This window comes from Lytechinus pictus, chromosome 18 (assembly GCF_037042905.1).
Source record: "Lytechinus pictus isolate F3 Inbred chromosome 18, Lp3.0, whole genome shotgun sequence".
Classification (NCBI taxonomy): domain Eukaryota; kingdom Metazoa; phylum Echinodermata; class Echinoidea; order Temnopleuroida; family Toxopneustidae; genus Lytechinus; species Lytechinus pictus.
The window spans coordinates 17,883,807-18,161,050 of record NC_087262.1 but is presented as its reverse complement, the minus strand read 5'-3'; the positions used below and the strand labels follow the sequence as shown (position 1 = coordinate 18,161,050).

The 277,244-nt window shown below is 35.8% G+C and overlaps 7 protein-coding genes and 1 long non-coding RNA gene across 11 annotated transcripts; 2 read left to right on the top strand and 6 right to left on the bottom strand.

The window, feature by feature from the left end:
* Positions 1-13,167: 13,167 nt before the first annotated feature.
* Positions 13,168-16,250, bottom strand: LOC135157442 (uncharacterized). Its single transcript, XR_010296418.1, has 3 exons — positions 16,073-16,250; positions 14,323-14,499; positions 13,168-13,853 (listed from the first exon to the last, which is right to left on the bottom strand). It is a non-coding gene; the product is annotated as an uncharacterized LOC135157442 (long non-coding RNA).
* A 26,850-nt stretch (positions 16,251-43,100) lies between these two features.
* LOC129282178 (uncharacterized) lies at positions 43,101-54,832 on the bottom strand. Its single transcript, XM_064113182.1, has 10 exons — positions 54,606-54,832; positions 52,255-52,545; positions 51,085-51,359; positions 50,337-50,400; positions 48,646-48,918; positions 48,054-48,175; positions 47,229-47,373; positions 46,441-46,722; positions 45,424-45,681; positions 43,101-45,133 (listed from the first exon to the last, which is right to left on the bottom strand). The coding sequence occupies exons 2-10, from the start codon at positions 52,463-52,465 to the stop codon at positions 44,721-44,723; spliced, it is 2,043 nt and encodes a 680-aa protein (XP_063969252.1). The 5' UTR covers positions 52,466-52,545; positions 54,606-54,832; the 3' UTR covers positions 43,101-44,720.
* A 1,566-nt stretch (positions 54,833-56,398) lies between these two features.
* On the bottom strand, positions 56,399-81,472 carry LOC129281159 (uncharacterized). Its single transcript, XM_054917101.2, has 5 exons — positions 80,744-81,472; positions 79,472-79,654; positions 70,645-70,817; positions 68,189-68,270; positions 56,399-61,292 (listed from the first exon to the last, which is right to left on the bottom strand). The coding sequence occupies exons 1-5, from the start codon at positions 80,847-80,849 to the stop codon at positions 60,433-60,435; spliced, it is 1,404 nt and encodes a 467-aa protein (XP_054773076.2). The 5' UTR covers positions 80,850-81,472; the 3' UTR covers positions 56,399-60,432.
* Positions 81,473-85,748: 4,276 nt separating this feature from the next.
* On the top strand, positions 85,749-101,295 carry LOC129281989 (caspase-6-like). 4 transcript variants are annotated; one of them, XM_064112886.1, is made up of 6 exons: positions 85,749-85,784; positions 93,240-93,525; positions 94,658-94,902; positions 95,989-96,164; positions 97,009-97,165; positions 97,834-101,178. In XM_064112886.1, exons 2-6 carry the CDS (start codon positions 93,359-93,361, stop codon positions 98,067-98,069), a joined length of 981 nt encoding a protein of 326 aa, XP_063968956.1. In that variant the 5' UTR covers positions 85,749-85,784; positions 93,240-93,358; the 3' UTR covers positions 98,070-101,178. The 4 variants fall into 4 exon arrangements, with proteins under 4 accessions (XP_063968956.1, XP_054773897.2, XP_063968955.1 ...); XM_054917922.2 differs by lacking the exon at positions 85,749-85,784 and adding an exon at positions 85,878-85,980 and having other exon boundaries at positions 93,175-93,525; positions 97,834-101,295; XM_064112885.1 differs by lacking the exon at positions 85,749-85,784 and adding an exon at positions 85,880-85,980 and having other exon boundaries at positions 97,834-101,295.
* A 26,610-nt stretch (positions 101,296-127,905) lies between these two features.
* LOC129282180 (uncharacterized) lies at positions 127,906-155,286 on the top strand. Its single transcript, XM_064113479.1, has 7 exons — positions 127,906-127,930; positions 143,749-143,988; positions 145,067-145,258; positions 145,959-146,090; positions 146,807-148,138; positions 149,555-150,298; positions 150,603-155,286. Exons 1-7 carry the CDS (start codon positions 127,906-127,908, stop codon positions 150,740-150,742), a joined length of 2,805 nt encoding a protein of 934 aa, XP_063969549.1. The 3' UTR covers positions 150,743-155,286.
* A 1,428-nt stretch (positions 155,287-156,714) lies between these two features.
* LOC129281877 (uncharacterized) lies at positions 156,715-172,257 on the bottom strand. Its single transcript, XM_054917804.2, has 9 exons — positions 171,935-172,257; positions 168,331-169,358; positions 167,588-167,765; positions 166,928-167,067; positions 166,407-166,442; positions 164,968-165,069; positions 162,321-162,465; positions 160,865-160,998; positions 156,715-160,072 (listed from the first exon to the last, which is right to left on the bottom strand). Exons 2-9 carry the CDS (start codon positions 169,330-169,332, stop codon positions 158,666-158,668), a joined length of 3,144 nt encoding a protein of 1,047 aa, XP_054773779.2. The 5' UTR covers positions 169,333-169,358; positions 171,935-172,257; the 3' UTR covers positions 156,715-158,665.
* A 6,277-nt stretch (positions 172,258-178,534) lies between these two features.
* LOC129282029 (inhibitor of nuclear factor kappa-B kinase subunit alpha-like) lies at positions 178,535-210,084 on the bottom strand. The gene is made up of 21 exons (XM_064112788.1): positions 209,977-210,084; positions 207,049-207,167; positions 204,829-205,038; positions 203,889-204,053; positions 201,438-201,524; positions 200,606-200,733; positions 199,536-199,594; positions 199,131-199,179; positions 198,195-198,324; positions 195,608-195,802; positions 192,435-192,540; positions 190,381-190,504; positions 189,287-189,388; positions 188,092-188,141; positions 186,658-186,719; positions 185,662-185,777; positions 184,705-184,754; positions 184,240-184,342; positions 183,198-183,351; positions 181,270-181,457; positions 178,535-178,982 (listed from the first exon to the last, which is right to left on the bottom strand). Exons 2-21 carry the CDS (start codon positions 207,133-207,135, stop codon positions 178,895-178,897), a joined length of 2,253 nt encoding a protein of 750 aa, XP_063968858.1. The 5' UTR covers positions 207,136-207,167; positions 209,977-210,084; the 3' UTR covers positions 178,535-178,894.
* A 17,174-nt stretch (positions 210,085-227,258) lies between these two features.
* LOC129281793 (disks large homolog 5-like) lies at positions 227,259-265,730 on the bottom strand. The gene is made up of 22 exons (XM_054917714.2): positions 262,756-265,730; positions 257,092-258,431; positions 256,395-256,600; positions 253,833-253,965; positions 249,547-249,674; positions 248,885-248,999; positions 248,056-248,226; positions 245,175-247,593; positions 244,603-244,714; positions 243,991-244,147; positions 243,148-243,250; positions 242,103-242,238; positions 239,540-239,729; positions 238,840-238,942; positions 238,203-238,425; positions 237,363-237,562; positions 236,306-236,347; positions 235,910-236,011; positions 234,926-235,053; positions 234,142-234,254; positions 233,523-233,632; positions 227,259-232,757 (listed from the first exon to the last, which is right to left on the bottom strand). The coding sequence occupies exons 1-22, from the start codon at positions 263,672-263,674 to the stop codon at positions 232,651-232,653; spliced, it is 7,257 nt and encodes a 2,418-aa protein (XP_054773689.2). The 5' UTR covers positions 263,675-265,730; the 3' UTR covers positions 227,259-232,650.
* Between the last annotated feature and the right edge of the window lie 11,514 nt (positions 265,731-277,244).

Below are 277,244 nucleotides of genomic sequence, written 5' to 3'. Positions count from 1 at the left end.
ATTCTTGCAGATTTCATGATAAAGCAGGTCTTTAATTAACTCAACAAAACAACATGTTATAATAATGACGCGAGATTTAAAACGTTAGTTTTGATATTTTCAGCGTTATGATAGATTGATTTATCTTATTCATTCAAAGCATCTTGAGGTGGACTTAGCCTGCAAGAATATAAGATTCAACTAACCTGGACTTTGTTTGGTGAAACTTTTCTTAAGTTTAAATCTGGGAACCTTATACCTTGAATCATTATTGTTTATAATCATGGCCATGGGAAGTGGGGTGCTGAAGAACCCCCTAGATTTAGCTGTGAGATCTTGTAGGTATGGTAAACAACAGAAATGCAAATAATCTAATATCGGAACTCGTTTATTTGGGTAAAATCACCTTCATTTTGTCGCGAAACCATTTTTCTCCTTGTCAAATTTCTCGTGACGAAAATGACCTTTATTTTGCAGTGAAACCTTTTTTTTTGCTCGTCAAATTCAAACCTGCACCCAGTGTTCAAAAGTCGTTCCCATGGCCTTGTTTATGATGCAGTTTAACCTAATTAGAGACGCAATAAATATTGTATCATTCTGTTAACAAATACTGATTACCATAAAATTCACACACTTGATTACCGCGACAATACAAAACTGCGGTCATAGCATTACTCCACTACTTCATATAATGATTGTATCCTTGTGGTGTATTTTGTTCTTCTTTTTTTGCTTTAAAAAGTATATCTGTTTATAGTGCAATGTTGATATGAATGATATATCTTAGGATATATACATTTTTTTAGATTTCACCTAAAAAATGAATTCAAACTTTGAAAATGGATGATATTTACAATTATCAAAACTTATCAAATTACTAAATTTTGGTTGGTAAATCATGTCTTTATTCTTTATTTATTTTATTTTTATTGTTTATTGAAATATATTTATTCAGGAAAAAACACAAGATCAGTATAAAAACACTGTTTTACATCAAGGTCCTGAAAGGGTTAAAAAAATTACATCAAAATTCTAAGCTGATATAAGAATACGACCAGCTGCATATGATAAGCTAAAAAAATAAGAATGACAGTGGCAGTTCGTATTACACAATTTATTGAGAATCAGTATTTACAAGTTAAAATGAAAAAGAGAAGAGGAACCAGGAACCATTTGCAAACCTCGTGACCCATTTGAAGAGTACACACCACGCATCCATCCATCCACCCCATCACCCAACACACATTCACCCACAATCAATCACAATCAGTCAACCCAACCCAGATTCATTCATAAACTATCAGTAAACAATCACAGTAGACAGATCACCCTGCAACAACACGTGAATAAAAACAATCCACACACGACTCATTCACTAATGTGCAAGGATAAAAAATTACTATTGTAAAAAGGAAACGAAGCTTGCAACGTCCAGGTCCCCACTCAATACAACATATTGCACGAAAGGTTTAAAAGAGACTAAAATAATGCAGCTGGACGTTTACATTGGTAAAAATACATATAAGTCAACACTTAGTTTAAAAATGCTTTCTTATACAAATGCTTAAAAGATAGTACAGATGTTGAATTTTTAGTAGCGTATGGCAAGGTGTTCCAAAGCTTACCTCCCGCATACATAAAACCATGTTTGAAACATTCTAGATTAGGTTTTGGCAAGATTACATTAAGAGAATCGGCAGATCTTGTATTCAAACCATGTCTATCAAAGTTCATTTCTATATTATTGCACATTCTAGTGGGAGCAAATCCATGAATACATTTATACATCAGTAATGCTAAGAAATAATCCCTTCTTTGTTCAAATGTTTGCCATTTCAATGACTTAATTAAATCAAGGCCATTTGTATTTTCATAATCAAAATTTCTTGATACGATCCTTGCAGCTCTTTTTTGTAACCGTGTAAGTATCTGTTTATTTTTTGCTGAGCAATTACCCCATACCGAGCAAGAATAGTCAAAATTGGGTTGAATGATTGTTTTATATATTAGATTCAAACCATTTAAATCCAGATAAAAGCTCATTTTTCGCAGAGCAAAAAGTTTTTTGGCAAGTAACTTGGCAAGATTTTGAACATGAAAATTCCAATTTAACTTACTATCGATCGTTACTCCAAGATATCGAATATTATTCACCTGTTCTATTTTCTTATTATCTATAAATATATTCATATGATAAGAAGATCTTGGACTTAACGACATTACTTTGGTCTTATCAATATTTATACATAATTTATTATTATGGTACCAAGAGGTAAGTGAGATTAAATCATTTTGTAGTGTATTTATGGCTTTGTCAACACTATTGTGCGAGAAGTATATGACAACATCATCAGCAAAAATATTACATGAACAATATTTCAAACAATCTGTAATATCATTAATAAATAATAAAAATAAAATGGGGCCAAGGACACTACCTTGGGGCACACCTGTAATTACATCTCCTGGTTTAGAGAACTGACCATGACAATAAACGATTTGTGTTCGTTGAGATAAGTAACTTTTAAACCATTCTATTTCTAGCCCTTTAATCCCATAACATTTCAGTTTTTTTAATAATAATTCATGATTGATAGAATCAAAGCATTTTGAAATATCAAGAAAGCAAGCTGTGACAACTTCTTTATTATTAAAAGATTCCAACCAGTCATCAACTACTTTATGTAGGCAAGTAGTTGTTGAGTGGTTGGGTAAAAAGGCAAACTGATCAATGTTTATCAAGTCATTTTTACGAAGATAGTATAATAATTGATTTTGTATTTCTTTTTCAAAGAGTTTTGAGATATGGCAGGCAACAGAAATCGGTCGATAATTTGACGGGTCACCTTTGTCTCCCTTGCCTTTGTATACAGGGGTTGTTTTAGTACGTTTCCAATCAAGCGGAACAGTGCCTTCTTCCAAACTTTCATTGAATAAATAACAAAGAGAATTTGCGATACACGGAGCCGCTATGCATAAGAGTTTCGAATCCATATTGAGTATATCGTTGTTACTCTCAGTGCCAAGATTTAAAAGGCATTTTAAAATTTTGTTTTCATCAATATTTTCAAATTTAAATTCATAAATACAATCAGGATGCTTCCATAAAAATTGACCAGTTTGATCATTAACCAAATTCTTACCAATATTAATGAAAAAATTGTTAAGAAAATCTGCGTCAATATTACAAGGAATAGTATCCTGTCGTTTACCTCTGCCTGTAATTCTGTTTAGTTCACGCCAGATCTTCTTAGAGTCGTGATTATGTTCACTGACAATTTGACTAAAGTAATCCTTCTTACGTTTACGGATTAGTTTCGTAATGTGATTTCGAATCTTACGGAAATCTTTCTTTAAATTGTGATCGGACTTACTCTTATCCTTTAGATAATCTCTTTTATACATGAGTTTAACAATATCACTAGTAATCCATGGGCAACACCTCTGTTTAACCCTTCTTTGTTTTATGGGGGCATATTTATTACAAATAGACAGAAATTTTAATTTCCAAAAGCGCCACGCCTTTTCAATGTCATTACATTTTTTTAAAGTATGTATAGAGGAAAATTCAGTCTGTAAGTCAGTTACAAAAGCAGACTGATCAAAGTTTTTAAAGTCACGGTAAGTAACTGTTTTATGTTTCGACTTTATTTCATCTTTAATACTAATACAGGTATATACAAGATAGTGGTCACTAATAGCTATTTTTGCAACCTTACATACCGAATGTTTATCAGGACAACTAGTCAATATATGATCTAGGCATTTTTCTGAGTTTTCTGTCACCCTAGTAAATTGTGTAACAATTTGTTTTAATGAGAATAAGTTTTCCAACATAAAAATAGGGTTACAGCTTAAGTCATTATTAGTATTATAATCATAATTCAAGTCACCTAATATAACAAGTTCTTTATTTTCAGTTGTAACTTTCTCAAGCGTTTCGGTAAGATAGTCTAAGTATTTTTTATCAGAATTTGGTGGTCTGTAAACACAACCTATAATAATTCTATCATTTCTATTAAGTGAAAGTTCAATCCATATTGCTTCAAGAAAATCTGTTAAAAGATCATTCCTCTGAGTAAAAGATAAATTGTGGCGGATATAAAAACAGACGCCACCTCCACGTCGAGAGCCGGGTCTGTCCTTCCTGACCAATACATAATCATCAATTAGAACATTAGAATCATCTATTAAATTATGGAGCCAGCTTTCAGAAATACAGAATATATCGAAAGGAACATTATTAAGCAAAAAAACGGATTTCATCAATTTTATCAATCAAACTACGAACATTGAGATGGCCTATTTTTAGACCATGTTGCTCTGATAGACAGATTGCACATTTTTTAAACTCATTAGAATAGGTAGGAGGTGGAACAGACGTGACGTTTATTCATTTAAAAAATGCATACATAATGGAGTCATGACCAGGTCCATGTTCTTTACCCGACATCATGACATTTCGCACAACATATAAATAAATACAAAACACAATATCAGCAATGTGATAATCTAATTGTCATGGAAAGTTAAGACTTAATCATAACAACGGTTTACAAAGCAGAATTAAGGAAGGGAATGATAAGAATCGAGAACCTTATAAAATGTAAGAGTGTATGTAACTCATGGAGCTACAAACTAACAGCCTCATTTGCAAAGTGATGTGCACTATATTATCTCATTGAGAGAAAATGCATCATTATCTGCATACATAATAATTGAACTCCCATCTGAATATCAGAGGGGCAATAAAGTCTCATTTAAAAATTCATGAAATGTATTGTAGACGCAGATAACTAGATTTCGCATTTTCACAATTATTTATATATATGTTTATGATGTATTGTGTTATATAATCAGTGTATGATACGAAGACCACGATGGATGTCAATCCAAACTTTACATATTAATTTGAAAGATTGAGCATTAACATTATTGAAAAACTACAATTCAATTCATATTGATTTGACAGAATAAAAGGATTGCTTATTTACATAAATTGTTTAGTAACGTCATAACGGTCTATTAAGCGCTCTGTGAAATTTTATTATTACCTCATACAGTCTGGTTGTAAAACTGTAATGATTTGTGCTTACATAGTAGCTTCACTCAGCATGCATTATTGATTTGATAGATTTTTTAATTATGTAAATATAAATGATTTTTACATCAATAAAATAGAGAATATTTTGTGCATCATCTACGACGGAAATTGTCTTATTTACTAAAATTTTCAAACAACTGCATTTGGAAATGAATGTATAGGGGAGTACCGCAATTACACTGTAAAAAAATTGTGTTGATATTAACACATTTCAATTTCCCCGAAAGCACTTCACTCTTGTGTGTTAAAATACATGGAATATGAAAATAACAGCGAAAAAGTTATAAAAGGAGTGTGTATGGATTTCAACACTGTTGTAAAATTATTGTAGTGGCAGAGGTGCGTGTGTGTGTGTGTGTTTCTATATATTTCGCTTAAGTTGGCGTATTTCAATGAAAGTGACCTCCTTTTCAGTTCGTCACAAAAAATGTGCCAGAGAAAATGGACCATTTGCCTATCCCCCCAAAAAATAAAAAATTGAAGCTTAGATCTACCCTCCTTATACTTGTATTCATCGGCATATGCGTTTGATTATTAAAGAAAAGGGAAGCTATGGACTTCAAAGTCCCAAAATGTTTGCTATTTAAGGCAGTCATCTGTCTTGTTTGTCATAAATTTATCATCATGTCATCATCATCATCATGGACCCCTCTGTGACTAAAGAGGGCCATCCAGCCCAAGAGTGGAGAATAAATAAATATATCATGACCATAATACAGTTAGACTCGTAAGATTCCAGTTTGAAGTAACAAGATGGGGTACTTTAATGGTACCACTATCAACTTCGGGTATTTCATGGAGAAAATATCCTATGCCTTGATTTCGTCTGTCATTCACTTAATATCAGAGTACACTTCCATAATATTGTCCTAAAAAAATAATTCAATGGAAAACATGCGTGTTCATCACATTAAAAAAAAATTAAAACCTTGTATTATATTTCTCTTCATCGACGAATCAACAAGAAACAACTTTTTTCTATTCATTCGATAAACGCGAGAAAATGTAATGGATTTTGGTATAGCAAACCAGGGCCCTGGGAATGATGTTTTTACTGGGGGTGCTGACGTTAATTTCAATAGCAAAAAAAATATTTAAAAAATACAATAAATACAAAATGGAGACCACATTGGTGCCGATAAATTTGAAGAGAAGAAAAAAAAAAGGGTTTCACTAGAAAATGAAGGTGATTTTGGTTGCATTTTTCAATTTGTACACATCTTCCAGAATGCCTATGGAGAATAATACACGCTGCTCCCCTAAGGAATCTGTCTTTAAAAGACAGATTCAATAACATATATAGCCGTCCATTAAAACGAAGAACAACACACGAAAATATAGCTCGTCTGGGTGCTAGTTTAGACGATGTTGATTGGTCTTGTGTCTTTGATAATAATGACGTTAACTTGTCCTTGGAAAATTTTATGAACATTTTTAATTTACACTTTGACACTCATATTCCAAAACTTAGAGATAAGACATCTAACTACAAAAAATCACCGAAGCTCCCATGGATTTCTAAATCGCTCTTGCGTTCGATAAATAGGAAGAATAATTTATATTATAAATACAAAATGAAACGCTCTGAGCAATCCAAACTTAAATATACTTGTTACAAAAATACATTGACAAAAATTATACGTTTAGAAAAGAAAAGATATTTTACTAATCAGTTACAACTTTACAAGCGTGATATGCAAAATACATGGAAAGTTTTAAAACAAGCAATGAATATATCAAACAACAAATCTAATATTACAAAAATTAGATCTGGCGATGTTATTTTTGAAGATTCTCACCAAATTTGTAGTATCCTGAATAATCACTTTTCTTCGATTGGGGAAAATCTTGCAAGTAATATTCCTCCCGCAACAAAACACTTTTCTGAATTTTTAGGCCCACCAAATTCTAGTTCAATTTTTCTCGCTCCAACTTATTATCAGGAGATAATTAATATTGTTTCTGATTTTAGTTCTAAAAAAAGTACAGGACATGATGACATCAATAATTTTCTTCTTAAGGGGGTAATATCGTCAATTGCGGATCCCCTAACTCATATATTCAATCTGTCACTTATTAACGGCATTGTCCCCGAGAGCATGAACATTGCAAAAGTCATTCCCTTGTTTAAAAAGGGTGATAAATTAGATGTTAATAATTACCGGCCAATTTCTTTGTTATCTACATTGTCGAAAATACTTGAAAAGATTATTTATAAAAGAACTGTAATTTTTTTCAAATCAAATAATATTCTTTCAAATTCCCAATTTGGATTTAGGGAAAAGCATAGCACCACACATGCTTTATTGAGTTTCATTGAAAAGGCGGCACATTCAATCGATAAATCTTCTCATTTAATTGGTTTGTTCCTGGACTTCTCCAAGGCCTTCGACACCATTAATCATGATATTTTACTTAACAAATTACATCATTATGGAGTGCGTGGGAAGGCCTTGGAGTGGTTCAGGAGCTACCTCTTGAATAGGAAGCAATATGTCTTTTTAAACGGTTGCAATTCTCAAATGAAAAAAAATAATTGTGGAGTTCCCCAGGGTAGTCTTTTAGGCCCGATTTTGTTCATAGTTTATATTAATGATTTTTGTAGATCATCAGATGTTCTTTCTTTCATTCTCTTTGCGGCCGACTTTAACTTATTTTTTTCACATAAAAATCCTCTTCACCTTGCTAATATAATCAACTCTGAACTAGAAAATGTCACCGAATGGATAAGAGCAAATAAATTGTCACTAAATCTTCAAAAAACAAAATATATGTTGTTTAACAACTCTATAAATACACTTCCTGTTGATATTATTTTAGATGGAACTCCCTTGGAAAATGTATCCCATATTAAGTTTCTTGGAATAACAGTCGATAATAAGCTCTCATGGAAATTTCACATAGATAACATATGTAAAACTATTTCACGCAACATTGGTATAATTAACAAGCTTAAATTTTGTTTACCATTATCGTCCCTGCTTACATTATATTCATCCCTTATATTGCCTTATTTAAATTATGGAATTTTAGCGTGGGGTAACACACAACAAACACTCTTAGACAAATTGCTCCTATTACAAAAGAAGTCTCTACGTATTATATGTCACACGGTATATTTGTCTCATACTGACCCATTATTTTTTAAACATAAAATATTGAAAATTAAAGACTTATATTTGTTTAATCTCGGTCAGTTTATGTATAACTATGACAACAACAACCTCCCAAATGTATTTAATTCAATGTTTCCAAAAAATCAATCCATTCACAACTATCCAACAAGGCGATTGGGTGAATTTCATTTACCACATTTAAGAACTTTGCGGGCTCAGAACACATTTATATATGATGGACCGAAGTTATGGAACTCACTTCATAATGATATAACAAATGCAAAATCTTTGAACTCTTTTAAGACTAAATTAAAATTATCTCTATTAAAACCTTATAATATACTCCCAAGTTAAGTTCAATTCATCATCTCTGTCAAGTCATCATTATTACTTTAAAGACTACAATTAAAACATAAAATAATTATTATCCTTTTTTTATAAAAAATAAATAAAAATCTGACACAAGTCCTTCTCAGATGTGCTCATTATTGAACCTCATACATTATTGTGTCTATCCTCTCTATTTTCTCCTCTCCTGTCCGCTTATCCGCCTTCCTACCGGTTATTTGTTCACGGCATCAATCACATTTTTCGTGCATTATATTCTTTCCAGGTTATTTTAAATTTTTCTCTTTTTATACACATCGTTGAATCCAGTTTGCTTGAGTCCACGACGGCATGTGTTCTATCTACGTACAGCAACACCCATCCATCTTCTCGGGGCATTCTCCCCTTTTTTCTTCTCTTTATTTGGGGGGGGGGGTGGGGTGTGGAAGGGTGGATATTTATAGGACAGGTTGTTTTGTCCTTTATCAAACTATATATTTCTGATAACTTTTTATTTATTTTGTATTTCCCTCTCATGTATTTATTTTTTTCTCATTTGATTATCTGTATTTATACTTTGTTATTTTGTTATTTGTTGTGTTATCTATTTTTTGAGGGGCCCACATTGTACAAGCATTGCTTTTTAGTGGGTCCCCCCATTTCCATCTTAATTTAATTTCTATTGAATAATTAGTATACATATTTAAAACCTACAATGTGTTGCCGAAATTGTCTAAGTGTTTTTTCACAACATATGTATCATTAATTTTGTTTGCAACGGATACAAATATTTATGTTTATATATGGTATACAATTTGTTTTTGATTGATGGAAGTGAAATAAATAAATTTGAATTTGAATTTAAGGAAATTTTGGGGGATGCTTCAGCACCCCCCTCTTCCCGGGCCATGTAGCAAACAAATCTGAGCTGACATAAATGAAAAGTAAATTAATTACTTGGCAATCATAAACAAGTCTTTATTTTGCATCAAATGAAAATTTGTACTGTTTAACATATCATTGCAGCACTATGTATTTGAAATATACACAATAACAATCTTACATCACGAATTAACGAGGTTGGTGACCCTTCAATTACGTATAACGTCTGAGCAGGTATTAGTGAGAAGTAGGGTATAAAAAGAAAATGTACAAAAAGCATATAAGTGAATAGAATACAGTAATAACGTAAAAATAAACAACTTACATTTATCCCCTACACACCACTGTTATATGATTCTGATTCTCTCTTAGCAGTTTTTTTCTTTTGAATTATTTGCCGACGACACAAACATATTTTATTCTGTGTAAAAATAAACAATAAACAACTTACATTTACCCTGTAGATCTTGTCCCATATACAAAATGTAATATGATTGTGATTTTTTGGCAAGGTCAGCCCCCCCCCCTTCCAAAAACTAATGCGCGGCCCCTACACAACCACTGTGATATGATTCTGATTCTATCTGCTGTGTTCCTTAAGGTTCAATTTTAGGCCCACTTTTATTTTTACTCTATATTAATGACATAAAAACCTCCTCAGTTTTGTCCTATGTCTTATTTGCCGACGACACAAACATATTTTATTCTAACAAAGACCTTAATTCATTAAATAATATAGTTAATCGTGAAATCAACAAAGTATCAAAGTGGTTCAAAGCCAATAAACTATCCCTTGATACAAGAAAAGATACACTTTATGTATATTAGACATCATTCCCATAATGATAACACACCGATTTACATTAATATTGACGGCACGCCATTAGAACAGAAAAATAACTCAAAATTTGTAGGTGTAATCATAGATGAATTTTTGACCTGGCATCAACACATAGATCATGTTACAATGTGCGTTTCAAAAGTTATTGGCATAATTTCCAAGTTACAATTTCTTCCTCCCCTTGAAACATTCTTATTGTACAATTCTTTAGTCCTTCCCTATACAACATACTGTAATGCCGTTTTGGCTAATTGTGGTTTTTGTCTCACCTGCGAAGTATGACTATAGGCGCCGCTTTTCCGACGGCGATGGCAGCGGCGGCGTCAACACCAAATCTTAACCGAAGGTTACTTTTTTTTAATGGCAGCATAACTTAGAAAGTATATAGACCTAGTTCATGAAACTTGGCCATAAAGTTAATCAAGTATTACTAAATATCCTGCCTGAGTTTCAGGTCACATGACCAACATCAAAGGTCATTTAGGGTCAATGAACTTAGACCATGTTGGGGGAATCAACATCAAAATCTTAACCTAAGGTTAAGTTTTTGAAATGTCATCATAACTTAAAAATTATATGGACCTAGTTCATGAAACTTGGACATAAAATTAATCAAGTATTGTTAAAAACATCCTGCATGAGTTTCAAGTCACATGACCAAGGTCAAAGGTCATTTAGGGTCAATGAACTTTGGCCAAGTTGGGGGTATCTGTTAAATTACCATCATAACTTTGAAATTTTATGGATCTGATTTATGAAACTTGAACATAAGAGTAATCAAGTAACACTAAACATCCTGTGCGAGTTTCAGGTCACATGATCAAGGTCAAAGGTCATTTAAGGTCAATGAACTTTGGTCATGTTGGGCGTATTTGTTGAATTACCATCATAACTTTATAAGTTTATTGGTCTAGTTCATAAAACCTGGATATAAGAGTAATCAAGTATCACTGAACATCCTGTGCAAATTTCAGGTCACATGACCAAGGTCAAAGGTCATTTAGGGTCAATGAATTTTGGTCATGTTGGGGGTATTTGTTGAATTACCATCATAACTCTGTAAATGTATTGGTCTAGTTCATAAAACTTGGACATAGGAGTAATCAAGTATCACTAAACATCCTGTGTGAGTTTCAGGTTACATGACCGAAGTAAAAGGTCATTAAGGTCATTGAACTTTGGCCATTTTGGAGGTAATTATTAGATTGCTGTCATAACTTTCAAAGTTTATTGATATAGTTTATAAAATGTTGATATAGGGGTAATCAAGTAACACTGACACGTCTCAGGTCGCATGATCAAGGTCAAATGTCATTTATTGTCAATGAACGTAGTTTGTATCATGATATGAATGGTGATTTTTGTGAATAATTATTTTATAGTAGTTTTCAAAGTCAGCACTGCTGCTATATTGAATCGCGTGATGCAGGTGAGACTGCCAGAGGCGCTCCACTTGTTTAAACTCAATTCTATATCTTCAAACTACAAAAGAGAGCCATCCGTATGTGTACAGGGTCACATTACTTAGCTCACACTGGCCCCCTGTTTCATAAACTTAAAAAATAAAAAAAATTGATATAAACACTTTTAAGTAGCAATCTTTATGTTCAAGTATATCAATAATCAACTCCCTCCATCCTTTGATAACATGTTTAGGTTGAACAGGGCTGACCACTTTTACCCAACCTGCATATCAGGAAACATCCATAGACCCAAAGTTATCAATAACCCATAGATCCATTCGACATTATGGTCCCGATATTTGGAACAATTTTCCAAGCAATACTAAATCATGCTCAACTATATACTCCTTGAAAGCTAATCCTAAAAGAAACACCATAAACATATATCAACTGTTCCCTACTACTGCACCTACACCTGTACCTGCATTGCACCCACTCTTGATCAATGGAGAAATACATGCACCTTTTTATGAGACCACCATCATTATCAAGTCTAATCGCTCACGATGGTAGAGGCTGTTCTCACTACGTTCCTAAAACTAGTTTACTGGAAACTAGTTTAGTGGAAACTAGTTTAACGCGTAGTGAGAACGGTCAAAGCGGTCTTAGAAGCGATCTTCCAAACCAGTTTGGAAAACCACCTCGCGATGTAGTTTTCAAGATCGCTTTGCCTCGTTAAACTGGTTTTAGCGTAAGTGAGGACACAACCGTTCTTCGGGAAGCGATCTTCGTACATTTTGAGCGCGCTACTCCACACGACAGGTGTAGAATGCCTATGCTGCGGTTTCGAATTTCGCGCGAAACGTGTCACCCCACTGAGAGCGTTTCCATAGCAACAAGAGCGCTTTACGTGAAGTGATTTTGAAAACCACTTTCGTGTGATCAAGTGAGAACGCTAGCAAAGCGATCTTCCAAACTGGCTTTCTGAACCGGTTCCCAGTAAACTAGTTTTAGGAACGTAGAGGCTGTTCTCACTACGTTCCTAAAACTAGTTTACTGGGAACCGGTTCAGAAAGCCAGTTTGGAAGATCGCTTTGCTAGCGTTCTCACTTGATCACACGAAAGTGGTTTTCAAAATCACTTCACGTATAGCGCTCTTGTTGCTATGGAAACGCTCTCAGTGGGGAGACACGTTTCGCGCGAAATTCGAAACCGCAGCATAGGCATTCTACACCTGTCGTGTGGAGTAGCGCGCTCAAAATGTGCGAAGATCGCTTCCCGAAGAACGGTTGTGTCCTCACTTACGCTAAAACCACTTTTCCGATGCGAAGCGATCTTGAAAACTACATCGCGAGGTGGTCTTCCAAACTGGTTTGGAAGAGCGCTTCCAAGAGCGCTTCGACCGTTCTCACTTAGCGTTAAACTAGTTTCCACTAAACTAGTTTCCACTAAACTAGTTTAAGGAACTGAGTGAGAACAGCCTCACTGTGAGAACAGCCTCGTAGTCTCCTCCATTCTTTAAAATTGTCTTTTTGTTTACTGAGTAATACATTTGTTTAATCATCATTGATCCAAAACTTATACTTCAACAATATTATTATATTTTGTTATATTATATACATTTGTACATATCACTTCTTGAACTTATATCTGATGCAATGAATGCAGAAATAAAAGCAATCAAATCAAATCAAATATGCAAAAGAAAGAGTTCATGTACTACGCACTATTCCATTTTCATCTCTTTTATTTTTTGTTGGGGATGACTTCCCTTTATTAGATAATCTTCACAAGACTTTGCAAAACATAAGCTGATGCAATGCTTTTTTTCATCCGTCGGCAAACACTGCTGTAAAGATGGTGGAATTGGGGGACTCTTGCCTCCCCCCCCCCCTCACACCCACAAAAAACGAAAATTCAAGACCAAGAGAATAGAAAAGGAAAGGGATAGGGGTGAAATATGATGTCAGTTTTTTAATATATGCCAAAATCTATCACAAACTTTAATTTTTCAATGAAAATGTCGAAACTTTTGCTCGCTCTCAACCTTTTATCAATTTTCACGATACGCCGTATCAAGTCCCTCATTTTTTTTTGGGGGGGGTGGGGTGGGGGGCTCATTACGCCACTGTCGGTTTATTGTATTCTGCTCGAATTCATTTCAGGGGTAGCACCACAATAAAAAGGACGGCAGCCCCTTCCTATGATTTTATGAAAGAAAACAGATAAAGAGAAAAGGGAGGAAACGGAAAATCATGATTGTTAACATTTATGTTCAATAACGATTATTCATGTAGTGCCCCTTTGTTCATAATTTTTTTCTTTTAAATAATAGTCATAATAATGTATCTCTCGTTAACTCAGTACATTGAAAAAAAATCGTTTTAGATCCCACAAAAAAATCCAAATTATGATTTATGTCATACTGTTTTTATGATAAAAGGGTTTAGTTTTTCTTTAAAAATTTATTCATATGTTATTTCTCAATTACTTTGATCAACAGGTTTACAATTGATTTTTGTTTGTTACACATGTTAACATTTTCTTATTTCGTTCCATATTGTAATATACGGGATCTACCGCTCCGGCAGGGAAGACGTGCAGAAGGTATGATATGGAATTGTCATCTTCTTGTCTCAAATATTTCGTCGTCGAGATCGGCTTACTTACCATCTTCTCTGTAATAGTCTCAAACTCTCATTATAATATATCTGAAGACGACTGATTTGGCCGACGGTCTTCAGATACTTCTTCGTATTCCGACTCCAGTGGCACGTAAGATGAACCTTCACTATCCTCTATGCTTGAATCTGTTCTAAGATGAGCCATTGATGCACTGTCTGGGTCCTGGAAAGGATTATGAAGAAAAATTAGAATGATTAGAATGGTGGAATGATTATGGCTATGAAACCGCTTGTTTTCCTTCCTTTTATCTCGTTTCCATTTTGCGTATGTTTCCAACACATGTATATACAGTGCGTCCCAGAAAAAACGAAACCGAGATTTAGCGATAATTTATCATAACTTAATCACAAATAAAATAGACAAATGACCTACCAATGTAAAGCTTAGAATCTCCTCTTTCATCTGATATTAGATTATTTCTCCTTCACGCATGAGTGAGCAAAAACAATTTGAAGAGGGGATACCAAAAAGTCATTTGGCGGGTTGTATCTGGCTTTCAAAAGGAAAATCACATTTTTCAAAAGTTCAATATCTGCTCTTTAATTTGATACCTCAATTACAGAAAATGGTCAAGAAATAACAAAGTTCTGGTTATTTTAAATAAGGCTTGAATTTCAATAATTTCATAAAATGAAGAAGTTTTACAGGCTAGCGTTCATACTTACTCGCCACTCCGTTTTGTTGACGATCAGCCATGCATTGAGTCTTTTGTTAACCATGCGATAGCTTCTGTGGGAAACCGGTGATAACAGTTTATTTAATGAAATTATGGAAATTCAAGCCTTATTTCAAATAACCAGAACTTTGTTATTTCTTGACCATTTTCGGTAATTGAGGTATCAAATTAAAGAGCAGATATTGAACTTTTAAGACTTGTGATTTTCTTTTGGAAATTCAGATACCCCCCGCCAAATGAGTTTTTGGTATCCTTTCTTCAAATTGTTTTTGCTCACTCATGCGTGAATAAGGAATAATCTAAGTAATATCAGATGAAAGAGGAGATTCTAAGCTTTACATTGGTAGGTCATTTGTCTATTTCATTTGTGATTAAGTTATGATAAATCATCGCTAAATCTCGGTTTCGTTTTTTCTGGGACGCACTGTATATTTAAACTTTACACCATTTGGAAGAAGAAACTAGTGCTTCAGTAAACAAGCAAAAGTTTTAACCATCCCCTTATTCCCCTCCATACCCAACGTGTTTCTAAAGATACCATTATACAGTGCATTACAGAAAAAAACGAAATTGAGAATAACCATATTTTATCGTAAATATCAAACTCAGAAATATATTAATAGACAAAGGGCGTATCATTGTTTTTCATTTCATTTCGTTTATTTCCATTTCCAACGATTTACAATACATGTATAATGTTTGGTTACGTACATTTTGATATAAGCAATAAAACATTAAAGAAATTAGTACAATACGTGGCCAGTAGATTATCATACAAACAGGTTGGGAATGGAGGAGGCTGCAAAAAAAAACACCTGGAGCTTGTAGAATGCATCCTTCTATTAGAATAGCCGTCAATTACTATAGATTTTATTCCTTTTTAAACTTGGATTTTGCAGAAATGGCACCAAAAATATAATTCGATGTAATGACCCCACAATTTTGAGGGGGCCAAACATGGCCCAAGTGGGGCCTCGTCCTGTTGACGCGCGTGCGATGGAAAATCAAGATCGTATTCTATAAAAAATAATATTGATTGATGTCATCTCAACTACTTACAATCTGTGAACGGCGGTGACCGGTAATGTTCGCTCCAAAGTACGTAGATTTATCGGGACGCCTTCCCCATGGCGTCCATGGCGGGGCTGTATTTGCCCTTCTCATGCCTGTAGCTCCTTGACCACTTTGTTCGTCCTCACCCAGAGCTTCCTTGACTTTACTTAAAAATTCATACATGGCGTGCCTGTAATCAATATTGACGATCATTTTATCGATAATGAGGACAATATACATTTTATCAATGAAATGTGAATCTCTCATTTCTATTGAGGTTGGGGTCGTCATCTTCGCTAGTGCAAGTTTTCACCAATGTAGGCCTAGTCTATCGAATCGTTGGTACCAAATATGACAAAAAGGTCAATTTAGAAGCGATTAAAAGGACAAATTCACACCCATGTTATAATACAAAACTTTCAGCTTTACCAATTGTGTTCGCACGTGTTTTATATTGCGAGACATTTAGGTAGCATCCCCTTGGAAATCAGGTTGGTAGGTATGATAAAATATAATAATTTTTTTTGCACCTACTCATCGAAAATCATTCCGAGGTCCCTGATGCGAGAAATAAAAATAATTAGTTACAAACGCTTGTATCGTATTGCATTTTCGCAAGCCATAGGGACGCCGGGATTCTACAACACATAAACATCTATTGCCAAAAATTATTCATGATAAAGCAGTCTTTATCGAAAATCGGTGAATCAAAACAGCAGTTTCGTCCTGGACTCTGGACAAACGACATGTTTGCAATTTTTCGTCACATCCGAATCTTCAGACGATCAGCTGTCCCGGTTCACCAATTTTCGACCTTTCAGTTGTTTATTGTGATTCGACGGACATTTTCAATAGATTTTCTATGTTGTAGAATCTGTCCCCGACGCGATTGCGAAAACTAATCTACCAGTCAGGGACAGGGCGCCATCCTAGCTGGAAAGATAACAAGTTTTCAAGTTCATGAAGTGTGAAGAACACATATACATAGTCGAAGTATGAGGTATTGTGTGAGATGGGTGTTGTGATTCGGCCGGCAGTAGCCCCTAAAGCTATGAATTAAAGTGAAAAAAACCCAGTAAGATCAGCTTGAAAAGCAACCCTTATATCTGGGGTGCGGAACGGGGGCTGAGGAGCTTCAGTTCTCCCCTGTGGAGCCGTGTTATGTGCAAACGCCGGGATATGTGCAAACAACGGTATACATGTTTATGTGCAAAATTTCGCCGGGATTTGTGCAAATAACGCCGGGAAATTTATCAACGGTGTTAACACCGATAATGTCGCAGCAACGCATAATGTCACACCAACGCATAATGTCACAGATTGCGACATTATGCCAAGAGCACTGGCGTAAATCCCGGGGGGGATGGGGGGATATATCCCCCCACTTTTCGAGGAGGGGGGGATGGCCTGTACAAACATCCCCCCCACTTTTTACGAAAGAAATGAAAAAAAATCACAAGAGATAATTGTTTTATTGGTAAAAATTCTTCCAAAAATACCGCTTAACAAATAAAATAATATTATTGAATCATAAAATGCAAATAAATAGCCAGTTCACCATTTCCAAACGAAATACTTTTTTTTTTTTTTTTTTTTTTTAAACCCTTCCACAGGGGTCCTTTATTGAAATCACTATAATACATATTTTTTGACAATACATGATTAAATAATTAACACAGTATATGACACACAAGTTGAATATGTACAATACAATATTCCATGAAATTGTCGTAACATTTGTATACAAAAAGCAAAATCAAAGTGCAAAGGAAAGAAAAAATCCATACAAAATATATATATATATATATATATATATATATGTGTGTGTATTTTAGAATGATATCTGATATACTTAATGTAATAAAGTAAAAGATGACCACCTTTTTATGAATTTCTTCTCTTTCAGATTTGTTTTATATATATACTTTTCCATACCATAATAAGATTTTATTTCAGACAAAATATGGTCGAAAACTGGAAGACAGTGTTTGCATTTTGCTGCAAAAATTTCTTTTCTAACGATTATAAAAATATAATTAAGAGCACCATTGTTGTTTCCGTAAAAACCGAATAGTTTATTCTGGTTTGAAATTTTGATATTCAAATTGTTACGAGAAAACCAAATTTCGAGTTGAGACCATATTTCGTTTGTGTGGGCACAAGAACAAAAAATATGCATAATAGTTTCTTCATAATTATAACAAAAGGTACATAAGTTATCTGTAACAAATTTAAATCGTAACAAAGCATCTTTCATATAAATAATTCTATTCACTATTTTGAACTGAAACCATCTCATGTTGACATCTGCAGTTGAATAAAAAGGTATTTGATAGTAAAACCTCCATATCGTGTTGTCAAAGTCAAACGTCTGTTTCCATTTGATGAGACTTTTACAATCTTTCAACTTATACTTCAAAAAAATATTGTAAATGTGAGCACAACCTTTTTTTACTTTAATTATCAAAAATAATGCTTCTGGAATAATAGGTTCGAAATACTTGTGTCCTTATTATAACATTGAAGAGAAACCCCCGTTTCTTCCAATTCATCAATGTTGGGGTCTTTGGGAAGGGATTAAGATGGAATGTCAAAAATTTGTTGAATGTTATCTCTAATAAAACCATTAAACCATCATGGGGTAAAAAAAGATAATAATATTGGAGGGGTATTTGCCATATGGACATACAGTGGCGTAACTACGGGGGACATGGGGGGCACATCCCCCCCCCCCCCCCATCGGCTGACCAAAAAAAAAAAAAAAACGGGGAAAGGGAGAAAAGAGGGAGAAAGGAAGAGAAGCGTATAGTGGGAAAGAAGAAAATATTATTCATTATAATGTTATATTATAATAAGTGGCGTAGACAGGTTCGTACACCTGGGGGGGATGACTGGGCTGCCAACGCTAGTGAGGGCGCGAAGCGCCCGAGCGAGGGAGCGAAGCGACCGAGCGGGGGGAGGGTGTGGGAGGGGGGTGTCCCCCCTCCCACGGTAGGGAGCTTTTGCAATTTTGAACTTGAAATCGTGCAATCTGATGCATACTTAATGAGGTAAAATAACACACACAAGCGCGCACGCACACACACACATACTCACACACACTTTTTTTTTTTTTTCTTTTTTTTTTCAATATGTTTTTATTAAGGATTTCATTCAAATGAATTACATAAACTGCAGATAAATACAAAACAAAATACAAATCTTCATTTCATATCAACAAGGATATGCAAAAAAGTACATATATATTTACCAAGAACTGAAGCAAATAAGGACGGAATGAAACTCCTTAAAATTATACTTTTATATCTGAAAAAAATAACTCAACTGAGTTCCCAACCCTCTATGTATTTCAATAATAATTAATGTTAAATGGCTATATAAATGATTTGCAGGAAAACAGAAATCAACCTAAATGTATTATCATTGCATCCCATTTTAAATCAAGCTTCAACATAACTTTACATAATTATACACACATACACACACCCACCCAAACACCCATACACACATGCACATACCACGCATACGTAAACAAACATAATATATACAAATCTGCATAATGAACGTTTAACATTTTGGCGCAATAGGATACAGAAAGAAAAAATAACCCTGCAAATCATATTGATACAAGAGAAGGGGAAATTGAAAAGAACTAGTAAAAAGAAAAAAAAAACATCAACATACACACCAGGATTCACACTCGCACCACACTAGACACATCCCACCTGTTCACATTCAAATCCCTTTTCACCTTCAGTTCATCCCATTTCTGCAAATGTAAACTTAACTTGCCTGACTTCGTTGCCAGGCGTCTTTCTTCTTCTATACAACCCGTTATATATTTGTGTATTTTAATAAATGACGGTACCCGGCCTTCAGCTCTGGATTTAAAAATTGCATAGTTAATAAAAAGAATAACAGAATTGACACATTTAATTCTACAAGAATTTCCAGGTAACCCTAAGAATATTTCCCTCCAATTCAAAATTCTTAATTCAGCTAAACAAAAATGATCAATACAAAATTGCCAAAGAGGTTTAACTTTTATGCAATCCATGAGTATATGAAAGTACGATTCAGTTTTTGTACAACCAAACGAACAATAATTATCTCCCACGAAACCAAATCTCATCAAATGCTCTTTTGTATATATTACTCCATGTAAAAGCATAAACTGAAATTCCCTTTGTTTTCTTATAAGAGTTGTACTCCTGATATATTCAAATAATTTACAAATTTCTACATCAGTAAAATCAAAATCACTGTGACCATCCTTAAGTGTTAACTTGTATAGCTCTTGTAGCTTAGTTATAAACAAGTTATAAATTGTTTTTGATTTAATTTAACACACACACACACACACACACCCTCACACATAGTACGGGTGCGCGCATAACACACATACTACGCCTTGAATGGACAGACATACATCGACAAGATCTACACACCGTGGCATACGAATACAGAATGGACTGACACATAGTATTGCATATTGAACCACACTACGTATTTATTTATCTCTGTGAATTTTGCTGTTACACCTCTTCAGAAAAAAAAACCAATGTCAACTGTGTACACGCAGGTATAGTCTTTGTTGTCATGATATGGGTATGTGGTTATGAATGAAAACAGCCTCTGTGGCCATTTGTGAATCTTAGAGGTATCTTGTGGTTATCTTGTGGTTTGCCCCATTTGAACACGCAAAACTCGTGGTTATCTTTTCGTTTCCACACCACGAGATTGCGCGCACTGCAAAATATGCGCGATTAATCTTGTGGTTATCTTGTGGTTTCCAAACCACAAGATAACCACAAAATACTTGTAAGATTTTCTTTTTTTTACCGTCTGAATTGGCTTTCACCGTGTGAATGCGGCTAATAACAATAAACACAATTACAATAATGATGAGGATTATTATTATCATCATCATAATTATTATTATTATTAATATTATAATTGTTATCATTATTATTATTACTATTATTATCATCATTATGACTTATCAAGTAACCAAATATCATTCCCCAAAACCTGGGGGGATGATTGTACATGCCATCCCCCCCACCTTGTGAGGTGGGGGGGATGCATCCCCCTCATCCCCCCCGTTGTCTACGCCCCTGATTATTATAATTATGTTATGTTACATTACATAAGAAACATTTTTATCATAACTTCATGAAACATAATTTGCCCAGGGCCTACGTATTCATTGTTCCTGGTGCTTGCATTGTCTGTTAACGAGATATATAATCCTGTTGTACTAAAACATCCCGTTTTCAAGTCAATATAAACCAAATATATTTCCTAGCACTTGAGTTATCATTGTTTTATGTAGTGACATATGGTTCTTTTTCATGACTCAAAAAGTGATTGCCCCATGTTAAGGTCTTCGTATATATGAACAATTTCCTGTCCGTGATTACGTTCGCATTAGTGGATTGGTGAGATATGTATGCTCTTCATGAATTCCTAAAATCAGTCCTTAAAATGTCCCTTCTTCTGATCTGAATATCAAAAATTTTCAGCTCGCGCTTCGCGCTCGCATCATTTGGTTAATGAAATACGTATGGTCCTAGTTAATTCCTACAAAGAAACCTTAGAATGCCCCACTTCAGGTCTGAATTATCTAAGTTTTCAGCTCGCGCTTCGCGCTCGCATTGTTAAGCGAGACAGGTACCTATCATGATTACACAAATTTGATTATAATGTCCCTTTTTAGGTGTGAATATAAACAAATTTCAGCTCGCGCTTCGCGCTCGCATTATTTGATCAGTGAGATACATATCCGTTTAATGACATTGTCCTTAAAATGTCTCTATTAGGTCACTCACTCAGTCATTCAAAAATTTTGCTGGTGCCCCCCCCCCATGCCGTGACCCACGTTCGCCACTGTGGACATATCAATGACAATTCCTTGCATATCTAAAAACATGATTGCAAAAAAATGCCAAAATATTTCAGTCATCCCCCCCACCCATCAACACGGATTTACGCCAGTGGCCAAGAGCGTCCAACGCATAATGTTGCAGTCAACGCATAATGTCGTAACTTCTCTAACGCAAAACGTCACTTGTCGCAACGCGCCGTCGCAGCAAATTTCTAACGCATAACGTCACACGTCGCAACGCATAATGTCGCAGCGGTATTTTCTTCAGGACTCGAGTTAAAGATAAGATATAACATATGCTTTCACTAAGTATTTTGAGACACGACAAAGAGAATTAAGTGATTTGGAAATCAGGATTACTCTTTGTATGGATATTTATCGGTTTATTGCCATTTCGTCTACTGCCATTTTGCCCACTATCACAATGGCCTAATATCATTTTGTCTACCATTAGTTAGTCAACTATCAACATAGTCCAATAACCATTTCGTCTAATTACCATCTCGTTTAATAGCCAGTTGGTCTAATAGCCAATTTGTTTATCATTTGGTCTAACTGTATTTTTGTCAATTGGTCCAATATTCACTTTGTCCAATATCATTACGTCCTATTACCTTTTGGTCTAATAGCCAATTGGTCTAATAACCACTTGGTCTACTTTCGTTTCGTCCATGTTCCATTTGGTCTAACTGCAGTTGGTCCACTACACTTTGTCTAAACCCATTTCGGCTAATAATCATTTGGTATCATTGCCATTTGTCCAATCACCAATAGGTCCAATCACCATCTCGTCCAATCATCATTTCGTCCAATAAGCATATTCATTTCATCTTATAACCATAATGGTCTACTGGCACTAGACCTCTACGGTGACTCTATGTATCATTACCGATATGTTGTAGTACTACTCCTGATTTGTGGTTCAGATCAGCTCGCGTGCAAAAAACCCTCTACCATCCGCCGACAGGGCATAGGCGGTTCCAGGGAAAGGCCCGCCCCCTCCCCTCCCCTTACTGGCGGATAAAAAAAGGGGGAAGAAAGAAAAAGGAAAAGAATGGGAAAGAGAGGAGGAAAACAGAAGAGGAAGAATAAGAGGAGACAGACGAGTGAATAAAATAAGACTTGGAAAATAATTTTTGTAAATCTTTCATGTCACAAGGAGGTGCGATAGCTCAGTCGGTAGAGCGGGGATTTCTGATTCCGGTGACCCGGGTTCGATTTCTAATTGGTCCATTAGCGCCCTTTGGTAAGGCATTTTAATAGTCATTACACCTACCAGGTCCTTAAAGGAGAATGAAACCTTTGGAACAAGATAGCTTGTGTGAAAACAGAAAAATCAAAGAAACAGATCAATGAGAGTTTGAGAAAAATCGGACAAATAATGAGAAATTTATGAGCATTTGAATATTGCGATCACTAATGCTATGGAGATCCTCACATCATTTGGCAATGCGACAAAGATGTGTGATGTCACTTGTGAACAACTCTCCCATCACTTTATTATAAATTTCACTTAAACTGCCTCTTTTATCTATCTATCAGTCTATCAGGAGATCATGTATTCTTTCTATAGGAGGGCATGTAATACAGATTTCTAAAGAATACATCATGGATAAAAAGTTTGTGTCACCGTAAGAAAAAGCAAAAAAAGACATTTTGGGGTATTTTATAGTCCATCAAAGGGAAAGTTGTTCACATGTGACATCACAAGATATCTGAATTGTGACATTGCTAAGGAGCCACCCACTTGCCAAACAAAACGATTGTTGAACTTAGTAGAAGAATACAATTTAAAACAATTTGTTGATAAGCCAACGAGGATAACGCAAACATCTGCAACACTTATTGATGTTATATATTCCTCAAATCATAACAAAATAACTTGTTGTGATGTCATTCCACTAGGCATGATCGATCACTATATGGTGATCTGCTCATTAGGAAAGCACAAATCTCCATCTGTGTGTCATAAATATGTGTATTCAAGGAATCTAAAGAAAATGAATATCAGCGATTTTAAGAACGATTTAAGCAATGTATGTTGGCAAGATGTTCTCTCTGAAACAGACGCTAATATTGCCTATGAAATTTGGTCCAGTAAATCTTGTTCAGTTTTGAATAAACACGTACCTCTTAGGAAAAAAAGAGTGCGACAAAAAGAAACTCCATGGATAAATAGTGACATATTGACCAAGATAAAGGAAAGGAATGAAATAAAAAACCGTGCTAAATCTTCGAAATCTGACAGTGACTGGACATTATACAGAAGACTCAGAAATACTGTTACAGATATGATACGTAAGGCAAAAAAACAATATATTTCAGAGATAATCTTGAACAACAAAGGGAATTGTTCTGCTATGTGGAAATCTTTACGATGTATGCTTCCTAATAAAAAACACAAGAAGTTAATTCAAAAACTGTCTTTTAATGGTAAAGATATTTTGGGATTTAAGGAAATTGCCACACGCTTAAATGATCACTTCGTTGACCTGGCAGCTAAACGCAAAGAAAGGTTTACCTTTGAAGACAATATGGATCAATACTTAAACAAAGTATCAACCACTTTCAGTTTTAAGCCGATCTCAAGTCGAGATGTTAAAAAACACATCAATGAAATTGCAAGTAATAAGGCCACTGGCCTGGATCAAATTCCAGCACATGTAATTAAAGAAGTTATTGACTACATCATTACGCCATTGACACATATTGTCAATACTTCACTGTCCACAGGGAGGATTCCTGATGCATGGAAAAGGGCTCGTGTAACGCCAATCTTCAAAAGTGGTGACAATACTAATCCGTCAAACTATAGACCAATCTCAGTACTCCCGGTTTTGTCTAAAGTCTTAGAAAAGATTGTGTTTAATCAAGTGTATAACTACCTGTCAAACAATAGTTTGATTGATCCATGCCAGCATGATTTTCGTCCAGGCCACTCAACAACCACTGCCTTGTTAAATATTACTGATGATTTTGCTAACAAAATTGATCAAGGTTACGTTATTGGTATGGTCACTATAGACCTGGAGAAGGCATTTGATTTAATATCGTCTGAATTATTGTTAAAGAAATTATCTTACTTTGGATTTGATCAGGATGCAGTAAAATGGTTTCGCAATTATTTCTATGGTAGGCAGCAATCAACGGTTGTCAATGGTAATATGTCAGGTTTTCGTACTGTTGAAAGTGGAGTGCCTCAGGGGAGTATACTAGGCCCCCTCCTCTTTATAATCACTTTAAATGATTTGGTCAGATCTGTAGAAAAATGCTCCCTCTCTTTATATGCAGACGATACATGCATTTACTTTGCATCTAAAGAGCCCAAAAATTTAGAAATGACTATTAACAGAGATTTAAAGTTAATTTGTAGATGGTTTTCTAATAATGAACTATTAATCAACATCGATAAGTGCCAATTTATGTTATTAGGATCTAAAGCAAAGCTCCGTCTATTTGATAATATAAAAATACAAATGCAAAATTATGAATTGCAAAGGGTAAGCCAATGTAAATATCTTGGTGTAATAATAGACAGCTCCCTAACCTGGACCCCCCAAATTGATAGTGTTCGGAAAAAAGTTTTACAGACATTTTATTCTTTAAAACGCATTCGATGTTATATACCAAAAAACACAGCTCTTATGTTGTATAAGGCTTTAATCCAACCGATATTTGACTATTGTTGTACAATCTGGAGAAATGGCAATAAAAGCCAACTAAATCGTCTCCAAGTTCTACAAAACAGGGCACTGAAATCTGTCTTAGAAGTAAACAGCAGATTTAGTACAGCGAATATATATGCCATTTTAAAGGTTGATTAACTCAACAAGAGATGGAACAATCAGTCAATTTTTACCATTTTTAAATTGGTCAATAATCTAGCTCCATCTGTCCTTTGTACTCGAATCACACTTAAATCACGAGAATATCTTCTAAGAAACATAGACCGACAAATTCAATTGCCGAAGCCTCATTCTAATTATCTAAAAAACAGTCCCCTTTATTCAGCATCTAAATTAGTCAATAACCTACCCGCAACAACCCGATTAGAAAAAAACCCGACTACATTTGCACGTCTCATATCACTTTCTTAATTTAATTCTCCACCCAGATCACCCTTGATACCGCATTTTATACCTCCATTTTTTAAATGTTTAATGTTGACTTAACTTTGTATATTATTTTCTTCTATTTATTTTTGTTTACTCCAATTTTACTTTTGCCAATTGTATTTTACCCATGCTTTGATATATTTTGTTTTCCGTTCTTATTTTTGTATGCTTATTTTGTGTTGATATTATTTGTTATTATCATTTGTCCACGGCCTTGCTGAAAAGCAGCTTCTAGCTGAAAGCAGGCTTTTTAACCGTGATTAAATAAATAAAATACAAATACAAAAATACACATCCTTGTTGCATTGCCAATGGGAGGATCTCCATGGCATTAGTGATTGCAATATTCAAATGCTCATAACTTTCTCATTATTTGTCCAATTTTTCTCGAACTTTCTTTGTTATTACTCTTTGATTTTTCTGTTTTGACAAAAGCCTACTTATTCCAAAGGTTTCATTCCCCTTTAAGGACCTTAAGCCGTCGTTCCTCTGGTTGCTTGCTTACAAGCATTCATGCTTTCTTAGCAATCGGGTAAAATATCACCATGTACCATGCACTATATTGGCTAAAATTTTCGCTCGTGCTTCGCGCTCACATCCACATCTACTTCACAATTTTCATACATAGTGCTTGAAAAAGTGTTTCAATTTACCACTTTTCTGACTGGAATATCAAGTATATTTAGCTCGCGCTTCCCTCTCGCTTTATATGATTCATGCTTTTTCAGTAATGATTGTTTTGCAAGGTGTATACATCGATAATTATTACTATTATTATTATTACTATTACGAAGTTATATTTATGCAAGTGTTTGAAATAAGGTAATGAAACTAGGTTTAGGAGCTGGCCTCTCATTTTAATTCAAGCTTTGCTTTTTTTCGGCAAGCTCCCTCCGTTTTACTATAAAATAAAAAAAATCACTTAAGGCAGCTTAATGTTATTAACTGTTTATCAAATATATAGGCCTAATTATGTTTTATATAATATCATGTTTTGTTATATTCTTTATTTTTACGCTATGTTTATTATATTATATACAACATTGTGAAATGGAAAACGGTTAATAAAATGAAATGATCAAAACATGTATTTAAAATGCCTAAAATCTAGGTCTAAATCTAAAAAAAAACGCGCACGCAAGTTTATTGAGATACACAGCTTTTTCTATATTTATAACGTGCTTAGATTATCAAGTTTCAGATCACAAATATCGAAAAAACTTCTGCTCGCATTATTAACATTAATGTAGGAAGATACCCAGTAAAGCCCCTTTCACAATTGACGTACGACCATTTGCGACCTTTTGGTCGTGCGACAGGCTGCAACAGGCATCAATCGCCAGTCATCTCATAATATCGCACAGAGGCTTTCACAGTTGCAACAGCTGTCGTACAACAAAAACAACCAGTGAAACCCGTTGCACGAGTAAGTCGCTTATGATCCTATTGTGCTCGTGCGATCACATGCGAGTGTTGCACGAGGGATTGCGAGGGGAACGGTCGCACACAACGGTAGTGCAATGTTGTAAGCCGTTGCGATCGGTCTTGCAATAGTCTTATGGCCCATCATATTATTGCACCCAGTCGCAAGACAGGTCTCTGTACATGTAGGTCGCTAGCACATGTACAAGTGTTGTACGACCTCCAGTCGAGTAAATGCGACTACTTAGTTGTGCCACCTCTCGCACCAAGTCGTGCAACGTTGAACAACACTCCCATGATGATCGCCCGACCGATGGTACGACCCCGGATACGAGCTGATGCGAGTGAATCGGTCGTATTTGATCGCATTCGGATTTTGAACATGTTCAAAGTTCAGATGTGACCAGTCACGACCACCTCGAGTTCGTGCGACCGTCTACAACGACTGCGAGTGCTCGCAAGTCACCAAGAGATCGATCGTGCAACAGCAGGAAAAAACTGTTGCAGGTGGTCGTAAACTGGTCGGATGTCAATTGTGAAAGGGGCTGTACGGTCGCATACATGCGAATGCGACGGTAGTGGAATGTTGTAAGCCGTAATTTTGATCGGTCTTGCAACAGTCTTATATTATCGCAACCAGTCGCAAGACTGGTCTCTGTAGGTATCTAGCGCATGTGCAAGTGTTGTACGACCTCCAGTCGACTAAATGCGACTATACGTAGTTGTGTCACCTCTCGCGCCAAGTCGTACAACGTTGAACAACACTCACACGATGATCGCCCGACCGATGGTACGACCTGATGCGAGTAAATCAATCGTATTTGATCGCGTTTGGATTTTGAACATGTTCAAATTCAGATGCGACCAGTCACGACCACCTCCGACCACCTCAAATTCGTGCGTTCGTCTACAACCACTGCGAGTGCTCGCAAGACACCAAGAGATCGATCGTGCAACAACAAGAAAAAACTGTTGCAGGCGGTCGTAAACAGGTCGTACGTCAATTGTGAAAGGGGCTTTACCCATCCTTTTCATGATTTACAAAACATTAATTGAGTGTCCTGTTCATAATGCCACCGCACACCTTACGACTGTTCGCGATCCGATTTTGGAACAAATCGCATTTTGCAAATTTTCTGAAAATGTGAATGGAACATATCGTTTTATTTGAGGTTTAAATTAATTGAAATAATACTAATATAACAATTTTGAAAGACTGCAAGCCTTTATTTTGGAGTAAAGGCCAAATTAGTTTCAAATCGTAGCCAATCGTACGACTGCTATGACGTCATTATGACTAGGTATTAAATTTGCTTTTATTCTAAGAAGATGATAGCATAGTCACAGATTTGAACATAGGTATTCGTACGATGATTTGGAACATTACACAGTAAGATATTCCAAGTCTCTATATTAGCATCAGATTCTACTACGTTTTATTAAAAAATTGAGTCGCAGACCAATCGTAAGGTGTGCGGTCGCCTTTAGAAATTTATTTTTTCGCCGTCAATTGTTTAGTTATATACCTATTCCGGTGGTTCATGTTTTCTGTACAAAAGTGCTTAGAATGTCTATTTTTTCAGGTCTAAATGTCATTTACCAAGGTTAATAAGTGTTACTCCCCTCTGGTAGAAGTATCCTGTGGGGTACCCCAGGGTACCAAGTTAGGTCCCGTTTTATTTCTTATTCTTGTAAATGATGCTGTATACGAGTGGGATTCCTGATGGAAGTACGTTGACGATTTGACATTGGGAGAAATAGTTAAACGTAACGGAAATCCCTCTTTACAATCGTCACTTGATTGTCTCTCAAAATGGTGTACTGATAATGATGTCCTCCCCAAACCATCTAAATGTAACCTTATGCCAATATCCTTCCTCAGAAATTTTGTACCCCGTATTGATTTCCACCTTAACTTAACCCCACACAATGTTGTCGAAAGTATCAAACTTCTAGGAGTTACACTTCAAAACGATCTCAAATGGAACCTACACATTGAAGAAATCGTTTCCAAAGCATCACGTAGGTTGTACACCCTCTGTATTCTAAGGAGATCGAAGGCAAGTTTGGCTGATATGGTGACTGTATACACTACATATATTAGGCCAATTCTCGAATATGCTTCCCCTGTCTGGCACACTTCTATCACAATCAAAGAATCTGATAAACTGGAATTTGTTCAAAAGCGGGCACTCAAAATAATTGTAGGATTTGACATTCATTACTCTGATGCTCTGGTAATTAGCAAACTCACTTCACTATCTTCCAGAAAGGATTCACTTTTATTAAACTTTGGACAGAAATTGATGAACTCTGATCATCATAAACACCTACTTTCAACACCAAGGTCCGTTTCTTGTACTAGACAATTACGCAACATGACTGGTTTCCCGAAAATCAAATGCAATACTGAAAGATACCGTAAATCCACCATTCCTCACCTTGCAAAGAAGTAGTTTTCCGCAATTCCTGTTTGTTTATTATAAAGCCATTCCTTGTCACCATGTCAACCCACAATCCTTCTGTCTCCTTTTTTGTTAGTGTTGTTACAATGCAAACTTACTCTCTTACCTTATTTTTTTATCCCTCTTTCCACTTTCTTTCCCTTTCCTATAGTACTATTCTCTTTACCTATTTGAGTCCTATCCCTTACACTTTTCTCTTTTTATTTTCTTGTCTGTCCCTCTTTCTTTCTTTACATCCTTTCTTTAGCTTTCTATCGGTTTTTGTAGGTTAGGCCTACGTACATGGAAAATTTGAAATGATTACAGTTATTGTCTTGCTAAAATGTATTATACTACTTGTTCTTATGTTGAATCTATTTATATATATATAAATCATTTTGTATCTCATATAGGATATTCATATCTTTATGTAGTGTCAATCATAATTGACAGTATTTTGGCTTCTATGTTCTCCATGTCACTCTCCACTTCTTCACCACTTTCTGTTTTTCTCTCTACCTCACTCAATTTTCTCTTTCTATTTGGAGGACATACCCCCTCTCTCCCTCTCTTTCTTTCCATTACTGTCATTTCTCTCTCTCTCTCTCTCTCTCTCTCTCTCCCTCTCTCTTTCTCTCTTTGCCTTTCTCTTTCTCCATTTCTCCCTTCTTCGGATTTTCGCAGTTTGTGCAGCAATGTTTGTTTATTTTTACTCTGTTGTTTTGTGTGTCTTATTTTTTGTTGTTGTTGTTGTTTTTTTGTTTTGTTGTGTCTTCGTGTCTTTTTTTGTTGTCTCTGCTCACCTTTTAATATTAATTTCCTTTATTATAATTTTTTTTAAATATCTTTATTTCATTATCTATTTTGTATTGCTGCTTGCTTTTGGCCCATATAGATTTAAGTGTTATACTTTTTTTTCTTCTTGAGTGGTCCACACTTTACAAGCTTTGCTTTTTAGTGGGCCACTTTATTTTTCCAACATATCTTGCATATTGTTATTATCAAATTGGAAATATCATCTTCTGTATCAGGTGTATATTCTTTATATTTTTTTTTTAATATTTATGTCATTTATATTTTCTGATGTTATGTTTTATTTATTGTAATTATTGCATTATAAATTTTGTTGGAAAATGAATGAATAAATAAATGAATTAATTTATTAATTAACAGTGATATAATGAAACATTTCATGAGAAATAGCCTTAATATCGATAAAAACAGGGATTTGACACATGTCCCGGCGTGGCGTTTGCACAAATACCGTACTTTGCACAAATCCCGGCGAAATTTTTCACATATACCTACCGTTGTTTGCACATATCCCGGCGTTTGCACATAACACGGCTCCACATCGTAGTATAAGAATAGGAAATGCAAAACGGCTTAATTTAAACTGGGGGGGGGGGTCAATTTCTCAGTTAGGTCTGAGTGTCCATTTAAGGCCTATTGTAGGCCCCTAATGCAATATTAACCCTTATCAAACTGGGGGTCAATTTGAGCCCCCTGGACAAATTTCATCACTACGCCGTCGCGCAAATTTTTTTGCCCGCCCGCTGACTTTTTACTTTCAAATCTTGCACATCTTTTAAAACCAAATTTGCGACGCCCGGGTAGGCGGTTATGAAACTACGCAACATTTTGTAAGTGCATGTCACACCCAAAATTGCTCAAAAACGTGATTCCGCGTACAAAGTCAATGCAAATTGTTCTTTTCAACCAAAAATAATAAATGTATGATTATTTTTACTTGGTTGGTTTAAATGGATTTATTTCATGCTATTTATGATCGCAAATGGGTCCCCGACAAAGTTCATTGGAAAAAACAATAAAAAACAAAGGTTTGAAAAAACATAGAAATACATAAGAATTAAAAAAAATATATAATACATAAGAAATTAATAATGTTTTTTGCATTTTTGTAGATATTTGTTGGAAATGTAATAATTGATACTCCCACCAAAAATTAGCATTCTATTAGCTATATGAATTGAGTTAAAGGCAAAAACATACACAAATAAATAAATTTAGGGCAAATTTCATACGCTTATTTGCATGATTAATTAAAAAATATAAACAATTGATGTTTTGAAAATTTTATCATACATTCTTGTAGTTTACATCCGGCTCTATGCGCGTGCAAATTTTCGCGGCGATCGCGCGATCAGCGGCCGAGATCTGAAGGGGGGTCAAATTGACCCCCCCCCCCCCCGTATATACTGATCTAAAATAGCCTAGTTAGGGTTAAGTGGTGGAAAGAACAACCCGTCACTGACAACTGCATGGTATGCTAAGCCTAGGCTAAGCCTGTAACAAATCTCCCCTTGAAAACTGGTACACATGTACTTACTGACTTTTAATGAGTCCAACATACTGAAGCCCCTCTGGATCCTTTGTTTGTAAGCAAAGGTGATTTACATCATTAGCTCCATCACTGGTAGAAAATCCACGAGGATCTAAGTCCACAGTTACTTTGTGCAAAGTCCATTGGTTGCTGGGTTTTTGACGGCTGGAAGCTCCCTGTGGTCTCGAGGTGTATATCAATAGATAAATTATTTTATCTAAAGTTGCGAGGTAGGCGTGTCGTGGTTTCCATTCATAGGGCTGAATAAATTGCAAAGACAAAAGTTGAAAAAAATTAAGCACATGTAAAGGTGACTTTTAGTCATTTACACGCATGAAAGGTTGATGATTTTTACAGGATTTTAAACAAAACGTTAAATTTATCATTTTGTATCAAATCATTTCAGGGGATTTCAAATATTCTACAGCAATTTGACATTTTACACCACATCCTGTTATATTCCTCTGATAACTACCCTCTCTATACCATACCTCTTCGACCAGATTCTCAGAGGATCCCCCTTCACCGACAATCTCAACTACATGCCTCTGCCAGATCTGTGTTACTTCGATTCACACTTGCAGTATGAACTATATATGAAATACACCATGGCGGATCCAGATGGGGGGGGGCACACCGGGCACGTGCCCCCCCCCTTTGAGATGCAAAATTAAAATTTGTAATGTAAAAATGCCATTAAAACAGAGGTGTGCCCCCTCTTTTGAAATTGAGGACCATTTTTTTTGCTTGTCAAATTTTTCGGGTACTAAATATCCTTAATTTGTGGTTGATCCCCCCCCCCCCTTTGGAAAATCCTGGATCCGCCCCTGGAAATACATGATTCGACGGCTGACCAGCAACTACATTAATCCTTAAAAGAGATAGAACAGGGTGACGCTGACTTGTATCGACAAGGAAGTTCTTTTAATTCCTTGGGAACAACCACTGTGTCATGAGCAAGTACGGGTGTGCCCTATGTCCTGTTTCATGTACTATCAGCTATCTTCTGAAGATGTAATGGCAGTAGAAGCATGTATAATTTTCTCTGACGACACTGACATTTCTGTTCTACCAGTGTTATCATTTTGGGTTTACAAGTCTTTTGCATACTGATGATAAAGTAATTGACATTAAAGGTATGGCATTGAAGTTTGGAGAAAAGTGCTAGCTTTGCACAGATAATTCCCCAGGTTGTGATACCATGTTGTGTCAATTTGGCAAGGGGAAGTTTTCCACTCTAAACTTGCTGCTCGAATAAGATCTTAATTTATAGAGTCCGATGCTGAAGAAGTGGACTGGGTCAATTAAAGGTGTACTATTTATACTTTTCATCTTTCTCAACTAATATAAAAAAATGTAATGGTCTCTCTAAAATTACTTAGTACTACTTCACATTATTTAGCAAGAAGACAGATGCATCAAAGTTCATGAGCCTATACCACCAACTGACACGTCAGCAAAAGAGCATGATTATCAAAGTTGCTCTTCCTCAGGAGCTTGATCTGGAGATCAACTGATCAGAATGAATAACCTGCAACTTGCCTCCCATATATGGATGGGAATTATAAGTTAGGAGGGCACTCCTGTAGCTGTTCATAGCACAAGTCCCAAGGAATAATTATCAGAACTTGTCCTATGTGGATTGAAAAAGGAGCCACCATGCTCTAGGGTAAGCATTTACCACTTATCGCGTATCGTATGTTAATAAAATTGTGCCATTCTAAATACAAGGAAAACTGAACATGCAGTTGAGACTAAAGGGGGAAATTAGTCTGGAAGATGAATGAGAGAACAAAATGTAGTGGAGCTAGGATGACGTGAAATGTCAAATTTGTCTAATTGGATACTTGTCTAATAATGTGCATTTGTGTTGTAGAAATCATTTGCTTAGGTGGCTCCAACATGATTGATCTTAAACTGAAATTTGTGTGTAATACTGTGTATGACTCTGTCCTTGATTATAATTAATATGTTTTTAAAGAAAACTTTAAAAAGCACTGTGCAATTTTATTTCATGTAGGAAAATGGGTGATATGATACTAAGCTTATGTTACATGTTTTTATTAAAGTCTTGTTACATTGCCTGACATCATTTTGACCTACCATTAACATTACTGCACTTTATTATCTCGTCATGTATTCTCTTGTAATTTTTATAAGTGCATTTTACTTGCCACAAGGTTAAATTAGTTACCAAACATGATAGGTTTATTCTATAGGCCAAAAGTTTCACATTCTGTCATAATTATTTATAGGTCATATATATGTGAAAAAGTGGGCGTGGTTCGGAAAGTCAGAAAATAGAAATTGCCAAAGGGTGAGGAGGTAGAACGGGTCACATCCTTAATATACACACCCTCAACCAAAAATGAGATATTCTACATTATATATTGCATTAATTACATTTGTGGCCCAGTTTGACCTTTTGTAACCTTAAAATGACCTTTTATTGTCCTGGAAAAGTTTTAAATGCCTCGTGATTCATATATGTGTATTTTATTTTTAATTTGATTTAATTCGATATCAACATGAAATGTTTATTCCACTAAATATGTAAGAGGAATGTAAGAAAGCTGGTGTGGTTTATGACGTCACAAAAATATAATTTCTCAAGATGCCAAAGTAGCCAAAGAAGGTCGGATTCTTGATCTGCACACCCTCAGCTAAACCTTTGCCAATAAATTCACATAATGTCCAACTTGTGTGTATTTAAAACATGATGTGTTCCCCATATTATGTATTGCTTACATATGCAAGGCAATTTGACCTTTTATGACCTTAAATGACTTTTCACTGACCTATGTGTGATTTAAATGTCCAGTGATCCACAAATTTACATTTGATTTTTCATTAGCTTTAATTTGATACCAAACATGACATGTTTAGTTTCTTAAAATATGAAATTCATATTCAAGAGGTATGTGAAAAAGTGGGTGTGGCATATGAGGTCAATAACAAAAATGCCCAAGGGCAGGGTGCCCAGGTGGCACCCGTCGGATTCTTGGAGAAGACACCCCATACTACAACTTCCAGCAAAAAAAAATCGCAGTCATACCCAACTTGACGGTCATGCAATAATTTTGGTCATATCTACCCGACTATAACCATTTTTTTTCTTGAACTGGTGGGTGTTTCATAAAGCTGTTCGTAAAGTTACGCAAGACGTTATGCACGACTCGTGACCTTTCCTGTGCCACACTATCCCTATGTAGCTCATTTAGCACCTAAGATCATGTTCCAGTCGTACGTAAAGTTGTGCGTAACTTTACGAACAGCTTTATAAAACACCCACCAGGAGTCTTATTTAGGTGTAATTGAACAAATAATAATGATAATGTGAGAGTAAATAAAAAGTATCATTTTGGGGAACGTTTATAGTTTCTCTGAACAAATAATGCAATCGAGAAGCCTCAACAGAAATATTTATACTTTATACAGGGACAAAATTACGCTCTTTTTGTTGTCTTGAAAATGATGCGTATAAAAGAGATACTCCAGCTAAGAAAATAATATGATTTTAAAAGAGCAAGTGCCTAGTTTTATCCATAGGCGGTGGAAACGGGGTACGGGAGAACACGCCCCCTCCCCTCCCTAAATTTCCGGTGAAGAGACAGGTCCCCCCCCCCTAAAACAGAGGGAAAGCAAGAAAAAGAAAGAAAGAAAAATATCTGGTATACTCAAACTAGAAATATCAAAACCTATATAGAATAGCCAAAAAAGCAGTTTGTACTAAGGAAAATACACACAAATTTAAAGGGGAATCCAGCCTTGGTCATAAAATGTGTTGGAAAGGAAAAAAAAACAGAATTGTGAAAATTTGAAAGAAATTGGACAGGTAATAAGAAAGATATGGCTGCTTTAAAATTGAGATCCCTATAGACTAAGTAGGTTTCAAATTGGTAAGGGTAAGTAAATTATGACAAGGGGCAAGTGTAGTGTCTTGCGATGTCTATATTTAATGGACACATAATTTAGTCAGGTTCACTATGTTCATATTTTAGCTTTCGCCGGATTTTTTTGGGAGAAATAGAAAACTATACATTTTTGGAAAGGTAATTGTATAGGATTCAGATGTAGGTAAAGTTAAAACCGACGACCGAAGTTCGTGACATATATCGCTGTACTTTTTCAATTCAGAGAATACTTGCCAAGGGTATCGTTTTGCTTCCAATACTTGTTAAGGGTAGGGTTTCACACGCCAATACTTGTTAAGGGGTGCATTTTCAGAATATGGAAAATACATGTTTATGGTGCTTTTCGGTCGCGCATGGTATCCACTCGACAAATGAAGTGCCCCCCCCCCCCCGGAGTGTCGTTCGGATGTCTATATTTACTGGACACGTATTGACAGAATCAGTCTGTGTTACACGATTTATTCGTCATCATCGGTATCTCTTGTTGCTAAGCACATATCTCTCGCCACTAAAGGGCTGCAGAAAATTTTCAAGATTGACTACATTCAAGATACTACAGTAATGTGGGCCGAAACTCTAGCAAGATGTTCGGTGATACACCATTGTCCTAACCTTAATTTTGATGTTGATCCCCCCATCCACTGACCCTAAATGATCTTTGACTTTAGTCATGTGACCTGAAACTGAGGCAGGATGTTGAGTAATAGTTGAATACCCTTATGTTCAAGTTTCATAAACTAAGTCGATATGCTTTCTAATTCATGATGACATTTAAAAAAAAAATACCTTTGTTAAAGGAGAATGAAACTCTTGGAGCAAGTTAGCTTTTGTGAAAGCAGAAAAATCAAAGAATAAGATCAACAAAACTTTGAGTAAAATAGGACTAGCAAATAAAAGAGTTATGAGCATTTGAATGTCGAGATCACTAATGCTATGGAGATCCTCCCATTGGCAATGCGACCAAGATCTGTGATGTCACACACGTACAACTCTCCCATTTGGACACTGAAAATATACCCCAAAACATCTCTTTTTGCTCATTCTAATCATATGACAAACGATTCATCAATGATATAATGTTGTGAAACCTCTGTACTTGTCATCTCATAAAGAGAACACCTCACCTTGTGATAGACTCTATAAAAGTGAGAATATAAGTGAAATAAGTACTAAAGTAATGAGGGGGTTGTACGTGTGTGATATCACAGATCTTGGTCGCATTGCCGTTGGGAGGATCTACATGGCACTAGTGATCTCAATATTCGAATGCTCATAACTTTCTTATTATTCATTCAATCTTCCTCAAACTTTCAACAATATGTTTCTTTGATTTTTCTCTTTGATATGGATTCAGCTGGTTTCAAGGGTTTCATTCTCCTTTAAGATTTCATGATAACGAAGCAGCCGCCGGCGGAAAAGCGGCGCCTACAGTCTCGCTCTGCTATGCAGGCGAGACAACAACCGCTTAGAGGAGGAGATATGTATAAGACAAAACATGATTTAGATAAGAAAGCATAAAGGAGAGAAAAAATTAAGGTAGGGGAAAATTGTAACTTTTCCCCTCTCCTTTCATTTAAATTTATTTTGCCTTTCCTCTTTTTTTTCTCATATTCTTTTCCTTTTCTTATCTCATGTTTCCCCCGTCCGTCTTTCCCCACCCCACTTCCACCATTTAGCGCCCCCCCCCCCCCTGACAGGAACTTGCCTTTTTCTCATCTTGAACACACAGCAGACCTTCCCAGAAGCATTTCCCTGCGCTGTGTATCTTCTCAGGCTTTGGGCGAGTGGTCGAAGCCATGTCAATCCTTTAAGACAAAGATGTTGGAAAATACACATTTAAATGACGTCACACAAGAGCCAATTTAACCTTAACCTGTTATCTTTATCTTGGATCAAAATGTGCAGGACACTTCAGCTGCAGTTTCGGCATTTCTTTAGACAATAGTAATAGCAACACGCAGCAATCATTATTCCGTATTGAGCCGTCTCACGTTGGAATGATTTGAAACCATCATTTCAAATATGCTTACATCGTTCTATCAAAACTTTACAAAAACATCTGTTAGAGGTATTGAATAGTTGGCATATCATTTTCACGATGCACATGTATTATTTTAAATCAGTGATAAAATGGGCGAGGAGTAACGCCGGTGATAGAAAAACGAAAGTATATAGGAGCTTCAGTTGGGGCATTTGATTTTCAGCTAAAAAATCTAATTAAGAAAATAAAAACGCCCGACCATAATTATTTGGGTTACATTCGTGATTCCGAAGGTTCGTTATTCCGAAGATTCGAATATTCCTAATGTTCGATATTCCGAAGGTTCGTAATTTCGAGGGTTCGTAATTCAGAAGGTTCGTTAATCCGAAAACGAAATAAGGTTCGTTAGTCCGAAAACGAAATAAGGTTAGTTAGTCCGAAAACGAAATAAGGTTCGTTAATCCGAAGGTTCGTTAGTCCGAAAACGAAATAAGGTTAGTCAATCCGAAGGTTCGTTAGTCCGAAAACGAAATAAGGTTTGTTAATTCGATGGTTCGTTAGTCCGAAAACGAAATAAGGTTCGTTAATTCGAAGGTTCGTTAGTCCGAAAACGAAATAAGGTTCGTTAATCCGAAGGTTCGTCAGTCAGAAAATCAAATAAGGTTCGTTTTTCCGAAAATGAAAATTAATTCATTTCAGTAACAAAAAACGGTGTTGTAATTCAAAAATAAAGGGATATTATGCAATGATAGTTTCAACGCAAGATGATACATGTGTATGTTGTGGCCAAAACATGTACATGTATTGCATCAAGAATTGGCTCTTGGATCAAGCATCTTAATTTTTATTTTCTTTGAGCAATTGCTGCCTGAGGGAATAGATTAAGAATGATGGGGACTGTGTGTTGGTCACATGTGAATAATCTCCAGAAAATGATTTTTAGGGGAGGGGTGTCACTTTTAACATCTTCTGCTCGTTATGATAAAAAATATCCCCGCACAAAAATGTCTTTTTTTTCAAAAGGAAAAGGGCCCTTTTTTTTCAACAAAAAGATTTCGACATTAAATACTCTTTTTGAAGAATAACATAATACAATTTAGGTAAGAAAATCACAATTTTCTGGCTCGCGCTTCGCGCTCGCCTCAGTTGATATGTAGTAAGGTACTCATCTTGTTTCTGGTTATAAAAATGCTTAAAATGTCCAATTTTCAAGTTGATATATCATACATTTACAGCACGCGCTGTGTGCTAGCATTATTCGATTGGTTAAATATGTTTCCTATTCATGAGTCATGAAGAAATTTTGTTTCTGGTCAGTATATTTAAAATTTCATCTTTTTCATGTTTACAAAAACTGCTTGGAATGTTTAATTTTCATTTCTTACTCAAATGTCGAAATGTTTGAGCTTGCGATTAGCACTCGCAACATTTCGCGAGGATGCATGCCCTTTTAAAAGTATGGCCTAATTAGCCCCATAATTGACCAAAAAGCAAGTTTTAGAACTTCAGATTTGAACATTTTTTCAAACCTAAGCCTAAATATACAGTAGGGCCCTATATCTTATAATAAAAATAATAGTAATAATAATAATAATAATGAAAATAATAATAATCAGAAATCACTTCAAAAACGCTTTGCATTACTTAATTACTACAAAACACACAACGACAACACAGAGATGATAATCTCGTGGTGAAAATATCACCAAAAGACCAATTTTAACATATAAGTGCCTCTTTTTGGCTTTGCCCCCCAACGAAATTACGTTTGGCCCCTTCCCATCCTCATAACAATTGAAAATGAAATGGTGTTTCTAACCCCCCCCCCCCTCCACAAACGCTTGCCCTTCCTGTTTTTCCGGTTTCGCAACAGATCATTTCATTTTCGGATTAACGAACCTTATTTCATTTTCGGATTGACGAGCCTTCGGAATAACGCCACAAATGTTCGGACTAACGAACCTCTTATCGTTTTCGGATTAACGTACATCGAGGTATAGGCACTTAACGTGTTTTGGAATTACGAACCTTCAGAATAGTAAAACTTCGGAATAACGAAGTGTCACCAATTATTTCCCCCTCTTTCACGGCATGGACCTATTGGTTGTACGTCCATGGTCACAGCAAAGCAACGCTTTTGAGGCCTCATCTCTGTATAAGCCGACTGACTTACTTTCATATAACCGAGTGGTCCTATCTGTACATCAATCAGAGCATCAAAATGAAATCCTCCTCACACAGTAGGTTTTTAATTATTTTTCCGACACCAAATTATGTCAAAATAAATAGTCCCATCCAAGCTAAAATTGAAGATAATACATCCAATCAAGTTGAGAATCAAATTCAAACCAGAAACTTTAAGCGTCCTTTCTAGCTTTTCACAGTAATTGTTATTGTCTTCTATTTCTTCACGCCTACGTGTTGCCGGAATTTCCCATTTTAATTCCTTTACTATGTTGTAATGACAATAATATGATATTCAGAAAATGAAAGCAAACATATTAGTCTTACTGCAAAGCAAGTGCATTTTCATAAAACAAAAATCTTTGAGCAATAATGTGGAGTGGTACCATTCAATGTGCATTAATCGGATTTGAAGACTAGCTAAACCTTTCGCATTAAGCAGCGAATTGATGGGTGTCTGTCACAGATGATATTAATCTAGATAGTTAAGATATGAATGGATCTTCAAAGCGACTGATCATGATGATGTTGCTTTGTTTCAAACTCGAAGAAAAGCTCTCACGGATATCGTCAATCTGCTTGGCCAAACTATGTTGTTGATGGCGTAGCTACATGAACGCACACCCACGCCCCGCACACTCACACAATGTAAAATAGAGAGGTACCCTCACCTCTCTGCATAATTATTCACAACTTTCAGACTCAGCGATTAACTACTTGATTCAAGAGTTCAGAAAATATTCACTGTTTCAGGACACTTCATACACAAATGTTTCAAAGCTAATGTATATATACTTTTCACCTGAGCAATATTGTATAGGCCAAATGCTGGATTTCTGTAAGCTTCAATGGATTTTCCAAAAATCTGCAAATGGTATTTGATTATTGGAGACCCTTTTTTCATGGCTCCCGAGTTGGCATCGGTTAGTACTATGACATTCGAACTAGAAGCAGTAAAATTCTTCCTCACTATTTACAATAAGCCTATTCAAGAAAAGATAATTACAATAATAACAATACTACTGCACTACTGATATTTCAACTACTAAAAGTGATACGAATAATCACAGTGATAAATTAACTGTAGAGGCGGTAACGAAAGCAACGATATTTATATTGAGAATTATGGTCCGTCAAACACAACACTACAGGTACGAAACGGATTCCTATTTTTATCTTTTAGCCCTTTTTAGTTGAACTGTCAAGCATGACAGTCACAATGTAATGGAATGTATTGATCATTTTGATATCATGCTTTTGTCATGTAATCTGAGCTCTAGAAGTTTACTACTTCATTGCTTTTTCTTTATCTCTGGATTTGGAATTATTATAGTAATATTTATTTTTCTTTACCCAGGACAGCCATAACGCTACTCTCCTCTCCAGCCACAATGTTCGGTATTAAGAATAATAGATGAACAATCAGTTTTGGGGGGAATTTTGTCACTTAGAGAGGTTCCAGACGAGCGCAGAATGCGTCATTAATGCTGAATGACGTTAAAATTATCTTTCGTTCACACGACTAAGGAAAGTTCGCGAATTTCGGCGGTTTTTCGTTTGCAACGATAAGAAAGACATAAAACGGGTCCTTCTCAGGTGAAAGGAGCACAGAACGTGTTCATGAGGGGCACCTTTCTTGGGTATAAAGGGGCACTGTGCCGCACTGATTCGAGAAAGGGCCCTTACAAGAAGGCAAGGGGGCACCTGCTCACATATAAAACCGGTCCTTCTCAGGTGAAAGGGGCACAGAAAGCATTCACCAGGGGGCATTTTTCAGTAAAAATTGGCAAAGATTCTAGAAATGGCACTTTCTAACACATAAAATTGGGGCCTTCTCAGGTGAAAGGGCCACAGAACACGATTGAGAAGGGGGTATTTTTGCTCTTTAAAAAGCGAGAAAGGGCACTTGGTAACACCTAAAACGGGTCCTCCTCATGTGAAAGGGGCACAGTACACGTACGTTCGTGAGGGGTATAGGATTAGGGTCTTGCGTAAAAAAGGGCACTTTTCAGTGCTTCAAAAAGTGGGGGCACTGTGCCCCCCGCCCCTCCCCCCACCGGTTCGCCGCCCCTGTTAGCAAGATTTATTCAAGTCCTCCCGTGGCATAATTCATATCCCTGCAAAATCTCGCGAATTTTGAGACTTTCTTTCTCAAAGAATTTAATCACTTTCGCCTCAAGTAAAATTGATTATTTTTGTACGATAGGAAATAATAAATGTTTTTTTTTTATATTGGTAATTTCTATTGAATCAAATTGATAAAATAAGTGAATTTCAGGCCTGAAAAGATGCCTCAAACTGAATTTTCTTGCTCTATTTTTCTCTCGCAAATTGTGCTAAACATTTTGTTTCGGGCACAAATCAGAGAGCTCAAACTCTATACTTTCTTACAATGTCAATCTTGATTTGTGGCACCTTGTAGATGCGTCAGCAGCCAGCTTTTCTCATCAAGATACAAGACGAGATTTTGGTTGTGCGTGCGTGTCTATATGTGTGTGTGTGGATGTGAGGGTGCGTGTATGTGCGGGTTCCTGATTGTGAGGGTGTGTGGGTGTGCTTGTGTGTGTGTCACGCTTTATGATATCAAGATCGCTTCCCCTTCATTTTTTCTTCTTCGAAACATAATCTTTCATAGCAAGTGTATTGATATTTATGTTGACATGGAAATTACGAAACGAAGTCCTACCAAACTTTTTACAAAACTAAAAATAGCGACACAATATAAAAGGTCAATGATTTCGTGTTTTCAGTGTGTTAGTGTACATTTATTGCCACAGCAATGGCCCAACATAAAATATGACGTAATGCAATTTATTGCACAAACAAACATAAATACTGACATGTTCATTGCATATTTTAAAAGCACGGAGAAAATATAATCAATAGCAAATATATTTACAAAATATGTTTTCACAGCATGAAATAAAATATAGGCCTTATGTAATGAGGCTCCAGATTGGACGGAATCATTCTAAAGTTCTGTAAACATAATAGCTACCCACGTGCCTCTTAGAGAGCATTGTAAATATGATTTAATCACAAATACGTAAATGAATGGAAATGATGAAATAAATATGATCAACGTAACTGATAAACTACGTAAATGGTGGTTTGTTTGAAAGAAATAGAATGTACGGTGTAAATAAAACCTTAGGTGTTAAAACGAACACAAGTCGATGTTGCGAGCGGATCTTATCGAGCAGGTGTTAAACATACACCATGGAGTTTGAATATAACACCAACCCATGTTGATATAACCAATACAATGTGCTAAAATAACACCAATAGGTATTTAACTAATTCAAAGAATTAAACACCGGTGTAGAATACTTGGTGCACTATCCTCTCTCAACATCTTAACATCTTAATTCTCACCAATTTGAAATCGATGAAATTAGAAGAGAGCAAAGGTATGCGGCAAAAACATGGCAGAAAGTTTAACCAAGTAAACAATATTATTAACCAAACTGACGAACGCATACACATGGATTAATTTAACTCAAAACAATCATAACGTAAAACAACATTTTCCATATATATATATGATTAGGCGATTTCTTGCGGATTTTTTTATTCAATTTTCAACCATACTTATGAATATTTACCTGTTATCCGTTTATTACAACTTCCGATACATTCAAAGCATTTAGCGACTGATTGCGTTGCGATACTTTGACGACATTTCTATATGTCTATCGGTGTGATATATTTTCTTTCATTTTACTGATAATAATACTTTCATTGTATCAGCTGCGACAACCAGTTAATCACAAAAACTCAGCATGGCAACATTCTTTGGAAGACAAAATTCACACACAGTTTACATTATGGATGCGTATTCAGACATACACACTTCAAAAGCAGCAGCAAACATTTTGCAAACATTCTGGAAAAATATATTTTTCATTCTTCAACAGCAAGAAATGCACTGTGCATAAATTTGATAGCATTGTTTTAAGAGTTTCAAGTAAATAATAAAAAAACATTGGCCCCTTTTTGCTCATTTCTACAGACATCATCGTATATTTCCAAAGAATTCCACCATTTTTAGTGAAAATGACGACATAATTCTTTTTTGTTTCTCACTCATGACCTATTTCTCTTTCGTAATTATGGTAATACGTTATGAATCATCATAGTGCGTCAATATATATAGTACTACACAATCGGCGCCTCATAGATGCTTTATGTTATTATTATAATAATTATCATCATTATTATCATTATTATTACTACATCTATTAATATTATAACTATCATCATCGTCGTCGTCATTTATAACGAGACTTTCCTTTTCGTAAAGGATAGGGCTAATGTCTTTTACTTTTTGTTATCCATGTATGGTTGCTTAGCGACTTGATTCTCATTCTGCTTCTTCCTCAACCTCATGTCCCTCTTCCTCTTCTTCTGGATATTCGGACCCCACCCCTTCTATACCCCCGTAGGGCCCTTCGTCCAATCTTAGGGTCGTACAGTAATACTGCGACCTCGACACATCGAGAAGAGTCAGCGCGGCGCTTTCGAACCCGCATGCGATGAGGCGATTGCAGAGCGCGCCCTTCGATGAAATTACCCGTCGATCGCGGCAAAGGACAAGGGCTCGGGAGAGCTGCTCCTGCGGGTCGCGATATTCGCGTTTGATCTGGGCGACGGTCCGGTCATCGAGACCGTCGATTAGCTGGGATGGGATGTTCTGGACGATCGAAGGCCACTCGTGAGCTCGACTGACGTGAACCCACGAGCCGACATACCGTAGACAGAATTCACTCATTGCTCCTGGAAGTTAAATGGAGGAGAACAAGAGAGATACGGGTGAAAAGGGAACCTTGATGATTTATAATCACCAAACTTTTATCCAAGATCGTGACCGTTGTCCACATCATTGTCATTGAAAATTACCTAGATCATCATCATATTCACCATCACCTCTATAGGGGTGATGCCATTACCAATTCGTCGTAGTCACGGCATTCATCACATCGGTCATCATTTCCGTAATCGTCATTATCACAGTCAATATCGTCACATCATCATCAATACCACCATCATCATCACAATCAATTTACCTTTTGAAATATCTACAGATCCCAAGCGATCGATGACGTCGACAGCGGATCCAAGCTCCGCCTTGTCGAGTGCGCTGATGAGCTCTGTGTGTGACGCGTACTTCCCGCGGGTTTCTTTCCAGCGCGAGAGCAGACGATAACCCAGAAGTGCAGATTCCTTTCCCGCGGGAATCTTCATTGGGGCCGTATCGACATGCAGTTCGTCAGCCAACGCTTGCATGCTATCGGTAGGGATGAGTGTTGCTATGTGCCGTAGACCTAAAGACGGAATTAATAGGGAAAATTATTAGCACGTTTCAAATGATACTTCTCTAAAAACACAACGACGTTCCAATGTTTTGTATCTAATCTTAACCGTTCTCTCCTGACAAATTAAATTCGATGATTTAGTGTAGTTTAGTTTTAATTTTAGAAAAACAAAAACATATCCAATATCGACGAATACCTATCTTTTATTTGCGTCGATCATCGTACGATCGACTGACGACTTTACGATTAGGCTGCGGGCTATATACGATTGGTATGTTTCATCATTTCCGACAATTGAAAGATTCCATGTGTTGACATACAGGGCTAAATGAAAAAAAAAGGTATATGGCTACAGCAGAAGCCGTACAGGAATAGTGCAGATATCGTACGAAGCCCTTGCGCGCTGATCGTACAATACCCGTACATCGATCGTAAAATGACCCTGTGCTGATCGTATCACAATGTTTGTACATTGAACGATGTCCCACATCTTGGGATGCCCCACTTGCTGATCGAACGATACCCGTACAATGTACAATGCCTCTTTGCTGGTCGTAAGATACCCGTACCTTGTATGATGTCCCAGCGCTGAACTTACAATGCCCATAACCCATGCGATGCCCGTGCGCCGATCTTACGATAGTACGATACCCGTTTATTATTCTATGTTCCAAAAATTTGATAGATGGTGATAAAAATGAAGAAGCTGCAGAAATTTCAAATTGCAGATTTAATAAAATAGAAGTATTTTACTATACCTATACTTACGTTTATCATCAATTAAGACCTCATCAAGGATGGCTGGGTTCTGTTCAAAACCTAGATCTTCCATGTGGGCCATCAGATTCTCATAGGAGGCCCTCGAGTCCTCATCGCCACCCTTCTCCTTCCACTTGACAAGGGCATTGAGCAGGTAGAGACGCTTGTTGAAATCGAGGCCGTACTCCCGCGTGATCTCCCGTTTTTCGTCGTCAGTGAGACCGAAACGGTCGACGAGAGCGCAGATTTTCTCTCTGCTCATGTCTTTGGTGACTGTTCGTAGCATGACGACTAGGGGGTGATAGAAACATGAAGTGCTTATTGACGGTCCTTGGTACCGTTTCATAAAGAATTGTTGTAATAGAAAATACACATTTTTTTATCAAAAAGTGTAGTATCAGCTAATCAAATTGAAAGATTTCACCCCTCACGTTTGTCATTGATCAATATTGTGCATTCCTTCATTTCTTTTTCACTATAAAATATATATCCCTCTCTATTTAATCAAATCATCCTTTGTATATTTTACCTGTAAATTTTGACCCGATTATCTTATATATCCTTCACATTCTTTTGTTTTTTATTCAAACCTCCAGGTCGTTCATTTTACTTGTAATTTGCGCCATGTAATAGAGCTAAATTAAAAATTTCAAAATTAACAAAATCTCAGGGTTTATTTCGTCTCATTCAATCTGTCAATATTTTTGCTTATTCCTAAAATGTCTATATACACGCCCCTATCCAATTTTATAGCCCACCCCACACCTTTTTATATTTTTTGTCAAATGATTACTTACTATCTCTCACGTCGACTGACGTCATATCAGTGACCTCCTCGGCAACCTGTGGAAGGCTGATGTACCGCAGTGCCCTCAACAGTAAGGAATGGTTAGCTCGACCTCGAAGCTTCTTATGTGTGTCTTCTCGCCATCGCCATATGATCTAGAACAAATTGATTTTTCAATTCAATTTATTTTTCATTCTTCAACATAATACTAATAAGTACAAGATAAATTGATTCAATTTAAACAAAAGCATGAACAAAATTCAACATTGAATAAATGATATACATATTCAATAAGTGATTCAAATATAAATTAACATGCATGTCAAGTTTAAATCAATATAATCAATATAATTAAATATAATTAAATCAACATAATTATATATCATGAGAAGAATGGAGGGGTCCACTGAAAAGCAAAGCTTGTAGAATGTGGACCCCTCAAAAAGTTAGATACAAAGAACATTGAAATATACGTAAAGGAATACATGAAGATAACGAAAAGGGCAAAAAAATCTTATATACAGGTTTGTGAAATTGAGAGACAAATGTCAAAATTCGTGGTAGATAATTGAGAGATAGATCTAAGAGGCCTATTCCATTCCTCGTCATTATGAAATTGATGAAATTATGTGAAAAGACCAAACAAACCTATAAGTAAATTATGATCATTATGGCTAGGTTTGACACTAATTGCCTTTAAATTCATTTTCCCCATATCATTTTGATTGTTCAACTATTCTTAGTTTTTTGTAAGGAATGTTGTCGTTCATTTTTCCTCTTCAATCATTAATAAGCATCCGCATAAACATAAGAATAAACTTGATTAAAATCATACCTGGAATTTAAACTCGGCCATTTCGGTATAGAATTTTTCCTTGACCTCATCTAAGTTGACTTTCATAGCATCAGCAAGGGGTTGGCAGTCTCCAGGCAGATGTTTGGCTACTCTTCGAAGACCTAATCAGGAATAAGATAAACAAATATTACGACTTTTAATTTAAGAAAAACAACCTGTCAGGCAGACAGAGAAAAAATATCAGCACAAAATTTCCAGGCGTATCATGTATCACTAACCATGTCCTATCTTTATCATATCCAATATTATCTTACTTTAATCGAAATCTTAAATTTTTTATCCTATGTTATCTTACCCCATCTTCCCTTCTTTTATCATCATGAAATCATATATTATTTTTCTCATTAGATATCTTTTACTGTCATCTCATCTCATCTTATCTAATAGTATCTTATCTTGCCTTAGAGTGACTTTTTATATTTTATCTTAGCTTTTTTCTTAGCTCAGCTTATCTTATGTTATCGCATGTAATGATATATTATCTAATCTCAAGTCTCATGTTACGCCTTGTCGATGCCATAAAGGGGATACACCGAACGCTACGCCACCTTGAGCTACCATTTTAACTTACGTCCTTCCGTTAGTAGGTTTCTATTGAGAGTAGCTGCTGCTGATTTCATCTTGACGGCCTGGAAGGCTTCAATAAGCTTCCGAAACGTAGCATTGTCCCCCTGCTCCCCCTTCCACTTATCGAGGACACCGTACCGTTGTTCGTCGAAGTCGCGATGATGAGGGAGCATGCCGAGGTTGAGGACCTCGACTTCGCTTAGACCGAAGAGATGCATGCAGAGGGGCGTGACGAAATCCTTAGGGATGTTCTTAGAGATGGTGCGCAGAACGACATCTGAAAAAAGGAGAGTGAAAGTCGTATAGATAGTGGAATAGTGGCGAACTCTTCAAGCTAAATATTTTTATGTTTTGGCCCCTGCCACAACTGTGGCTTTAAAGGTCAAGTCCACCTCATAAAAATGTTGATTTTAATCAATAGAGAAAAACCATGCAGACAAGCATATGCTCAAAACTTCATGAAAATCGGATGTAAAATAAGAAAGTTATGACATTTTAAAGTTTCGATTATTTTTCACAAAATAGTTTTATGCACAATTTAGTCACATGCAACCGAGATAATCGATGATGTCCCTTACTCACTATTTCTTTTGTTTTTTTATTGTTCAAATTATACATTATTTCAATTTTTGCAGATTTAACAATAAGGACCAACTTGACTCAACCATAAAATGTTAAGCAATGGTAATTCAACATATTCAGGGAGAAATAAAACTGTTTCACATGACAATGAGGAGAAAATTAGAATATTTTATATTTCATATAATAAAATACAAAAGAAAGAGTGAGTGAGTGATGTCATCAGTTCCCTCATTTGCATACCGACCGGGATGTGCATATAACTGTTTTCTGAAATTAACCGAAACTTAAAATGTCATAACTTTATTATACATCCGATTTCGAAGAAATTTTAATTGTTATGCTTGTTGGATTTTTTCTCTTTTTATTCAAATCAAATTTTTGTTGGAGTGGACTTGTCCTTTAAAGGGTAAACTAAACATGTTGTGTGATGCTTAATGCATTATATTATGTTATATTTTATTGTATTTTATTCTATGGTTTAACAAATTGACATCGACCACGATATCCATAATAAAAAGGTGATGGTGGTTGTTGCTTTTTTGGAGAAAGAGGAGTATAGGAGGTGAAACTGATGAAAAAGAGGAGGAAAGGAAGGGGGAGGTTGACGATGACTATACACAAGATGAGAAAGAGAAGTATGCAGAGGAAAAGGACAGGAGGAAGAGGGGAAGATAAATATGATAACCTTCAAAATAAAAGTATTAAAAAATTCAATGGGGGTTTAAAAGGCAATAAGATATTCCTATTATGTGATTATGGGAAAGAATGTTTTCGAATTTTGATATTTTAACAGGAGACATAAAATGTCGCGAACTGAGGCAATAAGGAGTTCCAACTATATACGCAAGATGAAAAGTGATGGTGGTAGTGGTAGCGATAATGACGAGATTATTGTGGTGTTGTGATTGTGATGGTGACGACGATGATGATGGTAATGACGACATCGGTAATGATGTTGATGGCGATAGTGAAGATGAAAAGATAATGATGTTGATAGTAACAATGATTTTGATCGATCAATTAAGACATTACAGTATCAAGCTTCTGGATGACTCTAGAGAGATTCTTTTTTGGGGGGATGTACAAGTACAGAGGAGATCATGAGGTTTTTACCTTTCGTCAGACTATCGTCATCATAAGTTTCTTGGACGTCAGGGGGCGCTGGTACATCTCTGTCCTGGAAAGCAATAAGGTACAGTGTCCCAAATGGATTAATAAGCATCGACAACCAAATAGATATATTGATTGAAGAAAATAATTATTTTATTTCATCAACTGTTTCATGGATCTTGAATGCATAGATAAGCAGGCCGCCATGTTTTATTTGACGATTTGAAAATTTATAATTACTTGTCTTATCAAAATATGCTTTGGTTAAATTCAGAAACAATGGTATCCGAACATTGCCCTTCCATCATTATGCTTATCGACACACCTTCCCATTATGTTCATTTATTTTAGATTGAGATCTTGTTCTACCCCCCCCCCCCGTCTGTCTCTCTCTCTCCCTCCCTCCCTCCCTCCCTCCCTCACTCACCCGCTCTAAATATATTTCTCTCCATCTCTCCCCTCTCTCTTTATTCCTCAAACTCTCGTCTCCCTTAATTATCTATCCTATACTTTCGTCGTTCCACTTCACTCTTCTCTCTTCTACCACTACCCCCGCCCATCTCCTCCCACACTTTTTTCTTCACCCCGTCTTTCTGCCCTCCACCCAGTTTACCCAAATATTATGCCCCCAGTTTCTTGTTAAACAAATCATCCCTTTATTTGTCATTTCATCAGATTTTACTTTCTCGTATTGTCTCTGAAGAGGTACTGATTTCAATTTCGTTTTCCCACTTTCTGACGATGAACTTACCTTAAAAAGAACCAATTTGCTTGACGATGCTATGTTACCAAGGACGCTCTCGAGGTTATTCATGATGAACTGGCGACCGCTTCCCTTATTGGTCGTTCCTGCGTTAAGCGTAACGCGGTGAAGCAGGACCTTACCGGCATACTCCGGTTGATATCTACCGCGGTAAACTCCGGTAATGAAGAAATCCTTGCGGTTGGGACGGTTGCGTATATACCGCACGAGGAAACGATCTTTCCGGTAGCTGTTGTCAGTGAAAGTGTTGACCTTGATGTCACCTTGAAAAGTAGATTGAACGGAAACAAATTTGAGCATTAAAGTAGTCTCGTGGTGAAGTTTTAGTACGCACAAGACTTTAATAAAGGAGGACATACTAATCATTCGCTGAAGAAGACTTATAGAGCAGACATTCAATATCAAGTAATGAACAATGCTCACCTTTTAGAACATTTCAATATAGGCCTTATGAGAAAAAAAAGGATAAAAATCATATCATAAATTTGATATAAATTTGTAGATCAAATAACTAATCAATATTTATCGAGTCATTTAGAGGTAAACGTAGATGTCTAGTTGCGCTACAATGTAAAAAAAAACATGACCCCTATATATATATACAAAAACAGCATTGACTAATCGAGTGTTCCGTTACACAAGTGGTAAATAAATGAATAAAAATAAAAATAAACTTGAAAGTCATTGGGTAATATATATATTTTGATTTTAATGTCTTGTTGATATCTAGATATTTTACCTGTATAAGTTGTGCCTTGGTCTATATTGAGGTGTACATCTTTGATTTATTTTATTTTTGTTTGTTTCTTTTATAATCTGAGATTTGGTTTCTTATTCATTGATTGGTTTCACTGATTATACTTTTGTTCTTACAATCCCTTCAATTAATTATTAATCAGAAAATTGAGCACTTAGAAACATCTGTATTAAGCGCCTTGTAAATTGTATTGTTATTATTATTATTGTTGTTGTTGTTGTTATTATTATTATTATTATCATTATTTTCATTTGATAATGTTCTGTTGATTCAATAGAACAGTTTTGAAAGTTATCAGTTATAATTATATGCAATATTTCCGTATATTCTCCTATTCGTATTGTTTGCTTTTTTTGTTTGTTTGTTTGTTTAATTCAATTTCATGATGATGAAACTCTTACCAACAAGTCGTATGTAGAAGGCTTCCCCCGTCATCGCACGTACGGGAGCGCTCCTATTCGACTCGCACATCGAGTACCCATTCTCTTTCATCTGTTCGCACACCTTATCGCAGTCCTCGCCGTCCTTAACGAGATGGGCGACGATCTCGGTGGGGTCGTTGTCGCGCTGGTGCACGACGAACCGAATCATATCACGCTTGGGCTTCGGCATGGTTGATGTGATTACATACGGAGACGATGTCGATCAAAATGATTTCTGTTGTGAGACTGTTGTTGAAACAGACACATCACCTGGTATGAAAGAATGATATATTAGTTAGGGATAAGGGGAACCTGTTCATTATAGTTATGGTACCACCAGTCCATAACATTTTGTTCGTGGGTGCCTAACACTTAAGAATATATACAGTATAAAAACGCTTATTGAGTAACCAACAATTTTACAGTTTCAGCCGAGGATAAATACTTTTGACAAAAGAAAAGATAGAATTGAATGCCCTGGCAAGTTCTGTCTTGAAAAATATATTTTAAATGTACTAGTACAATCCTTTTCACAACTGAATCAATAAATACATGGAATGAAATGAAGTATTATTGCTATGCATTTATACGTTATTGTATTATATTTTGAATAATTTCATACGGTACATGCATAAATGAAGCTATTAGTATTAAATTGAAAAATGTGAAGAAACATGAACAAAGCACATAATAGGCCTACTGATCATATGTGAATTTGTAGAACATTTTTTGTTGTGACAAGTACTAAAAGAAATGAAGTCAAACGAAATAAATTAATGTGAATATGACTCTGAAAAGAGAGGGGACATCTCGCATAATCATGTTAGGTTTGATAGGTGAGGACGGCCGCCGCGAATATATTATTTTCTTCAGTATATAATACATCCCTCCAAAATCCCCCCCCCCCCAAAAAAAAAAAAAAAAAATGAGGATAGCAGTGGCATAGGGTTTCTGTGTTTGATAAACCATTGAATTTTCTTAACGTTCAATGCACTGCAATGCTTCAAATTAAATTCTACAGTAGTTTGTAAAGCTGATGTATCAATAAGGTCACAATAGAAGCTCTTCCAACAATGGTCTCCAAATAAATACGTGGGTCTCTGATATAAATACGTTTGCCCCAGTGGCTTTGCAAACTTTAGTAAACATCGATGCATTGCCTTGTTATGGTTTAGTTATACATGTATGTCTTTTAGTTTTCACTGAATAATTTCTAGTACCACTACTTCAGGTCTTTTTGGTCTCTGCACGTTCCAAGTCAGTGTATTTATTGTTCATTAACGGTTTATACATGCAAGAATCTTCAGCAGAAAACAGATTGTTTCTGAGAAGACGAATGGTATACAACGGATGCCCGGATGTTCAAAACCACCGTCATAACTTCAGTTATATCCCAGATATATACTCAAGAGGATTACTTTGACCAATCCTTTTTAAGAGTGTAATACAAAATGATGGAACATGGAAGATTAGTGCATGGATGCGATCCACAACTCCGGATATTTGCTTTACTCACAGGCTTCATAACCATTTCATTGTCACTTTAAAAATGATTTTAAAAATTTTCACCACGTTGTTTATAAACCCGTCACGCTAACAACAAGTTGTTTAAACTAAAAAATATGTGTTTACAACTTTAAACACCTTGTTTAAAACTTTAAGCAATTATAGTAATGGGCTTAAACTACGTGTTTTTATGTTGTTTAAGCTTTACACGGCGTTTTTACATGAATTTTCTTTCAGAGTACGCATACCAATTAAAATATTGTTATTTTGGTCTTTGATGAAAAAGTACTATTCATGAATAATGTTTATCGATATCTAAGCAGTGAGCGAGGTTTTAAACAGACCTACAAAAAAAATCAGTTTAAAATATTTACTACTCAACCACCGTCCAAAATTTGCATCTTCTAATGTTTGCAATGGATATAATTGAAATACAAAATAGACTTGTTATCAAATCATATTTCTGGACGTTCTTTTTACGCAAACCCTTGATCAAGATATACCACGAACATATATGTTTAGTGATGGATGAAATGTACGTGGAAGTGGTGGAACCCAGTTTGAAAGAATAACCTGTTGTTAGCTGCAAACCTGTTGTAAATAATACATTTGTGAATAATACCCATTCTTTAAAGGTGTGAAATTTGGTGGAGTACATTCGGATATGTCAGTAAAGAGGTCTGTTGTCAGATGTAAGCAAGCTTCGATCAAAACACTTTTACTTTCAATCGTTCTCTCTGACTGACCTTTCATCCTGCCGAATCATGTAAATCGTATTTTCAAGATCACTTCACTAAATACTTTTCCTTTCCTCAAACACTTACCCGTCAGAAGATGTCTTCCTCGATTTCACCCTTCTTCACGGAAAAGAAGAAGTATTCCAATCCAAATGGGGGATAAAATCCTCAATGTTTACCTCTTCCGTGCCACTACCGGCGACCCGTTGGTTGACAAGCTACTATAAAAATCGAAACGTGAATGTGTCTGGTGTGTGCAGGAGGTCCCGGTGCGAAAGCGTGACCTGCTGCCTAGTTACCAACACGACCTTTTCATTCTGCATGGAAGAATGCCCCCTCACAATGCCCCCCCCCCCCCCTCCTCCTTCGGTCGGTTCCATCTCCGTCTCGTCAGTTTGTCTCTTGTCTCCTCCCCTCTCTCTTTCATTTATTCTTTCTCACTCTCTCTTTTCTTCTCTTCTGTTCTCTTCTCTTTCTCTTCTTTCCCTCTCACTCTATCTTTCTCACTCGATCCCCTCCCAACCTCTCTCCATCCCTCTGAAAGAATCACAATCATTTCTTCCCTAACCCCTCTTTTTTGTGTTTGTTATTATGTTCGATATGTTCTATTTCGCAAATATTTGCATCTCCTTAAGATCTCTAAATTCTCTTTTTATAGCTTTTCATCGTCATCCCTTTCCTTCTCTCCATCTCCTGACCATACATGCCCATTCAACCCCCTCTCTCCGTCTCTCTCTCTCTCTTCTTCTTCTTCTTCTTCTCCCTTCTCTCCTTCTCACTCACTATCATTGGTAGATTCGGTATTCAATTCATTCACAAATTGCCATCGATCGGTGCGACAGATCTTTATAACCGAAGGGTGAACAATCTTCTTAACATGGTGATAATAAAGACGAAATCGATTGTTGAAAATCAACCAAGCATTGGTAGATATGAATGGAAAAGAATAACACCTTCTGGACAAAGTACTTCTGAAAAAGAAAACTGTCATCTTCCCCATCCCCGTCTCTCTCTCTCCCTCTCTCTTTGCTTCTTCCATCATCATATTACTCCTTTACAAATTGCCAATTTGTCTACTGCCAACTCGTCTACTCACCAAATAGTCAATTTTCATTTAGTCTAATGCCATTCCGCCCATTAACATTTCGTCTAACAACCATTTGGTCCAATCATCACTTCGTCTTATAACCATTTCGTTTATGACCATTTTGTCTCAATAACCAGTTGGTCTAATATTCATTTCATTTTCATTCATTTTGCAAAATTACCACTTAGTCCAATTGGACCAAATGGTGTATGGACTAAATGGCTATTGGACCAACTGGTTATTAGACGAAATGGTGATTGGACGAAATGGCAGTTAGACAATGTGGATAGTGGACGAACTGATGGGAGACCAAATGATAGTAGACGAGTTGGCAATTGGACGAAGTGAAATAAGACGAATTGGAAATAAACCCTTTGAAATACATTACCCATTTCCCCTGCTTGCCAACATACACCCAATTTTCTTTCAAAAATAAAATATCCTCCCTTGCTCTGCTCCATTTGTAGAATTATTTCATCCCTTTTCCTTCCTCCTTCCCAATGTCCTCCTCCTTTTCTTCTTCATCTCCTTCTTCTTCCTCCCCACTTTTCTGCTTCTTCTTCATATTCCTCTTCCTCTTTTTTCCTTCTTCTTCTTCCTACTCCTCTGCTTTTTCCTACTCCTCTTCTTCTTCCCCCTCATCATCATTTCCTTTCATCCTCTTACTTTTCTTTTAAATCTTACTTTGTATTTATTCTCTCCCTTCTCCCCTCTATGTAACTCATCATCCACTTCACTTTTACACCAACCGAAGAATCACAAAAAACACTGAACGAAAATTCATAAAACCACATTCATGTATATAAAAAGCGTCACCGCCTGATTGTAATTCTTCTCTACTGCCTCTGCTCAAACCACATTAGTGTCAATAATTATAACAATGATACTATATCTTTTACAAATATTCTCCCACCTATTTCATCTAAATCCATTGCCTTTATATAAAAGATTACTGTAAGATGTCATACAGTTTCCCCAAATTACAATGACTATATTATTATATAATTTTATACATATCTACAGGTGAATAATTACAAATCAATGTTACATTGATAAGTGTGATATAGAATTCCCAAGCATCCTCATCTGATACATATCTAAAATGCATTAGTAATCAATTAACTTATTTTACCAGTTATGGATAAGTTACTGTTTGAAGCTGCTATTCTAAAAGCACTTAATGGGTCGAGTTCATCTCCTCAATGCAAGAATATATTTAACTCTTTGGATTCCCACATCATCAAATGCAATGAGCGATTATGATTGATGCTTAAGGCAATGACCCAACGATATACACTGATACACATTTGCAATACTTACAGGGATGATATATGTGCTATATATAATTAAAAAAACACTGAAGACAATATTCTCAACCATTTTTCCTTCACTAAAGTATGACGTTGAATCATTTTATGCTTTCTGTGGTTGTCTTTTTCAGGATTTAACCACAAGGATCTACAATTCGCAGGAAGAGTAGCTTAATTTTGTTTGAAGACGCTTTGCATACTAAACACAGAAGAAAATGCATATCACTATGGGAGAAAGTGTAATATATCCCACTATTGCTACATGTACATATTAGCATTAAAATGTATGAAATATTAATCATTCATACAGTGTTATGAGAAAAATCCTTGATCCCATATATATTTGGTCACATCAAATATAACAAGGGTAAGAAACCAACAACTTTAGCACCAGAATGATGTATAGTAGGTGCTCCTACATACATATGTACATGAACATGTATTCAAAGAGGTATAGTTTTAAAATGGTTTGAATTTGACTTGCATAACTTCTAAATCAAAGATCTTTTGTTTAAGAGTTGTATCCGTTTTCCTTCCATAATTACACTGTACGCTATTGGAAATGTTTTTTAATGTGAGCCATTGTTAAAGTCAGATGTAATTATTAAGAAACTGCAAGACACCATTTCAAAATAAATAACAAAAGTTAATCATAAGATGATCCAAAGTAACCATGGGCCAAAAGTAATTAGTGAATTTGTGCATCCCACAATGCATTTGCCCACCAACATTCATTACGTTGAAAGGCCCACTAGGTTGACAACTTTTTTTAAACCATGAGTGAGAATCAAAAAATTAAGCGCATGTCAAACTGAACGATGTATTCCAAGCACCGAGAAAGAATAGTGAGGAATACTGTGGTATGAAACAGATAATATCCAACTTGTTACATGTAGATGCTCAAGGCTCTCCTATTTCTATTAGGTTTGTGACTAACAATTTTACGACACAATTTAAAGAGAAATGCCAGTAGTTGCAGTAAACACTGATTTCATGAGAAAGTCTGTAAATCAGGCTTAATTGTCAGTATATCATCGAGGATCTAGATCTGGTACAGTTACATAAACTGAACTTTGTGAAATCTTGAAATCTACGCTGAAAAATGTTCACACTGAAGATCACCAACACAGATAAGCGCATGTGGGACAGTATATTGTATTATTATTGCCTTGAATGTCGGCTCGACGCTTGACCCGAATCCTGTGCTTATTTGCTGATTTCTCAGCAATTACACAATTTCTTCCAGAATTCTTTGGCACATATGTTTTATTTATACAAACAGACACTTTGGTGGTCATTTCATTGGATTATGTACGAACTCATTTTGATATCGTTACCACAACTGGCATTTACCTTTAAACACAGGAATTTGATTACAGTCAATGTTCTTTTAATAATTTCTGAACATCAACTCATTGTTCAAAAATAAATTAATAAGAAAATCATAAGTATCTCAAAAAAGCTGCTATGCTTCCTCTTCAAATGAAGTATTTTTAAATCAATGTTAAGGACAAAAGGATGCACACATCATGTACAGTGGTGTTCAAAAATTAATTAACCCAAGCAGAAAATGAACATATTTACAGAGTTCAAGTTCCACCATGTATTAGATATTAATTGTGAAGTCAGGTGATAAAATATTACATTCAATGTTTCTCTGGGCTAGCAGGACATTATAGTGTTGTTATCTACATGCACCCAGCATGATATAGTACATTTTGTGGTGGGGCTCACTAACTTTTGAGCACGACTGTGTTTGCATGAAAAGCTGCGACAGCTTGTAAAAGACTGTAGTGGGAACAACTTTATCAATCACTATATATCTTTCACCATGAGTTAAAAAGACACAAGGCATTTCGATGCACTTTCCCTTTGTGCTGTAGTTAAGTTTGACATTTGCATTCAAAAATGCATATTCATATGAGATCTACATAATTAATTTACACACATACACACACATGTAAAGTACATGCAAACAAATGTTTCAAGGATTAAATCCCAGTATATACCCTGTTCATGTATGCCAAGCTTTAAAAAAAAAAAATCTAGAACCAATCACTTGTACTTATCCCATTGTATCAGGGATACAAATTTGTACCAGTTTATCAAACACTTTCTTTATCCCTTCACACGTTTTATTTGTATGATTGATATCAATAAACACAAAATTCTACAATTTCATGCTGATATTACTAATACGCATTGCTAATAAAGCAAGACCCCCCTCCTTTCATATATGGCTCAATACTCAGTACTGTGCAGGTGTACATGTACAGGGGTCATTAAGTGATCTCCATGTAAACAGCCTATGCTTGTTATCTAACAATAGCAGGTCTACTGTATGTTAGAAAGTTTCTGATTTCATTAAAATTGCACACATAATTAGTGAGAGAGCATATACAGTATCAACTAAAAATCTGGAACATTTTACAGATTTTTGCCGAGAAAAATGCAGTCAATAACTTTGCTTTGTGAAATTTCATGGTAATACAGTTATCAAAGTATTCTGTCTCAGGCCTATCCAAAAAATAAGCATCAAACAAGAGGAAGCAAATACTATTAAATTTATTGACCTCCTTGAGTGAAAGAAACAAATCTGCAACATTTGGTGGGGGGGGGGGGGGTAGGAAAGCTGGCACATGAGCGGGGCAATAGTATAAACTATATATGTAGTTTAGTTATAACCAACATTCTCCCTGCAGGAGCACATGAAGATAGTAAAAATAACCATCATATAAATACACAAAGCATAAATCACAGTGTGAGAATAAGACAACTTAATATTAAAAGTCCACTCTGATAACAAGGGGATTGGATAGGCATGATCTTTGCGTGACAATTTACCAAGGCTGTTTTTAGCAGAGTGATGTTTACGTCATAAAATAAGTAAATTTTGCTATCATTAATTTGATCCCAAATTGAAATAATTTAGATATTATCTATATACTGTATATCATAGTAATTTAACGTTTGAGTACCAAATTTTCATCAACCCCTGATGTTACCATATTGCTGCATTTCACAACTACAACCTTTCTTCGCTTCTCACCAGAGATGGCGCTATATTTCTAGTGGTCCAGCAGAGAAATTAGGTGTTGTAAACAAATAGAATAAATGTGGCCATGCACATACATACCTGTAATGCAACAATATCATAACCTTACATACATGCTGAAAATTTCAAGCAAGAAATTGAGAAATCCCATCAGTAATTACATCTCTGTATATCCATTTGTTTGATTAAAGGTTTGAAATTTAATATCATGTGAGAGAATTAATAAGGAATAAGGAAATTTAGTTCTTAAACAGGTAGTGGTAACTTTACAATCTTTGGTAACACATTTCTTATGTATGTCGCCAGTCTATTAGAAAAAAAAATTCATGACTTTATATAGGCCTATTAAAAAGAAAATGTTTCAACTGCATATAAACCTAATATATTCCTTTCGTCCCTTGGCACTTCAGGATGGACATATGAGCGTAAACACTGACACCTAAACAACATAGATCATCAACATCACCATATGTGACAGTTATGAAGTGTTTCAATGTATTGCTTCAGCATCTTCAAACCAAAGATATAATTCTCATCTCGAGTCGTTGTTTCAATTGCATGAGCAAAGTCTATCATGCGAATCTCGACGTGATGCGGCGAGTGGTCGTTGGCCCCATCATGAGGCAAGTCAGAGTCCTTGCGAGAGGTTTCCCTCACGTTGCTCTGGTCTATCCTGTGGTTTGCATGTGCTGGCATGTCAAGTTGGTGCGTGGAATGGTTTGGAGTTGGAACGTGGCAGTTGTGATGATTGTTACGCGTAAGCTCGGGTCCAAAGACTGTTCCTCCTAAAGAAGCAGAAGGTCTTAGGTTTTCTCTGACATGGTTCACACCTGCCTTAATCTCATGTCTATCAATGACTGTATTATGCGTCACCTCTACTCCTACCCTATCATTAGCTTTAGAGCTACTCAATGGAACACTCGTCCTTGATTCACAACCATCGTCAACGGTTCTAACCCCATTCTCCCGCTGGTTCTTGCTCCCTCTGTTGAGTCCAGAACAATCATCTCCATCAACAATGCTATCATTACAATCCGATGATTTCTTTCTCTTCAAGGGATAAGTGTCCGGTTTCACTGAGAAGATATCGTCCGCATGACCGTTGACTGCTCCATCGGAATGTTGGGAAAGGTTGATAGGTTTCTTGACAGCATCGTCACCTGGAGAGATAGTGCCCTCGTAGATAAAGAGCAAAGAGCTAGAGTAAAAGTGGTACCTGGCCTGGACCTGGAACCAGTCTAGGATCTGCTGCAGACGGACCAGGAAGGAGTACATCACGTCCGTTCGGATCGTCTCGTCCACGTTGAAGAATTTGGCGAGACCTGGAGAATTGTGAAGATGAGATGTAAAGAGAATCAGCTGTTGTATCAGTTTACAGACATTGCTTGGGTGAGAATTCCAATATAATGATCAAGGAGGGCGGTTGGAGAAAGCATTCTGTTTTTCAGTGCAACTAAAAATATCATATACAAATCTAAAATGCACACTTCCTATTGGTTGCAAATCCAGTTGTGTATTTTTGCAATGGCACAAAAAGATGCTTTTTCAAGCAACTTGACAATCAGAGTGTGCACAACATGTCTTCTTTTTTTTTTATATATTCATGCCATCATTCTATAATAATCACTTGCAGGGTGTACATGTATTTTAATTTTATGTATGAAACACATATGCCCCAGGGGAAAAATTACCGGTTCACAGGTGCTTGGGGCGAATTCATCCCTGAAATTCCCACAGGGCTCACTATAAACTGCAATACAATGTAGCAAAATTGGGCTGGTGAGATGAAAAGTAGCCCAAACAAGAATTTTTTTCCTGATAAGCCCACTCTGGCCTATTCAAATGAATTCATGGGCTTGCTTTACTTCACGAGCTCTGTGCCTGCCAAGAGAAGTGAGTGAATGTGCTCAGACAAACGCCATGCCTCACTTTATTATTGAAATCAAGTGAAGGATTGCAATCAATTTAAGCATGCGATCAATTGCAATCAATTTAATTTTTTCAAACAATTGTGTTTTTGAAATTAATTCTTTGCAATTTAAACAATTGTGTTATTGCAACTAATGTTATTAATATAATTTTCTTCTTGCAATTTTCATCAGAACCATAAGGTTTTCCACTCTGAAAAATTCTTGTTTGTCTTTCAAACAAGTTTTACAAGTTATTTCCTGTAAATTACAGCTACATGTATATGGAGGGATGTCAAACATTTACTTGTCCTTTTTTCTATTATATTCCACCATGTATTGCTGATTTTCTGTTTAGTTATCTACCAGCAACTCTCTCAAATTGAAGACTGGGGGTCAGCTTCTGACCTAGCAGCATAAACATATTATATCAGTCTGTACACAAATAACACATATGATATCTACCGTATATGATGGTCAGAAGTGGGGAATTATCTCTTTGAATATCTTAAAATATTTGGTCGGGTAGAATGAAATTGTCGACAGAATTTGAACTTTTTGATGAATTATGTAATTTCAAGGACTGTATGAAATTTGAACATTACATTTGAAGATATTTAGTGCCCTCTCTCACAGTAATGCTTAGCTTGTAGTGGACCCCATTATTTCCATATATGCTCTATTTTATAATGTTTTTCCTTCAAATCCTTATATTTGTATCTGATTTATATTACTTTTTATTATGTTTGAATGGAAATGAAACAAATAATTTAAGTTATTTGAAATGTTGATTTTGTTTGCTTTGTTTTACATACTTTGAATGGTGACATAAAAGGTTGGTTCCAAACACACATTTTAAAAGGCCCTTTAAACACAAATGTGACAAATCTAGTGATTGCAAATAAGAAAGTTTCAAACAAAGATTATAATATATCCTGAAATTTTCAGCCCATTCCATACTTGAGCATGATCGGTTCATCACAGACGGACATTTGATAGATTTTGAAAATTTTGAAGGCTTGTAACAAATTAGGAATAAGATGAACAAGGTTCCTTTGTGTTTTATAGTGAAGGGTAGGACAAAGTATGCTGAATGATGAAAAAAGTTTGTTGCCATGGTTACCTACAAACATAGGTATCCACTAAATGTGCCATATCACAGACGGACATGATAGAAATGGGGTTTTCAGAATTTTGTACATTTTTATTGTTTCTATCTAAACAGCTTTAATAACATTGACCAATTATTGTTAAGGCAAATAACACTCAGGTATGTTAGCTTCTATGTTCGGCATATTGAATTCTTAACCAATATCAAACTTCTGAGAGAATTGCAAATTATATTTTCCATCACGGACGGACACAATTAAAATGCATTGGAAGTACATTGTAAGAAGTTCTTATTACTTTTTAGGGGGAACAAATGCTATTGCATTTATGAATTGTAAAATTTTTAATATAATTAAACAGTATTAGTTGCACAGTCAAGTTGCTGCAACTTCAATCAAGTTGCTACAACTTGATTTAAGTGGTCGCAACTTGATTTCTATGCTAGACGCACAGTATAATCTAGAAATATGATTGCTTTTATAAACACAGTTCTTGTCAAAATCAAATGTAAAGAATGTCCTAATGCACATTGTCTTCTTTTCAAATTATAGAATACTAGTAGAGTGTACTAAATCAACATCTAGTTGATCAATGATCATGTTGATACAACTATTTTCATTATCATGATGATACATGTACATGTTAATACAGTTTTAGGCATTAATTTGCTATGTCCATTGACCCAAAGAGCAAAGAAGTTTTTTTTAGGTCCATTAACTAAATCCAAAAGATTCACAGGTTGCTGATCCTAATGCTTGTTTGGTGGATCAAGTAATGTATGACCACAACTCTTGTCAGAGGCTCTCTTCAAATTCATTTTTTGCCCATATTAAAATGGAGACAACCCAAAACATCGAACAGCCCTCATGTATTTAGGCCCTGACCGTATCCAAAATTGAAATTGATAAATCATATACCAATCAAATGCTTATTAAACTTCTAAACACTGCAGTGCAAGCTTTATAAATAGTATGCATTTTTAGTCTACAAGAAAAGCAATTTGCTTAAAATTAGCTCCAAAAAAGGTATTCTTGTACTTTTCACAAGCCTCAAGACCGTGATGTCATGTTCTGTTAGAAGCATTGTGAATCCATAGGTTTGTATAAGGAAAAATTGATGATTTTTCTGCTTATCAGATTATGCATTCTACTTTCTTCTTTTCCATCACATAAAGATATTTCTGCAAGCTTGAATTGATGAAATCTACAACTTTGGACTTGTTCTTGCCATATTTTATTTCCTGCTTTTTTGGCATAAATGTAGCTTTCCAACTCTATCTGCATTCCAATTATGTTTAACAATTTTTCCTGACAATTTAGCCCCAATAACAGCCAAGCAAAGATATCACAAAAAATTGTGAAGAGTTGTAGGTTTCTATCCATTTGAGATCTGAATAATTCTCAGTGCCACTTTTCACTGCAAATTGAAACTAAAATTAAATTCATAATCTGCTCAGCAAAGTTTCTCATTTGCATATATGGATCATTCCACAGTATTAGCAGAATAGCAGTATTTTCTTAATATATTGCTCACTTGTCTGTCCGTGATCATTTTGATTGATTGATATGCATAAAATGTATGGATTTTAGCTATGTTCAAATGATGTACAGCATCTAGTAAGATACTTTTCATTCTACACACTTTTATTTTTTAATTGAATTGAAATAAAGAATAAAAAGCTGAATCCATACATATTATACATTATAAAAAAAGATCACGGAGGGACATTAATTTCATCATGGACGGAAATTTCAAAACAAATGTTAACATCTAACAGAAAAATTTACTTTCCATATTTTTTTTCTGCTAATTTATGTTTGATGATAGATTAATGTTCAGAGTGCAAGAACATCCAAACTAAATTGGAGTAACTTTGAAAACAATAAAACTAGAGTGAATTGAATTTGAGTGAATTTACTTTGTCCGTCCGTGATGAAATTAATGTCCGTCCGTGATCATGTTGGATTGAGTTTATGATATGGATTTCAGTTATGTTCAAATAAAATGATGTACAGTGTTTAGTGAGATACCTCTACACCTTTTTATTTTTTATTTCTATTCTGATAAAGAATAAAAAAAATTTTCATCTTTTTTTTTTTTTTCTTCTTTTTCTTCTGATAAAGAATAAAAAAACTTTTCATCTTTTTTTCATCATGGACGGAAATTTCAAAATGGAAATGTTAACACCTACCAAAAAAATTTACTTCCCAATATTTTTTTTTCTACTAATTTATGTTTGATAATAGATTAATATTCAGAGTGCAAGAACATCCAAACCAAATTAGAGTAACTTTAAAAACAATAAACTAGAGTGAATTTAATTTAAGTAAAAATGTCCGTCCGTGATGAGAGGTAACATCACCCCCATGAATAAAATGGACTATTCCAGTACTTTCGGAATCATCAATCTTCATGAAACTATTCTTTGAAACCTGAGATATCAAAGATTATTTTAAAAGCAACTTTGATAGAAAAAGCTAAGAAAAAAAATTCACCTCAATGGTAACCCTTAAAGGTCCTATGACACAAAAACCATTTTATTTTGGATATATATCTATTCTTGGGTAGTTTTACTTGAAAAATATGAATTTGCCATCGGTTTCTGTGTACGACGAACCGGCGTTGAGTTATTCCATGGAAATGAACTTCAACGGGAACGCCCACTAGAATTTTCGAAAAAGTCGGCCGATCGACCTGTCAATCATCATGACGTCATCGAAAGAAAGCCTTCTCAGCTGTGCAGCCGGACCCCTAGTTATTGCACATGTTTCTCGTGTAGTTGCTGTTTCGACCGAGCTCATCCTTAACAGATTTTTAAAGATTTTTATGAGGTTTTGATCATGGCTACAGCATCGTCATCAGCTGCGTCTGATTCTTCAGACTTTGAAGATTCAGGTTCTGAATATTATTCCAGCAATTCAATTTATTTACTTTGAATTCACACGTGCAACCACAATAGGCACTTCACGCTCCAAACGTCAGCAACACTCAGCAGATTCTTGCCCTGACGTCATAATTGTCACGTGATATACGAAACCAAATCGGGCTGAATTTTTTGTGGGCGTGGCGAATTGGGCTCAATTTCCAATATAAAACTGCCTTTGAACCTGATGTGGGATGTTTTTCGGGTAAAATTTTGATGGAATCGTTATTAGTAACCACTAAGCTAACGAATAAATCAGCATCTTTGCTGTATTTCATAGGACCTTTAACCGATCAGCTTCACTTGACAAATGAGAATATACCAAGAAGAAAGTACAAGGAGTTATTATTTTGGTTGAAAGAAGGGATATGATATCATCAGCCAACCTATGTTTTCTCAAATAATTGCTAAACTTTATATAATATATAGTGCGTCCCAGAAAAAACGAAACCGAGATTAAGCGATGATTTATCATAACTTAATCACAAATACAATAGACAAATGACCTACCAATGTAAAGCTTAGAATCTCCTCTTTCATCTGATATTACTTACATGTAGATCATTCCCCATTCATGCATGAGTGAGCAAAAACAATTTGAAGAAAGGATACCAAAAACTCATTTGGCGGGGGGTATCTGAATTTCAAAACGAAAATCACATGCCTAAAAAGTTCAATATCTGCTCTTTTATTTGATACCTTAACCACAAAAAATGGTCAAGAAGTAAAAAAGTTATGTTCCCTCAAAACAATGCTTGTATTTCCATAATTTCATTAAATATACGTGTTTTCACCGGTTTCCCATAGAAGCTATCGCATGGTTAACAAAACACTTAATCCATGGCTGATCGTCAACAAAACGGAGTGTCATGTGAGTTTGAACGCGAGCCTGTAGAACCTCTCAATTTTATGAAATTATTGAAATTCAAGCCTTATTTCAAATAACCATAACTTTGTTATTTCTTGACCATTTTCTGTAATTGAGGTATCGAATTAAAGAACAGATATTGAACTTTCTAAGAATGTGGTTTTCTTTTTGAAACCAAGATACAGCCCGCCAAATGACTTTTTGGTATCCCCTTTTCAAATTGTATTTGCTCACTCATGCGTGAATGAGAAATAATCTAAGTAATTGCAGATGAAAGAGGAGATCCTAAGCTTTACAATGGTAGGTCATTTGTCTATTGTATTTGTGATTAAGTTATGATAAATCATCGATAAATTTCGGTTTCGTTTTTTGTGGGACGCACGGTATATGTACTTCACACATTAGTTAATCAGATTTTGATTAATTTGCATAATTATGTTCATTTAATTTTACTATATAATTAATCCAGGTACTATTACTTTCAGCCTGGAGTACCCCTTTGAACATGGGATAACACACAGCTTCAATGGTGACCAAAACATTATTGACATGAAACTACATGTACATTCAATGATCTAGATTAATTGTAGACAGGATATGAACAACGATTACAGGATATGCATCAAGGTAAAAGGGTTATTATTTTATGAGTGTCATTAATACTCTCATTGGCACACTATTTTGTGATCAAATGAAATGGAAAGACACTTCAGATCATTAATAAATATGAAAGGAGTTTCTCATATTCTTTTATTTAAGCTACACGTAAAAGTGATTAGCTAGATTTACAAAAATCTGGGAAAAAGATGTAAATTTTTCTTTTATTTATTATTTTTTATACTCTTTGCTTTCAGGAATCCAACTGTCTCTCACTCTCTCTCTCCCTCTCTATTCCATACTTTCCCCATCCTCTCTTTACTACTCTCTCTTCTCCTCTCTCTCTTCCTTATATCTCTCTATCAGGGCCCTGTCTTACAAAGAGTTATCATTGATCCGATCAACCTCAACTATATGGAAATCCATCAATGTCATAGTTTTTTCTAAAGGAAACTTGCACAATGTCCTTTGTAAACAAAGAGAATCACACTGAATTTTCAAGAAAATGATGAATGCATGAATATGTACATCATTTCTAGAAAATATTTTGAACAAACATGTATTTCAGATGTTGGTGTTACTGACTTTCCATAGTTGTGGTTGACTGGATCAATTGTAACTCTTTGTAAGACAAGGCCCTGATTTCACTTAATCAAAATTACCGGTAATTCTCTATTTTTTTTCCTACATTAAGTCTCCCCTTATCAATCTCTCTCTTCCTCTCTTTCTATTCTCCTTTTTTCAAAATCAATGCTCTTCTTTTCACCACAATCTTTGCACTTTCCCTTCTGCATTACTTCCCTCCGTAGTTACCTTCAATCATATTGTCAATGTTGAGTGTTTTTCCATATGTCTTGTCATAGGTTGTGTACTTCTGGCTTCGAGGATGATACACCTGTTAAAAAAAAGAAAATAAATAGTTTTATTTCAGATTTCTTTCTTCCAAGGATGTATACCTAAAATTTGGTTTGATCATGAGATCATTTGGTAGAGATCCTCTGTCAACTGAGTCAGATAATACTTAACATATCACACACCGCAAATTTAGTGAAAAAATATGTCATGAACACTTAAGCTATTAACCCCCTCCCATATAATCTGATACCATTTTTAGGTAGCATATGATTACGCTTGGATAATCATGAGGTATTCTTTGCTGTGATGTAAAATTTTGTTGTGATGTAAAATTTTATCAAGGCTGCAACAAAAGACTTTGGATGCCCATGAAGTCATAATCCTACACAAGTTAAAAACGTCATTGCAAACCTATTTTTAATCAAATTTACTTAAGAGTTGATACTAAAGAGTTTTTAATATAAAACAGATCTCAAAACAATAATTGAAAGGTATTTTGCGATGGATTTTTCTGTAACTTTTTATTAAAGGATAATGACCTCATTGACATCTGGATACTGCAGCAAAGAATACCAACTGATCATTCAAGCATATGCCTATACTACATGGGATACAATTGTTTTGGGGGAAATATTCTATCAGGATACTTTCCTACGTGTTTATGATATATTTTGTCATTTCATCAGTGATTTGTGAGGTGTAAAGTGAGCCATGCGGTACATACCGACAAATCTCTAAAAATTGATATTTCATATAATACACTGTGAGTTTGTGACATTATGAGCTCCCCTATTTGCTTACTGACCACCATGTGAACTAAAAAAAATTGGAAAATACAGTGTAAGCAAAACTCTAAAAATGAGATAAATTTTTTTAATCTCTAATTTCAATGACTTTTTCTCCATTATGATTGTTTCATAATATACATGTAGATCTGTTCAATATAAAGCAGGGAATAATTTTGCTTTACAAATTTTAATAGCATTTTTGGTCATAGGAGAAAAGCTCTCAACAATTGTAATGTACAGTCCTATGTAAAAAAAAAATGCTATACAAGAGACAATATGCAGAGCAGTCTTTCGAAAATGTGGAGCAAATTGCGATGCAATACCAGGAAAATTATTCCCTGTAAAGTGTAAATGTATATATTGGGGTTGACTTGGCCTTTATTCGATTGAAGATACAAGGGAAAGCGGCATAAATGGAAGAAGACATGTTGACCTTAAAATATTGAAGTGAAATATTAGAATCTACATAAAAAATTAATACCATATATGATTTAGGATGTACATGTACACCCCAAGTAAATATGCATGTTTGTATTAAAGGTAAGCCATACAGTTCAAGGCTGCCCTGAAAAGGCAAACAATACAGTAAAAATAACCAACAACAGGTACAGCTATTTCTATTATGAATCATTCTTGCATCCCATTTCGTTCCATCATATTTCCTCAAGGTCAATCCCTCAAAACAGTTCTAAATATAAACTTTACTTTGGACATTCTTATTGTTCCCAAGTACAAAAGTCCTGGTACAGTGTTCATAAAGCTGGTTGTAAGTTACAAGCGAATCAACAAATGACTGGTGATCCTTTTTAGATGCTAAGGGCCTAAATCGACATCAATGAAAATTTTGTGTAGGCCTACAGGTATATCTTTCACCACAAGAAAGGATCATCAGTCATTCATAAAGTTGTTCGTAACTTACAAACATCTTTAATGAAACACCATTTCATAAAGCTGTTCATAGCGTTTACGAACGACTGGAACATAAAGTCAATTACTTAGGGATTTATCATGTAGCGCAAGAAAGTGTCACGAGACGTGCATAAAATCATTGTAACTTACAGACAGTTTTATTATCCATCCATCAGAATAGTGAACAAATATCATTTCATAGACATGATCAGGAAACACTGGGCCAATGGGTAGGCCTACTTAGAACTACTCTTGTGTTTGAGCATTCACTTTCTGACTTTAGGCCAATTATGAATTTTTTAATTTTACATCTATAGGTAAATGGAGGTTCTCTAGAACTAGTGTTTTGAATTTTAAAGGGGAAGTTCACCCTGAAGAAAACTTTGTTGTAAAAATAGCAGAAAAAATAGTAAAAAATATTGGTGAAGGTTTGATGAAAATCCGTTAAAGAGTAAGAAAGTGATTAGAGTTCAAAGTTTTGGATTTGTGACGTCATAAACGAGCAGCTGCCCCATGTGTTATGTAATATAAAATGCATGAATTTCAAATTTTTCTCAAACCTTCGGCAATATTTTTTATTATTTTTTCTGCTATTTTTACAATATAAACTTTTTGTCAGGGTGAACTTCCCCTTTAAATGCCTTGAATGTACTGTACGATTCCCCTAAGTTGGGAAGTATGAAAGGTCGCTAGTGACAAACCTGTTGACTAACTTACCCTCATTCCAAGGACTTGAAAGCCCAGCTTCTCCATATCAGGGTACTTTCTCCTAGACATCTGTATTTTGGTGCTATCCCCTCCCTCTGCGTAGCCAATGCGTCCGATCTTGATATCCATGATGCATGGATGCTTGTAGCCTATCGTCATGTCCCGAAGCTTGATAAATTCAACTACAAAAAGAAATGTATACATGTAAGCATAAAGAGGATTATAGCTAGGGCTAAGACTTGTTTGGATAGTTTGCTTTCCCAATCCTGAGGCAAATTTTAGGGGGTATTTGATTAAAAAAATTATGTGTGATTTGCCCTTTGACTTTGTGTATTCAGTGGGATCTAACACCCCCTAACATTCTACCCCGTTAATGGCCGTTAGCCCAACGCCTGCAATGCTTTGCCCGTTACAAACCATTGCGTACCGTTGGCAATGTTAGACCCAAACGCCCTCCAACGTCCCAAAGATACACCATTTAGATCTAATGCCCAGATCTAACGGCCCGACAGAAAAGCGTTTGACCTAAACTCTTTTCATCTTGCCAGTTCCTTATTATTTTCTGGAAGGTCAAGTTTGGGAATCTCCGACATCGGCCATCACATTTGATATGCAAGCGTCAAGTGTCCATCGATCGACTTACAATTGCATTGGACATTGTATCATCACATTTCTGTGGTTTAATATTCAGAATTTATTATCACTCATCATCATAACTAAAATAAAATGGGAGACAAAAAAAATATCTAGACTTCCAAGTACATGTATAGGGTGTATAATAATCGAATGAAAGAAGACACGTTCGCTCAAGTATTGATCAAGACAGATCAATTTTGAAAAGAAGCTTAACACAGTGTCAATGGCCTTGCATGTACACGCAAAGTGTACCTTTAAAATTTCCTAGTCATAAGAAATTGTTGTTAGGATCAATCTAGCAACATAAAAAAGAGGACAATAGCCTATTCAAATCAAAATACACAAACAGCTGACAGCTGGCCATTCAAAAAAATCAATGATGTAAATGTAATAGTTTTACAAAAATAAATTCTACATGTAATTGCTACAATAGTACAGTATTTTCTTATATTCAAGGTCACTCTCACATCAATGGCCACTGGTACTGAATTTTTTTCAGGCCAAGTTGCCCCATAAACTTGCAATGACCATGGACCTACTACTCAGAGTAGTAGGTCCATGCGATGACTGATGCATGTTTCCTCAAATCTACATATTACGTTGGGCATTTCCATACTTTTCAATAATTTACGACCGAGGGGTCATACACATTTGACTGAATGATATCGCTATGAAGCAAGAATTCCATAATTTTCCATGTTTTTTTCCAGGACCTGTACAGACCCTGAACCCATAATAATCCTTGCCAAGTTTGAATTGCACCAACAAATTCAACTCTTGTAGAAGTAGCTATTACAGTATGTACCGGTACATATAAATCAAAATTGAAATCTGAAATAGAATTTGTGCTACCTAACTGTACTGTCTGTACATGTAAAATATTTAAGTGAGCCCATTCTACCAGAAAATAACAGTTATCAAAGGACTTGCTTCCACTTCAAAACATAAGGCCATCCAAACAGCAGCTGTACATGTACATGAAGGTCAAGTACTTTTTACAATTTGACTGTTCTTTGGTCAGTTGGTAAATGACTGATTGTCAGATTATAGTTTTCTTGAACTACATCATCTACGTGTATTTATTCTCTACTCATTTTTTTTTCTTAAAAAAAAAAAGAATAAATCGAAAAGAGAATCTTAACATTTCATTTATCAACAATAAACATGTAAGATACTGTAGGTGACCCCTGTGACCTTTAAACTCATAACCCCAGGATCTACTTAAATCATTGTTTCTTCATACTGTACATATACATGTAAAAAAAACACACATGTTTGAAGTTGATTCCTCAAATGGTTCTTCAGTTACTCTCAAGAACAAGTTATTCTGCTCACTATTTTGACCTATGGTTTGCCCATGATATACATTTACTTTGTCCTCTTTTTGTACCAATCTTCAACTAACAGCACTTCACGTAGAGGAAATCTATGCCTAGCTGTCATTGCCAGACAAAAATAATGATGACCTCTGTGATCTTTAACTTTTGACTTTCATACATGTACCTCCACGAAACTAATTAATTGTTTGCCACTCCTGCTACATGATTGATACCTCGGTCACATTTGCTCTACGGCGGCCGTACGGCAAGTTGAAAACAGCCATTTTATTCATTTTTATACAAACCACCTGTACATGTAAATGTAGCTACATGTAGTACAAAAAAATGTTAAAACGGCTGTTTTTGACTTGCAGTACGGCCGCTGTAGAGCAAATGTGACCGAGATATAAAGTTGATCTATCAACCAATTAAAGTTACCATAAGAAAGAAAAATAGGACAGGGGAATAGAAGAGCAGATCGTTGGGTAACCACCTACATGTACATGTATAGTGGCGGGTGGAGGCACAAATATTGAGACATATTGAAACACAGAAAGCATACTATTCATGTGAGCCTAACATACATTGCGTGCATAGTTGACATCAATCATATCAACATTTCTACTCGGATAGCATTTCCTGTCATTAATACTGGCTGCATTTGCAAAGCGGAATATTGCGCAACACAATATTTTTGTCTGGCAAAGTTGTCCTCACAGTCATAGCAGGAAATGAACGATATGATATCAAGCCAAGAGTTAAAAGATTGAATAGCAAATGCATTGCCCCCTTGTAATGCATTGTATCAGCTTTGTATCATGTCAGAACCTTAAGTTTATTTACAGTACATTCAAATACAGCGTATGTTTTATTTCTAAAACAAGGTGGTTTCACAAACCATGAGTCTCCCCTGATTTCCGCAATCAAATGCAATATGATCTTTTGAACCCTACATGTGTAGATGACCTTTGACCTTATCATTCAAATGTGATCGTAACTGTTGCATAAATAAAGAAATGAAAGATAGCAAGAACAAAAAACATAAAAAAGGATGGACATGACTTCATATCATTTGACCTTTTGAATCCTAGATGACCTTTGACCCCATCATCGTCATGGACACATAAAGTAAATGTATGTCGTATTACATGTAGTAACCCAAGGATCATACATGTATGTACCAACTGTGAACATACTTGGTACAGAAATTAGAAATGACAGCAAGTTGAACAAAAACTTAACATGTTTGTTACAGAAAACAGACTAACAGGAAAAGTGATCACTGTAGGTCTACTACAGCTCTGCTGAACTTTGTTCAGATGAGACAACTTTGTTCAGGTGAGACAAGAAAACTATAATAAGGCGCTCAAGGCTGACTCCAGGAGAGCGCTTCATCAACATTTTTGCCCTGGAACAAGTTGTTGGATCTGACCACTTTCCTTGATTTCAATTGGCTGAGGATAAAAGATACTTCATCTGATTGAAACATCAACAAAATCATGTCCAAAAAGTTGGTGAAGCCATAAAGGTACAGGTATGTGCATTTACTGGACTATTTATTAATTTCACTCTTCTATAATTACATACCAGGTACACTGAAGCCCTTTTGGCCTTTCAATATTGAGGATATTTTCTCTTTGAAGTGACAGTGCCATGTCATTCCAATTCAACAAAATTGTGATAGTTTTCTATTGATTGATTCTTTATGAAAATTGGATTTTACAATTCATCTCAAACATGTACACCTGTACATATCAACGCTCTCTCTCTCTTTCTCTCTCTCTCTCTGTAATGATTTTTCTCAATATCTAAAATTAACAATCTTTTGAATATTCATCTAAAATATATCAGAAAAGTACTGTATTGTTGCTTCTGTCGATTCCATACTTGCGATGCGGCTTGATCAAAAGAAGTAAAACAATAGGCGGTGCTGCACCATCCCGAGTTTGCTCAATCTCGAGATTTTAGCCCGATCAGCCCTCTTCGCGATTAATCTCGAGATTCAAGAAACCCCGTCTGCACCATCCCACGAAGAGCGATTCCTGCTCGAGCAAGGCAACAAGCCCGATATTACGAGCATGCGCACTTTCGGATCTTGGAGTTTCAACGGCCCGCGCTTTTGAATAACTTCCCGCGATATGCAAGCAATGTACTCCTTTCACTAGCACTTTCGCCGAATTCAACAATCCTCTCAGCTCAACGAGTGAAGAAGTGATGTATTCTTCGTTAAATATGATGGCGGAGTAGGAGGCAACGACAGAGGGGGAGAGAGAGGGAGAGAAGGAGGAAAGAAATGCTATTTGCTCACATTTTGCGAAGGAATAAGACAACACTGCTGTCAGTGTTATTGAATATGACCATCGTCGATGAGCGCCTCCCCCTTCGGTCTGGTCTCTCCCAAAATCCATTCACTGGTGGGACACCATCGTTGCTTATGAACGCTATTCGCATGTATAAAGTTGACTTTCGCACGTGTTTATGTTATGTTTTGACCAAGGCGGAAGTGGAACGCGAATTGCATTATGGACTGACGTCATGAATAAATTACCCCGAGTCCAATCTCGAGTGCGTCTGCACCGACGAATTAGCGGGATAATTCGTAAAATAGCGCGCTATTTTGCAAATAAACCCGAGTTGACTTGGGATTGCAATCTCGAGATTAATCCTACGAACCAGCGCGATAATTGCGTCTGCACCGCCAACTATCTCGAGATTTTTCAGATCGGGATAATTTGCCGGATCAGAAATAGCGCGCTAATTTGAAAACTCGGGATGGTGCAGACGGCCCTATTAAGTAGAAAGCCCAGCTTGAAATCTTGTGACCCTTGCCAGCATTGTAGCATGACTGTTTACTTTGCGATCTATTGAAATGTCAAACATTTTCTCTCTTTTTCATTTATCCTCTGAAAAGACAATCTAATAATCCAAGACCATGACAGGATAGTAGTTTGGATACCCTGAATCAAGAAATAATCAAATTAATGGATATTACTGTTATAAGACTCTGACAAATTGTCAATTTTCAACCGATGGTTTTAAAAACCACCTTTGTGAGTTCGGGCCAATATGTTTTTAAATCTCAAATGATATTTGACCTTGACTTGGAAACATTTGTGATATCCAGTATTCATCTCACAAAAGTTTCATTCAAAATTGCTTTTATTACAATTAACCAATATTTAACAAAATAAAGACTTGTACTTTTTAAAGGTAAAGAAGTCCATCCCAACAAAAAATTGATTTGAATAAAAAGAGAAGAATCAAACAAGCATAACTCTGAAAATTTCATCAAAATTTTTTTTCACTGTTTTGTGAAAAATAAGCGAAACTTTAAAATGTCATAACTGTCTTATTTTACATGGATCCGATATTGATGAAATTTTCAGCATTATGCTAGTTTGATTTTTCTCTACAATTTATTAAAATCAACATTTTTCTGGGGTTGACTTGACCTTTAAAAATTGTTTTGAAAATTCAAAATCGTTAAATTTTAATGTCTAATGTTGATACCAGTTTATTGATCCCAAATTACCTCCAGTGTGACCTTGGTTTAATTACAGTACCTGAAAAGTAGATTCATCTTTGTCCCAATACTTGATATTCATGTAAGTTTTACAGAATAGGGACTTATATACTCACAAATTATTGACTTGAAAATTAAAAATATTAATCTGGGTTAAGTTTTTAATCTTGAAAGTGAAACCACAACATGGTCAAAGCCCACTGATCATAATTAAATGACTCTTGACTTTGATCATGTGACCTGATTTGAACTTATTTCAGATGATCAGTAATACTTGATTATCAAATATGTCCAAGTTTTAATAGGTCAATATACTTCCAAAGTTATGGTGACATTTCAAAATCATATAAAGTATGGCTAAGAATTCAAAGTTGATGACATTGCCATCAAATTTTTGCAGGGTCTTTTTTTTTTGGGGGGGGGGTTACATTTTGACATTTTGTCTTTTATTTGTAAAATGCATCATGGGAAACAAGAAACAGAAAACAGGGGTCAAATGAAATGTTGCATTATGATAAACATTCATGAAACTAGGGTAACCTGAAAAACATTTATTACCATATCTGATCTGGAGTCCTGGGGCGGTATTCTGAAAACGTTCTTATCTTAATTTTGTTCTTATCTACGTCACGATCTCAAATTGGTATTCTGAAAACGTTCTTATCTTTTGTTCTTATCTTTTTCTTATCTTGCTAAACATCCTATGCTGAGCGCGTAAATGTATTACTCGCGCATATAATACAAAAGCGCGCTAAAAAGATAAGAACAAAATGAAGATAAGTGGTATTCTGAAAACGTTCTTATCTTTTCTCTTTCTTATCTTTCACGATATTTATGATAATATTTAAGATAGCTAGAGGGTTATCACATCTCACGATGTCCGCGTTCTTTCTTGCTTAAAATCGATGGCCACTATTAGTAACAAGTTCCCACAAGTATTCCTCCCACCCTTTCTTTCATTCACCCTTTATTTTCCCGTCTCTTTTTTCTATCCCTTTTTCTTTCTTTCTTTCTTTATTTATTTTCTCTTTTTCTTCCTTTCTATCTGTCTGTCTTTCTTCCTTTCTATGTGTTTGTCTTTCTTTCTTTCTTTCTTTAAGTTTATTCTTCATTTATATCTTTGTTTTATTCTTTTGAATCTTTTAATTTCTTTACTTTTCTTTTGCTTTGTTTCATTTATTCGTCATCTTTCTTCCTTTTTTATTTTCCCTTTTCATTTTATCCCTTTCTTTCTTTTCTTGAATAAGTCTTTATTTCTGCTTTTATTCTTTCCCCTTTTTCTCTTCCTTTCCTTTTCTTTTCTTTTCATTTTTCTTTCTTCCGTCACATTTTTGTAATCTTTTTATTTCTTCCTTATTTTTTCTTTCATTCTTTCGTCTTTATATGTGCTTTTCCTTTTTTCCCCTTTTTCTTTCTTTCTTTCTTCCCTTAATATTAATTTTTTCCCCTTATTTTTTTTTTCTTTTTCCTGTTTTTTCTTTTTCTTTTTGGTTTTTTTTTTCTTTTTTCGTTCATTCGTTTGTTCTTTCTTTCATTTTTTTTATTTCTGCTTCCTGACACTCTTGTGTCTTATTTACTTTCTTTCTTGTGTTTTATTCTTTATATCGCTCATTCTTTTTTCGTTCATTCTTTATTTACTCTCTTTCCATAATTTCCTCTCTGTGTCTTTCTTCTATCAATTAAAAAAATATATTTTTCTTTATTCTTTCCATTAATGTTTTTCTGTTTTCTTTTTTTTTATTCATTCTTCACTTTTCCTGACTTTTTTTTTTCCCTTTTCGTTCCTTTTCTTTCTTTGAATTTTCCTTTCTTTCTTTTTATCTTTCTGTAATCTTTATTTTTGCTTTAATTTTCCTTTCATTTTTTCTCTCTCATCTTTATTTCTTTGTTTCATTTTCCTTTTCCTCTCTTTTTATTATTTTTTATTTTGTCCTTTTACTTTTTTCCTTTAAGTTTCTTTCTTTTCTTTCTTCATTTTTTCTTCCTCACTGTAACATTGATAATCGTTCTATTTTTTTTCCTTATTTTATTATTTTTAAGTTCTTTGTGCTTGCTTACTTTCGTTTACTCTTTATTTCTTTCATTATTTTTTGCTTTGTTCCTTTCATCTTTTTTTATTCCTGCTTCATTCTGACACCTTTCTGTCTACTTACTTTCTTTCTTCATATTTTATTCTTTATTCGTACCTGCTTTATTTACTTTTTATCTTTACTTTCTTTCTTTCTTTATTTTGTGCACGTGTCTCGAAATAATAATCAGTCATTGCGTATAAAATTCCTATTTCGCGCAATGCGCCAGAAACAGTGTACGCACAGCGCCCATGATATTCTCTTGACATAAGGAACGCTTCTATTGGTTAAACTGCCAATATAAAGCGCATTTTGATTGGTAATATCCTAAAAATGGGCGTGTTGAAGATAAGGAGGCAGTCCTTACAAAGATAAGAACGCGTTAAGAAGATTTTCAGAATACCGATTTGCAATGATTTTAGCGTCTTCTTATCTCAATGAGATAAGATAAAAGATAAGAACAAAGATAAGAACGTTTTCAGAATACCACCCCAGTACAGGATGAGGAAATACCCATACAGTCAATCTGTTATTGGATGTTTTGGCAAGCTTTTTATCACAAAGCAAAAAAGCAAAAACAAAGCAAAGGAAGCAAAAACTGCTTATAAACTGGGCCCTACATAAAATATATATATATGTATATAAATTATTAGAATATAGTCTATACACATAGTGAAATTGTATTAATAGATACATTCAGTAAGAGGTACTGTGCACATTACAGGCTTCAATCATATCCAAAGTTACAAATGTGTGTACCATACTACTTTAAGTTATCATAGCAACACACCTGATCCATGAATGTTCTTATTTTCTCAGTGAGGAAAACCCAATTATGACTTGACAGGAGGTACATAATGTTGTGAGACTGAATAGCTGTACTGTTCAGGTGATACATGTATGTTGTGGTTTAAAGTGGATAAGTCTCTGGACTTTGTACCACAAGGTCCGGGGTTCAAATCCCACTGCAGCACTCACGTCCTTTGACCAGGCATTTATCTACACTTTCCTCTCTCCACCCAGGTGACCCCGTTGAAATTCCTTGAATGCTCAAGCGTCAGATTCGGTAGCCATGCTTAAGCTGGGGTAATTGTATGCAGCGCTTAGAAACATTTATATTAAACGCTATAAGCTGCATATTATTATTATTATTATATGTGGAAATTTAAGACTTGAAAACATTTTCAATACACTAATTTAATTTCCTCCTAATTATCAGATTAATTACTCCCTGAGTCCCTACCCAATCAAATTAAAAAGATAACAGAAAAAGATGTTTATTATTTTACCTGAAGGATCGTGTGCAGAGGCGACTGTTCCTCGAAACGGGCATACAAGACTCCGGGCATCTCGCAGGATTGGATCAGCTTGCTCTTCATCAAATATTGTTTTGTAAAACCTCTTTTCTCTTTCTCCTCGATTGTTGGTCTGTAGAAGCTTCAGGATCGATCCACTGTTGTCTTGCAGCAGACCTAAGAATAATAATAATGTAATGAGAATGATTAATATTTATTATAATAGCAGCAACAATTCAGATTAAATGATAATAATTGTAATACTATAGCAAGATTAAAATCAACAATAATTAAAAAAAATCACATCAACAATAAAACAGAAAGGCCTATGTAAAAGTAAATCATAATGATAATAATAAATGATAATAATAATGAGAATGATAATAACGATGATTATTATGCCAGTGAAATAATTATAGGCAGTTCTTTATTTAAGCCTTTACTGAGAAGACTAATGAGTAAAAATAGCTACAGCTACAGGCCCACAATGAAAAGACAATGAAAGACAAGAACATGATAGTACATGTATGATGGTGGGCCCCAAGTCTGCGCACCGGCACCTAACAATTTGAGTTAAGATTTAACATGAATTTCTTCTTATTTCACAAAATCTTTCAATTAATAATGTTCCTTACATTATTAAGAGTAAGTGTACCAAATTTCTCATTAAAAAATGAAAGAAAATATAGGATTTTCTTGAAAAAACCTCGGGCAGTCATTTTCAGATTGAAAAAAAATGATACCCCATGTCTGCGCATGCATTCACTTTGCACACGATTCGGGGATTTTGATGAGAAAGGCTGCATTTTGAGGCTGTCACATGAAATGCCCTAAATTCATTATTTTTCCACCAATTTGAGTAGGATTTTTTTATGAATACCTGTCTATGTATTGCATAAAGTTCGTGCTCGTTGCGCATCTTCTTTTATTAGAATCGCGCAAAAACGCATGTGCACAGACAAGGGGGACTGCGCAGACTTGGGGGAACTTGCCATATACTAATGATGAAACCAATGAAAGTAAAATATCTCATCTGAGTTACATATAGGAACAAAATAATTAATTTAAACTTGATTTAGAATCAGAAGTTTGTTGCATATCCCTAGCTAAGCTATAAAAGACTACGTTAAAAAAATGTAAAACACCAATGAATAATAAATTAAATGACATCAGTCTCACTAGTAGTAAATTTAACATTTGAACCTGTTCCCCAACAAAAAATTTAATTATTGGGAGATATCGGATGCAAGATTCAATTCAACTTACCTGCCCGAGTTTTACTTTTGCCGTAGATATGTCCTGCCACTTGGTGACTCAGAAGCTGGCATCCTTTTGGAATTGGAGGTGGAGTTTCATTTTCTTCACACGACATATTCAATACTAGGTTCAACTTAAACCCCGCCAATGGCAATGCAAATTTGCAATGCTGCCTGGCTGATTTGAGTACGACTACGAGATTTAATTTTATTAAATTTGAGATGAAAAAAATTATCAGTCAATGTAATTATATCCCTAGTGTTTATCCAAACATGTTCAGATTAAAATACAGTTTAACACACACATAAAAGACTATGTAAAAAAAAGTTAAAGATCAATCACTTCTTTAGACGGAATTCCCACGGCTACGCGCATAGCCCAGCCAAATGGGCGTTTGACAAGGCTCGGTCCGCTGGGCTCGTCCAGGAGGCGGTGCCGGAGGCCGGGGAGTAGCGGGAGCGGAGCTCGACCGTAGGCGGAGCAGAGGGCAGTTTCCACTTCACTGCCACTGGCATGACTGGTGCTGGCACAATTAATATAATTTTGACTGGACCACATACAGTTATGGCATGCCTTGGTTGTTATTCAGTGCACCCATTCCAATCAAACTAAGTTAGGGATTCAAAATATTCGTTGTCGTTGTCATCACGGTCGGTGGTTAGATTCACTGACTGGTTGGCTGGCTGAGTCTGAGAACTCGCTCGACGCAGAAGGATACAAGTTCAGTTAGATTTGTGTACACATAGCGCGATAAATACAAAAGTAGGTACCCTTAGTACAAATTCATTCGCGCTATGCTCGAGCTATTGCGCTATGATTTCTCAACGAGCTTATCGTAATTATCTGCGTGCGTCGAGTGAAATGAACATAGCTAAAATTAATTAACTTGTGGTATATTATGGTGTTTTCAAGATTATTTTATTTCCAATACAATAATGATGGGGGATGGTTAGTGATTAATTTTCCAATGCTGATATGTTTGGAGAAGACCCATTTGGCTTCAGGAGTGGTTATTCGTCTATGGATCACATATTTTCACTGCATGCTATTCTTGGTATTTACAGGGGGAAGAATTTATACTGCTTTTGTAAATAAAGGTCTTGTTTATGGCTTCCCGTTAATGCCCACAAATAATCATAAAATCATTATGGCAAGTCGAATAAGGAAGATCAAAAGAAGACACATGTCCTGCAATGTCCTCAGTCAGAGATCTAGTATCATCTGGCCTTTATCTGTTCACTTTCTTCTTCATTTTGTTTTTATTGTCTTTTTTATTAATGTTTCTTCAATTTTTATAAGTATTTTTTGTCTGTCGCCACTAATTGCCAACTCTTTACAGTTTACATAGTGTGTCGACATCACAGAATCCTCTGGGAGTCCGTACTATACAGTGCGTATAAAAAAAATGGGACAGTTTAGAAAAGTGTATCAAAATTGTTTCAAATTATGATGTCTATATTTTGATGTTAATATATACTTTGATGTCTTATCTTTCTAATGCTTTAAAAAAATTAGTTTCGTTCATGCTTGAGCGAACACAAGACGTTTTTGTGAGGGGTTCAAAAAAAAGGCTTGCGCCAAATGCCAGAAAATTAGAAAATATTGATCATTAGACTTCTTGCTGGTTTTTATTCAATTTGCTCTCATTTCTTTATTTCTACATCAATTTAGCTCCTACTTGGTAAATATTATAATTGGATAATTTTACATATCTGCCCATGAGGATAATGAGGTCGAAGGTCGTCTAGGGTTAAAGGTCAAATGATATGTGGTCATGTCCATCCCTTTTTTAAGTTTTTGTTCAACTTGCACTGATTTCTTTATTTCTGCATCAATCATGTTCATATACTTGGCACATAATTATGATTCTTGGGTAATACTACATGTGTATTCATGAGGATGATGGGGTCAAAGGTCGTCTAGGGGTCAAAAGATTATATTGCATATTTTAATTATCGCGAAATTAGGCGAGACTTATGGTTCGCAAACCACCTTTATTTAAATATGTTATCTTTTAACATTGAATATTCTATCATATTAGGTAAGAAAAAAATTGTCAACCTAAGCAAGGAGATATCCATTATTAATGGAAGAGCTTGTAATTTATTCATATCATTTTATTGTGTGCAACAAAGTTTAGGGTACATTTGAAAGACATTAATCCTATTGTCAAGGGGACATTGATTCGTTGAACAAGTCAAATTGTGTGCTTGACAGGACAATATTAATTCTAAAAGAAGGATTCATGTCTTTCAAAGGCACCAAAACCTTTGCAGCCCACAATAAAAGGGTTTGATAAATTTACAAGCTATCCCATTAATAATACGAATCCCCTTACTTTGGTTGACAAGTTTTTGCTTTTACTCATTAAACATTCAATGCTAAACGATACAATATTTTAAAAACACCAACAAAACAATTTAAGTAAATGAATAGATTTGTAAATAGATTATTACATCATAATTCGAAAATTATGGCAGAGATAATGAAAAGATTAAAAGGAAGTTTGCTAATTAGCAAGAAGTCTGATGATCAGTATTTTCTCATTTTCTATTGTTTGGCGCAGGCCTTTTTTGAACCCCTCACAAAAGGGCTCCGTGTTCGCTCAAGCATGAACGAAACTGATATTTTTCAGTGGCATTTGAAAGATAAGACTTCAGATCATCTATAAACAACAAAATGTAGACATCATAATTTGAAACAAAATTTTGATAGACTTTTCAAAACTGTCCCTTTTTTTTATACGCACTGTAGATAATTACGGTTAATTGAGTAATCATGGAATTTGTAGTAAATTGGCAAATATATGACAGTTAAAATCAGGTGTTTCATATTAAGATAAAGCAAGGAGAAAACATTTCTCCATTCTTATTCGCATTGGTTCTTTTTGCTTTCTCTTATGGTGATACAAACTCTTTATCCATAATGTATTCTTTAAAAATGTGTATTATACATGCCCTCCTATAGAAAGACTACAAGATGTGATAAAAGAGGCAGTTTAAGTGGATTATATACTAATTTATTGGGGAGAGTTGTTCACAAGTGACATCACACATCTTTGTCGCATTGCCAATATGAGGATCTCCGTAGTGATCGCAATAATTCAAATGCTCATAACTTTTTCATTATTTGTCCTTTAAGTTATTTTTTAAAATAATGTTTCACAGGCGGTGGAAGCGGGGGGGGGGGCACGTACGCCCCCCTAAATTTCAGTTGGAGGGAACAGTCCCCCATAAAAAACGAAACACATCTAGGTCAGAATATCAAATTTAACAAGCCAAAAAAGGCTCCTCACTTTCAAAAGGGGGGAAACAGTTGTGTTTTTTTACATTACAAATTTAATTCTGACTTTCGAGGAGGGGGGGGGGGGGCACGAGCCGGCTGACAAAAAGTCTTCTTTTCTTACTTATGAAGGAAAATTCAAAGGTAAAAGAAGTTTAAATGAAAAACAAAATAATTAAGGTAAATAAATAGATTTGTAAACGAAATTTGACAGCATAATTAGGAAATTATGGCAAAGACAATGAAAATATTAAGAGGAAGTCTGCTGATTAACCAAAAGTCTAATCATCAAATGTCTCATTTCTGCCATTTTGGCGCAAGCCTCTTTTTGAACCCCCGACAAAAACGTCCCATGTTCGCTCAAGCATGAACAAATTTTTTTTTTTAATTGCATTTCAAATATAACACCTCAGAGCATCTATTAACATCAAAATATAGATATAATAATTTGAAGAAAAAATATTACAGACTTTTCAAAACTGTCCCGTTATTTTTTATACGCAGTGTATAGTCTATTTCATTTTTTTTCATTGTACTCTGCAAAACCTGAGAGCGATCTTGAGTTTCAATAACTTCTATTAGTATTCAACTTTCTAGGCTACTTCAAGACAGCAACATTCATGTCAGTACATGGAGAAGCAGAAAAACAGGGATGGGGTAGGAAGGGTGCACGGTAAACCCTATATCCAAACAGGAAAAAAAATACTTCTAATGCTATTCTTGCAAATGAGATGATCAGTCATTATGAAACAATACACAAAGGAAGTTACGCCCCCCCCCCCCGACCCTCTTCTGTGTTTGTGCCATAATAATTTGAATAACTTCTCTTGTGGCAATCAGGAAGGTACAGGGGCGGCGATCCTGGGGGCCGGGAGGTAGAGTGCCCCCCCCATTTTGAAGCACTGAAAAAGTGCCCTTTTTTACGCAAGAAAAATGCCCCTCACGAAAGTGTTCTCTGCCCCTTTAATATACCTGAGAATGATCCGTTTTATGCCTTTTAATAGGCGCCCTTTCTCGTATCAGTGCCCCGTCACGAACGTGTTCTAGAAGTCCCCCTTTCAACTGAGAAGGGCCCGTTCTATGTGTGAGCAAGTGCGCCCTTGCCTTCTTGTAAGTTCTTTTCTCGAATCGGTGCCCTTTTTACCCAAGAAAAGTACCCCTCACAAACGTGTTCTGTACCCCTTTCACCTGAAAAGGACCCGTTTTATGTGTTAACAAGTTTCCCTTTCGAACAAGAAAAACAATATTCTAAATTTTAAAAGTTACTACTTATGAAGGAAAAACTTGTAATAATCATACGTGCCTTAAGTTTCATGAGTCATGTGAGTGGGGTAGATAAGCAGTGTGTACAGATGGAGGGGGGCTTGGGGGATCTTGCCCCCCCCCCCTAATTTTTCACGACCAAGAAAAAAAAGAGAAAGGAAAGATAAAGAAAGAGAGATGGGTGAAATATGATATTATTTTTTTTATGATGTCAAAATTAATCTATCACAAAATTGGATTTTCGTTTTAAAAAATGTCAAAATTTTCAAAATCTTATAAATTTAACGTAAGACAAATTTAACCTAAGACTACATATCTAGCCGCCTCAAAATATTTGGCTACATGCCACTGTAAATAAATCATTTGTTTTCTTTGTTTTAAGATAGTGCCTCTTCGAAAAAAAAAAAATGCACTTTTTCCCTGTACCCCCCCCCCCCCCTTTACACTTTCAAATTCGCTCCGCCGCCCCTGGGAAGGTGTAGCTCGGTGGACCTTCGCCGGAAAAGTATTACATACTTAAATTTAAAAAAAAAGTATAATAAAACTGTATGTATTTTTTTTTCAATTTCATTTTAAACTTCAGAAGTACCATCAATACCTAGAAATTTAGATAAACTCATCTTCTTCCTTCAACTTTCAGTTTGCGATGACAAATTTCGGAAAAATGTGACTAATCACTGCGGGGTATTGCGAGAATTTAGGTAATTAATTATTATCAGTTGATGATTTATAAAGTCACAATAATAACTCCCAAATTTATCAATGGAATGATTAAATATTGAATTCAATTTCGGTCTTCACGGACAGACAGTTTACAGTTGGAGAATAGCTAGATATAGTACCGGTACTTAGAATTTCTTGATCAGTCCCACTCATTGATCTCTGTGTTTGCATCTAGCTTAATTGAGTGACTTTATCTGAGAGTGAGACAAGTAAGTCTTGAGACGAGTGACTGACGGCCTCACTCACTGAGCAATAATTCAATGAACAAGGTTTTGATATAACCTTGTTCTCTGTTTCTATTCCCTGTGTGGTGAACTAAGGATGGCAATGTTTGGCTTATTTTCTCTTGTTCTAATCTAGTTTGTATAGTCACGTATTGTATTACCGGACACTATTATGATTCCGGACGCGCATATTACTGCGTTCGAAAACAATTTCGTACCGTAAGACTTCGCAATTCAATTTCACAGAGCAATACACAGAACAGGATTGCAAAAACAAGGCGAAAAAAATCAAATTTTTACCTTATTTATCTCTAAAATGACAGAAATGCTTAAAATATCAAATAACATAGTTTTGCATTAACAATTGATATATTTTCTAACGGAAATACGGGTCTGATCTGCCGAATTTCAATCTCGTCCGCTCCTTCGATCGAATGATGAGGTGTGGTGTATTGTGGGTGATCGTCGACGGCTAGTTCTCAAGGTACCCGTGCGCGAGGTTTACCGTGAGTATAGAGCCGTCGACGATCGGCAGCGCATCGATAGAACTTGATGAGCGTCACGATACGAACGAGCATAATATTGGAAAGTTCCATGAAACATGCAGCTAACAAGAAAAAATAAATAAGTTATCAAACACGAATTTATTACCAATATCTGCTCAGAATCGATATAAAAACAGGAAACAAAAACTTAGAATTTACTCTTGATATGAATGATATAAGAAGAAAAAATCACACAAATTTGTTCTTACATCATTATAATCAAGAATATCTTTACCCGTCCGGCGCGCGTCCGGAATCATGATGTAATTTGTCACGCACGAAAATAACTGTTTTTCGTGGAGGGGTATGCGGCAAGTGCGATGCAAAGAAAATGGTTGGTAAATATAAAATAATTTTACCATATTCATAATTTTCATAATATTTAGAATAGCAAGTGCGAATTTTTCTTGATTGTATTTCCTCTAGTTGTCATTTTTAAAGCACTGAAATAAAGGTGTCCGGCAATAGGATACACTGCCATACTTGTAATTGTACTTTGTAGGCACTTCACTCGCGCGAGCGATCGTGCGGACAGAGCGCAGGACGTAGATTTTTGCTTTGCAGTGAATGGCGAGCGCATTTCTAACACACACAGTTCGCTCCACTCGGCACTTTGGCCGAGTGCTGGAGTTGCATTCGGAATTGCTTGATAAAACAGAGTCAGTTTCTTTATTCCGCTGATTTTGATTGGTCAAAAATTCCTGTGGTTGCTTCGTACACCTTCGGCAAATATCGGAAATAAACAACACGGAGTTTCACTTACCATAGTGGGATGGAAGGACCTAATATTAATAGGCACTTCAGTCGGGCGGGCGATCGCGCGGACACAGCGCTAGACGTATATTTTTGCATTGCAGTGAATGGCGAGCGCCTATCTAACACACACATTTCGCTCCGCTCGGCACTTTGGCCGAGCGCTGGAGTTGCATTCGGCATTGCTCGAAAAGACAGAGTCAGTTTCTTCCTTTATTCCGCTGATTTTGATTGGTCAAAAATTCCCGCGGTTGCTTCGTACATCTTCGGTAAACATCGGAAATATACAAGACGGAGTCTTACTTACCTTCATGCGAGGGAAGGACCTAATATTCAGGTATTTATTTTTCTTTGCTTGAAATCACCTTCTTGTAATAAATCATCGGATCCCTTGTAAACTCGGTCAGTAATAAAATTGTATATTTGAGAACATTTTGTGAAATTCTAATCAAATTTGGTCCGTAGAGAGTTTGCGAATATGAGCTTCAGTTTTGAGTGTCATGAGGTGTTTGTGAATCTGACTCGGCCGATCGAGCAGGGTTGTTTTGAGCGTATACGAACAGCTGTGAGTGATGTCATCCCCACTGCGTTGGGCCTGAGATTAGTCTTGGTATTCAGACACAGTATGTTTCAGCCGTTGTATGTTTTTTTTAATTACGATTTGAGCTCTGTTAATTATGAAAATCAAATTGTTATTTTGAAAATAATTTTGTAGAATTCGTGTGAAATAAGTATTAAGAGCAAAACTGCAAGTAAACTTCAAGAATTTTGTTTGATATGTGATTTTTTGTTGGAATGCGTCTGAATGTCTAGAATATGGTATTCTTAATGAAAGTCGTATTTTTGAATGGCACAGAAAGCTCCTTGCATGAATTTAATTTAGAAATAGGTTTACATACATGAGATGTGTTTCATGAATTCGATATCTGATTTATGGACCTTTGTTCTGGTGTTAATTATTAATTTAAAGATATTATGAAAAAGTAAGAGAAGACAATAATGAGGCAATTAACAGTGATGATGAGACATTAATAATATGAGACAATAAACATTGAGACAATTATGATAATTATTATGATTATAATGATAACAATTATAATTATAATGATAATAATTATAATTGTAATAATTATTGAGACATCAATTCTAGTATTTATTGACAATAATAATTATTACAGTAATCATTATTATAATAAAATAATTGTAATGATAACAATTATAATGATGTACTTTTAATTGTAATAATTACTGAGACAATAATATTAATGAGATATCAATAATAATCATTATAATAATAATACTTATAATTAAAATAAATATAATTGTAGAAACAATTAAAATTATAGTAATTATAATTATAGGCCTTATAATTAATGAGACAATAATAACTATTATTACAATAATACTAATTATTATAAAATAATTATAATGATAACAATTATAATGAAAGTAATTATAATTGTAATAATTACTGAGACAGTAATATTGAAAGGTCAGCAATAATTATTATTATAAAAATTATTATGATTATAAAAATAATCATGATTATAATTAAAGGCCTTATAATTATTGAGACAATAACTATTATTACAATAATAATAATTATAAAATAATTATAATGATAACAATTGTAATGAAAGTAATTGTACTTGTAATAATTACTGAGACAGTAATATTGATAAGTCATCAATAATTATTATTATTATAAAAATTATTATAATTATAACTATAATCATAAAAATAATCATAATTATAATTATAGGCCTTATAATAATAATTATTATTTCAATAATAATTATTATTATGAAATAATTATAACAATAATTACTATGATAGTAATTATAATTGTAATAATTATTTAGAAAATAATATTAATGAAACAAAAATAATTATCATAATAATAATTATTATAATTATAATACTAATTGGGACAATAATGAAACGATGATGAGACAATAATAATATCAACAATTTTATTGAGACCATAATAACAAGACAATAATGAGATAATAGACAATTGAAATCAATCTGTTTTTATTTTTTTCTAGAAATCCTAAGATTATTATTTTAATTCTCTTTCTTTGATTACAAATTATATTCATTGAAAACTTAATTTCTAATGTTCAAGCAAAGAAAATCAATATCAAGTCATGTTTACCCTGTGCACAAACCTACCACAGGGCAATTACCCCCGAAATAGGGTTAGGTTAGGTGTAGATTTTTGGATAGGGGTACAGTGTAGTTGTCCGGGGGGGGGGGGGTAATTGTCCAGGGTGGGTGGGGGTGGGGGGAGGGGAATTGTCCGAGGGTGGGGGGTGGGGGGTTATCGTCCAGGGGTAGTTGCCCTTGAACCAAAGAAATCATATGCCAATATGTCAAATCAATCTGAGTACTTTAAGATTTAAATAAAAAGCTTGTACAATTCCCCATAAGCTATGTATTATAAATGTGCCATGCCCAAAACAAAGAGAATAATAAGATTTCGCAATCTTCTTTTGTCCACAAAAAGGCCTGTTTTTTCATCACAAAGATGACAATAACTCGACTTCTAGATATCGGAATTTGAAAATTCAAACAGTTTTGTGAATCGTAGATATTGAGCCTCATTGTGAGCCCATCAAATATGCTGGAACAGCCTTTCCTAATTTTCACCTGAAGTGCCTAATATTAAGGTATTAATTTTTCTTTGCTTGAAATCGCCTTCTCGTAATCTTCGGATCTTATCTAAAGACTAAACTCGGTAAGTAATAAAATTTTATTTGAGCATGTTGAGAACATTTTGTGCTAGTTGAATTGAATTTGGTTCGTAAAGAGCCAGCGGAAAGGAACTTCAATTTTGAGTGTTGTGAGGTGTTTGTGAATCTGACTCGGCCGATCGAGCAGGGTTGGTTTGAGCGTATACGAACAACTGTGAGTGACGTCATCCCCGCTGCAATGGGCTCGAGATTAGTCTCGGTATTCAGACACAGTATGTTTCTGCCGTTGTATATTTTTTTAAATTACGATTTGAGCTCTGTTACTTATGAAATTTGAATTGTTATTTTGAAAATAATTTTGTAGAATTCATGTGAAATAAGTGTTAAGAGCAAAACTGGCAGTAAACTTCAAGAATTTTGTTTGATTTGTGATTTTTTGTTAGAATGTGTCTGAATGTCTGGAATACGGTATTGTTAATGGAAGTCATATTTTTTAATGGCACCACTAGCGTACCTACGGGGGGGGGGGGGCAGAGGGGGCAGTCTGCCCCCCCTGACGAGCTTGAAAGACCTTTTTTGCCCCCCTGACGAGCTTGAAGACCTTTATTGCCCCCCCTGACGAGCTTGAAGCTCTTTTTTTATTTTTGCTTGTCAAATTTTTTTCTGGTACGAAATCCTTCATTTGTGATTGAAGACCTTTTTTTTTTTTTTTTTGCTTGTCAAATTTTTTGGCGGACGGTTTTGCCCCCCCTGTGAAAAATCCTAGGTACGCCACTGAATGGCACAAAGAGCTCCTTTCATGAATTTAATTTAGAAATAGGTTTACATGTATGAGATATGTTTCATGAATTTGATATCTGATTATGGACCTTTGTTATGGTGTTAATCATTATTTTGAAGATATTATGAAAAAATAAGATAAGACAATAATGAGGCAATAGTGATGATGAGACATTAGTAATAATGAGACAATAAATATTGAGACAATATTAAAAATAATTATTATTGCAATAATAATTATTATTACAAAGTAATTATAATGATAACAATTATAATTATAATGATATTAATTATAATTGTAATAATTATTGAGACAATAATGTTAAGAAATCAATAATTATTATGAAAATAATTATAATTATAAAAATAATTATAATTCTAGTAACTATAATTATAAACCTTATGATTATTGAGACAATAATGATTATTATTACATTAATAATTATTATTATAAAATAATTATAATGATAACAATTATAATTATAATGAGAGTAATTATAATTGTAATAATTACTGAGACAATAATATTAATGAGACATCAATAATAATTATTATTATAGAAATTCTTATAATTATAATTATAGAAATAATTATAATTATAGTAATTATAATTATAGGCCTTATAATTATTGAGACAATAATTATCATTACAATAATAATTATTATAAAATAATTATAATGAAAGTAATTATAATTGTAATAATTTCTGAGACAGTAATACTAATAAGACATAAATAATAATTATTATTACAAAAATTATTATAATTATAATTATAAAATTAATCACAATTATAGTTATTATAATTAAAGGCCTTATAATTATTGAGACAATAATAATTATTATTTCGATAATAATTATTATTATGAAATGATTATAATGATAGTAATTATAATTGTAATAATTATTTAGACAATAATATTAATGAAACAAAAATAATTATTGTTATGATAATAATAATAATTGGGACAACAATAATGAAACGGATGATGAGACAGTAATAATTTTAATAATATTATTGAGACCACAATAACAATAATGAGACGATAATGAGATAATAGACAATTGAAATCAATCTGTCTTTATTTTTTTTCTAAAAATCCTAAGATTATTATTTTAATTCTCTTTCTTTAATTTCAAATTATATTCATTGAAAATTAATTTCTAATATTCAAGCAACAAAAAATCCATATCAAGTCATGTTTACCCTGTGCACAGACCTACCACAGGACAATTACCCCCGAAATAGGGTTAGGCGTAGATTTTTGGATAGGGGTACAGTGTAGTTGTCCGGGGAGGGGGGGGGTAATTGTCCGGGAGGCAGGGGGGGTAATTGTCCAGGGGTAGTTGCCCTTGAACCAAAGAAATCATATGCCAAATCAATCTGAGTACTTTAAGATTTATATAAAAAGCTTGTACAATTCCCCATAAGCTATGTATTATAAGTGTGCCATTCCCAAAACAAAGAGAATAATAAGATTTTGCAATCGTCTTTTGTCCACAAAAAGCCCTGTTTTTGTATCACAAAGATGACAATAACTCGACTTCTAGATATCGGAATTTGAAAATTCAAACAGTTTTGTGAATCGTAGATATTGAGCCTCATTGTGGGCATATCAAACATGCTGGAAACAGCCTTTTCTAATTTTCACCTGAAGTGCCTATAGTTAGACTTGGGGACAAATGCGCCTTGTCCCTTGATTTGTTATTGTCAGTTTCCATTAACGTGAATAATCAGCATTACACACTACAGCTATTCATCATCTTGGCTCTGAAGTAAATTGAATTCTTTTAATTATTACTTATTTATGGATGCTTCTGAAGTCTGAATGTAGTCTAAGACTCTGTATTCAGCTCCAAATTCTGTCTCTTAGGCTTTAGCCTAGGTTAGCCGGATCATGTCCTGGTGCCGGGTAAGCGTCAAACTTGTACTTCACTGGTTCACATCTCCAATACTTATCCAGTCCATTCTCGAAGCTGTGGACACTGGGTGCATTTACTTAAATTCTACATTAAAAATAGAGATTGAAAAATTACAATTTTCTTTTGTTGTGACATTATGTAAATTCTACACCGTACAAAGTGAATGGAGTTGGAAAAAAATGGATGTAGCAAAATAAGCAAGCCATCATCCACTAGTTCTTCAATATTCAACAATATTCTTCTGTTTTCTCAGTCAATTTATTCATACAGGTATACTGAGAAACATAAAGGATTGGATAATACCCATTTCTGATATAGGTTCATTAGATTTCATCAGAATCGGAACTACTGTAGAACTCGGTCATTGAACTAGAACTCCTGAACAAGAAATCGTTCATTGAACTGAAGTACATTCATTGAGCTAGAACTCATCATCAATGGATAAACCAGAGGTCGATCAAGCCATTGCGTCACCTCCTGAGGAGACGGATGGTATAGAAGCGGATGCCAGAGGGTCACATAGATCACCCTTCGCGCTCCTCCATGACAACGCCAGCAGGACCAGAGAAAGATCTTCAAAGGAAGAAACCTTTAGATTCCCAGGGTATAGTTCAAGATCCTTTATTTATAGGGGCATTTTTTAATGATTCATGCTCTATCTTAAAAAACAATTTACAAAGGTATCTTAAAATATCTCCAGCAAAAAAAGTTTAATACACATATATTGTAGTGCTTAGAATTATTAAAAGATCCATCTTTAGCAGAGTGAAAAGAATATATGGGGGGTGGCAAGGGCGAAGGGCAATTCTCCCCCACATTGTTGAAAATAACAATTGGTTGGAGTCTCTGCCATGTTCCCTTATATATTTTTGGGGTTGATGATTTCAGCATACTCAGTTTTCTCACAGTTTTATTATTCCACAGCATTTGGTTATAATGTAACATAATTTAATGACATTATAGCAGTTCACTTTGATCTCAAAGAAATTCTTTCCAAATCATTGTTCAATGCATAAAATGCTAGGTTATGTCATAATTATGCCATCCGTGAAATTGAAAGCATAAAACGCATATGGCCCAATAATTTTACTTAGCCTGGAATCCAGCTTTATGTAAGTTACAACCTCTGGGTCTCCTCTTTTGGATAAAAATAAGTAAGCTTGATCCTTGGTCGTAAATAAATTTTAAAAATCAAATGTGACCTACCACCCCAAAACCACCAATAAGTCGCCAGGTAAGGTTCTCTGCAAAGAGCCAAAATAGTGATTTAGTCTAAAAAAAAAAAAAAAATTAAAAATAGCTTATCTGAAAAAGCAATTCTTCTTCTTCATACTGTGAAAATTTGAAGTGGTGGAGTTGAATACGAGAAAAGATACAAGAGTTTCTAGGACACTACTTGTTCGGAGTGCTTGGAAGTTTCACTCAGATTACATGTATGCACATCTCATGCTTGAGTGAACCCAAACTTCAAGCCTTGTTTTCTCCTTATTTTTTAAGCTCTTGCTGAATTTCCTCTGCATTCAATCAAGTACTTGTAATGGTTATTGTTGGTCAATTTTAACGTATTATATATCACTTTAAAGCTTAGGAAGTAAATTTCAAGCTCAATAAAAATCTCAATATTCATTTTGATTGACTTATTGTTGGTTTTGGGGTGGCAGGTCACAAATGTACACACACACATACCCAAGTGTCTATCGCTACATGTATTTGTATTTTTGTTTTTACATAAACAGTTTTCTGGACTCATTGACAAATGAAGACACTACCCGTCTACTCTACTACAATATGAACCACAAGAAACGTGGCATGGCCGTTATCTTTAATCATGAAAATTTTGACTGGCGTACTGGAATGAACCAGAGAGTAGGAACTAACCATGATGTTGACAATCTCAAGCTTCATCTAGGACGACTAGGATTTCAGGTCTTGGTCTTCCAAGATGCATCGGCTAAAGAGCTTCGAAGGAATCTTGAACTCGGTAAGATAATCTTCATTTTTTAAAGGAAATATAAGGGGTCAAAGATTTTTATTTGAAACTTTACTTCCTGTGAAACTTGTATCTATTATTGGTATAAGGAATCTGCCAAGACTGTTGACAATATGTTTTTACTCTTATCCACTATTTCAAAGCAATAAGAAATGATTAAATCCATTCTAGATCTTAACTCAGGGAAACTCTAAAAATTAACGGGTTTCCAGCAGAGTGTTTTGAAGACTCAAATCAATTACTCAACAGTAGTGGCATTAGTAGTAGTTGTTGGATGAACCACACTTTAATTGGTCTGTCAGAGCCGGGGGGGGGGGGGGGGGGTCACTCAAATTATTTTTTGATGGGGGTGTGCCTCACAAAACTCTGACATGGCGGAATAAGGAACTGACTAAAAGGGTAAAGTACGGGGTCTTGGGAACTAAATATATAACGCGCGGTGTGAAAAACAGGGTCTACGGACGAACGGGATCGTGGCACTGTATAGTGCTGTGCATGCGCTAGCCATGCATGGAGCGGCTACTAGTTATGTGTAGGGAGTTGCGAAGCGGCGCATGCATCCTCTCGCATACGGTGCTCGCGCTTGACAATTTTGGCAGGGCTGGGGAACTGGGATGTCTCGTAACGGGGGTCTTGCGAGCGGGGCTGTACCGCTTCTGAAGTCAACTTTTGTCATTCAGAGTATCTAGAGAACTGAAAATTGTGGTATTGATACAGTATTTTGCTCAGGCATTATTAAAGCATGTACATGTAAATGCTGTCGTTATAAATGAATATAGAGAGCTTGTACAGTATCAGATAAAAAATAAATAAATAAATAAGCAGAGAAGTTTTTTAATAAATAAAAGACGTAAGGGAGTGAATGTATTAAGTTTACATCATCAGCTTCCTCATATGTATACTGCTTGTAAATACTTGGTTTAACTTTCATAACCTCTGATATATTTTTGAGGAAGTTTTCAGCACACCATTATTTGATTTTAATGTATTCATGTAATGAATAAATATGAAAAGGTTATGAATACTCTAGTCACCAAGTTTGTTATAAACAGAATATTACTTTTCTGATTTCAACAGCCGCTAAAGAGGATCACACTGATTACGACTGTTTTATGTGCGTGTTCTTAACCCATGGAGATGACGGTATCATATACGCAAGGGACTCAACATTGGAATTACAAGAGCTCTTTGAGTTCTTCAGAGGGGAGAAATGCCCAACTCTTATAGGAAAGCCAAAGTTATTCTTAATACAGGTATGTTTATTTACAGCCCCTTTCACAATTGGTGGTGCGATTGTGGGCAAAAATTGTGATTGTGTGCAACATTGTGAAATCCCCTGAATGATTCATGGTTTAATCTAGTAAGTTGGCCATTGATTTTGAATGGATTGTTAGGTGAACAATCAAATATAATTATTGTGCTTGTGGAAAAGGCTACAAAGAAAATGGGTGAGGAAAAAAAGTAGATTGAAAAAGAAATAGTTTGTGTGAAAAGGGTTCAAGGTCTGGAAGTAGGGTGGAAGAGAAGATGGATCAGGCAGGAGCTTGTAAAGAATAAAGCGTGGTCACGACAGAAATAATGGAGAGATGGATGAACATCCCAGTGCAGAAAGCAGTGACTCGTTCTTGGTGACTTTAATATTTGATGATGTTAATTATGATGATGATGGTGGTGGTGATGATGATGATGATGGTGGTGGTGGTGGTGGTGGTGGTGATGATGATGATGATGATGATGATGATGATGATGGTGGTGGTGGTGGTGGTGGTGGTGGTGGTGGTGGTGGTGGTGGTGGTGGTGATGACAACGACGACGACGACGGTGGTGGTGGTGGTGGTGATAATATTGGAAGTGATATTGGTGATGATGATGTTGGTGGTAGTGGTGATGGTGTTGGTCAAGATGATGATGATTGGTCATGATATTGGTGATGATGATGGCTATGAAGGCGATGGTGATGGCGGTTTCAATGATGTAGAAGGTGATGATTTTTTTTATGTAGAATATACAACTTCTGGCTTTTTTATGTAGAATATTCACCTTCTTGCTCCATTGTTTTGATTGAAAAATACCATTAATATTCATTTTTTTCTGTAGGCATGTAGAGGAGAGAGACACGAGATTGGTGTAGAGCCCCCCGATGTTACAGATTCCGCTGCACCAGAGGAAGAATGGGTAACTGTAACGGATAGCGGCACCAGACCAACTATCCCCGCAGCAGCAGATATGCTCTTATCATACTCAGTCGTACAAGGTAATTAATTGATTTTAAGTTCCATAAAGAGCAACCTGATTTCCTATTGATTTGTATCATCAGGCATTTGAATAACTGTTCCCTATATCTCTTTCTCTCTCTCTCTCTCTCTCTCTTTCGCCTTTCCCTCTTAGATTTCTTAAAAGCACATTGAGAATTTTTTTCTGAAGTTGAAGCGGCACTATGAAACTATTGTTTGTTATTAATTATGTCTCCTTGCCAGTGGCCGCTAGGGATGATATTCTATTTCATGGATGGATTTAGTTGATTTCCTTCATGTCATATATCATAATTTAGATTAATAATTAGGATCTTTAGAGGTCAATATTAGCATTGTAGTAAACATAGTTTTAAAGATTCCTTCATGGGTAGATATTTTTGATATAAGGCAAGGTCTACTCATCATTTCAGCTTATACTGCAGCAAAAACCTTGTATCAAACAGTCTGTATTCTGAAATAAAATAATAATCTGCAAGGTCTAATCTTGTGTTTATTTGAGATTTCTAAAGGGGAAACTGGAGCCATTGAGGGGAAGATAAAGTTTGATAAAATGAGAGGATAGGGAGATGCCATCTTGAACAAGATAAAATAACAAGCAATTACAAAATTATTATCAAATTAAAGTTAAACCTTATAAATCATTTTACAATTTTTCATGATTCTTTAGGTTACTACTCGCATCGAGACACAGCGTACGGCTCGTGGTACATCCAAGCTCTCGCCAAGGTGCTGGCTCTTCACGGTACAACCATGGAATTCACCGAGATCCTCACTCTAGTCAATCAACTCATCTCGCAACGTGCCGTGGAACGCTGCTTAGACCAACGCATGATAGGCAAGAAACAGATGCCTTGTTACATGTCGATGCTGACAAGGAAGCTGATATTCCATCCCAAGAAATGATGTTTGCAATCCCTTATATGGTAGTGTAGCACCAGCGATATCCGCAAGCACTAGAAACTGTGCAATTCTTTTATAAACATGTTCCCCATATTGTCAAAGAATGGTTGTTGAGTTGTGACCGTTTTATTGTTTATTACAAAATTAGATTTCTAAGTTCTAGGAAGAAGCTAATGTTATTATCAACTTACTGTAGGCCCATATAAGACCCCTTACATGTATATTCTTAGTTATTACCTAAATGTGCACCATTGCCAATGAGATCACTTGATGACTATTATATTATTTATTTTTGTGGATATTCATCATTAGCATTTGTAGTCTGGTGGTTATGACTCATGCCTTTTAAAGAGAGGGTCATGGGTTCAAAACCTAGCCATAATGTCATTCAGAAGGAAATTTATTCACATTGTGCTGCACTCAACCCAGGTGAGGTAAAAGGGTAGCTGTTAGGAATATTCATTCCTGATATGTTTGTATCTGCGAAGGGTGTTGCAGTGGGGCTTCAGCCAGGCTAATGATGATGATGATAAATCATAATAGTAATGATAATTAATAGTAATAATAGAAATAATAATGATAATTAATAATAATGATAATAATATCAACGATAATTTGTGCTCTGCAGAGTGGCTACAAGGCAACTTTTTAAAGTTGCATTCATATCATTATTATGATTATCGTTATTATTACAAATTTATTACCACAATATTAAGAAAAACAAGGACATGTAGGTTACAGTACACCTTGGGGTTCTCTCTCAGGTGCATAAACATGATTAATACCCTGATCAAGCAAACACTCAAGCTGCTCTGACAGAGCTTGAAAAAACCCAAGCAAGTGCTTAAACGCACAAGCGAAATGCTCGCTTTATGCATACGCTTTTTATCAATAGCTTAACCGTCAAGGAAATGCTAGCAGTCTGTTAGCGATTGCTTGAACTTACTAGCAAAAGCATTTGCTTGCTCATTTTTATGCATACGGAATCAAGCAAAAGCCTAGCAAAAGCAATTGCTACTTTTTATGCAACTGACCCATTGTAGCCATGCTAAAGCCGGGATATCAGTATGCAGCGCTTAGAAACATTGTAGTAAGTGGTATATGTTGCATATTAATATTATTGTTGTTATTCAATATTGATTTTACATATGCTTTTCCCTTAATCGATTTTTTTTTTATTAAGTGAATTTGAATTCTAAAGACATCTACTGAATCTTAGAAATAGGCGATACAGCTTCAGGTAGAATTGGTTCAATAGACATGTAGCACTACACTGTTGCTGAAATCAGTAAAAAAAAAATATTTCAAAATGTTACTGCTTGTGAAAATTTTGAAATGCCTGTAGAGTTACTTCCATATATAGATTGTTGAAATGAAAAGCGATTACAAGTAAGGCATCAAATCTGTGCAATTTATATCTTTAAAAATGTAGTATCAAATCATTCATTCTTACCATTTCATTTTTTATGAATTTAATGAAATTCTATTCATTTCCTGCCTAATTTTTTTTTTGTTAAGGTATGTGAACATTTAGACAATTGTCAATACAATGAGTATTCACTCTCTTATGTTCTATATGTTTGTTTCATTATGAAGAGGTACATGTAATGTCAATGATTGCATTAAAATCACAAGTTTTTTGTCAAAAATAACTATTTAATCTCTTGCAAGAAAATGCTGTGAAACTCAAGTCTTGTTTGTGATGACTTCGCCAGCCAGGGTACGAGTATGAGTAGCCATTATCATTAGAAGTAATGAAGTATTAGTAGTATTTTGATTTGCAATACAAGCCACTGCCTTTTAGTTCTGTTATTTTCCTTAGTAATATAAAAGGAACGTTTATATAGAAGGGTAGAGACGTAATCGATTGTCCAACTAAGTAGCGTCCTGGATGATCGTGGTGTCTCAGCTGCAATTTGCGCTTATCAGTCCTTATCAATCACAGTTTGAATTTATTTTAATCTATTGCAGCTCTTTTTCAGACGGGTCTCGGAAGTTCTTCATCTTTTTCCTTAAAAAAAACATATTTTTAATAGCTTTCCCAAAGCTTTGAATTTGTAACCCAGTTTTCTCAAGCTCAGTTTAACTTTGATCATGGTCTCTCTCTGTGGTGAAATTATGGGAAACCAAAAAACGCACAAATGTCATCATTTTGTTTATTTACATTGTATGATCTCATGATTTCATCTTCGAGATAGGCTGTAGAGCCCTTTGAAGATTATAGCAGATGATGTTTACTGTGGTCTTTCCTCATTCTTTAATTATGGGAAGCAAAAAACATCATTCTCAGACAGTTAGGAATGATTTGGGTGTCAAGTGAGCTGATAAATTGAAACTCTGCTGTTAGAGGATTGTGTCAGAATTGGCTGTCCATAGTTAATCCACAACTTTAGACCAGAGTTTAAATTAAACCCGAGTTCTGAATACGGACCATCTTTTATCAGTACAATAGATAGTTATGGTTATAGGCTATGGCAAGCCACTCTGTCCAGTGCTGACAAAACCTGCAGAGAGCCTACAGTCCCATACACAACTGGACATGCAGGCGGGATCAAGAAATGTGTTTTGTGTTTGTGTTCCTAGATATCAGCACTTGCTAGCTTGAGAAACAAAACAAAAATGCTCCTGTGATTAATATGCATTTGGTTATAAATGTGTCCATAGAAAATAAAAAAATCAACATAATATACAGTTGTGCTCAAAAGTTTGTAAACCCCACCAGATGTACTCCTTCATGCCGAGTGTTGAATGTAAACAACAACACTACAGCGTTCGGCGGGCCCAGAGAGACAAACTTTAATTAATGTAATAGTTTATCACCTGACTTCACAATTAAATATCTAAAACATAGCAGAAGCTCGGAACACATTAAATATGTTCATTTTCTGGTGGGGTTCACGAATATTTGAGCAACACTACATCATGTACAGGTTTTTGTATTGATATAGTGCTATTTTTTTGCTGTTGCTTTCATTTTAATTCGAAATATAATTTCTTCATTGCCATGTCATCTTTTGCCTTCTCCATGTTGCGTTAAGAATGTGTGTTTGAGATTTATTTCTCTATTTAGCTTGCTCTTGTATTCAAAGTTAATATATTATTATTTCACTGTGCACGAGAATATTTTTTGCTTCCAGAAGTTTTCATAGCATCCAGTGCTTTGTATTGTAAAGGTTTCTTGTGTTTAATTCAATGAATTGTCAAAATTACATCAGTGGAAATTAATGATTTGTAATGAAAAAAATCATATTTATTTCTTTCAAGTGAAAGAATGTATGATATGAAACACAATTAATTTTTAAGTAATGTAAGATTGCCCTCTTCTTAAAGTTCTGTTTTTAAACCTTGATTTATTCCACCAAATGCAGTTAAAAACATATATTAATAGTCTTTCCTAAGTTAATAGGCACCAATGTCTATCTATTCAATGATCTTATTACTTTTGTAACATAGTGGTTTTTCAGATTCATACAATTAATTGCCAAAGGGAATGTACTCTGTAAATGCTATGATGTTTTATAAGAACAACACCGGTCAGTGTTCTAAGGGGACCACATTCTAAAAGACACCATGAACAAAACACCTAATAGTGTTAAAAGACAACAGATGGAATGTGCTATGATATACCAATGTGTGTATCTAACACCCATGAATTAACTATGGTGTGAAGTGATTGGTGTAGTTCTCTGTAGACACTGATGATGTAGATTTTAACACCACTGTTACATTACAGTGGGAGAACTTAAGGTGCTAACAAACCATCATGAAATATTGTCTTTAGATCTAATTGAGTTTACATATTACTTTTGTTTAATGTTCATCAAGGTGTAAGCTGCATCTTCCACTGTGACCAAGCCTGACTAAAGTTAAAATATGGCAAGCTGTTCCTGCCAAAATTTACTTTAAAGGGGAATCCAACCTTGGCCATAAAATGATGTGTTAGGATGGAGAAAAATAAATTAAACAGAATGGTGACAGTTTGTAAGAAATCGGACAAGCAATAAGAAAGTTATAGCTGCTTTAAAATTGAGATCACTAATACTATGTAGATTTCAAATTGGCAACTGGGTAAGTAAATTATGACAAGGGGCAAGGACAACTTTCCCATAGGCCATGTACATGTACTTTATTATCAGGGATTTGTGGTTTCTCTTAAGTACCCATTCCCCTGGGGCCGTAATCTAAATATAACCCAGGTAGTATATTGTTTTATGTCCTCATGGAAGAAAAATATAATTTGAAATAAAACTTTTGGGAAAAATGACATTTTAGCCATAATATGTATTGGAGTACATGGAAGAGTAGTCCTTGCCTTACATCACTATGACATCACATATGCGGCCAATTTGAAGTCTCCATGGGTATAGTGATTACCAATATTTACAACTTTTAAAAATTCATAACTTTCTTGTTGTTTGTCCAATATTGTTCAAACTTTCACCTATCAACTTGTCTGATTTTTCTTTTCCTTACAAAAACAAGTTTTTATTTGGGTTGGATTCCCCTTTAACACTGTTATCTAAGGTGTGTGCAAATATTCTAAAAATTACGGTTTTGAAATTTTTTATAGACAGTTGTTGGAATTTCTTATAACAGGTTTTTTTTCGGATGGTATAGAAAGCCTGGCATACTTAAGTTAATTTTTAATCACCCTTAACAGTTGTTATTTTTGCCCCCCTCCATTTTTTAGTGGCTACATGTATTTGTTTGGTCTGCCAGTTGATTATTATTGTTTCAACTCATAATTGAATATTGGTCTCTCAGTTCTCTCAGCTTTATTCATCTCGATTTATTACGCATCTATAGAGATTGATAGTGAAATGTTTTACAGAAAATGCAGAAAAGTGTAAACAAGTTGTATTTAGTTGTGATATTTGTTTCATATAATTCATTAAATGGGTCACATATTGATTAAATATCATCCAATTACATTAATCATGATTGCATTTTTTATGGAAAATGTAGGGTGTGTTCAGTGTTGATTTTCAAATTTAAACAGCAACATGAATCATGATTGAAAACTCAATTACAAAACACAGAACACAAACACGATCAGCAGTGCACTGTTAAGTATCAAAAATATAAAGCTGATATAAAGTCTTTAATTTTTCCGTTTTCGTTAGCGCAGCTTTAGTGCCTAGTGTGACTCATCACAAGAAAGATCAGTTCTGGCACCTGCTTGTGTAGGCTTCCACTGCAAGAGCAAATTTAAAGACGTTTCAAAACTCAATCATGTTCAATATCGTTTTCTCGATGGTGAAGGTCGTAAGATATGAGATGATCACGTTTACAAACGCATTTTTTTTTAAGTTTAAATTTTCCTCTGAATCATGATTTGAAAGATGTTTACGTTTAGGACCAGGAATGGAGGACATACAACACACCCTTTGTTTCTCATATCAGCGTTTTGTAATCACGTTTTCAATCATGATTCATGTTTCCATTCAAATTTGGAAACCAACATTGAACACACCCTTAAATAGTAAAAAATTGATACAATCACATTTGTGACTTTTAAAGTTTGCAACACATCAATTTATAAGTGGTGGTTTGTGCATTTACTATCTGAAAATATTTTATTTTACCTATGTTTCTCTTCCATGACAGGTATGGTACTCTGTCCTAAAATTTTATTTGTAAATATTAGTGGTTGAGATAGTAGGTTAGTTTGCCAATATATATCATGTTTGCTACTGCTCGCTTTATTTTTAGACTGCTTAATTTTAATTATCTCAGGTATGAATACAGTAGTATAATAATGGGTCACTTTGTCATTCCTTACTGACAACAACCTTTCTACCCTTCTATTTTTCAATAGCATTGTCAAAGAATTCAATCAGCAAATTTATTATATTTGTTGAATTTTGTAAAATTAGTACAATTTACTAGCAAACTTAGCTTCTTTCTTTTTTATTCTGATATTAAAATTCATAGTTAGATCACGTTCATTGTGAAGCAATGACTACTGAATTACTTAGGATGTACTGTACAAGTAATATATTATGGAATGATAAGAGTATATGTTTTTTTATGTTTTCAGTACTTGTTATATTATACAAATGACGCAATTAGTATTTGTGTATATGACATGGCATGATTAATATTGAGGTCACAAATGAGACGGAAAGGTAATATATTAAATAATTGAACAATTTAGCGGGAAAGGTAACATAATAGTGTCCTCCTTTTCTTCTCTGTTTATTTTGTTCTCTCTTTCCCCATTCCTCCATTTCTTAAGCCCCACTTCTGTCTTTTGCCACTCTCTCTCCCCCTCTCTCTCTCTCTTCTCCTTCCCTCTCCTTTATTTGCCTTGTATATTTCCATTACATAATTCGAACTACTTAACAGGTATATAGATTAGGTAAACCAAGTCAAGTTTGCATTTATTCCTCAGAGCATGCTTCATAAATAAGCGTTACTTATTTATTGATAAATGTATACTAGTATTTTCTTCTGGATCTAGTTGTGTAATTGAATTCTATACATTAGATATGTGTGTGTTTTTAAGATATTTATTTGAAGTGATTTTGTGTATTACCATAAGATTTACTTTTGAAAAATTAATAGAAAAGTTACATTTATTGTGGCCAAAAGCTTAGCCTCATGCAGGTCTTTTTTTAGGGGGGTTGAAGTAGGATTGAAACAGACACAGGACAAGTTAATAGTTTTTAATATTCCCATCATTCAAGTAAATTGTAGAATCATGGAGATATCTGATCTCCATGGTAACATCCCTGAAGTTGGAAATGTATACGCATCCTCACACTACATGTTCTTTGATATCTCCATGATATTCATCATTGGTTCGGATTACAATCATATCTTATGGCTATAGAAATAAGTTCAGCAAACTACAGTATTAGCTTTGGGGAAAACAGATACATATAGTTCTTCTGGGTTGTATTTTCTTATTCATTTATTTTTTCCGTTCCTGGTTTAATTACCCAGAGTGATCTCTTTAGTCCGTAACTGCTTTTCAACAGACCTTGTAAAAATTTAGAATAGATTATGGCATAGGTAAATGATGAAAATCACAATAAATAGTAAATAAAGAGATAGAGTGTAAGCTAATTGTTTTTTTCTAAAAATGGTCGTCAGTTTATTTAATCAGAATCGATAATGGTTATGTTTTTATGTTCTGTTGTTTGGCCAAAATTTGTAGAATATTCTGTAAGATGGAATTATTAGAATTTTTATCTCAGTGAATGGTCTGTAAGTAAGTTCATAATAAATGATTACTGTTTTACAAATAATGGAGTGTTTGTTTGTTTATTTGTTTGTTTTTTTGTTTGAAAACATCTCAGCCTTGGAGAAGTAGTGGAAATGATGAGAATGATGGGAAGATGGACAGTGAGAAGGAAAAAGAGGAGGAGAAAAGGAAGGAGGAGGAGAAGAGGAAGAAGAAGGAGGAGGAAGATGAAGAAGAGGAGGAAGAAGAAGGAGGAGAAAGATGAAGAGGAGGAGGATGAAGAAGAGGAGAAAGAAGGAGGAAGAAGAAGAAGAGGAGAAGATGAAGAAGAGAAAGAAGAAGAATACAGTAAATTTGTCAAGGGGGATGGGCAAGATGCAAACAAATTTTATAAGAAACTAAAAAGTGAGTGAGCAAAGCGATCAAGCATGTCGTGAGGGTGCTTTTGCATTTTCCAAAGTGAAATTGGAGGATGTTGTAAAATAGAAATTAGGAAACAAACTAGGGGAGCTGCCCTCTGTCCCTCCCCCCCCCCCCCCGCCAACCATTTAAGGGGAATCCAGCCTTGGCCAAAAAATGTTGTGTTGGGAAGGAGAAAAATAAATTAAACAGAATGGTGAAAGTTTGAAAGAAATCGGACAACCAACAAAAAAGTTATAGCTGCTTTAAAATTGAGATCACTAATACTATGTAGATTTCAAATTGGCAACTGGGTAAGTAAATTATGACAAGGGACAAGGACAACTTTCCCATAGGCTGTGTATTTTATTATCAGGGATTTGTGGTTTTCTCCTAAGTATCCATTCCCCTGGGGCAGTAATCTAAATATAACCCAGGTAGTATATTGTTTTATGTCCTCATGAAAGAAAAGTATAATTTGAAATAAAACTTTTGGGAAAAATGACATTTTAGCCAGAATATGTATTGGAGTACATGGAAGAGTAGTCCTTGCCTTACATCACTATGACATCCCATATGGGGCCAATTTGAAGTCTCCATGGGTAAAGTGATTACCAATATTTACAACTTTTACAAATTCATAACTTTCTTGTTGTTTGTCCAATATTGTTCAAACTTTCACCTATCATCTTGTATGATTTTTCTTTCCCTTATAAAACAAGTTTTTATTTGGGTTGGATTCCCCTTTAATGAGGAGCAAAGAACAGACAAGAGGAAGAAAAATATATAAAAGTTACGGAAAGAATGGCATTGAAAGAGAAAAAATTACATCCCATTTAAAATTAATGGTATTTTTATTTTCAATACAAATTTTTCCCAATCAACTTAGCATTTTATTAACTTTCTTTTTATTTTCATACTTATATCATAACTTAATGCATACAAAATAAAATAATGGCAAGCCAATGTTATAAACGTAGGTTTAGATGTCACCATATAATAATATTTCGTAAAGAATCCAGTCATGTGCATTACAGTAACACACCGAGTTCTGAGGGAAAATTACATGCATTCAAGATTGAGCTTACGTGAGGCCCTGTTATTACATTTTGAAAAGCACAATATTCTATAAAAATGGGCTCCTATTTTTTGTTCCTTTTCTCAGCTGTTTTCTATTCCATGCAGTTTCTTTTTGAAATAATCAAAATCACAAATGCATCAAAATGGGGGGGGGGGGGGCTGGATGGAAAAAAGGGGGATGAACAAGAATTCCAATTTTTGTCTCACCTGCATAGCAGAGTGAGACTATAGGCGCCGCTTTTCCGACGGCGGCGGCGGCGTCAACACCAAATCTTAACCGAAGGTTAAGTTTTTGAAATTACAGCATAACTTAGAAAATATATGAACCTAGTTCATGAAACTTGGACATAATAGTAATCAAGTATCACTGAACATCCTGTGCAAGTTTCAGGTCACATGATTAAGGTCAAATGTCATTTAGGGTCAATGAACTTTGGCCAAATTGGGGGTATTTGTTGAATTACCATCATAACTTTGAAAGTTTATTGGTCTAGTTCATAAAACATGGACATAAGAGTAATCAAGTATCACTGAACATCCTGTGCGAATTTCAGGTCACATGATCAACGTCAAAGGTCAATGAACTTTGGCCATAATGGGGTATCTGTTGAATTACCATCATAACTTTGAAAGTTACCATCATATCTCTGTTAGTGTATTGGTCTAGTTCATAAAACGTGGACATAAGAGTAATCAAGTACCACTGAACATCTTGTGTGAGTTTCAGGTCACATGACCAAGGTCAAAGGTCATGGATTTTGGCCATGTTGGGGGTAGTTGTTGAGTTACCATCATTACTCTGTTGTTTATTGGTCTAGTTCATAAAACGTGGACATAATAGTCATCAAGTATCACTGAACATCTCATGCGAGTTTCAGGTCAAATGACCAAAGTCAAAGGTCATTTAAAGTCATTGAACTTTGGCCATTTTAGAGGTAATTATTAGATTGCTGTCACAACTTTCAAAGTTTATAGATATAGTGTATAAAGTGTGGATATAGGGGTAATCAAGTATCACTGACAAGTTTTAGGTCACATGATCAAGGTCAAATGTCAATGAATGTAGTATTGTATCATTATATGAATGGTGTTTTTTGTGAATTATTATTTTATAGTAGTTTTCAAAGTTAGCACTGCTGCTATATTGAATCGCGTGATGTAGGTGAGACAGCCAGAGGCATTCCACTTGTTCTTTATGTATTAGGTTCCTTGAAATCAACTAACAGTATCAAAAAGAACAAGTTCAACCAAGTCTAATTATTTTTACTGCGATCTCATCTCCATCTTCATGGGCGCAAATCGAGATCTAGCAGAACGCACACAGCCTTGCAGTCTAGTTTGTGTGCACCTGTTACCCAGCGCTTTTCATCACTGCGCAGGCACCTTTCGTGGGGAGACTTGTGAGTGGTCGCTCTGCAGCATAAACTCAGCTCTCATTGGTCAGAACTTTCATCACGCTCTTTCGCATTACTGAATGTCTCCCTCTTTTGGCAGAAATGAGGAAGAATAAAACAAAAACTTCAGGGTTCAAAAAGTCACTGGCCAAATTGACTGTTCAGGTCTATGGTTCAATGAACTGAAAATGAACTGGTCAAGTCACAGTTTTACCAATCCAAACATGTGATTTTAATTCGTAATATCTCTTTCATCTTCATCCAGTAGGGAGTAGGGGCTGAGCCATTCATAATATTAAGGGGGTCACTGTCACAAGAAAATTGGTCTTCAAGAAAAATAATTTCAGTGGCGTAATGAGCCAAAACCTTTTGAGGGGGGGGGTAAACATGGTGTATGGGGCAAATGTTTTACATTTAAAAAACAACAAACACCTCTTCAATATGAAAATCTAATCAGATATAGTTTGACATATCTTCATAAAATAATATCACATTTCTCCCCCTTTCCCTTTCCCCTTTCTTTTTCTTGTTCGTGGAATCTGTTGGGGTCCACGCCCCCGCCTCCATACTGTCCGCCAGTGATGCATGTATAATTTTCAGAATAATTGAAATGGGTAAAATCGACTCAGGGGTGGGTGGGGTGGTTGAGGAAAACCAGAATCAGACAACATAACTAAAAAGATACAATTTCTTTCGTGGAAATATATGCACAGCTTAACCCCCCTCCCCCTCCCCTTGCCCCTCTTCCCCCGACGAAATATATATATCTTTTTTTTAATTAACGTGTCAATATACGCTAGTGATGAATCTGGAGATGTGGTAACTGGAGAAGGAATGACAGGAAGAATTTAAAGAAGGAAGAACTTATGATCAAAAGAAAGAAAGGACAGAAAGATAGAAGAAAGAAAGGAAGAAAGAAAGAAAGAAAGAAAGGAAGGAAGGAAGGAAGGAAGGAAGGAAGGAAGGAAGGAAGGAAGAAAGAAAGAAAGAAAGAAAGAAAGAAAGAAAGAAAGAAAGAAAGAAAGAAAGAAAGAAAGAAAGAAAGAAAGAAAGAAAGAAAGAAAGAAAGAAAGAAAGAAAGAAAGAAAGAAAGAAAGAAAGAAAGAAAGAAAGAAAGAAAGAAAGAAAGAAAGAAAGAAAGACGAAGAGGGGGATTAAGGGAAACAAAAAATGAATAAATAAAATGAGAGAGTAGGGGGAGGACAGTGTGTGAATAGAAAGAAGGTATTGATGAGATGGGAGAGAAAGATACAGAAGGGAAGACAGAATGGATGAAACACGGAGGATGAAAATGAGAGGAGAGAGACGAAGAGAGACGTACACGACAGAAATAGACTGAGGCGGCAAGGTGGGGCTATATTTGAACATGTTATTATGTCAACTCAGATCACTATTTTCCACAACATTCCAGGAAACAATGTTTCCGCATTTTAGTGTGTTTTTTGTCAAGGAGAAAAAAACCGTGAAAAGAGGGATTATCGTTTTTGCGGAAGCCAGACTCTATCCATGAACTTCAAGCACTGACCAGAAAAACAATTTGCAAATAACGAATTGATCATAACCTGACCATAGTCTTTATAATTTGCGCTATTATTTATGTTTATGATATAAAAGTACACATATTCTGTTTTACAAGAACTGAAGAAAAAAGATCACAATCAAAGCAGTAAAGAATATACCCACAAATTATTGAATGGGTGATAAGTCAACTTTAAAAGATAAAACAAGGTTGTTGTTGCTGTTTTATATGAGGAAAAATGTTGTTGGGGAAAAAAAACAAAGGAAGGCGAAAAGAGAGATTACATTTAATAAATATCTTTAATTATATGATCTATATTGTTAAATGAGACGACGGAGAATACTATGCCTATGGGAACAATAATCAAAATTGCATAATTTTGAATGGAAAATCAATTATTCAGGCCTATTCATGTCATTCGATTATTTGGTCGATTCAGAAACACAAAATAAAGTATGATTAATGTCATTTATGAATGCCTGGAGGCCTATTTGTCAATTTTCTAGATTGTAATACATGTAATATATACATAGGGATAAAATTGGGAATCTCCATGTATAATTATGTTTGTTTGTTTAACATTGACTATGAATCAATTAAATCAAATCAATAAGTTTATCTGACATAAAAAGAAAAGAATTATAGGAATAAAATACCAAAGACTCTAAAGAGGATATTGTTCTTGTTCTTGTAATGTCTGTATATAGCCGCCCCTGAGTACTTGGGATCGTGAGAAATTAATGAATAATATGGCATGACTCAAGCGAACCACCAAGTTGTTTACCCCGACCCAACAAAAGCCTCTCTTTTTTCGGGAGTTGTTTTCGTCAAAAAAAAAATCGGAGCGCGAGAGGCTTGCTATTGTGGTGCGATTATGGCGTACGGTTCAATGAGTTATGGTTAGTGCAAATAGTAAGATGGCCGACACACGGAGCACCCTTCTGGAGTGCTCCGTAAAAATCCGGCAAGGGAGAAAGGTAAGAGTTTTAAATCATCTTCTTGGATTGTTCTAAGTGATCATTACGATTGGATCTAACATTTCTCCATTTTTCTTTCCTTTCAGTGGAAAACAAGATGGTGTGTGATGTCGAGACAAAGTCCAGTTTCGGGTAAGTCCGCTTCTTTTTTCCTCTCTCCTCCGGTACTCGACTTGTTTTTCTGGTACCGGCCTTTTCAAATCTGGTCTATTATATTCATGTTTAGTACCATTCCACGATCCAATGTATATGTATGTCATCATTTCCATTACATAAGAAGACTGAACGATGTAACGTACTTTTAGTGAGACTTCATCAGAGTTATCATAATTTGAACCAGGAATTTGATTTTTTTTTGGGTCTACAAAACCCTGTTGATATCGGTCTAGCTGCCCGGTGAAACATCGGGGCATGTTGGTGGAAGCGGAGGCGCTGTTCACCTAAAAAGTTAAGTGGTAGACATACCATTTTGGCGTTTTGCCATCAAATTTTCATTGACGTCGGTGTTCATGATATGTGTAGTAAAAACAGACATGAAGAGTCAAATTTCTTTCTTTTGAAAATCAAAATGATTAGTTTGTGTTCAGTAGACCATCTACTCTGTAAATATTTTGATTTAACATATTGATTAATTGATTTTTAAATTATGAGTGTAAAGGTTCATTTACGTCACATGACTAGACAATTGATTTTTCTGGAAACAATTAGAGTAGAAGAATTATATGGTATTATCTTGACTCTTACTGCAAGTAGTATTATTAAATAATTAACCAATTTAAATAAAAAAATGTCAGTTTGGGACATACATTCAAGTGTTTCATAAGCATTGCTTTTTGTTTGTTATAGCCTATAGTTTAAGAACAATTCTATCAAAATATAGTTTTTTAAATCGGTATATTCTACATCATAGTTTGATTCAGTTGAATAAATAGTGAGTGGTCTATAATTTCATTGAAATTTTCATTTATTATTTATAAGATTGGGGTCTAAAATATAGGCCCATTCACATTAATAAATGTTCAAAGTGGAATCTCTTAGACTTGGGTATTTTCTTCATCATATATTATTGTTATACTTAGGATCTAACAAATCCACATTTAGATAGAGGGGAAAGTTGTCCAAGATTACAACACATTTTTGCAAATACACATTCCTCCTTTTGAATTGTACTTGTATTATATGTCTATATTTCTTTATATTGAATTTCTGGTAAAGGGAGACTTCTCATGCATGATTTCAACCAATTATATAAATTATCCCTCAATATGCCACAATCCTTTAATTTTCTAGAGTCTAGAAAATTATCTAGACCCTATTTTTAAATGTACATTGTAATAAGAATAATATTGAAAACAAATAAAGGTAAAGCTAAACTTTATTTCCAAATCAATTCAAAGTATTTGATAAAAAACATGTAATCACAAATCAATAGAAATGTACAATAATAGGTTAAAAAACACAGCAGAAAACATAACAAAAGTACAATTTAACACCAAAAAAATTGCAGTGTATTTGATTGATCGGAAAATGGTGTATGAGAAAGCCAAGGTATGGCTTGTATAAAATACACCAAAAGATATTAATAACCAAAGAATTGAAAACAAATAGTAATAACATTAAATGACAAATAATAGACGCAAATACGGCACGAGTGGTAAAGAGGAGTATTAAAAAGGTGAGTCTTATATTGTTTTTTAAAAGAATTATTATGTTGGAGGTTGAATGAGGTTAGGTTTAAATAATTCCATAAAAAAGGGTCAGTGTAACATTTATATAGCACTTAAATTAATACAATTTTTCTAAGTGCTGCATACTATTACCCCTGCTTGAGCACATCGTCCTTTCTTTGTATTAGATACATGCTGTATAATACTATAATGTCTTCCTTTTCATAAAATGAACCACAGAAAATAAGATATGAGAAAAGGAGGAATACAAAAGGAAATCCTTTTGAGGGATGAGTGTTAATTATCATTAAGATAGAATTGCAATATTTTTTCAACAATCAGAGGTTATTTTACTGTCGATTTCATCAGGAATGCAAAAACACTGTGTTGATTTAGCACTAAACTTGTAGCAGACCTGCAAAGAAAACCCCCAAGAAGTGTCAAAACTAACACCAGTTTCAATCAATCTGGTATTGTTTTAATACTGACTGGTGTTGTCCCATAGGCATATATATATATATATATATATATATATATATATATATATATATATATATATATATATATATATATATATATATACATATATACACAGATATCCGGCAGGTGTTAATTAACACTGGCATTTTTGTTGTGTAATAGTCCAAGAATCATTTGTAGTATTTGACCTTAAATGCCTGCCCCATGAGGCATATGATTTATTCAACAAACCAAACAAACCATTTACAAAGGTAAAGTATATGTTTGATCCACATATTTGTGGCAATATAAAACTCAATATTATGGACATTTTTAATAAACCAAGAATGACTGTGACAACAAATGCTCTACTACTAACCAGGTTTAACCTCGAGTTGGCGTCAGCATGTTCAGATTTGACTTTTGTACACACTTTTGATACCGTGAGACGTTTGTTTGCTTTCTAACTCATATGGGTATGTTTACTTGTATCATGGATCTACTTGATGAATGTTAGATTTTTGAAGGTCAAAGGTACTAGTATATCTTGCAGTACAAATTTGTAGGAGTAATGCTTAGATAATAACAGAATGTTCTATGTATGAATTTACTTTGAATATAACAACAAGAAGACAAAAATAGAAGTAGACAATGTATATGTTTGAAATTGAAATACAGTATTTATGACCCTGTTTTCAAACCATAATTTTTATGTGTTGTGAGTGACAGAAAAGTAAATGTTTTGAATAAGTGTGACCAGTTTTTTAATTTAGTCTACATGTATTTGAGTCAATAATTTTGAGAAAAATGTGTCATAACGTGCGTCCAAGTCTAATTTCATCTTCGACATGAAATTAGAAGATTACAACAGATGATGATGATGACAAAAAAAGTTTGTAAATAAAAGTTCATCTGAACTTCTTCCTGATTGAATGTTAACAAAATTAATTTGAATGTTTTTTTTTATTATTATTATTTTTACTGAAAACGGTCCCTTGGATGCCATGCATGGCTAATTTATACATGTATGTCTAGGACAGGGAGTTACATTTTAGGTCAAGAACATAATCATAATTCTTGTGATATATTTCAAGTTCGGTATTTGCATTTGTGGTTTGCCTCATGGAAACAGGTAGCATAGATTGAATTGTTGTGTTAAAAACTTACCTATCAATTACAAATTTGTAATTGAAATTCAGAATTGGTAGTGTTTTGGAGCACTATGAATTGGAAATCAATCAATAATATTCCAGTTCAAGACCTAAAATATATCCAGAATTTGATTGCAAATAAGTTTGACTTCTAAATCTATTAGTTTGAGATTTTCAAACTAATTTTTATTTTTGGATTGGTCCCTCATAATCTAATCAGACAGGAACCCTAAAAGGGATATGGATTTAATTTCTGTAAGTTAATACGAACCTGCTACAAGAGCACTCTGCTGATGGGTTAAGATGATATAAAAAAAATAATTAACCCATATTTCCTTTATTATAATGCTCTTCTTCGAGTGTGGAGAGTTCATATTCAAGCCTGATGTGCTTGTAATTCTCATTTATTGTGAACATACATGTATATAGTGAATGTTCATTTGCTCCTGCAGCCCCTGTTTTATGGAACAAACTCCCAATTCCCTGAAAATCAATTCGGTTAACAAATTCAAAACAACCTTTAAAACCTTCTCGTTTAAATTGTACCTAACCTCAACAAAGTGAACTCACCAACACATCTCATCCTCTCCTTTATTTTCTGAAGCGCATAGAGACATATGTGTTATGTGCTACACAAAAACTGACTATTATTATTATTATTATTTAGCAAGACATCCATCTTCATTTGCCTCTCTCCACCCAGGTTTTGAAGTGTGTCTAGAGAGCATTGGTTGTTGGGATAGGAGTAAAGCCAATTATGTAAAGGAATCAGTGAAAGATTTAGAGTTGGGTGTTGTCTTTTTTGTGTGGGGGGGGGGGGGAGTGGGGGCTGGTAACTTCCTCCGGCATTGTATTAAAATTCTGGGCTGGAGTCATATTGCTTTGAATACAAATGCTGTTGGAAGAATGAGTGTACATACTACATAGTGTGGCATGCAGGGTTGTAATAAAAAACGTTTTTTATTAAAAAAAACAAATAAAACGTTTTTTATTGTTTTAAAACGTTTTAAATCGTTTTTAAACGGTTTTTTTTCCAACGAATGATGCAATTTTCCGTAAATCAATTAAACTATACAGTCTGATTTAAGCTCTTGATGTTTTAAATACATTTTTGGAGTAAGTAAAGAGAAGACTACAATTTTTGTCACTGAATTTCCAACAGAAAAGTTAATATTTCCCCCCAAAATTACTAAATCATGAAAATTGAATGCCCCAAAAACCCCCACTAAGATTGCTATTTTATAAGTTTATTCCTCATACATGTACATATACATGTAGTCCCGGGGCATTTTGAGCCTTGTCAATCAAGGGGAGGGGGGGGGGCGAGAAGAAATTGCACAGTGGACGGAAATGACATACTGCAATCTATTGGGTTTCAAAGCTTAATTTCATTAAATCAAGAAATTCTTTATGTCATTTGAATCAATTATGCCAATTTTAGTTAAATCTAGCCCTTGAACTGCTTATTTTTTCATTGAGGAATTGAGATCAAATGCATATAAGAAAAAAAATTAGTATAAAAAGTTTTTTTTACTTTTTTTTTTTAAACAGAAATTATTGGCAATAATTTTAATTTTAAAAAAGTACAAATAATGATATAATAAATCACGTTTTTGAGCAATTTGCGGTCTGAGGTGCACTTGTTGTGTAATATCATAAATGCATACTCATGCATGCATCCCAAAATAGTCTTTTGTTGAATGATATGACGTGACTGTCATGTTTATAGATTTATCATATAAATTTTTGAGGGGGCCATTAAGGTCCCCTGGGATTGTTATGGTTAAGGTTTGCTAGCTGATTATCTTATACTGTTTAAAGTACTTTTCTTCATCTTTGCCAAGCGCAAAGTTTCACCTGCTTTCATGTGTACCTTAAGAGTACGATGTCAGTTTTACAGTCTATTAATTTTCGCCTTCCCGCACAAAGGCCGTTAGCGCGCTTTGCGCTTGCGCGTCGCCTTCCCGCACAAAGGTCGTTAGTGCACACTGCATGTCGTCTTCCTGCAGAAAGGCTGTTAGCGTGCAGTTAACAGTGCGCGCTAACGGCCTTCGTGTGGGAAGGCGATGCGCAGTCGCACTAATGGCCCTTATGCAGGAAGGCGGTGGTTTCTAAAATATTATTATGCTTGTGCAACACTTCCATTTCATTCAAGTTTGTATTTGAGCTTATTTTAAGTAGTGTTTCTTTCCCTGTCCAAAAAGTGAGCACAACACTCAGATGTTTTTGTTGAAATGAGAATATTCTTAATATGGATTGATGTACATAATTGAACAGGTAGGAAAGGAACATGACAAAGCAATGGAGAAGGGGAGAATAAAGGGGGGAAGAGAAAGAGGAGAAAGAGTGGTGTTGAGAAAAAGAGTGGTGTTGAGAAAGAGTTTTATTTAGTTAGAATAAAATAGTACACCACTTCAGAAAAAAAAGTATGAAAAAAAACATTCATCTAAAATCACATCCATGCAAATTTATAACACACAAGTCTATGCGGTGTTTTAAAACACGTTTTTTTTGTAAAAAAAACGGGTGTTTTAAAACGCGTTTTAAAACATGTTTTAAAACACACTGTTTAAAACGTGCCAACCCTGGTGGCATGCAACATTAAATGTACCTCTATTTGTCTTTAAAGTTGGCAGATATTGATCTTGTAAAGAATAAATAAGATTAGTAGTTTTTTTTACCAATAATGAAGGAATACATGATTAGGGACAGTGATTTTGTGTTAACTAGTAAATCAAAACAGAAAATTCATTTTGGTTCAATACTTTGCATGGGAAAATTCATTTCATTTCCCTTGGCAAAATGGAAGTCCTATGTATGCTGTGTACATTATATATGACCTATGTATGCTGTGTACATTATATATGACAGATTGGTATTTCCATTTGAGATCAAGTTTGGAACCGAATGACTGGTTTTCAGAAATGAAAGAGACCATTTTTTCAACAACAAGAAAAACACTGTCTCTCCATGATATCAGAAGAAGATATTTTACTTTTAAAAGGAAGATATATACTTAAGGAAGATATGAAATTATTAGGTAAACTGCTCCAAATGTTTGACCACTTTGAAATCATCACTATGCTGGTATTTCAGTGTCTGGATTTCTAGTTATTGAGGTGATAACTATGGCTGGTTTGCCTTGCTTCTTTCTATATAACCCCTCCATTATGACCCATCTCCAGCGTGCGACATTGTGCCATTCATGTTTCCCCAGTTATTACTCATTCCTTTTGAAGGTTGTATTAATGTCTGGATTACTTATGCTTCCATGCCTACAAATATTAACGTGTGATCTACTAGCACCATACAAGAACATGAACTCAAATATTATTCCAGCCGAATGCGCAATTGGCAAACGAAACAGGTCGTTCTTATTTTCTTGTATGCCACTGTAAAGGAGTGATAAGTTTGTAGGGCGGTATTTTTTCATTCATTCCATAGAGGTGCCAATGTGTTTGAACATACAAAACACACAAGACCTGTGGTTTTGTTGCAGCGTTCACCGTTGTGTGGGGTACCTATGGTTTTCAATCGGGGAGAGGTGAGCCGAGACGAAATTAAAAAGGAAGAGAGGGAACAAATAAAAAAAAGCTGGAGCAAATGAGAGAAAGGAGACTGGAAAAGGGAGAAAAATCCAAGTTTAAGAAGCATTTGGGGGCAATAATCCTTTTTGGGATAAAGTGGTGGAGATGGAATGTAGTATGAAAAGGGAAGAGAGTTCATAAAGAGAAGTTATGTAAAAATAAATGAAGGGATGCATATTAAATATAGTCAGATTAAAGGACATAAATGCTCAATTGTGGCATATTGTTTAAATACAGACTCGGTTGAGTACACAAGACACCCATATCATGCCATAGCTGCAAAACTCATCTCTTAAATCAAATTCCCTTCGCAATAACTGTAATTTTTTGTTAAGATTGAACAAGAAGCTGAACGACAGAAAAGATATTAAATATATTATCATATTATGATATTGCAAATTATTATAAAAATCTAAAATAAGGATCACCAATATAGTGATTATTGTTAAAACGTATGAAAATTGAGAGGAGTGTGGAGAGAGGAAAATAACTGATTTTTTTTTTGTGGGGGGTCATGCAGAGAGAGCAAAAACCTCCCTGTTTGCTAAAGAGCAATCCATTGCTTTCAACAAAAAGCCTCTCTTTTGTAATGAAGTGTATATGCCCTGGGCATAGCATTTCAAGTTATTGTTGGGGGAACAGGGAGACTTGGCAACAAAAAAGATCCTGTCTTTTTTAGACTCTCCACGCTCCTCACCCCTATTCTCTTTACAAATAAAAACCAATGTGGTATTTAGCACAAAGTAAGTTTTATACAGACGTGTATGCCAGGAGACATGCCTTCACTTTTAGCATCTAAGTCCCTTTTTACCTCCATGCTATTGGGTTGATGTGGAGTGATTCTTAAAGCCTGTCTAAAGTTTTGATTAAGGGTCAGTAATGTGAATTCTACTGGAGTATCATTGAGCCTACAATGTGACAAAAGCGTAGTAGTCATTGAATGCATTTTTTACCTGTTTGAATTCAAATATGGCATTTTTCTGGCCATTAGGGATTTAAATTCAAATCTAACGCCCTTGATGGTTAATGTTTTATTTATACATGTATTTAAAATAGCCAATTGAGCTCTTGCTTTACATACCTGTATTTAGTAATTGGATATTAGAAAGCTACTGAAAAGGGTAATATCCTGAAATTTTCTGCCCATTCTATGCTTGAGAATATAAATAAGGCAAAACTAAGTAGATATTTTATTTTCCTTAGGCATCCGATCAAATGAAATTCTGATTTAAATCATAAATTTATCCAATTTAAATCATAAATTTATCCAATAAAACAATTGTTTTGTTTATATCCATCTCTTTTGTAATGAAGTGTATATGCCCTGGGCATAGCATTTCAAGTTATTGTTGGGGGAACAGGGAGACTTGGCAACAAAAAAGATCCTGTCTTTTTTAGACTCTCCACGCTCCTCACCCCTATTCTCTTTACAAATAAAAACCAATGTGGTATTTAGCACAAAGTAAGTTTTATACAGACGTGTATGCCAGGAGACATGCCTTCACTTTTAGCATCTAAGTCCCTTTTTACCTCCATGCTATTGGGTTGATGTGGAGTGATTCTTAAAGCCTGTCTAAAGTTTTGATTAAGGGTCAGTAATGTGAATTCTACTGGAGTATCATTGAGCCTACAATGTGACAAAAGCGTAGTAGTCATTGAATGCATTTTTTACCTGTTTGAATTCAAATATGGCATTTTTCTGGCCATTAGGGATTTAAATTCAAATCTAACGCCCTTGATGGTTAATGTTTTATTTATACATGTATTTAAAATAGCCAATTGAGCTCTTGCTTTACATACCTGTATTTAGTAATTGGATATTAGAAAGCTACTGAAAAGGGTAATATCCTGAAATTTTCTGCCCATTCTATGCTTGAGAATATAAATAAGGCAAAACTAAGTAGATATTTTATTTTCCTTAGGCATCCGATCAAATGAAATTCTGATTTAAATCATAAATTTATCCAATTTAAATCATAAATTTATCCAATAAAACAATTGTTTTGTTTATATCCATCTCTTTTGTAATGAAGTGTATATGCCCTGGGCATAGCATTTCAAGTTATTGTTGGGGGAACAGGGAGACTTGGCAACAAAAAAGATCCTGTCTTTTTTAGACTCTCCACGCTCCTCACCCCTATTCTCTTTACAAATAAAAACCAATGTGGTATTTAGCACAAAGTAAGTTTTATACAGACGTGTATGCCAGGAGACATGCCTTCACTTTTAGCATCTAAGTCCCTTTTTACCTCCATGCTATTGGGTTGATGTGGAGTGATTCTTAAAGCCTGTCTAAAGTTTTGATTAAGGGTCAGTAATGTGAATTCTACTGGAGTATCATTGAGCCTACAATGTGACAAAAGCGTAGTAGTCATTGAATGCATTTTTTACCTGTTTGAATTCAAATATGGCATTTTTCTGGCCATTAGGGATTTAAATTCAAATCTAACGCCCTTGATGGTTAATGTTTTATTTATACATGTATTTAAAATAGCCAATTGAGCTCTTGCTTTACATACCTGTATTTAGTAATTGGATATTAGAAAGCTACTGAAAAGGGTAATATCCTGAAATTTTCTGCCCATTCTATGCTTGAGAATATAAATAAGGCAAAACTAAGTAGATATTTTATTTTCCTTAGGCATCCGATCAAATGAAATTCTGATTTAAATCATAAATTTATCCAATTTAAATCATAAATTTATCCAATAAAACAATTGTTTTGTTTATATCCATCACATCACAGCATAATGAAATGGAATATTGACAATTTGATATCAAGTTTTGGGGGGATTTAGCAAAAGTAAACATAGGCCTTAATTGTGTGAGCACTCTACGATATCTTGTAAAGTGCATCATGCAAGATTGTCTAATTCTCTTTGAAGCCCATTAAAAGCTTTGGTAAATAGTCAAACCCAATGTTCCTGTAATTACATAATCATAAATTACATATTTGTATCATGAATATCACATCAGATTTTTAAAGACATTCATACATTATTTATTCTGACTGTATGGGGGCTCAGTCTCATCTCATTTCAATTCACGAAACTCTTAAAATCATGGAGATTCATCGGGTGAGGATAAATTTGTCAAAGAAATTCCAGTAATTGTTAAACTGTAAAGTGATAAGAACAAATCCATCTCAGAGTATAGCAACACGTCAAGAATATTACATTCCACACCAGTGTTAAATTCAAGGTGTTATTCCAAAGCCCTTTAGTGTTATTAAGACACATTCAGTTTATTATTTTAACACCATTGGGTGTTACAACACCACAGTGTATTGTAACACCTGAAGGTGTGGTGTTCTCAGAACACCAGCTGTTTTTTCTTAACACCATAGTTCTTTTTACAAAGTATTGGACAAAAGGCTTAAATTGGACCAAGTCTTGGCTCCAAAGACAATACTGGCAGTTATTCACTCTTCTTGTATAAGGTCAAGGGTCGTAGGGTCATAGTTCCACATCTAATGTAGATCTGGAGCCCGTGACACAAAGCTTAGCAATTATCATAGAACATTTTTCTATTATTGATTGCATTGACCACAATATGCAATCAATTGTGGAAATCAAGCGTATGATTAATCATTAATCTTTGTGTTACGGGACCCTGTTTAGGTTCATCATCTGAAAATAACTTGAACCAAACTGGAGTGGGCGCAATAAGCATGAATTAGGGGAAAACACTCTGTAAAATTCAGGCGAATCAATTGTTATTAGATTCAGATCTAGGTAATTTCTTACCTTCATGTAGTTCAAACAATTCATGCATTGGGAACAATAAAATATATATCTGAAGTAGCTAGCACTTTTCTCATGTTTTAGTAGTGATAAACCTAAATTTTATCATTTCAAAATAGTTTGTAATGTTTTGAATTCCAAATTGATCATAGATATGGTTTTGGGAGATGAGTGCCACTTTTGACTACCCATAGTTAGACCTCAACTAGAGGGTAAAGTACTGATTCTTCTTTTGCCAACTCGTCCCCTCATCACATGGTCTACCTTTATTTAGTCTAATGCCATTCCATCCATCATCATTTCATATAGCAACCATTTGGTCCAATAACCATTTGGTCCAATAATCATTTTGTCTAATCACTAGTTCGTCTATGACCATTTCGTCTAATAACCAGTTGGTCAAATACCCATTTTCTTTACATTCATTTCGCCCAGTTACACTTATCCAATTAGACCAAATGATTTATGTACTTTAATGGCTATTGGACCAACTGGTTATTAGACAAAATGGTGAGTGGACAAAATGGCAAGTAGACCATGTGGTGAGTGGACGAATTGATGATCTATAGGCCAAATGATAGAAGACGAGTTGGTAATTAGACGAATTTGCATTAGACCAATTGGAAATAAACCAACCAGAGTTAAGAATATGTGCCACAGGTTTTAGATACCTTTTCTCTACCTGTTGGCCCATATGTCTCTGATACACAAATTAATTTGAATTGTACACTTAATATGAATTCTTTTTGAGTGCTTTAATAGTAGCCACTCATGGGGGTGAAAATGCATGCATGAAATATTAAATAAATTTAACCTGTTTTATTGAAATTTAAGCGTCTTTTGTGACCGAAGGGGGTGTATCTACACATACAAAGTATGAGGGGAAAAAATTGTAAAGGAGAATCCCTCAACTATTCAACAGGTATAAAGCAGTGTCAGTTTTTTCAGCCCATTAACTTTGATTAGGGTTCCCAGAGAGACTGATATGCACTGTCTCCTCTCCATTCAGAATGCCACACTCTGCAGAATTGATTTAAAGAGATTTTAAAATATTGGTTTGAATTAATGAACGGTTGAATTTTAATTGTCCTGTGGTACCACAACAAAAGCTTTTAGTTCACCGTCCTCTTTTCCTGTATTAATCTCCCCCTTTATTTTACAGTATCTTACAGTATTAACCCTCGAATCTTGTGTACGTGATTCCTGCATGCTCTTGATTGAAATATAAAAAAATTGAGAACTTATTTAGGCTTCATAAGGCTCACAAGGATTCTCCTTGTTCAAGTCAATTTAACACACGAACAATGTTGCAAAGTTCATGAAGTCTTACTAGTCTGTAAAAAATAAAACAATGCAAACAGGGGCCGCGGAACGGTTTTCAAAGTGGGGGGGGGGCTGACCATGCTAAAAATCACAATCATATGGTCATTTTTACATTTTTGTACATGGTTTTGGAAAAAAGTGGGGGGGGGGGGGCTGAAGCCCACCCAGCCCCCCTGGTTCCGCGGCCCCTGGCAAATATTCAAAATTTAATTATTTTCTGACAATGTTGGCATGTGAAATTGAGCTTGTGTCAAAGTCCTTTTACTATTAACAGCAACTTCCCATAGGACAGTTTTTTTCATCCATGGTAATAGTTTGTTCATTTCATGTATGATTTAACATCAATTTTGCTTTGGTATGTTGAATATAGTTGTTTGGCACAATGTAAGTCCAGACAAACTGCTTTATAATGAACCTGTGGTTTCATAATGTCACTCACTGTTATGTATTAGGCCTATTTTTTCAATTGAAAAGTGATTTACATCTGTACTATTGAAATCTTCTCATCCAGTTGGCAGAAAACCCTTGAAATCATTGCAAATTTGCCACATATTCTATAAACAATAAATTAGATCATTCAATCTTGATTTTGTGACCACCTGTCCTTGAATACTATATTATTATTTCTTTCCCCTGAATATTACAATGGAGCTGGTGCTCATGACATTTCAGAAGAATCAGGCCCATGAAGAAAATGACATATTTTGGCTAAAAACACTCGGTCTAAGCTTGGACTTAAAATTCTTTGTCTAACACACTAGGTCTAAACACATTTGGTCTAAAACTCTAGTATGCTTTTCACACTGTACTTTTTTTCCTTAACCCCAGGATATTGGTGGGGCTAAGGGGGGGGCCTTAGCCCCACCAATTTCCCGGGGTTAAGCTTAGCCCACTTTGTTTTCACACTACGTTTTAGCAAAGTGGGCTAACACGGTAAATAGTACGGTACTATCTGGCCCTGCAAAAAAGCAGGGTTAGCCGGCTTATATGCTTTTCACACTGTACTTTTTTTCCTTAACCCCGGGAAATTGGTGGGGCTAAGACCCCCCCCCCCCTTAGCCCCACCAATTTCCCGGGGTTAAGCTTAGCCCACTTCGTTTTCACACTACGTTTTAGCAAAGTGGGCTAGCACGGTAAATAGTATGGTACTATCTAGCCCTGCAAAAAAGCAGGGTTAGCCGGCTTATTGTGGTGCTAGCACCACAATTGCGGTGCTAAGAGATGCAGTGTGAAACGAAACTGGGCTAAGGAAAACTGGGGCTAAGCAATAGCCAATCACAGAAGTCGAAATTGCACGTTAATCACGCTCTGTATGGTAAAATCATCAATATTCATGAGCTGTGGGATAGTCCGGGGTTAAGGCGTTAACCCCGGCTAAGCAGATATTATGGGGTTAAGAAAGACAGTGTGAATCCAAAAAAAGATAGTATGGGGTTAAGGATAGTCCGGGGTTAAGGATAGTCCGGGGTTAAGGATAGTATGGGGTTAAGGAAATTCAATGTGAAAAGCATATCAGTATAAACACATTTGGTCTAAAACTCTATTGTCTAATGCATTAGGTCTAAAACTATTGGTCTGAAACACTTGGACTAAATCTTGAGTAAATACTTGATCCAAAAGCAAGTGGTCTAATAATGCATGAATTCCTGTGCAAAAGAGTGTTATCATAACGAAACCACCAGATTTCATAATGGACCGTTCCAAGCATTTTACAACGTGGTGTGTTGTGTTCAATTAACACCAGAGGTAATTTCTTTCAGAACACCAACTGATGTTGCTCATTATATTTTTAACAGTATGCATATACAGCCATTTTGGTGTTTGACTAACAATTGATTTTATATCTAGACGGACCAAGAGCTCGCCTCAATACAGACCCTTTTTTTGTTCTCTTGACAGGCTTGGGCAGTCTTTATGGTCAGATTCCTTTTTCATGTATTTCTGATATTTTACAATTTATTTTATTTTATTGGTTACCTGAAGGCTCAGACTGATTTGTGTTTGCAAACTTTGCATCAATCTTGTAAGTGTTACAAACCTTTTGAATATGGAAGACAGGGATGAAAATAGTATGTTGGATTAGCCGTTGACTCATCTGTAAAGAATTGGAAGGTCATCACGGTGTTTTTGTTTGTCCAAGATGACCCTAATACTCCTCTTAATACTAAATTGGCATGTGAATTTGAAATTAAATCTTGCTTGTTATGTCACGTCATCGCTTTGTTTCTAAATTGAATGTGAACTTTATTGGTCATGATTATTGCCTTTAAAGGTAAATGCTAGTTTTGGTGTACGATATCAAAATGAGTTCGTACAGAATCCAATGAAATGACCACCAAAGTGTCTGTTTGTATAAATAAATCGCATGTGGCAAAGGATTCTGGAAGAAATTGTGTAATTGCTGAGAAATCAGCAAATAAGCATAGGATTCGGGTAGAGCGTCGGGCCCGACGCTCAAAGCAATAATTATACACTGTCCCACGTGCGCTTATCTGTGTTGGGGAAGTTCAGTCTGAACATTATTCAGCGTAGATTTCAAGATTTCACAAAGTTCAGTTTATGTAACTGTACCAGATCTAGATCCTCGATGATATACTGACAATTAAGCCTGGTTTTACAGACTTTCTCATGAAATCAGTGTTTACTGCAACTACTGGAATTTCTCTTTAAGCCACATCTGATCGAACTGTGGACAAGATTATTCTATTTTTTGTAACTGTCTCTTCATTCATTTGTAATTAATTCTAGATTATTCATATAGATATTATATATTTATATACCTGGTAAATCTATTATTGTTAATGATTGACTTATAGATTGATTAATTAATCATTAATTTTATTATGAATCTTTATATATATATATATATATGATAATTTCAAGTATGCATAAAATATGCAGATTCTGAAGTCTTCCTAACTGCTAATTTGAAAAAGAATGAAAAATTCATTAAATTATGAAATTTATCAATTCACATTTGTATTGTCAATAATTCAACTTGGAACAGTTTAATCATATCTCCATGCAATTAATCATGATCATAAAATTTAGAAAGTGTTTAAGTTGAGCCCATACAACTCAGAAATCAACACACATAACTCTGGCAATACCAGCGATGTTATAATGCTTTATATTGTTCTATTTTATTTTTGTAATATGCTTGTTTGACTAAGTTTTGAATGAAAAAATGAATGTAAAAACAAAGATAGATTCAAATGATGACTGGCAGGGAAATTGAAAACTTGTTATATAAAGGATATGTATAAATGATTTGAATAGCTGCCATCCTATTTTTTCTAGAAATGACTGTTTTCTTGAAGGCATTCACCAAAATAAAAGCCTTTCTTCTCACTGATGAGATGCTTATTCATACCAAACTTATATGATCTCACTGTGTAAACCTTTGAAGGGTTGAACTCCGCTTCATGGCTACAAAGTTTTTCTTTCGTTTTCCATTCACTCGTTTCACATGAGTTCTTTCTGCTGCTAAGATCCAAACAAAATAAAGGCATGATAGTCTCAAAATTCAGTCCTTGTGATGACATATCCCCTTTTCATGTTTTTTTTTAAATCATGAATACTTCGCATGAATATAAGGAAATAAATATGGAGAAAATACGAATATTTGTAGTTTCCTAAAAGAGACTAGTATGAATTGTGTTTTTGTGTTGAACTACATGTATTGCTTGCAAAATACTAGGTATGTGTTCTTCCCTTGTATTTTGGGAATATTAATTATTTATTGATTTTTTGTCTGAAAAATCTTATGACACAATATTAAAAATGGAGTCCATGGTGCTTAAAAACAGTTGTGAATTTGGATGATGTACAGTATTTATTATTGCCTGTTGGTTGTCATGAATTTTCCTCTTTTTTTTAAGGAATGAAAGCAAAATATTCAGCATAAAATATATATAGGAAGACAAGAATGTGAAAAGATCAATGAATTTGATCAAATTTTTGTTTTTTATTAAAGTTCTATCTGAATATGATTTTATCTGTTCTGCCATGGATATGATTCAAAAGTTTATCACTTTTATGACATTTAGAAAGTGATTAAAATGCCGTTACTGTTGATGTAATAAAAAGAACCTTCATGTTTGATTTGCGTGGCCTGAAAGAAAAATATCAAAAATTTAATGAAAAAATATCGATAATAATAATAATACTCATTTCTATATATTGCAAGTTACAATTAGTGCTCCAAAATGGTAGAATGAGAAAGAAAGAAAAGAGAAGATAATCATGTAATTGGAACCTATTGATGGAATATAATAAAAATTGAATATAAACCCTTACCATTAGATGAAAAATATATTAAAAAGTAATTTGAGAGGCAATATTGGTATTTCTTTATAAAAACCTGAACCATGTTTTAGTGTATAATCTAATCACCATCGCTTCCATTACAATTGTGGGTGTTTTTTTAAACAAATTGACTTGCAAGCATAACTCAACTCAATCTACATCAAATTTCTACTCTGGACATAAGTAATTTCATTGCTATACATTGCAAGTAGTATTACAGTGACTAAAATTTACCAAATACCATGTTTTCTCCATACCAAAGTTTAGATGTAAAATGAGTGTAAACAAAACACTAACATTTTGACTAAAATCACTGATGTGTCATATCATTGGACATGTGGATTACCCCAAGTCCATATGACAAAGAAATACCTCGATTTCAGGGCATTGTTCAAAACGAAAGTGGATTTCAAGTTGATGGTTGTGAACGATAATGTTCTACCATACACCAGTGGTGCTTATTATAGTAAAATTACAAAATGCATATTCTAAACTATGATTCATAATGACATATACATATGAGTATACATGTGTTCACTTGAAGTTTAAACTTGATTTTCAGAATATTTTATTTTATCTGTGAAATCCTAATTTTTCAACAGCTTAATTGTGATAATTTGTAATGAATATTGAAAGAATTTGAACAATTGGTTGTCAGGTTTTGATATGGTTTGGTTTATTTTCTTTAAAAAAGTATTTCTAAAGAAAAAATAATAGTTTATACATTATCATTTCGCAGTTGTAAATTTAATTTGTATCTGGTATGTTACGTCTGGAAGTAGAGTATTACTATTAACTGTGTTCAAATCAGGATTTATATTCTGATAATTAACTTCTCTGTCAAGGTTTTCTTTTTTATTAATTTAACTTGATCCCTTTTTAATGTTGATTTGATATGAACTTTAAATATTGATGATATCAATTTATTATTTTGGTAATTCTCATGTGCAAGGCACTGGTGCAGATTAACACGATTTAATCTTGAATTTTAATTTAATTAATTATGACCATGATCTTGGCTTTACCAAGACATTCACCGAAGTATGGAGAAGAGAAAGAAGATTGATAGTGAGAAAGACAGGAAAAAGGGGGGGAAGAAAGATGTGTATTCTGTAACATTAAACCATTCAAAGAAGTGGTAGATTTATATTATTGAAGAGAAAGACTTCCACACCATGTACACATCATCCAGAGCAAGGGAGAATGAATGAGAGAGAGAGAGGGTAGAATAAAAGCGGTTTGTAACGCCAAAACTAGCGAAGCGGCCAGAGTGGTGCCTTAAGAGTGACCCAACTTCCCTGTTTACTAGCAGTCTTTTGTTGTCCTCCTCTCCTGCTATTGTTATAAGAGACTAGTGCATTCCAAGCATATATGTAGTCAGTGGAGTTGTTTGTCAGCATTGCCTGGCCGTGGTACCACTATTGTGTCCCCTGCCTCAACCGTCTTGGCTATTTTAAGAGCCTTCCCGTGATTACAGGTGTATTATGGTGGTGGTGGTGGTCGGTGGAGCGGGCGAGTGAAGATGCACTGATTTGGGTCTGCCAGTCAGTCATGTGGGCAAAAGAAGACGGCCACTTGATGATCATGTGCTGTGGGATAAAGACTATTCTTGAATGTTTTTAAGCTGTAAAATTTAATTTCTTTCTTCATTTCTAAGAAAAACATGGTTAACCTTACAAAAGTTTTATTCAAACAATCCTCAACTTTGATGTGTTTCGTATTTACATATTAAATTGTTCATCTGGATAAGAATAACCCAGGAAGAAGAAAAAATAATTGTACAGACACTTTCAAGATCTGTGTCTGAAAAGTCAATAAGATTAATGCAACACATGTTAATAGATATGGAATAAAATTGGGATGGTGTTTCCGGTCAATTTATTTTTCACTTTTTTCAAGCACTAAATAATGATTTTGGGTTGTGATTTATTTTTTTCAGACTTCATTTTACAACATATCACAGACACAGGTGATAAATGCGACCTTGCTGCTTAGATTTTTTAAAGTCAAATCATAAAAAATATCAACCAATAACTCTAAGCTTCAACCGTTTAAGAATAAAATTCAAATCAATATTTGAGATCACAAAAAATGTAAAAATATTTTCAAAGATTTCATGGTATCGCATTTGTGGAGTGTGTAGTGAGACAGGTAAAGGTGACCAGAGGATCAAAGATCAGTATTTAATCCCTCTTTTTTTTTCTTTACTGATGTGACTAAGCATGTTTTGGGAAGATTACTTTGCAACCAAGGAGTATTAACTCCAATCTAAACAAGTGCACAGAAAGAGAAATTAGTATATCCTCAGATATACGGTATACTACTAATATTTTCCTGGTATATCAATGCATGGAGCTTTAAAAAGAGATGATAAATGTAATACAATGTTTTGTATTACATTTGAATTTTGGGTCTTCTTTTCTCATGAACACAAGCTAATTTTTACTCCTTTTCCTTCATGTTATTTGGTTTTGATTGCCATCGAGATTAAAAACATGCATTTGTATTGCAGTAGGGAAGGAATAATGTATGAAATTGCTGTATGTACAGCATTTTTTATATCAAAGAAACTGAATTGAGTCAGCAGTTTTTCACTTTTATTTTCAGAAACCTTATCTTGTCAGGTATAGGGGTGTATTCATCAGAGCCATTATTTGAGAGAGTTCGGCTAACCCGGTTTCAATGGGTTCCCAAAATGGCGTAATTTCTTTTGAATTGCATGGGCTTGCCTAACATAGCATTATGTGCCATGTTGGTAACCCATTTGAACCAGGTTGGCCCAACTCGATCAATGGCTCTGGTATTCATCTTTTTTTTAATTTGAGTGAAAGTTTTTACTGTAAAACATAACATATTTTCTCCATTATATTCTCTGTAGAAGTGTATTAATAAGTAAAACAAATAACTCATAAGTCTCTTCTTCTTTGAAAACCTTATTAATGTATTAGACTATTTATGGTACATTTATCAATTTTCAATTTTTATGAAATGTGCAAAAGCTTTGTATGTGAAAGCAAACACATTTTCCCAATCATATCCTTCTTGTATATGAGTAAACAATTTGGCCTATTTCATACAAACTTTTTTTCCTGAAACCCAGTGGCGTAACAGGCGGGGGGCAGGGGGGGCAAGTTGCCCCCCCCCGGCGGATTTCACCGGGAAAATAAAAGAAAAATGGGAAAAAGAAAAAAAGGAGGGAGAAAGAAAGGGAAAGGGGAAGGAAAGGGGAAAAGGAAAGGAGGAAAGGGAAAGAGAAAAGTGAAAAGATAACAAAGAAAAACTTTTTTTAATGGGAAAGGAAGGAAAGCGGGAAAATGTACGAAAGAAGAACATTTGAGAAAGAACAAATCATTGAGAAATAGGCCTATGTAATGCAATAGCATGGTGGAAAATAAATTTAAAGATGGCAAAATGGCAAACAATAGCGGGAAACGAAGGTAGAATGTAATTATTCAAAAGCTAAATTGGAAAACAAAGAAAAGGGACAAGAAAAAAAAACAATAACACGACCGGGCTGCCGATGATTGAAATTAAAGAGCGGGAAGAAAGATGGACTGCATACAACATTGTGCTATAAGCTTGCTAAATTTTATGCAAATAAGCTATCGGGGCTTTGCCCCAGACCCCACGCAGTAGGGGGCTCTTCATCTATAACCTTCAAATGGCTCTATAACGCCCCCGTTCAATCACGTTCAATCACTGGCATACAGGAGGAGGGGGGTCGTTGTTCCACACCCAAGAGGAAATAAAAAAAATTATAGGAGACAACGTATAATGAAATGAATGGAAACAATGAAATGTGTTATTTGCTGAATATAATGGAAAAATCTATCACATAATTAGAATTTGATTTCAGTAGGCAATTTTTTCCAGCTCGCTTTGCACGCTAGCGACTTTTTACAAAATTTTCCCACATTGCTATGTTTTGCCCCCTCAAAATATTTGGTTCATTATGCAACTGGGTTTAATAAATGTGTTGTGTAAAAGCTATATTCTGTATATGCCCGCGATTTGATTAAAATTACGGAAATCTTCGAGGTTTAAATGGCTTTGATATCAAGAAGTTCCGGGGGCTCCGCCCCGGACCCCAAACGCGTATGGAAGGGTTGGGCCATGGCCCCAAAAAGTTCTACAGACAAGAACAACAAAAAAAGGAGGAAAGAAAAGCAAAGGAAAATTGAAGGATATGATTTTAATTACTGAAAATAATGTCAAACAATAGCTCAAAGTTAGATTCTCATGAAAAGTTGATTTTTTTTCTCGCTCGATCGGGACTTATATATAAAGCAGCTTTTTAGCACATATGCTATACTGCGCCCCTCATTGTTTTTTTGTTTTGTTTTGTTTTTTACTCTTCACGCTACTGCCGCAAAGAATCCTGTTCACAGTGGCGTACAGACCACCGTGACAAAAAGGAATCTAAAGAGAGAAGAATGAAATATATTATTCTCTGGATATCATGTCAAAATCTATCACAAAATTTGATTTTTGTATTAAAAATGTGAAAAATTTTGCTCGCTCGCTTCGCTCGCTCGCAACAAAAGATATATTCTGGCCTTCTCAAAATAGTCGCCTCATTACACCATTACGCCTGTTCATACCATGATATGACCAGGAAATTTTTGGCTCTTGCCCCCCCTGGCCACCGACCCCTGTTACGCCGCTGCTGAAACCTTATTATTTTGATATATAATATGTCTAGACATTAAATTATTTTTCATATGTGCGTGAATATTTGAATGCTAAAATAAACATATTTTCCCCATCATATCCTCCTTATAAGTGGGCAAATATTGATGTTATTTGACAAAGAATGTGGTGAATAATTTGACACATTTTGATCAACAAAGAAATAACTGAGATGCAGTGAAGTAAAGCCTTATTCTTAATTGTAAGTTTAATTGACAAGATATTTTCAAAATGTGTAATATAGTGGGTGATAAACAAACAGTGCATATCTCCTTGTTTCTTGTATAGTATTTTAAAACTTGTATAGAATTATCTTGTACAATCACTTCTTAAACTAGTACAATGAGATCATTTTAGATTTTGATAAACCCAGAGCACAAAATTGATGCGTTTTAAGTCCCTGAATACAAGTAAGTAGATGTAAATTTTGTATAAAAAATAAAATAAAATACCCAAATTACAACAACGTAAAGTTTGCATAGATTTTAATAAAGGCAAACAAATGTGTGGATTAGGATGTATCAAGCCATCTTTGTGATAGAAAATAATAATTTTCTACTCTTGTCATATTATATTTGGCTCCCTTTTTAATGTTTGGAATACCTACTTTCCCTATTTAATTTAATTGATGGAATTTACATGAAAAAGTGGGCTTATGATGCTGCTTTCTCAAATGGATATTACTCTTTTGCTATAAAATAAATTGCAAAACTCAATATTTTCCATTTTAATTGAATTTTAACTATTTTGCTTGTGTAATTTTAGTTTATAATCTTAAAATGATAAGCAATCTTTTGGAGATCAGGGGAACTGTCTTTCACCCAAAATACACACAATTAAATCTAAGAAAACTAGAAAAATTGTTACTTTTTTAAAAGGTTTGGCAACAAAGAGGCCATGAGATTACAGTTCAACTACAACACAAGGACTATTGACTCTAAATCTTGTGAAACATACCATTTCTAGGTCTGATATACGTGTTTAATCTTGTAGGCAGTTCAGATTAGTTATTTGGGAAACAGTTATGGTTCAGTTCACACAACAAACTATCATGCCAGTTGTGGTAACGATCTCAAAATGACTTTTTACAGAATCCAATATAATGACCACCCAAGTGTCTGTTTATATGAATAAAAAATATATGCCAAAGGATTCTGGAAGAAATTGTGTAATTACTGAGAAATAAGCAAAATAAGCGCGGATTCGGGCACTTCCGTCGGGTCTTTATTCCAGCAATAATACACTGTCCCACGTGTGCCTATCTGTGTTGGCGATCTTCTGTGTGATCCTTTCTCAGCTTAGATTTTATGATTTCACAAAGTTCAGTTTATGTAACTGTACAATATCTAGATCCACGATGATATAGTAATACTTAACCTTGGTTTTACAGACTTTCTCAAGAAATCAATGTTTTACTGCAAATCAATGTTTTACTGCAAATAAAATAAAATAAGGTGATTAGGTTTAGATGTAGGATTGTGGTTGGATTTTATGTTTCACTTAACTCTTTGTTCACCTACAATTTCCATGAAAGTAACTTCTACTATTAAAAACAATTACTAGATAAAAATAACGCTTCCTCGGCTTCTCATTCAAGACTTTTTTATTGTTGTTCCTTTAATTTCAATGAATATATAATGACATTTAATTTTCAAATGACACATAACAATAAACACATATATCAATGCCTGGGGATTACCAAAAAAATGTGCAAAACTATTAAATAACAAGTCATTCAGCCATGTGAACATAGCTTCTAACATGAAGGGATGTTATGTGTGAAGCTCTCAGAAATCTTTGCTCATACATGTACATACTTCATTGAGCTTATACTACTGCACTCATAAACTTGAAACATTTTCTTTTTTTTATTGTGAGTACTGGCTATTATAGTGCAGCCCCACTGGGATATGCAGTATATGGTCAGTGTATCAAAAAGTTATGTAGGATGTTCAAGAATTGTTACTTTGAAAGCTTTTGAAATGCAAAATCTTCATTGTAACTAAATGTATAGTTTAGTTTAAGTTGCTTCTGACTGGGTATTATAAATTAAAACCTGGGTGGAGAGTGGCAGAATATAAAGTTCTGCCAAATGATTCTGGGTGCTGCAAAATTGACACTGAACTCAAACCATGAGATCCACTGTCCAGCGACATGTTAACTAGACTCCACGACAGCTGTCGCTAACTTTTCTCGACCACCGACCTTTACAAATCTGGTTGGATACATACACGGGTCTAGTTCCACCTGAGCAATTTATTCTAGGAATCTACCCATGGTGAAAATATATTTATAGCGCTCTCTTGTACATGCATATTTATAAACAGGTCTGTAGATCTGTTTGCATCAAGTCGGTGTCTTTAAATTACCCCCAATAAAACGGTTATACCGGGCTGGTATCACTAACAACAACACAAAAACATCGCCCCCTAATGGTCTTCAAGTATTTATGTCGGCTACCTGTGAACCTTGTATTTGCTTTGTGACACTCGAGGATAAGTACCACCAAATTGGCAATAGTATCGGAAAGTTTGAATTAAGTTCAAAAAGATTTGTAGTAGTCCCTTCTGAGAAAAGTTTTGTGATTCCTTTTAGAAGAATTTTCCATAGTGAAGAGGAGCTTATAAAATGTGGTTAATGGTTATGCTACAAAATAGTTCATTTCCATTCCCTTTTAATTTTTCATATTTTCCTCCATCATGTTCCTTAAGCTCATGTATGCTATATATATTTTTAATATTTCACTTATTTCATTAGGTCTTTGTCACACTCTTTTAGCAACAGAGATGAACTTTGAAATTACAGATTTTAGAGTTGAAAACAAGGATCCTCTGCATATATTTGGCAAATATACCAAACTATACTTAGTACTGTGTAAACACAGAATGAATTCTCATAATATTGACTATTCCGAACAACAAGCTCTGTTCATACAGGATTATACAAATATTAAGTGATTAAATGATGAGTGTTGCTCTAACATTATATGACCAAAGAGTAAGGTTGATTTATTTGATTTTAGGTAAAGAAATGGTGGAGAATGAGATACATGATTGACTCATAAAGATGTAAATATTTTTAAGTGTCAGTGTGTATCACTATCATATGATGAATATATATGTCCTATTGTTAGTATATAACCCAAAATAAAGAAGTTGTTTAAAAACGTTTGCCTGTTATGATGTTTATAACACTTATAACGTTACTGCTTTAAGGTTGTTATTTAAGAATTTTGCTTTGTAATATGCAGTCATATGAAGCTCTATTGGAAAAGGGCAAATAGCTAGAGAATGTGACAATGGTTCAAAATAGGCTATATTTTAAATATAGAACATTCCACATTTGGTTCATTCATTTATTTTTCACCATAATATCCATTGAAGTAAATAATATAATGTTTTGGTCATATGAAAATTTACATAACACACACAAAAAATTATATTGAAATCATTTAGTGTTTGTTCAGAAAATTGCCTCCTGCCAATTTTCACTTATCTTTATTCTTGAAAAAAACAAATCGATTTTAAAAGATCTTGCTTTAACTTGCAGCAGAAGCTTGCAACTTGATGTTAATGAATAGTTTTATGACACAGGACTGTAGTAGGTGGAAAGTGATTTAAATCAAAACATGTTCATATCATACTAAGATTGTTATTTTAACTGTTGGGGTTTCTATTCTTCAGATGAATATCTTCTATGTTTTTATTATTTGTTTTTTGCATTGTCATTCTTTTTAGAAATGACAGTTACTTTTCTTCTTTTTTTGTTTTTCATTTTGATCTTTCTCCTCCCCCCTGGCTCTCTCTCTCTTTCCCAAATTTAAATGTGAGAACTTTAAAGAAAATGGAAAACCCAAAGGCTGTGAAATGTATGCCTGTTTGAATTTTTAAAGATGAAACATTTTCAAATGTATGTTGTTAATTACCTGTAAATTTACTTATCTCACATCAGTAGCATTTTCTCTGTCTAGGTCCTATTTTAATAGTGACCCCCATCTCTTTCTCTCTCCAGTCCAGTTTGACACATGTATAGTTTACATCATTATTGTATACCAAGTACCAAGAAACGCTCATAAATACAAAACTGAACGCACCAATCGTTCACAAAGCGCGTGCAGCAGTGCCAGGTCCTAGCAAGCTGCCTAGACCCCGTTATCGTCTTCCCCTCCCGATGTGTCAATACACTTTCTGACTGAACATGATCAACGAAGCAGACTTTGTACATGTTTTTTTCCTTGCTCTTCTCCACTCTACAAACACCATAAACAATCTTGAGAATAATCCTTTTATTTGCTTGTTTTTCTAGTCCCAGTCAAAAACAAGTTATTGTGCCCTCTAAATAGCTCGCTCTCTCGCGCTGGGTGAAAAACAAGGCTCCAGCGGTCGTTCGTTTGGTCTGCTGTTTTTTTCTTTCTTTCTCTTTTGCGGATAGAAGTATATCATTTATCACCAGGATCTGTTTGCACTAGGCAGACTAGTACCAGTTTTAATTGATATGGGTCCATTCCTAAACCAGACTCCTTGTTTTCCTGACATTGTTTGTGTCCTAAATAAAAGAAAATAAAATCCAATGACCTTTCCTCTACTAGGAGATTACTTCAACTAAATTAGTTTCAAAATCATGATATTTTTTGTTAACCCTTGCATTCTCTTGTGCTACTTAGTTACACTGCTGTACACATGGAAAATAGTCTCAATGACCATGAGGATACCATTAGCTGGCCAGTCTAAGAACTCTTCATGCTTTCTTTATATAATTATATTTTCTGTATTTTATTTTGTAATTTTTTAATGGTTCATTTTTGTTCGATGATCTACCAGATATATATTAATGTTTAATTGCCTACAGAAATATCTGATTTGTTATGGTTGGTTGAGGACAGTAGTAATTTTTTGTGTTTTATTTTTATTTTTTTTCCATAATGAATCATTTTTAGATGTCCCTTTCAGGAAAATCAAAAACAGAGCAGAGGTTGTGCCATCAAAGTGAATGTGATGTCAGTGTTGAAATTGTTCAAATCAACTGTCATTTTGTTCAAATACAGTATTCGTGAACGCAACCCTGAGATGCATGGTTATGAAGTGCTTTTATCGATCACGAGCCATCAGTATCAATTATGTTTTTGAAGCTGTATCAAAGGAAACAAGATACATCACATCAGGGATTAATAGGAGAATAGAGGGGTGAACAGAAGAGGTGGTCCCCCTCATACAACGCACCATACCCAGGCGGGGTCACGTTCACGTTTGATCAAACCCCAAATGGTTGTTTTTCATCTGGGCTATTGAAACCCGCTGATCCGTTGCGGACTTAGTGAGGAAGAGAGAAAAGGAGGGTTAGCTAGTGGTAGGCTGGTCGTGATAAACAAGGCTTTGATGTTTACTGTAATCCACCATTAGAAAAGCACTTTTTTTTCATTCTTTCTATAGGGTCCTTTGGTTAGAAAGGACAATTTAGGGGAAAATGACTGAATTGATTTGGAGGAAATTGTGACCACCTACAAAATAAGGGTATATCAATAAGATGGCTGGTTAAATACACTCCCAACAAGATAATTGTTGTTTGAATCTTCCAATGGAAATTAATGGTGGTAATACAGAAATCGGGCATTTAAAATCCACCCATATTTTATTGTTTGAAATAGAAATCTGAGAATAGAAATATTCTGAAAATTAAGTTTGCCCAATTGATCATGGGCCTGGCAGCCACTGCAGCGCCAGATCGACGAGGCTCTATCCCTTGAATCGTTGAACGCCAAACAGGGTAGCAGCAACTCCCGTCTTTTGGTCTGACGCGGCCGGGGTTTGAACTACCGACCTAGTTGTGAGACGGACGCTCTACCAACTGAGCCAACACACAAATTGACAAATTTATCAACATCCTGAAATCTTTGGAAAGAAATACATGTAGTTTGTTGTATTTACAGAAAGAAGGTTTAATTTTTATTATAGGCTGATATATCATACAAATTAGTTCAAAATGACAATATTCACTCATTCCACTTTTGAACTATATATTGAATGATGAATTTACTTATTAAAGTAGTTTTGCCACTTAGAGAACCACATGGAAGTGGGTCTTACATGTAGATGTATATTTTCTTGTTTCATTCAACTTTTGTCATTACACATCAATTGGAAAAAAAAGATATCACCGATTAAATAACATATCATTAAAACTGGAATACTCCATGTAAATTTGTGAGTTAGATGTGTTTTTCTCAAATGAATTGATAAATCCTGAGCAAATTACCTACATGTAGGATAAAAATATTTCTCTCCAGGCTAGTAGTATTATGTGCATGCTGTGTTTCTGTAGATTTATGTGATTTTCTTTTTCATTTTAGGAAATAAACATTTGTAGAATGAGGCCCTTAAAGGAGAATGAAACTCTTGGAGCAAGTTAGCTTTTGTGAAAGCAGAAAAATCAAAGAATAAGATCAACAAAAGTTTGAGTAAAATAGGACTAGCAATAGAAGAGTTATGAGCATTTGAATGTCGAGATCACTAATGCTATGGAGATCCTCCTATTGGCAATAGGCGGTGCTGCACCATCCCGAGTTTGCTCAATCTCGAGATTTTAACCCGATTGGCCCTCTTCGCGATTAATCTCGAGATTCAAGAAACCCCGTCTCCACCATCGCAAGAAGAGCGATTCCTGCTTGAGCGAGGCATCGATGCATTATGGTCTGACGCCGTGAATAAATAATCCCGAGTGCGTCTGCACCTACGAATTAGCGCGATAATTCGTAAAATAGCGTGCTATTTTGCAAATAATCCCAAGTTGACTTGGGATTGCAATCTCGAGATTAATCCTACGAACTAGCGCGATAATTGCGTCTCCATTGCAAATAATCTCGAGATTGTTCAGATCGGGATAATTTGCCGGATCAGAAATAGCGCACTAATTTGAAAACTGAGGATGGTGCAGACGGCCTATTGCGACCAAGATCTATGATGTCACAGATGAACAACTCTTCCCTTTTGGACACTGAAGATATACCCCAAAACATCTCTTTTTGCTCATTCTAATCATATGACAAAGGATTCATCAATGATATAATGTTGTGAAACCTCTGTACTTGTCCTCTCATAAAGAGAACACCTCACCTTGTGATAGACTCTATAAAAGTGAGAATATAAGTGAAATAAGTACTAAAGTAATGAGGGAGTTTGTACGTGTGTGACATCACAGATCTTGGCCGCATTGCTAATGGGAGGATCTACATGGCATTAGTGATCTCAATATTCAAATGCTCATAACTTTCTTATTATTCATTCAATCTTCCTCAAACTTTCAACAATATGTTTCTTTGATTTTTCTCTTTGATGTGGATTCAGCTGGTTTCAAGTGTTTCATTCTCCTTTAATACAGTAATATTCGTAGGAAGAAAAAAACTATTTTGCATTTGTTAAATTGAATTTAGTTTTATGGTATGTTCATCCTAAAATTATGCTGGTATCAACTGTGTTGAAAGAGTTTCTCAAATCAATTAAGAAAGTACAATTTTATTTTCAAAGTGTTGTCCATATTATATTAATGCACAGTCAGATTTTCATACAATTTATGTACCTAAAGCAATTTAAAAGCTAACAAATGTGCTGGGTGTCACTCATTAACATTCAGATTTTGTCATAAGAATTATGTGATTGTGGAACTGGTAATGTGGAGTTTGAATGTTAGTTTGAAAGTATTTATAGAAATGGCAATTGAAACACACAAACATTTGGAGTGTAAGCCTCAAAGTTCACATTCAGATTTTTTTTAGTACAGTTGACTAAAAGCCTGAAAAAAGCTTTGGTAATAGGTCAATAATTCACTCAATAATATGAATTATACTCCTGTATTATCTTATCTTACACAAGTCTAGTGTTAAGTGTTCTTTTCAATCATCAAACCTGTGTGAAAATTTGAATTTTATATTTTTAGATGTTAAGTACCAGGCTCTCTTGGTAATAATTTTACTCTTCTATATAAAAGGGACTCATGAGTACTTATCAACTTGTTCAGGTTCATAAAATGGGAAATAGGGAAGCTACAAAGATATCATCCTGAAATTTTCAGCCCAATCTGTGCTTGAGAAGTGTTTTTTTTTAATATCAAAAAGACAAAATACATATATGCTGATATTTTCATGTACAATCACAAAATACATCCAGTGAAGCACATTTTTATTTCATATCATCCACATAATTTCTATTGGAGGGCATACAATGCATTTTGTATAGCAAATAATTAGACTAGTCAAATGGAAACTTTACAGAGGATTATAATTTTCTTCATTATTCATTTCAAATGTTCTGGAAATGAATTTGCATAAGGATCGAGACACTTGAACCAAGCAAACATAATTTTATTTTGAAGTGTTATCCATACCTACAGACCCCTCTATTAACTTGATCACTCCAATATGATCAAAGTACAACACGTTTACTGAAACCCTGTTTACATTCACTGCCAAAAGGGTAAGAAATCTGGATTAGATCCGGATCAGGAGATCCACAAATCAAATAGATCACAACATTTTCATATACAAATTTCAAATCAGCAAGACTGCATTGATTTTGTTGCATGTGTTTTTAATACCTAGATCTTTAGCTGCTCCTGTCTTTCAAAATTTCTATGCTGTATATTCTTGTGAAAAATCCTAGATATTTATATATGAATAACTGATTGCTTAGCCTGTGAAGATCTGATCATTCCTTCCAATCAAAAGGACAACAATTAGCAGCTGAATTAGTGCATTTGATTTTGAATCTGGGGTAAAGTTACCAACAACCTTAATAGTACAGATTTTATCCTTCAAGGATGGGATTAGATTTATAGAAAGCGAACTTCTGTGTATGATATTATGCTTTAGGAGCATTTTTATTTTGTGCTTATCTAAAAATGTTTATTAATGACCTTTGTAGAATGATAGATAATACATGTATGTCCGCATGATGATGATCTCCTTTGAATTATGCACATGTACACTGTAAATTACAGTGCACCAAATTTAATTTTTTTTGTTAATAGAATGGAACAAGGATGGAATTAATCATCAACCCCCCCCCCCCTTCCTCTGTCTCTATCTCTCTACACCCCATTGTTTGTATTTTTCTCTGTATTCATATCTTTTCAATGTATGGTGTTTCATTTCTGTAAAATTGAAGGGGGAAAAGCAGTATGCAAAGCTGCATCAATCCAGGATTGTGTGTATTGCATGTACCTAGTAAACAATGAATTCGCACAACTGGAAAGATAAACTGTCTTCTTCTTTTTTTCCAAACCAGTCTGCAAAGGTATTTGCTTTTTCATTCATAGAGTATATATTCTGAAGCATAATAGTTTACTGTGCCGAGCTGTGGAGTCCCAGTCTCCGCCTTACATCTTTCTCTTTCTCTTTCTTCTTAAGAGATATCAGGTTTTGTAAACAATGTAACTTAAGAAACGAAATAGGAAGGCGGCTTGTTTGCTTGGTGGAGTTATCGGGTGTTTGGTTTACAAGTTTGATCCTGGGATATTTATCTAAGCTGCACCAGAAACCAAAATCAATCTGACAAGATGGTCAATGATTTAGCACTTGATCTCTTTTTATTGTTAGAAGAGAAAAAGGACGATACAGTTTCCTGTGCAAGAAATAAATTCTCATACCCTGTACATGTATGTATAAATTTGGAATTTGAAGATTAAGAATTAAAATCAGATTCCAATTGTATGAATTTTTTTTTCTAATTTCAATGCATTTTAAAAGAACATGTAGTAAGTTGATAAAAATTATGTTATACAGATTTTTAAAATATGGAACAAGGTTCATGTTGTATTTATTAAAAAAAATTGTAGGCATTTTATAATTTTAGTTTGATTTTATTCTTATCAAGCATTGCACGCTGATATTGCAATTTTGCACATTCATACAATTAAATTCAACAATCATAATAATCAGATTTCTCCCTTACCTTCAAATTTAGAGAAGCTAATAAAAGGGAATAGTTCTTGGATAACATCTATACAATAATTATAAGTATCAGTTGTGCAATTTGGAAATCTTGAATTTAAAAAAATAACATGGAAACAATTGTCATTATTAACCCCCAAGAAATTAATTCAGCGTGCAAAGATTTAATGCTATCATGATGGGTTTTATTTTTTGCCTGCAGCCCTGGAACAATGTCATTAAAAATATTATCAACACTTCTGTTTATAGTTTCTAGTTATTTAGCTTCAGAATACTTGTTTATCCAGTAATGGATAGTGTTTTTATATTTCCTCCTAATAGCGTTAAAGAATTTTAAAAATATCAGTGCATGACTAAATAAAAAAGGCTTTGTAAATTGTTGGTAGGGGGAACTGTGGATTATTTACAATATTTAAAACAATAGATTGGTATTTGATTTGATCCGACTTTTATCATGAAATGCCAGATTTTGATTGGAAGCAGAATAACACATTTTTTCCCATTCATCCAAAATATGATGTCATTTTTGCCCTCATATTTACCTTCCAGGTAATCCGGATATCATTGTTTAAAAGATACCTTAATAAACTTGTGAATTGGCCTCCTTTTCTTGCTTGACTGCATCCGTTTAAAGCTTTTGAGCCAGAACTATTACAATTTGAATAAAAGCGTGGAAAGAAAAAAATTGTTTACTCTTAACAAACATAAAAATAGCTGAAATGTGTGAAGTGCTTCAATGTCAAAACTTTCCCATCATTGGCTGTAACATGATCCTGGTCTGACATTGTTTGTTTGTTTAGCAAAGATGCATGTATAAAATAGACAATTGAACTAATTTGATGATACCCTCCAAGGGTAGGGCATTCTGCTAAATTCAGGGCAAGAAGGCGGCTGCAGAGGCATTGAATCAAATGTAACGTTTGTGCTTTAAACTATGGATAGCATTTTTAGAATTCTTTGTAAACAATCACCAAGAATGTGTTTACATCTTGGTGACAATAATTAGAGTCTTTTAAACGGTGATTAAGAAGATTTTATTTTCCTGAAGGCAGTGCATGTTCTGAAGAGGAAGTAAGCGAGCAATGCGCTTTCAGATTCGCCAAATTCTTTGTTCAAGCTTAAAAATCTCAGAGTTGAATATACACTGCAAATATCCCTATGATATGGTAGAAATCTTTGCAAAAGTTATTAATTTTGGAAAGTTAACTATCTTGAGATTATTTTCCTACAAACTCGGGGCAGGTGCAGGGAAATAATTCTTTGCTTTCACACTGGAAATTGATAATTGCCATTTTTGTAAATTAGGTGGTGCATGTAGTTTTATGACATGATGGTTTATTGTGATGTGAAATTCAATGATGAATGGTTATCATTTCCAGATTTCATGTTGACATGCAGTTGGAGAGATAATTATTGATTCTTTTGTGTAGAGCCTGTGAAGTAAATGTATCTCATTCTCTCAATACAGATAAACAAGTGCTTTCATATTATCAAATAACATACCAATAGCATTAGCTAATACATGCATTACATAAATAAACAAATCACCTTGTCAATGGAAGGAATTTCTCATTTTCAGAGTCCTATTTCTACTCCATCTTTAAATAATTTATGTCATTAGCATATGTCCTGTAGGGTGCTACATAACTTTTTAGAAGCACTTGCCTGGTCGGGCAAGCAATTTTTTAAATATTTAGAGTGTACCTGCCCAAAATTCTATTTCACTTGCCCGAAAATATCCTTTTAAAAAAATGTTTACCTCTTCAAAAGAAAGTTTTGCGGTTTTATAAACTACTTAACTTTTTCTCTCTTTTGACATGAACTGATCTACCTTGTTATTGCATTTCTTTTTCCAAAGTGATTTTATCTTGCCTGCCATGACCAAAATTAGGGTCAATATCATATCATATCCACCCTAATTTTGGTCATTCTACTGTGAGAATTTTGCTTGCCCAATTTGGGCAAGAAGTTTTGGTCTTTACTTCAAAACACTTGCCAAACTCTAACTCTTACTTGCCCTGGGCAATCGGGCAAGTGCTTATGTAGCATATTGATATTTTATATATTAGTGAAAACTGGATGTGATTCTGCTTTTGGCAGGTATTCCCAGTATTTTCATAAACCATCCAAGCAATCAATCAACAATAATAAAAAAATCTTGATATCTCATATTACCTGTATTTGTGTTAATAGCTGAACCTATTCTTGAATAAGAATTATTCATTGAAATCTATTTCCTGTGTATTTTAATCAACAGCTGAAGTCATTCTGAAGTTCTACAAGGATCAGAATGCATTATTAAACAACAAGGAGCTGGGTCGTGAGCAGGTTTGCGTCTCAGCTACCAACTATTGTGGTCTGGAGTATTGTTACAGATACCCAAAGAACATTCATGTTTTAACTATTGTCCTGTCTCAAGCCGTCATCTTGCTGTCGTTTGAAACCCACGAGAGGTTGTTGGATTGGTACCACAAGATTAAAAATACATTACCTTCTGGTAAGTACTAACATATTGTACATTGTCAATGTTGTCATCATCATCGTCTTCATTATCATCATCTTCAACATCATCAATTTCACCATCATTGTCATTTATTATCATCTTTATCATTGTTTCTTAAATATCACCACCTCCATCATAATCATTTCCTCTCCCTCTTCATCTTCTTCTTCCTTCTCATCATCAATCCCTCAAACACCACAATCATCACCACCTTTGTTAACTTTACTTAGTCAGTGTTTTCATTCTTGTGAGGATTTTTTTTTTTATCTTCGTTCGATTTAAATATTTCATTTATTCTTTATCTTATAAATATAGCAACATTCCTTTGGAGTCTTCTCATGATAGAACTTTCACAGTTCTATTGTCTTTCTTCCTCATTAGCCAATTAATCTTTAACCCCTATTCCATTCTGCTTTTAGATGATTCATGGCTGTGCAGAACTTGCTTGAGATAGCTGTATTCCTCCATGCGTGTCTCTCCATTGCACTTATTTTCATCACATTTCTCATCACTTTCCCTCATTTCTACCCTTGGTACACCTCTTCGAAGCATAATCTCTGACCCATCTGTAATACTCCTTTATCCCCAGCCATCCCCTTCTCTCTCTCACTCTCATTCTCTCTGTCTTGATCTCTTTTTGTTTTCTCTCTCTCCCCCTTTTGCTCTCCACCCCTTTCTCTTGTAATATGGTGCCTGCCACCGCCACCATCATCATCATCATCAACATCATTTATAATCAACATTAACATCAACATCATTATCATCATCATCATCTCCATCATCATTCTCATCATGATCATCATGAACATCATCATCATCATCATCACCACCACAATCACCACCACCATCATCATATTAATCATTTACAGGGAACTTTACTACATCTTATCAGAAAATACAATTTTATGAGATCAGATATCAACAATTATTTATCAACCGTTACCCTTGAGCTATCCTCAAATTACATTTATTTACCATAATGTATTTCCTGCTCAATATTTGCTATCATGACAGTCTTTAAGATAATCTGTTCAATTATCAATCTATCTTTCATCCAATGTTTTCTCTTTAGCTGTTGAATTTAGAATCAGGGTATCCATTCCCACCAAGGGCAAGTTGCCCTCTGGCCGAGCAACTTTCTACTTCTACAATAACCACTTTGCCATCACACCAGAAACCCCTACCAGACTCATCTGTGCCTGGAATCTCAGACATGTCATTCGCTATGGTAGCTTTGAAGGGGGATTTGCTTTCTCAGTTAAAGGTGAGTGATTTCTTACATTTTGTTGTTACATTAGGTTTTTTTCATAGAACAGAATGATCTACAAGTTCATTTTTATTTCACTAAAGATTTATGTGATTTTTGTGGAATACTGCAGTCTTGATACTAGCATAGATCCCAGCAATTCTATTGATTTTGAGGTCAGAAGGTTAAAGGTGAAGTCGCCACCTCCCACTTTTCTTGCTTGACCAATAACTCCAATTTCCGCGTTACAGGCAGGCGTATTATATGCTCACCTTAGCGACACTCTTGTTCAGTTTTAAGATAGCATATTGATTATCCTCTTGTATAAAGTATAAATTCCATTGGTACATGGTCTTTTTACCAACTGATTTGTAATTAAAATGGAGGGGAGAATATAGTAGCTATTAGTCAAATATGTCAAAAATTGTGCATCACTTTGTAAATACATATATACTCTTCTAGCGTAATGTTAATCATTCACATGGATACTCATGAATTCATTTTTATATCTGTTATAAAGTGTGTAATTGATTTTTATTAAATTGCATTTGAAAGACAGGAATTCATGACATAGTTTTAAACTTATACAAGGCTAACATCTAGTTTGCTAATTGTAACTATCTGATTATTATCTGTAGATCATAAAACAATGCATACATGTATTGTTAAAAGAGACTATGCATTCAACTACTAATTTTCTTTGTTTTTTCTTTGTTAGTCCTGCATTCTGCAAAGAGCAGCAACTATCTTCTTCTCCTTGACAACCCTGAGAGCATCAAGAATCATTTTGATGCTGCCACGCTTAAACACTTGCCAAGCCGATGGTCAACTCATTCTGAGACTAATCCAGGTACAGCAAAATTCCCTCTTTAAAATTCAAACTCAACACCATCATCTTTTCTGTTTTTAATGCATTAGAAAACTCATTACTAATTTACTTTCCACATTTCTTCTTCATGGTATGTATTCCAGTAAGCAAACTTAGCTTGAAATGAGACACTGGTGTGCTGTTTTTTGAAAAGTTTGATAGATGCTTCTTTCTTGAAATATTGATGTATTATCTTGATTTTTTCCTATCAGTAAACCATCTGGTTATTTGTCCTCTAGATCAGGGCACCACTTCATATTTTTAGAAAGATATACATCTATATATAAAAAAAGATATGTCTTTCAACAGATTTATAACCATTGAAGAACTTTATGCTCTCAGTATTCTTTCAGAATGTTTTGAAAGCTTGTGATTCCTGTTCAAATGAAAGGGGTTAGATTGTTGTTTATAAACAATTTTCCAATTTGTAGTTTATCAGCTATTTTAGAGGTGCACTTGTATAGCCTCAAGGCATTTTAACTAATTTTGCTGTAGGAATCTCATGGCACTATTAACCTATTTTCGCAATACAAGAAATGCCTGTGAGTGCACCCCTGAAAAGAGGTGCAAGCTTGTCATTTCCTTTCATCCTATTTTTCATCTATTCATGTGTTGTATTTCATTGTGACATTTTATGAAAATTATATTAAAATGGTATGAACAATTTTTTCTGTTTCTCTCCTTTTCTCGATCTTCAGCAATTCGTGATGAAGAGCAAGGCACATTGGCAGCTGAAAGGCAAAGGTTACTCAATGAAAACACCAAAGACCTTGGACAGGATCAAAGTGGAGGTCATGAAAGAACACTTGAAAGAATTTTGGAAAGAACGGTGGAAAGTAATGAAAATGAAGAACCACAAGAAGGAGATGCACTTATGGCCGGTGCAGACCTGAATAGGAATACGCAATTACATTCAGATTCGGGGGTATTCAGTGCCCATGTAGCCTTAGGTAACGATGTGATTGAATTGACAGATTTGGGAATAAGAGAGAGCCAGTCATGGACCAGTGTGGCTAGAACAGAAGGAAGCTCTCGTAGTAGAACAGAGGACAACTCTAGAAGTAATCTGATGACAGAGGAATCTGGTTTTGAGCAGGAAATGTTGCTTTGTCCGCAGAAGAACACTCCCATCAGGGAACAGGAATATGAGGTTATGGCTTCCTTTGATCATTATCGATCATCGATTCATGAAGATGTGGACAGTGGGAGTCCCTGTCTACATCCAAGACACCTTGAAAGCAGCCAAGAGACTCGTGCCACATGTCATAGTAGTAGTCACCGTGGTGCAGGAGGAGGAGGAGGGGGTATGACTGCTGGAAGCCAAAGTCGAATCCAGCATTTGATAAACATGGACAGATTTAAGCTGAACCTTGCAGCAGCCCCTGATGTAAGAGAGTATGTCAACTTGCCAAGTCCCAACACAACAAAGCTCTCTAACACACTTCCCTCTAACAGACCAAAAAGGAGCAAGCCAGTGCTCCCGACCTTGCCAAATTCCGATATCCTGGATAGCTTTAATTTCTCGCCGCCTTCTTCTCCTCCACCAGCTCCTCCAATCCAAAAACGAAATAACTCCAGTTTCTCCTCGCTAAAGGAGACTAGTATCCATGTAGGATTGTATCCAAGTTTAGACTCTGCCAGGGAATCCTTTAAATCGCCTGAAGAAGATGAGGACATTCCGGTTCCTATTCCCTTTGACCATGCCACTCTTGTGAAACCTCTAGGTCCAATAGCGAGATTAAAAAGGAACTCCCAGGATAGCGAGACTTCATCTTATATTGCCAGCGGATCAGAATATGACAGTTCTCATTATTCTAGTGCAGCAAGCTCAAGACACAATAGCTTTGATCGCGATCCCTTCCTGTCGAAGCCGCCTCCCGTACCACCCAAGTCTGCGAACTTGCGTCTGCCTTCCATTGAGGTTCTTCTGTCTTCTGGAAACTTTAACAATGAGAACCTAAGTATTCCTGGACTATCAAGTTTGCCATCATCTCAACAGGATATTGTGCCTCCTATTCCACCCAAACCAGGTATGCAAGTGTGGGTGTGTGTTTGTGTATGTACAGGTCAAGCAAAGATGGTCATAATAAGTAGGAAATAAGTTCAAGGAGAATATAAGATGCATGTACAAGAATTCATGTCATATTCTCCTAAACCTTCTCTTTGTCCTTGATTTCCTTTTCTTCATCCTCATTCTCCTTTGTTTCATGCTTTTATTTCTCTTCATTTTTTTCTTATTTCTCTTTTTTTAATTTCTCTTTTTTCCTCCTCTTTAACTTCTCTTACTTCTCCACAGTCTCATTTTCTTTCCTTCTACCCCTCCTCCAACTCCTTCTCTTCCTCCCCTACAATTCCTACACCTCTTCTCTCCTCTCTTCTTTGCTCACCTTATCTACTGTCCATCATTGTCTCTTCCTAATCATTATGTCTTTATTATTCTTCTTTCCCTTCCTCTTCTCTCAGTCTCCATATGAACACAGGATATGTTTCTGCACATCAATCCATTTTCCTCTTGCCATGCTTTTATTGTGCTATTTTATCCTTATGTGAAATATTATATGGTTGAATAACTTTACAACACAGGAGACAAAGAAGAGTGTGTCCTTTGATCGTTGCGACCCATTAAGAGCTAGATATCTCACTGTCATGAAATGTTGCACCAAACAGATTTCATAGTTATACCTCATTAATTGTCTAAAATGGAGAGGAAATATGCATTCCCGCTAAACAATTTCAACACTCATGCTATATAAACTTAATAGAAGCAGTGGATAATTTGCCCTTTTGTGTACACTTGCACTGTCAGGGTTTCCAGCCCATCAGGGAAAATTATTTCACTTTTTTCCAGTCAGGAAAAAATCGGAATTTTGATTAGCCCAAAAGTCGAAAGCACGGTAGTCAGTCAGACTCTGTTATATTTTGTTGCATACCAAAAACAACATCCATTGAATGACTGGTTATGGTAGTACTAATTATTTTTACATTATTGTTTTTATACTGAAAACACATGTAATTCACTGCAACAACTTAGAAAACATTCGGAACTGGAAATGGGTTTAAATAATTATCAGGGAATTTTGTTCTCTTGAAAAGCTGGGAACCCTGATAGTTCATAAGAAATTCATGAGATTATACAGGATATGATGTGATTCGTGTGTTTTGATATCGTGTGGTGTTGTCCAACAGTAATGCAGTATTTTACAACTTCCAGATAATTCAATATTTTAGAACCCACAGAATGCAGTTGATCCAAACAAATACTAGAGGAATAAAGCTTTTGCCTATCTGGTTGTCTCCTAATATTTGTGCAAAGTTTAATTAATAATCGTCTTTTATTCCAATCCAACAACCTCTGATTTATTTGCAAATGTAGAATCTATTCTAAAAATATATGTGTAATTTGCAACCCATTTGTGACATTCCTCTCTTACTGTTATTTTTGTCAGATCATTTGCGCGGTAAACCACTCCTTAAAGGTCCACAATCACCGACAAGCCCCACTGGCCGACCTCCTTTCCTTCCTCCAAGAAAGAGGTGCAATACTGTTCCTTCTTTTGCAACAGAGGAAGGGGACACGGAATGGGTGGAATTACCAGATGAGCAAGATGATGGATACCTAATCATGAAACCTGTTTATGATAACAAACTCAAATCTATGCACACAAGGAGTAAGAGTGTTCCCGATGAGGAAACGGCTCACTCCCAAACCTTGCCACTCATGCCAAGATCCTGGCAGACACCTTCCTCACCAAGGCTACAGTCTCCCGGAACACCAACCTTCTCCGAACCCTGCAGTCCCGTCATGGAGTTCATCCCCCAGAGTCCTATCCACAATCCTGAAGACATGAGAATCCAGACGTTGAGGAGATCAGCCACTATTGGCGGGTTTGGCCGTCGGGCTTCAAGGTCTCCAAGTTTCGCAGGACGGCGGCCGAGCCTACTGAGGAATTCCAGACAGAGGAGATCTTTGAGATCTGATCCAGGCAACAGCCACAGAACATCAGACATCTCATTGAACAGTGCACCGCCCAGGAGAAGGAGGAAGGATAAGTACGGGTCTCTGGATCATCGGTCTATGAGTCTGGGCAACACCAAGCTTGAAGACTTCAAAGATGAAAGCCAAGAAATTCCATCGTCCCCTACGAACGGTGCGATGAGCTTCCATCCTGATGACTTTCAGGAACTCAAAGGTAATACCACAAACCCTTTCCTTTTTCTACATATTTATGTACCTGGTGTGCATTGACGAGAACTCAGTCCACAAAAATATAATAAGTTTAGTAGACATACAACCAAGTAATGATGTGTCATATCTCCAGTCAGCATGTCGATGACAAACTCTCAAGTACCCTTAATCAAAGTTTGTATACTATAACATTTTGCTAAGCAAGACTTCTAAATGAAGTTTACACTTTGCATCCTGCATCATTGTATATGAAATATCTTAGATTTTGGTGCTCCCAAATGACACAGATCCCATTATTTTTCTTACAGATGAGCTGGACAAGTTTGCTGGTCCTCTGTCTCTGTCGCCTCCTAGTTCTGTGAACAGTCCCCCAGGGACACCTCCTCTAACACCTGCATCCAGTGAGGAAAGTATTCATGAATCAGACCAAATACACAGTCTTCCTTGAGGATATCCTCTGAAAACGTCTTTGAGGGAGTCGTCTGATACGCTCGGAAAATCTCTGAAAGATTATTCGTGTGTCGTTGGGAAACATCTGGATTAATCTGGTGTTATCAGGAAAAATTACCGAAGGATTAATCTGGTATCAGTAGGAAACATTCCTATTTAGGAATGATCTGGTATCTTCTGGAAACATCTCTGAAGAAAGGATCTGGTATCTTCTGAAAACATCTGTGAAGTAATGGTCCAGTATCTTCTGAAAACATCTCTGAAGGAATGATCTGGTATCATAAAAAAATCTTCTAAGGATTGATCTGGTGTCATTAGGAATCACCTTTGAAGGAATGATCTGGTGTCTTCTGGAAACATCTCCAAAGGAATCAGTTGGTACGTCAAAACATTTCATCAGGCCATCTTCTTAAACCATCTATGAAAGATCTACCTAGTATAAAAAACCATCTCTGAAGAATTATTCTGTGTTTTTTATGGTTCAATTTCACCATAAGTAAGACTGTGAGCCCTGCTATGCCATGATTTTGAGAAATTATTCCAAGTTGTGCCTCTAGATCTGTGATCTTTATCTCCGCTGCAGTCTCTGCTCCATCAGTTACAGCATGACATTGGTACAAAGATTGTTATATTTATACTCGAACCATTCACAGGATTTTAATCAACATGTTGTCCACTGACAGCTGTAAAGGAAAGATTTTTTTGTAAGTCATTCATATATAGATATCTTAAATCAACTTTTATTTCTCTCAGTTCACCAAGTTTTATTTCAACAAAGTTCCTTTTCACTCCCAGAATCACCCATGCATATTTCATAAAAATGTGATTGTAAGTTACTACCAGAAGTGCATTTAAAGACCTGTCTTAAAGCATCTTAAGCTGTTGACACTGAGGCATGCAGCTATCTTGAAGTTATACATAGTCATTTGTGCCAAGAGGGTATCAAACAACTTATGATGTTGGTACCGACTTCAGCTGCATATCGCAGATATTTCATCAGTGAGTTTGTGCAGTTTTAACTTTAAGGTTTTCAACATTAAAAGGGATTTTAACTCCCGTTTTCTATCTTCTTTAATGGTTTCTTCCTCTCATTTTTAAAAACTTCCTTTCCTCTTTTCCTTTCCCTCTGCTTTCATCATTCCTTCCTCCATTCTTTTTATTATTTCTGTCGTTCTGCTTTCTTTTTCAGACTCCCGTTGCACCAAAGAAGTCAATATTTCATGAATGGGGGATCCATGACAGATTTGTGTTTTAAATATATCACTTGCTCTTTCTTCCTTTCCCTTTCTGTTTTCCTGTCCTTTGTCCTACCTCTATGAATTACTCATCAAGTTTTTGATGGTCACAAGATGACTTTAGTATTTATGATCACTGTAGAAATATTCTGTTCTGAAAGAGCACATATGCCTTCCTGTCTCACTGCCATTGTTTTGTTGTTGTTAGTACTGGAGACCGTGTCTTCTCACAAAAGTCAGATCTGAAATCCTAAGAACTGTCATACTTGGTATTTCAAATATGTATGTAGACATTGGTCTCCAAATATATTCTTCATTTTTTTAGTGAAGTTAGATATGAATAATTATGAACACTATCTCTGATTCAATATGTTATTTGATGATATTATACAGCCATTATTTATTAGAGGTATCTGAGAACCAGTTTGAGATGATTGTAGGATCTTTATGTTGCAACCATCATACATGTAGGGCAACACCAGTATCAAGACTTTCACAAAGCAAATAAATTTTCTGATTGCTTACATATTTCTATGGATTGAGAATTACAAAATCTAATTTTGAAAAATTTCTGTTTTGGAGCAAATATCTAAGTGTTAATGCTTCTTACGTAAATCTACTAAACAATTTTTGAGGGGCCTCTAAACTTAAGATTTTTAAATCTGAATAGTATGCTATACAAACAAGGAGTAAGGTGATATGTTTTTTACATTCTTTTCAGTACCGCACTGTCCATTGATGTCCAAGCTCTAGAAAAGTAGAGTATTTATGTTTGCTAACTTAGCTGCCCACAACACATGAATTGTCGCCCCCTACCTGCCATGTGAAGAATTGTGTATACATGCTTTCAGTATTCCTGACATTGTGTTCAGTTTTGAAAGATCAGTTTATCTAAAATCATCATATCAGACCCTGTTTATCCATGAGAATTTGTATATAAGTGGCTACCAGCTTGCCAGATCTTTGTATTCAGTCGTTTTTAATTACGTTAATAGCATCCGAGTTCAACATAGGACAGGTGTTTTATGTAAACCTATTTTCATGATTTATTATCTTTTTGATTGGACATATTAAAGCATTCTGTACATTATTTGAAATGTAAAGAGGTAATAAAGTTTCAAAAGGTCAAAGTTCATCTCTTTTGCTCCTCAAATTGGCAAATCTTTTTAATTTTTCATTCAGTTTCATACATTGCAAAACAATATGTACGATTATGGCAAATTTTCAACAAGAAGTTGCCAATTTGCCTGTTTAATGGTTATTTTGTTTTCAATCCCATTGCCAATTTAGAATGTGTACTAATTGGGAATCAAATACTTTTATAGTTTTTAAGACTTGAAAAGTGAAACTTTTAAACGACTATAGCAGTTCTTAAAAAAAAGAAAAACACAGTAAAATTTGAATATTTATGCAGTCAAATTTGTGAACAAGTTGATATATTTTAGGACTTTAGGTGGATTTTTTTAACCATGTAAATTGTGTGATACTACTGAAGCTGATTTCACATATAAGAAGAGAGTGATAACATCACTTGTAAACCATTAAGGTATTATTTCTTCTTCTAAACCTGTATTGAGAACTTTGTCTTGATTAGTTGGTGTACAGAACAAGAAAACTTTTATTTTTTATGGCAAGTTAAATATATCTGAGATATATAAAAATTGAACTACATGTATTTATTTGTCAAATTAACATGATTGCGAACCAAACAGTGCATGCATACAGACAATATTTTTATACATGATTATAGTGTGATTTTGTAAGTTGTCATAATTGCCGAGTGTCATTAGAAAATTCTATTTTTCTATCAAAGAAACCTTAAAATCTGAAGTAAAGTAGATAAATGTGTGATGAAGATTAAATTACAATCATGCAAAATGTAAACAGATTATGATTATATCAAGATTTGAAATTAATATTAAACTGTTTCTCCATTTAAATGCCTCTTTCATAAATAAAACTAGATATGCCAATCTTGAATTTCATTTTAACTCTGTGGAACATTTTGATGACTTTTTATTTGAAAAATAAGGAGGGATGCTGAAAGGCATCATTTTTTTTCAAATACAGTTTGATAAAAGAAACACAATATCTCAATACTTGTTCACACCCTCAATGTCTGTTTTACATAGGTCATTTGTAATATTCCATACAATTTCTGGATGAAAATGTAGTTTTAAATTTATTCATTAATTCATTTTCTCACTCTTGTTCTCTCTATCATTCTTTCTTTCTCTCCTTATCTCCTCCTTCTTTCACTCAATTTTCTTTTTTTTCAATCCCTCACAATCAAACTGCTTCTTGGATTATATTCTTTTGCAATCTCCTCTTTTCCTTCACTCTTCTTCTTTTTTATTACACTTATAGAGGAACTGTCTTTGTTTTAATTTCTACATATTTTTCTGCCAAAGGAGATATTTTCAGATTATATTTCATCTTTTAATCAGAGTATATGAATATTTTTCATCCCAGTGATTGCTTAACACTATTGCAAATATCAAGTGTTTGATTATGACACTATTTATCTGGTTTTATTGTTAGTGCACAAGTTTGAAAATAAGAAGTCAAATTTTGATGTACTTCGAGGTCTTATTGCATATGCAAATTTTTACCAGTAAATGAACATTCATTTAGAAATTTTGCACAGGACTTCAATTTTTTTGTCTACTCTCTCTTCCAGATACATGTAGTAGTTTTATTGGCGTGCTTTTGAAATAAATTGCATTTATGTCTTTCAAACTGTCTTAAAGCAAAATCTAGCAACAGAAGGCAATGTAACATACCAGTTAATACCCCTCTTCGCTGGTGTTGGTATAAAAATGAGAAAATAATAACTTGGTCAGAACTTCTAATCCAAGTAAGCATTGATCTGCAAAATTGCTGCCAAAGAGATCACAATTATTCTTCCTTGTAATTTCTCTTTCAAAAGCAACATTTTTCTTGATTACTGCAATAATCTATTGTATCCTCATTATTTATCACTTGATATTCAAGGAGAATATTCATTTTCATATGTATTCTGCACAAGGTGATGTGTGTTTTTTACCTGTCTGTAAATCTAGCTGCCTCTTTTATATGAAAACTTATGCAATTTTTAATGGAAAATATTGTGATTTCCTGATTTGGTTCAGGCTGTACAAATATTACTTGTGTATAATTTCGATCACACTCAGTGTAGTGGTCATGGTCACATATATGTTTGTGTATATTTTTGCAACACTTTTTTGTATTCTGTACATTTTGTACTTCAAAGAAAGCTGAAAGAGATTTGCAAATAAAACTCTAAAAAGGAAACTTACATCTAATAGATTTTTTTTGTACACAAATTTCACTGTATGATCCGATTGTATTGCAGTGTGGTGTGTGTGTGAAAGAGAGAGTTTAATTAATTTAATGTTTAATTCGTCTTTCAGGGCAATCATTCCACATATTTGGCTTCTTATTTGAAAGAAACTAGCACATCAATGATGTGGAGCTCATCCGGCATCTTGCAACAAAATTTAACACAATTTCTAATTTTAGCCCAGTTGACAGTAGCGAATTATATTGGTGACATAAATTGAGGAAACAGAATTGAAATTGATGAAGAAATGACAGAGAAGACGCATTTTTTGTGATTTATGAATACATTTTGTATAAAATATATATTTCTGGTCAAAATTTCAAAATTATGTGCAGAACCTTGATGAACCTCATGTAGCTGTCAGATGGAACCAAAAAACACAAAAAAAATCAATTAATATATAAGCATTTTTTGTGAGTATTGAAAAATATGCATAAATTGGCATATTAAATGAGTTTCAAAATTCTGTGAAGAAATTTTGTATCCCCACCTAGAGCTATCATATAAAGCAAACAAAATTGAAATTGATCAACAAATGAAGAAAAAGCATTTTTGTGATTTATGAATAACTTTTACATGACTTAGCATAAATAATTTTCTAGTCAAAATTTAATAATTCTGTGTACAAGTTTGGTGAGCCTCATGCAGCTCTACCAGATGGAAAAAAAAAATCAAAATCGGTCAACAAATTAAGAGGCATTTTCTGTGATTTATGAATAAATTTCGCATCAATTAGCATAAATGACTTTCTACTCAAAATTTCTGTGTAGAAGTTCGGTGAACCTCATGAAGCTCTACCAGATGAAAGAAAAAAAAAATCGGTCAACAAATGAAGCATTTTATGTTAATTTTAAAAATACGCATAAATTAGCATTAAAAAAATTCTAGTAAAAATTTCAAAAGTCTGGTGAACCTCATGAAGCTCTACCAGATGGAAGCAAAAAAACCAAACCATCAGTCAACAAATAAAGGAGAAGCATTTTTTGTTAATTTCGAAAAAAATGCGCATAAATTAGCATATTTAATGAGTTTCAAAATTTTGTGTAGAAGTTTTGAATCCCCCACCTAGTGCTATCATATAAAGCAAACAGAATTGAAATCGGACTTGAAATGACAAAGAAGAAGAATTTTGAAATTGACGGACAACAGACGACGGACACCACGCCAAGGCGCTAAAAATGGAATTTGATCCATAACTACTACTAATTCCAATTAAATTTTGATTTATACTTTATTAAAGTTTTTTTTTTCCTTATCTTTCCTCTGCCACCTGTCTATCTCTCCATCTTAACTTTCTCTTATTTTTATCCTCCCCATCCCTCTCTCTTCTAGAACCTTCTCCCTCATATTCATCACAGCATAAATAAATAAAAATGATAAAAACATGGCAAATATGATTTACATCTTGTTTTGAATTGAAATATCAATACCAAATGCATCTAGCATAAAAAAAAAAAAACATAGTTGTAAATCAACATTATTATAAATTGCAAATTACAATTCTATCGATTTCTGAAATAATGAACTTAAAATATTAAAATTCAGATAGGGAAGAACATTATTTCATGCTTCATATGATAAAATATACAGCACTCCTGACAGAATATTTAACATTTGACGTCACTGTGATATATTCTGTCGGAAGAGTTAGAATTTTTTTTTTTTAATGTTTTCGTAATTTTGAACCATTCAATGGTTATTCCTCCAAACAAAAAGGACATAAATTGACCTCGTCAAATAAAAGTTGTTAAAAATTGTAGATTGAGGATGTGGTGTTTATTTAGTACTACCAATTTTTTTTTTCCTAGGCAAATTTACCTGACATACTAAATCCTCACACTGGTCATATAAAACAAATAAATAAATACCTCCAATTGGCAATTTCAAGAAGTGTGTGTATGTCTGACGTCCTTTTTTACCTGGAACTTTGAGAAATGATTTGTTGGTATGTTCTTGTTCATATGAAAGTCTATAACACTCTCATTTCATGAAGTATGAATGGGGAGAAGGGGGGGGGGGGTCGGTCATACAAAAATACTATTTCATGGGATTGCCCCAATATAAATTAGCAGGGTTAAAATATGTACTCCATCCTAGCCTTGAGGGACAAACCAACACAAATAGATAGAAGATACTAAATAAAACTAAGCATGCCAGAATAAAAATAATCCAAAATGATTTTTACAAAGAAGAATGATATTCATATACATGTACTCCAATTTTTAAAGGGGTAATAAAAAACATTCATCTTTGAATTCTTACATCACTTGGAGTACTATAATGAGGTTGCAGCTATTTCTATACAGCTTTTTTGCTCTTATAGCTGTTACCTCTATATTTATTGAATGTCACTTATTCTTATTGTATTATTTAAAAAAAAAATAATATAAATATTTATATATTTTGCAGGGTACAGAAACACAATTTTACCAGTTTTGCTAAACATATTTTAGCACCACCTGCATTTTATTGTTTCATAATATGTGATGGAAATAGGACTTTCAGACTTATAAATGGCTTCTGGCCAAGTACATACAGTTACTGTGTATATGATAAGCCTATATTACTGCTGAGAGTCAAGACAGGATTGAAATTATATATTGCCTGAAGATCTGCAACACATTTCTTTTCATAATCAACTCAATAAACCACAGCCATTTTGAGCAAAGCCAGATCAAGTCCTTTAAAAAGTGGCATGTATACAGTGCCTAAATCCTTACCCAGGATGCAACATTTTGATCATGTGCACCCTGTAGTATTGTCAACATATTGAAAGATGAATAATTTTCAATTTTTTGTACAAAATTCAAAGCACAATTCTTGCCAAATGAACAAAATCTTTACAATATACTTCCAAGCATACCTGATCTTTCAATAAAATTTGAATTTTTTAAAACAAAAATTCACAATTTCTTCCTGATTGATTTATGACAAGGTACTGTATTTGCATCAAGATTCTCCAAAGTCCGCTTTCATAAAACACCGATAGGTAGACAACATGAAATGGAGAATTGATTACGAAATAGTTCTACTCACAAGGCCTTGTATTGTACTGACATGATCAAATGAATAATTCATTTGTTACTGAAAATCAGTGGGCGAAATATCACATTGAGGAAAAAATTAGGCATAATCGAAACAGATAAGGAGAATAAATGTATATTAAAACGCATTGTGGATTGGCTGCAAAATGATGTGGAAAATAAATAGGTGATAAGATTAAAAGGCACTTGAGGCAGCTGCAGATGATCTCAATCAAAGTAAAATGTATCATTCAGGAGGTAGGTCAATAAACTAACGTTTACACTCATCTTGAATTGATTTGTCCTACATTGATTTCTAATTATCCCGTTTGACCACCTTGCTTGTTCTTTCGATTTCGTTTTCTCCTTCTGTTTTTCTTCTTCTTCCCACAAGAAACCTCGATTGTCAAGCTTTGATTCCCTGACTGCAGACCCTCTGTAAAGTCTTGATCATGGTCAAAGGCAGCATTGTTGTTATACGTCTGTCCATGGAAGCCAGGACCGTTGCCATAAGATGGATTCGATGTGACAGGTCGATTGGAAAACAATAGATCTGTAAAGTCTTGGCCACTGTCAAAGGCAGCATAGTTGGTTTGATTATGGTTAAAGGCGGCAGTTTGACTATGACTGACAGAACTGTTGCTATAAAATGGATCGATTGTGACAGGGCCAGTGGTAAACAACCGATTGGTGAAGTCATATGGAGTATTGTTTCTAGGAAAGTCTTGTTCCCAAAGATCTCCTTGAGGCTTTGTCCATAGATTGTCCTGGTGTGTGCCTTCGACCAATCTTGCATCAATGTTGAAACCCCGCTGCGGTACGCTATATCCTACAGCATCTTTACGTAGTACAGGACGTTTCCGTTTTTTAGGTATACCTAGGGCTCTTCTGGCCCTGCCATCCACTTCTTGTTTCCACTTTTTCGCATCACGAAACAGCTTCTTAGATTCTTTACACACTCGGTTCATTTCCCTAACCTTTACATCACTTTTGATTCTCTCATTCAAGACTAATTGAACCTCTTGTTTTTCTTTCTTTTTCAGTTTCTTCTTCATTGCCTTCTTTTCAAATTTTGACATAGAATCAGTGACTTCACCAAGAAAAGCAACCTGACCCTTCGTTGCCTTAAGCTTAGCTTTGATTTCTCTCTTCAATACATTCATTGCCTTGACTGCCGAGTGTTTTAGTTGCTTTGCTTCAGTGAAATCCCGCGCTGCATCCTCAGGGTTATTCGCCCCCTTTCTCATCGCTTTCAACGCTTTCTGCTGCTCCTTCTTCTGTGCCCTTGTCAGTTTTATCTTTCCACCTTTGGGTGCCGACACTGCATCCATCTTTTCCTTACTTGTGATCATATCCATTTCCTGTTCTGCCCAATCATGTCCTTTCCTACCTCCAAACAAACCTTCGGGTGCCGTCACTGCATCCATCTTTTCCTTACTTGTGATCATATCTACATGTATTTCCTGTTCTGCCAAATCACATCCTTTCCTACCTCCAAACAAACCGTCGGGTGCCGTCACTGCATCCATCTTTTCCTTACTTGGGATCATTTCTACTTCCTGTTCTGCCCAACCACGTCCTCTCCTACCTCCAAACAACCGTGTCCTCACAAATGTCTTGACAGGGTTAAGCATCTCCTTCTTGCTCGTCTGTGCTTTCTCGATGCTCACGACTTCTATATCATCACTTTGAGTAGTTTCTTCCTCCTGTTCATCTTCCTGGGTGAACTTTAATTGGACAGAAAGAGAGATAATTTGATGGTTAATTGTAACATAATGAACATTAATAAAAAAATCAAAAGTTATGGCAAGTTCAGCGCATTACAGTGATATATTTAAAGAAATATAGATATTGCCCATCAAATTACCAATGATGTAAGAGTAGAAAGGTTAATTTGGATTTTCTTTATATGGTAATTTATTTACAGAAACATAGTTGAGGCTTTCTGTCCCGAAAAGGAATAGCTTATTCTTGGTGAATATCAGGGTTTTTCATATGCATTTATGCAAGTTTAATTTCTTTTCTGAGAAAAAGCACATTTACGGGTTGACATAGAGTGGAGCTGCTGGCTTATGACATCACAAAATACAAACATTTTCATATCTATATCACTGTTATTCTTTGATAGATTTTCCTCAAACCTTCACTCATTGGTATCTTGCATTTTTCTGCTTTTATCAAAACCCACTTTAAGGCCTGGTCCCACTGGCCGACGGACACAAAACGTACTCGTAACGGATACAGCAGACAAGCAAAATTTCGGGGTGGCTCCATCCGTTTTCATCCGCTCCAGACAATGGACAAAATGGGCAAACAATGAAATCACAATGGACGGATGCTCGATGGATATAGAGCATATGAAACATGTACGCAAAGAGTACACAACGGATACATAACGTTTTCCAATGGATGGCAAGATTCTTTTCCGTTTTAACATCCTCTCTGCATCCGTAAGTGCAGTGGGACCAAGCCTTTACAGGGTGAACTTCTACTGTTAGCTGTGAAGAGGACACACTAACCTTTCCTTTCTTGGTGTTAAGCAAGTTAGCTTCCTGAGTGCTACTTATCGTGGCTTCCTTGGTGACACTGGATGAAACTACCTCAGTGATGCTTCTCTTTCCCTTTGTCTTTGTTATACTTAATGAGGCATCACCTGGTCAAGTTTGAAACAAAAAAGGTTCTAAATTCCATATAAAAATATTCATATGAATATTAAAATACTCATAGTATCGACATTGCATTCATGTTTAGCATGATATTGAATGATCATTTCAAAATTCAAAATCAATATTGATATCAATAGTAGTAAGTATACCCGAGTCATCCTGGTTATTTTTTTGACCAGTGACTACCTTGACCAGTGGATCGGCAAAATAAAGAAATACATGATAAATTCAGTGTTATCAAAGACTGAATATTAACTTATTTTGCAGGCTTGATTTCCTTATCTAGATCTATACATCAAAACTCTCATATGATTCTATATTTCCAAACCTGAAATCAACCAAGAAGACCTATGAAAATAATAGCACCAAGCAGGATTTCTCAATTTTCTTGCTTGAATTTATCGGCCCGAAACGTTGTAAACCCAGTTGCATGTGCACATCCATTTTGTTCTGTTTGCATTGTTTGCACTTCTAGTTTACTCCACTGCAGTACTGCCGCAATATAAACCAATCACAATCGCAAATAGAACAAGACCTTAGTTGTGATTTCAATGATGACAACACCACTACCATTGGAAAAGCAACGCCTTTTGCTCTTGCTCTGCTATTTCTATAATGTTTTTATACCATTTTCTTCACCATTCTGTTACCATCATCAAAAGATCAGACGGAGACCTTCATGGACCCCAAGTCATTTAATTACCGGTAATTTGGTAACATTGCCATTGTGGAACTACTATCAGACCTGCCAACCTCTGGGAATGAAAAACTGTATTCTGTGATAAAAAAAACTGTATTTTTCCCCAAAAAAGTGTATTTCATAATAAAATGCTTGGCGCACTCGCTCATCGCGGCGCTCAAGCTGCATGCAAGCTAAAATGCGCACTGCTCTTGCAGATGAAAAAAAAAACATTAAAACATGTGTATATCTTCACCCTGGTTTGAACAAAATGATTGAAAAAAAAAACAAGTTACCTGAAATTACATTGATCTAATAACCATATTTGTGCACGTTTTATGAAATAGAGACATAAAGAGATTATTTTTCTCAATAAATTACGATTTAGTTTTTTTTTTTTAATACATATATATATATTTTTTTTTTTAATACAAAAAACGTATTTTTCAAAGAAAAAACGTACTGCCGTATTTTGGTTGCAAAAACGTACTAAATACGGCTAAAACGTACTGGTTGGCAGGTCTGTACTATGCTAATGGCTCAGCAGCCAATCAAAATTAAGATTTACATGATAGGTACCCCACTTGTAAGTATCTGTTAAGTTGACCTCTTTTCTGAACTAAGGATTACCTTTTCGACCTTTTAAGAGTTGTAGATACTCAGCGTTCTTGTGCTCCTCCGGGTAAATCATCTTCCCGATGTGTTTCCTGTCATAGACACACACCTTGTCGTATGTGAATGTGACAAACTCATCAAATCTCTCTGAATGGCAGTCCTGCAAACAAATATGAGAACAAAAATATGAAATAATTGTTAAAAGCTTGGGTTTCATTATTTTTGCAAATGTCAAATTACTCATAGCAAAAATCAAAATTGTTTAAAACCTTAACCCCGTCTTAATACCCCATAAATAATTTTTTTTACCCTAATCATCCCGAGATCTTTGAGCCGTCAGTCCAGGAAGGGACATAAGCCCCCCCCCCTCCCCCCCCCCCCTGATCTCGGCTGCGCACTCACAGAAAAAACAATGGTAGAAAATGAAATAATCTACATGTTTCTTTGACTACATTTCGCTAATCCATATATTTCATTTTATATGATTCAAGATTTATTAAAAACATGTGATCACAGCTTAATAAGCTAAATTGACAGATCTTTTACAATTAAAAAAACAATTAACAAATAAGCAATATAACAAAAGAATCAAGAAATAAACAAAATATAAGTTTGAAATATTAAGGTATCCTTAAGGTAATAGTGGTAATCAGTCAGTCTGCAAGCCCCTATGTTAATGAGCAAATGAGCAATATTTATCCAAGTCCTCTCGTGGCTGAATTCATGTCCCTGCAAATCTCATGAATTGTGAGACTTTCTTTCTCAAAGAATTTAACCACTTTCTGCTTGTGTAAAAATTGATTATTTTTGTAGCATATGAAAGAGTAAAAACGTTACTCTGTTATAGTGATCATTTCTTTTGAATAAAATATTTTGATAAATAAGTGAATTTCAGGCATGAAAAGATGCCTCAAACGGAATTTTCTTCCTCTGATTTCTCTTGCAAATTGTGCAAAATTTTGTGTTTTGGGCACAAATACTATTTATATCATCAGAAAGCTCAAACTCTATACTTTCTTACAATGTCACTCTTGATATGTGGCACCTTTTAGATGGGTCAGCAGCCAGCTTTTTCCACCAAAATGCAAGACAAGATTTCTGAAATTTCTGAGTAGCATAAAATCCAGAGTTCTGATTGGTTGAACAGTGTTTTCAAAACAACAGGCGCGGGTAATTTGAAGAGATTACCACATGGTGAGTGTGACCTTGCAGAGGCCCAGTGTGGGGAACATTGGAATTTGCTTGGGTCTGTGGTCTCTATGACCAATCAGAGTGCAGTATTCATGTTTTAAAACTGCTAAATGTACTTGGCCTATGAAAAACTGGCTGCTGACCCATCTAAGATACATCTTCTTATAAAAAATTATATAATATTAAAGGTTAGATCTTCAGCTCTATCATAATCTAAAAATTATTTGGGCCTAACCAGAAATTAAGTGTAAAAACAACAACTTTTGTTGCATGAAAATAATTATTTTGTTCATGTTTTAGATCAAAAGTTTCACATATATTACAAAATCTTTTCAAAAATCAAGACAGATGACCTGAAAGAATGATTTTTCTTTATAAAGATACAAAAAACATGATATTTTGTCAATATTTAGAGCAGCAATGACCGAATAAAAAGAGGTGTTTTCGTCCGCACCAAGCTCATTAACAATGCGAAAACCCTCTAGTCATGAAGATCACTTGGATAAAAGAAGCTACTTTTTGAGGGCTTGCCGACTGACTGTAATGTAAGATAATATTTGAAAAACTATGAGAAGATGCTTTTAATTAAAGATTTGAAAGACCGTCTGAGAAGGTTGAGCAGAACTTCAATTAGAAATTATAATGATGCCATATGTATATAAAAACCAATTAATAAAAATATATTGTTTGAACCTGTCTATTAGAAAATTTAGTGTTGTAAAACTTTGAAAAGGTAACATCAGTTAACTGGCTAGTTTGAGAGCTTACATGACTTAGGAAAGTGAATCACAAGAAATCAAATGTGAATATACTCAATAATCAAGAAAAATTAATGGTACTATAACTATGAATGAAAACATTTTAAAATACATGAAAGCAATGACTAAAAATAAACATCAAGGTATATATCAAAATTATTTAAGAATATAGATGCGAAATTAAGCTTATAGTTTAGTGTTCAACAAGCGGTCAATGTATGGTAAGACACTTTCGCCGTAGCATTCCGTCCAGCATTTAACTTTTGATTTTGTGACTATTCGAAGCTGTCGCTGGGATAACATTGTCGGTGGAAGCTAATCTCGAAAGTTTTTGTACAGTTGTAAGGCAAACAACTTTATATGAACTAATTATGCATATACATGAAAATAGAATTTGGCTGCAAAACCCTGTCTTTACCCCAGAAAGGTGTTTTCTTACCCCTAATCAATATGGGGTATTTTGAATCTTGTCAGTACAAGGGGGGGGTATGGGAACCCCCCCCCCCCCTTAATACCTTGGTATGTGGAGGTGCTGTGGCAGAGTGGTCTAAGGCACCTGACAAGACATACTAAAGTTTGGGGTTTGACCCTTGAGCAAGGCATTAATCAACTGTGCTCTTTAATCCTACATTCAAATAAATGGAAATGTTGTACGCATTCTTGGTAACTAGGTAAGCACTTGTTTAAAAAAAAACCTGAGATGCAATACTTACATAATATCTATGACCTTTCTGGCTGCAGTTGCTACAGTAGACAGCCTTCTGTTTGAGTGGGTGGTGTATTCGAGTTGGTTTGATGATAGGACCGTGTTCTGTCTAGGGTGCCACCAGGAATGTAATAGGAAAATCGCATTAACTTCTTAAATAAATGGCAAAATGAGCATGCAAATAAATGCCTGTTACAAGGCATTTGCACCTGCGACATTTGCTTCTCCAGAAAATCCACATATAAAGCCAGACATAAACCTGGGCCCAGTCTTACAAAGAGTTGCGATTGACCCGATCAACCACAACTATGGAAAGCCAGCCACGCCAACATCTAAAATGCATGTTTGTTAAAAATACTCACACATTCATCTTTGTCTTGACGAATTGGTGTGCTTCTCTTTTCATACAAACAGACTTTGTGCAAAATTTTGGTAGGAAAATCATGACAATAATGGATTTCCGTATAGTTGAGGTTGATCGATTCAATCGCAACTCTATGCCAGACGGGACACTGAACTTCAAACCAATTAAATCCCTCACATTATTCTAAACCAAAAACCCCATCACATCCCTTAACCTCACCTTGGCCCCGTTGCATTAAAGTTACTATAATGGTAACTTTGTCATCCAATGGTGAATTGCATAGATTCCTTGATTTTGATTGGCTGTTGATCAGCGTTACCATGGTAGAATACCATTGGTTGGCAAATGGGGCCCTGATATCTTCAAAATAATTAGCGGTGAAGCAATTTTCACAGGAACAAATTTCACGTTTGCAGAATTGCTTCCATGTGACGTCACCAAATGACAACTCAAAAAATTCACAACTCGTTATTCCTTGATTAGTTTATGACAAACCTCCATCTAAGCAAAGGCAATTACTTGAGCACATTGCAAATTGGATATATGGACTCTACACATAACATTATCAAAAGTAAGACTATTAGTATGTATTATCATCATAATGCCTCTCTCAATATTCTATTTTCACCAAAATTAATTTAACATCAAAATGGACATTCTCTTTAAAGTCATTGGGTAGCATTTTGACAATCAAACCTAGGTTCAACCCTAGTCTTAAGTAGTATTGTAAACCACACTTCTGTGGAACGTTGGCTTCATAATACTTCTTCTATATTCATGAAAATTACTAAGTACCAGTTAATTTATTAAAATTCATTATATTTTGTATTTTCATATTCTTCCCATTTCATGACTCAATTTTTCATCAACTTTTTACAGCAGGATAAGAATTTAATTGGTGAATGCGTTGACAACTTGCAATCAATAAAAATGTGGTCTAAATTAAACACCCAATTAAATAAAACGAGGGCTATCAGGGTACCACGTACTACTTATTACATCATGAAATAATACATCATATATTTTTTTAAAAATTCATAGAACAGATAGGACAGCACTTATGAAGGAAAAAACAAACTTACTGTTAAAAGATACTGTCTCCATTGGTCAGGGCACGTCTGCCATGGGAAAAAAAGAAATAAACAAAACTCAAAATACACTGAAAAAAAAATCAATACCATTGTACTCACAGTTGGCCTTCTCCACAAAAGAGCAAATATTCACAAAATATTCCTACGAGACATCCATTGAGGTAGATATAATGTTCACTAAAGCTATGATCGAGTTTATAAACAATGGTTATGGATTTCCACATGATTTTCAATCACATTGGCAAAAGCTGAATAATGTGCATATGTTTATTAACATTCTTAACCAAAACAAACATAATAAAACACAATAATTTATTTTCAAGTGTCAGTGAAAACTGTATAATTATTGGAAAAAGCAAATAAGCTGTCACCCATTCCAACACGTCTGGAATAATTACACGCATCTAATCTGACGTTAAACATTTGATTCATTTGAAAGTTCATCTGTAAAGTCATTTGCAAAACCATGTGTAACTTTCAAACAGTTTTGTAAAAGAGCTCCTTCGTCATACCTTCCTTAGATGTCCTTGCATCTGACATCTAGTACACCAGGCATAGCGGATATGTCGTTTGACCGGGCAAGCCTTGGATTGGTGACCAGGTAAGGAACAATTGAAGCAGAGAGCATGAGGGCAGCTCCGGTCAGTATGACCTATCAAAAGAAAATAAAAACAATCAAAAGAAAATTATTTACAGTGTTAAGAAGGGAAGGGGTAGGGGCTAAGTACTCAGAGTCATACATGTAGTATATGTATGTGACACATTGTATTTTGTAAGAAATCACAACCCTACAGAATAATACTACAAAAAGTATGTAGTTGAGTTTGCATAAGTTAACCTTCTCTTTTAAAGTAAAATAATCGGCTAAATTGGAAGCAAAAAAATTGACCACATTGTCCAAAACATGCTTCATTCAGTATTTTGAGGACATCTTATAATGGCAATGTTATCACTTTGTTAATTAGGTGCTGTAATGTGCTGAAGTACCAACTGCCTTGTACTCATACAAAGCAACACAACTTATTCGGAAAGTTTCTAGGAAAATTATATCTTTCAAGCATATGTGGTCCAGATGGGGAAAAGTGTCCTAACTAGATTGGTTTTCTACTATATTCCTGCAAATAGTTGGCATGTACACCCAATCTAAGACTGCCACAGGGACATCTACTTACCCCTTGTCCCGCACAGTATGCAGGCGGGAATATGAGGGGGCTGCGGACATTCCGATTTATTATGTCCCATCTCATTGCAGTTATAACACCGGATATGCTTCACCATCGACTGAACAAAGTAACGCCCAGGTACTACACGTTCCTTCTTTCTGGCTTTCCTCTTACTTATCAAAGAACCCTGGAAGAATAAAGATAGTCCATTTTAAATCAGTAAGACAGGAAAGAAGGAAACCCTAAAATATGATTCCAATAATCAAACTTGAGATGACATGTATTTAATGAATAAATAGCTCATAATCATACCTTGGAAATCACACCTTGAAAGTGTAGGGATGTTAAACAAAACTTATTTGCCACTCAGTATCCACTGTTTCACTCTTAAATAATTAAATAAGGTAGTATGTAGTGAAAGCTAAAACCACAACAGCCAATTAACTGGGTTTGATAATGAATACAAATATATTTGAATTTGGATTCCACAAAAACAATAATTATTTCTGCGGTCAAAGAAATCTCTGCTAATTATTGGAAACTATAACTAGGACCTTTCTTACAGTTTAATGTTAAAGAAAACTAGTACTGTATAAATTTGTTTATTTCAATATTGGAATGTTTTGAGTTCCACAAGAATGGATGTGTCAAATTTAGCAACAAATAGTAAACCACAATTTTAGACCTCGGTTGCAGTTAGAGCGGAGTTAAAAACAAAACAGACCTATGAAACTAAATTGAATGGCACATACCTCTGCATCAGGAGGAATCTGATCTCCCATCTCATCAAAATGGACATGCAAACCTTCCTCCTCGCTACAAGACCCGATGACCATACAATCCTCTTCCTCACTGCTGAGATTGATGACGTCAATGCCTTCCTTCAACATTGCTTTCGTCTTTAACCGCTCTGCCTTCCATCCCTCCTCAGCACTGTCCTTTTCCCTGCTGACATCCTCTAAGGCCATACCTTTGCTGTCCAGGAAATACTCCCCACCACCCTTTTTAGGAAGCTGTTTAGTTTGTGTCACATCCCCTTCGCTTTTCTCAGAGTCCAGCAGTATTACAGAGCTTGATGAGGAGTCATCAGCGACCACTACCACCTCTGAAGCTCTGGCATCTGAGGATGAGGAATCTGCTACAGGAACCGCCGAAGACCAACTGCTTCGATCTAGCCTGGCGGTCTTTGTCTTCTCATCATCTGAATTCGTCTTCCATGATCTTTTCTTTGGCCTCTTCTTTTCTTGATCCACTTTTCCCTCGCTTTTGAAACCTTTGGGTTTGCTTTTCACATCCAAGAGTACGATATCGGACTCGGAGTCATCCCTTATGACGACAGCAGTTTTCGTCTTTCGGCTACTCTGTACATCTTCAAGTTTTAACTTGTTTCCTTGACACACTCTGTACTTACTATCACTTTCTTCTCTCTTCCTGTCACATCCATCATCATCATCAGAAGCAATTAAAATGCCATTGCTAATCACAGTTACTTCATAACTATCACTGTTCCCCAGAGTTCTCAAAGAAGATGCCGTTTTTGTAGTTGGTGGACATTCATCAGATCTAGCCGACTGTGCATCACCATCTTTGGTGCTTTGAATATTGCGATCATTGATGATGTTATAATGAACTTGCCTATAGAGGGCCTCCTCTGTGTCCGACTCGCCTGATCCGGAGTTCTGTCCTTCCGTCAATCCATAGCGTTCCAGCTCCAGGTCCTCTGCCGATTCGTCACATTCAACTCCACCATACATCTTGTAGTAATTTAACTTCAGTGTTTCTGAAAGGAGAGAGATTTTGGCAATTTAAAATTGAGATGTATGCTTTATAGATCTGTTTCTAGATTAATTCCGAAAGAAGAATTTACTAATCATTTGAAATTTCACAAATCGCATTCACATCCTGGCTGACAGTACCTACATGTGATGCAGGTACATGTATGCCATGTCACAATATTTATTCATTATCCAATGTACAAGGTAGAGATGCCACACCGGGCAACGGTAAGAGGCAGCGTAGCTCAGTCGGTAAGAGCGCATGTTTCGGATATGATCGTAGATCTCAACGTGAGGGTTTCGAGTCCCGCTCATGCCGAAACGCGTCCAACAAAAATTGGATGCTATAGCGTTGTGTGTTAGCGTGCCTCACCACTGTATTCAGTGCAGGTGTAAATGCAGTTGGAAAACACTCCGTCCATCGGAAAGGACGCAAATGTTGGTCCCGCGTATAGGAGAGTCACAACCTATGCACGTTAAAACCAATACACTATTCGTCGAAGAGTATAGGGTGTTCACCCAGTGTATTGCAGCTGCCCGTCCCCGCAAAATTCAGGTCAAGTCAATCTTGACATTCATATACCATAATAATCAATATAATGATTGCAGGCATTAACAGAAAGACAAGACCATAGTCTTGTAGAAACCTTCTAGAGACAACCCAGAAACCCGTGTGTGAGAGATACTTGACTGTACCCATGGATATACAATGTATTGAGCTGCCAGACAGCTAGACAGCCAAAACCAGACATCTGTCGCCCTCTATACAAGTCTTGAAGCTTAGCTACAAACAAAGAGAACAAGATGGTCACGTAAACATCGGCAAGTTTTTTCCCCGTCTTCACATTTTCTTGTTTTTTATTGAATATAATTGTATAAATGTCGGAAATTTACTTATAGCCCATTTACATGATTTATGGCTAGATCTATTCACATGTATGGTGAGACTACCACATATCGACCACCTCTTTTGAAACCGACCACCTTGCGCGCGTTAAAATTATTGCGTATTACAAACGATACGCGCGGGAGAGTAGGCGCAGTGTCCATAGAAACGGTAAGAATCGATTTTACGAGAAAAAAAGAAGCAACAAAAAGTACAAATTTAGTAGAATTAATCAAAACCGTATTGACCAGACCCAATTCCTGCTGAAAAACCAAGAAATCCGATAGGAAACGGCTCTAGAACAAATATCCGTCGTCAATCGTCGAATCATGTGCCGGAGCTCGCAGTGGAAGTAGTGAGACGATCATTTAGCATGTTGACTTCATAGAACTGATTTGGAAGAGTAAAAATATTTCGCCACCGCGACAAGAATCGGCCGTAAACTTAGTGTATCGCGGGTGGTCGGTTTCAAAAGACGGGTGCAAATGAGCAAATGTAAAATTGTCGTATTAGTTGTGCGTCGATATATACGCGGATTGAATCGGAGTCGCCGAGCGAAACATGGGAGTCTGATCTGCTCAATTTTCTGCACAAATGAGACTAAAACTGGGTAAAATTGATGAATATTCTCGCAGATACGATGCTGAGAAGATTAGGTGGTCGATAAGGGGTAGTTCCAACCATACATGTTTCAAACATGTCGCACATTCGTTATATACAGTATCCTAAATTTTCGTAAAGTCAATCAAGTTTCTGAGGTCTGATTTCTCTGTGTTTGTGTATAAACCGCAGCCCCCATTTTAGAAGATTCCGACGGAAAAAGGTGCGATTTATATTCCCGAAAATACGGTATATTTTATCTCGATCACCTTCATTTAAGTAATGGTTATTTTGCATAATTAATTAGAATTAGAAGAAATTACTATCCGTACACATAAGAAAAAAATTACAAAGTGACACAATTACACATCAATTAAGCTTTCTTTCACCTTTCCATTGAATTGATATCAAAATTACTTCAAAGGGCTCAAAAACAAAGAAGTTAGAGCCTGTCGAATACTTGGGTTCAAAATGGTCACAAAAATCGGTTATGTATTCCATTGACTTTACATTAATATTAGGTCACAAATTTGGGCCTTATCGTGAAATTTGTCACCTCTCTCCTTGTGTGTGTGCGCTCGTTGTGTACAAAGTCAATGGGAGTGGAAAGAAGTCACCGCTGTTGACGAAATAAACGGCAGTGAATGGACTGGTGACATAAACCACGTCCACGATAATGCCCAAATTTGTAATTGTATGTTATGTTATGAATATGTACGACTTATTAAACTGAAATAACTTTATAAATAATTTCTTGATGAAAACTAGAGTTCTTGATATCATTTGAAAGGTCCTTTTAGTTTTAAATTTAAGAGCTGTCAAATAAAAAACGACACCAAATTTATTGAATTTATTTTGACGATATTTGATTTTTTTTGTCACATAAAAATGGCCCTGCTGATGTCTTGATGATCCGATGCTTGGCCTTGGACCAACACCCGCATTTTATTTGGCTTTTGTTTGGAGAGCACTTACGCAACAAATCATGACAAAGCCCAAACACACAGCTGCTGGGCAACTGAAACGCACATGTGCAATTTGCCCATCGATTGCCACGATTGCGCAACTGCTTGCCACGACAAAAGCCAAACTTACCTTACACAGAAAGGCAGATATGGGACTGAAGCTGATTACTCTAGAAAACAATCGACGACTGACAGCATGTCACTCAGCAAGCAAATAACACTTCTTGTCCATTTAAGGTTGGTTGATCTGCAAACTTGACATTTTTTTAGACATCGGTAAGTCCGGAGGAGACCGAGGAATATTTTGGCAAAAGACTTATGAAAATGAAATAATTATAATGAGGTGAAATAGAAGAGAGAATGGACTTAGTGTGCAGCAATAAATAGAGCGCCGGGGGGGGGGGGGGGAGGGGGGACTGGTCGTGGTCAGAACGTGTAATTTTTTTTTTGGGGGGGGGGGAATTGGGGTGCTTTGCATTTTGTGAAGTGTAAATAAAGGATTTCATGTATAATTTTGGTGAATTGCGGGATAAGATCAGGAAAAAAATGAAAACTTAAAAAAAAATTGCCCTGCTGTGTCCATGCAAAAAAAATAATGTAAACATCTTACTGTGATTTTTGCATATGGTAAGTCGGAAACCCCGTTTCCATCCCACTTGCAATAAAAACCGTTTCACAACCCCTAGCTGTATCCTACTTCTCAATTCTGATGGAAAGAAAGGAATAATAAGGCCTACTGTAGTTTGGATTTAAAAGGAATCCTGAAATGGCATATCATGATAAAACAAAGCTTATGCTCTGATAACATTTGAATTTATATCTCGTTATATATTGCAGAATAATTGTTTAATTTCTTTTTAAAGAGCTAGGTGGCTTTTCATATTGTTAGCTATATCAGTAAAGTGGATGAAATTGCTCAAAAACTTAATTTACAAATCCAATGCAAATTTTGCTTCTAGCCAAAATTCATAATGTATATCCTTTTACTCTATGATTAGAATAGCATTTTCACAGATTCCCACTGAAATATCAATGAAAAAAAAAAAATGTTGAAACAGTAAAATACAAAAGAAAACATTTTCATTTTTTACGTACATTTGATAAGAATCCTACAGAGGCCCTAAAAAGTATAGGGGCTTTATTTATAGATTTACAGCCAAAATTTCTCCTCCCTCTCCCCTCCCCCTCTCTCTTCCTCCTCCTCTCCTTCTTCCCCTCCTCTCTTCCTTTGTCTGCTCCTGCTCCTCTTTCAGCTCCTTTTTCTTCTCCTTCTTCCTCTTCTTCTCTTTCTTCTTCTTCTAAATAATAAAAAATATACACTACACAAACAGTAAAATAAATTGAAACAGACATGTGAATGTCTTCATTTTTAATGTTATCATCTTTTTTTTCTCCTCCTCATCCTCCACCCACTCTCTCTCTTCTTCTCTTAACTCCCCTCCCAAACCCCCATAAACATGTCACCTTTATCTAACAATAGACAAAACCAACTTTTAAAATCAATATCATTGTTCAATTTATTACTATTACAATGATTATAATGAATAAGTGTATATTTACATTATTTTTGTGATACAGTTATTTCAATAATATTGGCAAAATGGTCAAATGCTCGACAGCTCCAAAAATCATAATTCATGCACTATACATGCCCATATTCTGAACTCTGGTTTACTTAGACCATGGTCTAACTCTGTGCTAAAATTATGGGAAGCCAAACATGTCAAAAACTGTTTACATGGTATGTTCTATTATGTTTACTGCACTGCTCTTTCCAATTCTTTAATGGTGAAGACAATTATATTATTTATCCTTCCCAGATAGTTAAGAATGATTTGAGAGTCAAATGAGCTAACAATATGAACCTCTATTGTGAGAGATTTATGTAACAATCGGCTATCCATAGATAAACCACAACTTAGACCACAGTTAAAATTGAACCTGACTTCGGAATACAGGCCATATGAAAAAAAAAAGATTTCAGAGCATAGTTTGTTGTATCATTTATGGAGGTGAAGCAAAGAAGACACAGGAGAAAGAGAAATATTGTACAAAACCAGCAGGAAAAAAAAAGAAGATAATAAAACCATCCTCATATATTGAAATATTCATACAATGTGTGTGTCAATAGAAGAGAAATATAAAGCCACTTATCGCAAGAAGAGGGTCACTTTATACGCTGTGTCATTAAAAAAAAACCTCACTAAAATGTATGTCCCATTTCTAAATAGAATTGAATCCCAGCTCTCCTTTCCAGCAAGAGATATTACAATGGGATGTATCATTACTGATAGAAATAGTTTAAATATCTTGGTTTAGTATTAAGACTGTGCAACAGCATATTTCCTCTTGAATCTCTTCTCATGGGGACATTTTGAGACAAGAGAATATCATCAAATAGAAAAAAAATTTAATAGAGAAATGCGTAGTATGACATTCACAGATACGTTTGAACATTAAATATTTTTAAGTACAAGTAATTGTACACACATTTAGTTCAGATCACATTTCTGGTACCTATCAACTCCAATATATTTCAAATATTCATCTTTTTCCTTAATTGGTACCCATTTTCCCTTCTCTTATTTACCAAAATATAGTCCACACACAAGAACATTCTTTTCATAGTACTTCCTCTGTGCATCTAAATTCAAAATAATAATAATACACAATTCCTGTATAGCGCATGTCACATTATGATATAATGTCCCTATTCGCTTCCAAAGACTTCGATATTATTACCTAACTCTTTACAGCTGCATTTGACAAATAGGGCTTTCAACAAAAATTTCACCAATCAAACAGAAGCTATTTTCTACGTGTCGCTCCAGGGCTGAAACAAAATAAAATAGTTTATAAAAATCATCTTTAAAAAAGACAGCTGCAAGTACATTTTACCATTTACAATTTCAATGAAATTTAGGGTTCGTTTCATGATAGCATCGTAGGTCCACCTTGACACCATCTCTATGGAAAGCCAAGCTGGACAATATGTAAATGCATGGAATTTGCATGTGGAAAATATACACTGTTCACAGAAATTAATGTCCAGCTTGGCTCTCCATAGAGATGGCTTCAAGCTGGAGTTATGACGCTTTCTTGGAATGGGGTCCCGAAACAAAGCTTTAGCAACTTCAGTGCATGAATCATCAAGTGAAATCAAATCACAAAACTATGATTAATCACAATGCTTTGCCTTGGGGGCGCTCTACAACTTTACATCCCCCAAACATCAATATGCACCAACCAAAAATCGAAATCATTTAAAAACCAATGCAGCAGCTCAGCTGTAACCATTCTTTATCCAATCTGGCCCAGTGATATAAACCTTGGCAACTGATCGAGAGCTGATTTTTACGATTGATCATACACAATATTCAATGCAATCAATCTTAGAAATCAGCTCCATAATCAATCACTAAGCTCTATTGTAAAGGGACCTGATGATCAAAGACTTAACTTCACAATGTCACATATATTCAGAATGATCATTATGAATTACATTTTTATATAAAATAATATAAATTTATCTACACAGTTTATACACGATCTCTTAAAAAAAAATTTAATCATAAGAATAAACTGATCATATTAAGTACATAAATGACGAGCAATGTAGTTTAGAGTAGTCATACTCGATACGGCCTTTGGTTCGACAGGCAGGTGCTTTACCGACTGAACCAAATTCGCTCTCAATTGAATATACTTCATTTATGAAAGTGCGCACAAATAATGTGTCTATACATTGAATGCAGAGCCATTTATGGAATTATACAGTATGAGATTTGGGGGTGCTGATCGAATGCAACTTCATGAATTAAATTTTTTTTTTTAATCGTAACTCTGTTATTCCTTGGAGCATTTTCACCAATCTTTCATGAATATATTTCTCTAATTTTCAGGTTTAGTTAAATTACAACAAACTTAGTCTACAGCTGGACTTTTCCTCTTCAAGTATGCACCAAAATGAGCACTGAATCTTAATTTATATTTTATGTACAAATATATATATATATATATAAGTGATGTACAGATTATAGATTCTCATAATCTAAAAGATGTACACGATCTAACAAACATTGTGTGCAAAGATCATTGCATCAAGTACAACTCCCCTTTGGAAGGTTAGGGAAACAAAAAAATATTGTTTACTGACAAAAATACACATGTAGCTTAGTAGACGTTACAGTAATGCACAAGAAACATGGATATCACAGGTGTCTCAAATATGGGTTTCCATTGGGTTGGGGCGACAAGTTACAAGATGTCCATGTAAAAGAGTTATCCATTGTTTCATTTCACTATGAAGATCAATTCAGGGCCCCATTGCATAAAAGTTACCATTATGGTAACTTTGCCATCCAATGGTAACTTGCGTGTAATCCTTGATTTTGATTGGCTGTTGATCAATGTTACCATGGTAGTTACCATTGGATGGTAAAGTGACCATAACTTTTATGCAACGGTGCCCAGATTTGGTTATAAATGTGAGGAAGATCGACTGCCATAGGAATCCATTTTTTAATATAAAATCTTTTATGGATTTTTCGCAGTTTAAAATTAATATTTTTCCCAGCATTACATGGAAACCACAAGGCAATAGACTCTCAAGTCTGAAACTGCAACTTACCATGATGTTTGGTAAGGATACCTTATCAAGCTTTCTACATGTGTTTGTTTTTTATTTTTTTCGATGATTATTGGCAGACAGTATTTGCCTACACAAGACACAGTTTTTCAGTTGAGGTATGAACAAAAAGTATCCCAACCAAATGGAATGATCCACATGTGTACAGTCTAGTGACAAAACAGTAAAGGGGGACATGCCTGTGTGTTTAAACATTTAAATTATTCTTCTAAGAATTAAATTGACTTTCTAATTCAAGTTGATATTCCGCACAACCTTTTCTTGGTGACAAAATTCCTACATTCAGGTAAACAACTAAAAAGTGACTGAGAAAATAAAAAAATTAATAAATAACAGTTGGAACCAGAATGCATTATGAAATTATATATTTTTTGTTCAAATGTAGTGCCAAATTACAAAATGGTCATCATTGAAAGGCAGAAATATACAAAGAGATATTCTCCAGGGAGTGGATAATTTGCACACTGTACAGGTGAAAGAATACAACATAATATAATCAAACACCTGTAGATTATTTCAGATAGGGAATTTTGTATAAAGTCTAGTTTCATTATTATATTGAAAATACCTAAGGATCACACAAAAATATAATTTACTTTGACATTAATGAACACAAAACAGTATACTTCAAAAGCACTTTTAGAATCAGGGGTACAAATCACTAACAACTGAAATCAATTTCAAATGAGATTAAATAAAATTTCTGAGAATTTGATCGGTCTGCATGTTTCAAAATTGATTTCAGCTGGAAGCAAAACACTTTGTACTTGAGGATCACACAGATACATACAAGAATGGAAAGAAAAATGAAGATGAAAGACATTATATTTCATGGTCTCATCCCATGAACATAGCTTGACACAAAATTTTTTTACTTGGGAGCACTTCATGATGAGAGGAATTTGGTTTGTTTACTCTGACAGATGCCATAGTAACAGTCAGACACCTGTGCATCTCAGCCAATCAGGATCAATCAGAGGTCAAGAGGTTATTCAGGTCATACCATCATTATTACAAACCAACTTCCAAATAAAGAGTAAAATTGTAAGCTGTAAAATTAACCACCGAGTGGCTAGTCCCTCCTGGTGCAAGCGGATGCGATGTCATGGCTAAAAAAGTGGATTTTCCTACACTCACATTCATGCCACTCTCAACACAGGTGTGTATAGGTATCAGCCTTCTCTCCTCATCTACTGTATCAGTGACAATAATGTAACCTCAATTGTGCATTGTATTACATGGAGAATCTGTCTCAGTCCAATCTCTTTGAACGATAGAGATCTGTTCAACTTAGGACAAACTAGACTCAGAAGAGATAAAGGCATCACATGCTTTACTGCTTCGCACAATCTGATCTGAAAGACTGCTTCAACTTGGTTGATAATTTGACTTCGTGGAGGTCAACGTAAACCTTCATGCTTAGTACTTCCCTTCACCCTAGCATCTGTTACTGTAAGGCTTTCATATACATCGCAAAATCAGTTCTGAATTCTAGGATTGTTGAAAACTTGTCTGATGGTAGCAACCTCTAAATCTGTTCCTTTAGGTCTCCTATACAATCCTATCTTTATAGAATGGTTCCTGGAATTGATATCGTCTGGCATGAGTCACGATCCAACGATCCCAATTTTCGTATAGTGGCTTCATTCTTCATAATTCTATTAAAAACATAGTCTGTTTATGACTTTCATATCCCATCATAAAATCATCTGTGAATTCAAGGATTGTTTTTAAGTTTCCACGGTGGTAGCGACCACTGACTCTATCCCTTCACATCTCCAACAATACACTGTCATTTTAGAATGATTCCTAGAAGTGATATCTCCTCATAACAAACTCACAAATCAAACATCCAACAATGCACTTCCGTAGACCTTCATGATTTATAGTTAATTTCAAAACAGAATTTGTTACTGTTTGCTTACCTCCTTTGTAACAACAGAACATATATAATGATTTTTTTATTATATCAGTGAATCCTCCTAAATGGAAAAACGTTCACATTTGTATCACGAATGGTGATCAGAATATGAGTTGCAAATTTGATATTACTGTTTTTTTTTTTTGTTTTTTTTTTTTGGGGGGGGGGGGTAAAATTTAAAACTCAATCATCAGCTGTCAACAAATACTTGTTCTGCTCAAAAGACTGCATTGGTGACTGTCACCCCCCTCAGGCATCTCTCCAAATATGTTTGCAAAGTACGCTGCTCCTTGTACATGGTCGATATCAGCGTGATGAAACAAGTTCCACAATGCAAATGGTGCTCTTTCATCTCGAATGGAGTAAAGCTAAAGTATTCAAGGTAAGTCAAGACGGGAGAGGCTCATCATCCATCACCATGGCAACGGGAGTGCATCTCTGAGATGATGATGATGAGGGGCAAGGTAAGCTGGTAGCAGGGTTGGATAGGGGTGTGCTCCGTACCCCCTTATGTTCCAGTTTCATTCTAAATGCGTCCAATCCCATTCTCTCAACTGCTCCTTGAGCTGTCTTTGCTCGGTGGTGAGGGAATTAAACTCTGTATCGAATCTGTAGAACCAATAAAAGTATAACATTAATTATTTGAATGGTTATCGCTTAGCAGAACAACATTCTTGAAGTTAAATGCAAGATAGGAGACATTAAAAAATGGATTCAGTACGTATGAAACATTACACCTTTTCTTGTCATATAGGAGGCATATTTTGGAAGTTTGAATTTTTAGGGAAAAAACGTTGATGATGATGATTAAGATGATGTGGTGATGATATTAATAATAATATGAATACTTCTACTACTACTGCTAAAAAAATAATTTTGAAAATGACAATAATTATAATCCATATTTTATTGTTCGAAATTAAATTTGAAATAGAAATACTCCCCAAATTCATGTTGCCTAATTGATAGTAGGCCAACCTGCAGGTTGTGAGACAGACGCTCTACCAACTGAGCCAACACACCGGCATCCAGTATTAATAATGATAATGATAATGGGCACCTATATCGCACTGTATATCTAGAAGTAATATTCTCAAGCACAGTGTAATTCACATCTTCACTGTTACTATCATTTTGGCATTAGGAAGTTTCTCTCCATAACGTACAACAGATTCAATAACATAGATAATACATTGTCAAATACCCTTCATGACAATGAAACACCAAGAAGTCTTTGTCAAAAACTGGTGAATCAAAACAGCAGTTTCGTCATGGACTCTGGACAAACAACATATTTGCAATTTTTCATCAGCTCCGTAACTTTAAGATGAACAGTCAGTCGGCAAGCCCTGAAAAAGTAGCTTCTTTTATCAAAGTGATATTCATGACTAGATTGTTTTTGCATTGTTAATAAGCTTGGTGCGGACCAAAACACCTCTTTTATTCTGCCATTGCTGCTCTAAATACTGACCAAATTTCATGTTTTTGGTATCTTTATAAAGAAGAAAAATCACTCTTTTAGGTCATTTGTTTGGATTTTTTTTTTAAATTGTGTAATATAGGGAAAACTTTTGATCTAAAACATGAAACAAAATAATTATTTTCATGCAACAAAAGTTGTTGTTTTTACACTTAATTTCTGTTTAAGCACAAATGATTTCTATATCATGATAAAGCTGAAGATCTAAGCTTTAATATGATATAATTGTTATAACAAGAGATATTTTAGATGGGTCAGCAGCCAGCTTTGCATAGGCCAAGTACATTTAGCAGCTCAAAAACAAAAAACCACACACCCATGCAAATTCCGATTTTCCCACACTGGGCCTATGCAAGGTCACACTCACCATGTGGTAATCTCTTCATCTAACCCTAACCCTAACCCTAACCGCGCCTGTTGTTTTGAAAACCTTATTCAGCCAATCAGAACTCTAGATTTTATGCTACTCAGAAATCTCGTCTTGCATCTTGATGGAAAAAGCTGGCTGCTGACCCATCTAACAGGTGCAGCATATCAAGAGTCACATTGTATGAAAGTAGAGAGTTTGAACTTTCTGATGATATAAATAATGTTTGTGCCTAAAACACAAAATTTTGCACAATTTGCAAAAGAAAACAGAGGAAGATCTTTTCAGGTCTGAAATTCACTTATTTATCATAATATTTTATTCAAAAGAAATAAGCAATACAAAAGAGTAACATTTACTCTTTCCCATGGTACAATAATCAATTTTACTCAAAGAGAAAATGGTTAAATTCTTTGAGAAAAAAAAGTCTCACAATTCACAAGATTTTGCAGGGACATGATTTCAGCCACGAGAGGACTTGGATAAATCTTGCTCATTTGCTCATTAACACAGGGGCTTGCAGACTGACTGTCAAACTGCTGTTTCGATTCACCAATATTCTACAGAGATCCCAGCTGTTCACTGCTATTTGACAAGCATTTTCAATACATCTATCGAGTTCTTGAATACGTCGTGCATCCTGGAGCAAAAACTCCCTATTATCCAGTGCTCAGGGGCAACTCTATGACATAGGTACATTCTATCCCATATATGGAAGACCTTTGTGAAATGATCTGTCTCCTCCCTATGCTATGCTTCACATGAAATCTGTAATGTTTTCAAACCATTAAGGCTGGATTAGATCACAAATTGAAGTAAAAATGGATAATAATGTGGTCGGGTGTACAAAAATGTTCATTATTTCATGGAATTGCCTCCCCCCCCAAATTTAATTTCAGGGTCCCATTTCTCTCAGATTTATCATATACAAATTGACGATTTCTGTAAAAAAAATCACTACTGGCCATCATATTGAATGATTTCAGTAGCTTTGAACTGTTATTGCAAATTTGTTATTATAAAGTGTTTTATGAAACGGGTCATCTTACTCTGATTTTATCTGCATGCTCTCATTGAGAATAGACATGGATTCCTCCATATCACCAGGAGGGTCAAAGATAGGCCCCTGGGGAACACCACCACCACCACTGGACCCAGCCGAAGGGGGCGTGGGCGGTCCAACCAGACTCTTTGACCTTGACAGCTGCCTCTGCATTTGGGCTTCGGATTCCTTTTTCTAAGCAATAAAATGAAGAAAAATAAACAGATAGAATTAACATATCACAGTGAATAAGCTGTGCACAAAGGACAGTATTTGCAGTGTTTGTCACCATGTTATGTACTAATTCCTGAGGGGGAAATCCCAAGTAGCAGAATTAACTGTTTTCTAGCCATTTAAAAAAAACTCCAGAACAGTGATAAAAAGGAGATTTTAAAGCTAGTTCTTCACCAATGATTTTACAGCGAGAGAAGAAACTCTGAAACAGCAAGTGAAAGAATAGGACATCCAAGAGGGAACCAACAATGTCAATAAAATAAAGGACATATTTTCATAAAGAAGGGGGGGTCTCACTTCCAATGAATTTCTAAACTTGTAACACTCAAGCTTCATGGAAATATTACTCTTTACACGAGTACAACAACCATAGAGTTATACATTATGTTGAAAGCTTATAAAATTATGGAGGCCATTTCATAAAGACTTTGTTATTATAACAAATTCAAAATTTCTGTGACAAGTTTACGAACAGCCAATCAAATTGAATAATTTACATAGCTTTTAAAGTGGAAGTTCACCGTGAAGAAAAGTTTGATGTAAAAATAGCAGAAAAAATAATACAAAATATTGGTGGTGTTTTGAGGAAAATCCATTAAGGCCACCGCACACCTTACGACCCGACTGGTCTGCGACTGAGTGAGGGGAGATGAATCGCAAGGTAGTCATAAGCCTCGACACCGCACACCTTGCGATCCGATCTGCGACTCAGGCATGCGCTTTTTGCTTTTTGGCATTGCAACTGAGAAAGTGCGCTTACTACTGCGTATGCGCGTTGTTTATCATATACGCGTCGTGCAACTCTGCTGTCTGATTGGCTGGAAGTTGGATTGAGCTTGCGATCCAGTCATAAGGAATCGACATGTCAAATCCTTCCGATTTTCCTTGCGACTTGTCTCTGACCAGTCTGCGACGCGCAAGCTGACAAGAGCCGTGACGTCACATCTCCCCTCACTCAGTCGCAAGCCAGTCGCCGACCAGTCGGATCGTAAGGTGTGCGGTGGCCTTTAAAGATTAAGTTATTAGAATTTTAAATTTTGGATTTGTGACGTCACAAACGAGCAGCTGCCCCATACGTTATGTATATTGATTGATTGGGATTTTTACCTGATTGCTAAGAAATCATGAATGCTTGTAAGCAAGCAACCAGAGGACCGACGGCTTAAGGTCCTCTCCGAAGGACCTGGTAATAAAGATTAATGCCTTACCAAAGGGCACTAGCGCAGAAAGTGGGAATCGAACCCGGGTCACCGAAATACAAATCCCCCCCTCTTCCGACTGAGCCATCGCGCCTCCTAAATAAAATGCATAGACTTCCTTTTTTTAAATGGTTCATGATGGTTCATGATGACTTGTTTTTGTTTTCTTTTTAAGAATGGGTGTGAAATGATATGTATATTGATATACTGAAGGTACAGTAAAACCATTTTCAATTTTCCGAGAAAATGACATCTCATTGATTTTTCACCATACGATATGTAGGAAAGCTGCTCGCATTTATGACGTCAAAAATCAAATAATAAAAATTCCAACAACTTTTTTATTCTTCAATGGATTTTTCTCAAAATGTTGGCAATGTTTTTTTCTGCTATTTTTACAATTAACTTCTTGTCAGGGTGATCTTACCCTTTAAGTTTTATTGCAAGTGAGTTGTAAAAAGAAGTTTTATGAAACAGGCCCCCCTGGTGTTCGATGACAAACCTTCATGACGGTGACATTCAATACATTCCACATGGTTTCTTGTTTCTTCTTCTGCTGTGATAAGATGATTGTCTGCCATTCCTCCATCCTCCTCACACAGTCCTGTAATTTCCCCATTACCTCATCAATCATCAAGCAGGAAGACTGAATATCTCTGTAGAATTATGCAAAAAATGACGATGTAATTACATTTGATATGAATAAGACATTAAGGAGCTTTCACTTTGGACGATGGATGCTTTTCAAACTATATCTGTACGAATGCGGAGGAGCAAGCGCACTGTGCTGTAAAAAACAAGGAAATCTTAAACTTAAACTGTAACTTCCTTCTTGACTCGAATTTGGAAAATATGCAATTCCAACGCCAATCCCAACTGCTTTCCATCACAAAATCTCGGCCGGTGCAGGGGGGGGGGATCACTCCATGATCAGTCATGATTACAAGAATCAATTTAAAATTATTTCCACAGAATCCATGGCAATGTGATTCAAAGTATGTCCTGGGAAGCATGGAAAGTACACCACGTAAAACAGGTATCGCAGTGCATCCACGTTTTTTGCACACACACATACCAGAGCATCTACTTGCAGTAGCCGTGCTCTCCAGCCATTCATGTATTAGTCCCATCATACATTGTTATGGGTGCCGTGCGCTCCAGCCGTCTATGCGTTAGTCGCATCATACAAGCGTTACGGTAGCCGTGTGCTCCGGTCGTTTATGCGCTAGTCACATAACATATTATTACAGTATAGACGTGCCCTTCAGCCGTCTTTTGCGTTAATCGCATCATGCAGCTAATAATCATAGTGTTGAAATCATGATTTCAACTCTATACAGATTGACCCCAAAATCAGAATTTTTATTCAAAAATTCAGAACTTGGAATGGAGGCCAAAAAATTGCTAAAAATTCCGCCAAAATCCTAACAGTTGGCAGGTATGAGCAAATGTTGGACGAGAAAAGGTGCATGAGGGGGAAAAAGGGGAGATAGAGAAGCACCACATTCATGAATGAGTTTTTACGTAGTTTTTTAAATACTTGCCTCATTTTTGTATAGATATCCCGGTTGTATTCACAATACTGACTGAAAGCCTGATTAATCAAAGTTTTAATACGCAAAATATCCACGTTTTCTCTTCTCTTTGCTGCAAAAACAATAAACATATCAAAATATGTCTGTTAATAATGAAAATATTCTTTTCAAATTTTTACAAAGAAATTTCTCAAATAGGCTTAACATCCAAGCTTTCTCTTTGCTTTGCTGCAACAAGAGCCAACATATAGAAATAAGTCTGTTTATCATGAAATCTTCTTGCCAACAAATTCTTATCATTCAATTTTCCCTAACATTTCTGTAACATTTGTCATATTAGTAATATAAAACAAAGACAGATACCTTCATGGGACAAACAAAGAGGAACAATTATGTACTTGATTCCTTCTCTGCAAACTTTTTGAATTCATAAAGGAAATAAATTTGATTTACATATAAATTATTGAGACTCACCCTTGTTCTCTTCTTTGAACTGTTTGAAGCAAGCATCACACTCCTTGCTCCTGAGGACAAGAAGAGTAAAAAATATTTCCTAAATAATACTTATACATAGAGAAGCTTTCATGTAAACATTATTTTAAGGACTCAATGCTAAGAAAAAAAAGACATCACTAATACCTCAGTCACATTTGCTCTACGTCGGCCGTACGGCAAGTCGAAAACAGCCGTTTTAACATTTTTCGTACCAGCTACATATACGTGGTTTTGAATAATAATGAATAAAATGGCTGTTTTCGACCTGCCGTACAGCCACCATAGTGGTAATGTGACTGCAGCATAAGTAATGAATAACCGAAAAAGATAATGCTATCAATCTGGGCGAGGATGCCACAGACACAGAAAGTATAAGGGAAAAGGGAGGGTGTTCCTTCCTCATCTCTGTGCCTGTGACTACGTGTGATCATCGCGATAATTATTTAATTATCATCATCATTAATTACTATTCTCACGTGCTAATATCACCGTCATCATCATCACCTTTATCATCGTCATCATCACCATCATCACCATCATCATCATCACCACCATCATCATCATCATCACAATCACCACCAGCATCATCATCATCCCCACCACCACCATCACCACGACCATCATCATCATCACCATCACCACCACCGTCACCATCACCACCATCATCATCATCATCATCACCATCACCATCATCATCATCATCACCATCACCATCATCATCATCATCATCATCATCATCACCATCACCACCATCATCATCACCATCATCATCATCACCACCACCACCATCATCATCCCCACCACCACCACCACCATCACCACCATCATCATCATCACCACCATCATCATCATGATCATCATCATCACCATCATCATCAGCATGATCACATACTATCGTTCTCATCACCACCACCACCACCACAGTTGATAACTTACGTTTCTTGTAGACTGGCTACTATTTTCGGCCTCTCCGCACTCTTCTGCATCTCGTATATGGCCGTCACGGTCTCATCAACCTTTTTCCCAATTTGAGCCACCTCTACTTCTGGTTCCTATTATAAACACATTCAACAAAATACTCTTAGCCAATTCAGTATTCCTTTGACATAATAATTACAAGATAAAAAGAAAAATAATGCTCATGCCAAGGTAGTAAAGTAATACACACATTTCATTATCAAAAATAGCAATAACACAATTACATTATTATTGTTTGGATAATACTACAAACATAACTATATAGACCTACAGTAAAAATGAATTTTGTTTAGGTACAATGTATCAAAACCTTGCGAGAGTGATTGGACACCAAGCAGGATAAGACCATGTAATATTTCTAACATTTATAACATTACTTTGTAGGACTCAATGATATACACAATGCCATTTGGTACAACATCTGAATATGGTGCTGATCGAAGGCATGTTCAAAATGTTATTCTTGCATTGATTAAATAACCGAGTACTTATCTTAGGATTAAGCTCATTGTGACTTTAACCAAATTGTGAACTAAGCATCCACAATATAATGTGTGGAAATCAGATTATGTTCACTTCTGCTTCCCTAAAATGAAATATATGTTATACTAGTGAACTATTATCCAACAGATCACCACCCTCACTTTTCAAATTCAAATTGTTTTATTCTCTCAGTAAAATCTTACATAAAAACAATTATGATAAAAAGTTTTTTTTAAATACATGTCTGACAAATCGATGTACAAGTCTAAAATTGCATGATGATTCAGAATCGTACTGAGGGGTAGCAACCAAAAAGGAAAAAAAATCTTTATACTTAGACCGACCCATTAACAAATGAAGATGTGACATAGAAAATGCAATAAAAACATAGAGGGATATAGCAAAAACATGTTTCAAAACAAACCAAAGAATTTATAAAATACAAGTAAACACAGCACAAGAGTTAATTACTTGAGTTATGTCTTTGACCCTCTCCTCCATCTGCTTCAACGAGTCATATAAGGCAGCAGAACCTATCATGGGAGAACAAAAAAAAAAATCTTGAGCACATCAGGGGCATGTAACGTATAGCTTAGTATTTAGTCATAGAGGTGACTTTAAGGCGACCGCACACCTTATGATTGTTCTGCGACTAAATTTTGGAAAAAACGTAGTAGAATTTGATGCTAATATTGAGACTTGGAATATCTTACTGTGTAATGTTAGAAATCATTGTACAAATACCTATGTTCAAATCTGTGACTATGCTATCATCCTTCTTAGAATAAAAGCAAATTTAATATCTAGTCGTAATGACGTCATAGCAGTCGTACGATTGGCTACGATTTGAAACTAATTTGGCCTTTTCTCCAAAATAAAGGCTTGCAATCTTTCAAAATGGTTATATTAGTATTCTTTCAATTAGTTTTAACCTCAAATAAAATAATATGTTCCACTCACATTTTCAGAAAATGAGCAAAATGCGATTTGTTCCAAAATCAGATGGCGAACAGTCATAAGGTGTGCAGTGGCCTTTACACGTACATAAATCTATATGTGCAATCAATTGCATGAATCCACAGTAAGATCAATCACTTAACTTTGCGTTTCCAGGTTTTCCATCACTCACTATGAAGTGATGATTGCCAATCAAGATCATTGTCGCATGTACAGTTAATTTAAAACACTGATGAGAAGCCAATCAGAATTGTACTTTCATATTTCTAATCCATCACAAACATTTGGGGTCATTTTGAGATATTAATCAATCCCATGTCTTCTCTCCTGTTTTCTCTTCTTCCCTCTCTCTCTTTTATTTTCTCTTTCTCTCTTTTATTCTCTCTCTCTGTCTGTCTGTTTCTCTCTATGCCCCAAATCCTTCTAAATCCCCTCTTTATCCTAAACATTACTGACTACTCACCAGGGCCTCGTCCTACAAAGAGTTGCGATTGATCTGATGGCCAGCAACGTCAACATATAAAATGAAAATTTGTTCAAAATATTTTCTAGACATGATGTATATTCATACATTCATTGTTCTCTGGAAGATTCAGTGTGATTCTCTTTGTTTACTAAGCAGATTGTGCAAGATTCCTATAGGAAAAATTATGGTATAGATAGATTTCCATACAGTTGTGATTGATTGGATCAATTGTAACTCTTTGTAAGACGGGGCCCTGATATCTGAACTCAAAAGCTTTCCTTTAAAATTAGTGTTTGTTTTAAATCAATACATGTGACAAATGACAGAATTTCCCGTTGTTTCTCCCTTACCCCTCCCCCTCACGCCCCCCTCCCCCTCTCTCTCTCCATCTCTCTTCATCAGTAATTTCCAATGCATTTAAATAATGGAAACAGCATAATAGACAGACACTGCTTGGTAATGTAGATGAAAGATTAACTTACTGAAACCTGTAGCTACTTGGAGGGCATAGCGCTGCGTGTCAAATTTCATACTGAAACAAAACAGAAAGGACACCATCAGACATCTATGGAATATATATATATTCATTGTTTAAATCAGGCAATAGTGATTACTTAATGAATTATTTCAATTTTAAACATTCAATATTAAAAGAAAATGACTTTAAGCACATTGTGCTCGTCGCATATTGTGAATACCATCGAGTGCGCTGCAACACCATAATACACTCATTAATGAGCATAATTTGTATATTTAGTCACTTTTTATAACTTCTCCTTAATATATATTTTACGTCAACCTAACACTGCCAGACAATGCAATGTACAAACTGAAAGCTGAGTATGCTGAAAATCACTGAGCAAGATTATTTCACAAAGGCATGTGATGTTATGGCCTTTGGTATTTACTTATGATACATTTCTTTTTCATCTGCATGAATCTGTATTGTATTTAAATATTTATTTATAATGTTTACTATATATTTTGTTATGTTTCTATTTGTACATGTAAACATTCACACATTTCAGTCTTTGACTGCTTGTGATTGTATTTTGATAACTTTTACTGCAATAAAATCCAATATATATATGTATTACACTACAAATATTCGGAAAGAACTGTCAACCTGACAGGATGGAATGCATATTTTCCTTATCATCATCATCGTCGTCGTTGTCTTCGTCATCATCATCATCACCACCACAATCACCACCATCATCATCCTCAGCATCCTCTTCATCATCTTTATCATCATTACCATCCTTTTAATATCGTTGACATCATCATCATCATAATCATCTTTATCATCATCATCCTATTCATCATCATCATCATCCTCTTCTTACTCATCATCATTATCCTCTTCAATATCGTCGTCGTGAACATCATAATCACCATCATCATCATCTTTATTATCCTCAATTCCTCATCTTCTTCATCATCATCATCATCTTTATCATCATCATCATCATCCTCTTCATCATCATCATCATCCATCATAATCATCATCCATCATCATCATCATCGTCTTCATCATAGTCTTCATCATTGTCTTCATCATTGTCATCATCATCTTCATTATCATCACCATCATTATCATCATCATCATCATCTTTATCATCATCATCCTCTTCATCATCATCATCATCATCACTATATTATCATGTATTAAGTTACCTGTCAAGGAAGAACTCTGCTTTGGCCTGTAACCTGTGGAAACATCTCTTCATTTCCTCACATCCCTGAATCATACAAGACTTGCATCTCAGGTTATAAGTCCTTGGGGGTGTAATATAAAGGGGATACAACTCACATTTACAATTGAATTTAAAGGGGAATCCAGCCTTGGCCATAAAATGTTGCGTTGGGAAGGAGAAAAATAAATTAAACAGAATGGTGAAAGTTTGAAAGAAATCGGACAAGCAATAAGAAAGTTATAGCTGCTTTAAAATTGAGATCACTAATACTATGTAGATTTCAAATTGGCAACTGGGTAAGTAAATTATGACAAGGGGCAAGGGCAACTTTCCCATAGGCCATGTACTTTATTATCAGGGATTTGTGGTTTTCTCCTAAGTACCCATTCCCCTGGGGCAGTAATCTAAATATAACCCAGGAAGTATATTGTCATATGTCCTCATGAAAGAAAAATATAATTTGAAATAAAACTTTCGGGAAAAATTAAATTTTAGCCATAATATGTATTGGAGTACATAGAAGAGTAGTCCTTGCCTTACATCACTATGACATCCCACATGCGGCCAATTTGAAGTCTCCATGGGTATAGTGATTACCAATATTTACAACTTTTAAAAATTCATAACTTTCATGTTGTTTGTCCAATATTGTTCAAACTTTTACCTATTAACTTGTCTGATTTTTCTTTTCCTTATAAAAACAAGTTTTTATTTGGGTTGGATTCCCCTTTAACGTTTAGTACACAGATTGCCATTGACTTAACATTTATGATTGATTATGATTGAATGCATCTTGAATGTTCTTGTACATCTAAATATTGTATCATTCTGTAATCCAAACAAAGAAGGAAACACTAAAAAATGCGCTGTACAATCAACATCCTTGCAAAATTTATTTCGCCATCATCACAGTTTGTGAGTTTGCTTCACAATGGGAAATCCGCAAGTATATCAAAATATTCTACATTTTCTATTCACTTTCTAAAGTTATATGCAGAGGTGAAGATTTTCGGAGGTATTTATTGAAGACATTCACTATAAATATTTGACACGGAAACCATAGTAACTACTCACATGAATGCCAAGAATCCTGTTTCTCTTGCTGAAGCCTCTCGTATTAGTTGATGACAATAATGAACGGCCTGTTTCCACATCACTTTGAAGCCATTCTCAGACACCTGTAGGTGTCTAGCATTCGCTACAGAAAAATAAAAATAAAATAAAAACCTCTATAATAATAAATAATAAATCATTCACAGTAATACATAAAATAAAATAAAAACCTCTACTATATGTCTTCTCATATAAAACAAACACCTGATCTTGCTGTAGACAAGTTATACAAGAAAACTTGAGTGAAATATTTACTAAAGTAATGGAGAAGTTGAACGTGTGTGACATCTCTATGGACAGTGATTTTCTGTTTCAAAAAATTGCCTTTTCCGTTTCAGAAAATCTCAAATTCCGTTTCAGCATGTCAGAAAACGGAACTTCCGTTTCCCCATAGACTTTGTACACACGGAAAACTGACAATTCCGTTTACACATTGAATAGCAAAATCACAACACGCACACTCGCACTGGTCAAAATTAGTATCTGCTACTGTACCAACAACACAATAAAATCCGTTCTAATCGGATCTATGCGGGTGCATAAAATATTTTTACACACCCATTTTGCATGTATACATCCTCACCTTTCATATTATTAGCATTATTTCACGGTGAAATGATATTTCATCGATAATTTGGGGGGTTTTTGGACATCGTTATCATCAGTCAACGGCTTTTGCCAATCCGCCATCTTGGATTTTAAGACCACGATATCATGCTGTTACGTAGAGGGCAGCAACACACGACCGTGTACATGTAGTTGAACGATATGTGTGCATGTGAAGCCCAACCCGGCCGGCCGGGTACGGGTACGGTGCGGGGTAAAATTGAGTGTGCTGATGTCGAGTGCAGTCACGATGTGTGAATTGTCATGATAGTAGCGAAGTGAGATCGTGTTTTCTGGGTTTTTTTGGCCATTTAATATTCTCATTTTGTTGTGATTTTGGAGTAATTTCTGTTGCTATTCTGTGTATTTTGAGGGAAAATACGTTTTCCGTGATTTTCCATTTGAAATGCCACTTTCTGTTTCAAAAGGCCCTTTCCGTGAATTCCGTCCGTTTTCCGCGATCGCGGAAAATCACTGTCCCTACATCTCAAAACTTTGTTACATTGCAAAAGGGAGGATCTACATAGCATTAGTGAACGCAATATTCAAATGCTCATAATCATTCATCCAAACTTTCTCAAACTTTCATTGATCTGTTTCTTTGATTTTCTTTTACATGACTAACTGGTTTCAAGCGTTTCATTCTCCTTTTAGTGTGCATTGCAAAATGTACGATGATGATACATGTATGCGATATCCAGCAACACCATTTTTCAAAGGTACATGTACCTCCAGTGCATATAGGACATTAAAGGACAAGTCCACCCCAACAAAGAGTTGATTTGAATAAAGAGAAAAATCCAACAAGCATAACACTGAAAATTTCATCAAAATCGGATGTAAAATAAGAAAGTTATTGACATTTTAAAGTTTTGCTTAATCTAAAAAAACAGTTATATGCACATCCTGGTGGGGGTGAAAATGAGGAGACTGATGACGTCACCCACTATTTCTTTTGTATTTTATTATATGAAATAGAGAACATTCTATATTTCTCCTCATTGTCAAGTGAAACAACGATTAATTCCTCCCTGAACATGTGGAATGAGCATTGTTTAAAACTATATGATTCAGTCAAGTTGGTTCTTACTGTCAAATCTATAAAAAAATGAAATATTGTATAATTCAAACAATAAAATATAAAGAAATAGTGAGTGAGGGACATCATAGAGTTGTGCATGTCACTGTTTTGTGAAAAATAAACAAAACTATCAAATGTCATTACTTTCTTATTTTATATCCAATTTTGATGAAATTTTCAGCATTTGGCTAGTTTGATTTTCCTCTATTTATTCAAGTCAACATTTTTAAGTTTAGCCTTCCATAATTCAAACAGAAACTTTATAGGCAAAAGGTCGAGTTCAACCGCAGCAAATATGTTTAGAACAATGATGGCGCAATTCACTTACTCAAAGCAGATACCATTGGAGTCATTGGAGTGTGAGGAGAAACAAAGCAGTTCTTGTCATCGATGCGAATATGCTTGGGATACAAGTACACTATCCAATCCCCTTGCTGTCAAACAGAACATAGAAGAAATTTATTTTATTTTATTGATATATTCATATTACACAAATCCTTAAGTAGATTTCATAATAAATCATTTTTACAATGAAAAGATGCATCAACTGCATAACATATGCAGGATTGAAACGTACCAATGAAATGAAAAAAGTGGAGGGGACTAATGAAGAGCAAAGCTTGTAGGATGTAAAATGGAACAAGAGTGTAAAGGAAAGCCATGTATCTGCACACCTAAAATTCTGAAGAGTAATAGAAACCGCTTCACAATTAGAACAAACAATATCTTAATTTTTACACAAAATCGAGGCCATGTCAACTTGAGACTGGAAAGGCAATGTGCTTGTGTCTTCTCGCTCATTTATTTTGCAAGCAATTTAAGAGTTTTTTTTCAAGCGAGACTGTATTTTGCGGCATGTGCATGAAACGTCTTGTATTCACTTTTTTTTTAAATCTCATTAAGATGAAATATTCAATGTCTTTCTTTGTTATTTTTATCTTTCAATATAAACTTGATGTAAGGGTAGAGTTGTCCTTTGAAAAGAAATTTACTTGGCTTGAAAATTCTTTATTTACAAACACTGACATGTTTATATGAGATCAATTGCTATGATTTGCATAACAAAGTGTGAGTATAGCGAGAAGTGACTTGACAAGACTCAAACCCCCCAAATGACTTGAATCAAAACCACAACCTGCTGGGTATTTCATCAAGCTGTTTGTAAACTGCACATGACTGTCCCTTTTTTGGGAGTTCAATAAGATTATCTATTGATTTGATTCCCATCACCAGAGCTGCCAAGTTGTATTTTGCATTTTCAGTATTCTTATCCCCCAAAATCAGTATTTTGACCAAATAATCAGTATTTTTACCATGTGAGATAAATATTTTGTATTTTTCCCCCAAAAAGTGTATTTCATAATAAAATGCTTGGCGCACTCGCCCATCACAGCGCTCAAGCTGCATGCAAGCTAAAATGTGCACTGCTCTTGCAGATGAAAAAAAAAAAACATTGAAACTTGTGTATATCTCACCCTGGTTTTTAAAAAATGATTGAAAAAAAAACAAGTTACCTGAAATTACATTGATCTAATAACCATATTTGTGTACGTTTTATGAAATACAGACATAGAGAGATGATTTTTTTTTTTTTTTTTAAATACAAAAAACGTATTTTTTAAAGAAAAAACGTACTGCCGTATTTTGGTTGCAAAAACGTACTAAATACGGAAAAATCGTACTACTTGGCAGCTCTGCATCACCTACAGTTTAAATCCGATTTTTGAACGGTCATATTTTCAATAGTTATCTATTAGCCTTCATTTTTTAAGTTTGATTAATGCTGCAGTCCCATTTCGCCTACGGTGCGTCGAAAACAGCCATTTTATTCATTTTCATTCAAACCACCTATATGTAGCTGATACAAAAAAATGTTATACAGCTGTTTCCGACTCGCCGTACGGCTGCTTTAGGGGAAATGTGACTGGGCCATAAGGTTATAAGAAATTAATTTCCATTATGTTAAACCAGAAAGTTTGGGGTATCTGAATTTTCACTGGAAAGGCTCACCCGTCATTCGTAAGATTGTGCGTAGCTTAATGAGCAGCTCCGTGTATCACCACCATGGTGACATATTATAATATAACTCTGTGAAAAAGGGTCCTTCAAAACATGACAGTGTGTGATTTCAAGTCCGGTGTTGGTATTGGTGTTGAAAGCACAATTTGGATTGCTTAGCTCCAAAACCTATGCTCGTGTAAAAATTGACCTAACATCGACACCAAAAGACCAACACTGAACTTGAAATCACCCAGTCTTACATGATTGGTGTTGAAAGCACAATTTGGTTGCTTAGCTCCAAAACCTATGCTCGTGTAAAAATTGACCTAACATCGACACCAAAAGACCAACACTGAACTTGAAATCACCCAGTCTTACATGATTGGTGTTGAAAGCACAATTTGAATTGCATAGCTCCAAAACCTATGCTCACGTAAAAATTGACCTAACATCGACACCAAAAGACCAACACTGAACTTGAAATCACCCAGTCTTACATGATTGGTGTTGAAAGCACAATTTGAATTGCATAGCTCCAAAACCTATGCTCATGTAAAACTTGACCTAACATCGACACCAAAAGACCAACACTGAACTTGAAATCACCCAGTCTTACATGATTGGTGTTGAAAGCACAATTTGAATTGCATAGCTCCAAAACCTATGCTCATGTAAAACTTGACCTAACATCGACACCAAAAGACCAACAATGAACTTGATATCACCCAGTCTAAGTACGGTGCTCGATGTTGGTGTTGAGAGCGTGAAAAGGCTGCTAAACTGATGAGCTCCCACACCGCGCTGGGTTCAGAGCAGGTTCATAGGAGCAATACCATATACATATCGTGTCATCAATAGCCTATGACGTCACGCCTCTGCCCTGCGCTGGTGATCATCTCAACTTAACGCGAGAAATTCTTGACGACGGAAGTGAAATCAGATAGAAATTGCAATAAAATCTTATCGTACCAAATGCAAAGGTTAAAATCACTGCAAGAATCAGGAAGCGTAAATATCATTTTTCCTTAAAATGTATAAAACTCTAATGATTTGCGCTCATCTTAACTCTAAAATATAATTTTACGGGGATGTTTCATCGTGTTTGCCGCCTGTTCATGAGCTACAGTTAATCAACACCAACACTGAACTTGAAATCATGATTTTCCCAATCCTTGGGGGTTGATGGTGAATGGGAAATTAAACGTAGATTGTCAACACCAGCTGTAATGCTCGGTTCAGCCGACGAAATTCAACACCAGCACTCAACACGAACTGCCGGAAATACGCCACATTTTGAAATTAACCATTGTTGTTGGAAGCACAATTTGGATAGCATAGCTCCAAAACCTATTCTGGGTTTACACAAATTATCCAGATCACATTGTTGACAGCTCAACACCTTGTGAGTGACTTTTTAGGACCAACTTCATTTTATGTTTGGTGATATGCTCATGTAAAATTGACCTAACATCAACACCAAAAGAAATCACACAGTCTTACATGATTCTTGAAGACATCATGAAGAATTGCAGATTCGGTGATCAGCCTTTCCCCATTGGCAAGTAGGATGATATGCTGATCCACAGGAAGTTTGGTCACGTTGTTCAGGGTCTTCTTAAGATCACTGACAGTGTCATTGCTCCGGGTAGGGAATGATGACATCGTACCATCCGTCATATTGCGTACATGGATAATCTGTGTGCAGGTATCAAATAAGAGATGACAGTGAGATTATATAGCAAGAAAATTTAAGATTTTTTACCTGATCAACAAAGAAATCACTGATGAATCATGTAGTTTATAATGAATTTCTTTCCATATTACGGGAAAACTTCACAAGTGGAGTGCCTCTGGCAGTCTTACCTGCAATACGCGATTCAGTTTAGCAGCAGTGCTGACATTAACAAGTGGAATGCCTCTGGCCGTCTCACCTGCATCACGTGATTCAATATAGCAGCAGTGCTGATTTTGAAAACTACTATAACTCGCACAAGATGTTCAGTGATACTTGGTTACTCTTATTTCCACGTGTTATGAACTAGACCAATACACTTATAGAGATATGATGGCAATTCAACAAATACCCCCAACGTGGCCAAAGTTCTTTGACCTTACGTGACCTTTGACCTTGATCATGTGACCTGAAACTCGCACAGGATGTTCAGTGATACTTGATTAGTCTTATGTCCAAGTTTCAAGAGTCAGATCCATCAACTTTCAAAGTTATGATGGTAATTCATCAGATACCCCCATTATGGCCAAAGTTCATTGACCTTTGACCTTGGTCATGTGACCTAAAATGTGCATTGGATGTTCAGTGATACTTTATTACTCTTATGTCCAATTTTTATGAAATAGACCAACACACTTTCAAATTTATGGCTGTAATTCAACAAATACCCCAATTTGGCAAAAGTTCATTGACCCTAAATGACCTTTGACCATGATCATGTGACCTGAAACTTGCACAGGATGTTCAGTAATACTTGATTACTATTATGTCCAAGTTTCATGAATCAGATCCATAAACTTTCAAAGTTATGATGGTAATTCAACAGATACCCCCAATTCGGCCAAAGTTCATTGACCCTAAATGACCTTTAACCTTGGTCATGTGACGTGAAACTCATGCAGGATGTTCAGTGATACTTTATTACTCTTATGTCCAATTTTTATGAAATAGACCAACACACTTTCAAATTTATGGCTGTAATTCAACAAATACCCCAATTTGGCAAAAGTTCATTGACCCTAAATGACCTTTGACCATGATCATGTGACCTGAAACTTGCACAGGATGTTCAGTAATACTTGATTACTATTATGTCCAAGTTTCATGAATCAGATCCATAAACTTTCAAAGTTATGATGGTAATTCAACAGATACCCCCAATTCGGCCAAAGTTCATTGACCCTAAATGACCTTTAACCTTGGTCATGTGACGTGAAACTCATGCAGGATGTTCAGTGATACTTGATTAACCTTATGTATAAGTTTCATGAACTAGGTCCATATATTTTCTAAGTTATGATGACATTTCAAAAACTTAACCTTAGGTTAAGATTTTGATGTTGATTCCCCCAACATGGTCTAAGTTCATTGACCCTAAATGACCTTGGTCATGTGACATGAAACTCAGGCAGGATGTTCAGTAATACTTGATTAACCTTATGGCCAACTTTCATGAACTAGGTCCATATACTTTCTAAGTTATGCTGTCATTTCAAAAACTTAACCTCAGGTTAAGATTTGGTGTTGACGCCGCCGCCGCCGCCGTCGGAAAAGCGGCGCCTATAGTCTCACTCTGCTATGCAGGTGAGACAAAAACGACAAAAGAATAATTATTCACAAATAACATCAATCACAGGATAATAAAATACTATGTTCATTGACCCTAAATGACATTTGACCTTGATCATGTGACCTAAGACTTGTGCAAGATGATCAGTGATACTTGATTATCCCTATGTCCACATTTCATGAACTGCATCCATAAACTTTAAAAGTTATGATGGCAATTAAAAAAATACCCCCAGTGTGGCCAAAGTTCATTGACCCTAAATGACCTTTGACCTTGGTCATGTGACCTAAAACTCAAACAGGATGTCTAGTAATACTTGATTATCATTATATCCAAGTTTCATGAAGTAGGTCCATATACTTTTTAAATTATGACATTTCAAAAACTTAACCTTCGGTTAAGATTTCAATGTTGACGCCGCCACCGTCGAAAAAGCGGCGCCTATAGTATCGCTCTGCTCTGCAGGTGAGACAAATATGGAAAGATATTCCAATGCTGTCACATTCAAAACATGTATAACAAATAGCAGCTGAAAACAGTAAGACCAACAATTTGGGTGTAGTCCCATGCATGCTAATCTATGTACAGTTCATGTGTTATTGAGTACATGACACTTTCAATAATTCATAACAGACACCAGTTCATATTGGAAATATAATCAACTTTTTAACTATATTTTTCCTATTTTGTTCATATTCCATACATAATTCCTATCATTTAAGATGAAGAGCAACTGCATGTCTTCTAAAGGATAAATTGACAAATACTTGTTGCGAAGAACACACCTTGCAATTGAAGATAGCATCAATCCAGTGGTAGAAAACAGGTTTATCACTTTTTAGATTGCCTCCTCTTCTACTTGAGTTTCCATTTAACAGGAGAGTAAGTAACTTCTCAAGGGTTTCCTGCAGTGGACTAACAAACAAAGAAAAGGGAGAGAAAAAAAAGTCATGGCTTTACCCAATTAAGGCTGGCAGGGTAATACTAGAGAGTTTTTTGCTCTGCAACGTACATAGGTTCAAGAACACAGTAAATGTATTGATAAACACGAAGGACAGTGGGGAAGGTCTTTGTCAACAAGATTGGTAAACCAGAACAGCAGTTCCGGTCCTAAGTTTAAAAGCTGACAAAACATGGCATGTCGTCTGTCCAGAGTCAAGGACTAAACCACTGTTTTGCTTCATCGATTTTCGACAAAGACTTCTTGATACTTCTTTGTCATGAAGGGCATTTTACAATACATTTTCTCTGTACGTTGCTGTGTGTGAATGTACCTCCTTATTGGTATACACTGAGCACAATGTTAGCTGGATAAAAGAAATAAATATATATAATATTTGGAACGTATATAGCGCTTTATCAATCTACGACTGCTCAAAGCGCTTCATAATTATTATTACCCGGTCACTGGATTCATAGCATTTCAAGCAGCCTGTTAGGTGCACACTTACTAAACCAGCAACAATGACGGCTGTTTCCTACCGGTAAACAATTAGCACCTGGGTGAGAGTGGCAAAGTGTGGATTGACGCCTTGCCTTAGGACCCTACGCCATGGTGAGATTCAAACACACAACCCTCTGTTTACAAGGCAAGAGTCAGAACCGCTACACCACGGCGCTTCCACAAATATCATTGTGGGCGCTTGAAAAGAGTTAAAAAAGATCACAAACTAATCTTGTAAAAATGTTAAATGTTGCTTGGAAATAGCTGGCCAACTTACCGACACAATTGATGGGGCTGGGGTAGATTGCTTGCATAGTCAAGTTTCCCTGAACACATAATAAAAATGATGAAACGGTAGTCATCAAAACGAACTCCAATTAAAGTTGTGTTGTGTTTCGCAGGATTGTGATCAACCTTATCCCGAATAACCCTTTTTCTTGGTCGTTAATATCCAAATCAAACTACTTAAAAGCAATTTTTTCGTTACACTGACTTTTAACCCAAACCACCTATCTTTGAAGAAAAAAATGGTTTTCAAAATATACAAATCGACTCTGGACTAGAATACAAAATTCCATTTCTAGTAATTCTTTCAATCTTTCACAAGAAGATGTTTCAATTCAAAGATCTACTCTTTCTATCAAATAACCAATTATAATTATTCCAATGATAGCATACTTACCAGTACAATCTTCATAATAACCTATGTGCGTCTCTACCTTATTAGCTATGATTTCGTGCCTGGATAACAAACAAACATGAAAAGGTTGCATAAATGTTTGGAGAAAAGCTTGGATCAACTCAAGCAAACATATATTTGCTATTACAAATCTCAAAATAAGATTGTAATCTCTGATAGGTCAAAATTACATCATGTGACAGAGTGCAGTTCTGTCTATCACTGCCTCAGGGTTTTGAATTCTATCACTTGACCTGAGGTCGAATGCCAAAATCATGTGATCAAACACGTAACCCTCAGCAACTCTTGTACCGAAAGTAGCTGCTATGTGCTAGCAGGCTGCTGCAAGGCCACACTCACAGCCCACTGGCTCAAGCCAAGTTAGAGCTTTTACAGTGTCTTGGCAGCCCGACCCAGGTTTGAAGTACCGGTAAAGCATGGCCAATGGTGAGGGATACAATATCGGCAATCTGAATCTTATTTTCGATCTCATACTGAGCAAAGCAGTTCAGTAAACTCTTCCAACTCGTAATGGGCTGTCTGTGAAACTTTTCTTGGCAATTATGTACCTTGTCAAGGTATCGTTCTATTATTGCTACACTCAACCCAGGTGATATGAATCATAAATGGGTTCCTGTCCAAAAACGATTATTTCCAATGCTTTAGTTTAAAGTATTGAAAAATAAAAATATGTATCGGTATATCATTGTAACTCAGGGACAGTTCCATAAAATAATCAGCCGTTTGGGAGGTCCAACACCCTTTTTCTCCATGTTTTATTTCACTTCAAATTAAGAGCATTGTAAGTTTTCATATATGAATTAAATAATGGAGGCAAATCGTTTAAGGAAAGTCCCAAACATGGGGGGGAACATGCAGTACATAGTATATAGAATTACCCGCATGTATTACACCCAGGGAAAAAAATAGCATTTAGAATACTCATACTGTACTTCTTTTACATTTTCAAAGAAATATATTCCGACTTTACTAAGCAATGGATTGTACAAGGGCCAAGATCAATACAGCCTCTTTCCAGCAAAGGTTAAAGGTTACAACAAGTGGTTACTCACCATTTCATAACAGGTAGATTAGAAAGCATGAAGGGTCTATTACCCGTAACTGCTTCTGATAGGACGGTTCCAAAACTCCAATAGTCTGCAGTCTTTGTATACTCTGTTTGTGAGTATAGTTCCGGTGCCTGTATGAACAATGCAGTAATAGTATAAACTAGGTTCACCGATTAGTCTTGCAGTGCATAAGGCCTGAACCTTATATCCAAAATATCTATAAAGGTCATATTTTTCCTCTCCCCCCAACCTAAACTACTCCTGTTTTTATAGTTGTTGACCCGACACCTTGCAACAGGACTTCAAAGGGAAAAAACTGTGCTCAGGGCTTAAAAATGAAAAATATTATCTATAAATCATTCAGCAGCAAAATTCATATTGGGCAGGCAGGTGTGATATTTCACCGAGTGTTGGTCAGAAGGTTCCAACAAGCGATGACAGCTGTAGTGAACATGATCACTCAGCCAGTAGAGCGGGAGTCTCAGAATCTAGTGACCCGGGTTCAGTTCTCCCTAGGTGCACTGGGGAGCGTTTCATCAACATTTTTGTCTGACAAGTTGTCAGATCTGACATCTTTCCTTGATTTTGATTGGCTGAGAGGCAGTGTTACTATGGTAACTGTCGGATAAAACAGGACTTGTCGGATAAAACGTCTGACAAGTCCTTTCAATTATCCTCATTACAAAGTCCCTTGGCTGCTTTGCTTATCTAATAATGCTTTCTTAGCAGTAAAGTAAAAAAAGCCTCCATCACCACTATCAAAAAGTAATCTAGAATGTCAACCAGCTGGTAAATTCTCAGGATTTTTTTTGGAAAAGGGTCAAGCTAGACTTACCATGTACTCTTTGGTTCCCACAAAGGAGACGGCGGGTTGGTTCTTACTGTCTTTGGCAAATCCTAGATCCGTCAACTTGTAAATGGTCTTTTTGAAAAAAATAAATTAAAGGACATGAAATGCTATATGTGGGGGTGTTACATGGCAGTCTTTGGCAAATCCTAGATCTGTCAACTTGTAAATGGTCTTTTTGAAAAAAATAAATTAAAGGACATGAAATGCTATATGTGGGGGTGTTACATTGTGATCAGTCTTTGAAAAATAAACACTAAGCAGGCCTCTACAAAAAAAAATGTTTGTCACTTGCCCTGTCGGGCAAGTGATAAAAAAATTTGCTTGCCCGATAGAAAAACTGCTTGCCCAATTTGTTTATTTTTATTTTTTATTATGACGGCACTACTCTTATTTTTAAAGGTCATACAAAATAACAACAATTGAGAATCATGTACAGTATAGAAGAACACACATTTAAAATTTTATTTTCAGCAACGTAGGCCTGAGTCATTACGTTTATTTTGAAAAAACTTTTCGCTATTTATAAATGGGCGTTTAAGGTTAAAAAAAAACCTTCACCAAAAGTTGCTAATATTTCTTATTTTGCATCTTTAAATCCACGAAATGGTTATCTGTCTGCCATATTTCCTTATAATTGTTTTGATTTAGTTGGAAACTATAAAGAAAGCCAGTGAAAAATATTCAGCTCTTTATTGCCTCTGAAAAAGATCGTTTTATGATGTAAAAAAAAAAAAAAAAAAAAATCATCAACAGTGGAGTGGCTAAAATTTCACATTTTGCATCTTTAAATCTATGAAATGGTCATTTATTTTCCATATTTCCTTGATTTTTTTTTTTTTATTAGTTGGAAACTATCAAGAAAATTAAGAATATTCACCTCTCTCTTGTCTTTTCTTCATCATTTCATGATGTTACACTCGGTCAATATTTTTTTTTATTGTAGTCCCGCATGTAGACTTTCATGGGGGTTTTGGTCAACACCATAAAAGTCTACATGTGGGACCACAATAATAAAAAACATTTACAGAGTGTAACATCATCATAAATCAGAGTCAAGAAAGAGCTGAAAATTCTTCATTTTTTTGGTAGTTTCCAACTAAATCAAAACAATTTCAAGGTAATATGGAATATAGATGGCCATTTCATGGATTTTTGCAAAATGTGAAATTTTAGCCACTTTTGGTGTTTTTTTGTTTTTTTTTGCATCGGCATATAGTAGCGCATGCGCAGTCATTGCACACATAGAACGTAACGTAAGATGCGATGGCATGGTTTTTCGAACGAGGTACCTGGCGATAAATTATTGGTAATTGGTGCTGATTTTACATCAGTTTCCACTGTTTTTTTTTACTGGTTTGACATACTATGAGGGATAGTTTTGATTATCCAAAAGATATTGAAATTTAGAGGGTCTACTGATATTTTATCATTTTATTTCCAAAACAACCACTTGCCCGATCGGGCAATTGACTTTGAGAAATGCTTGCCCACACGTCATTTTCACTTGCCCCAGGCAAGCGTGCAAGCGGGTTTGTCGCGCCCTGCACTAAGGACATTCTATATTAAAAAATGCAGGGTCGCTACAGAGCAACAATTAAAGTTAAAATAAAGGAGTTGCAGCAAAAATTATTTCATGAGAACGTCTTTTAAATCAATATTAATTGTCACCATATTATCATATATCTAGATCTGGTACATGAATGTGAACTTATCTTTGTGAAATCATGAAATCTTAGCTCAAACCGAAAATTGCGATGATTACTAACACAAATAAGCATATGTGGGACAGTGTATTAACAATGCTTGGAAAAATGCCGACATTTTATGAAATTTCTCAGCAATTATGCATTTTCTTCCAGAGTCATTTGGCACATATTTTTAATTTATGCATACAAACAATTGGGTGGTAATTTTATTGGATTCTTTTCGAACTCATTTTGAGATCGTTACCACAACTGGTATTTATCTTTAGAACATCAGACATTAAACTGCTTCTGAATACTTCCTGTATAGAAGGATCACCTGTCTACAAAGACCAAATGTTTGGTTTCTCCTGAATAGCGCTATTGAAACATGTATTACAGAAACCTGTTCATAAAGCCTACCTGCATAATTATATGAAAACTGCTTTTATGTCTCTCTAGGGTGGTCAAAGTGTTCATGTACAGTGTGTAGTTGTAAACTGAGATCAGTCATACATGAATGATTATGAATCATTAAAATGGAATAAGGCATATTTTCATACTTTTCTCAAATCATTGAGGCGTAGCTTGCAATGTGAAAATGATGACTTATTTCTCTCTTTTTTTCAGAGAAATGAGAAGATACATGTATCATTTATCTTGTTCACATGTAAGGTTCAGTAGATTTTCATGATCCCTGTAATTCACTGACAAGAGTATTAACTGACAGATACCATAATGATATTTTGGTTACCTGTCCTTCCTGATCTTGCAGCATGATATTCTCTGGTTTGATATCTCTGTGTATAATTGATTTATGGTGATTGTGAAGGTATTCCATAGCGGAGGATATATGTTTGGCCAATAAGAGGACCTCCGACTCGGGAAGCCCACACATGTTCGTTAGCTCCGATAATTTCTGGAGAAAGCAAAAGCAAAAAAATTGTAGACAAACAGTTATTTTTATTATCCACTGAGGAAATTCATCTTGTTCACATACATAAAGACATCTTAAAATAAATATAAATCAAAATTTATATATTAACGTAAGTATAAGGAAAAGTTACATAAATCACACATGATACATCCTAATTAGAGTTGTGAAAAACTTGATTGATCCACAACTCAAATTGGTGACTGTATGAACACCTGCTTAACATCTTTGATATCAGCTTAAATTAGCCTGGTTCCAAACAGTCATGAACTAGGCCAATTACTGATTTCAATGAGGCATATCAGGTATTCATTTGGCCCATCCTTAGTCCACCATGAACCATTTTTTCCCCTCCAAATTTGGTTTGTGGAGGGATTTGATCGTGCCCCATCAAAATAGAGTCAATAGACATGAAAAGACTAAAATGCACAAATTTAGTACTACTACTATGAATAATATTCCGCTTTGAATATAACGCTCAATACATTGGAACCATAGGTCTAAGCGCATTACAGATATATCATTACCCCATTCATCGGATCAATCAGTCATTCCCGCACACATGCACATCCTCCACTCCCTGGGGAGTATTCCAGTCAGTCGCCGGTGAGGCGCACACAGTACTTGACAAGCTACAATTACTTTCACATCCTACTACCTATCATTCAAGGTTAAACAAAAACTTAGCATGGTCTTTTTTTTTAACTACATGTAATTGTAAAAAAAAAAAAAAACAGAACAAAATAAAATTTGTGCTCACCTTTCGTAGATCACCCCTGGAACAGTACTCCATAGCCAGACATGGGGGTTCTGATGGTATAGCTTCCAGACCAGGGGGTATAGGAAGACCTTGTACTAAGTGGGTGTGTCTTAGTTCCCTCATGAATTCAACCTCATCTCTCCATCTCTTTAGGTTTTCACTCTGGAGAACTGTCTTGCACTTCTTGACAGCCATAAATTCATGGGTGTCCTGAAAATATGTAGGAAAATCGAGATTTATAAAACAAAAATACATGTACACCATACATTCAACCTTGAATACCCTGTACTTGGACTGGTATAGAGCGATAGGAGGCAGAAAACATTAATAGACATACAACCTGTACACATGTGATTAATGTCTTGCATCTACGAAGTCATGTGACATCAATGACACATTAAATTAGTCACTTTGACATATGCTATCCTACACGACATACATGTACATGTAGGTTTAACTTAACCCGCTTTGTAAATTGCATAGAATAGTATTTTCTTTCACATTGTGCAAAATCTGACACCATTGCACGCATGCCTATTCACTATTTAATGTTAGCAATTAAACACAAATGCGTGTACTAGTGTGGTAGCAATTATAAAATGTGAGTCAAACCATAAAATAATTGCAGCTCTAGAAAAAAAGAAGCATAAACTTGTTAATTCCAATGAAAAAATTATAATACATAAATCCCCCAGTGTGTATCTGTGTTGGTGATTTTCATAGTACATGTACTCTAGCTTCAGTTTAGATTTCATAATATCCAATGGTAATGTTTGGTTTATGTAAAGGTACATTGTAAACTGTCAGAACTCACCAGCATATCTTTAACGGTATGATAACATTCACAATTAATCATGATTTTCAAATCAAAGCCTTTCTCTCAAAAATTACTCTTATTATATACTTGTAGCTTTAAGCTTGACTTTTATAACTCTTTGTGAAACCATTCCCATGTAAACAAATGGGTTTTTTGTTTCTCTGAAGAAACAAAAGGGATATGCCTTCTAAAAATAATGGCTGAACTCTTTAATGCATAGAAACTGAAATTCTATGCCAGGAGGACAGCACTTACTTAAATTACACATGTGACACTACAAAAAACAACTGGTGTTTTATTGATAGAAAATTCTACAGGTAATGAGGAATGCCTTTTTAAGTAGTACACTGACCACAAAGAAATTAATAGAACTCATTTATACAATTTGAAACGTCAGAGGAAATCCTGTCAAATAAACCATGCCGGACATACATTGATTTTGACTGACATACGACTGCTTTATTCCATATTTACCTTCCACTTCCACCTGATACTTACATTATCATAGTAGTTAGTGCTCTAATATGACCATTATCTTTCAAATCATTTTACAAAGATTCAAAACTTGACAGTTTTCAATTCTGTTTAACAAAGATTCAATACCTGTGTTTACATGTAGTTTAACAGCACAAAAGTGGACACAAATTTTTACATGTGGGACCAGTCATAACTCAAGATAGACTAACTGAGACTCTGACAAAATAAATAAAGGTCGAGGAGACTATGAGGGTTGGATTGACTCTTGAGGATGTACTAAAATCCATCCATCCATATTCAACCGAGACAAAAGCAGATATAAAACATTCAATCACTACTGGTACGTGTTTCATAAAGATGTTCTTTAGTAAAGAGCAACTTTTAGAACAACTGGTGATCCTTTCTTGTGGTAAATGATATATTCATTGGCGATGGTTTAGTGCGTAAGAAAGGATCACCAGTCGTTCTTAAAGTCGCTCTTGACTTACGAACAGCTTTATGAAACGGCCCCCTGCTCATATCACAATTTATAAAATAGGTGTATTATTTCAAGCATCGCGATTGGCCAATACGCGTCACATGACATCCAACTTTTTTGGTGCACTGCACGGCAGTGCAAAAGGTGCGCAACGAAAATTGACATTGCACGCTCAAGCAAACCAGTGCGGTAGAAGTCCAACAAAGCTGTACTGTAACTTTTTTAGAAGTTGTTTCTGTGTTGCTATTTTATAAAACAAATAATGCACTTGCTCTGTCGTGCGTAAAAGTAAATGCAGAGAAAGCTCGGTTTCTTCAGATGGTGCACACTGGGCACTCGCGGCCAGCGGCTCGTGCAGTGCGGCACCTATCTAAAGAAACCTCGCGTGCTCTGCATTTCCACTAACGCACTCGGCTGCATGCATTATTTGTATAATACATGTACTTACACCAAACTGATAAAGGAGGACTTCTCCGAAGGATCCCGATCCTAGGACCTTCTTGTATGTCCACTGATCACCCCTTGTCGACGGCATAGTGAACAAGAATGATGACCTTCAATGAAATGCTGAAAAAAAAAACAGAAATCCTACATATATAGCACTAGAATAAGATTTTATGAGTGGAAAAATTAAAATAATGTATTAATATATGAAACAATATTTCATTTTACTTCCCAGAATAGCCAATTCCTTTTTCAATCAGATCAAAATATGATAATTAGATTCACTAGCATAGGGGTAATCCCCTTCTCCATATACAGAAGGGGAATACCCCGACTTGTAATCAGAGAAAATACAGGCATTATGCACATGTACTCTAATCCTAAAGAGATAAAAACAGAAATACAGAAATAACCGCAATAATAACCGTGTAATTTAAATATATGCTAATTTTTTTATTGCCATTATGAGTTTAGCTGAGGCAAATTAGCCCAGCAAATAAAACAGTGCACTACCAGACTTCATCGAGTTAAGTTCCATTTTGTTCCTGTGTCATCGAGTTTAGTTCCCTCTTCTCCTCTCCGTTTGCTTCTGTTAGATGTATGATTGAGCTTATGTTATTCCCTTCTTCAGTTGAACATTTATTTTCCCCCATAAACTGTATCATTTTACAACCCCACACTAGCATAGGGGTAATCCCCTTCTCCATATACAGAAGGGGAATACCCCGACTTGTAATCAGAGAAAATACAGGTATTATGCACATGTACTCTAATCCTAAAGAGATAAAAACAGAAATACAGAAATAACCGCAATAATAACCGTGTAATTTAAATATATGCTAATTTTGTTATTGCCATTATGAGTTTAGCTGAGGCAAAGTAGCCCAGCAAATAAAACAGTGCACTACCAGACTTCATCGAGTTAAGTTCCATTTTGTTCCTGTGTCATCGAGTTTAGTTCCCTCTTCTCCTCTCCGTTTGCTTCTGTTAGATGTATGATTGAGCTTATGTTATTCCCTTCTTCAGTTGAACATTTATTTTCCCCCATAAACTGTATCATTTTACAACCCCACACTAGCATAGGGGTAATCCCCTTCTCCATATACAGAAGGGGAATACCCCGACTTGTAATCAGAGAAAATACAGGTATTATGCACATGTACTCTAATCCTAAAGAGATAGAAACAGCAATACAGAAATAAACCGCACATGCACAAAATCACAGACAGGATTACATACATGATTGTACATTTACATACGTACTACTGAAAATTGAAAAATAAAAATGTACACAGTACATGGGCTGATGCATAAAATGTATTTGAATTAGTTTCCAAAGTTCTTGCAATTGCATGTATACTTATGTGTGCACAGTCTTGGTGCTGGTAACTCCTTGGTCAGACAGATACATGTACATGTATGTTGGGGGAATCCCCCTTCAAAACTAGGGGAATCCCCTTGCACAGGCTTGCTGTGTGCCTCTTTACAGGTAGGCCTACATGTATCTATGGCACCTTAATAGAGAGATCCCTACTCAGAAACTAACAATATGAACAATTACATGTACAGTACATCAAGGAAGGAAATAATTTTTATTTTCAACGGGCTTTTTTTTTTTTTTACATTATGATGATCGCAGAATTTTGGAGGGGTAATTTTTTTTTTAAATCATTTTTGTAATCATTTCAGGGCTACTTTTCAGGGGTAACGGGTAATTATGCAGTAAAAGCAATATCATTATTCTGCCATAATCAGAATATTGATTTTCTATCAATATTCTTGGGGCTACTCTTGAAAGGATGGTCGCCCCAAAGCATGTATTTTGGGGGAATTTTAGGGGTGATTTGGGCTGTCATGAGGGCAAACTCTCATGTCACCCTCATGTACATCCTACGCTACATGTACATGCACACGATGACATATATGTACATGGGAGAGTTGATTGCGTGTGGCCAGTGATCAGTTCAAGTCTGGGTCGGGCCAATCCATGTCCAAGCTCAACACATGTGCAAATATACAAGTGTCTCATTCAAAATAAAGAACAATTCAAAATAATAAATGCACACAATATGGAAGTTAGAACATGTCATTGACAAAATTAAACACCAATTACATGTAAATACTGTGTCTCCATCAGCGATGACATTTCCCAACCCTAACTAAAACAAACTGGTGGTTCGTTCAAGGGAAAAAGTATCCAGGCAGAGCATACAGGACAGACAGGAAACATTCTCTACTCCAAATTATTAGTGAAGGTCCCTGTAATATAGTTAATTGCATTGATTAGTCCTAAACTTGTGTATGATCAAATGTAAAAATTAGTCCCATGATCAATGTCTATTAAAGCTTTATAGATGTTTTGGCCCTGATTTCTTTATTTAACGTGTTTCTTTCTTCTTCTTCCTCTATTTCTTCTATTTTCTCCTCTGTAATTGCTGAGAATCAGTAGGCTTTCACCTCTGCCAGTGCATAATATCATTTATTGTGCACACAAGTGCATGTGTACTGTATAACAATTAATCCATACATTATTCAAAGCAAAATAACCAGCTATAAACACACCTGTTTGCAAAGCTGGTAGACAGTATTAACTACAAATACTAAAGTTTGAGTGGTATACAGCTGAAAATGTTTCTTTTTTGTTCAATACATTGTCTAATCCATATACATGTAGTAAGAGTGATTATGGAGACACAGACCTACAGATATCGAAACAAAACATACAGATATTGGCTTTTGACCCTGAAGAATCAACATACAAACATGGACATATACATATTCATGTACTGTATTTGACATACTAGAAGCAGGTCAAGTGCAATTAAAACTCAACTAGGGCAGTTTTCCAGACACATGGATGCATGCAAACCACAGCTAGCATAAAACACGACTGTAAACAGACAATAACAGTGTACACTATACACATACATACATGTTCATGTACCGAGGTATACTGTAGAAGTCTGATTCTAGCGTTGCTACTGTACTTGGGAGTCGATAGGCCAACTTCCTTTCATTCAACCAGTCTAAAACATCCTGTAATATAAAATAAAAACAGGAAAGAAACAAATTGTCAAGGGACTTCTATTTTTTATTACAGGGTGAATATTACAGAATCCTTGGACTTTACATTTGAAGCTCAGCCTGTCTCTGTCAAACTAAGTACAGCGTATGCTCATGTCTGAATCTAAAAACCACAAAACTGGATTGCATTCAAGAGACATTAGCAGGCCTGCCAAAATTTGAAAATGAAAAAAAGGAGTCCTAACCAGGCGGCACAAATTTGTCTGCTTGATGTCAGGTGTGTCTCCCTCACTTTTTTATCTTTATATAAAAGGAAAACCGAGTTCTTTTTGGTTGATAAAATATCTGCAAAACAGGGGTAACCCCTAGAAAAAAGGAGTAGGCTACATGTAGTTGGCAGGCCTGCATGATTAGCCTTTTACTCTAAGCGTTTTTTGATCAACTTTTATTTTTCAAATTGGCAGCATTAGTATTTGTTTCTCACATTGCTACATACATGTATTTCAATTTGAAGTTTATTTAATTTTTAACAAATAGCCATTGATAATGTGTCTTGATATACATGTACCGGTACAAATCTGCATAAAAAGTAGTAAATTTTGACATTTCCATGTTGCCAATTTGGGGAATCTTAATGATTATTCTCCATTGAATAAAGGTGAAAGATATCGATGCAATAAAAAATGGTCATAATACAGTGTATTTCTTACTCTTCCTTCTGATGTACTGTACATTTGTGTTTGTATGATTTAAAGATAAAGATTGGTCTAAACCACAAAAATGTGGTCACTCTGTTCCAAATAAGATAAGCCTTGATCATTATTATACACCCACAATCAAATAAAGTTAGTTTCATTAAAAACAGAAAATACAGGTGAGTTGAGAAAACACTTTTCAAATACGATTCTACGTACAGCTCATGAAGTAAGCCAATAGGAGGGCAAGGCAGTATTTTGGAGAGAAAAAAATATGCTGGTAATAAGTGAATTTCAGGTGGCAGCAAGGCAAAGGAGGTAGGCACATATTCAATGGAATTGCCTTTCGCTATATGAACTTGAGGGCTGGTTCTATACATATTTTGAGAATTGATTCCCTCAGAGATACTTAGGGACAGTGATTTTCCGTTTCTAAAAATTGCCTTTTCCGTTTCAGAAAATCTCAAATTCCGTTTCAGCATGTCTGAAAACGGAAATTCCGTTTCCCATAGACTTTGTGTACATGAAAAAGTGACAATTCCGTTTACATAGAAAACCAATACGCAATGATGTCAAAATGCTAGCGCTGTCAAAATTTGCATCTGCCAATGTACTAACATCACCTTAAAATCCATTTTAGTCAAAGAGATTCGAGCTCAAAAACTATTTAAAGAAACATAATCAACATGAATAAATCCTCACCTTTCATATTATTAGCAAGTATTTTATGGTTAAATGAGATTTTATCACTGATTTGGGGACTTTTCGGACATGGTTTTGATCAGTCGACGACTTCCACCTATCCGCCATTTTGGATTTATTGAATCACCATGATCATGATATTATAACCGAACGCAGAGGGCAGCAACACACGGCCGTATTCTGCCTTATATGCGGAGGTGAGTGTAAACTAATTTAGATACGATCGTGGCATAGAGCTTTTAACAGAAGGAGATCTGACTCTCACAAACGCTTTGCCCCATGCACGGCACCGCTAATCCCCTCTCAGCAGGGTCCCTCACGGCGCATTACACAGGCCGCTCGTAAATCAGATAAGGAAAGTTGATCGACGCGGTCGACAGCTCGGGTTTGCGCTTGCGCAGTAGCGTTTTCACCCATAATGCATTTCACATCGGCTTCACAAATTTTATGCAAACATGGCGGCTCCGATTTCGGAGACGAAAATCTGGTTTTGGAACCAGCTGAATGCAGGATGACCAGTTTTCACAAAAAGAAATACGGGACAATCGACAAAGTACGCTGCATGAGCGGATCGACCGAGCCAGGTCTTTAAAAAAAAGGATCAACAAAGGAGGCTACACGGTGTTCGACTTGGGAAAAAATGCACAGAATTGGAAGGGGGGGTGAACGAAAGAATGAAGGAGGGAATGGGCGAAAGATAAAGAGTTGAATTGAGAACGGAAAGAAATAAAAAATGAAGGGGAAAATGAAGGAAAATATATTTTTAAAAAGGAATGTTAGAATAAAATGATGAAAGATAGAATAAACAGGGCTCGACACTAGCGCCGGTCCGACGGTCCCAGACCGGTAAAAATCACTGTCGGACCAGTAGATTTTCAGAAATAGCAAGATTTACTGGTCCGACATGACCAGTAAAAAATATCATTGTCGGGCCAGTAATTTTTCCAAAAATAGCAAGATTTATGGGTCCGACATAAACAGTAATAAAAACTATTGTTGGGCCAGTAACTTTTTCAGAAATGGTCAAATTCGCGAGTCCAACATAAACATGAAAAATATTCCATGACTCAAATTGCGAACCATTTTCCTCCCGTTAAATTATGGCATTCACACACAGAACACACACAGAATGAATCGCATGCAATTTTTGATAGGGTAACATACAGTGTACACGTGGCTAGCCAGCCACACAGCCCACATGGTAAATTTCCTACTGGCTGCACGAACGAAGCTTGGCTAACCTCTGGCAGAAATCTCTCACAGAACTGTCAAAATTCACATTTCACACTAATGAAAAGCTCTTATAATGTCCATATTTCCTAAAAATTTGCCAAAATTGGGGTAACTCTGTCATTTGTAAGCAGTAAAAGGAGAAATTTTCACTTCTGTTTTAGTTCAAAGAGATCGGGTTTCGAGTGATATCGTCTGAATACATGATAGCCCCACATATGCATTTGTGTGTGTGTTGATACACTTGGTTTCTTTCGTAGCTAGTACTAGTATATTTTAATTGAGCCAAAAAGAAACTGATGATTTATTTATGATGATAGTTTTAGCTTTCTTCCTTTGTTTTCTTTCAATCTTTCTTTGTTTCTTCCCTCTCTTCTTTTACTGTCTTTCTTTTTTAATTTTCCCTTTTTCTTTGTCTTTTGTTCTTTCATTCTTTCTGTCCTGTTAATATTTTTCTCTATTTCTAATGCTCTTTCTTTTTCTTTCTTTTTTGATTTCCTTCTTTCTTTAATTCTTGAGTCCATCCATCCTATATTTATCTCTTCTTTCTTTCTTCATTTCCTTCCTTCTTTTCCCCTTTCTTTCCTTCATTCTTTGTTACTTTCTTTCTTTCCTCATTCCATCCATCCTTTCTTTACCCTTTCTTGTTTTTATTCCTTCTTTCAGCCCTTTCTCTCTTTCATTCCTTCCTTTCTTCTTTGTCTTTTGTTCTTTCTTTTTCCCCTTTGTTCCATCTATCCTTTTACCTTTTCTTTCTTCCTTTTATTTACTGCTTGCTTCCTTTCCTTTCTTTCTTTGAAGTTTGGTCTTTCTTTTTTGTTCTTCCTTTCATTTATTCTTTTACATTTTCTTTCTTTTTTTTATATTGCTTGCTTGCTTCCTTCCTTCTTTATTCCTTCCCAACATTCCTTTTTCCTTCTATCATTTTCCCTTTTCTTGATTTCTTCCTTCTTTCAATCCTTTCTTTCTGTTTTCCTTCTTTCCATCTCTCCTTTTACCCTTTCTTTCTTTTTTTATTCCTTCTTTCCTTCATTACTTTGTCTTTTGTTCTTTCTTTCTATATTGCTTGCTTCATTTCTTTCCTTCATTCTTTTTTTCTTTTGTTCTTTCTTTCCTTCCTTTCCTTCTTTGGTTTTTTTTTTCCTTCCTTCACATTTTTTCTTTACTTTTTTCTTCCTTCGTTTCTTTTATTCTTTCTTTTTTCCTTCTTTCCATCTCTCCTTTTACCCTTTCTTTCTTATTTTATTGCTTCTTTCCTTCTTTCTTTTTCTTTTTTCATTACTTTCTGTCTTTTGTTTTTTCTTTCTTTATTGCTTGCATCATTTCTTTCCTTCTTTTTTTTCTTTCTTTCTTTCTTTCTTTCTTTCCTTCCTTTTTTTCTTTCGTTCTTTCTTTCTTATTTTTGTTCTTTCTTTCCTTCCTTTCCTTCTTTCTTTCTTTAGTTCTTTCTTTTTTTCCTTCCTTCACATCTATCCTTTCTTTACCTTTGCTTTTTTCTTCCTTCCTTCCTTTCTTTTATTCTTTCTTCCTTTCTTTCTTTTTGTCTTTCATTCATTCATTCCTTCATTTTTTTTTTTTTTTGGGGGGGGGGGTAACAAGAAAGGACAGCAAAATAAACTCACGCCTTTTTTTAATGTTTTCTTTATTTTTTGGGACCAGTAGATTTTAGGTTCGGACCAGTAAAAAATTGAAAAACTGGGTATCTACTGGTCCGACATGAATAGGTTGGACCAGTAGAAAAAAAGGGTTAGTGTGGAGCCCTGGAATAAAAGAAAAAAAACGTTTCCGTCATTCTTTGAAATGAATTAAGAAGGAAAGAAAAAGAAAAGAAGGAAGGGAAGATGTGTGAAAGAAAACATAAGGGAGAGAAAAGAAAAAAGAAGCAAGAAAAAAGGAGGAGGAAAGAAAGAACGAATAAAAGAAAAATGTTTCCTTCATTCTTTGAAAGAAAGAAATAAAGAAAGAAGAAAAACAGGAAGGAAGGGAGGCCGGAAAGAAAGAAAAAAGGACACAAAGTAGAAGGAAAAAATGAAATAAAGGACGAAAGAGAGGGAGGAAAAAATAAAGGGAGGAGAGAACAAATATAGAGAAAATAATGGAAGGAGAGAAAGAACGAAAAGAAAAGGGAGAAGGAAGCAAAGAAAAGTTTAAGGAAAGAAAAAATGAAGGGAAAAAAGGAAATTTAAAAAAGGAAGGAGAGAAAGACAAAGAAGGAAAGAAAGAAAAATGAACAGAGAGAGAAGATCAGGAAAGAAAGATAGGGAATAAAGATAGATGGAATAAGAAAAGGGGCAAAGAGGAAGGATAGAATGATGAAGAAAAAAGGATATGAAAGAAAGAAAAAAAGTACAATCTTAAAACAAACAAAAAATCCCATAATCTAACAAAAATCATAATGATATTTCGTGTTTCTAAATCTATTTAGAATAGAAATAGAATGTTTTAGAAAAAGGGGGGGGGAGTGGGTGTCCGGACACTTTATATTTTGGAAGCCTTCTTTTTTTTCTTTACATTAAACTAAAAATATGAATTCAATAGTTGTAATCATCTTTTATTTTGTTCTAAAAATTGTAAAACTTCGCTTGTAAATTTTTCCAAATGACTTTGTAACTTAAAATGAATCGTCCTGACACAGAACTGGGTATACTTCTTTGTGGTCCCAAACATGTTATTTTTAAGTTCTTTATTATGTAGAATAACATTTTTTTGTACTTTGTTCTCCTTTTTACTGGTTTGTAAATTAAATTTATTTGCTCCGCGGCCCCTGCTATTTTCCAAAAATGATCCAGAGACAAGAGCTGAGCGAGCACGGAGCTCCCGTCATTCATTACACTCACTTTCAACTTACACAAATAGGAGTACGGTACGTGGGGCACCGGAGGGTACTCCACGATGCGACAATCGCCAGAGAAATGCCCCACAGATTCGTCGTTATATTATCAAGACCATTGTAAACATGCAAATGATTTTTGCATAAAAATAAAACCCAAAGTATGCTTTTTCACCTTATTATAATTTCTAAAACATGTACGACCAGGGAAAGATTTAACTACGTAAGAAAGACAAACATACCTAAAATGACCAATCTCCAACTTCCTCCGTTTGTAATTTTGTTGAGTCAAATCAGATTGTGACGTATTTGGTATGTATGCAAAGGGGATCATCTCAGAAGTTCAACCATACATAAAAGACGTACATCAGGAATCCGTACGAAGAGATATGGATGTTAGAAGAACAGCAAGTCGTGTTTCAATTTTGAAAAAAAACTGAGCTCGGAGAGAAGTTATGTGGGAGAACGTCTTTTACGGCGGTGCCTCGCAGGGTCCTTCAAAAAATCTCTGACCTCAGATTTTACGAGGGGGCTTATCGCGTTATGTAAGTGGGCTCTAACTTTCGCCTGGCGGCTCGCCGATCGATGTTAGATATCGTTCCTTCGCCCGAAGGAAGCGATTAACAAAGGATTAACAGAGGATTTGGAAGATGGTTCTCCTTTTCTTAATAGCTCCATGATCGAGGGGCTCAAGTGTATGTGTTGATTGTCATGATTGTTGTAGCAAAGTGAGATTGTGTTTTTCAGTTGATATTCGTATTTTGTTGAGGATTTGGGAGTAATTTCTGTTGCTATTTTGTGCATTTTGAGAAAAAACATGTTTTCCGTGATTTTCCGTTTGAAAAGCCACTTTCCGTTTCAAAAGGCCGATTCTGTGAATTCCGTCCGTTTTCCGCGATTGCGGAAAATCACGGTCCCTAGATACTGGTGCGCAAAACAGCTACCTGATTTTTTTCCAAAGGGTGCATTTTCAGCATCATTTGACAGCAAATATCATCACAGGGTAATCCTTTAACACGTCCAATGCCATTTGATGTGCAACTTTGACAATAAGATGCACGTACATGTGTAACACCGCCAGGGTTGAACCCTATTTCTTAGAAGGAAAAAAGGTATTTTTTGACAAAAAAGAGTATTTTTTTAATTTGTCTCAACGTAACAATCGCCAGCCTGTTGTAGTGAGATTGATGAAAAAAACATGTGCAATGACTCTACTTGAAACTTGATAATTCACCCTTTTAAACATGTGCTTGTAGGCAAGAATTTACTTGTTCTTTTCATGCAACAAGTTACTGGCCCAACAGTGATTTTTACTGGTCGGGGACTGTCGGACCGGCGCAAGTGCCACGCGCTGTGCATAATACATACTTGACGATCAGGAAATCCAAAAACAAACAAACAAATCATACAAAAAAAGTATTGGTGTATTCATAGCAAAAAAGAGGAACAAATTTACTCTAAAAAGGGAACGGTTGGCATGTCTGCAAGATCAATCACCTCATTGTGAAAATGGAACAACAATTGTCACAAATTAATGCCCTGATGCAAAATTGTAACGATTGGGATTGTATCCGACTGTTTCGTATCCCTTAGAATAAGGATGAAGACATGACAGCTATAATAGTCTGCAAGATCGCAAATGAAAAGCTTGGAATCAAACTTCTTCCCAGCGCAACTGACAGATCTAACCAAGAAGGAGCCCTTATAAATTGACCATGAAATCCATGATACCCAGAACATGAAATCTAATAGTCCTGATAAATTTTTTTTAAAGCAACCTCGACCTAATGCTGGGAGCCGGGCTGGGCTAGAACTCGGAACTTGGCGAGTTGGGGTGATTTCCTCCAGGTCAAGCTGGTCCGGGTTGAGAGCTATAACAGCAAAAATCAGAAGCTCTCAAGTCTTGGAAAAATACCAAATAAACAGCGAGATAATCATTTACCTCCATGCATGGACTGATCTCATATTTATTCTCGAATAAGCTAACTTAATTAATTCTTAACATGAATTTCAGCCCCATCGAGCCTTGGAAAAGACCTTATTTTGGCTTCGATCGTGACATCTTCGTCCGAATTCGTAGTCAAATTTTGCAAAACAAACATAGAGGGCAGCAACACCATTTGTCGACTTTGATCGTGTTTGCCATATGTAATCGCTAATTTCAGCACATACATCCGAGAGAGTATACAGCAGACTGAGACCCTATATCTGAGAATTCAAACAATGAAATCAAGATCGAAGCCGTTCCTGCGGTGCTACGGTGCTCCGCGTTCCGAACCGATCCAGGACCCGGAAATTTTTTTTTGGCTAAACCTTCCAGTCCGGGTTCAAGCAGGGTTTCCTTCCGGGCCCCAACGTTATGCCTTCTATTTTACATTGTGTGTGGCAATGATCATATGATATGCCAATCTAACTTGTAAAGAAAATAAAGTGTGGATAGTGATTGGAATGCGATGAGGTTACAAAGAGGAATAAAGAGGAATAAAAAAGAATAAAAGAAGACTGTCGCTAGGGTGAGCACATAATACGTCTGCCTGTAACACGGAAAATGGAGTTATTGGTCAAGCAAGAAAAGTAAATGGTGGCAACTTGACCTTTTAACCTCAAAATCAAAAAGGATTCCTGGGATCCATGCTTGGATCATACAAACCAAATTATATGAGCCTAGAATAAGTTAAACTAAAGTTATCGCGTTTACAAAAACTTCAGAAGGGTAATACCTTGGTCACATTTGCTCTACGGCGAGTCGAAAATAGCCGTTTTAACATTTTATGTACGAGCTACATATAGGTGGTTTGTATAAAAATGAATAAAACGGCTGTTTTCGACTCGCCGTACTGCCGCCGTAGAGCAAATGTGACCAAGGTATAAGATGAAAGCATGTCACTAAGACCTTGACCTTTTAACCTCAAAATCAATAGGCTTCCTGGGATCCATGCTCATACTCACCAAATTATATGAGCCTAGAATAAAGTAAACTAAAGTTATCGCGTTTAGAAGGACTTCAGAAGGGTAAAATGAAAACACATCACTGTGACCTTTACCTTTGACCTTTTGACCTCAAAATCAAAAGGATTCCTGAGATCCATGCTTGTAATTTGTATCATACATGTACACACCAAATTATATGAGCCTAGCTTAAGTTAAACTGAAGTTATCACGTTTACAAGGATTTCAGAAGGGTAAAATGAAAGCATGTCAATGTGACCTTCACCTTTGACCCTTTGACCTCAAAATTCATAGGCTTCCTGGGATCCATGCTAGTATCAAACACACCAAATCATTTGAGCATAGCTTAAGATAAACTAAAGTTATCGCATTTACAAGGACTGCAGAAGGGTAAGATGAAAACATGTCACTGTGACCTTGACCTTTGACCTCAATATCAATAGGCTTCTTGGGAGCCATGCTAGTATCATACACACCAAATTATATGAGCCTAGACTAAGTCAAACCGAAGTTATCGCATTTACAAGGAAAAGTTAATGGACAGACGGACAGACAAACGGACACCGAGCATGATACCATAATACGTCCCGTCTAGGATGGGCGTACAAAAAAAGTTAAGCAGACAAAAGGAGCTAACAGATGGAGGTTAAAAACTTAAAATGCTATTAAATTAGTTGGTATCACATTTTAAATACTTATTGAAGACCTGTTCTAACAAAATGGCAATTTCTTGATGCTTGTCGAAAAGTTCAGATTTTCTTGGAATAGACCCAACAGGTAACAAAATTTGCTGATGTTTTGCCAATATTTTCACAATTTTAATAAGCAGATTTTATCTTTGAGAAAGTTACCACACTTTTCACTAAGAAATTTTGGGTTGCTTTTATCGGTGAGTGGAGCCAACGACCAATTTAATGAAGCTTTTGGTCAAGGGCTAGGCGAATCACGATGTCTCACTGAGAATTCAAACAATGACATCGAGATCGAAGCAGAAGTATGGTAAGGTCCCCTCCTAGGTCTGAGCAGGGCCCCTTGTCTGCGCATACTGTACGCATATTTGCGCGATTCCATCAAAAGAAGATATGCGACGACCACAGACTTTACAAGTGCAATAGTACATAGAAAGATATTCATTAAAAAATCTGACTCAAAATGGTGGAAAAACAATGATTTTCTGGCATTTTATGTGATGACCTCAAAATGCAGCCTTTTTCATTAAAATTCCAAAAATGGGTGTAAAGTGAATGGGTGCGCAGACATGGGGCACCATTGTTTTGTTCAATCTTCAAAAGACCGGCCGGGCCGAGGTTTTTTCCAAGAAAATCACATATTTCTCTCAAATTTTGGAGGGATTTTTGGCACACATACTCATAAGAATAAAAGGAACATTTAATATCAACTTAAAGTTTTCTTGAAATTAAAGAAAATTCATGATAAATATTATATATTAATCTAAATTGTTACTGGTACGCCACTCACACTAATTACGAGGTTAGTATATATACTAACCTCATACAAGGGACCGTGTTTGACCCTGGATTTCGAAGTAGTTGGCAAACATCGCTTCATTGCTGAAGTAATATTTGCCGAAACTCCTTCTCGCTACGCACCGGGGCTCTTTCCGGTAAGTAGCAATACATAAGAAAATTATACATATGATTTGTAAATAATTTCATTCCAAAAAGAGCAAATTTCGCTTACCTCGGCCTAGCAAGTGACTTTGTTTGTCTTTTCTACGGAAATACAAGGAAGCCCGTTGATGGCGCTAATAAATTTCACAACCTTGATTCAGCTCCTTGGTAATTTTATAACTGTGTCTAAATTCTTTGAATGCGCAATTCTTATGATTAATTTACTAATTATGGGCACCAATAAATGAAATACCTTCAAAAACATAATTCAAGATTACTATTGGCGATGATAACACTTTTTTACAATTAATTTAAAACGATGACTAATAAAAAAAAATTGAAAAAAATACACATGCCTGGAACGAAACCAGCAGTACAAGCTTTAACGAACGTCAATAATACGGTATACCAAAGTCTATACAATGAAAAGATTGGACACTTCACGGACTTCGCGTAATGCCTTGCGTCGATTTGCGTGTAAAATAGTGTAGGTCATAGGTGCCTAGTCTTTCCCTTGTCGTGTCTTTGATATGAATATAAATCGCGCGCCCTCTTTAGGCGAAAATTGATATCCACGCTGACCAATTTTTATCTCTGTGAAATCTTCACTAAAGAAAATATACATATTTTTCAAAAGAAACTTCAAGGAGAAGTCACGGAAGGATCTAAATGATTCGGTGTCATAGCAGAATGTGAAATACCAGATTATGCGTCATATTTTATGTGGGCAAAATGCCAGTATATTTTGGATGTATCGTGTGTGTCGCGTGCATATGACTGATATTCCTTCGCACGCGGGACAATATGAACCCATGGGTGCTGGTACGCAGACATGGGGCCCCCATACATACAGCCGTTCGCGATCGCGTTCCCGGTCGCGATATTTGTTTTTGGAAAAGCGGTAGACATAAATAATGTCAATGACCTTGAATGAAATGTGACTTGCCATGACATTTGCAAACAATTTCTGATGGGGAAATTTGCTCGAAGTCGGCCGGTGCGAAAATGCATTAGGGCCCAATGCAAACTTGTTTTGGTGACCAGCTCCAAAACTAACCTCGCATGCTTGTGTGAGTGCCAAAAAGCACGGAAAGGCCGCTGTGGAGAGCAGGCGGACCCTTGACCTTGTCCTCTATCCCGCTCCGGCCCGCCGGCCAACTGCGCTGCGGCACTGGCCAAGCAGGGCAAAGGCAGCGGAAATAAACCAAAAGTCGAAACCAAAATTGTCCCCTTACCTAGTACGTGCCCACACTAATGGCTCTAAAATATATATATTCTACGTCTAGTAATAATTGAAAGTGTGATTTCTTCTTACCTAACAAGTTGATAATACTGGTTAATCTTAGATGTATTTGTTAAAAATGTTAACTGACTGACTTCCCAAACTCAGTGGTTGTTCATCGCCATCGTTTGCTAAAGACTCTACATCAAAGAGATATTCTACTCCATTCGGCTAGCGTGCTTCGAAAACAAAAGATTAAGGTCCGCGCGGTATGTAGTCTTTATTACTGTTTGAAGAGGGGGGGGGGGTGGGCATAGGCGGCGGAAGCGGGGGGACAGGGGGCACGTTCCCCCTAAATTTCAGGAGGAGGGGATAGCCCCCCCCCCCCCCTAAAAAAAAAGAGAAAGGGGAAGAAAGGAAGGAAGGAAGAAAGAAAAAAAGAAAGAAAGAAAAGAAGAAAGGGAAAGGAAAAAGATAACAAGTAAACTGAACAGCTGAAACAAGAAATATCAAAACCGATATAGAACAGTCAAAAATTGCAGTTTTTACTATGAAAAATACACAGATGTTAAACTCAATACCAATGCGATTTTGTTCAGAAAAACTTGACAACCAAAAAAATGTTTTTTTCACACCAAAATGAAGGAGATTTAGGTCAAATCTCTCCATTATGATTACAACCCAATATCAATAAACATCTTGGCAGTGACTCATCAACACCCATGCTTCCCAGGGCGAACGGGGTTTATTTATTACCCTTCATAATATTGCAATAATGCAGTAATTCAAGTGTTCGTTTCAAGTCAGTATATATAATTTTCATCTCGCTCCTCGATCGCATCGATTGTTATAATAGTTACATTGTAAATGACCATCCTGTTCATCGTTTCAAAAAGTGCTTAGAAACCGAGCTTTTGGGTCAGAATATCATTTTTTTTTTGCTCATGCTTCGCGCTCGCATCAATAGATAACCATCCTGTTCATGCCCCCAAAACTGCTTCAGAAAATCATAAGGTTTGGGTCGGAATATCAAAAATTTTCAGCTCGCGCTTCACGCGTGAAATATGTAGACAGATAACCATCCTGTTATGGTCACAGAAGTGCTTAGAATGTCCAGTTTTGGCTTGGAATAACATTAATTTTCAGCTCGCATAAACTGTTAAGTTAGATACCCATTCTGTTCATGATTACCAAGTTCTTACAATGTCAAAATTTTAGGAAAGAAATCAATATTTTCAGCTCGCGCTTCGCGCTGGCATCAATTGTTTAGAAAGATAACCATCCTGCTCGTGGTCACAAAAATACTTAGAATGTTCAGTTTTGGATTGGAATAACAACAATTTTCAGCTCGCGCTACGCGCTCTCATAAAATGTTTAGTTAGATACCCCTTTTGTTCATTACCAAAAGTGCTTGCAATGTCTAGGTCAGGATATCAAAAATTTTCAGCTCAGTCGCGCACGCATCAATAATTATTGTTTGGATAGATAGGCCTACCCATCCTGTTCATGGTCACAAAAGTGTTTTAATAGAATGTCCAGTTTTGTGTTGGAATAACACAAATTTTCAGCTCGCGCTACGCGCTCGCATAAAATGTTTAGTTAAATTACCAAACCTGCTTGATGATTAAAAGTGCTTAGAATGTCAAACTTTTAGGTCAGAATATCAATTTTTTAAAGCTCGCGCTCTGTGCTAGCATAAAAGGTTTGTTTAGATACCATTCCTATTCATCATTCATGTTCATGGGGGCGCCATTTTTCGAAAAGTACAAAAGGGCGCCAAAATTAGGTATGGTCCACGCACGGGGCGCAAAATCCTGTTATGCTTTTTTTTTTTTTAAAGATGTTTTATTGTTTTTCTCTCAAATCAAATTTCATATACAATGCAGTTTACAAAGTAATAATTGTAAATAATAATTCGAACAAAATAATCTCTTAAACTCGTATACATTATGCACATCATGAAATAATATTCTAAGACACTGCATCGTACCACTACCAGATGAGTTTAACAAACAAATTTCAGAGAAAAAAACTATAAGTATATGCGTTGTACCTGCCCCCTCCTTATATCCACCCCCCCCCCTTCCCTCCGCAAACCCCCACACTTCACACCCTCAAACACTCACACACTTCATATGCCCTTGCATACTGTGCCCGCGTCCCGTTTGAAACAAGAAATACACCATAATGAACAAACATAATCTCGTGAGCTCTGTCGCCTCTATACTCTTGTAGGTGTTGTAAGGAAATGTTCCCATATCCTTATATGGTTTGATAATTTACCCCGCGTTACTGCTAAAATTTTCTCTTCACGTTCATTTTCTAATATCTTCTCTCTTATTTCGTTGGGACTTGGTGGTCTTTTTTTAGTCCTGCTGTAAACAAAGATCATATATTTTATTAAAAGAATAATGTGATTAATTATCTGTTCCTTCCCTATATTAGCATGCTTAACACCAATGTGTATATCCACCCACCTGGCATTTTTTATTTCATACATATTGAATAAGTTACCACAATCTATCCATACGTCTCTCGTCTTTTCACATGAAAAAAACAGTTGCTCGTAAGTTTCTTCAGTATTCCCACAAAATGAACATTCACTATCTGAGAAAATTTTGAATAAATGTAAATAATTCTTCGTGTATATTAATTCATAAAGCATTTTAAATTGAAACTCTGCCTTATTAGATATCTGATCTTTTTTGTAAGGAAAACTAAGAAGTATATAATTAAAACTTCAGACTCCAGAGTGGACTATCCCGTAAACAAAATCAGCTTTTGGCAGCCGACTGGGAAAATGTAGGTGAAAATATTTTTTCAGCCCCCCTAAATTTTTAGGCTTCCGCCGCCAATGGGGGGGGGGGGCGGAGTTGCCGGGGTGTTGAGCCAAAAGTGGAGGGGTGGGGGCCTGAATGTACAAAATGGTCGGCGGGTGATAACGAAGCACCCTCAGCTCCTCGGTTCCAGGCACAGCCCCTGCATGCAGTGACCCGCGGCCTGAATTTTGGCCTGAATTTCGAAAATTTCGAAAAATGATTACACATGTGAAAATGTCCCGTATCCGGGGGGGGGGGGGGGGTTCCCTGGGTTCCTTGGAACCCCGCCGCATTCGCCAACGGCCAAAAAAGGGAAGGAATAGGATAAAGGGGAAGGGGTGAAAAGGAGAGGAAAAAAGAAAATGAAGAAAACTGAATGAGTTAGGGAAAGGGAAGCATTGGAAAATTTGGGTCATTAGGCCTGTATAAAAAAATATATATATCTCGTGCTTCGCGCTTACATGCCTTGAGTGGGATAACAATCCGTTCAAGAAGATACCATGGGGATTCAGATGTTTCGTTTTCAAGTCAACAGCCATAAATTATTCTGCTCAGCGAGATACGCATCATCTTCATGATTAAAAAAGGTGTTGAATATAATTTTTTTCATCTCGCGCTACGCACTCGTGCTATTAATTTGATTAGTGTATCCCATTCCTCAATTGAAACACAGTCTATATAATGTTTTTCAAGTCAGTAGGCCTATATTAAATATTTTCAGCACCACTTGCATTTGTATTAATTATTATTGAGTTAGAGCCTCATCCTGTTCATGATTACAAAATAATGTGCTCCCCCCAAAAAAAAAAAAATATATATATATATGTATATATATAATTATAATCTAGCGCTTCGCACTCGCCCCTTAATTCTGGAGGATTTGAGAAGAGAAGCTTCCCTCAGTATTGTCCAATATGGAAATCCACCAATGTCATATTTTGCACAATTTCCTTTGTAAACAAAAACAATAAGAAGAACTGCATTAACTGATGAAAGAAAAGTGTTCCTAAAAGCATTATGTTGTTGTTGTTCGTAAAAAAATAAAATAAATAAATAAATATGAAGAAATCCAAATTGGTGACACGACATATTGCCACGGCGGCAATTGCTCCCCATTGCTCCGGGCTTAATTTCGTCTTATATTTTTAGGGTTAGGGTCACTAGCGTATATACCTACGGGGGGGGGGGACAGAGGGGCAGTCTGCCCCCCCCCCCCCCCTGACGAGCCACCACCCATTCAAAGCCACCACCCATGCATGTATCCCTGTGTGTGTGTATTTGAGTTTTGTCAGACGTGTATCAATCAGATATGATTATTTACGTCTGGGACCGACCTTTAACGTCACCATCCGAAAGACGTGACCAGGGCTCGAACCTCTGCATCAAATTGTAACTTCCCCGCATAGCTTGGATTACAGGCGCACGCCAGAACGCCCAGTTGTATGTATCCCTGCCCCCCTGACGAGCTTGAAATACCTTTTTGCCCCCCCTGACGAAAATCCTGGAAAATCCTAGGTACGCCACTGGTTAGGGTTGCAAAACTGGTTTCATTTTAGGTTTAGGGTTAGGTTTAGAATAGGGTATAGTGTTAAGCCAGGGTTGAAGTTGGCGATTCGATTAGTGTGTGGAATTCACAGTGGAGCAATTGTCGCCGGAGAAAATGTCATGAAACTATCAAAATTATCTTCCCTCTCTCACTTTAATGTTACATTCTTTTCACAAGCTTTATGCCGATATGGTTACCTCCTCAACTTATTTTCATCGTGTACGCCTACTTATCCGGGGGGGGGGGGGGGGATGGGGGACAAATTGTGCTTTGCATATACGCCCCAACCTCACATTTACCCCGGGGCATAATTATATAGGCCACATTTACGTCACCCGCCTATCGGGGGATTCCCAAAGCTGGAGAAGGGGAAATTTTGGACTGCCCGCGGTCGAGGGGGGTTTGATTACTACAGTGCTTTTACATACAGCTTCCTGCGAGTGACCACTCTCCGTAATTAATGCTCTGTGGCTGTGCCATAAAAACAATATTCTGATGCCTTTTTAACGCTCGCATAGATAGGCTTACGACGTGTTTTGGTTTTTTTTTACTTGTCCATTTTTTTATGTTGAATTTTTATATTTATACTTTTGTTGTTATTTCTTGTTTTATCTTCCTCTTCACCGCATTCTATTCCTCTCAACCTCTTTAATTTCATCGATCTTCACTCTTTTTCTTCCTCTCTCCCGATCCCTCTTTCCCATCCTCTCGATCCATGCACCCCCTCCACCACTTTCTCTCTCTCTACCCACCTTTTTCTCTTCCTTTCCACCTCTTTTTCTCCTTCTCTTTCTCTCCACCTCTTTCTTTTCCTCTCCACCTCTCTTCCTTTCCACCTCTTTCCTTCACAACCCCGGGTCACGACCTCTTTCTCTTCCTCTCGATCCACTTCTTTCTCTTCCTCTCCACCTCTTCCTTTACACCTCTTTCTCTTCCTTTCTACCTCTCTCTCTCTTCCTTTCCACCTCTTTCTCTCCTTCACGACCTCTTTCTCTTCCTTCCCACCTTTCTCTTCCTCTCAACCTCTCTCTTCCTTTCCACCTCTTTCTCTCCTTCTCCACCTCTCTCTCTTCCTTCCCACCTCTTTCTCTTCATATCTTTCTCTCCACCTCTTTCTCTTCCTTTCCATCCCTTTCTTGCTCCACCTCTTTTTCTTCCTCTACATCTCTTTCTCTTCCTCTCCACCTCTTTCACTTCCTTCTTTTTCTTCTCAACTTTTTTCTCTTTCTCCCCATCTTCACCTCACTCTCTTCCTCTCCACCCATTTCCCTTCCGTTCTTCCTCTTTCTCAACCTTTTTCTCTTCTTCTCCACCTCTTTCTCTTCCATTCCTCCTCTTTTTCTTCCTTTCCTCTTTTCTTCCACTCCACTTTTTTTTGCTTTTCTTCTTGACTTCTTTCTTTTCCGCTCTTCTCTTAGGCTTCACCTTTTCCTTTTCTTCTCGACTTCTTTTTCTTCCTCGCTGCCTCTTTCTTTCTTTCTCTTACACCTAATGTTTAGCCTTTGAAAATTAATCATCTATGGATTGATTAAGTATTGATTGAACAGAAAACAAGCGACTCAACAGTTCACTCTGTCAGCACGATTTATTCGCAGCAAAAAAAAAATCAGAAAAGAAAGGAACCAACAGATAGTCAACTGCACACAGGCTGGTCATCTGTTGACCTCTAACCTATACAGACTCAATTTAAAAAAAAAAAGAGAAAAATTTACATACCTATCCTGTAATTCCCCCAAATCTTCAATACTTCTCTAGTTGAGAGCATTATTTTTCTGAAGAACTCAAATTAGGCTTGGCAAACTCAAGATCAAAATGTGTTTCTTATTAAAGACACTGACTTTTAAGTAAAAAAAAATAATAAAGAGAAAGCAAAATGCAACTGATTCAAGTATAAACAGATTTCACAAATTCAGCATACACATTGAAAATTATATTGCATTACACTACCAAAAGCATCTAAAATAATCCAGCAAAATGACATTGTTTTGAAATAAACTAAGCATACAATATTTATTTCAATAAAATTTTGTGACAGCCGCAACTGAAATAAATCTGCATAAAAAAGTGCAACATATTACATATTCCTTTTTGGTGACATCTTTGGTTTAAAAGAAAAGGACGAAGACAAAACCAGTGCATTACATAACCCTATTGATACCCCCCCCCCATTCTCAGTCTGTTGCGTATGAGCAACAATATTCCTAAATAAATGCTCATTAGCATAAGTGGTGCAATTAATCTAATGTCTGAATAATAATCAAATTTTGCTGATCTTTGCAACATCATACCTAAACAATTAAATGATAGATGCAATCACATACACTGATCTTTAAGTGTTTGTTCCAATGAAAACTAAGGTCAAAGGTCATAACCAACAAGTCAAAGGGCATACAATGTGTGTATGAATTCTAGAACTTAAAAGTGTTCATTTCAAAACTAGTGGAAAAAAATCAATCAAAATACTTTTAGCGAGTTCTTTTGTAATCTTGCATTTCCTCCATGATTCTTATGACGCTATACATATTGAGTTTTATTTCATTACAGTGGTCTTAAAGATCCATGATGTTCTCATAAGAATTCAACCACTACTTGAACTTCTTATGAAATGACAGAGAAATACCCAATAGTTGATAAAATTGATAACATATTCTTGCTAATGTTTGGTCAAAGCAGAGTATCGGTTGAATCTTACCAAATAAATCCCCCAAATGAAGAATTGACTTTAAAAAGAAATCACAACAAAAATTAAGACATGTAAACAATTATGTCTAAACAAAAATGTAATTCTAAGACAAGTTGGCTGTAGCTTCACCTAGTAATATTCTTTGAGAATATCAAATACATATTCTATCCATCCGTCATCCACACAGACAGTTACTCTGAAATTTTCTTACATGATTACTGTGTTGCAAAGCAGTGTTCTAAATGAAAAACGATTCATCAAAGTACCATGAATTATGTACAACATTTTTACTTTCTACAAAGATACATTGCCAATCAAATTTGGCTACTTCTCATTCAAAATATTTCTAATTCTTTTTCACAAAAAAATCTACACATTATAATGCATGCTAAATATACATATCAGTGGACACAGAATGTCCATTCTTTTAAGTGTTATTAAATTAGTTCTTCCAGTCAGAAATATAAATTGCAAGAGAATGACATAATGATTTCATCTTGAATACAATCTGGATGAATTCAGTCCTGAATTCCAAAACCATTTCACAATAATTGCAAAATCCAAGTCTGTTCAGAACCAGGAGTTAGGTTCCAAAATTATCAGGAGTTAAGACCTTTTGGTTCCAACAAACAAAGTTTTAATCCATATCCATATACACAAAAGTATTGATCTTAAGGCAAGCATTTGAAAGTCATCCCACATCTCATAACCTAGTATTCATAGTGTGAACACTAATTATACACAAAATTATTTCATCATAAGGCAATGTGAACACAAGCCAAGATTGTGGGCAGATTTCAATTCACATGTTCATTCACATCGTGATGGAATACCACTCAACATAACCATATCTGGATATTATTTAATCCATTGTCTAATGATTCAAATATGAACAGAATCAATGACCATAGGCAGAGTGTTATTTCAATATCTCAAAGTCTTTCACATTAAAAAAAAAAAAAGAGTTCAATTTCAATATATCATATCTTTATATTCCAAAAGAGTTCAATTTCAATATCTCATAGCTTTCATATTCCAAGAGTTCAATTACAATATCTCATAATTTTATATTCCAAAAGAGTTCAATTTCAATATCTCATAGCTTTCATATTCCAAGATTTCAATTACAATATCTCATAATTTTATATTCCATTTTAATCCATCACTTGACTTCATCACAACAAACAAAACAAGCACTGTCATTTTACTGTGTAAAACACTAAAGCCACTTTCCTCAAAGCGAACAAGCATTAAGCAAATAATACAATAAGTCTGGTTGACTTGGGGTGTATCTATAATGTACCTTCCAACAATTTCTTCACATTCACAAGTATTTCATGCCATTATTTGAGCAAATGCTACATATATCCTTCTTCCCTTTCGTACAAATCCAAAAAGGAACTTATAAACCATCAAATGAAAGTTGAAAACATATAGACTCATTTTAGAGCTATAAGGTCGCAATGACATATCATTTTGTTTATGAAACAGTTGAATAATGAGTGCCATAATTACGAAGATCAATTTTCAATACAACGTCAATTCAAAGAGTTTAATTTTTTGTTCAATCTTGTAGCCTTAAGAATGAAATGAAGTACATGCTGTGGATTTAGAAATTTTTGCCTTTCCTCTGCACATTCATCCTTCAAAATATATCAAAATGTAGTGATGTACATAAAACAATAAAAATAATAATAATCACCATGGAAATCACTACAATGATGGATTTACAATATGGATATGGATATATGGATATGCAAAAATCCTTCAGCTCTCAAAAGATGATACACAAACTATAATAAAAACAAATATGAACATATCACATGTAAACATACTATTTCATTAAGTATAGGCAAGGAAATGGTTTTCTAATCTGTGATTGCGGAAAATGTAAGTAAACTTGGCTTTGCACAAGAAGTAACTGTAAAGCTGATTAACTTAGATAAATCAAGTGAATGGGACTTTAACCTCCGTATCCAGTCTCGTTCCATTTTTTTCATGAAAAATAAATAAAAACTAGGCAATTATTGGTGGAGTTTAATTGCCTAAGATTATCTTATACAATATTAAATTACTTTATTATCATAAAGTATGACTTCAATCCAACATTATTAATTTCAATATCAAATATGAATACAGCTTATTTGCTACTTATACGGTGCTTATACAGTGCAAACATATTCTTAATTAATTAATTTTTGAAAAGATTTGGCAGATTAAATCTCACTTGAAATTAGAAACAGTATTAGAATACAAATTCAATGAAAGCCCTTGACTAAATTTCTCAAGAAAAATTAAAATATCATCAAATTTATTCAATTTTCAGAATAAAATGACATGAATTTTAATTAATTTTGGCAGTATTAAACAAAGATTATTTCAAAACATTCTTGAATACATCAATATAGGTCTTTACAAAAATCAGAATGGTTACAGAAGTTCATATGAAACCAGGAATGCAAAACTTCTTGCTTGAAGAAAAAAAAAAGTATTTCTTGACCAAAAAACAAACACCATGAATTTGATACAAACTAAGTTAATACAATAGTTTTGCAGTTTTAAAATACTACTTAAATATTGGTATCATTGTGGCAGTGACGCTATTTTGAAGCGAATATATTAAATTCATTAAGTATAAAGCAATAATCATGTCCAGATAAATAACCAAGGTTTTTCTATCATTTTTTACACAGAAGAAACAACTGGGCATGAAGTCATCAGCTAATCAAATTGAATGTATTTGTTTAATCAAATCAAAATCTGAAATAAAAAATGAAACAATTTGAATACTGCAATTAAAACAATCTGGTTTGAAGTGTAAGTTGTACTGCTACTGGTAGGGAAGTTATTTTGTTCAAATTCCAATGCTAAAGTAAATCTTTTTCTGTTTCATGACTTCAAACTGTCATCATACATGTACATTATCCCATCAGATGGAAGTCAGGCTCAAACTCAACAGAGATATCTCAACTACACAGAATTCTACATGAAATAAAAGGACAAATCCAGGAAATGCACTAGTTATAACCATTTATAACAAAATTTATCTGACTTTACTTTCAAACAAATTCCCTCATCTGACAGGCTTACCAAGATCCCGTAGCACAAAGGCTAGCAATGATTGTAGAACATTTTTGTACAATTGATTGCATTGACTACAGTGTAAAATCAATTGCGAAAATCAAGACTACGATGAATTGCCAACCTCTGTGTTACGAGACCCAGGATATCGCCTGCAAGCTTCATCGCATGCCGCAGCTTTAGAATCCTTATGCACAGTGGTCTCAAGGTAACAATGATGGCTTTATCACAAAACCAATCTGCAAAAAAAAAAAAAAAAACCAAAGTAATTGTTCCCTTCATTCTTTTTTTTATCCAGATCTCATATCACAGTATTCTATACTGCCATGTTTTAAGAACAGGCATTGGACTTTACTGGTACAGTAGTAAAAATTCTGAACATCATCCATATCATTAATGACCTTGAAGGCGTTTCATGGAAGGACTTGTCAGACAATTTATCTTACAGTTACTATGGTAACAGTAACTCCCAGCCAATCATTATCAAGGAAAGTTGTCAGACCCGACAACTTGTTGGACGAAAATGTTGATGAAACGCTCCACTGATGTCTGACAGCGTTGATGTCTGATAGTTTAGACTGCTTGATGTCTGACAGCTTTATCTGGTTTGTGTCTGATAGCTTTGCTTGATGTCTGATAGCTTAGTTTGACTGATATCAAACTCTGATTGGGCAAAGGACGAGTGACATCTGAAAACTGTGATTGGTCAATCAGAGCTGGACGTCTCAAGACTGTTGAAGGTTAATATCAACTTAAGAGTTAGATTTGTCTGATGTACAGACTGATGTCTCTTGTCTGACAGCAATCTGCTTACTTTGATTGGCTGCTGTCCGAATGATGCCATCTGCAAGATGTCTCTTTTAGATTTGATTGGCTAATGTCCCTTAGTTGTGATCAAGTGGTATCTGCAACAAGCAATATCCTAATGACAAAATGATGTCTGCTAGCTCTTATTGGCTGATATAATAATCACGTCTACAAGACGTTCAGATATGAACTGATGTCATTAATCATAATAACTTTAAGTACTCAACAGTCATTATTCCTCTAGAGGTTGACTTGATGAAGCAAGAATGATATTGGTTTGCTCTGTCTGATATCATGGTCATGTCTGCAATATGCCATCAGATTTGAAACTGATATCAAAAATGTATTTAGCTTTAAGCACTCAACAGTCCTGAACATCAGTTCTCCCTATAGAGGTTGACTCGATGGTATCCAGATAGGTTTGCGTTGTTGGGTGTCTATAAGGTTCTTCACACGAGTTGATATACTAGCCAGGTTTCCTCCTTGAATAATTTCTGCAGATAGTGACAAAAAAGATATCCATTAAAAAGTGAGTTTACAGTAATTGTATTTCATGAGTAGTCTTTTAAGCATGTTAGCTCACATTCTTAAAGGGGAAGTTCACCTTGATGATAATGGTGTTTTTATCAAGAAATATTAATAGTAAGAAAATGTTCAAACTAGCAAGATTCTTAATTTTCCATGTTGCATTATCTATCCACAAAAGTTTGCCTCTTCCAAAATACATGTATAACTGCAGCTTAATATTATTACCATCACACATGAAAAAATGGGTTCAAACCTAGGATGCCATTAAACCTTTTACATGGCCCACCAAATGGCTTGTGAAAGTAACTGGAGGTCATCGATAAAAACAAGATAACTTTGAAACTGTAAGATTTAAAATTATGGGAAGAAATGGACTTAACTACCCTGTAAAATTATGCCTATGACAAGAAAACTTCAACTGTAAAATTTAAATTTTTCAAACTAAATGGACAACTACTAACAAAATGACCAGCAAACATAGGAGTAGTATTGAAGTACAAGCCCATAGCCAGGGGAGGTTTAATTCTACACCCCCAAAAAAAGTATCCAAAGCAATAAAAAATAGGGAAGAAAAACAATTTTTCGGGAACCAAATTTCCAACATTTTTACACAGGACCATTTTTTGCTGTCAAATTTTCAGGCAAGGAAGAGAAGGAATCAAACCCCCTAATTGAAAACCCTGCCAACGGAGCTGTAGTATGATTTCTCATTAGGAATGAAGTGGTCGTACCTGAGAAGAGGGATTTGAAATCTTGTTCAATCTTGTTGGCAGCCTCCAAGAGTTCCTTGGCTTGTTTGTGAGTCACTCTTTCTCTCAGGAAATGAGGATCTTTCTGCTCCCTGTAAGAGGATGGAAAAAGAAGATAAAAGTGAAATTATTTTCATCATCATCCACAACATTTGAATTTAAATTATTCTTGTCATTTGAGATAATTTACCTTATAGTTATAATTCAGATGCAGTCATTATAACTAAAAAATCTTCCTTACCATGATCATGATCATCATCATCATCATCACCACCACCACCACCACCACCACCACCATCATTTACATCACATCACTACCACCATCATTTACATCATCACCACCATCATCATCACCATCTTGATCTTAGTCATCATCATCATCACCATCACCACCACCATCATCACCATCTTGATCATAGTCATCATCATCACCATCACAATCACCACCATCATCATCACCATCTTGATCATAGTCATCATCATCACCATCACAATCACCACCATCATCATCACCATCTTGAACATAGTCATAATCATCATTATCATCACCATCATCATTATCACCACCACTCCATCTTCAATCAAGGTCCTCCAAACCTACTTGATGTTCTTGATTGTCTTGAACTTGACAAAGATGACGATAGGATGAAGTTGAAGTCTCTGAAGTCTCTCGGCGACATACGGGTTGAGACCATTCAAAATACAATGACAACCCTATAAAGACAGCACCAACCAACAGTTAGTCAAATTATTATTCATCACGAGGACTATTTGAAATTTCAGGAGTGAAATCTAACTTCTACATCCCTTCACAATATTTTTAATTGCTATTTGTATGGTTATCAGATTCAGGCTAAAGATATAAGTATTCCAGACATCATATACAATCAGAACTTCTCTCAAAGAATATTTTGAAATAACAAATAAATCAATAGAGGTTAACTGTTCTATTAATGTGGCTATAGATGTAAATTATTTCTTATGCCACGTGTCTGAGGCTTCATCCCTGCACTCAAGTTTTCTGTTGTTGTAAACCACTGATTAGGCATACCTTCTGAAGGTTTACAATGCGAAGAGGAATAGTGTAGTAGGTTTCATGGTACACCATGTATCTTTCTTGGGCAAGTGGTCCTTTTCAGGACCAACACTTGCTCAAGAAAGATACATGGTGTACCATGAAACCCACTACGCCACTGATTAGGCCTTAGGGATAGCTATCATAGTGTTTCCTGTCCTGTTTTTTTTTGTATTTCCTCATGGACTATTGTTTACTTTAACATTCTATCTAATTTTTTAAAGAGTTAAACTTGCCCTTATCAGGAAATATCAAATATTTGTACTTTGTCATGACAAAATAACGATTTGGGATTGAAATCTTGGCTTACCTTCTTACAGATGTCTTTGACATCCGATGTATTGATGACCTCATACATTCCATCTTTTCTCTGATAGTCTAAGATTAGACCATTCTCAACATCCTTCTCTAACATATGGCTAGCTGATTGGACTATTTCTGCACAAAATAAATGAGAATAATATATAGTGCAACTACTATATTGTATTTGCATGCATAAGATTGGAGTTTCTGATTGGTTCAACATGTTCATCTTGACATCAAATGAACAATACATTTAACAAAATTTCTGGATGTCATCTGCATACTAATTCCTATTATAGTTTTTGCCAATCTAAAAATAATAAACAATTTGTATAGCCAGGGGTGTGAGTGGTCACAAATAAAAAGATCTGAAAAAAGCTGAAGAGTGTTGAAAAAATCTGAAATAGAAAGAGCTCCCATACTTTTTGTACAGAGGAAAGCCAAAAATAAGCTGAAATTAAGCTGAAAATCAAAACCAAAAAAATCTGAAATCAGATAAAAATCTGATCTCTCACACCCCTGTATAGCGCACATATCCACCTTGCTAGGTGCTCAATGTGATCCTATATTACCGTGGCTAAGCTAGTCTACTGATTCCAGTGCTCACAGCTATTAGAGGAATTACTGCCTGCCGGTACCCATTTATCTCACCTGGGATGAGTGCAGCACAATGTGGGTAAATTTCTTGCTGATGGAAAACACGCCATGGCTGGGAATAGAACCTGCGTCCCTCAGACTGAAAGACAAGATTCTTAACCACTAGACCACAATGCCTTCATGGGGGCAAGATTAATTAGTTGGAATTCCTTACACAGGAGATTATCTAGTATTCTCAAATAAGGCATTGAAATTCCCTGTTCTGTACACTAACATGGGGATCCTCCTTCTTCGTTATATTTTTTACTTCAGAAATTGTTACGGTGAGTGTGTTAAGTGCTTGATGTGCACATAACCTCATTCATATTATAATTCATTAATATTTATGACTTACTTGGATAAACTCTGACGTATTTGTTGGGCGATTCCTCTGTCATTTTCAGTGCAACTTTGTCAACCAAAGGTCCCAGCAATATCACAGGCCTTTTGATGTGCACTGCAAAAACAGAGAAAATATTCAAAAGCCATTAAAATAAAATCCATCTTAAAATAAAAAAAAGAAAACATGATATGATTGAAGAAGTAAAAGCTAAACTTCAAAAGATATCCATCTTAAGTTTTATTTAGATCTAAAATATGATACAAAAATGTGAAATATGTAAGCATACCCAGTATGTAACTAAAGAGTATCTCTATATTTTCATGTCATTTATTGGCATTTATATCAAGCTATTATATCTATAACATTTTCATATTTATAAAATCATTTGCAGAAAAAAAAGTAACTTACTGTCCAGAGGCTCCACTCGTAGGTAAGTAGGGACGCTCGCATCTATGATAAAACAAAATTTGAGGAAAAAATATTAAGATAGATATATAAAAAATATATATATTATTAACAGCTGACTGAATATCGTCTACAGCTCCTCAGAGTTAGGATACTAATTATAGTATTAAAAGCAGCAAAGGAAAATTTATATCAGATGTAAATTTGGAGAATATTAGGGACACAAAGGTCAGAGCCACGTCTTTCATGTAGGAATCCTGCAAGCACATTTTCATTGCTGTTCGTCATATTTCATCAGAGACACAACAATGTGGGAATAAGGGTCAGCTGCTGTGAAAAGCCATGTAGCGTATTCATAGCAGTATACCTCTTATAAGATGTGGCACAGACTTTTGGTGTGGTGCCTTAGTCCAAGAGGCCGTTCTCATTATGCATTCTAAAACTAGTTTACTGGAAATCGATTCAGGAAACCAGTTTGGAAGGTCGCTTTGCTAGCGTTCCCACTTGATCACACGAAAGTGGTTTTCAAAATCACTTCACGTAAAGCGATCTTGTTGCTATGGAAACGCTCTCAGTGGGGTGACACGTTTCGCATGAAATTCGTAACAGCAGCGTAGGCATTCACACCTGTCGTGTGGAGTAGCGCGCTCAAAATGTGCGAAGATCGCTTCCCGAAGAACGGTTGTGTCCTCACTTATGCTAAAACCAGTTTAACGAGGCAAAGCGATCTTGGAAACTACATCGCAAGGTGGTTTTCCGAACTGGTTTGGAAGATTGCTTCCAAGACCGCTTTGACCATTCTCACTACGCGTTAAACTAGTTTCCACAAAACTAGTTTGCAGTTAACTAGTTTTAGGAACGTAGTGAGAACGGTGTCAATTTCCTGGGGAGCATTTCATGAAACACATAGTTCAGTGACAAGTTTTTTTCTCTGAGCCAATCAGATGCAAGGATTTCAGTAGCTTATAACAAAAGGTCAGGGAAGATCACCATTTGTTTGATGAAATGCTCTCCTGAATGTGAGAAAGCAGAAAACTCGAGCGGAAGCAATGCTACCTACCTTCATGGACAGGGACATCAGTCATGGAACCTTCACTGAGTTCCCTACTGTCCTTGGAGTTGTTATGCTGATGTTTCTTCTTGCGTTTGAGGAAGCTCCGTCTGGCAGGACCGGAGCTCCGTCTCGAGGATGCGGTCCGGAGTTCCTCCTCCTGCATGCCCTCTGAGAGAAGACGACGCCTAACCATCTCACGGTGGAGACTGGAAAAAAAATTGGGAAACAATAATGATCATGTTCTCACCATGTTGCTAAACGGAAGTTTCAAACTTTGATAACTAGTTAATAGTTAAGCCCCTCATAGACACATTTGAAAATAAGGAATCTTTAAGTTCAGTCAAAGATTAAATCCATAATATTTCTTATGGTTTACACCCTATCCTCGCACCACAGAGTTCCCCATTTGTAGTTTTGAGTCTTGTTGACACAATAATCAACAAAGTCAAACTAAGCGAGACATTTTCCTACGCTTAGTACTACTGGGGTCATTGTGAAATCTCTAATCAATGATAATAAAGATTTAGGCCCTTATTCTGAAATTGGTTTTAAATCAAATTTTTACTGTTTGGGAAAGATAAACAAAATAGTTTTCTTCACCATGAAAGAATTATGAAAGAGCACAGTAAACATACATGTAAGAAGCATACAATGTAAAAAAAATTTTGTCCAGCTTCCCATATGTTTATGACAAGAGTTACACCATGGTCTAAACTAAGCCCGACTTCAGAATAGGGTCTAAGTGTGATATGGACAACCAGGGGTGAGCTCTTATCAACGATGATTAGCTATCATCAAGATATAAAAGTTTCTTTGCCAGGCTGTTCAGGTCTTGCGGATACTCACGCAGTCTTGCTGGGAATCTGTCCACCGGCGCCCCTGCTCTTCTTTCCCTCTTGGTTGATAAGCCAGGCAATCCAGACACCAAGGGATCCATTGTACATGGTGTCCTCAACGATCATGACCTCTTCTTTCTTGAAAGACAACTGACCTTCCTTTTCAGCAGTGAAGTCCGTCAGAGCCTTGATGTAAAGCTCATCACAGTTATGGTTCTGGATCTTGTTGAATTCTGGAATTAAATATTCAATTTTAGATAAATTAAAGTTGTGGCAAACATGGAAATATTAATTGCATGATGAACAAATTATTTTCACGATATATTGCAATATCATGAAGGAAAAAAAATGGTCCAGAGCAAAGGTCTGCTCTTCAAATGTCCTCTCATTCAAAATATACCACAAGTTGAGGCTAAGATCAACAATTTGGGAGTAGCCCCATACATTCCTATCTGTGTGCAGTGCATGTGACCTTCAAAATTTGTTGACATCATTTTGCTCTTTACATTGCTTTAAAACAAACACCAGTTCTTATAAAGCACATTGTAGATGTGCATTTCATAATAATGTTTACAAAGTTCCCTCTGTTATTCCAGTTCACAAACAGAACCAAATTTCATCTTTAAAGAGTAAAATTTGAGACTTACTGGAGAGGTTATGTTGTGCCAAGATTGTGATTCCTTCTGCTGGTTTCTGAAGCTCTATGGCGGCTTTCTCAGCAGTCGCATTTCTCAGGTCAACGCCATTGTACTGAAAATAAGACATTAACCATCAATATAATGTAAATATATTTGGATGACAAATTACACATTCTTTCCTTTGATAATATAACTGAAACGTCATGATTTTCATGTTTTCTAGGTTCTCCATCGGTCCACATACATATACCAAAGTCTGACAGTCTTACACTAAAAAAAAAAAACAATGGATTATGAGTTGAAGCTGCAAAGCTCCTCATCCTCATGCAAACATAAATAGGAGAAAAACCATGTATATTGTGTATTTTAACACTAAATTGATTCACAAAATAATAAAATTTACTTGTGTTCATTAATATTTTCCTTACTAAGTATTTGGAGTAATATTCCTACACTTGCAAAGATTGTCTGAGAATCTAATCACTTTTGTTGTCAAGTTGTCATCGGACGCAGGAGCATTCAAGGAATTCCTTCCTACCCATTTACTACACCTGCATGGAGAGTGGCAAATGTAGATAAACACCTTGCCAAAGGACGTGAGTGGTGCGGTGGGATTTGAACCCCGGACCTAGTGGTTCAAAGTCCGGAGGCATATCCACCGAGCCACAACACCTCAACAAGAAAGATTCATTCCAAAGCAACCAATTACCTCTAGAATCTGGTCACCGACCAGGAGCCCATCTGATTTGGAAGCAGGGCTCATAGGTTCTATCTCAGAGACGAAGATGCCCACTTTGTTACCTCCGTACATCCGTATCCCGATGCTTCCTCCACATTTGGTTAGAAAGACAAATCTTGGTTGCTCACTCAACATTACAGATGACGAGGAAGAGAGGATGCTGGAAGGGAAAACGTTGAAAAGAACTTAAAAAATCATGATGGTGATTATATTGGGTATTCAGTAAAATAACTTTATCTACGATTTAATGGTCATAGATGATGGTAGTGAAATTTGAGGCAGATATGATGACAGTGACGATGGCAGTGATTGAGATTATTATCATTACTTGTTTATTTATTTATGATGATGATGGTGATGATGATGATGATGATGATGATGATGATGATGATGATGATGATGATGATGATGATGATGATGATGATGATGATGATGATGATGATGATGATGATGATGATGATGATGATGATGATGATGATGATGATGATGATGATGATGATGATGATGATGATGATGATGATGATGATGATGATGATGATGATGATGATGATGATGATGGTGGTGGTGATATTGACAATGATGAGGATAATGGTTATGGTGACGGTGATAATGACAATGATGATGAAGTGATGATGATGAAGATGCTGGTGATGATGGCGATGATGTTAATAAAGATGATGATAATGAAGATATTCACACAACTGTTTCTGTTACATTACTGTTTGTGAAGAGTATAAAGTATCATATTATCTTTCTGTGAGAGGAGGCAAAGTACTCACTGCAAACCAAAACATTTGATTTAAAACAGTATTCATGATATATCTGACTTAAATCCAAAGCGAAGAAATGTGTATGACAGCAAACAATGCCTCAACTGCTCAGTACATCAGACATTTAGGATTACTAGCACCATGTGTGACAAGCACCAAATGTAAATCATCAAGTGTAAAATCACCCAAGGTCACTACTATAGAAATATGTGCATGACCTCTGCCAGATGAATCAACACCAGACAACACTAACATCACTCCAACAAAGAAGTCTTTACCCTTAGCATAAACTTCAACCAAAATACGGTTTATATCTATTTGGTCTACTATCATTTCAGTCTAATCAGCATTTGGTCTAACTGTCATTTAGTCAAATGCCTAGATGGACTTCTTTCCACTTAGCAGAATAAAATTTGGTTCATAAATAATTCCTCTAATCACATAGACTAGGCGGTGCTAGACCAAGTGAAGTTTGTATAAAATGAGAATATAGCCTTTATGGAAATTAGACAAAATGGTAAATGGGCGAAATGGCCATAGACCATGGACCATATTGAAGTACATAACTGGTTATATTACAAACTAGGATTAGACCATGTTGGATGAGACCAAATGGAAAATAGACGAAGTGGGCTTGGATCAACTGGTAGTTCTATCCAATAAACTTCAACCAGACTCCAAAAGCCACTGATTGCATAAACCTCACATCATGAAAGCATAACTTACATGATTTATGAAATTTAGTAACTTCGCAAGAAATGATGGCCACTGTGCAGTCTTCAGAATGGAAAGCGGTACTTTTTTTTGTTTCCAGCAAAAATAAGAACAAAGTCACCATGAGTATTGACTGTCACGTTATCAGACAAACAATAGACCACCCCCTCCCTCTCCAAATAAAATGTCACAAAGAAACTTCACATTTATTAATGTTGAAATGACATAGCAGGGACGTATTTTTAGAGAATTTTGAAAATATTTTCATAGATAAAATTTGCTCTTGTCCAATCAAATGTGATGGTTTTGGTAACATATAATTCGGTCTATTATATAATACTGAGAATAACCATTGATAAATTGTTTTGTGAGAATGCCCCACAGTGGACTTTGGGAGCTTTACATGAAGCTGTGATTTTGCTTTCAGCCAATCAGGTACCAGGATTGTGGTAGCTTATAACAATGACATTAAGCTGGAGGAAACACACCTCGTCAAAGCAAGGCTCACTAACACAAAGCTTGAGGTTTTGTTGGATCTTAGATTATCATGATTGATTGCATATTCCGGTCAATGCAATCAATCATGATTTTTTTATACAATTACTAAGCTTCATAGTGTAGTAGGTTTCATGATACACCATGTATCATTCTTGGGATATTGCTGGTCTTGAAAAGGACCACCCACACTCGACGTTTCAACAAGAACACACTTGTCGATACACTAAGTTTGGATGGTCCTTTCCAGAACCAACAATTGCCCAAGAAAGATACATGATGTACCGTGAAACCTACTACACTATTCTTCTTCATCATGGAAACCTTCAGGAGTTACTCAGCATTACACGTTCCAGGATGGTCCACGGCCCAGACCTTAATTTTGTGTTCTGCTAGCGTTAGGAGTGAGGGGGGGGGTAATGGTAGAGGTAGGTGAGTTAGTCCCGATATTGACCCGAGAGACAATGGATGACGAATCTGCTCCCAGCCAATCAGATGCCATCATTTCAGTAGCTTACAACAAAACCAAAAGCTAGATAAATATGTTCTCTTACCTTTGTGTTCTGCTAGCCCTAGGTGTGGGAGGTGTGATGGTTGGGGTTGGTGAGTTAGTCCTGGTACTGGTCTGTGAGGCAATGGGTGTGGACTGGGTACTGGAGCACATGGAGCTCCTCTGGTCATCTTCCATTTCTACAAAGAGAGAGAGAGAGAGAGAGAGAGAGAGAGAGAAGGTTTAAAAGTACAAGATCATAGCAAACACAGTCTGGAAATGGTTGAAACAGCAAAACATCTACCACTATGGAATGATGAACTAAATTGCAAATTGTGACACAAGCTACAGAAAGAACAATTTCCAAATTTTGCCTGTACTTTGGAGATCATATTTTAAGATTATGTAAATCTTTTAATCCAAAATGAATCAAAACTTTACTTTATATGGTTCAATATTCTTGTTTTCTCTTACTTCCTCAAAGAGGTTTATACACTATATTTCATACACTTGTTATTACCATCAACATTTTACTGCCCTGCATTGACAGTGATAAGTAATAACTTATCCTCTCTATCATGTTTTGTATATTTATGTACATGTACTTTATCTTTGTGTAATCCCTTCCATTATTGTGGTCTCAATAAAGTGATATCAAATGAATTTAAACCAGACCGTACAAGATCAGGACTTGGGCCCCGTCTTACAAAGAGTTATGATTGATCCGACCAACTTCAATTGTATGGAAATCATTCAACGTCATAATTCTTTCTTTAGGAAATTTGCACTATATACTTTGAAAACAAGAGAAGCATAATCAATTGTCAAGAAAATAGTGAATATATGAATATACATCATATTCAGAAAATATTTCAAACAAACATGTATATTAGATGTTGACGTTGCTGGCTTTCCATTGTTGTGGTTGATTGATCAATCGTAACTCTTTGTAAGATGGGACCCTGGCTTAGGTCTGAGACTGATATCAGTCGGCTAAGATCAAGACCATGAAAACTAGTCCCGAGATCAGTCCTAAGAACACTGCCCCCTAGACACTTCCAACTAAATTCAAGAAGAACTGTAAGAGCTGATATGAAAGATAGACTTACTATTCCTGTTGTATTGCACCTTGATACAGATGCTATTACCAGCCCTCGTGAGAATCTGGACTGCATTCTCATAGGTCGCACGACGTAGATTGATCCCATTCACCTTGGAGGGGAAGAAAATAGAGAGAAGGTATGTTACTTCTTTTTTCTTTTCTGCTGGGAGAAATTGCAGTTGTGACACGTAGAATGAAATCCAGCATGCAAGTCACTCTTCATATTATAATTGATAAGCAAACATATTTACAAAGACAAATTGATGAATATTCTGTTCATGTAAACCTAGTGAGGAGGCAATCTATTAGATGCAAATGCTAGTTGTGGTAATGAATACAAAATAAATATGAATACAATCCAACAAAATGACCACAAAGTGTTTGTATGAATGAATTGATGAAAAAATGTGTGCCAAATAATTCTGGTTGAAAAATGCTCTTTTTCTAAAAGCACAAACAATTCAAGTTCCAACGTGTGCTAATCTGTATTGGATATCTTCAGTGTGATCTGTTTTCAGCTTAGATTTCATGATTGCACAAAGTTAGCTCCATGCTATTGTACTAATCGAGATCTACAATGATATGGAGACAATTGACCTTGATTTGAAGGCTTGATGCGACTATTTGAGCACAGCTTCAACCTGCTATAAGCCATAAAATACTAGAAATTCAAACAGCATACATTCATTGTAGCTTTATTCCAAAATATCACACGCAAGCTTTAGGATTTATCAGGAATATTTATGTTTCACTAATTTTCAACGAATTTGGTTACACAAATATGAACATGTTAGCAAACTGGTATATTAACCGTCTATATCATTACAAAGAACCAAGCTCGTCAGCATACCTCAAGAATTTGATCTCCATACTTGAGACCCCCTCTGTAAGCAAGACTGCCCTCTGTGACGGTATTCACAAAGATTCCTCCGGCTTCCTTGATACTGAATCCTAGACCCGGTTCCAATGTCTTCTCAATCTCTATCAGACGAGTGTCGTTCGGTCCACTGAAAACAATATATATATATATATATATACATACAGACACACATATATTCCTCACATGAAAATTACTCCTACATGTATAACAAATATTGTGTTGGTCCATGAAAAACTATATATATTCCTCTTTTGAAAATTATTCTTATAAGATGAGTATCATTAGGTCCACTGAAAACGACACAAATATATATTTCTCATAGTTTTGAAAACACCCTCAGGTGCAAAAGGTTCTTATTTCTTAACCCATTAGGTAATGGTATGAGGTGATTCCTCATAATACTGCCAAGAACTTTCTTTTATGTGCCTCTTTTCTCCTCGTTCTTGAACATTAATGGGGGGGAGGGAGTGATTGCTTCCCTTGCCCCTGTAGAACCTCCCTGGATCATTATGAATATTACTATCATTCAAATTTTGCCCATCTCCTAAACAAAAATTTCTTCACTCATGTTTAAGGACTTACCCTTGGCTAGTGACAGTTACACTGGGTTCAACCGAGACGGCTGGTGAAAGGTATGGAGAATCGTCTATCACACTAGGTGATGTCGGACTGCTGTGACCGGAATTGATAGATGCTACAAACAAAGAGGAAATAGTTTATAGTGGATGATGATGAAGACTCATGGCATTTCTATGGTGCTATATATCTCTTTGGAATCTCCCAGACAATCAGAAAGACTAGGCATGTATGATACAGTACAAGGACTTCCTACAATTGCATTTTACATTTCTATTCAAACCTAATTCAAACCTGACTCTCTATTGGAGATGATATTTTTTATAACCTCCAACAAAGAACAATTGTACATGTGCTATCAAAAGGAAGCTCTAACTTTGACAACCTGGCCCATCGTGCAGGATCTTCTCCCCTTCAATGCAGCGCTCTCCTCCTTATTCATGTGCAATATGAGAGGCTGCTGTAAGATTCTGCATCATGAGGAGAAATCAAAACCTCTGAATATATACAAGAATGTATAGGAAGTTGACTTTATGGTGTTCATACAAGATCAAATGGATGAAGGAATCATTTCTTACCAATATCTGAGGAGCTGGATGGTCCAGGACTAGGCCGACTAGGAGGATTAGGAGTAAAGTGAATCCTATTAAACTTGGTAGGAAGAGATGTTGTGCTATATTCAGAACTAGTACTCAAGGACATCTGGTGTCCTCTCCCACTTCCAGGCAACGATGTCCTAGAGAGGGTGATCGGCTCCCTAGGGTACATCGGGAAAGGATCAAAGTCAGATAATCCTGGTGATGGTGGCTGGTAGTTTGGGCTGTCCTGGATATAGCGGTTGTTGGTGATGGCCGACTCCAGCTTACGACTGATGACTTTGTAGCTCGGTACAGTAGGCTGGATGATCACCTGGGCTTCTGCAGGCCTGGACCAGGTGTTGTAGTGGTTAGAAGATCCTGACTCTGACCGGAGAGACGAGGTGTCCCAAGGTGGAACGGTCACCACTGGATCTGCTCTCACATTCTGGAAAGGTTCTGGAGGCCGTCTGCTGGAGTAATATCCTGGAGATGTGGCATGAACGAGAGGCTCCACTCGGGGCACTATTGCACTTTCACTGGGTAAGTATTTGATTTGCTGCACAGATGGAACTGAGACAGGACGAAAGGCCACAGCCTGGGTAACATCTTTGGTCATGGAAACAAACAACTTGCTGTGTTCAGGATGTGAATCAAATTGAAAGAACCCATTCTGTTTTGGGGAGTCGATGCCATTTTGATTGATGTTATTCTGGCGCATATTGTTCAAAGGACTTGATGGGTTGATAGGTGAAACCTTAACAGTTGTGCTTTGTGTTGAATGGAGTGACCCTTGACTCTTCATCTCAGAACCTGCACTTGATGACTGCCTCCTAGATTCTGATCCATTTGGAGAAGTTGGTGACGGTTCTACATGTCTCAGTGAGGCTTTGAAAGATGATGTACGACTAGGAGGAGTTGGCTTAATAATCGCTTCAACACTATCGTTCCTTTGGGTCATGTCTGGAATTGGTCCCCTCCTACGTTTTTTATGTCCTTTATTGTAGGGATCAGGTGGCCCATGAGATCGGGGCCAAGTACTGTGATCCTTGACATGAACTTGCTGTTTGGGGTGTGTGACAGGCACAGTTTTGCTTTCAGCATCTCCTGCAAAAACATTGTTTTGTGCCTGTTTCTGATCCCAGTCAGGATAGCTATCCTCCTGATCACTGTCCAAATGACATGAAACATATTCCTCAGGCTTAAAGTTCGGCTCCATGTCACGGCCGCTACTGCTAGACCAGCTACGGATGTGACCAGACTGCACTGGCTGCTGCATATGAGGCGATGAGGCATGGAAGTCTCTAGGGGAACAATTCTGCGATATGGATCTTGATACTTGCACATTCCCATTAACATGACTACTATGTACACTTTCATTTTTGCACTCTTCCCAATGACTGGACTCGTAAGAAGGCTTGTGGTTAGGCATCCGCGAGGGATACAAGGAGCGGCTAGGCTCGCTCCATCCATTGAATTCTCTCTTGCGATTCAAGCTTTTTGAAGCATTCCGGTTGTGGATGCTCTCCCTGTGGGGATCAGTTCTATCAAATTGCACTGGCGGAAAGTCATCATTGAAATGACTCTCACGGGTTCCTTCTCTTGGAAATGTTCTATTCTTCCCCTGACCCTCCCTTGAACCAGGGAGAGGTCGCAGGTCACCATTCGTAAGTGGCTGTCCATCATTCTTAATCTCACTTACATGAGCAACATCTCTGCGGCCACTGTCTTGAGGTCTATGAGATGAATCATTTCCATGATACGATCGTAGGTTCCCATCCCTGCGATAGTTTTCATGATGTATTACAACACCCGGTGAAGGTGATTTAACAAACTCTCCTCCCACATGCCGCATTAGATCATATTGTCCGTTGGGATGACCAAACTCTAAAGGCATAATTTCGCGTCCGGAGTATGACTTCCTACTCTCACGTTGGCCAATCTCACTTCTCTTCAGCGAGTTCTGCGGATAATCCCCCACTGTCAACCTCTTGTCGCGGTTCGGGTCTTGGTTGTGCATTTTTTCCTTGACAGAATTCTGCCTGGACAGTGCAAGTGGAGTCTGTTCACCACTGTTGGCCGACTCATGACTGCTCTCCCTCGAATGCATGCTCTCTCTGCGCTGGACAAACGCCCTAAGCGCTTGTTGGACGACCTCATCCTTGGCGCTTGGAGGCTGCTGAAGGTTGCCATTCCTGTCCGACTTCTGTTCTGGAACCTCCATTGGGGGTAGGTAGGGTGTTAGACTGGACTTCGATGACGATGTCTCATGGCTCTGGATGGATTCCACTGTCGGGCTGGTGCTGGATGACATTGACATCCCTGTAACCCTGACAATGTTTAGCATGACTGAATCGTTGCTTGATGAGAGCATCTCTTCAACTTCAGAGACAGACTTGTTCTCCACCAGGAATCCATCAACCTGATCACACAACAAAAAAAATCAGAAACATTTTTTTAGTCATCCTGCCTTTCATTTATTGGGCAATTCCATAAACTTATCAACATCCATCCCCCTGCCATTTTTATCCATTCTTTCTTCACTCCCTGAATTGCTCTTTCGCCATGATAACTTGAGAGCATTATAACTTTTCATACTGACAAGAAAACAGGGGGAAATAATTTAAAGAAGGTCCCATGTATCAGGGGTCAAATACACATAAATTGTGGAATTGTGCCCCACTGCAAAATTGAGTGATATTCTTGTCAATTTTTAGGTGGGCAGGGTTTATTTTATATTTTCATTTGAAGTTACTGATATGATTAAAATTTTGATTTGTTGATTGGTGGTAATGTCTTGGTAAAGGGAGAAACAGAGGGTGAATTTCAAATCTCAAACTTTCCCAACCAATGACACACTTCACCTAGAATTGTTTATACTTACATAAACTATTCTGTCACCAGGTAGAAGACTGCCCTCTTTAGCAGCCGCAGAGCCAGCCACTATCCTGCTGATGAAGATGCCATTATCCAGGACAAGGCCGTGTTCCTTGCCACCATAGAACAGCTTGACTGGATGATGACGGACGCTAGAGGGCCTGCGTCGCTTAACAACCTGACGGAAAAAACCAGCACAAGCAGTAATCTTAAAATCATGAATGAAATTCGTCAAAAGTAGAATAATTTGCTCCTGACAGATTGAGAGGTATACCGTTTCTTTCCTTAGTCAGTAATCAACAATATTTGGAAGATTTAGATGAAATGAAAGACATTAGCTATCTAATAATAGCTAAAACAATAATTGAGATTTGTCATACACCAAGGATCAGAGCTTATAGAGGACATGTGTACAAGATTGGGCAGTTTATCTGCAACCGGCAGGGATTATGCCTAGCAGAAGAAATCATACTCGTATGGTGGTACGCTTCATATCTTAACATGTGTATCTTCACATATGAACCTCTGGGTAGTCTGTATTTACCCATGTGGTTCCTATCAATCTTGAGCTTTGCTATCACCATTAAAAAAGTATCTAGAACAGTGATTTTTTTGGTATTTCTGGACAAACTTATTGTCTTTATGAGTTATCAATATTTCATATATTTTTTAAAAGTTATTAACGATTAGATCTGGTAAGCAAAATGGAAAGAGAAGAAACGTCTTAGAATGATTGTGGAATATTGATAAGAAAGTACATTTTTTTCTAAATTCAAATTCACAAGGAGAGCTAATTCAACTAAACTTCATCATTAAATGATTGATAATGTCCTTACCATGTTGAGTACCCCTCTGCTGTTCTTGACAGCTTGGAGTGCTTGGACGGCTATACTGCGATCTCCCCCATTGGTCAAATCAACATTGTTCACTCTCACAACACAGTCGTTCACTCTGAGGGGAAAAGAGTGAGTAAATACATTTACATAAAGACATCATAACTGGGGTTTCCAAAGAACAAAAACAATTCAATGGGTTATATGTTACTAAGTACTTTCATAAATTACCTTTAGTTAGCAATCACCATAAAAACAGCACGCACACCATATTTGTCAAAAGGGGCTGGTACATTATTCCTGAAGAGATAGGACAAGATATCACATACATTTTCTACAGAGACACCCCCCAAACCTTCCCAGGGTTTCAACTCCACTCCAAAAGGGGCGGCCACTTTTCAGATAATATATGGAGGCACAATGCCAATCTTAGGCTAAAGAGTGAAGAGTGAATATCCTTGGTCCCATGGCTACGCCACTGGTTACTTGAATCTAAGATGATGAAAATTTGCTTTAAACCACTTGCCAATGTGGTAGATCACAGCAATTCAGCTGGACAAAGAGAAACAAATCGGAGGAGGGGGTGTTGGAAAAAAAAAAGAGTTCATAATCATCTAAATTTCTATGAGTATCTTCAATTATCATCAACAGTACATAAAACATACTTCAATCTCCCATCAGCCACGCTGCCCTTGTCGACCTTCGTGATGACGACGGAGCAGTCGTCAGGAAATTGGTGATCCTTGTTGCAGTCGCCGATGTCGAAGCCGAGCATCGTCATATCTCCATCATCCTGATTGAGAAACACATAATCAAGAATTTAGAATGAACGGTTGAGTAGAGCGACTTCCTGAAGAGGTTATTCATATTTCTGCCAAGACTAGACTTGCATTTTAGTTTATTAGTGATGATTTGAGGATATCATCACATAAAGAGGATTTTGGGCCCTGTATCAGAGAGATTAGTGAATGATCACAGGGCCCCGTCTTACAAGAGTTGCAATTGATCCGATCAACCACAACTATGGATGGTCAGCAGCATCAACATCTAAATTACATGTTGTGTTCAAAATATCTTCTAGATATAATGTTTATTCATACATTCATTGTTCTCTTGAAGATTCAGTGTGATTCTCTTTGTTTACTAAGGAGATTGTGCAAATTTCCTGTAGAAAAAATTATGGTATGGATGCTGGATTTCCATACAGTTGAGATTGATTGGATCTATCTTAACTCTTTATAAGAAGGGGCCTAGGTGTGATTTTTATAACTGGTTGCATTAATCAATTTTGTGTATCATACAAGTCAAGTACATAATCGAATTCAAACCCTTGTGTTACTGAGCCCAGACTCTAACACCAGAATCCTAACCCTAAGCTTAGTGAATGATCACAGGGCTGATCTTTAAAACCGATTGCATTAATCATTCTTGTATAATAATATTGGGCCTTAAATGTCTAAATGCATCGGTTTCACTGAATGGTGTGAACAATGCAAAAAATGTACACAAAAAATTTACAAAGATCAGCTGAAAAATACAAGGACACCCATAGGCAAGCATTATTCTTTATTATGGCCAATTTCATTTTCAATACACTTCTTATTTTTATCATGACTGCATTATGGCCCCCAATCCAATGAGACATGTTAACTGAATTAACTGAAATATGTCAGACTTGCCAGTTAGTACTGCCAATATTAATAGTACATATAAAATGATTCACAAAATACTGCCTTACAATGAAATAGAAAACAGATACTCCATTAAATATCAGATAAGCGTTATAGATTTGAGTCGAATACATTTTTTTACATTCGGGTCAACTGTAATGATGTTTTTACAGGCATTATGATGCATTATGCTCTATTGTACAACGCCTACTTAGCTTGTTGTACGCGAGCAAATGGGAGGCTGAATGTCAAACATTCGTACCGTTGCACACAAGACGTACCATCCAAAATGTACCGTTGCACGGCCTTAGGAAGTGACGTCACAATACGATTTAATTCATTGCGCTCAGTAAAAATGAAGGTGAAATACGCGTATAGCTTGCTGGCTAAATTCGCAATGCTGCCCAAGGACATGTGCGCTTGTGGGATTTTACTTTTCGCTTTCAATATTTTTGCTCCCTTTTTGTAGATTACTGCAGGGAATACTCTTGTTTTTTTTAATAAATATTTTCGCTAAATTCTGAGGCGTTGTACAACACATATAGCGAATATTCTTATTCGTGCAATGGTGCAAGATTTCGCATTCGGTGAAAGAAAGAGACGCTCAATTCAACTCGGCTCTCGACTCGTAGAATAGAGCATCTTTCTTTCACCTCATGCGAAATCTCGCACCATCGCACTCATGCCTATTCGCTATTTGTATATTAGTTCATCCAACCCATTGCTTACTGTAACCAGGTAATCCATGTACAAAGCCTATGGAATTACAGAATTCAGTAGTCATCAGACTAATTTTTAACGTATCTCAGAAATAAAGCCCCTTTCACAATTGGTGGTGCGGCTGCTTACAACCGTTGCGATTGTGTGCAACAAATATTGTGACCAAATGATCGCAAACCATCGCATGAGAGATTGTGAAAGTCCCTTTAGTCTTTAGGGCTTATATGTATCAAGTGTTTTTAGTGTTTTTTTTTTTTTTTTTTAGAAATGATTTTTGTCTTATTATACCCATATCATTTTATTCCCAAGTGATAATCATAAACATAAATAAGTGGGCCAAGAAAGACCCACACTAAGTGCCCTATTATTATTAGCATTATTAAGTGTTGCCAATTTGGAACTTAGCATGTTGTGACTTAGTATCATAATCATTAAAAAAAAGTATGGAGACTTATAAATATCAAAATAAATTTGCTCTTGTCTAGTTAGTAATGAGCACTGCTGTTAGTAAAAAAAATATCCCATGAATTAACAACCGACTTTATCAACCTTTCAAAATAATTGATAATTCAATTTCATGGAATGCCTACGAACAAGCTTGTAAAGACTCACCTGTTTCTAAAGGGGGTATTCATTTGGCAGTGTTCCATATGATGTAAAATAACACATGTATTTAAAAGGCAAGATCTTTTGATGATGTAATTATTTTATAACAAAGGAATCCCCATCAAACAATAATTATTATGAATTGAGGGTCATTTTGGATTAAAGAAGGTCATATTTACTCTGGCCCCAATTAATGACAAACCCTACATATGTTCTGGTTTATATTCCTCCTTGTTTTGTAGACAATCGAATGAGTCACTGGGTGGGAAAACTGAATGTAAGCCTGGGAAGTTCTTCAAACTATGGGTGTGCCAAAGCTTATTAATCCACAACAAAGGTTGTGTTTCAACTGACAAGTTTCGTACTGATTCCTTTTACCCGCTAAGAATGATTATATCTTGAAATACACGTAGTTTGATTGGCATAATGATGTTGCTACGTTGGGAAAACTAAGTTTGATCAGCCCAGCTGTTCTAACAAATTATTGTCAAGCATAGGCCTAATGCATATATGATTTTGAATATTTCTCGAATATCTTGAATATCCCTCCCCCCTTCCAGGTAAAAATATCATGAAAAAAATATATTTTATACCTTTTTCAGAGTTTCAACACAGTATGCAAATCTCCTTGTTTCTTAAAATATATCCCTGAAATCATTTCACTTGAACTGAATTCAATTTTATGAATACAGGTTTCACTTGAAAATTACGATGTACTCTACAAAACTTATATATCTCAAAATGCACTTTGACCAACTTGAATGTAAATTCAAGCTCTAATGAATTTAAATAATGGAGAAAAGTATCCTTAAGTGAATATAAAACACTGTTTACAATGCACATAAAAGTCGTTTGTTTGCAGGAAAGCAATGGAACCACAAATATTACCTCAAATTGACTAAATACCTATGAGGGTCACAACACACAGATACTCATGTATGGGACTACATAAAAATTGACAGCTTGTAAGTATCGGTAGTTATTTTTTTATATTTTCAATGTGAGGGCATTGGTAGAGCAATCGAAAGCAGCGGACCATTAATAATGATATTCTACCTTAATATCATATAAAGACTGAGCGCTCACGATGATTATTTTCCATTTTTACCATAATTTTTGTTTATTCTAACGTGGGTTTTTGAACTGGGGTGTGACAAAGAGTTCGGTGTGAGTTAAAGCTACATGTATGCATAAAAGACATGGGCACATGATATAGAGTATCGAAGTGTGATGTCATCAATTTTCACTTTTTGCATAACGGCGTTTTTTTATACAATATTTTGGTAGAGCATGATGAAAAACCCCCACAATCCAAATTTGGTGGGAATCGGTCCATGGGGCCCCAAGATATGACCTCATGAATACATAATAAGCCCCACTGATGTCATGAAACAAGCTTTAGATTGCTCCTCTTATTTTATTCTTTCTGATAAGATTGATTCTCTCCTTGTATTTTTTCATTTTTTTCAAAATTACAGATTCTATAAAGTGCTAGAAACGTATACATGTAAGTAATATTGTTTTCTTTCTTTCTTTTCTTCGTAACTGAAGATTAAGAATTTAACTTTGTTGAATTACTATACCATATATTCATAACAATTTGAAACTTAATTGTTATATCTCGGCAGTCTATCACTATTACATTCTTCTCTTTCTTTCCTCTCTTCCTTATTCTTACATTTTTATTTTGTTTTCTTGGATGCAAAACCAGTTTAAAGGTGCTTCAACCAATCAAGCTTTTAGCTTATGTTGCAACACCTTTGTATGTTCATTATTTACTTGTGTTTCATATATATATTTATATATTATCTGTGTATTCTTTTACATTGTACGTTGTGAACATGCATGAATAAATGAATGAATAAATAAATATCATACGCAATTGGGAATTCAAGTACGATTATAAGTCACACTTCAATTTTTGTGATACACCCCTCAGTTTGTATTCATCTTACCTTGACAGTTTCTATTTCTACCAACTCCATCTGCCATTCTTGAGAATCAGCATCGATGGCAGAGTCTCGGCTACGAGGAGCAATCAGCTGTCTCATCCTAGCTTCCTTCTCCTCCTGCTGTATCACATTTTGTCTAAAAAAGATTTGAAAAAAAAACTCCTATTAGATTAAAGTCAACTCATATTAGATTAAAATTTATTCCTATTATATTAAAATCAAGTCCTTTTAAATCAAATTAACTTCTATTTGATGAAAATCAAGTCCTACCAAATTAAATTCAACTCCTACTAGATTAAATTCAACTCCTACTAGATTAAAATCAACTCATTTAAGATTAAAAATTTACACCTCTTAGATTGCATTCAACTATTATATTAAAATTAGTGAAAACATTAAAAAATCAGCACAACAAAAATCAAATCAAGTAAACATAAACATTGAAATTGTCAAGTAAGAAGGCAAATTTAACAAAACTTTAACAAAATTTGAAACTTGACAATGACGCTTGAAGAAGTTGGCTCCCATATGATATTGATACAAGTATGATTTCAAAATTATACATTCTATCACCAAATTGAGTATGAATTAAAATTGTTAAAGCTGTTCAAATCAAACTGCAATACAACAAGACTCTTACTAAAAAGATGACAGAAAGGAAAATTCCCTGTAAATCAAGATCAAAATGCTTTTAAACTTTTAAGCTGTAGAGAGCGTAAACATTTAATATTACACATTAAATATGGTCATTTTGCCTCCGACGAAGATTCTGCTAGGATCGAAAGCTTAGGCCCCTTTTTGACTTTCTACATTAAATATGAACAAGACTAGACCTATTCCCTTTTTATCTTTCAATAGGAAGATAATTGACCTTTAAATTACATTACTTTAATAGTCTGCTCATTAATGCACACAAATACAGACAAGGGCAACGCAATGTCAGGCAATTAAAGGATGCCCACATAGTTTCAAACAAACCAACAAATATTTTACAAAGCCAGCGTGTAATAATTGAATCTGATTATTCAGGACCTATTATGCCGAGTAGAATTTTAATCAGTAAGAACAAATACTATACAAATGAGTTTTTACATCACAGAAAATACACCATTTAATTACATGTACACTTTTAATATCTTCAACTAATATTGCCATATTTCATTAACATGAAGTGTTTGGAGCTCCTGTACCTTCACAATATTTGTAATTAAACATTTTTTCCCCTTTACTGTTTAAGGCAGTTTCTAATTACACAAATCAAAAAATTGGCCTTAGACAAAGAGTTGATATCACAATAATGTATTCCGTATATATTACATTAATCTTTTTCCTTTGTTTATAATGCAAACATTTTATATCATGGCTTTATCTACTTTTGTAGGCCCAGAAAAAAAAATCATTTGTAATTGATTAGCTCCTTCGAATTCTCATAAACCCAACTGCTTTTCATTTTTTCGTGAAACAGGGCATGCAATACTATTATTATTGTTCATTTAAAAAATGTAAATATGAGAGTATTTGATGCCGAACCTGGGCTCCATAACATCAATCTTAGCGATCGATCATGACGCTGATTTCTATGATTTATTGAATGGATTATTGTGCATGATCAATCGTTAAATCAGCCCAAAGATTAATTGCAAAAGGTTTCATGTAACAGGGCCCTGGTTACCATGACACAAAGCTTATTATTGATCATAAGGCTGGTTTTCACAGTTGATCATACACAATGATCAATGCAATTAATCATAGAACTCCGCCCAATGAATGATTGCTAAGCTTCATGTTTAGGGGTCCTGGGGCCCATAACACAAAGCTTAGCAATGATCGTAGAACATTTTTCTAAAATTGATTTCATTGACTATGATGTACAATCGTTCGTGAAAATCAAGCATAGGATTAATCGCTAACCTTTGTCTTACGGGACCCGGGTCTTTAATACTTCACAGCTGGTAATCTTTATTCCTTTCCCTCTAATGAGAATAGACCTATCATTCATCTCATACAAGGATCCTTCCATTACAAATTAGTATGCTCCTGTTGATGTCCTTACACTATTGCCCTTGTATTAGAGAATTGGGTTTGGTAATTGCCTGGACATATTACCCACAAATTCAATGCGACAACCATCGAGAACTGCTTGTTGAACTCCGGTGAGACTTCACAATGAAAAAATCAGGGTTTCTTTGAAGTCAGAAGGACTTAACTTCTCATGACACTTAATGAAGAAATGGTTTGTTTGGATTCAGAAGGGCTTATAATCGCACAAGATTTAATCATTTTGGGTTGACATGACCTAGCATTAAAAAAAATTGGGGTAATCATGTGTTTGTTTTGATTTAAAAAAATCATGCATCCCAAACTCACGGTCATCTGTCTAAAAAAAATAAAGCCACAATGCTTGTAAATAGGAATACCATTCCATTAGATAAAGCCCTGTGGCAGCAAAGTTCTGCACTCTCCTAAAATTTTTACTTCTTTTGAGATATGAGGTTTTGCTACCCAGACATCATTATGCTCTTCATTATAGTTGGAATTATAAGAGTTTGTTAATTTGTTACTTACTTGACTTCGTTGAGTTCTTTTGTGACTTCATTCTTCTTTCTTTCCACATCGTCCGTCTTGCGCAGAGCTTCTGCATAGTTGCTGACTGCCCTGTCGCGTTCCCGACGGAGTTTGTCACAGAGGGCCCGTATACTCTCCCTCTCAGCCACGATCTTATCTCGCTCCATAAAGGCCCAATCTCGTAACCTCTTGGCATTCTCTGATTCCTGTAAATACAGAAATTATATAAAGATCAAGGAAATGTTGCATGTATCAATATAATGACCTGATAGTAGGGAAGTGGTCTTCAAAGCTCTCGTCCAAAATTTGTGACAAATGATGTGCTTGATTTTATTTGTAAAGTGAATATTCCTTAATTCCACAACCCTTGTAAAATATTTGAAGCCATCATTTTTGTTAGTTTCTAACTATCATCCACATAGAAAAAATGCCCATCTGAGCCAATAAGTCATTATTTTTACCAAATGGCAAAACCTATAATCTCAAAGCCATTTCTTTTTACACCGAGTCCAGAAAACATCTGAGCCCTGTTTTGTTCCTGAAACCTTTCCATGACCCATAGAATACGAAATTCTTCAAACTTCAGACGACTAGTTGGTTCCCGTAGGCACCCACTTAATTACAAATTAGCAAAAAGGCTATTACAGTTCCTCCTCTAACTACCCAACAGAAAGTTATAGGAAAATTACTATCTCACCTGTACTGATTCTTTAAGTTCCCTAGTCAAGGAATCCACCTTCCTTCTCAGAGACTCCACTTCCTTGTTGACTTCTTTGTACTCATGGTTGGTCATCTCCTGTTCCTGTTTGGCTTTGTACCTCTCCTGATTGACTTCCTCTAGCTGGTCCAAGGCTTCCTTCCGCTCATGACGTGCTACCTGCAGCTCCTCTTCATACTTTCGGAGGTCCTGAAGGATACCTTCGCGTTCTTTCTTCGCCATCATGGTATTGTTGATCATGACGCGATAGCGTTCTGACAGATCGCTAATTTTCTTTTCTGATTGGTCCTGCTCACGCAACGTGTCAACGAGTTTCTGATGCAGATGGCTATAGTCGTTCTGCATGGTGGCAAGTTTTTCCTCAGCAGCCTTTCGCCTGGTAGATTCCCGCTGTGCTTCGTCCTGGAGCTTTTCAATCTCCTTGTGGACTTCATCGCGTTCACTCATGACCAGACGGTGTTCATGTACAGCCTGGTCACGATCCATCTGTGCCTTTTTGATGGCTTGTTTGAAGACTCTGCTATCCTGCTGAGCTTTGTACTCCTGCTTTCGAAGCTCTTCCAGCTCCCTGCGAGCTTTCTCATACTCTCTTATTGCACCTGTACACTGTTGTTTCAGAGCATTCCTCTCCTTCACCGCAGTGTCTATTTGAAGTTGTAACTGACTCTTATCTTCCTGTAACCTTTCAATTTTGTTCACTCCTGATCCATGGGAGCTCTTCATGTCGGTGTACCGCTTCTGAAGACTGTCATACTCATGTTTCAGGGTCTCATACCTATCCATGGCCATATCGTACATCCTCTTCACATCAGGTTGTCCCATGACACTCACAAATTCCCGACTTTGGATTCGGAGTTCATTCAACTCCTTGGCATCATCATCATATCTCTGTCTAAGATCATTGATCTCCTGTTGCACTTGGTTTCTCTCAGACATCAGCTCCGCATACTCCTGCTGGAGCCCCTGGAGCTTACCTCGTAGCTGATCCCCATTGCTCATGGCTGTCCTGTGCTGCTTGCAGTAGTAGTCAGCATCCTTCCTTGCCTGGTCATACATCTTCAGTGTCTCTTCATTCTGTCGCTTCAAGGTCTCCAGCTTCAGCATGGCTTCCTGGTACCTTGCCTGCAGCTTACGGTTGGGGATTCCCCTGTCCGCCAGGGACTGATCGGAGGGGTGCATGTTGACAACCTGCTTGAAGACATCCTCGTTATCACTGTCAAGACTGCTTTGGACCGAGACACCATGTTCCTTTGAACCGGTACCAGGCACCATCCTCGGGATGAAAGCAGAGTTTGGACGTGGCATCAACATCCTAGGACCTGCATCAATAGAGTAAAAGGAGACAAGGGAGACTTTTTTTAGTTTTCAAAATGATGTCTTTGTATAAGTACACTCCAATAGTCTGTGTAAGAAAAATATGAGTTATCACACTTCAGGCTCTGAAGAATTGTACCTTTATGGTATTATTATTATTCTTATTTCTACTATTATTATTTGTTTGGCATCCCCTGTGCCTGGGAGGTGAAAAGCAAACTGATTCACTCTGACCCGCAGTGGCTTCTTAACGTGCAAAGGTGGTGACTATCTTGTACGTGGGGCCTCCATTAAACGTCCTATCTGAGGGATGGAGTGTTTTCCACTGTAACATAGCCTGCATTTATGGAACAGGGGAGAGACATTTACACAAAACGCAGGCTTCAGTCATCTGCCCAGGGTGGACTCGAACCCACAACCTTTCTTTGGACAGGCAGACGCTTTACCAACTGAGCCAACTTCACTCTCGCATAGAAATAGAAAATGTACTGTGAATTCAGAAGACGAAACCAAGGTCTGAAAAATTAAAACTTGTAACCCTGGAGGATGAAGACTTGTAATTGTGAAGATACATCATATGCTAAGATGAATGTAATAAAAATATTTCCTGGTGAATACTTTTGCAGGGAATACTGCCAAACATTGGGTTAAGAAAAGGTTAAAAGTAGAAGAAGGAAGTGGACAGAAATGAGATCATGAAAAGATGGAATAAACGAGCGGGCAAGCCACAGAGGATTAAAAAAAAAGAGAGACAAGGAGTGAAAAAAACACACTGCTTCAACCTTCAGGCAAGCTCCAAGGTATATCTCCAAGGCGACAATGGTAAAATGTTACTCTTAATATATATACCCCCTGCAGACTGACTATGTTACAGTATAATTATGTCATGTGCATGAGTAAACATAGAGGCTTGCCACCAGGTTTAATTGCTTATCGGCTCACAGCTCCTTCAATATCCCCCCCCCAGTTCCATATATGTACATGCGCACTCGCTCTCTCTCTCTACCCACCAAATGGTTCTCTTTCTCTCTGTCTTTCTGTTTATTATTTTCTGCTCTTTCTCATTCTTTTCTTTATCTCTTTTTCCTTATCTTTCTCTGTCTCTACTGTCCTTTTATCTCTCTTACTCCCTCCTGTTTTTCTTTCATTTACTCTTCCTTCTTTCTCTCTCTGTTGCTATCTTTATCTCCTTTTATATCTGTCTCACTCCCCTTCTGTGCCCCTGTCTTACTATCTTTCTCTCTTTCTATCTCTGACCCTGTCTCTCTTTGTTCCCTTATCTCATTCACTGTTTAATTTTCCTCTTCCTTCTCTCATTCCTTTCCAATCAACGCCCCCCCCCCCCCCCCCTCTCTCTCTCTCTCTTATGTTTTCCCTTCTGTTCTCTCCCTCTTCACATCTCACTAATCATGTGTAACGTGTCGCAGACTGATCGTAACCATTCCCCACAAACTTTTCTTATGTACAAAGAGTATTAACTGCTAATGAATCAGCAGACATGCGTGCAAACACACTACTGATCACCAATTATTAGACAACAATGCCCAATAACAGACTCAGCCCATCTATTGAATATTTTTTTTCATATTAAATTTCTTTTCTCTTGTGTTTCTAGACAGATTGACACATTGTTAATTTTGTTTTCAAATTGAAATCAAATTGACTGCCTCTCCATCTATCTACTCTAAGCAATTATTATTTGTCGAGCGGAAGGTCAAAGGTCGTTAGGTCCTCAAACAGATTTCCAGTTGGATCACAAATTAGTTCATCATCTAATTAGTTGATATGAAAAAGGTATGTTGTTTCTTTTATGAATTGGTAATATTATTTTGATATTACATTTGTTCCTGGCTTACACTCTAAATTTCATGGATTTAATATAAATCCAGATCTACATCAGATCAACTGTCGTAAGCAAATCAAATTCAACATTTCATATGAATCCTGAAGATGTTTTTTTTTTATTTAGATGTTTCTTACTTTAACAAAGTCTTAGATTGAACAATTGATAATCATTTTTAAAAATCCACAATCTGATTGGTCCAAACAACAGTTGATTTCTATATATTTTAATTTCATGAAATTTAGAGAACACTGCCAATCAGAAACAAACAATCAGCTTATCCACTATTTGAATAATCACCACCACAGTGAACAATGGTTTTTATATTCAAATGCATTAAAAGTAAATTAGATACATATATAAAACATAAAAGAAGTAATATATCACAAAAACATATAGCACATAAATGTGCAATATAGTGATATAATAGTTGTTTTGCAAATATCTAGATTCTTGTATCCAAGTTCAGACAAGATTTGGATGAAAAGTAACATGCAAACCATGACAAAATCTGCAAGATACAAATATTGGCTTTGAGCAATGAAGATTTTTTGAAAGATATTACATGTTTAACTCTTTTCCCCCTAAAAATGGAATATGCCAATCATGTGTGCATAAACTACACATATATCTACATGTTTATCATTGGATCTTACTCTTGTAATTGGTGAAAAGTAACATGCAAACCATGATAATAATATTGGCTTAGAGCAACGAAGATTTTTTGAAAGATATTACATGTTTCACTCTTTCCCCCCCAATCATGTGTGCATGAACTACACATATATCTACATGTTTATCATTGGATCTTACTCTTGTAATTGGTGAAAAGTAACATGCAAACCATGATAATAATATTGGCTTAGAGCAACGAAGATTTTTTGAAAGATATTACATGTTTCACTCTTTTCCCCCAATCATGTGTGCTTGAACTACACATATATCTACATGTTTATCATTGGATCTTACTCTTGTAATTGGTAAAGAGTATTAAACATGCAAACCATGATAATAATATTGGCTTAGAGCAACGAAGAATTTTTGAAAGATATTACATGTTTCACTCTTTTCCCCAAATCATGTGTGCTTGAACTACACATATATCTACATGTACATGTTTATCATTGGATCTTACTCTTGTAATCCCAAGTTATGTTCCTTTAAAGTCAATAGTTTATGTATGGTTTCATGACTACCAGTTTGTCAACACCATGAATAATGTGATCCTATATTAGTCTCCAACAATATTTCTTTTATTTTTCATCCAAAATGAATTCATTATTACCATTCTAAACACCCCCACTCCCTCAAGAAATATTCTTTGATGTGAAAAGGTCAAGAGGTATGCACTGCACAATCATTTCACTTTTAGTAGAGAGTGACTAATAAATTCGGCAAATCTTTACAAAAAATTGAAAATGTTTATACTAACTGGAGCAAATACATGCGATCCTGCAATACACTTTAGGCTATGTAGGCATGTAATACAGAAGACGGTATATGCTAATCACCTCATAACTATGCAAATTGCATATCGGGTTTGCGATGGCTGTAATATTCAGTATACGCTTTTCAATTTTTAATGACTTGACACAGGCAGCGAATGGAAAGGAAATAGCTTTCCTGCAATTGAGCACTCATGACACAAACTAGCACATTTAACAGCTCTTCAAATTATAGAAATATCATGTATTTCAGTCACGAGAGGCAACAATTTTCAATTGCAGATTTTAAATGAGAATGACTCAAAAGATGCACTCTGAAATTTCATGGATTCAAAATAAATCTAGATTGACTGTGGATGAATGACAAGTCAAACTTCAGAGTTAGATTTTCTTGGATTTAAAAAAGAAGAATCAAATGATGCAATCTAATTAACAAAGATTTAGATTAGATCCACTAGATCGTGATCAGTCAAACTTTGGATTTAGATACAAATCCTCAAGATTTATTTTTTCATCTCATATGATTTAAATTCAAATAATAGACAGGTTTCACTTCATTCACCTTCAAGCTAAGTGTAGGAAATACCAAAGGGTTTCCCTGGATTGCCCCTAAATATTCACAAAACCTTTTTCATGGGGGGTACTATTTTCTTTATAAAATGCCCCAAATATGCTCCAAATTCATAAAAGATATTTTTGTTTTTCAATCATTTCTAGAAGTCATGATTGCTATCTATAGACGAGAAAGCTAAATGAACATTTATGTACAGCAAAGTCTAATACTATATTTTTGAAAAATTATTGTTAAAAATGAATATTCATAGCCTACCCATCAGGCAAAAAAATCATATTTATATTTTGAGGGCTACTTTTCACAACTGCAACAATGGAAAATCTTTAACATTGCAATGAATGGGGATTTTTCTTGGCTCTTTTTTTTAGTTTTCAGGGCTCCTTTGAGCATTCTGGGGGCAAAATTGCCTCTAGCCCCAGTGTAACGGACACAGGGGGACAACACAGACATTTCTTTGAAATACCTACTTGGAACCTTGTCGTTCTCTCCTGCCATCTCCAGAAAGTAGAACGGTTGATTCCGCCGAAGACAAAGTTTCATGAAATTAAGTCTCTTCCTTTGGCAGAACGTCAGGGATGGGGTGTTAGAATACAGCAAGGATGCAATTCCTCTGTTCAAATTATCATCCAGTTTTAAACTTTGGATGAAGATGGGGCTGCTTTCATCACTATCCTGGTTAAAGTTCACTTTCCCATTGGCATGGAAGTCTTCCTTTATGACGTTATTGTTGATCGATAAGATTGGGTTCTTTTTGGAATATCCTACAGTGGGCTTCTTACCGTTGTTTCCTCCAGTATCAAAATGCCCATTTTCTAACCATTCACCTACTGTGGTAGTTGCATTGATGTACACATTATTTCCATTTAGGATGCTGTATTCCTTGCGGTTTCCATTCGTTAGATGTGGGTCTGGTCTAACTGCAGTGCCATTCACATCAAATTTTTTTAAGTCTAATCCACAGTGTCCATTGAGATGCTCTTTCCTTCGCTCAGGAACAGGCATATGGGAACGGTCACCATTTCTGTCCTTTTCATAATCACCTTCACAGTGACCGTTCACAGGAAGCCGTCTCACAGCCGAATACCTTGCGTCGATGCCATTGCTTTTGTGACGGAAGACAAAATCAGCGTCAGAATCAACGCCGGAAGACCTCTCAGAGTTCTGCCTACTTCTGCTGATGTTGACACTCTCGTGAAGTCTCCAGGTGCCCATAAGAGGGATTCGTTTGTTGGGGTTGTGCTGGACGGCTCCAAAGTTAGGAATAACAATAGACTTGCCGATTCCTTCTCGTGGGGAGCTCTCGCCGCTCGAAGACAGATGGTCCGAGTCCGAGTCAAACATCTCTGCTCTGCGCTGGTACACAAGCGTACTGTTCTCAAAAGCCATTTTTTGCAATGCTACCTCTATTATGGCTGCAGAATATCTTTAGAATTAGACAGACGTAGCTAAAAAAATTTCCTTGATGAGCTTAACAAGCAATGCCAAGTCACAAGTACCTTGCCAAGAATAATACGACTTCATTAGAGATGAAATCATATCAAGTTTGATAACCTTTATTATTAATGGCATCAATGTCATTTATCTATTAGCTGTAACAATGCAGCAGAACGAATCACAATGCACTAAACAGCTTCAGCCCTCAGGCAATCAAAGCGATGTGGTTCCTCACCGAAGACATCTGTATATATCTTCAAATTGAACTTCATTACGGCTCTCTCACTGTGAACCCATTATCGTCAGGTCCAAGGTAATAAAGCTTAGAATCAAACAAATCGTCTCAAACCTCTTTCTTTCTGAAGTCAACTGAGAGGCAAGATGATGTAAAATTGCTTTTGTTCCGCAAATAGCACTCCGACAATCATACCAATCCCCTAACTGTCATTTCAATTTAGAGAAGGTCTCTCATTTGAAATGACAAGTTCCTGCTGTAATCTTGATTCTAGCCATTGCTTTTTTCCCCCTTCGCTGTAATCGTCACTTCAATATATCTCTTGTTATTAGCCTTCTGATAGGTGAAATAAGGAAACAATTCGCAGACGAGATGAAAAATACTCATCCATTTCTGATGTAAACAAGGAGGTGACAAATCGATCACTTTCCAAAGTCGCGTAAAACATATCCACATTCCTTATGCATTTTTTACTTTGGCGGCACGACTTAGAAATTGGGTGAGAAAAATTGATTGCTTATTGAAGTCTGCTGACGTTGTTGAACATCTCCCTGAGTTACTGAAAGGCCAGTCCATAACCTTCAATAACATTCTCAAAGTCAAAACATTACCTGAAGGTCATTCCATCTAGAGTACATTTCCTCACCTACTTTTATCCTCCAGCAATGTACCATAATGAAATCCAATGTTGTAAATCATTCCTGCTTAAAGAACATAGATACATGCAGCCTAGGCTGAAATTTATTTTCCATGTGTCTGCCTCGATGACCACAGAGAACGGATGGAGCTTCGCAGGTTCAAGTCGAGCTTTAAGTAATTGCCCCGTCAGATGAAAAATTACATCCAGTGCGTCGCTTGTAATCAACTCTTCATATCCTGAGTGGTTTTATAGGTTGAAGACAGGTTCCCTAATCCCCTTTACACCTGCAATATCACAAAAATATTGATGAGGGGGTCCCTTTTTTTCTTGCTGGCAAACCGTCAAGTTTATCAGTGAGGTAATCTTATCCAGGCTGAAGCCTTTGTTTCTCTGAAGATGTTGGGAACGTAAGACGAAGCTGTTCACCTGCGGTGGTGTGTCTGCGCAGGGAAAGATAAACCGAATGGGAGAAGTGGGGTAGGTTAAACGAAGGAGCAATCAGGAAGCGAGGTATACCACCAGTCAGAGATAGCTCAGCAAATAATGAATGAATCCAACCCAATCGAGCTCGGGAGATGATTGCCTCGCGTGCTTCAACGAGATTCTACCTCGCATAGAACATAATTAGCTTCAGCGATAGCAGCAAGCTTGCAGGGTTTACAGGATAACAACAATGCCCCCTCTCCTGGTTACATAATGATCTCATCAGTGGCGAGATGATATGAATCTGCAATCCACAGGGCATTTAACACTGATGAGAAATTAGACAGTGGGGGTTCCGTCCTACCCCCTCGCTCATGGACTCATCGCAGCAACGGTCACAAGCTGTTTGAACAACAGTAGATCTCTAATATCTCTCTGACATCATATGGGTTATCACGAACAGGCCTGAATTAAAACTGGAGAAATGTAAGCCTCATTTCATAATGTCCATCTGCTCATTACTCCCCCTCCAATCCTTCAGACTGTTTCTCTATCTCCATCAATCCATCCAATAATCTGACGTCCTCATTTCTCGACCTTCCTCCCTCTTCACGCCACATCAACCATCGCCTCCACGAAATGCCACTTGACTCTACGCAAATGTTCGATTCAGCGATCGCTCCAATCGCTCTGTTTGCTAGACGATGTCTGGAGTACACGGAGAATTGCAAAATTGTTGCCAGGGTAATGTTTGATAAGATACAAAGTTATACTTTGCACAGGTACATGTATCGTGCAATGTCTATCTTTAGGTGCCTTTCATTTAATACAACATTGAACATCAAACACAGAGGGATGCATGAAAGAAATAGAGGGATACACGGGGACCAAACATCATGCATTTGATACAAATAGTCAGACTACCCAAGAAAAGAAATCCAAGAAATAACAATTAATCCTGGAATGATATCAGAGGTGAAAAAAAATTCTTATAATACTCCTCTAAAAGATTTGAAATATAGATTTCATTTACTACTTAGCCTATCAACTACACAGAGATATTTTTTTCAAATTGTAATCAAATACTTTGGAATAAACAACGCCATGCAATTGCAATCAAGAATAAAAATATTTGTGATTCTGATTAAGAATAATCAGAATAACATCTTGCCCTTCTTGGCTGCATGTCATGAAGAATTTAACCAAGTCACCTCTTATATTGAAAATAGTGTGCAAAATTTTGATTTGAAAGATAGTCTTGATGACGGAAGTACTTGATTTAAAATAACCCTCTGGAGAGAAAAATACAAGGAATATATCGTACCTAAGCCAGGCCTGAAATCCATACATCAAATACATCAACCTTGAGTGAGAAACATGCCGAGATATGTTACCATTCAAATTCCTAATTAATCGTCATATAATCCTCTGTTAAGGCTTATTCCTCCTCCAGCACAGATAACATACGTGTGAATGCGTTTTAAAGATAAATTCCAGTTTTGGGAACGATCTCAAAATGACTTTTTACAGAATTTAATATAATGATCACCAAAGTGTCTGTTTGTATGAATAAAAAATATGTTCCAAAGGATTCTGGAAGAAATTGTGTAATTGCTGAGAAATAAGCAAAATAAGCGCGGATTCGGTCACTTCCGTCGGGTCTTTATTCCAGCAATAATAATAAACTGTCCCACGTGTGCCTATCTGTGTTGGCGATCTTCAGTGTGATCGTTTTTTAGCTAGATATTATGATTTCACAAAGTTCAGTTTATGTAACTGTACCAGATCTAGATCCACGATGATATATCAATACTTTACCTTGGTTTTACATACTTTTTCACGAAATCAATGTTTTACTGCAACTACGTTCATTTAGCTTTAAATTTGACAGAGTAGCAGCAATTCACTGATAAAAATACTTGCGGAATCAAAAAATGAGTAGTCTACAACATCAGGAATGTTTCAATCTGAAAAGGTCATTCTATTTCCCTTCTTATTCTAAAATCAAATTTAAAATATCTATAATGAGATGTGAGTTCTGTATATATTCCTACACGGTTATTCATTTTTTACAAATGAGGAAAAAAATTCACAGCTAATAATTCAGTGTCAATTATATTTTAGCTCAGACAATGAGATTTTGCAAAGAGTTTGCAAAATGAGACTAAATCCATAACAATAATGAGCCAAGGGAATGAAAATGATTATCACATAATTCCTTAGTCATAGATATGACAATGGCATGGTCAAAACTATAATACGACTATTATGTGCTACAGCCAATGGACATTTAACCCCTATATGGTCAGTTCTAGCGGCCGTGCACCTGCGTTCACTGTTCACAATCCTAGCCATGATGGATGGGTTAATATAAAACGAGGGCAGCGCTATTCTAGAGGATCAGGGAATTCAATCAGGGTATGAATCACTTACTCCTATCAAAATCCAAGTTTTTGATCTCTGAAATCACTTGTTTGGAACAACTGCTATTTCCGTGCCCTGTGATTGAAGAGCGTGCTGGAGCTTTACATTGGTTTTGGAATCAAGTTGCAAGCATTACATACAAAAACAAAATCTAACTAAAGTTACTCCTCCCCCCCCCCCTCCCCCTCTCTCTCCACCTGCACCCCCTTCCTCAAGAACATAAGAATATCTAGGTCCCAAAATGACACGATACGACATTGTATATTTTTCTTACAAAAACCCAAATCATCTGATTCCTTCAGTGTGACATATACTATTTATTGAGTTTGTTGTTTCTGGAAACTGTCTTCATAAAATCTCAATTGTGTAATTAAGAGATAGAGAGCATTTTTGTAATGTTAGGGTCCAAAAAATATGAATTAAGAGAAGATACTTATAGGCCTAATATTCATATTCAAGCCAGTATATACACATACATGTATATCATAGTAAATATAAGTAATCAGCAGAAATTGCATGAATCTCTTACCAATATATTCTTTCTTTTTTTTATCCTTCACATCCTGTATTACAAGCCATAGTGTAGTCTCTATTGGAATACATTAGGTTTCAAGTTTCAACACATCTGTAGTACATGGATTCTACAAAAAAAAATTAGGAAGCATTCCTAACTAGACTCATGTTGGTTTTTCCAACGCTCTTGTATGCATGGCACACATTCTAAGCACTGAACACTCGCATTGAATATCTGATTTTATAGGCAGGGGTCCTACATAGGGCAATTCTTCGAGCCGTCGGGAGTAAATGTCACCGTCACAAACACCTTTTCTTTCATTGCTCCATTTCCCTAAAAAATGCATGAGGTTGACGTTAGTAACCTATCTCATTGCACGTTCACTGCAGAAGTATTGTTATGGAACTCTTTCACAACTGTGCAATGATTTAAAATCAAACAATTTTCTATCTTCGCTTTTACTTTCTCATTTCATGTGAAATTTGAAGCTTTCATTACCCTTTGGAATACAGAGTTCTGCTCTTGCTTAACTTCAGTAATGGCAGTGAAGAATGATTTCAAAAGAAAGGTGGTCAAATCATGGGATGAAGAAATAGTTAACTTTGACGTACATGTAGCATATGCAAACCAAATGCTCAGCAAGAATGGAAACCCTAGTATACTGAATGCAGAACAGCACATGTGGGCCCATTGGTGCTTAGAAAAGACATGTAAAAACCACCAGAATTGCAAAGATTATTTTGTCTTATTACTCAGCAAATACTAATCTACTACAAGAACTATCAAGAACACATTTTGTAAAAATCAATTTATAAAAAAACACTCGGTAAGTAAGTTTGATGGATTCTGTTCAAACTCATTTTATGATTGCTACAGTCTTAGTACAGAACTAGAAGTCACATTTAAGGGCATTTAGCATCATAGACATTTAAAGATAAATTCCAGTTTTGGTAACGATCTCAAAATGACTTTTTACAGAATCTAATATAATGACGACCCAAGTGTCTGTTTGTATGAATAAAAAATATGTGCCAAAGGATTCTGGAAGAAAGTGTGTAATTGCTGAGAAATAAGCAAAATAAGCGCGGATTCGGTCACTTCCGTCGGGTCTTTATTTCAGCAATAATAATACACTGTCCCACGTGTGCCTATCTGTGTTGGTGATCTTCAGTGTGAACATTTTTCAGCGTAGATTTCAAGATTTCACAAAGGTCAGTTTATGTAACTGTACCAGATCTAGATCCTCGATGATATACTGACAATTAAGCCTGGTTTTACAGACTGTCTCATGAAATCAGTGTTTACTGCAACTACTGGCATTTCTCTTTAATTAAAAAAAACCAAAGGAGATATGAATGCCTTTCTATCAACCTAAAAACTCTAAAACCAACAAAAAAATCAAAAGAAATGCTTTTCATAAGTTATAATCAAAGATTTTGTGTAATTTCTATCGTGCCGATAATAGTAGAACACATAAGTGTATTTAAGATGTTTCTGGTCACTTTATATTTCACTTTTTGAAGCACTAAATAATGATTTTCGGACGCGATTTTTCTGGGCTTCATTTTTGTAACATATCACAGACACAGGTGATGAGTGGGACCTCGCAGCTCAGATTAAATCAATAATAGCCAATGCCTTTAAACAAAGTGTAGGTGGTACTATACTTTCTCCAGAAGCATTTCTTTCCACTGTCCACTACCTTAGTATATATGTATTCCTTTAAAATTGCAACCACTGCTAGCCTTTTGTTTAATAATTGTATGAAAGACGTGTAAGGTGTCACTGGATTTTCCCAATTCACGATTATTAGATTACTCCAATGAGTGTCCGAATCTCTTCTAGGATTTCAACCTTCGCAGCAATGGAAGGAAATCTTGGCCACTTGACTTTGTCCTGTACCCTCCATGCTTGTCCACTGTATGGGTGTGTTCATACAGAACTAATTCTCAATACTTACACTGTATTCTCTATATGGCTTTTTTTCATGCACAGCTAATTATATATTCTTGTTCTTTATATGGGTGTGTTTAAACAGACCTGACTCTTTATACATGCTCTCTGTATAGGAGTGTTCATACAGAGCAAATTCTCCATACTTTAAATGGGTGTGTTCATATAGAGCAACTTCTCTATAAGGGAGTGTCCACACAGTGCTGACTCTTTATACTTGCTCTCTATATAGGTGTGTTCATACAGAGCTACGTTTCTATGTGTGCCCATTATAAGGGTGCATTCATACAAAGATCATCAGTAGGTAGAACTACCCTGCTGGAAAGAACACGGTGTCCCACAGTGCGTCCTATGGTGTGTTCACACTTTTGATACAATTTAAAATCATCTTCACAGTTAAATTTCAATGTTTGAAGGTGTGGATCACATTTCCAAATAGAGGTATCCACAGTGTAAATTATCTTCACACAGTAAAATTTTGAGGATTTTTATCATGTGAATCATATCGTCAAATAGACCATGTGAACACACTGTGTGAAACTGTACTCTGCATTTCTCCCTATGATGAAAGACGATGGAAACCATATGACACAAAGCTCTTTCACTTCTAGCTTTTAAATGAACTGTCTGAACCCATGATCTATATAAAGTAGTATGAACTCAAACATGGACAGGGGTGACATTTTGGAGAATGAATATCTCGGTTCTCAGAAAAAGCGGAAATTTGGAAGCGAAGCAGATGTAACGTGACATCACCATGAACTTCTGAAGCACAGGGGCATTTCCTTGGCAGAGGGTCGAGGGCTTAGTATTCGTACCCTATTTGGGAATATAGGTATATTTTCTATTAAACACTGTACCTTTAGAAACAAAACCCTCTGAGTGCAAGAGCGCCGTTAGCTCCATGACCATAAAAAATTCTCTCAGCACGAGAGAGGTGTTAGCTTCATGTCCGAGATAGGAGATGATGCCTTTCAGCATCTTTGAAAATATTTCAGTACCAACCTGTAAATAGCAATTGGTGCACTTAGAGGCTGTTCTCACTACATTCCTAAAACTAGTTTACTGGAAACTAGTTTAACGCGTAGTGAGAACGGTCGAAGCGGTCTTGGAAGCGATCTTCCAAACCAGTTTGGAAAACCACCTCGCGATGTAGTTTTCAAGATCGTTTTGCCTCGTTAAACTGGTTTTAGCGTAAGTGAGGACACAACCGTTCTTCGGCAGGCGATCTTCGCACATTTTGAGCGCGCTACTCCACACGACAGGTGTAGAATGCCTATGCTGCGGTTTCGAATTTCGCGCGAAACATGTCACCCCACTGAGAGCGTTTCCATAGCAACAAAAGCGCTTTACGTGAAGTGATTTTGAAGACCACTTTCGTGTGATCAAGTGGGAACGCTAGCAAAGCGATCTTCCAAAGTGGTTTCCTGAATTGGTTTCCAGTAAACTAGTTTTAGAAAGCGTAATGAGAACGGCCTCTAAGACTCAATTATATTATCTATAGAAAGCATGAAGGACAGTAAGGTAATAAAATAATGATAGAATTAAAGGCATTCAAGAGAAATATACAATTAGGATAAAATATTCAGATTGGTGTTTTGTTTATTCTTTTTTATTCACATCTTCATAATATCCGCTAAAACGCCATAAAATTCTTAAGATAACTTTTTTTTTTAAGACAAATGCACACACATTTGGCTGTGGACTTGTGTGGAAGTACATACTGTTACAACATACATCAGGCTTTTTAGCATTACAGGTAAGTGTTTCCTCTGGAGCTAAAATGGCGTAAAGCTGTGCTTTAAATGACTGCATGTCCCTTGGGGCTCCAGAAAATTAAATCTTTATCTCCTTATCATTTCACATTTTTTATCGTATTCCTCTGCCATCAGTCATTCATTCAGAACCTTGCGCAGACACTCAAGCTGGTGATCAGCTTTCAGGAATGAGTTGAATGGCACGCCAAATCCAAGACCCTCACGGGATCCCAAGAAAAAGGTGTAAAAGATCTGGCCAAATGTGAAATCATATCGTGGGTCTATACGACCACAATAGGATGCAAATTAATTTATAAGCCTGAGGGAAGAATTAGCAGACACGATGGTGAGCATTTGTGGTTGAGGAATATCTTTGTGTTTTCAATGTTCCACATATCCTACTCACTTTACTCAAGCTTAAGTTTATCTTCTCTTATTACTTTTAGTCTTCTTTTAGTTCCTATTTCTCATTGTCACTGTCACTTCATTGAAGTCTTTTCTCTCCTTTCTCCGGTCTCAATCTCTATTTCTCCCTTTAACTCTTAATTTACTGAGGCTTAAGTTATCTTCTCTTATTTCTTTAATTCTTCTTTTAGTTTCTATTTCTCACTGTCACAGGCAATGATTTTCTCTACTCTCTCTTCCTGTTTCTCTTTCTATTTCCACCTCAATCTCCTCCATTTCTTTCTCTCTCATCATTTGCCCTCCTTTCTTCCTTCCCCCATGTCTATCATGCTAATAATTCTTCTTTTTTTAATTCATTTTTTTCATTGCCTCACCTTCCTTTCTCGTTTTCTTTCTCTATCTCTTTCTAATTCTCTCACTCTCTATCTCTCTTTTCCTTCCTCTCCCATCCTCAGTCTCCCTCTTTTTATTGGCATCTTTCTATCTCTTTTCCTCGTTCCCATCAATCTCTCCCATCTCCTTCCTCCTTCTTCCTCCATGCAACAGGACCGCATCCCAAACAAGATCCCGGTGGTAAGCATCCCGAAACGTCCCGAGAGACCGGATGTCTGGCGTAGCCCCCACCAACAGGAGAGGAGGTAAATCAGATAATGAAGCACAGAGTCACGCCTTCCACGACACGCTTTAACCAAATCACAATGACACCTGCAACATCAACCGGCTACAACCTAACTCAATTTAACGGCAGGGCACACCTTACCAAAGAACCTCATGCTCAAGACTTTCTACCTCTTTATGTAACGCAACGCCTACTTCGCAAACCAGATGCAAACCTCAATATGATAAACTAACACAGGTATATCTAATTTGTCTGTAAAGAGCTGAAAGGGCTTCAGCTCCTAAGGAGAGCCCTTCTGGGTTCTTAGCCAAAGACAGGAGCGATCAAAAGAAAGATGCAAGGCAGAGTCCTGAAGCTCAACTACCATTATTGATTTTTTCTCCCTCCACTACTGATTCTCCAAGATTTTGTGGTTTTCTAGAGTGTCATACAAACATGTTACCTCTTAAAGCAAAGCTGTACAGAAAGTGTGACTGTAAAAATATCTTATAAATTAGGAATAATCAGATAACAAGTTTGGGTTGTGCATCATTTGTCAAGAATCGATCTAGATTGCAAATTTCTTTATGACATCGCATCCAATCCATATCCCAAAATATAACATGAACCTACCTCTTTCTAATATGAGCATACTACTAAAAAATCTGCTTCCATTAGCCTTTGCTTACATAACATCTTACATAATCACACTTCACTTATGTATGGGTAAGGGATACTGTTCACAAATACAGGTTTTTGCTGCAAGTTACTGGTGAAAGTTAGCGCAATTTTTTTTTCTTTCTGAGTACTTTAATGAAAAAGTTGGTCTAAAAGCACCTATTGGGGCAGAGAATACAGATAGGTAAATTGATAGTGTCATAAGGATTGGTTAGTCATTCCCTTAATTCTATTTCATTCCCAAACTTAAACTTCACGACACCTGAACAGTGCTCTGTCAATTCATACTAACTTCACTCCGTCCCCCTTCTTTCACAGCTGTTACTCCCATCTCCAAACCCATTTACTTTAACTCTGTACACAGGTAACTTTGAGCCTGTTCAGACCGGCAGAGATAGCGCGATCTAGCGCGCGCTAGATCGCGCTATCTCTGCGGTGTGGAAGGTACAACGTCGTTTCGGTCCGCCCAACAGCGAGCCACGGCGAGCCAAAACGGCGTGCCACTGGAGCACCTCTTGGGGGTGGTCCACGAGAGATAGCGCGGTCTAGCGCGCGCTAGATCGCGCTATCTCTGCCGGTGTGAACCCGAGCTACGATAGCACGCCGGAAGTCATCTTTCTACAACGCCATGAAATAAACGTAGGCCGGCTAGCATAATAGGCACAGCGATATCGAGCTCTCAACTAACTAGTACGGGTTCGTAATAGCGCGCGAAATCTTTGACCGCTCTGACCTCATGACGTCACGCGTCATGGCAACAGGACCTCTCAAAAAAGGGGGTGCTACGATAGACCGCGCTATCTCACTGCGGTGTGAATCCGGCGAATGCCAACCACGGTCCGCCCACGGTCCCCCCTTGCGGTGTGAACAGCCTCATAGAGCTCTAATGAGCTAAATGTATACCTGTTAGCCAACATTAACAGGCTTGTCCACACTGAGCATGTATGTGACCCGATCAAAAATTAACAACTCAATAATGAGAGTTATACCTCGATCACATTTGCTCTACGGCGGCTGTACGGCGAGTCGAAAACAGCCGTTTTATTCATTTTTATTCAAACCACCTATGTATAGCTGGTACAAAATATGTTAAAACGGCTGTTTTCGACCGAGGTATTAGAATTGTGTATTTAATGCCAGTCACTCACACCACCTAAAATATTGGCAGATCTACCAAAGCTATTACATTATATCCAATGACATATCATCGATCGGTTTGGAGTCGATTTCGTTGGTGTGTCTGTAGGCACAACTTATTCCACATAATGCACAAAGATAGACAGCTGAGATCCACCTGTTTAGAGAAGTTTTTAAACAATTTTTTTTACTTTCATGATTTCTCCTCCTGTGAAGGAAGTTTAGTGAAGCAAGATATGGTGTTCAGCGGACTTATCAACGAAATAGGGACCGAAGCTTTTGGTCTGCACAAAGATTGCCTCCATGTGGCATTGTCAATGTCCGATCGCCCAATTCCAGCTCCTAACAACCAGTGGCAGATCCTAAATTTTCAATTGGAGGGGATGCAAAGAGCAAATTTGCAAAAAGATGAGGTGCTGGTAAAATTCTTTTTAGATTCAACTATATTAATACGTATGTTCAATGGGTGTATTTCAAATTATAGTAGGGGTGCGTACCTATAGCGGATCTACTGCGACCCCATCTGGATCCTCCAGTGACCATCCTAATATCACACATCTAAAGTTCTGTTTGTAAGACAGTGTGAACATGTTGTTATATTTCTCTTGTTCCTTCTCTCGCATTTGATTAAATTTTGGCCCATGTCTTCACAAGCTTTCATCTCGATACCATTAGCCTTATTGCCAATATCTTTGCAGTAGAGCCTAATCTCTTTTCTGTGTATCTGTTTCTGTCTACCTCACTCTGTAAATCTTTTTTTAAATGTTCTTGCCTCTCTCCGTTCTTATTCAATCTCATTTTCTATCTATTCCCTTCTCTTTATATTTCTTTCTATTTCTTACCTTTCTATTTTTGTAATCATACTTTCCTTTGTTATTTTTCCTGCCATACAACACCCTCATTTAATCTTCTTCAACAAGAGTACATTTCTACAAAATTATTATCTTCTGAAAATGTCTCTTTTTATGAAGAAAAATACTTCTCCCTTTTTCTTATACCTCTCTAATTCAATTCCCCATCTATGTGTATGTAACAATAACAGTACATCCCAGAATATATTATTTTGTTTTATTCTGAAAAACCAGTGCTGTATAAATTATCTCTCAATATCATTAGATGCACGTTAAGGAGGTACAGACCAGTTAATTCTGCAAAGTATCCATGTCCATTTTCTTGTTCAACCTTTCCAATGTTTCTTATCCCCCCTCTATCTCTCTCTCTTACCCCTCCCTTTTCTTTCGATCCATCTGTTTACATATAAAGGGTGTCATGCATTATACAACAAGACACTCCACGCAGCAAAGTACATTCCTCCTTACGAAGCCAAGTAACCCCATCAGACAAATCTATCGAGCCCAACATCCAGAAGATACGCCACATACCCACTCTCCCTGTGTCTTCGGGGGGAACATCGGAATCAGGCTAAAATGTTGACACACATCCTAATAAGCTTTCATCCGAAACCATTAGATCTATTGCTTCAGAATGCCAAGTGGGACCGAGCCGAAATAACCCGTAACAAGCTTCTCGTTTTCAATCTAGCCTCTAATCCCCCCGTCCAACTCCCATCCTTCTTGACCTAATCCCTTTCTTATTATTATCCTGCCATCCAATGCTTGTATCTGTTTCCATCATGGCTTTCAATGTCTTGCAAGAGCAACGCAATAATAAATGATAAATCCATTTCAATCTAGCATTTCATACTGTGGCAAGTGCAAAGTGGAAATCCCTGCATGAAAGTGAATTTAAGGGTTTCAGTACACAGAAAAAGTGGCGTTAAATCCACACCAAGTATTTTACACCAGCGTTGAAATTCATGTTAGCTCAACATTAAAGAAACTGTCATTATACTGGAATGATTCACTTTAATACCAAGTACATATATTCTATATTTCGTAAAAGAATCTACAATTTATATCTTTTCTCAATTGAGCACTTTTAAGTATTATTCTGTCTAAAATGTATGCGAAATGATATCAAGATCAAAGCTGAACAGCAATGGCTTTCAAATGGCTGAAAGTGTGCGAGATGATGGAAGAGCGCTCGCGTCACTTGGGGAGGGCGGATTGCCCGGGCGAGCGTGACTTGAATGGTAGCAGCAGAAATCATCTTCTACTAAGTTTCATTCTCTAGGGATAGTCTGAGTCAGAGACCCCAATGGATACTGTTTTGATTTAATTTATTTTGGTCAAATTACACTACGAGGGGGGGATTAATCAAGATTATGTGACGCTGTATAATCTATCATGGAATACGAGCAGAAAGCATGGTGGACGAGAATTGATGAATTGAAACGCATCTGCAATGATAACACAAATGTTTATGTAAATGTAACAGGACCCAAGATAAATGTGAATATCCGAATGGAGGATTTTTGGAGAAGTGGGTGGATTTCAAGCCAGGAGTATACTACATCAAAATAGCCATAGGTCCCATAATGCTATGAGTCACTTTTATCATTCATCTTACTGATATAATTTTCATTTAAATTCCAACAAGAAATGCTGTCACACTGTTACCTAATGGTCAAATTTCTATAAAAAAAGGGGGCATGCGATGCATACTTTTCATTCTATAAAAATTGCAGATATTCATATGATTTCTTTAGCATAACATACCAAAAAATTAATCATTCTTTTATGACCCAATCGTATTTCCTTGCTCAAAAAATAAAAGGGTCTTCCTCGGTTCCTCCATTAGCCATTCTACACCCGGGTGAAGAGAGGCAATATAGTTTGAATATTTAACTTAAGTACAT

What these genes read in the sequence shown, in the direction of transcription:
- LOC129282178 (XM_064113182.1), bottom strand. Translation starts at nt 52,465, where the DNA reads ATGCCGAAGCCCAAGCGTGATATGATTCGGTTCGTCGTGCACCAGCGC. An exon ending in TGGCCGAGTTTAAATTCCAG is followed by an intron (nt 47,374 to 48,053) that starts GTATGATTTTAA and finishes AATTTGTTCTAG; the next exon opens with ATCATATGGCGATGGCGAGA. An exon ending in ATCTGTAGATATTTCAAAAG is followed by an intron (nt 45,134 to 45,423) that starts GTAAATTGATTG and finishes TTTAACTTCCAG; the next exon opens with GAGCAATGAGTGAATTCTGT.
- LOC129281159 (XM_054917101.2), bottom strand. Translation starts at nt 80,849, where the DNA reads ATGTCGTGTGAAGAAAATGAAACTCCACCTCCAATTCCAAAAGGATGC. An exon ending in CAAAAGTAAAACTCGGGCAG is followed by an intron (nt 79,655 to 80,743) that starts GTAAGTTGAATT and finishes TATTATTCTTAG; the next exon opens with GTCTGCTGCAAGACAACAGT. An exon ending in CATTGACAATATGATTGAAG is followed by an intron (nt 61,293 to 68,188) that starts GTAACTACGGAG and finishes ACAATTCTCCAG; the next exon opens with GTCTCGCCAAATTCTTCAAC.
- LOC129281989 (XM_054917922.2), top strand. Translation starts at nt 93,359, where the DNA reads ATGGATAAACCAGAGGTCGATCAAGCCATTGCGTCACCTCCTGAGGAG. An exon ending in GAAACCTTTAGATTCCCAGG is followed by an intron (nt 93,526 to 94,657) that starts GTATAGTTCAAG and finishes TTACATAAACAG; the next exon opens with TTTTCTGGACTCATTGACAA. An exon ending in ATCATACTCAGTCGTACAAG is followed by an intron (nt 97,166 to 97,833) that starts GTAATTAATTGA and finishes ATGATTCTTTAG; the next exon opens with GTTACTACTCGCATCGAGAC.
- LOC129282180 (XM_064113479.1), top strand. Translation starts at nt 127,906, where the DNA reads ATGGAGAAGAGAAAGAAGATTGATA. An exon ending in ATTTGCTTTCTCAGTTAAAG is followed by an intron (nt 145,259 to 145,958) that starts GTGAGTGATTTC and finishes TTTCTTTGTTAG; the next exon opens with TCCTGCATTCTGCAAAGAGC. An exon ending in TCCTATTCCACCCAAACCAG is followed by an intron (nt 148,139 to 149,554) that starts GTATGCAAGTGT and finishes TATTTTTGTCAG; the next exon opens with ATCATTTGCGCGGTAAACCA.
- LOC129281877 (XM_054917804.2), bottom strand. Translation starts at nt 169,332, where the DNA reads ATGTATGGTGGAGTTGAATGTGACGAATCGGCAGAGGACCTGGAGCTG. An exon ending in AGATTCCTCCTGATGCAGAG is followed by an intron (nt 167,766 to 168,330) that starts GTATGTGCCATT and finishes TTATTCTTCCAG; the next exon opens with GGTTCTTTGATAAGTAAGAG. An exon ending in CATACTGTGCGGGACAAGGG is followed by an intron (nt 167,068 to 167,587) that starts GTAAGTAGATGT and finishes TTCTTTTGATAG; the next exon opens with GTCATACTGACCGGAGCTGC.
- LOC129282029 (XM_064112788.1), bottom strand. Translation starts at nt 207,135, where the DNA reads ATGCCGTCGACAAGGGGTGATCAGTGGACATACAAGAAGGTCCTAGGA. An exon ending in ATGCTATCTTCAATTGCAAG is followed by an intron (nt 195,803 to 198,194) that starts GTGTGTTCTTCG and finishes ACCTGCACACAG; the next exon opens with ATTATCCATGTACGCAATAT. An exon ending in GATATCTATACAAAAATGAG is followed by an intron (nt 183,352 to 184,239) that starts GCAAGTATTTAA and finishes ATAATTCTACAG; the next exon opens with AGATATTCAGTCTTCCTGCT.
- LOC129281793 (XM_054917714.2), bottom strand. Translation starts at nt 263,674, where the DNA reads ATGGCTTTTGAGAACAGTACGCTTGTGTACCAGCGCAGAGCAGAGATG. An exon ending in GTAACTGTCACTAGCCAAGG is followed by an intron (nt 244,148 to 244,602) that starts GTAAGTCCTTAA and finishes TATTGTTTTCAG; the next exon opens with TGGACCGAACGACACTCGTC. An exon ending in GGTGCAATACAACAGGAATA is followed by an intron (nt 242,239 to 243,147) that starts GTAAGTCTATCT and finishes CTCTCTTTGTAG; the next exon opens with AAATGGAAGATGACCAGAGG.